The 288,358-nt window shown below is 46.1% G+C and overlaps 1 protein-coding gene and 1 long non-coding RNA gene across 2 annotated transcripts; one reads left to right on the forward strand and one right to left on the reverse strand.

Moving 5' to 3' along the window:
- The first annotated feature begins 14,278 nt into the window (after nucleotides 1-14,278).
- Nucleotides 14,279-74,020, forward strand: IGFBP4 (insulin like growth factor binding protein 4). Its single transcript, XM_077252413.1, has 4 exons — nucleotides 14,279-14,793; nucleotides 61,622-61,779; nucleotides 62,042-62,170; nucleotides 71,366-74,020. Exons 1-4 carry the CDS (start codon nucleotides 14,448-14,450, stop codon nucleotides 71,498-71,500), a joined length of 768 nt encoding a protein of 255 aa, XP_077108528.1. The 5' UTR covers nucleotides 14,279-14,447; the 3' UTR covers nucleotides 71,501-74,020.
- On the reverse strand, nucleotides 47,266-138,330 carry LOC143765583 (uncharacterized). The gene is made up of 5 exons (XR_013213426.1): nucleotides 138,297-138,330; nucleotides 51,448-51,492; nucleotides 50,896-51,096; nucleotides 49,826-49,934; nucleotides 47,266-47,659 (listed from the first exon to the last, which is right to left on the reverse strand). It is a non-coding gene; the product is annotated as an uncharacterized LOC143765583 (long non-coding RNA).
- Between the last annotated feature and the right edge of the window lie 150,028 nt (nucleotides 138,331-288,358).

Raw genomic sequence — 288,358 nt, forward strand, 5'->3', positions numbered from 1 at the left:
CAGCCCACGTAGTATATAGCAATGTGGGCATCATATCCCTGTTAAAAAAAACAATTAAAATAAAAAATAGTTATATACTCACCTTCCGTCTGCCCCTGGATCCTGCCAAGGCCTTTACCGATGCTCCTCACGTCGCTCTGTTCCCAGTAATGCCTTTTGGCAATAACCCGTGATCATGTAGCGTTCTCGCGAGACCCCTACGTCATCATCTCGCGAGACCGCTACGTGATCTCGAGTCATTGCCGCAATGCATTCTTGGAACCGGAGGAGCGAGAGAGGCTGCGGCGGACTTCGGAAGGTTAGAATATAATGGTTTTTTTTTATTATTTTTAACATTCAATGTTTTTAATATTGATGCTGCATAGGCAGCTTCAATAGTAAAAAGTGAAGCAGTGTTTTACTCCCGCCCCAATCTCGCTGATTGGTCGCAGCTGGCCGGCCGCAACCAATCAGCGACCCAGGATTTCCATTACGGAAGTTACAGACAGACAGATGGAAGTACCCCTTAGGCAATTATATATATAGACTAGATGGTAGCCCGGTTCTAACTCATCGGGTATTCTAGAATATGTATGTAGTTTATTTATGAAGATTTTAGAATAATACATTGAATACACAGGATTCGGCCGGCCGTGACCAATTAGCTTAGCGTGGTTCAAATCTCATGCCAATTCGCGGCCGGACTGCGCCTGTCGCTGATTGTTCGTGGCCGGACATGTAGTATATAACAGCCCACGTAGTAAATAGCACAGCCACGTAGTATATTGCACAGCCACGTAGTATATAGCACAGCCCATGGAGTATATAGCACAGCCCACGGAGTATATAGCACAGCCACGTAGTATATAACACAGCCCACAGAGTACATAGCACAGCCACGTAGTATATAGCACAGCCCACGGAGTGTATAACAGCCCACATAGCATATAACACAGCCACGTCGTTAATAACAGCCCACGTAGCATATAACAAAGCTCACGTAGTACATAACAGCCCATGCACGCAGTATATAACAGCCCACGTAGTGTATAACACAGCCCACGTAGCGTATAACACAGGCCACGTACTGTATAACACAGGCCACGTACTGTATAACACAGGCTACATAGTGTATAACACAGGCCACATAGTGTATAACACATCACAGTGACTTTTTGGGCACCTCAGACCCAAGGGACCAGACGCGACAGCTACCTTTTTGCCACCATGGCTTTCCTCTATGATGTTAAGAATAGCGATCTTTGGTTTGCATTTCATCACTCCCTGCGGTATGTGCAACCAAGACTGTTCCTGGTGTTTCTAGAACTATAGTGAGCTACTTCTTGTAATAACAATTGGCCTGTTTTTAACCTCTGAAGGACCAGGCAATTTTTTTCACTTTTGCTTTTCGTTTTTGCTTAGCGTTTTATATTTTCAGTCCTCATAGCCGTATGATGGCTTATTTTTTGCAGAGTGAGTTATAGTTGTAAATTACACCATTTTACTATATATTTACTGAACTGAAAAACGAGGGAAAAAATTCTGTAGATTTGCTAGCGACAAGGCCTCATTCAAAGGTCTGTGATTTTGCTTGTATGGAAAAACAAGGACTGTTGTTCAACAGTGTTTGGATCTGAGTTTCATTGCTGTTCGGTCAGTGAGCCAGGTTTAACAATCCGTAAAATAAATAATAAAAAAACAAATAAATTGCAAAACTTCTTTTATCCATTGTTAATTCCGGCAGTACATTGTACACTGATGCCATCCTTGTGCTGGCCGGGATTCTAACCGACACATAGACTTGTATGGGTAAGATTGTTACGTGGTCTGGATGAGGCCTAAGGGTACGTTCACACAGGACTTTTTTGCTGCTTTTTTTTGCTGCTTTTTTTATGCTAATTTTCAGCTGCTTTTTACAGTACCAGTAAAGCCTATGAGATTTCAGAAATCTCATGCACACACGTTGGTTTTTTGTTTGATCAGTTTTTTCTGCTTTGCTGCTTTTTTTGGACATAGGGCATGTCACTTCTTTCAGCGTTTTTGCTGCGTTTTTGCAGTGTTTTTTCACCCATTGACTTGAATGGGTGATGAAAAAAACGCTGCAAAAACGCTGAAAAAACGCATGTAGCATTATTTGCTGTGTTTTTTGTGCAGAAAATCATGGCCAGCAGGAAGGGATCTCACAGCCAAGAGCTTAGGGGTGTGGTTAGTGAGGTGTGAAGAGCCATTGTGAGCCATTGTGAGGTGTGAAGAGCCATTGTGAGGTGTCCTGATTGTGATCTATTGTGAGGGAGTTCCTGGTAGTGAGGTGTGAAGAGCCATTGTGAGGTGTCCTAGCAGCTGAAAATTGGCATAAAAAAGCAGCAAAAATCTGCAGCAAAAATCTGCAGCAAAAAAGTCCTGTGTGAACGTACCCAAAAAACGCACCAAAAACGCACAAAAAAACCGCACCAAATTAGCATAAAAAAGCAGCAAAAAAAAGCAGCAAAAAAGTCCTGTGTAAACGTACCCTAATACAGGATTAGCGACTTTTAACTAATCTTCATTCTTTGTGGATTTCATCCTTAGCCCTTATTCATATAACCGTATAGTGTTTGTCTATAATCATCCCTCTTATATCTGCAATTCCTGGCTGAGGTCTGTGATTGGCTACAGCAGTCAGGTGACTTTACACCAGATCATTGGATCTGCTTTGATGATTCACCATTCCAGTCACTTGACTGCTGCAGCCAATCACAGGCCTCAGTGGTCACATAATCCAATATCTGGATATTATCACTTCCAGGAAGAATTGTTAGATTTTTGTTGGAGCTGGACAATACCTTTAAAGGCTGCTTTTAAGCAAATTGAAAAGCTAAATAGAGCTCATTATGTGCAGTACTGGGTTCAGTGTTTTTTTTTAAACTCAGTTGTTTCTACTCTAGACTTTTCCTGCATTGAGTTTGTGAAACAGAAAGTAGCTGTCTGACACCTACCTGTCACATTAGGTATATTAGCTTAGTGGGGGTTGTTTGTTCCGACACCTGGTCACTGTTATTTGTTCTGCCTGACATTCATTTACAATGAGAGACCACCCCCATCCTATCCATGTCCCACAGTCCACACTGTGCAGACTTATGCTGAATTCAGAATCATTGTGGACCACAATGCCTGGACTGACCATGGGTCTTCCCTGGACTGACCATGGGTCGGAAGATCCTTGGTCGGTCCAGGCTGTGTGGTCTGTATACGGATAGTAAAAAAAAAGACGTTTAAATTCAGCACGATGGCTCATTCAGACTTTAGTCATTTTACTTGTATGCAAAATGTCAACAGTGTTTTGGCAATTTTTCAAGCTTCTTCTACAAACAGTGAAAATCTGAAGGCACGCGGTTAATATCTGAGAGATGCTCCTTTTTTTCACAGACCCATAGACTTGTATTAGCAAGTATGATCTGTGACTCAGAACAGTAGTGGCCACTTAGCAGAGGCAAATATAGGTTTTCCTGCACCCAGGGCAAAGTTTCAGCTTAGCACCCTCATGTGACGATTAGCTCTCTCCCTTATTCTCCCATTGTTTAATGAAAAACTACAGCCTCTGCTTCATAGAGAGAAGCTAGTTTGCACGTCACTGTATGAAAATCGCATATGAGTGGTCATGTGACTGAAACCAGCAAGCAGAGCCGAATCATCACAATTAGTATATCACATGCTGTTAGGATTGGGTATGCTACAGTGTTTACCTATTTAATTACTGTTCCAAACATAGATAAAGATGTAGTAATTCTTAACATGTCAGATGACACAATACTTTATTAACATAGCCATTTATCACGTTATCTGACAAGTTGTGGATTGTAACATGTGTACAGGATTAGAACCAATAATAATAATGCATAAATACAGCAACAGAACTATCAACACAGCAGAAATACAACACCTGAACCACAAACAGTACAGGTATAAAGTATCACAACCACATCAGTACATGAAAACATCACCAGAAGCATCATAAGTACAGGAATGCAGCAACAGAAATACCAACAGTACAGAAATACTGTATCACAACTACTATCAGTACAAGAATACAGACCCAGAACCACCATCAATACAGAAATATATCACTAGTATCCACATCATTATAGAAATATATCATGACAACCACCATCAGTACATGAATACATTACCAGAACCAATACATATCACCAGACTGCTAGAAGCACCATCACTACATGAACACAGCACCAGAACCATCAACGGTACAGAAATACATCACCAGAACCACCATCAGTACTGGACCACATCATTAGATCCACCAACAGTTGAGAAATTCAGCTCAGGGCCACCAATAGTACAGGAATATATTACCAGAACCACCATAATACATGACTACATGAATACATTGTCAAACTTAGAAACGCAATCAAATAGAATGGCAGGTCACACCCATATATTATTGTATCTCATGAACCTACAATTTCCAGTATGTCATTAACAATGGTAAGGAGACACTGGGAGTTGTTACTATCTGCCATCATCATGCTGTGGACCACACAGGAACCACAGTACTGATAAGATGCAGGCAGTAGCACAAATAAACAGTTACATCCAGGTAACTTAAACATGTCATCTTTTCTGATTGAAGTAATTCTCATCACTTTTGTCTCTGCCTAGTCCAGACACCATGATGACTTTTCACTTCCACAGCTTGTCTCTGCAGACTTCCATCTTCTTCAGTCTTCTGCAGCGCACACAAAATGGTGCCCTTGAAAATAACAATGCCATTATAATGTCCCTGACATTATGCTCTCTGCATAAAATATGATCCCCCACATTGTCCCTCTTATGATGACCTGATCACACTGCTGACATTGCCCTGACTTCGGAAGTGCTGGAAGAGCTTTAATTGTACTAGCTCTTGGAAGACGGGAGTACAATTGAGTGCATGGAGTGTTACATGCTCTCAGTGCTGGCTTTCAGTTTCACAGAAAGCTCAGAGAATGGCTGAATCCTACTCCTGGGGGCGGCAAAAGGCCACCCCCTGGAAGACACCTTGGACCTCTGCATACACCTGCTCAACAGCTCAACCCTGTTGGATGCGACCAGATGCAAATGCCCAGTCTGCTGCCCCCATAGATACACCCCTGCCACTTGGCCCTCCAATGACAGATGCAGCGCCCCAGAGTCCTGGTTGCTGCAGTAATATCATTCTTCCACCAGGGGGAGTGATATTACGTCTGAAGGTAATAAAGGAGTCCATCCTTCCAGGTATCACCACACATACACCACACTTCACACTCCAATCCACCAGGGGGAGCCATGCTCCTATCTAGTAGGGGACTCCTCACAGAAGGGTAAAACTGGTGGGTTGGATAGAAAGTTAGTCAGACGCTGCCTGGGTTTGACCCAGTGAGTACCTGTCAGGCCAACAGGGGGAGAAGGAGGAACATCTGAGCTGCAGACAGAGGGTCCCTGTCAGGGATGGGATCCTGACAGAGGCCTAGCAGGATAGAAAGCTACGGAGCTGCGCCTGCCCCATGTGCGGCAGTATCCAAAGAAAGGACACGAAGCGAACTGTGTTGTAGAGAGTGAGAAACAAAGTCACAACACAAGGAGAAAACACCGGGAGGAGTTCTGCCCCGAGACCGGCAGCCTCCTTCTGTGGCGTGTAGCCGGTGGCCGGAACACTGAGTGAGTAATTGACTCTACGCATTACTTCAGAGACCGGCAGGACAGTCAATTCCAAGTTGGCTGCCCGACCTTAATACCTAAGAAGACACGGTGGCAAATTGTGGGGGTCGGGGCGTCTCTAGGGTCCCTATAAACAAGCCTCAGGCCATCCCAGTCATACGGGTTTGTCCTATCCATACCATCTGGGGGACAGAGAGAAGACATCAGAAACATCCACGAAAGTTGTGAGGACCTTACCGAGTTGCTCAGCAGGGAGGGACTACAACACACAGGCGCTAGTAGGATGGCTACTGATTTCCACCTGAATAGGGGGACTCTGGATTTGCCTTCGGACCGGCCGGACTCTGCCTACCCTGTGGTCTGTACCCTGGACTGTGGATGCTGAAGCTTGCAGTAAAAGGTAAAGAGACTGCAACCTTGTGTCCTCGTTATTCCCTGCGCCTCCACCATTACTACCTACACTTCTGGGAAGCCCTGGGGACACACTTCACCTGTGGGAAGGTATACCATCTCGCTGCTACAACATCACCTCAGCGGACCCCTAAGCAGCGTCGGTCACCCTGACCGAATAACACAGGTGGCGTCACGAACACCGTACAAACTACACCTTTAATTGGACGCCCCTCAAAGGGCCACGGACCGGGTCGGGCCACCGTGACATCCCCAGAACTGAGAAGGACCCGATGCCGAGTACCCCATTGCCCTTACGTGGGGGCGCTCCACAGACATGTGAACAGCTCCATAGATTATTATAGGTATGAGATGAGTTTAAACGTAAAAACACGGATAGAACTTGTACGTGATAAACTGACTGGTCTTGAAATACACCAATTTTAACAAAGTACCTCATGCTCCATGATAAATGTTATACCATCCATTGGTTTTGTGCCACCTCCCAGAGTAGGATAAACCACAGTAGAATCCCCACACTCCAGATCTACGTAACACACAGTATTACACCCCAACAGTAGAAATCCCTTTCCACAAAGTATGATGTCCCACAGCCTCTTACACACAATATGATGCTCACATTATGCCTCATATAGTATGATACTGGCACAGGACGTTCAACTACAAACAGTAAAAGGCCCTCACTGCACCAGATACATAGCATGATGCCCACAAACCCCCAATTACAGCATGATGCCCTCACATCTCCCCACACAGTATGATGCTTCCACACTGCCCCCCCCCCCCCCCCCACAGTATGATTACCCATACAGGCCCCTCCTGTACCATATATGGCCACCAATATCCATCACTTAGTATGATGGTACTACATTACCTTCACACACAGAATGGTGCTGCACAAACACACACTACTATGCCACCACAGCCCGTCACATAGTATGATGCCCTCATGCCCACTTCATACAGTATGATGCCTCACAATATGATGGTGCCCACATACGACACACACAGAGTATGAGGTCCCCCACAGTATCATGATCCCTCTCCAACTAATCCTTTCACACAGTATGATGTGCCCATAGCCCCCCACATGGTATGATCCCCTCACAGTACACTCCCCACTCACAGTAAACTTCCACCATAGAACATTTACCCATGCACAGAATGATGCCCCCACATGATATGATGACCCAATATTCCCCCCCACGCAATGTGATGCCCTAACAATCACCCCCAACACATTATGATTCTCACACAGTCTGATGCCCCCTATTTCCACCACACAGTACAATATCCATACTTTGTCCCCCTGACACAATATGATTCCCTCACATGCAGTACACAAAACTGGAAAACCCCTTTAATTCCAGTCCAATCCTGACTTCCATATCCTTGCAAAAATTGAATAGGTTCTCCAAGACTTTGATAAAAATGCTCCCATCACATAATTCAAATGGAAGCCCATCATAATTATGAATTAGGGGGAGTTGCCACAGTCTGAAGAAACACAGCTCACAAGACCTGTGTCTCAATTAAAGGGAACCTGTCACCCCGTTTTTTCAGTATGAGATAAAAATACCGTTAAATAGGGCCTGAGCTGTGCTTTACAATAGTGTATTTTTTGTCCCCTGATTCCCCACCTATGCTGCCGAAATACCTTACAAAAGTCGCCGTTTTCGCCTGTCAATCACGCTGGTCTGGTCAAATGGGCGTGGTGAAATCGCTGTTTCTCCCCCACCCCTTGCTTTTCTTCCCGGCGTTGGCGTAGTGGTTCGCGCATGCGCAACAGCCGAATGCACTGCGCAGCGGCAGAAAAAGAGCGTGATCTGCGCTATTCACCGGTTTATCGGCGGCGGCCATCTTCCTGAGGCCGCGCGTGCGCAGATGGAGTGCTCTGCTTCCCGGGGCTTCAGGAAAATGGCTGAGGGATGCCGCGCGTGCGCAGATGGAGATCGCAGCGGCCATTTTCCTGAAGCCGAGTTCGCATCTTCAAAGACTAGTGCTTCCCGAATCCCACTCCTATCCACTAAACTATGCAGAACTGATATTTCCTTTACTGGTTGCTATGGCTTATTGTGTACCCTGTTGCAGTGGAGATACAGTACCAAATGGATAAAAAAGAAATTCTTCCTATGCAAATATTATATTAAGGCCAAAATATGTACTATTACTGTATATGCTAAATTATGTTATGGGAACTAGTCTGACTGCCGTATGTGGAGTCGGGAAGGAATTTTTTTCCCCAATGTGGAGCTTACTCTTTGCCACATGGGTTTTTTTTGCCTTCCTCTGGATCAACATGTTAGGGCATGTTAGGTTAGGCTGTGGGTTTAACTAGATGGACTTAAAGTCTTCCTTCAACCTTAATAACTATGTTGTAGCAGTTGCGTTTTGCCATTTGCTTTTAATAGGTATTATTGCTCCCATTTCAGATGGGCAACCACTGTTATATCTACCTAATGTTTATCGGTTCACAAAAATATGAAGACTACAGCTTATCAGTGGTGGCTGACTGGCTGCAGCAGGTATGTGACATTGTCTGTGCCAGGAGGGGTGGGTGGACAGAGGGCTGAGAGTGAGCATCAGCATCAGTCCTGGAGATGATGTAAGGGTGTGACAGTGTTAGGTGTTGAGTTCCCACCACTGCACATGGGGAATCTCGAGCCATGTCCTCTGCAGTTTCCCATTCTTCCTCAGCTGCAGAAGATCCTGCTCAGCAGAGACATGGGTCCCATCGTCTTTCTCAGGCTGATGCTGTGTGTTCAGTTGCTGCTGCCTGCACATGTCCAGCTATAGCAATCAGCATTAGTCAGCAGTGAGCTGACTAAGGCTACGTTCACATTTGCGTTGTGCGCCGCAGCGTCGGCGCCGCAGCGCACAACGCAAACAAAAACGCAGCAAAACGCATGCACAACGCTGCGTTTTGCGCCGCATGCGTCCTTTTTTTAATTGATTTTGGACGCAGCAAAAATGCAACTTGCTGCGTCCTCTGCGCCCGGACGCGGGCGCCGCAGCGACGCATGCGGCGCAAAACGCAAGTGCGACGCATGTCCATGTGCCCCCATGTTAAATATAGGGGCGCATGACGCATGCGGCGCCGCTGCGGCGCCCGCCGCTAATGTGAACGTAGCCTAAGTCCTGCTTTTCTCCATCTGAGGATACCCGAGAGATGATCTCTCATTGGAGGTCAGAGGTCACATGCTCAGGTCCTCAAGCAGCTCGGATTGGGCCATCTGCAGGGTCCCGAAAGGCTGCGGCTATAAAAGGATCTCACAGCCATGCGCTAGTATATCCTATTATTGTGGTGTGTGTGTGTGCAAGTGTGTATGTCTCAGGTGAAAGCTCCCTCTATGCCAAGTTGGAGAAGTGTGTGTTTGAGCAGGAGTCCTTGCCTTTCCTGGGCTATATCATCTCTGCCCAGGGACTGGCCATGGATCCTGCCTAGCTACAGGCTGTGATGGACTGGCAGGAGCCCCATTCTCTTAAAGCGGTACAGCGCTTTATGGGGTTCATTAACATTTATCGCCAGTTCATTCCCCAATTCTCAATTTTGGTACCTCCCCTGGTTGCCCCCGCCAAGAAGGGAGCTAATCCCAAATTATGGTCGGAGGAGGTCTCCAAGGCTTTTATCTCTATTAAGTCACACATCGCTAGCATTCCCATTTTACATTGCCCCGATGTTGATAAACCATTTATTACGGAGGTGCATGCCTTTTCCGTCAGTGCTGGAGCTGTCCTCTTCAAGAAGGATGCTCAAGGTCGGAAGCATCCTTGCTTCTTCTTCTCCAAGACCTTCTCACCGGCGGAGAGGAATTATTCCATCAGGAACAGGGAGTTGTTAGCAATGAAGTTGGCCTTTTTGGAGTGGAGACACCTCCTAGAGGCCTTCCAAGTATTCACCGACCACAAAAATTTGGTGTATTTGCAAACCACCCAGCGGCTAAACTCTCGTCAGGCCAGATGGTCCCTGCTCTTCTCCCAATTTCACTTCACCCTCCATTTTCTCTCTGGGTAGAAGAACACTCTCTCTCTGATGCTCTCTCCCACTCCGTAGTGTCATCTGAGGAGGGAGAGGAGACTCAGCTTATTGTCCCTTCAGAGAGCCTGAGAACTGTGGCCCCAGTTTCGCTAGAGTCTGTGCCTCCTGGTAAGACTTTTGTCCCTTCTAATTTTCGACCGGAGGTTCTCTCTTGGGCTCATTCGTCCAGGGTGGGTGGACATTTTGGGACTAAGAGGACATCTGAGTTCCTGGTGAGGGCGTACTGGTGGCCACATATGGCCCGTGATGTCGGAGACTATATTCGGGTGTGTGTCTCCTGCGCCAAGAATTGATCTCCTCAGCAGCGGCCTGCTGTTTTTTTGTATTGTATCTGCCGGTGGCAGCTAGGCCCTGGGAAATGGTCAGGATGGACTTTGTGGTGGGCTTACTCAAGTCCCGTAGCTGCACCATTATCTGGGTAGTCACCGACCATCTCTCTAAAATGATGCATCTGGTGCCTCTTCCACAGGTACCTTCAGCACGGGCTTTGGTGGCGTTGTTCATCAAACATGTTTTTTGCCTACACGGCGTGCCTGACAAAATAGTCAGTGACCGGGCTCCCCAGTTTGCATCTCGGTTCTGGAGAGAGCTCTGTCGTCTGCTCAGCACAGAGCTAAATCTCTCTTCGGCTTACCATCCTGAGCCGAATGGGTTGGTAGAGACGAGGCATCCTTGCTACCGTGGGCAGAGTTTGCACTGAACAACGCCGTTGCCGACTCCACTGGGCAGACCCCATTCCTCCTTAATTATGGCCAGCATCTGCGTGTCCCCGTGCCTATGCCCATGTCGTTCACCGATTCTAGGGTGGCAGACTGGGAGGTGGAGGCACGTAACATTTGGGACCACACAGGATGCCATCCGGGCCTCCAAGGAGAGAATAAGGGTCTCCACCGATGCGCATCGGCGCCCGCTCCTACTTTTGCCCCTGGCGACTTAGTGTGACTCTCCGCCCGTAACATCAGGCTGCAAGTTGAGTCCGCTAAGTTTGCTCCTCGCTACATAGGTCCCTTCAAGGTCCTGGAACAGGTCAACCCTGTGGTCTATCATCTGGCCTTTCCTCCATGCCTAGGTATCACCGAAACCTTTCATGTGTTCCTCTTAAAACCCGTTCACATGTCCCGGTTTTCTAAGTCATCTCCCGGGACATCGGGCTCGTCCGCGGATGATTATGAGGTGAATGCCATTGTTGGGTTCACGGTGGTACATGGCAAAAAGTTCTATCTGGTGGACTGGAAGAGCACATTTGGGCTCCTCAGCTCATTGCAGCATTTGAGTGTAGCGAGGCCCAAGGAGGGGGGTTGAGTTACCGCCACTGCACAGCGGGAATCTCGAGCCATGTCCCCTGTGGTCTCCCATTCTTCCTCAGCCGCATAGGATCTTTCTCAGCAGATACTTCGGTCCCAGCGTCTTGCTCTGGCTGATGCTGTGCGTTTAGTTGCTGCTATCTGCACAGGTCCAGCTATAGCAAACAAGCATTAGTCAGCAGCGAGCAGACGCTCCTGGGAGGTTGGAGGTCACATGCTCAGGTCCTCAAGCAGCTCGGATTGGGCCATCTGCAAAGTCCTGGAAGGCTGCACCTATAAAAGGATCACACGGCCGCACAGCCATGCGCTAGTATATTCTATTATTGTGGTGTGTGTGCGTGTATGTCTCAGGTGAAAGCTCCTAATGATCCCCTTCCCTCTGGTTGTGTATGTGAATTGGGTGATTTGGCGTTTGCCTGTGCAATGTCTCGCGCACTCAGTGCACCAAATCTCTTAGTCAACTTTGGTTAGTGGCGTTCGCCAGTGCGGCGCTGCGCGCACTCTGTGCTCTAAATTTAATTAGCGGCTCTGTGAATTAACAGGGCTCGCTGCAGTACACACCAGGTGACGGTTAACCCGTGTGTGTTTGGTATTGTACCGCCATATAGTGTCCGCCATTACTGAGCAGCAGTTAACATCTCTCCCTACATGGTGGACCCCAGGCTGCGAACGCACCTTATTACTATCTTTATATTTATTTGGTGTGTTCCGCCAGCCCTAGCAGACAGGGGCTGTCATATGCCTCTCACTCTCAAAACAGTGTTTGTACAAAGTGTGTGGTTTTATTGTATTTTTGTGACTGTATTAATATGTGGAACTGCGTAGAGTATTATAGGCACCAATGTGCACAGTTCATGTAATGAACTGTGATAAATATATAATGTGATTTACGTATAATATATATGGAAAGTACTGGGCTATGTATAGGACATAGGTATAGAATAGAACGTAAAGATTAAGTTAGAAAGGGGAAAGATTCAGATGTGGGCATACTAGAAATAGGAAGTAGAAAGTAAATTGAACAGGATAGGATACAGTTATCTGTTTGGGATCAGCCCCTGCTTGGGAAGTGGCAAGGTCAGTTAATATGGTCAGCAATTCCTGGTTTTAGTCAGACAGTTGAGAGTTGGAGATTACATCTGAGATCAAGTGTTAGCAGAAGTTCAAGGCCAGAGGGCTGGGAGGAACACAAGACTTACGGACTGTTTGGCAGTATGAGAACATCGGCAACTGTCTTCAGCAGACATTCATATCACGTCCCGGACCTACAGCCCAAACTAGGCACATGGAAGCGTGTCTTCTTCCCGTTCAACAAGTGGATACCATACAGGGAAACGCATGAGAGAGATGGGACGGGACTCATCGAAACTGAAGCTGGACACAGTATCTCAAGGGCTGAGGGAGCCATTAAGCGAAGGGATAGCTCAGGTGGAACAGAGAACGTACAAATGTACTGTACTGTAACTGCAATTGAACTCAAGATGCTAAGTAAAGTTGAACTGTTTGTTAAGAAGTGAGTGTCCCTGTCATGGGTGTACCTTGACAGAGAGGAGCTAGAAGACCTCAGCATATGATTTCTCTTACTCCTGCACTGAGTAGAAGCACTTCACCTTCATATTAAACAGTGTAAATTTTTTTCAACAGTGCAGGGGTTAATCTGCTTAGTTGAGAGCTCTTGGAAGCTTTCCTGCATTAAGGCTCTCAGCAGTTCACTGTTAGCCACTCCCATCTCCTATAGAATCTGGACCTTGGCTAGCACTCATTGTCAGAGTAGCTTATGCCATATGGCTGCAGGTTGTTAGTGGTTATTATCGGAGAAGGCATCTAGTGGATTTATCTGTGACTGTTGCTAAGTTTTGAGTGTGTGATAATTCGTTTTTTATTTTGATTTAACCCATCCCTCACTCCCCGATGCATTCCTCTGTTGTATGAGTAAGTATATTTGGTATTTTTCATTGCCCCTGTTCAGATTACTTTGTTAGTATGGTTGACGTACTACGGTATACTACTACTCCCCTTTACCCTGTGTAGGAGAAGGGTACAGACTGAGGGCAGATTCAGGAGCTAAAGCAAGGTACATGGCCCTGGCATCTTGACCATTAGAAGTAATCCGGGGAGCAGGGCGAGCTAGGGCGCCTCCTAGTGTTAGGAGGAGGGAAGGATCCCCTGGTCCTGGGACACCCTAAAACAGAGTCATGACAGTCCCCTGATTTGTGTGCAGATGATACTGGATCCGGAATCGTAGAGACAGAGGAGGCCTGCAACCGAAATGTGATTGCAATGCACCACCCTCACAGCACACGGAAATCAGGACACTGTTTATTTGTGGGAACGCAGCAGCCCCTTGTCCGTGACTACCTCCCTGTGCACCTTACAATGAATATAGAAGTTTTTTTTACTTTTTGCAGCAACTGTAGTCCTTGATAACTGTAGTCCTTGATAAAGGGTTGTCCAGCAGTGAACAAACCCTTTTAATCTTTTTTGAACAGTGCAAAAATTTCTTCTTGAATGAAAAACTGCAGCATCCTTGTACAAAGCTGATGGAGATCTATTTATAGACTCGAGGCTGCCAAAGGTGCCGCTGCCTAATTAAGGGCGTGAATAGTTATGCTTTCCATTATTTTTACTAGACACAATAAAACCTGGGAAAAAAAGCATTGTGGGTGTGAAAACGGTTTATTGGCTCTGTATATGAAGCATTATATTTGCTGTCAGCTTTTTCTTTACATACGAATATACTCTACCTCTCTCCTTTCTCCTACATCTCACGCTGTCCCTCTCTCACTCCCAGTCCTCGCTCTCTCCCCCTTTCTCCAAGCAGTGGGACTCGAGATAGGAGTGGCTTACAGCCAGTATAAAGTCCACATCAATCTGCTCTGTGCAGTAAAACCTCAGTCCCCTTCATTCTTGCTATGGAGAGCAGCACAGCTAAGACTACATCATTTCATGTTCCCGTGTGCTAACTCTTAACCAGGCTGCCAGCTGTGCCCTCACTATACCCTCTCATTCACCTTTAACCTTACCGGCTAGCCACACACAATACAATGTTGGGGCAGTGCCACCTTGCCTTGATCCTTATCTCTTTGGCATCTCTTGGAGTGGCTGATGAAGCCATACAGTGCCCCCCTTGCTCACAGGAGAAGCTTATTCGTTGTCTGGACCCTGTTGGGTGCCTGGAGTTGGTGAAAGAACCAGGGTGCGGTTGCTGTGCCACCTGCGCCCTCCAAAAGGGGATGCCATGTGGGGTCTACACTGCCCGATGTGGCTCAGGGCTTCGCTGTTACCCTACGAAAGGTTCTGAAAGACCCCTGCATACTCTTATGCATGGACAAGGGGTCTGCACCGAAATCGGGGAGATAGAAGCCATACAGGGAACATTCCCAACAGCAGGTGAGAATTAGACAACAATAAGCAAAGGGAAACAGTAACTTCATGCAACCTTGTTCTTAACTTGTGACTTAAGGAACTTGCAATTGTTTCTCTCCCACTTCAAAGGCAGGAAATGCCTAAAGGATATACTATACCATCAAATGAAATTCTTAACTCTTTTAGCCCCAGAATTACTAGTATAGCTTATAGTAATGTGTAGCTAGCCGCATGTGATGTGATGGATGGGAATGGACTGGGGTTGTTTCTCAAACCTTACTCTACAGGGTTAATTATGGAAAAATAATATCTGCTCTGAAGTTCCTAATCTCAGCTCCACATCTGCATGTAGAGTTATAGGATTAAATGACAAGTCGTGTATGGAGGTAGATGAAGCGCTGTGGTGGGGAGTGGACAATTAGACTTGAAATTGCATCAACCTTTACAGGCAAATGGAAATTCTTGGAAGATGAAAGAGACAGGTTCATTTTTTCATTTTCCTTAGAGAATTAGCACAGCAGTTCTGCATCATATATTATATTCGATCTGCAGAGAGTTTACGCAGCAACATCTATGATGCCTACAACATCTGGTCCTTGCAACGAGATGGATGCTGTCCTTGTCCCAATTCCTTAAGTTATATCCCCTATTAGACATATTATTTGGGTAAAATCACATTTTTTTTCAACATGTATACAGTAGACACCCTCAGCACCAGTGGGTGTTTTTTATATATGTATGTGGGTGTTTTATATGTATATATACATATAAAACATAAGTAGTCACCTGCAGCATCAGTGGGTGTTCTATCTATCTATCTATCTATCTATCTATCTATCTATCTATCTATCTATCTATCTATCTATCTATCTATCAAACATTCCCTGATGCTATAGGTATATAGGTTCATTTTTTAAATTATTGTCGCTTTGAGTGATTTAATAGATATTTCAATACTGGACATTCATGATTATTCTCATTTTATTGATTATGTCACAATTTGACTTTAATATAACCACCAATTGCTTTGGAAGGTACCAAGTTGGTTTATAACAAGCATTTTACATGCATTTGTAGGTTTCACACATGTATTTATCGTTTTCTTTTAATCTGCCATCTGCAATGCTAGCAGGATTTCCCCCAATACATTTCTAACAGTCCCGTGTCTGGTGTAAAGGTGCATTTACACATTAAATATCTGACTAATTTCTAATAGAGATGAGCAAGGTGATTTGCATGACCCAGGTTGAGCAGCCATGTTAGTGGCTTTGCCCACCGGTTGGGAGTCTTCACGCCGAAACGATGACATCTGCCCCACATATCAGGAAAGGCGCCAGGGATTCTGGCAGGAGGGAGGCAGCTCACAGGTTCCTCGTTCAGCAATCACAGACCACTGACGTGGGCAGGATCAGGGTTCGCAAATCGATTCACTAATTTCTTCTGTCCAATCAGACCAAAATTGGCCTGTGTAAATGTCCATTTGATCTGATAAAAAACTGTCTCATCTGCCAGAAAATTAATCTGACGTGCTTAAAAATCTGTCTGCCAAACGCAATGATTGTACAGTAAACAGATATCAGAAAGACAGCTCCATTGTAAGGAATAGGAGGATTTAATTTTTTGGCTGATTACAATAGAAGAGGAAATGGTGAACTCAGATCAAATTTATAATCTAGTACACACAAGATAATAACTTGGAGTTTGAGTGGTTAAAAAGATTTATTTTAATGATTACAAAAGTTTTTTTTTATTGAACCGAAAGAAGCAAAAAAAACAAAAACCAAAAAACAGGTATCAATTGCTGATAAAAAGAGTACATATAAACAGATGTCTAAGTATATGTGTGGAGTCTCCCAAAGTGGTGACCAAAGTGGTCGCAAAGTATCTGATATTACTTAAAAAAAAATAATGACAAGTAAAAGGAGAGACCACCGTACCCATTATTGGAGTCAGGCAAAAAATTTAAATCCCCAACGCACGTTTCGCTCTTCAAGGCATCAGTTTTCCAAAGAGGAGTTTGGTAACAATAGTACCTATGGCTCTTGCTCTGCTGAGCTCTCCTTGGTTTTCTAAGAAAGAGTTGCCACCAGACATGTCTGATGTTGGCTTTTCTACAGGAGAACAAAAGGATTGGCAGTCCAAAATCAGACACTCTTTTTCTTAACTCTCCCAACAATCAATTGTATGGAGCCCTTACACACACTGGCGTGTCGGCTGAACCTGTCGATATTGGTGGTTTCAGCCAATATTAGTCTAATGCGTATAAGGGAATCCTGCTCTCTGCCATACATCCCCAGCACAGGACCATAGCTAGGGGATGGCTGGCATGCATGTGCGCCAATGGCTGGTTGCACAGATGGGCTGTATAAGCTTCGGTGAGACTAAGACTTTTTTTCACACTGTTTTTTTCCCTCCTGCATGCTCCAGGAAAATTTCTATTGTGAATGACTAATTGAATAATGGAAGGCTGTGATGGATGAGATACTGTGTTATCCATCATACATGGCCATCTATTGCAACAACAAAAAATAATACTGTGCGTTATGTATGTATTTTTTTTACTAGATGCCGCTTGTGTGGAATAATTCGCTATTCTGTACATAATCATACAGATCCTCAATGCATACCGCAAATGGAGGCAATATTGGCCTTTGCACGGTGAATTGTAGCTTATGGGCCTATTTACTGTATGCACCGCAACCTTTTTCAACGTATACGATAAATGAAGAAAAAAAAAAAAAGATGCAGCAGAAAAACACTATTTAGAGAGGTTGTCTCGCGAGATACCTTTACGGCATAGTCATAGTGTAATGTTATAATGTTTCTTGGGAGACAACCACTTTAAGGTTGCAAATTAAATCATATACAACTAGCTCAGGCCTCCTGCCTATGAATATATATACGGTAAGTATCTCTTTGTTTAATCTATACAGCAAATGTCCCTATTTGGCAGTTTGTAATGTTGGAAGGTTTGCTGGAGTCAACCCAGAGCTGGATTTTTTTAACGTCTTTCCTCCAGAAACTTGGCTGTTGTTATCATGCACGTAGCTTCTTACAGCCCAGGACAGCACTGGAGACATCATCTACTTCATAAGGGAAGAATTAGCTTGGTTTGGGATTTGTTACTTCTCATTTAACTGCATTGACAAGGCTTTAGTCCCATCTCAGAACCTTATGGTCCTTGACGCATACTGGAAAAAATTAAGGGTAGAGATCCCTTCGACATTTTTCCTGAACAGCGGCTCTCCATGCCACTGGGTGTGTTACGACACATCTCCATCCATATGAATGAGGTTGCGTTATAATTTCCTGCACAGTGAGTGGACGGTGAATTTAGTCAGCTACCTGTGTGGTCTAACTGATGGAGAAAACAACTGCGAATAGGTTTCTAAAAAACCTAAAACCTCAAGGTCGTGAACATTTCTATCTGCAGAAAGGTTTGGCTAATGGAGGTCAAATTCTCATGTGATCACAAGCTATTGGGCCAGAAAATGTGAAAAGTGTATGTATTGTAACATCTGGCTAGGGTTAAAAGTATATACGTCTGTCTGTTGTGTATAGGAGGCCAATATAATCCGTGGCCACGTTATTCCTTAGGTCTCTTAGTGAGACACCACAGTAGCTGGCTCTATGAACATACATATAGTATGTATTCCCAAAAAGGCATTGTAGCAATACCTGCTTTGACATTATCCCATAGCATAGATGATGTAAAATCCTATAAATTTTTTCTTAAGGAAACCAATAATCAGTAATCAGGGTATTCCTTACAAATGAGTTGTGGGAGTAGACTATGCACAGCCACTTAAAATGGTAGCCTGAGATCAGGAAAAACAGCCTACTTTTTACCAGAAATAGCGCCCCTACTGTCCATATGTAGTCTTGCAATGCGCTGATCCCCATTTACTTAAGGTATCACTCCCGCAAATGTGTCATGTGATTTCCAGTCTGACCACCAGGCACCAATACATGCTCACCTGCATAGACAGGAAGTCAGTCTCTGACTTCCTGAGAACCACAAGATGACATTATTGCCCAAGATGAGATTAACCCCTTCCTGACATTGACCATACTGGTTTAAAGTTGGCTACAGGTATATGGAGCGGCACACATGCTGAATGACCACTATAACTGGCAGGTACTGGCTGTCTTAGGCTGGTTTCACACTTGCGTTTTTGTCCGCTGCGTTTTAGCGCTAAAAACGCATGCGTTTTTTCTTCTATACTTAACATTAAAAACGCATGCGTTTTTTGCATGCGTTTTGACGCGTTTTGGGCAACGCATGCGTTTTTTTATGCGTGCGTTTGTTTGCAGAAATGCAACCTGTAGTAATTTCTAGCGTCGTTTTTTTTGCCGCAAAAAAACGCATGCGTTTATTCGCGGCAAAAAAATGTATTGCTGTCTGTTATGATCCTTAGTGGCTGAGGATCACAGAATAGACTAGCTAAGTTACTGAACATAGAACAAGCTCTAGGGAGGTGGTAACTGGACTGACCACAATTCTGATCCTAACCAAACACACTAAAGGTAGCCGGTGAACGTGCCTAAATTCCTGGACGTCTCGACGCAGCCTAAGAAACTTGCTACCCCTATAGAGAAAGTAAGACCTTACTTGCCTCAGAGAAAAACCCCAAAGATATAGGAAGCCCCCAACAAATAATAACGGTGAGGTAAGGGGAAAATACAAACGTAGAAATGAAAACAGATTCAGCAAATGAGGCCCACTAATACTAAATAGCAGAAGACAGACAGGGAACTGTGCGGTCAGTAAAAAACCCTATACAAAATATCCACGCTGAGAATTCAAGAACCCCCACACCAACTAACGGTGTGAGGGGAGAAACTCAGCCCCTAGAGCTACCAGCAAGCAAAGAAATCACATATTAGCAAGCTGGACAAGGACAAATAAATAACCAAGAAACATATTGAACACTGATGAGCAAAAAATAACCAAACAGAAACTTAGCTTCTCTTGGCGAGACTGATAACGAAGGGATTCAGGAGAGATCAAAATAGCACTGAATACATCGACAGCAGGCAACCACTGAAAGTCCAGGTGAGCTAAATAGGAAACCAGCTAACAGATAACGAGACAGCTGAACCAGCCTCAGACCTGCAGAATGACACAAAGAGCCACCAGAGGGAGCCCAAAGACAGCACTCACACAGTACCACTTGTGACCACAAGAGGGAGCCCAAAAACAGAGTTCACAACAGTACCCCCCCCTTGAGGAGGGGTCACCGAACCCTCATCAAAACCCCCAGGGCGATCAGGATGAGCCACATGGAAGGCATGAACCAAATCGGCCGCATGAACATCAGAGGCGACAACCCAGGAATTATCCTCCTGACCATAGCCCTTCCACTTAACCAAATACTGAAGCCTCCGTCTAGAAATACGAGAATCCAAGATCTTCACCACGTACTCCAATTCGCCCTCAACCAGCACCGGGGCAGGGGGCTCAACAGAAGGAACCACAGGCACCACATACCTCCGCAACAAAGACCTATGGAACACGTTATAAATGGCAAACGACGCTGGGAGGTCCAAACGAAATGACACCGGGTTAAGGATTTCCAAAATCTTATAAGGACCGATGAAGCGAGGCTTGAATTTAGGAGAGGAGACCTTCATAGGAACATACCGAGAAGACAGCCATACCAAATCCCCAACACGAAGTCGGGGACCCACACCGCGACGGCGGTTGGCAAAGCGCTGAGCCTTCTCCTGTGACAACTTCAAATTGTCCACCACATGGTTCCAAATCTGCTGCAACCTATCCACCACAGAATCCACCCCAGGACAGTCAGAAGGCTCGACCTGACCCGAGGAAAAACGAGGATGAAAACCAGAATTGCAGAAAAAAGGCGAAACCAAAGTAGCAGAACTAGCCCGATTATTAAGGGCAAACTCGGCCAATGGCAAAAAAGTCACCCAATCATCCTGATCAGCAGAAACAAAACATCTTAAATAAGTTTCCAAGGTCTGATTAGTTCGCTCGGTTTGGCCATTCGTCTGAGGATGGAAGGATGGAAAAAGACAAATCAATGCCCATCTTAGCACAAAAGATCCGCCAAAATCTGGACACAAACTGGGATCCTCTGTCAGACACAATATTTTCAGGGATGCCATGCAAGCGAACCACATTCTGAAAAAATAGAGGAACCAAATCGGAGGAGGAAGGCAACTTAGGCAAGGGCACCAAATGGACCATTTTGGAAAAACGATCACACACCACCCAGATGACAGACATTCTCTGAGAGACTGGAAGATCCAAAATAAAATCCATGGAAATGTGCGTCCAAGGCCTCTTCGGGACAGGCAAAGGCCAAAGCAAACCGCTGGCACGAGAACAGCAAGACTTAGCCCGAGCACAAATCCCACAGGACTGCACAAAGGAACGCACATCCCGCGACAAGGAAGGCCACCAGAAGGACCTAGCCACCAAATCTCTGGTACCAAAAATCCCAGGATAGCCTGCCAACACCGAAGAATGAACCTCGGAAATAACTCTGCTGGTCCATCTATCTGGGACAAACAGTCTCTCTGGTGGGCAACGGTCAGGTCTATCCGCCTGAAATTTCTGCAGCACTCGTCGCAAATCTGGGGAAATGGCAGACAAAATCACTCCCTCTCTGAGGATACCAGCCGGCTCTGAAACTCCCGGAGAGTCAGGCACAAAACTCCTAGAAAGAGCATCAGCCTTCACGTTCTTCGAACCAGGCAGGTACGAGACCACGAAATCGAAACGGGAGAAAAACAACGACCAACGAGCCTGTCTAGGATTCAGCCGCTTGGCAGACTCGAGATAAATCAGATTTTTGTGAACAGTCAAGAGTCAAGACCACCACACGATGCTTAGCTCCCTCAAGCCAATGTCGCCACTCCTCAAATGCCCACTTCATAGCCAACAACTCCCGATTACCAACATCATAATTCCGCTCGGCAGGCGAAAACTTTCTTGAAAAGAAAGCACAAGGCTTCATCACAGAGCAATCAGAGCTTCTCTGCGACAAAACAGCCCCTGCTCCAATCTCAGAAGCATCAACCTCGACCTGAAAAGGAAGAGAGACATCAGGCTGACACAAAACTGGAGCCGAAGAAAACCGGCGCTTCAGCTCCCGAAAGGCTTCCACGGCCGCAGGAGACCAATTAGTCACATCAGAACCCTTCTTGGTCAAATCCGTTAAGGGTTTAACCACGCCAGAAAAATTAGCAATGAAGCGACGGTAAAAATTAGCAAAACCCAAGAACTTCTGAAGACTCTTAACAGATGTAGGCTGAGTCCAGTCATGAATAGCCTGGACCTTGACTGGGTCCATCTCAATAGTAGAAGGAGAAAAAATAAAACCCAAAAAGGAAACCTTCTGTACTCCGAAGAGACATTTTGAGCCCTTCACAAATAAGGCATTAGCACGCAGGACCTGAAATACCATCCTGACCTGCTTCACATGGGACTCCCAGTCCTCAGAAAAGACCAAAATGTCATCCAGATACACAATCATAAATTTATCCAGATATTCTCGGAAGATGTCATGCATGAAGGACTGGACACAGAAGGAGCATTAGAGAGTCCAAAAGGCATCACCAAGTACTCAAAATGGCCTTCGGGCGTATTAAATGCTGTTTTCCATTCATCCCCCTGCTTAATACGCACAAGGTTATACGCACCACGAAGATCTATCTTGGTGAACCAACTGGACCCCTTAATCCGAGCAAACAGATCAGATAATAATGGCAAAGGATACTGAAATTTGACCGTGATTTTATTTAGAAGACGATAATCTATACAAGGTCTCAGAGAACCATCCTTCTTGGCCACAAAAAAGAATCCTGCACCAAGAGGGGAGGAGGACGGGCGAATATGTCCCTTCTCCCCCAGTGGAATAGGGAATTCCAAAGGCTCCAGGACCAAACCACAGCGCCTGGCAAACGACAAATCCATCAGGTTCAGGGCAGCACCTGAATCCACAAAAGCCATAACCGAATAGGAAGACAAAGAACAAATTAAAGTAACAGACAAAATGAATTTAGGCTGTATAGTACCAACGGTGACAGATTTAGCAATTTTTTTTACGTGCTTAGAGCATGCTGAGATAACATGAGTTGAATCACCACAGTAAAAGCACAACCCATTTTGACGTCTATGATCTTGCCGCTCAATTCTGGTCAGAATTCGGTCACATTGCATAGACTCAGGTCTCTGTTCAGAAAACACCGCCAGATGGTGCGCAGATTTGCGCTCCCGCAAACGCCGAACAATCTGAATGGCCAAAGCCATTGAGTCATTCAGACTTGCAGGCGTGGGGAACCCCACCATAACATTCTTAATGGCTTCAGAAAGACCCTCTCTGAAATTTGCAGCCAGGGCACACTCATTCCATTGAGTAAGCACCGACCATTTCCAAAATTTTTGACAATACACCTCAGCTTCATCCTGGCCCTGAGAGAGAGCCAGCAAGGCCTTTTCTGCCTGGTTTTCAAGATTAGGTTCCTCATAAAGCAATCCAAGCGCCAGAAAAAACGCATCCACATTCAGCAGTGCAGGATCTCATGGCGCCAGGGAGAAAGCCCAATCTTGAGGGTCGCCACGCAACAGGGAGATAACAATTCTAACTTGCTGAGCGGAATCACCAGAGGAACGAGGTCTCAAAGAAAGAAATAATTTACAATTATTCTTAAAATTCAGAAACCTAGATCTATCTCCAGAAAACAACTCAGGAATAGGTACTTTTGGCTCAGACATAGGACTGTGAACAACAAAATCCTGAATGCTTTGCATCCTTGCAGCAAGACGATCCACACTAGAAGTCAGACTCTGAATATCCATGTCTGCAGCTGAACTCAAAGCCACCCAGAGATTAAGAGGATGAGAGAAGCTGGACAGACTGCAGCAAAGGGAGAGGGAAAAAAAAAAAAATTGTACTCAGGACTTCTCTTATCCCACTTCTGCGATGCATTAAACACTTTTTGGCCTGCTGTACTGTTATGATCCTTAGTGGCTGAGGATCACAGAATAGACTAGCTAAGTTACTGAACATAGAACAAGCTCTAGGGAGGTGGTAACTGGACTGACCGCAATTCTGATCCTAACCAAACACACTAAAGGTAGCCGGTGAACGTGCCTAAATTCCTGGACGTCTCGACGCAGCCTGAGAAACTTGCTACCCCTATAGAGAAAGTAAGACCTCACTTGCCTCAGAGAAAAACCCCAAAGATATAGGAAGCCCCCAACAAACAATAACGGTGAGGTAAGGGGAAAATACAAACGTAGAAATGAAAACAGATTCAGCAAATGAGGCCCACTAATACTAAATAGCAGAAGACAGACAGGGAACTGTGCGGTCAGTAAAAAACCCTATACAAAATATCCACGCTGAGAATTCAAGAACCCCCACACCAACTAACGGTGTGAGGGGAGAAACTCAGCCCCTAGAGCTACCAGCAAGCAAGGAAATCACATATTAGCAAGCTGGACAAGGACAAATAAATAACCAAGAAACATATTGAACACTGATGAGCAAAAAATAACCAAACAGAAACTTAGCTTCTCTTGGCGAGACTGATAACGAAGGGATTCAGGAGAGATCAAAATAGCACTGAATACATTGACAGCAGGCAACCACTGAAAGTCCAGGTGAGCTAAATAGGAAACCAGCTAACAGGTAACGAGACAGCTGACCAGCCTCAGACCTGCAGAATGACACAAAGAGCCACCAGAGGGAGCCCAAAGCCAGCACTCACACAGTACCACTTGTGACCACAAGAGGGAGCCCAAAAACAGAGTTCACAACAGCTGTCTATGTAAACGCATGCGTTTTTAAGCACATACGTTTGCTTGCGTTAAAAACGCATGCGTTTTTATAGAAAAACACAAGAAAAAACAAGAAAACCCTAACCCTAACCCTAAACACAAGAAAAAACAAGAAAACCCTAACCCTAACCCTAGGGTTACTAGGGATCCTAACCCTAAGGTTAGGATCCCTAGTAACCCTAGGGATCCTAACCCTAACCCTAGGGATCCTAACCCTAACCCTTAGGCCTAGCTATTTCTGTTTATAGTGGGTTTTCTAGTTGATTTTGATGATTGGCAGCTGTCACACACTTCTCAGCATGCGTTTAAAAAACGCAGGAAAAAACGCATGTAAACGCGGCAAAACGCCGCATTTTTTTTCTGCATGCAAAAACGCATGCGTCTAAAAAACGCAGCGTTTGCACGCGTTTACATGCGTTTTTTCACCACATGCGTTTTTTTTTTAAAACGCTGCAGATCAAAACGCAAGTGTGAAACCAGCCTTATACAGCCAGCATCTGCCTCTAACAGCAGCACGTATTTTTTCACCATGTTAAAAACCAAATGTGGTTGGTATCACCGTTATAGTACTGACCTGAAGAAACCAGGAACTTTAGGTATAGCCTGTGCACAAGAGTGGTACTGATGGCAGATTTTTTTTGCTTCTCAGATAAGTCCTATAAGTCCTGCATTTCAGCACTTTTAAAGGGTTATTAAAAAAAATCAAGTTTTTTTCTATTAACAGGCTAGTGTTAACTTGATTGCTTGGGTCCAAATGCTGGGACTCCCTAGCGATCCCAAGAAAAGTACTCTGGAACCCTGAGAAGTCTTCCCAGCCTGCTCTTTCCTGGATGGAGCAGAGGGTGCATGCTTGGCCCCTCATTCATTGTCAGGACTGCCCAGTAGAGCACTCTGCTCTTAGTCCCATAGAGGTCGAGCATGAACATATCCGCTCCATTCAGGACTGGGCTGCAAAGCCCCATTATCAAGGTTTCAGAACCCCGATCTTGGGATCATTGGTGGTGCCAGCAGTTAGAGCTCCAGGAATTAGCTAGCTATCCATTATTCTACATATTTTCTTAATACTATCCCTATAAGAACATAAACAAGAAGGTTTGAGATTTTTGTCAGTTATTCCCTAATGTCTTTTTCCCCAGTGTATAGCAGCACTCTGAGGTGTGCAGTGCAATCCCTGAGATTATTGGGGCCACACTGAATAATGGACTGGTGTCTGTGGGATTCTCGGTATCTTTTTGTTGTTATTTGCACTTTGGAATTCAATATTTGTGAAAGAATTCAATGCGAAACAGTAAAAGTCAACAGATCATAAAAAGTAAACAGATCAACACGGGGTTTCTGGTACAGAGAGACTCAGCGAGACCGGGAACATGGGCTCGTATTACACTCACCTACTTACATTGTGGCTGAAATAGGGAAAAGTTCTATTCTTTCCCAGTATTTGCATTGGTTCTCCCTCAGCCGCAAATATCCCAACATAGTCACTAAAAGCCCACATACACATTCCACCAAGTGAAAGCTATACCCATCCCCCAGTACAGAGGAGCGCACAGCTTGGTTCCTATGAGAAGCCTCCATTGACATTAAAATGCCCGCACCCTTCTTTTCCCAGACATCCTTTGTGGGGAGAAAGTGGGGAGACCCCTATATGTTATAGACTATTGGACCGATGCTGCTCGAATCTATTACTAATTGGTTGCTCTACATTCTGTGCTCATCATCGCCCCCTGTTGCCTAATGTAGGTCGTGCAGCCTGCAAAGACGAATGGGGGAAGGGACAATAGATGTAAGCACATTTCTGCTTCCGAAAAGTTATCACTTATAAAACCCATTCAACCCAAAAACTAGGCAGACTATCTTTACTGCCACTAGCCACTTTATTATTACAGTAGGGTGTTGCGACATGCTGGGAATTGTAGTTTTACAACAGCAGGAGAGACAAAGCTGTGCCCGATCAACAACAACATGGACATGGAGAAGTAGCAAAATAATTTTTAAAGGGACAGTGCAGGAAAGCAAATACTGTGCTTTGCCAAGGGCAAGGGAAATTGTGGTGGAGCATTATGAGGATTTCCTCTTTGGTTTTCTCTGGAACCTTGTTCCATTCAACGCCCCTTTAAGCCCCGCTGCAGGCATAACCCAGTCTATCAGATTTTCTTATAATGTTTCACTGTATGGTTCAATAGCTTCATAAAACTTGAAGTACCATACACAGAGATGCTTCTCTATGGAGAGGACGAAATGGGGTTCAGGTTCCTCCATTTAAAGTCCCGGTGACTTGACTGTACAGAGAAAATATTGGCAGATAATAAAAAAAAAAAGATTAATCAATAGGCCTCAGCTAGTACTTCTAACAAATGTTCTATCCATGAGCTACACAGTATTTAAAAAATTGAAAAATTTGCACAAAAAAAAAAAAGAGTTGTTAATCAGTGTTGAGGGTTAGATTGGATTAGGAAGCAAGTGCAAAGCTCTACTGTAATGATAATCCCCTGTGTTGTGAATTCGGTTTGTGGGCTCCCCCGGTGGTCTGTTATGGTAGTGTCTCTTATGTGCCTTCCTCCATCTCTGATTACCTGTCGCCACCCTCTTGGGGAGTTTCCTATTTAAGGCTGCTTGGCTGTTAGTCACATGCCGGCCAACAATGTGCTAGTAGCATTCTGTTGCATTCACCTGCCTCAAGTTCCAGTTCAGCTAAGTTGAATTTTGTTTCTTGTTTTGCTATTTTTGTCCAGCTATCTGCAATGTGACTCTTCAGTGCTGGAAGCTCTTGTGGACAGAAAATTACTACTCCAGTGGCATGAGTTGTCACTGGAGTTTAAAGTAATTTCTGGATGGTGTTTTTGAATAGTGATTTTTAGGTCGACCGTGAAGTAACTCTTTCCTGTCCTTCTGCTATCTAGTAAGCGGACCTCACTGTGCTAAATCTGCTGTTCATCCTACGTATGTCATTTCCTCTGAACTCACCGTCAATATCTGTGGGGGCTTACTATCATCTTTTGGGGTTCCTCACTGGAGGTAAGGCAGGCCTGTATATTCCTCTTATAGGGGTAGTTAGATCTCCGGCTGGCGCGTGGTGTCTAGGGCATCGTAGGTACATCCCCCGGCTACTGTAAGTGTTGGGTCAGGTTCAGGTCACGGTCGACCTTAGTTTCCATCACCCGAGAGCTAGTCCGTTTTGTATTTTTTCCCATGGTCATTGGGGTAACCATAACAGTTTGGCCGGCCAGTAAAAAATCTATGTGTTAAAATATGCACTAAAGTAGGAAGGAGAAGAAAAGGTTTTTTTTTTTTTTTTTTTTTCTGTGTTTGAAAGTGCACCTTAGTTTGATCATTTGTATTCCTTGCTTAAACTGCAGTCTTCAGCCTTTTTTTTCTCCTCTCCTCTTAACCTCTGAATGCTTGGGTTACACCCATTTGAAACATGGATCCACAGAGTTTAGTTGCGGGTTTGAATAACCTTGCGACAAAAGTACAGAACCTACAAGATTTTGTTATACGTGCTCCAATGTCTGAACCTAAGATTCCTCTGCCTGAATACTTTACCGGAGACAGATCCCGGTTTTTGAGTTTCAGAGAAAATTGCAAATTGTTTTTGTCTCTGAGATCTCACTCTGCTGGTGATCATACTCAACAAGTTAAAATTGTTATCTCTCTACTGCGCGGCGACCCACAAAGTTGGGCATTTGCATTGTCGCCAGGGGATCCTGCGTTGTTAAATGTAGATGCGTTTTTTCAGGCTTTGGGGTTGCTTTATGAAGAACCTAATTTGGAGATTTTGGCTGAGAAAGCCTTGATAGCTCTTTCCCAAGGGCAAGATGAAGCTGAGATATACTGCCAGAAATTCCGTAAATGGTCGGTGCTTACTAAATGGAATGAGTGCGCTTTAGCAGCTAATTTCAGAGAAGGTCTCTCTGATGCCGTGAAGGATGTCATGGTGGGGTTCCCTGTGCCTACAGGTCTGAATGATGCCATGAAATTGGCTATCCAGATTGATCGGCGTTTGCGGGAGCGCAAATCTGTGCACCATATGGCGGGGTCTTCTGAGGAAGAATCTGTGCACCATATGGCGGTATCTTCTGAGCAAAAACCTGTACACCATATGGCGGTGTCTTCTGAGAAAAGACCTGTGCACCATTTGGCGGTGACCTCTGAAAAGGCATTAGAGCATATGCAATGCGATCGTGTTTTGTCTAGAGGCGAACGTCAAAATTACAGGCGCAAAAATGGATTGTGCTTCTACTGTGGAGATCCAGCTCATGTTATATCAGCATGCTCTAAACGTATAAATAAGGTTGATAAAAAGGTTGATAAATCTTTTTCTACAGGTACCTTGCAGTCAAAATTTCTTTTGTCCGTGACATTGATTTGTACCTTATCATCTGTGACTGTGAATGCTTATGTGGATTCTGGCGCCGCTCTGAGTCTCATGGATTGGTCCTTTGCCAAGCGTTGTGGGTTTGATTTGGAGCCGTTGGAAGTTTCTATTCCCCTGAAGGGTATTGATTCTACACCTTTGGCTAGCAATAAACCACAATATTGGACACAAGTGACTATGCGTCTTACCCCAGACCATCAGGAGATTATTCGTTTCCTTGTATTATATAACCTACATGATGTCTTAGTGCTTGGATTACCATGGTTACAGATTCATAATCCCGTCTTGGACTGGAAATCTATGTCTGTGTTGAGCTGGGGATGTCGGGGTATTCATGGGGATGCACCTTTGGTTCCTATTTCTTCATCTACTCCCTCTGAGATCCCAGCATTTCTGTCAGATTTTTATGATGTCTTTCAAGAGCCTAAAGTTGATTCTCTCCCTCCCCACAGAGAGTGTGACTGCGCTATTGAATTGATCCCCGGTAGTAAGTTTCCTAAGGGTCGCTTGTTTAATTTGTCTGTACCTGAACATACTGCTATGCGGGAGTATATCAGAGAATCCTTGGAAAAGGGTCATATTCGCCCCTCGTTGTCTCCACTAGGGGCAGGATTTTTCTTTGTAGGTAAAAAGGATGGTTCATTGAGACCTTGTATCGACTATCGACTTTTGAATAAGATTACAGTTAAATACCAGTACCCGTTACCTTTACTGACTGATCTGTTTGCTCGTATAAAGGGGGCTAAGTGGTTCACTAAGATCGATCTACGTGGTGCGTATAATTTGGTGCGGATTAAGCAGGGGGATGAGTGGAAGACCGCATTTAATACGCCTGAAGGCCATTTTGAGTATTTGGTAATGCCTTTCGGTCTCGCAAATGCCCCTTCCGTTTTTCAGTCCTTTATGCACGATATTTTCCGTGAATATCTGGATAAGTTTATGATTGTGTATTTGGATGATATTCTTGTTTTTTCGGAGGACTGGGAATCTCACGTTCAACAGGTCAGGAGAGTTTTTCAGGTTTTGCGAGCTAATTCTCTTTTTGTAAAGGGCTCAAAGTGTAGTTTTGGAGTTCAGAGAATTTCCTTTTTGGGATATATTTTTTCCCCTTCATCTATGGAGATGGACCCTGTCGAGGTCCAGGCTATTTGTGATTGGATGCAACCTACTTCTTTGAAGAGTCTGCAAAAGTTCTTGGGTTTTGCTAATTTCTATTGCCGATTTATAGCGGGTTTTTCTGCCATTGCTAAACCTGTGACTGATTTGACCAAAAAGGGTGCTGATGTTGCTAATTGGTCCTCTGCGGCTGTGGAGGCCTTTCAAGAGCTTAAGCGCCGCTTTTCTTCCGCTCCTGTGTTACGCCAACCTGATGTGTTACTTCCGTTCCAGGTTGAGGTGGATGCTTCGGAGATCGGAGCAGGTGCAGTTTTGTCGCAGAAAGATCCTGACTGCTCAGTAATGAGACCATGTGCGTTTTTCTCCCGAAAGTTTTCGCCCGCTGAGCGAAATTATGATGTGGGAAATCGGGAACTTCTGGCCATGAAGTGGGCGTTTGAGGAGTGGCGTCATTGGCTTGAGGGTGCTAGACACCAGGTGGTGGTCCTCACTGACCACAAGAATCTAATTTATCTTGAGTCGGCCAGGCGTCTGAATCCTAGACAGGCGCGCTGGTCGTTGTTTTTCTCCCGATTTAACTTTGTGGTGTCATATCTGCCTGGGTCCAAGAATGTGAAGGCGGATGCCCTCTCTAGGAGTTTTGAGCCTGACTCGCCTGGCGATTCCGAACCTACCGGCATCCTGAAGGATGGGGTGATATTGTCAGCTGTCTCCCCAGACCTGCGGCGTTCTTTGCAGGAGTTTCAGGTGGATAGGCCTGATCGCTGTCCGCCTGGTAGACTGTTTGTCCCTGATGATTGGACCAGTAGAGTTATCTCGGAGGTTCATTCTTCCGCGTTGACAGGTCATCCTGGAATTTTTGGCACCAGGGATTTGGTGTCTAGGTCCTTCTGGTGGCCTTCTTTGTCTCGAGATGTGCGCATGTTTGTGCAGTCTTGTGATGTTTGTGCTCGGGCCAAGCCCTGCTGTTCTAGGGCCAGTGGGTTGTTGTTGCCCTTGCCTATTCCTAAGAGGCCTTGGACGCACATCTCTATGGACTTTATTTCTGACCTTCCGGTTTCTCGTAGGATGTCTGTCATCTGGGTGATTTGTGACCGTTTTTCCAAGATGGTTCATTTGGTACCTTTACCCAAATTGCCCTCCTCCTCTGAGTTGGTTCCTCTATTTTTTCAGAATGTGGTGCGTTTGCATGGTATTCCTGAGAATATAGTGTCTGACAGGGGTACTCAGTTTGTGTCTAGATTTTGGCGGACGTTCTGTGCCAGGATGGGTATCGATTTGTCTTTTTCGTCTGCATTCCATCCTCAGACTAATGGCCAGACTGAGCGTACTAATCAGACCTTGGAGACTTACTTGAGGTGTTTTGTGTCCGCTGATCAGGATGATTGGCTTGACTTTTTGCCATTGGCAGAGTTTGCCCTTAACAATCGGGCTAGTTCTGCCACTTTGGTTTCTCCATTTTTTTTGTAATTCAGGGTTTCACCCTCGGTTTTCGTCCGGTCAATTGGAGTCTTCGGATTGTCCTGGAGTGGATGCTGTGGTTGATAGGATGCATCAGATTTGGGGACAGGTTGTGGACAATCTGAAGTTGTCCCAGGAGAAGACTCAACAGTTCACTAATCGTCATCGGCGTATTGGTCCTCGTCTTTGTGTTGGGGACCTGGTGTGGCTGTCTTCTCGATTTGTTCCTATGAAGGTCTCGTCTCCTAAGTTTAAGCCTCGGTTTATCGGCCCTTATAGGATTCTGGAGGTTCTTAATCCTGTGTCCTTTCGTTTGGACCTCCCAGCATCTTTTAATATCCATAATGTTTTCCATCGGTCATTATTGCGGAGGTATGAGGTACCGGTTGTTCCTTCTGCTGATCCACCTGCTCCTGTGTTGGTTGAGGGTGAATTGGAGTATGTGGTGGAAAAGATCTTGGACTCCCGTGTTTCCAGACGGAAACTTCAGTATCTGGTTAAGTGGAAAGGTTATGGCCAGGAGGATAATTCTTGGGTGACAGCATCCGATGTTCATGCTCCCGATTTGGTTCGTGCATTTCATAGTGCTCATCCAGGTCGCCCTGGTGGTTCTGGTGAGGGTTCGGTGCCCCCTCCTTAAGGGGGGGGTACTGTTGTGAATTCGGTTTTTGGGCTCCCCCGGTGGTCTGTTATGGTAGTGTCTCTTATGTGCCTTCCTCCATCTCTGATTACCTGTCGCCACCCTCTTGGGGAGTTTCCTATTTAAGGCTGCTTGGCTGTTAGTCACATGCCGGCCAACAATGTGCTAGTAGCATTCTGTTGCATTCACCTGCCTCAAGTTCCAGTTCAGCTAAGTTGAATTTTGTTTCTTGTTTTGCTATTTTTGTCCAGCTATCTGCAATGTGACTCTTCAGTGCTGGAAGCTCTTGTGGACAGAAAATTACTACTCCAGTGGCATGAGTTGTCACTGGAGTTTAAAGTAATTTCTGGATGGTGTTTTTGAATAGTGATTTTTAGGTCGACCGTGAAGTAACTCTTTCCTGTCCTTCTGCTATCTAGTAAGCGGACCTCACTGTGCTAAATCTGCTGTTCATCCTACGTATGTCATTTCCTCTGAACTCACCGTCAATATCTGTGGGGGCTTACTATCATCTTTTGGGGTTCCTCACTGGAGGTAAGGCAGGCCTGTATATTCCTCTTATAGGGGTAGTTAGATCTCCGGCTGGCGCGTGGTGTCTAGGGCATCGTAGGTACATCCCCCGGCTACTGTAAGTGTTGGGTCAGGTTCAGGTCACGGTCGACCTTAGTTTCCATCACCCGAGAGCTAGTCCGTTTTGTATTTTTTCCCATGGTCATTGGGGTAACCATAACACCCCTGCTGATATAACACTGGTTGTATTGAAACAGCAGCACACAGCCCATTAAGTGACACATCACCGTAAACAGGGTCTCTGCTCCTCCATTATGGTGCTTTCAGATTACATAGCAAAAACCTGCTGACAGATTCCTTTTAATACTCTACATCGGTTGATTCATTTCATTTTGGAAAATAATCAACAGACATTCAACTTTCTAGATGTAAAAGAAATGAGAGATAGCAATAAACTTAAGGCAGATCTACACATAAAAGAAACAGATAAAAATAACTTATTGCATAGGAGTTTTCACTCTCCACAAGTATTTAAAGGTATTCCCAGAAGTCAATTTATTAGATTCTGCAGAATCCGTTCACATGATTCAGATTATGCAGAACAAAAACATATAATGGTTGACAAATTTGTACAAAGAGGATTCCAGAAGAAAAGTATAGCCATGAAATAGGGGAAAAAAGATGGGAAGGAATTTTCAATACAAATAAAAAACACAAGATAGTAGATCTCTGCCTATGACAGTCATGCAAATGTAACTTAAATATTGGAACTTGCTACAGTATGATGGTAAATATGGCAAGCTGTTTAAAGCACCACTCCAGCATTTGTTTATTTTCAGCGCTGGAGTGGTGCTTTAAATGTAAGCCCCTGGTCACATACTTGAGTCGCCCCGCGGACAAGGGGTACTCGGTACCAGGTCCTGCTGTTCACAGGGGGATGTCACGGTGGCTGCAACCTGGTCCGTGGCCTTAGGCGTTCATGTAAAAGTGAAAAGGTCTTTAAAGGGATAAAGTTTATGTTCGTGACGCCACCTGTGGTATTCGGTCAGTGGGGACCGACGCTGTTGATATACAAAACCTGTTATCCACCTAAGGCCGGGATCACACATACACGAGATACGGCCGAGGCTCGCAGGTGAAATCCCTCCTCTGGCGCCAGCACTTGGGAGCGGAGCGTGCAGTTCCGTGTATTGCTGTGCGGCTGCACACTCCGTTCCGCAGTGCCGGCGCCAGAGGAGGGATTTCACCTGCGAGACTCGGCCGTATCTCACGTATGTGTGATCCCGGCCTAAAGGTAAGGAAAAGGGACAGCCACTCCCGCTACTACCCCTTGCTCACATGGCTCTTTGCTGGGCACTTGCATACCCTAATTGCGGGGTCTGAGTTCTGGCTGTCCCTTTTCCTTACCTTTAGGTGGATAACAGGTTTTGTATATCAACAGGGATGGATGTTTTTTGACCATGTTATATTCTGTATTTATGTCAATGACTAGGACACCTTAATAGGCGTATCCAGCTGGGTTTGTTTGGATGGTTGTATTTTAGGATTTTGGGATTTTGCTTCTCTTTATTTCCATTCACACTATGTTGCTTACTTACCCGGTCATGGTCTTTATCGCTTTCCAGACCTGTTGATATATGTGTATGCATGTGCACATTTTCACGGGCATATATTGAAAAAAATTTTTTCTGTTCCACCGCACAATTTATATGGTACTGTGAATAGATGGGATCGCTCATATTTATTTATCTTTTTATATGACATTATAATGTTTATTGCTTAATCCATGTTTACAACATTGAGCATATCCAGGTAGTTATGGGGTGTCCATGTTCCATACTATTTGGCATGGCCTTTCTGGATTTTCATAAATTGTTTTAAATGATTTTAAATGTTGTGTCCTTAGTGTAAATAATTGTGTTGATTTTTTTCTGTAATAAACTGAGTGGTTAATCTGTCTGGGTGTTCCCTAAATATATGGGCATGCTTTTTTCTTGTGTCTCGTATGTTCTCAACTTATGTTGCCCATAGGTGAACCCCATTCTTAATATTATTACTAATGTTATACAGTGGTACACTCCACACCCCATTTCTGTCATGGCAGGTCCTTCTCACATAGCATCCTTGGCTCCGGAACCTGCCGCTTGCACTGCCGAGGACACTGCGCCACGTCGGAGGGTGAGAATAACCTTTTTTTTTATTATTATTATTTGTAACAGATCTTTTTACTATTGATGCTGCATAGGCAGCATCAGTAGTAAAAAGTTGGTCACACAGGGTTAATAGCTGCGTTACACCGCGGTCCATTAACGCTGGCATTAACCCTGTGTGAGCGCTGACTGGAGGGGAGTATGGAGCGGGCACTGACTGCGGGGAGGAAGGAGCGGCCATGTTGCCGCCGGACTGTGCCCGTTGCTGATTGTTTGTGGCATTTTGCCACGACCAATCAGCGACTTGGATTTCCATGACAGACAGGCAGCAACCAATGAATATCCGTGACAGACAGAAAGACAGACAGAAAGACAGACAGACGGAAGTGACCCTTAGACAATTATATAGTAGACTAGATGGTGGCCCGATTCTAACGCATTGGGTATTCTAGAATATGTATGTATGTATATAGCAGCCACATAGTATATAGCACAGGCCACGTAGTATATAGGAGGCATGTAGTATATAGCAGACAAATAGTACGTGGCCTGTGCTATATACTATGTGGCTGCTATATACATACATACATATTCTAGAATACCCGATGCGTTAATACAGGCCATGCAGTACATAACACAGCCCACGTACTATATAACACAGCCCACACAGTATATAGCAGCCACGCAGTATATAACACAGGGCACGTAGTATATAGCACAGCCCTCGCAGTATATAACACAGCCCACGCAGTATATAACACTGCCCATGTAGTATATAGCACAGCCCCCGCAGTATATCACACAGCCCACGTAGTATATAACACTGCCCATGTAGTATATAGCACAGCCCACGCAGTATATCACACAGCCCACGTAGTATATAACACTGCCCATGTAGTATATAGCACAGCCCATGCAGTATATCACACAGCCCACGTAGTATATAACACTGCCCATGTAGTATATAGCACAGCCCCCGCAGTATATCACACAGCCCATGCAGTATATCACACTGCCCATGTAGTATATAGCACAGCCCCCGCAGTATATCACACAGCCCATGCAGTATATCACACTGCCCATGTAGTATATAGCACAGCCCCCGCAGTATATCACACAGCCCACGCAGTATTTAGCAGTGTGGGCACCATATCCCTGTTAAAAAAAATAATTAAAATAAAAAATAGTGATATACTCACCCCCCGGGATCCACTGAAGCTCTGGCGATGCGCGCGCGGCTGCCGCCATCTTCCGTTCCCAGGATGCATTGCGAAATTACCCAGAAGACTTAGCGGTCTCGCGAGACCGCTAAGTCTTCTGGGTAATTTCGCAATGCATCTCTGGGAACGGAAGATGGCGGCAGCCGCGTGCGGCTTGGTGGACTACGGAGGGTGAGAATAGCAGGTTTTTTGTATTTTTTTTATTATTTTTAACATTACATTTTTTTTACTATTGATGCTGAATAGGCAGCATCAATAGTAAAAAGTTGGGGACACACAGGGTTAATAGCAGCGGTAACGGAGTGCGTTACCCGTGGCATAACGCGGTCTGTTACCGCTGCCATTAACCTTGTGTGAGCGCTGACTGGAGGGGAGTATGGAGCGGGCGCCGGGCACTGACTGCGGGGAGTAAGGAGCGGCCATTTTGCCGCCGGACTGTGCCCGTCGCTGATTGGTTGTGGCCGTTTTCCGCGACCAATCAGCGACTTGGATTCTGTGCTGGCAGAGCCCTTTTAAAGGAAACCTGTCACTTGATTCATACTGAGCAAACTACTCAGAGAAATTAGTATAAAGAAATAGAAATAGTTTGAAGATATGGATGAGGACCATAGATAGAGACGAGACAACTAGTCCAGTGCGGCCCCTGAGCGTTTTTTCCAGCTTTGCTGCAGGTGACTGACAGGTCTTTGGCAAAGTATACACATGGAAGAGACCTGTTAATTAAATGGAGCAGGGCAAGGAGAAGTCAGCCATATGCAGCTCTACTAGTCCCAGCCTATGGTGCTAGCCAGGTCTTTCAACTATATTTTCTATGGCAAATATACCAGGCTGCAGTTGTGCTTCCAGGCTCGGATTCATGCTGCCTGTGGTTCGGGCAGGTTTCCACTAATGGTCGGATTTACCTATAGTTTTCATGGATTGAGAGAGACAGTTTTGTTCCTTCTGGAGGAGAGCTAATTTACAAATCCCACCAAGGACCACATCTGCAAGGAGTTTGTATGTTCTCCCCGTGTAGCATGGGTTTCCTCCAGGTTCTCCAGTATTCCTCCCACATTCCAAATCTAGATTGTGAGCCTCAGTGGGGACAGAGATTACAATATCTGGAATATGATGTTGTATATGATAAGTAAAAGTAATAAATGAATGTAATTGTAATGATCTTCTATGGAAAAAAATATTAACAGACTGGTTGGATTTGTGATATTTTTGCATTTTTTTGCTATAGGAAATCGATGAAATTGGGGACATAGCGCGCAGGCCTAAAGGGCAATGATTGGCCTGGTTATTGCTGTTCAGTGCCGTCAGTCATTCAGTTTAATACTTGTGTCATGATGTAGTGGACTGAGTGTGTCATATGCAGCAGAACAGAGTTGGCCGTTAGGACATATCGTCATGATCACAAAGTGTCATCGGTGGTTTAACAAAGCAGGGCAGGTAAATCATCTGAGGCCGAGGGGGGTGTAGCTCTGGGACATCTGTAGTATGTCAGCCGCGCAGGACGAGGCCTGGGTAACATTTTAGTACAGGACGATGACTGAAACTGTTACCAAATAAGATGATGAAATAAATAGGAACTAAACATACTCGGGCATTACAGACAGTGTCGTGTCAGGGAGCATTGTGCTGAGGAGAACCAGAGCTGGAAAAGTCAGAAAAGAAATATCCCCTAATGTGCTCAGTGTTATTCCGAGCGTGCTAATGTTTTATGTGACTGATAATGGATGGCCGCTGGGTCCAGAGACCTGGCCATGAGACACATATTATTTATTCATATTTAGACTGTGTAGATCTAGATGGTCTTAAAATGGCCACAATAGCACACGCTGAATGATATGTTTGGTGCATCTTTCCACGTACTGGTCTGAGTACTCCACCTATTATTGGTTTATTTTAAGTTTGTACCTAAATCTTGGCACAATGTTGGTGCTAGGTGTCGCATCTCAATGGCCCTTTCCAGTAAAGCCATGGCCTAATTATACCCACCCATGCTACCTTGTCGGAAAATAACGCCAAAAGGTGTCTAAGACACATAACTGTGGTGTATTCCATTTAAAACAGATTTTAGAGCAAATTGCACTGGCTTCCTCCACATTTACCTTAGTAAATCTCTCCCATTGTGTTCGTTTTAGTAAGATCCATGTTCTCCTGAAACGCGTCTAATTCATGGATAAAAAGAAGAACAATGGACGCCTAAAGGGGTTGACGCCTATCAGAAACGTTTTTCTATATTCTCCATTAGTATTAACAATAAATTGAGCTTTTATCACTTTCCCCAGGTCCGGTGCTACATCTGTGCCCCAGTGTCTGTCATGTCTGCAGTGCTGACATCACATCCACAGAGCTAGAGACAATAACTGAGCTCAGCGGCACAGAGCTGCATCTCCATAGGTTTTTGTGGCCACTACCCCACTATTTTGCATGTTTGCCTAATCACTAACAGCTGCAAAAGTGCCGCACCCTAAAAAATCGCAGGCTACTGAACGGTCAGGACAGTCTCATTCAATGTCCTTTTTAATAAGGGTAATAAGGGGTGCTGTCTTTCAAAGGAATGCCCTACATAAAGGGGTTGACCCTTTTTAAAAAAACCTTAATACTTTTGCACAGTTTGTAATAAAAAACTAACTAAGCTGTACTCACCTTCCCCAGGTCCAACACTGAGTCTCTGCCGCTGTTCCCGGTGTCTGGTATTGGCTGCAGTGCTGACGTCACGTTGACAACATGGCAGCCAATCAGTGAACTCAGCGGCCCTGAGTGGGTTGTTCCATCTACATGGCAGAGCCATTGAGCTCACTGATTGGCAGCCACATTATCGAACACTGAGAGCAGCGGCTAAGACTCATGGATGTACCTGAGGATGGTGAGTAAAGATTTTTTTTATATAACAAATTGGACCTGGGGAGCAAGATTTTTTGAAAGAAAACAACCCCTTTAAAGTGGTTGTCCCACCAAAGCAACCTTTAATCTGCAAGTTAGGTGATGAGTGCCTGATCGCTGGGGATCCCACTGCTAGGACTCCCACCACACCCAAGAATATAAGAATGGAGCCCCCAGATGGAACTTAGTGATGGCCATACGATCACTTTTTTCAAAGTTTATGGACAACTATAGCTGAGCACAGATATTGGCTATCACCATCAGTCCTGGAGACAATAGACTGGTACTGCGCTTGTGCATCGCTCTAACCAGTGAACTCCAGAGCCCCATCTATATCAGTTGAAGTCCCACTCAGCGATCACACACTGATCACCTATGCTGTGGGATACCTTATTTAGGTGGGACAACCCAGGGAAGTCAGAGACCCCACAAAAACAAAGTATTGTAAGCCTTACTATAGTGGCAGCAGAGCAATTGTGCTATACTTGGGACAAGCAGGTCTGTAGCAAGAGACTCCCTGCACCAAGAGTCCAGGGTAGGGGGAAAGTGATGCGCCAATAGACCAGAGTGGATGGAAAGTGAGGTGCCAAGAGTCCAGAGTGGGTGGAAAGTGAGGCGCCAAGAGTCCAGAGTGGGTGGATGAAAAGCGAGGCGCCAAAAGTCCAGAATGGGTGGAAAGTGAGGCGCCAAGAGTCGAGAGTGGGTGGAAGGTGAGGTACCACCAGTCTATAGTGGGTGGAAAGTGAGGTACCAACAGTCTACAGTGGGTGGAAAGTGAGGCGCCAAGAGTCCAGAGTGGGTGGAAAGTGAGGCACCAAGAGTCAAGAGTGGGTGGAAAGTGAGGTGCCATATGTCCAGAGTAGGTGGAAAGTGAGGCGCTAAGAGTCCAGAGCGGGTGGAAAGTGAGGCACCAAGAGTCGAGAGTGGATCGAAAGTGAGGCGCCAAGAGCCCAGAGTGGGTGGAAAGTGAGTGTTCCTGCAGCTTAGGGCAGAAACAGACTGCCGTATTTCTCATGTGAGAATTGCATCGCACTGCATGGACTGGCCTGGCACCTCTCCTGACCTAAGCAAGACAGCGTTATGGATTACTATGCAGCTGTCAAGCTCAGGTCAGGAGAGCCAACAGCCAGTACGAGGTTAAGGCCGGGGTCACACTTGCGAGTGCAATGCGAGAAACTCACGCGTTTCTCTCGCCTCAATACCCTGCACTGAGGTTGCGGCTGCATGTATTTCTATGCAGCTGAACGCTCCAGTCCCGAGTACCGGCGGCAGTGTCAGGTATTGAGGCGAGAGACAGGGACCGGAGTGTACGGCTGCATGTATTTCTAAGCAGCTGAACGCTCCAGTCCCAAGTACCGGCGGCAGTGCCAGGTATTGAGGCAAGTTTCTCGCATTGCACTCGCAAGTGTGACCCCGGCCTTACGATGCGATTCTCGCCCTTATTTTGAGTCTGGGTGGGAAATGGAGTGATGATGCATTGTAGAGAGTGATCTCTGAAAGGAATAAGGGGAAAAATGGAGCATAACTAAAAGAAAAATGCAACAGCCTTAAAAAGAACCTGTCACTTGGTCAACAGTGGCCAGTATTTGCTTTTATTTTGTTTCTGCTACTCTCCTGAGTATTCCATTTTTTTTACATATGATTCATCATATGGTTCCAGAGATATCACCCATTTTATTTAATGCTACTTTATATGCTACTTCTAAGGGGGTGTGACACACAGGGCAATAATAGTGAATCCTGTGGCCACACCCGCTTGGTAAAAAACATAAAAACTAACACTACATAAAAAGGCCCATATCTCGGATACCGTACAATGGATTTTAAAACAAAAAAAAGCGGAATACTTAAGGGAACAGCGAGAATATAATAAGAGCAAAAACTGGCCACTTTTGATCTGGAAGCAAATTCTTATTAAAGGGAAATCCCCATAATATTAGAAAATTTTGATTGCAGTGTTTTAACTAATGTATTGTGCCTAACCGTGAGTGCTACTATTATTTTGTACCAGTGGCCTTGTCACAGCATTGAGCGCCAAACAACACCATGACAGCAACAACGTCCTCGTCATGGGCTTGTGTGATGATGATGACTCACACTTCTTCCTGCACCTGGCAGTTTACTGTAAGGGGGAAAATAAGAGGGTCATCCCTAGACAGAGATAGATAGATAGATAGATAGATAGATAGATAGATAGATAGATAGATAGATAAAGATAGATAAATGAGTCACATTATTTTTTGGAAACGACTCTTTTCATGAAATGTTCACGTGGATTCCACAGAGAGATAAAGTGTGACATAATTCAGGGAACTAGGAGAATTACAGGGATTATGTGAAATATTTGCTAGAGAGCAGATAATGCTGCCATTAACCTACTCACCTTTCAAAATCAAGAGGTAAAGGTCTTGCTGGGCGGAACAATAGGGCTCACCGTAAGCAGAAAATTCCAAGCCTAGCAGGAGCAATCATAGGTTAAGAAAAATATCCTTTTAAAACTGACTCTTGGTATGTTAGATAGATAATGCATGTTTATGATGAAATCATAATTTTAATATGCTAAAATTTAAAGTGAAAATCATAAAATCATTGGGAGCATATATATATATATATATATTTATATACACACACTACAGTTGAAAAGTTTAGGGTCACTTAGAAACTTCCTTATTTTTGAAAGAAAAGCACAGTTTTTTCCAAAGAAGCTGACATTAAATGATTCAGAAATATACTCTATACATTGTTAATGTGGGAAATGACTATTCTAGCTGCAAACATCTGGTTTGTAATGCAATATCTTGATGTATAGGTGTATAGGGGCCCATTTCCAACAACCATCACTCCAGTGTTCTTATGGTACTTTGTGTTTGCTAACCGTGTAAGAAGGCTAATGAATGGTTAGAATACCCTTAAAAATCCTTGAGCAAGTATGTTAGCACAGCTGAAAACAGTTTGGCTGATTAGAGAACCTATAAACCTGACCTTCCTTTTGAACTAGTTGAGAATCTGGAGCATTACATTTTTTAGTTCCATTAAACTCTCAAAATGGCCAGAAAAAAAGAACTTTCATGTGAAACTCGACAGTCTATTCTTGTTCTTAGAAATGAAGGCCATTCCATGCAAGAAATTGCCAAGAAACTGAAGATTTCCTGCAACGGTGTGTACTACTCCCTTCAGAGGAGAGCACAAACAGGCTCTAACCAGAGTAGAAATAGAAGTGGGAGGCCCCTCTGCACAGCTGAGCAACAAGACAAGTTCATTAGAGTCTGTAGTTTGAGAAATCGACGCCTCACAGGTCCTCAACTGGCAGCTTCATTAAATAGTACACGCAAAAGCCAGTGTCACATCTACAGTGAAGAGGCGACTCCGGGATGCTGGCCTTCAGGGCAGAGTGGCAAAGAAAAAGCCATATCTGAGACTGGCTAATAAAAGGAAAAGATTAATATGGACAAAAGATCACAGACTTTGGACAGAGGAAGATTGGAAAAAAGTGTTATGGACAGATGAATCCAAGTTTGAGGTGTTTGGATCACACAGAAGAACATTTGTGAGATGCAGAACAACTGAAAAGATGCTGGAAGAGTGCCAAACGCCATCTGTCAAGCATGGTGGAGGTAATGTGATGGTTTGCTTTGGTGCTGGTAAAATGGGAGATTTGTACAAGGTAAAAGGGATTTTGAATAAGGAAGGCTATCACTCCATTTTGCAACGCCATGCTATACCTTGTGGACAGCGCTTGATTGGAGTCAATTTCATCCTACAACAGGACAATGACCCAAAGCACACCTCCAAATTATGCAAGAAATATTTAGGGAAGAAGCAGGCAGCTGGTATTCTATCTGTAATGGAGTGGCCAGCGCAGTCACCGGATCTCAACCCCATTGAGCTGTTGTGGGAGCAGCTTGACCATATGGTACGCAAAAAGTGCCCATCAAGCCAAACCAACTTGTGGGAGGGGCTTCTGGAAGCGTGGGGTGAAATTTCTCCAGATTACCTCAGCAAATAAACTGCTAGAATGCCAAAGGTCTGCAGTGCTGTAATTGGAGCATTCTTTGACGAAAGCAAAGTTTAAAGGATAAAATTATTATTTCAAATAAAAATCTTTTTTTCGAACCTTGTCAATGTCTGGACTAGATTTTCAATTCAATTGGCAACTCATTTGATTAATAAAAGTATGAGTTTTCATGGAAAACACAAAATTGTCTGGGTGACCCTAAACTTTTGAACGGCAGTGTATATGTATATATATATTTATATACCCCTTTTTTTTGGACTATAAGACGCACTTTTTCCCAAAAATATTTTTGGGGAAAATGGGGGTGCGTCTTATGGTCGCATTATACTTACAAATCCTGTGGAGGTGGCAGCCGTGGTGGTCTAGATGCAGCCTCCCTTCCCAGGCTGGTGTGGCTGTGGCGGTGCGGTGGGGCTCTGTGGTGTGGTGGAGGTGGGCTGTTCTCCGGGACAGTGGCAGTGGCTCTCTGTGCTCCATGGGGGGGGTCTGCTGGCATTTCGTCAAAACCAGGAGGCCTCCGCACATCCGTTTCTGCCATGTTGCTGTGGCCTCCAGGAACAAGGCCTCTGGGAACCTGGCTGCTGGGCCGGGTGCCGCGCATGCTCAGATTCAAATCTCGTCCCGAGATCTCATTTCCCGAGATCTCGTCTCCCAAGATCTCATTGCCGAGATTTGGAATGCTGTCAGAGCCCCCCACGGACCACAGAGAGCTGCTGCCACTGCTCCAGAGCACAGCCCCCTGCCCTGGAGCACAACCCCCCTGCCCCAGCACAGAACCCCTGCCCCAGCATAGAGCCCCAGCACAGAGCTCCTGCCCCAGCACAGAGCCCCTGCCCAGCACAGATCCCCTGCCCCAGAACAGAGCTGCCACCCCTGCCCCAGCACAGAGCCCCTACCCCAGCACAGAGCCCCAACACAGAGCCCCTGCCCCAGTACAGAGCCCCTGCCCCAGCACAGAGCCCCAGCACAGAGCCCCTGCCCTAGCACAGAGCCCCAGCACAGAGCCCCTGCCCCAGCAGAGCCCCTGCCCCAGCACAGAGCCCCAGCACAGAGCCCCAGCACAGAGCAAGCACCAGCTTGGGATGGGATTTCCTGGAGGCCACCGCACCAGCCTGGACCACCGAACACCCCTGTGACCACTTCTCCACCTGTCCCTGGTAAGCTGAATTCGAACTGTAAGATGGACCCCCATTCGACATTTTTTTCCCCTATTTGTGGTGCATCTTATGGTCCGGTGCGTCTTATAGTCTGAAAAATAAGGTATATACAGTTGTGCTCAAAAGTTTACATACCTAGCAGAATTTTTGCTTTCTTGCCCTTTTTTCAGAGAATCTGAATGATAGCACCAACACTTTTGCTCCACTCATGGTGTAATAATTATAGGGAATAACTCAGGAGTCTCTTTGCGTGGAACAAGACAACTACAGGACACAGTTTTATAAGTGGTAAAGTCTATATTATCACACAGTGATTCAAACAGGTGCAGAGAGAAACTCAAGTCCACAACACTTGGTGTAAATATTAAAAACAGCTTAGCAGTCTATAGGAAACTTCAGAGCAAAATGCAATCAAGCAGAAAGTCTATGAAGCACAGTTATTCTTGAGGATACTTGACACGAATAATTCCTTGTCTTAGTCCAAACACAGATAGATATGCTTATAAGGCAGTTCAAATCATATCTTAGCTCAACCAGGGAGGCCTGGTTAATAGTCTCAGGTTTTTACAGAGCAGCAAACGCTTACATGTCCAGCAAATGCAGATGGAAGTAAATACGAGCAGCAGATGAAGGAGGATTACTGGAACTGGTGTATGCAGCAGGAACTCAGAGCAGAGTAGCAGGATCACCACACAGGTTCACAGGAGCAGGTATATAGCCAGGGAGTAATCAGAGGTCAGGAGCTGGATGCAAGGCAGAATACTCTAGCACAGACTGAAGGCTGGGGTGGAGTTTTATAGCAGGAAGACACAGTGCACATGAGACCAAAGACGCCATCTTGGAAAAGGGCAGTAATGCACAAAAGGTAAAAAATGCTCAGAGTCCTGACACATGGTTAGTGGTTGGGTGAAGCCATTTATTGTCAAACTACTGTGTTTTCTCTTTATGAATCATAATGACATCCCAAAACAGCCAAATGACCCTGATCAAAAGTTCACATACCCTGGTGATTTTGGCCTGATAACATGCACAGAAGTTGACACAGATTGGTTTGAATGGCTACTAAAGGTAGCATCCTCACCTGTGACCTGTTAGCTTGTAATCAGTGTGTGTGTGCATAATGGCTGAGTGAGTTTTTGGGATCCAGACAGACTCTTGCATCTTTCATCCAGTCACTGACGTTTCTGGATTGTGAGTCATGGGGAAAGCAAAAGAATTGTCAAGGGATCTATGGGAAAAGGAAGTTGAACTGCATAAAACAGGAAAGGGATACAAAAAGATATCCAAGGAATTGATAATGCCAGTCAGCAGCGATCAAACTGTGATTAAGAAATGGAAAATCAGGGGATCTGTAAAAAAAATACCATGGTCAGGTAGACCAACAAAAATTTCGTCTACAACTGCCAGGAAAATTGTTCGGGATGCAAAGAAAAACCCACAAATAACATCAGCTGAAATACTGGACTCTCTGAAAACTAGTGGTGTGCCTGTTTCAAGATGCACAATAAGGAGGAACTTGAAGAAAAATGGGCTGCATGGTCGAGTCGCCAGAAGAAAGCCATTAGTGCACAAATGCCACAAAGTATCTCGCCTACAATATGCAAAACAGCACAGACACCAGCCTCAAAACTTCTGGAACAAGGTAATTTGGAGTGATGAGACCAAAATTTAACTGTTTGGCCACACCCATAAATGTTACATTTGGAGAAAGGTCAACAAGGCCTATGAAGAAAGGAACATCATTCCTACTGTAAAGCACGGAGGTGGCTCACTGATGTCTTGGGGATGTGTGAGCTATAAAGGCATCGGAAACTTGGTCAAAGTTGAAGGAAAGTTGAATGCAGCACATTATCAGCAAATACTGGAGGCAAATTTGCAATCATCAGCCCAGAAGCTGCGCATGGGATGTATTTGGACATTCTAACATGACAACAATCCAAAACACAAGGCCAAGTCGACCTGTCATTCACTACAGCAGAACAAAGTGAAGGTTCTGGAGTTGCCATCTCAGTCTCCTGACTTCAATACCATTTAGCCACTCTGGGGAGATCTCTAACGTGCAGTTCATGCTAGACAGCCCAGGAATTTACAGGAACTGGAGGCTTTTTGCCAACAAGAGTGGACAGATTTAACATCTCAGAAAATAAAGAACCTCATCCACAACTACCACAAAAGACTTCAAGCTGTCATTGATGTTAGAGGGGGCAATACACGGTATTAAGAAATGGGGTATGTGAACTTTTGATCAGGGTCATTTGGATGTTTTGGGTTGTCATTATGATTTAAAAAGATAAAACACAGTAGTTTGACAATAAATGGCTTCACTCAACCACTAATCATGAGTGAAGAAAAAGTTTTGGTGCTATCATTCACATTCTATGAAAAAGGCCAAGAAAGCAAAAATTCTACCAGGGTATGTAAACTTTTGAGCACAACTGTATAAGGCTCAAGAACACGCAAATGTAATGATGAAAATAAAACACTAGTGATAGTTTAAATCGGGTCTTACATTCTGGATCCTGGTTTCCATTTTAAAGATCCACATATTTTCTCTACTAAGTGGTTTACGTCTTTGGTCACCTCCCCAATGTGGTTTGTGGACTTTTTTCAATACCCTTAAACCTTTAGCTATCAAGAACACAATCAGTGTTGGATTGGGTGCCAAGGGCCTACCACTAACCAGCTTAAGGGCCCCACTTTTCAATATTGTAGCTCTGTCTGCCTGTGAGCTGGAAGCTGGAACTGAGAGGAATGGAACCTGCAGATGTGTCAGGTATAATCACACACAGCTCTACAGTAAGATCAGGAGAGCAGAGAGCGGCCATTACATGTCACACTGGTAACACTGGTAACCGTCACACATCACACTGGTAATTCCCCCTTCAAGTAAAATAATTTCTGGAGGCAGTGTGATTTCCAGGCAGTGTCCTCCCCAGAGCCTGGAGAACGTCATTTACATAAACAGATAAAAGATGATTTCTCAACAACCAGGCATACAGGGATGACTTTTTCAGCAGTATAACCTGTATTATTATTATTATTTATTTTTTATACATGTGAGGAGGGGAATATATAGAAAAAAACAAGTATAGTAATCTTAATACAAGTCACAACTGGTACAGGAGGAGAGAGGAAATTTTGCAAACTTCAGATTTTTTTCACCACTAAAATAAAAAACAAAACTGGACATGTTTGATATTGCCATAATCATTTTTATCACAAAATGTGCACTGTAAAAACAATTCCCCCAAAATGTCAGAATTGTGTTTTTTTTTCACAATTTCACCGTGCTTGGAATTTTTTCCCATTGTCGGGTACAATGTCAAGTAAAATGAATGCTATCATTCAAAGGTACAACTAGTCCTGCAAGAAATGAGCCCACATATGTCTATGTGGACATAAAAGTAAAAGAGCTATGGCTCTGGGAAGAAGGGGAGGAAAAAAGGACAATAGGCTGCGGGGTGAAGGAGTTAAAACTTTACATCTAATCTGGCTCATCGGTGTCTTCTAAGATCGCTGTTGTTTCAGCTTTTTTTATTCTTATACCTGCATCAGATCCTGTAAAGATACAAACAATTTGATAGTGGTCTCAGATGAGTAATGGAAATTGAAGGCAATGGAAAACTTGTTTTTTTTCTATCCATATTGTCTGTTTCATGCAAGTATATATATACACACATTGCATGTTTAAAATGTTTGTCCGGCCTTATGGTGCAGGTCTGCAGTCACTTTATGTCATTGTAAGGATTCGCCAGTGCCGGTCCCGGGAGCGATTTGCATACTTCCGGCCACATTAATAATAATAATAATAATAATAATAATTATAATTACATGTGTACGTGCACTTCCACTGAGCGAGACTACACAATTCTAGTCGGCACGTGACTGCATGTTTGCATATTGCATATTTGAGGTCATGCGTTCGCTGTTGCAGACTTGTAGATTGAGGCTGCACAACCCCTTTAACAGCTACATGTGACCATATCGTGAGGGGTTAAAAATGACAAGTATGATGTGTAATGCATTGATTTTGGAAGCTGTTCTTAGTGGCTGTGATCAATGTGTGGATGAACTTCTGGTTTTCAAAATCTCTTGTGAAAACCCATATTACGGAGAACACTGAGTAAATGCATAGGTGATTCCTGCATTAAAGTCCCTTTTTGACTAGCCGAAGTAGCAAGCAGCTATAAAGAACATCTATTATTCTACAGAACCTGGTTCATTCATGCTTGTTAGTTTCACCAGGAATCATGTAATACTTTCTTTCTCCAGTGGTGGCGCTGCATGCATCTTGCAGTCAATTTAGGAATCTTCAATTACAAAATATTTTTTTTTTAAACACAAACAAACCCTTTAAGCCACTAAGTTTGAGTTTATAAGGGATTGTGACTAGTGCCATTTGGCTTAGCCTAAAGCTGACCATGGACATTAGACAGCTTATGCTTAGGTCGATCGCTCGCCCGATAGCCTTCTAAGTCATACAAAGGAGCACTTGTTTGGCTGTGAGTGTCTTTGCTCTTTATGAGATACTGCCGGCTGAAATATAGGCCGGTGGCTTTTCTCCGGGAAAACATTCTGATCATCAGCAGTCTTACATCAATCATGCCCTATTGACATCTCCTCCAATGATCAGTTGTCCGACCAAACCTGCCAATATCAGCGGCTTCAACCAACTTTATTCTAATGTGCATGAGGGCCTTTATGTACATATTAAAGAGAAGTTGGAGAGGGGGAATAATCCTTGGCCAAACGATCTTTTGTGTCAGATTTTGACATCAGTTTACTAACAGTGCAGTCCCTGTAAAGATTGAAGCTCTGAACAGGTGCTTCCTACCTAGAACCAATGTTGATGGAAGTAATGAGTGCTGGGTACTCTTTCCCAAGGGCTTGCTTTTCCTACTGTACATTATCCATTGTTATAGTGGATGGTAAAGGGCTATCCCCACCTCAGACATTTATGCCACATCTACTTGAAAAATACACTTATCTTGAGGCTGCCGTCACACTATCAGTATTTGGTCAGTATTTTACCTCAGTATTTGTAAGCCAAAACCAGGAATGGAACAATCAGAGGAAAAGTATAACAGAAACACGTCACCGCTTCTGGATTTATCACCCACTCCTGGTTTTGGCTTACAAATACTGATGTAAAATACTGACCAAATACTGATAGTGTGACGGCAGCCTGAGAATAGGGCTCTGTTGGTCCCTGTCTCTTAACTGCTGTCAATGGAGAAGTAATAGTGCATTCAGCCTCTCTGCATTCATTTCTGTATCAGCTCCAAAAATAGCTGAGCAATCAAAAAAAGGTGGGTGGTTACAGGAGAAGAAGTCCAAAGAGACAAGAAATTTTGGAGATTTCTTCCAACTGCTTACCTTTACAATTTATGAGATAAGGTACATGCAGTTATTTTGTCTGATTTCGATATTAGACTTCCCCTATAAACTAGACTTCCCCTTGAAGATTTAAGTTTTTTACTTCAAACAAATAAGCACAAAAATGTAAGAGGGAAAGTTAGGACAAGTCCATTATATCAAACAGTGAGGATAAATGAGACTTCGCTCTTGCTGTAACCTTAAATGTGACCCTCTGTTAGGACAGTTAAATGTTAACCAGACACAAACACTGTGTTGTGTCATTGCCCACAAATACCAAGAAACTAAATATAGGGCCGGTCATGCAATGTATGCTTTATTCTCAATCCTTCTCAATGGTATGTTCACCTTCTGTGGGTCATCTATACTTTCCTTATGACTTTGAAATTTCTTATTTAGTGTCATCAGTGGCGTAGAGTGGGTTGTCAGTGCCTGGGGCAAGGCAAGTGTTTTGCGCCTATGAACCAATAAATATACAAAAAATTTAAAAAACGTCCAAGGCAACAGACAGTCATCTACAAGGAATTTCTTTATCAGTTTCCACATACAAAATGTAAAAAGTACATCTGGCAATATTATGGGACGTTGCATCAAGACTGAGCAGGTCTAGTAGACAATCTTCAACCCTAAAACCCATGACATGTTAGCACTACCGGTGTACCTTCCTCCAGTCCAGTATTGAACCCTTTAGGGCAGATTGCCGTATTTCTCGTGTGGGAATCGCATTGTAAACCTCGTACTGGCTGTCGGCCCTCCTGACCTGCGCTTGACAGCTGCATAGTAATCCATCACGCTGTCTTGGTCAGGTCAGGAGAGGTGCCAGGCCAGTGCGTGCAGTGCAGTGCCGATGCCGATCCTCCCATGAGTTATACGGAAGTCTGTCTCTGCCCTTACTCTTCAAGTGCATGTATTATGATTTGATAGTTTGCACTTTGACCTCATATTTTTTTCTGCTATTTGCTGAAATCAGACATAAGATTTTAAAAGTACAAAAATATATGTTGTTATATTTTTACCTTTTTTTGTTAGACCCCATTGAATCATGTGGATTGCACATGATTCTATGCTGTCTTCAATCATTAGCTGCTCATCTTCTAATATCTCAGTTGTTACCTATGCAGAGCGTAGCAGTCAAGATGAGTTTGTCATAGGCTGCTGTGCTCTGCATATGCAACAACTGTGGAGACTGAGCTTTGTAACTTTGGTTGCTGCCTATGATGCCTATGCGAAGTGCAGCATCTTATCTCGCCTACTGCGCTAAGAGTAAAGCTCTAGGTGGGCATTCACTTCGCCAATCCAAACAAAAGTGGTGCTTAGGGGCACCGATCATTTCACAAAGGAGGTAGTAGAGGGGTAGGGGCAAAATTATGCGCTCTTATAAACTTTGGTGCCTGGGCCAAACTCCACTAAATACTTACTAGCTTACAGTCATCCAAAACTAAGCACACTTTCTCAGGTCTCTTATCAACTTCCTTCAGTCTTCTTGTTGAATCTTTGATTTTGTGCCACCAGGATCTGTTAGTGAGTGCATCTGTACTCTCCAGGTTACAGTTCAAGGGCATTTCTAAAATGGCTAGATTTATTAGGAACCAATAATAGAGACCTTCTTCTCAGGAGTCCTGCAAGACAGATTTTTATATAAGAAAGTATAATAGATAATGTTGCAATACGTTTTTTCTCAACATTACAGTGACAAAAATCCTCTAAAGGCCGGCTATGAAAATGTTAAAGGTTGACAAACCGGAGGAGATTTACTTTGGCATGCTACCATAGCCACAGGTTTTAATGAGCTGACAGAAATCCCATCACCCACCTCCTTGCACCATATATCACCTCCTAAATTCCCACCTGTTTTCTTAAAAAGACCAGAAGAATTTCTTCACTATTAGTGGAATTTCAGGGTTCAAACATCTGTATATTGTACAAAAGGAGACATAAGACCTGCAGAGGAGTCTCATAGCTTCACTTACCATAGGAGAGAGAATTCGCTGACATCCAGAATTTGGACTGGTTCACTATAAACAGAAGCTATGTTACTACTACACATATAAGTTCCTGAAAACTTGCATAATATTCTTCTCAGATATACATAAGCAAAACTTTGTCAAAAAATTAACTTTTAATGCGACAAATAAAACCAAAATGTACAAAAAATATACAAAAAAACAGAAAAAACAAAATGTGCTTCATGAAAACCAATATACATAGGTATTCAATACTAGGCAATATACTATAGTACTTGTTAACTGGTTAGGAAAAAGACAAACAATAGAAAAATATGATAGAGGGAAAGCAATACAGACAAGATAAGGTCCCGACGCGTTTCACAATTTCCACACGTTTCTAACCAGTTGAGGTTATAAATGGAGTAATAGGATGAAATATAGATATGGAGTAATAGGGGCAGGTATAGAAAGAGGTTTTATGGTGTTATTATGTTATAGTCAAGGACTACAGTCTGACTGTTTTATTTTTCACGTTTTTACCAATTGCACAGAGAAATTATATAATTCAACCATATCGAAAATGTAAAGCTGTAACAAGACAGAGAGGCTGCAGGTTGAATTGCTTTCCTATATGAAGACGATGACTCACGTAATCAGAAATGCTGTAAAATGAAAAAGCTGAAATAATTTTCCCTTGTAAGACAGCCCGCCACTCAGGAGGAGGTAGAAGAAGGAGAAGGTCTAGAGCCCTCTCAGCAGCTGGAAGTGGCTCAGCAGAGAGAGCTGGAGACTGGCCACACATTCCTAGAGTTTAAAGCAATAAAGCTTCGGCAGGGAGTAATCTGCAAGGATTTCCTGGATATCAGGAGGAAACGCATGTGGGCTAGGCACACATCACCTGCAAGCAAAGTGCCATGAGTAGGAAGATAAAGCACTCGGAAATCTGGGGAGGTGAAGAGAGACTTATAAAGGCTGATGTTGAAACACAAATAATATTTGAAGAAACATTTCATTTAGTAAAGTCAGGATAGCCCCCAAAATAGTGGATAGAAAAGCATCTGTAAAATCACTCCCAAAATGGGAGCTGACATTTCCATCAATTGCATATAACAAGGGCGAACCTGGAGGAAGTCTACAAGTAAACATGGTCTCCATTGCTATGTAATGCATGGGGGTGGTGTCCAAGCAGCTACTTTGCCTTTGCCAGGGTATATAGATACAGGACTAGTGAAGTGAATGACAGGTTTTACCCCTGGTGAGGAAAACAGAAAAAAAGGTTGGATTTTTTTCTGAATGTTTGGTCCAATGTGTTGTCAATTAGGATGAGGAGAGAAACATTAGCTCTTTTGGGGTGGGCTGGATCATGCATATAATCATATGGTCATGGGACCTATCACTTTTCCTTTCCAATCCCCCGGTTGAATATGATAGACATTTCTTTTTTTTTTCAACCGTATAAACTATGTAACAAGAACAGACACTTAGTTGATAGAGAACCTAGGGAACCCGACAGCTAATAAATTCTGTCCAACCCACCAGCATGTATCAGCCAGGTATGTTTCACTCTGAAGCTCTGCAGCGTTTCCAAGAAAACCATAGTTTAAAAACCGCCAGGGATCGAGCTACATGGGAGGCTATTCGAGAAGGCCAGTGCCTTCTATTCGATAAGGCTGGTTCCCGGTGGATTCTTTCCACCAGCTACCTTTAAGTGACAGGTCTCTTCCTGTGTATGTGTATAGGCAGAGACCTTTCAGACATTGGCATAAGGCAGAGAGAAGCTGTCTGGAACCCACCTGTCCAACTAGTCTCCTGTGCAGCTCTGTCCCCGGGGGCTTTTAAAGTATGGTTTTCTCCGAAATGCTGCAGTGTTTCAGAGTCAAACATACATGGCTGAAATCATACAGACCGTGCATTGTCGTTCTGGAATCAGAAGCAGAAATCCTCTACCAAGTTCCCTGTAAGGGGTTGTACACAGGATAGGTCATACCTTACTGATTGCTGGGGCTCTGACCACTAGAGTCCTCACTGATCCTGGAAATGGGGCTCTGAAATACCTCATTAGAATGGAACAGTGGCCGGTCACGCAGAGCACCACTATATTACTTGTCTATGGTACTGCCAGAAATAGTGCTTGGCTACCTCCGTTAGTCCCACAGATAGTAAATGCCTCAGTGTCGCCTATGAGCAGCCAAGACTTCATTATGACAGAGCCCCCTTATGGAATTGAGAAAACTCCTTTAAGGAAAGTTAAGGCGATAAAGATGGTGATGAATATGTGGAGGAAAGCAAATAGAAATGAGAATTAAAGTAAAAGGAGATAGCCTCTCAGCACATCTGCATTTAGAAGGGAGCTTATTCTTAGTAGATATATTGGTATATACAAGTATAGGGGACATTGGGTGAAGATTAAGAGCGAGGTGGGGAATGGAATTAGTAGAAACGGTGCCGGCAAAGAAGTTGGACTATTTTTTGGGTGTATCTGTGTTTCAATATGCTTTGGATGACAGAGAGTCCTAGTGGTCAGCTTATCATTGGAGGACTCTTCTTACAGATGTGTTCATCTTTAGCTTTCCACAAATTTTCTTTATGACTATAATTTCTCATGATGCAAATTAAATACAATTTCACATAGACACAATGCAGAAAAATTCCTCGCTAAAGCAATGCAATTTTTTTTTCAAAAGCTGACGATCTTCTGCCACTCATTTCAGGATAAGAGTTAGGGTAAGGAAACATATATGTGGGGGAAAGGCAGTAGAATATGCAAAGGAAGGTATAAAGGGTGGAAAGTGATTAATAGGGATCTGGAGTAAAACGTAGTGAATCAGAGGATACATATAGTGTGAGGACAGCAAAGATTTGGGGGGATTACATCTATAGTAGTTGTAATGGGAATATGATTTAACACCTATCGATAGGCTTGTTGGCCTGACCAATGTGACCTGCGCAGATCGGCTGTCTTATAGAATGGGCTTTCAGTGCGATTGCCTAACCACCATTCCATTCATTCTCTATAGGGCTGCAATGCAGTGCGCTCAGCATTTTCTGACAGCCCCATAAAGAATGAGTGGAACATATGGGCATATACACTGCTACTCAGCTCTACATGGGAATATTGTAAAGTGCTTCGTACTGCTAATCAGAGCGGTTCCCAGCAGTCAGACTAAAAACAATCTATAAACTGTCACTTGTCATGTCGATAGGTGAGAAGAATTTCTCTTCCCAGGACAACTTCTTTAAAGTGAATCTGTCACCCCCTGGATGTACAGTGCCTACAAGTAGTATTCAACCCCCTGCAGATTTAGCAGGTTTAATAAGATGCAAATAAGTTAGAGCCTTCAAACTTCAAACAAGAGCAGGATTTATTAACAGATGCATAAATCTTACAAACCAAAAAGTTTTGTTGCTCAGTTAAATTTTTATAAATTTTAAACATAAAAGTGTGGGTCAATTATTATTCAACCCCTAGGTTTAATATTTTGTGGAATAACCTTTGTTTGCAATTACAGCTAATAATCGTCTTTTATAAGACCTGATCAGGCCGGCACAGGTCTCTGGAGTTATCTTGGCCCACTCCTCCATGCAGATCTTCTCCAAGTTATCTAGGTTCTTTGGGTGTCTCATGTGGACTTTAATCTTGAGCTCCTTCCACAAGTTTTCAATTGGGTTAAGGTCAGGAGACTGACTAGGCCACTGCAACACCTTGATTTTTTGCCTCTTGAACCAGGCCTTGGTTTTCTTGGCTGTGTGCTTTGGGTCGTTGTCTTGTTGGAAGATGAAATGATGACCCATCTTAAGATCCTTGATGGAGGAGTGGAGGTTCTTGGCCAAAATCTCCAGGTAGGCCGTGCTATCCATCTTCCCATGGATGCGGACCAGATGGCCAGGCCCCTTGGCTGAGAAACAGCCCCACAGCATGATGCTGCCACCACCATGCTTGACTGTAGGGATGGTATTCTTGGGGTCGTATGCAGTGCCATCCAGTCTCCAAACGTCACGTGTGTGGTTGGCACCAAATATCTCGATCTTGGTCTCATCAGACCAGAGAACCTTGAACCAGTCAGTCTCAGAGTCCTCCAATTGATCATGAGCAAACTGTAGACGAGCCTTGACATGATGCTTTGAAAGTAAAGGTACCTTACGGGCTCGTCTGGAACGGAGACCATTGCGGTGGAGTACGTTACTTATGGTATTGACTGAAACCAATGTCCCCACTGCCATGAGATCTTCCCGGAGCTCCTTCCTTGTTGTCCTTGGGTTAGCCTTGACTCTTCAGACAAGCCTGGCCTCGGCACGGGAGGAAACTTTCAAAGGCTGTCCAGGCCATGGAAGGCTAACAGTAGTTCCATAAGCCTTCCACTTCCGGATGATGCTCCCAACAGTGGAGACAGGTAGGCCCAACTCCTTGGAAAGGGTTTTGTACCCCTTGCCAGCCTTGTGACCCTCCACGATCTTGTCTCTGATGGCCTTGGAATGCTCCTTTGTCTTTCCCATGTTGACCATGTATGAGTGCTGTTCACAAGTTTGGGGAGGGTCTTAAATAGTCAGAAAAGGCTGGAAAAAGAGATAATTAATCCAAACATGTGAAGCTCATTGTTCTTTGTGCCTGAACTACTTCTTAATACTTTAGGGGAACCAAACAGAATTCTGGTGGGTTGAGGGGTTGAATAATAAATGACCCTCTGAAAAGACTTTTCACAATTTAAAAAAAAAATAAACAAAGAAATAACATTCTTTTTTGCTGCAGTGCATTTCACACCTCCAGGCTGATCTACAGTCCAAATGTCACAATGCCAAGTTAATTCCAAATGTGTAAACCTGCTAAATCTGCAGGGGGTTGAATACTACTTGTAGGCACTGTATATGACCTATTAATATGGGCATACAGGTGATAGAAATGTTATACTAGTCCTACCTGTATAACTCATATTAATGTTCTTGTTGTTGAGAAAACTTATATTCTTTCCCTAGGCTTGCGGTGCCTGGATGAAATCCTTGCCTCCTGTCTTCATTATAATAATACTGCCCTCCCATGCACATTAGTTGTGGTGCTGGAATATCGCGCTTGAGCCCTGCACTACCTTCACAATATGTACCTTTTCCTCCCCTCTATGGGCACTGCATTCAGGGACCTTCTGCACAGGCAAGTCACGGTGACCTCCGGCGTGCACGCCGGTAAGATCCTCTCTCCGCCTCCTTCCTACATAGTCATCACTAGGAACCATGTATACATAGCGATGACTATGCAGGGAGGAAGTGGGGAGAGCATCTTATCGGCGTGCACGCAGGCGGACACTGGAGCGGAAGTTGCCTGCGCAGAAGATCCATGAATGCAGTGCCCATAGAAGGGAGGATGAGGTAAGTATTTCTGAGGGACTGAAGGGCGCCTGCGCGGGATTCCGAGGCCATAACTGATGTGTATGGGAGGGGGTAGTATTACAATGAAGACAGAAGGCAGGGATTTCTTCGAAGCACAGCACACCCCGGAGCCTGGAAGAAATCATTAGCATAAAGACAGAATATAACATTTCTCAGCAACAAGACCATTAATATGAGGCATACAGGTAGGACTAGTGTAACATTTCTATCACCTGTATGCCCATATTAATAAGTCATATACTTCCCAGGTGGGGTGACAGACTACTTTTAAAGAAAGGTAATTATAATACCAGAAATCTGTTACTTTGATATTTTCTTACTTGAATATCTGTTCAAAGAAATTGCACAGGAATAATTCTAAGAAAGAAATTACTTAGAAAAAACTCTATGTCCTCCAGTACAGTCGACCAGCAGCCAAGACGTTAAAATTCCTTACATCCTCCCCTGTTGCCCATAAAGAAGGAAAATCACTTGCCAATCTGGCCCTGCTCCAGCCTGCTTTCTGAGATTACCATCTTGGATGGATGTCACGCCAGCTATGCTCCAGAGAAATACACATGGACCAGCCAGCACCTTCTAGAGGGCCTGTCAGACTTTCCATGAGCTCATAAGAGAACTGGGGCTGCAGGACAGCAGAAAGCAGACAGTGTGGTGGGGGAGGGTATGGGAGCTGAGGGTGACCCCATTAACACCTTGGACCCAACACTGGGGTTTGCAATGCAGCTTTGATGTTGTTTTACTAGTAAATTTGCCAAAAGCAGCAACTCCCCAAAGCGTTAACACTTTTCCTGGCTCCTTTCTGTCTGTGTCAGTGTGTATCAGGCTGCATATCCCTTAACTCACTATGTTCTCTGCCATCTCGTATTAGAGGAACAGACAGTAGTTTTTACATTTCAGAATCAAAATGCACAAATATAGATATATACTGTTATGTGTAGTATACAGACTTGTCTGCCATAACAATAAAACTACCTGCCTAATACTGTACCGCGAGCTGCGATGCTCTGTGTGCTGACACCTTTCTATCTTACCCTGCAGTAGCTTTTTCAGCAATTTGTGCTACAGTTATTTGGGATCAGAACAGCCGGAAAAAAACCCTTAAAAAATTAGACCTTATTATCAGTTTAAAAACAAGGTATAAAAACCCAGTGTAGTATGTCTGCCACAAACGGTGTAGGGTCAGAAATAGCGAAAGGCTAAATTTCCACAAAAAAATTAGATTGATCAAAAAATCTTTATGGGAAAGGGGTTGGGGGTTTCTTACCCTCACTAACCCTACCTAACCGCAGCGATTGGCGCCTTAATAATTGCTCAAATCCTTACATTTGCTCATCTCTTCCACTTCCAGCACATCAATTCCAAAAACCATTTACCAGTTGCATAATATATCGTTCCCCTTGACACGTGACATTGGGGCTAGATAATCAATGTTGTAAAGGGGGCTGGCTTCGCTAATGAACTGAGTTAGACCTCCAGCCTTCTTAAAGGAAATTTGTCACCAGGTTTTGCTATGTAATCTGAGAACAGAATGATATAAGGGCTTAGACCCTGACTCCAGCAATGTGTCACGTACTAATCTGCATGCTGTCAGTTTGATAAAATCCCTGTTTTATCTGCTGCAGAACTAGCAGTTCTGTAATGCAGAGTTCTGTATAACCCCACCCCAGCTTTTCTGTACACTCCGCATTGCTAATCACTGATGGGGGTGGGGTTACACTAAGCAGGAGGACTTACATGGCACAAGACAATTAGTTCTCTAGTAATAATCTCCTGCTGATAAAATACTGATTTTATTGAAACAACAATACACAGCTCCATAAGTGACACATTACTGGAATTAGGGTCTCTGACTCTACATTATGCTGCTTTCAGATTACATCACAAAAATCTGTTCACAAATTCCCTTTAAAGCAGGTCACAAACATAAAGGGGCAGAGGAAGGTCTCGGACTGAGACTGAATAACTGTTGGATGGAGAGTCTTGGAAAATGTACTGAGAGAGGAGTGTCAAATTGGGACATTGGTGCAGATTTATGTAATACAGAAATTTTCCAATCACAGATATATTTAAAAGATGGAGATTTATACACTTTCTGCCACATTCTGACTAGACATGCTCAGCTTTGCTAAATTCAAACGTCTAGTTGGCATGTGACCGCATGTATGTAAATTGCATACTTGCGGTCACATGACTGCCTGCTCTTGCTGACAACACCGAATTATCCTGCCGCTGTGTAGTGCACGTGCTGTGAGGATTCAGAAGTCTGCAGCCATACAGAGTCATTCCAGACTTTTATCAGAGGACCAGACAACCCCTTTAAGCTGAACAAAACAGAATTCCTTGATAGATCACGTTCTTGAGTTCTTAGTTTTTTAAATGGTAATGCATAAAAGAATTAGGATTTATGATCTATTGTAGGTATCAGCAATCTTTGACATTCCAGATGCTGTGTAACTACAACTCCCAACATGTTAGACAGCCACCTGAGAGTCCCTGAGTGACAGGGAAAGCGGGCAGTTTTTATTTAACTACACCTGGAGTGTTGGAGGTTCCTGACCCATGATCTAGGGGACATCTCCATCAACCACATTGAGTGCTATTCCTAAAATAGGTGTTAATTGCAAAAAAAGTGGATCTTCTTTTGCCAGCAACAGGCAATTTGGAACAACTCTCTTTTTGGAACAGTCAATCTAAATATTCTGGAGATGAAATGTGTTGGAATCACCATTGTTTTAAAACCAATAAAACTAAGGAAAAGTTAAAAGAATTAAAAAACATGGTGGCTTTTTCTAAAAACAGCACCACTCTTTTCCACTGGTTGTATGTGGTATTGTCCTTTTATTAATCAAATTTTGTCAAAGCGAAATACCAGGAAGTGTCAAAAACAAAGCAGTTTTATTTAAAACATAATTCACCAAAAAGACACAAAAACGTAAAAATTATGATAAAAAACGCATGTAACCTATATTAGTATATATCTGCAGAAATGGTACAGAAAATCTGCACCAAATACTCATCATAGGAACATATCCTTAATTTCACATGAATTACAAAGATATCAGCAGTGACTGATTTTCTATGTAAAATATGCACCTTACGGCTTCATGCACATGGCAGAGATGTATGGGAGCCTGTACAATACTTCACAGATGCCATATGGCTCCCTAACAGAAACTACATGGCCTCTGAGAGCTGCCATAAAGGCTGAAATAGGTGCACTATGTACAGAGGTATTCTCCATTTTCCAGATTAAATGCACAAAAAGTTTAGAAACAATTTCTTGATTGTGAGATGAAGGAATCTCCAAGGCATATGGTTACTCAACAAAAGAGATGAGTGAATCTTTCTGAAATTCTAGTTCGCCAGCTTTGCCTAATTTCTCCCCCCAAAATTGTATCAAAAATACACCAAACCCTCTAATTGCCCTGAAAAGACAGTCATGACACTCTGAGGTCTTCTAGATTGTAGCCAATCAATTTCAAGCTCTTTAATGCAAACACAACTTTAGGAAAGTCAAAGTGACATCAACACACATGGCTATGGGTAAGCAAATGCTTACCGTATTTCACAGTCGTGCCGTCACACACTGTAATAATTATAGGGGATAACTCAGGAGACTCTTTGCGTGGAACAAGACAACTACAGGACACAGTTTTATAAGTGGTAAAGTCTATATTATCACACGGTGATTCAAACAGGTGCAGAGAGAAACTCAAGTCCACAACACTTGGTGCAAATAATAAATGCAGCTTCGCAGTCTATAAGAAACTTCAGAGGAAAATGCAATCAAGCAGAAAGTCTATGAAGCACAGTTATTCTTGAGGATACTTGACACGAATAAATCCTTGTCTTAGTCCAGGCACAGATAGATATGCTTATAGGCAGTTCAAATCATATCTTAGCTCAACCAGGGAGGCCTGGTTAATAGTCTCAGGTTTTTTGCAGAGCAGCAACAGCTTACATGTCCAGCAAATGCAGATGGAAGTAAACACGAACAGCAGATGAAGGAGGATTACTGGAAACTTGTGTATGCAGCAGGAACTCAGAGCAGAGTAGCAGGATCACCACACAGGTTCACAGGAGCAGGTGTATAGCCAGGGAGTAATCAGAGGTCAGGAGCTGGATGCAAGGCAGAATACTCTAGCACAGACTGAAGGCTGGGGTGGAGTTTTATAGCAGGAAGACACAGTGCACATGAGACCAAAGACGCCATCTTGGAAAAGGGCAGTAATGCACAAAAGGTAAAAAATGTTCAGAGTCCTGACACACACTATGTGTACAATTAGTTCAGTGTTTTATGGCTTTCTCTTCCTATCTGTACTTCTAGACTGTGAGCTGTTGCATCATCTCATTATCCAGACCACAAAATGGCTGCTGCATTCCCTGCCTCTGCTTTTATATAGGTTATTCTAATACGTCCTGATTTACTGTACTATACCATGTGATAACTGCAAGACATTATGAAGAAACCCGGCCAACCACACCTGAAGTAATTTGAGCCTTCTCTGGCTGATGCAATCTTCTGGAAATTCTAACATTGTGGCATTTATTTTTGCCAAAACGCCCAAAGTGAAAAGCAAACGATCTGAATTTGACAGGTTTAATGAATTGCGAAAAATTTGACAAAAATTCAATTAGCATCAAATCAATCATCTCTACTCAATAAGGATTCTCCCATATTGGGCATTACAGCTAAACTATGTAATATTTTGGGTTAGATTTAGGCCACTTTACTGTGATGCAAACATTGTAGGACCTTAATAGAATATTGTGTGGATAAATAGTTTTAACAATAAATCATGTTGTGTTTTTTTTTCAGCTGAAGATGACAACGTAAATATCAATTTAAATCCCTGTCCTACCAATGACAAGATCTGCATTCAAAAAGAACAGGCAAAAGCAAACCAGAACGTAAAGCACAAAATGAAAAAGCACTCTGGGGGCCAAAAAAACTTCAACAATCTTCCTGTCCAAATGGTATGATGCCACCAGTTTCAACATGGTCATGTTGAGCATTGCTAAGCTGTCCACTGATTGAGTAATTGCAGCTCAGACTCATTGTTTTCAATGGTGCTGAGCTGCAGTACCAGACACAACCTATAGACAGGCATAGCGCTGTTTTTGGAAGAAAGTAGGCTTGTTTCCATAATCTTGGATAGCCAAATCATTCAAAACATGTCTATGCAGGGGTCTCCTCATTATCTTGGTGGTGTTTAACTTGAGTTGTTTTTTTTCGTAGGGCACTTGCCACATGGCATTGAACGTAGCATTAGAAAGATTGGCATCTCTAAAGACCAAGACACAGGAGGATTTTCTAAATTACCCAATTCCAAATTGTGACCGGGATGGAAGCTTTAACCCTAAACAGGTACATTGATCCTTTTTACTTCCTGTTCTATAGAGATTACTTTTTAACAGTCATTATGACAGGATCGATAACAGCATATAACACAAGAACCATCATTCACAATAGGTGATGTCACACCTCACTTCCTCCTCTCATTTAAAATGGTTATTCAGGACTTTTATCATTTTTTGTATGGGCTAAGAACTAACAGGCAGGCAGTCAAGCTACTTGATGTGCATGGGGACGTTCTCTACTGGCTTAGCTGGTGATTTTCATGCTTTATTTCACCTCTTGTCAACAGAGAAGCTGTTCCTCTTCCGGTCTGCTCTGTAAACAGGGCATCACTGCAGACGTCATGCCGATAGGCAGCTGGCTTCCCACAGTTATGTAGTGGGAAGCCAGCTGTCAATCACCATGATATCAGAAGAGCAGGGTAGAAGAGAAGGACACTGATCTGTCAACGTGATGTCAGCAAAAACCGTAGGAGAGATCCGTGACCACTTTGAGCTGGCAGAGATAGGCACTAGGCATATCAGGCATGTAGTTATCAACTGCCTGTTTATTAGTTCTTAGTCCCATATGCAAAAATAATAAAAGCCTTATAATAATGACCTTAGGCTATATCATAGCAAGTCTAGAAAATGTTCCTACACAAGAGCATGTCACAGGCGCTACTATCCATGAGGCTGCTAAAAAGAATAGCAAACATAAGCCTAATATTAGGTCCCTTTTCCCTTTAATGCTGCAGTGAAATTAAGTACTGATGCACATTCCAGGTTTTATGAAGGTCAATAACAGCCAACATACAGAATTAATCGTTCAAAATGGAAGTTGTCACCTCCAGATATGCTATTTATCTGCAGATATAGGTATAATCTGCAGGTAAGTATCATTTAAATCCTGTCTACTGCTTACTAGAGCAGCGACTACAGAGAGAAAATTAAGTTTTATTCTTCCGGCAGCCGATTGCTTTCAGTCATTGGGACGGTGCAGGGAGCAATCACCACTCACTACACAGTGAGTGCACTGTAATCAGTCCCCAGCACATTGACTGACAACCTGTCTGTGCATATACATTGCACACACACTGTAGAGCAGGTTGTGAATCAAAGTGCAGTGGTGTGACGATACAACCTCTGGCAAAAATTATGTAATCACCGGCCTTGGAGGATGTTCATTCAGTTGTTTAATTTTGTAGAAAAAAATCAGATCACAGACATGGCACAGAACTAGTCATTTCAAATGGCAACTTTCAGGCTTTAAGAAACACTAAAAGAAATCAAGAACAAAAAATGTGGTAGTCAGTAATGGTTCATTTTTTTAACCAAGCATAGGGGAAAAATGATGGAATCACTCAATTTTAAGGAAAAAATTATGGAATCAACCTAAAAATGGATTCTCATCCTAGCCCCACATGTCTCAGTCATGACCCCATATACAGTACAGACCAAAAGTTTGGGCACACCTTCTCATTTAAAGATTTTTCTGTATTTTCATGACTATGAAAATTGTACATTCGTACTGAAGGCATCAAAACTATGAATTAACACATGTGGAATTATATACTTAACAAAAAAGTGTGAAACAACTGAAATTATGTCTTTTTGTCTAGGTTCTTCAAAGTAGCCACCTTTTGCTTTGATGACAGCTTTGCACACTCTTGGCATTCTCTTGATGAGCTTCAAGAGGTAGTCACCGGGAATGGTTTTCACTTCACAGGTGTGCCCTGTCAGGTTTAATAAGTGGGATTTCTTGCCTTATAAATGGGGTTGGGACCATCAGTTGTGTTGTGCAGAAGTCTGGTGGATACACAGCTGATAGTCCTACTGAATAGACTGTTAGAATTTGTATTATGGCAAGAAAAAAGCCGCTAAGTAAAGAAAAACGTATGGCCATCATTACTTTAAGAAATGAAGGTCAGTCAGTCCGAAAAATTGGGAAAACTTTGAAAGTGTTCTCAAGTGCAGTGGCAAAAACCATCAGGTGCTACAAAGAAACTGGCTCACATGAGGACCGCCCCAGGAAAGGAAGACCAAGAATCACCTTTGCTTCTGAGGATAAGTTTATCCGAGTCACCAGCCTCAGAAATCGCAGGTTAACAACAGCTCAGACTATAGACCAGGTCAATGCCACACAGAGTTCTATGCAAATTGCCTCTTCTGAGAAAAAGAGGACTTAACTCTATAGCGCCACCTGTTGGAAGTAGCGATCCTACAAGTCACAATCAACCCTCTAACGAGTCATGCAATATGACTTAGGATAAAAGCCAAATCAGTATCTCAATTCGCAGACACGGTGTTTCGGGCTGTTGGCCCTCGTCAGTGCGAAGCATGAGAACTGATTTGGCTAGGTGAGAGGCTCTGGACTGGCGTCTAAGGGGTATCGTTTCTCCTTATGGAGAGTGACATACCATCTCTGGCTTGTCAAGGTAAGGAGGCTTATTTGCCGTACAATGCTCCTCTGGGAAATTAAATATGCAAATTGCCTCTTCTGAGAAAAAGAGGACTTAACTCTATAGCACCACCTGTTGGAAGTAGCGATCCTACAAGTCACAATCAACCCTCTAACGAGTCGTGCAATATGACTTAGCATAAAAGCCAAATCAGTATCTCAATTCGCAGACACGGTGTTTCGGGCTGTTGGCCCTCGTCAGTGCGAAGCATGAGAACTGATTTGGCTAGGTGAGAGGCTCTGGACTGGGGTCTAAGGGGTATCGTTTCTCCTTATGGAGAGTGACATACCATCTCTGGCTTGTCAAGGTAAGGAGGCTTATTTGCCGTACAATGCTCCTCTGGGAAATTAAATATGCAAATTGCCTCTTCTGAGAAAAAGAGGACTTAACTATACACAGAGTTCTAGCAGCAGACACATCTCTACAACAACTGTTAAGAGGAGACTTTGTGCAGCAGACCTTCATGGTAAAATAGTTGTTAGGAAACCACTGCTAAGGATAGGGAACAAGCAGTAGACACTTGTTTGGGCTTAAGAACACAAGGAGTGGATATTAGACCAGTGGATATCTGTGCTTTGGTCTGATGAGTCCAAATTTGAGATCTTTGGTTCCAACCACCGTCTTTGTGCGACGCAGAAAAGGTGAACGGATGGACTCTACATGCCTGGTTCCCACCGTGAAGCATGGAGGAGAAGGTGTGATGGTGAGGGGGTGCTTTGCTGGTGACACTGTTGGGGATTTATTCAAAATTGAAGGCATACTGAACCAGCATGGCTACCACAGCATTTTGCAGCGGCATGCTATTCCATCCGGTTTGCGTTTAGTTGGACCATCATTTATTTTTCAACAGGACAATGACCCCAAACACACCTCCAGGCTGTGTAATGGCTACTTGACCAAGGAGAGTGATGGGGTGCTACGCCAGATGACCTGGCCTCCACAGTCACCAGACCTGAACCCAATCGAGATGGTTTGGGGTGAGCTGGACCACAGAGTGAAGGCAAAAGGGCCAACAAGTGCTAAGCATCTCTGGGAACTCCTTCAAGATTGTTGGAAGATTATTCCCGGTGACTGCCTCTTGAAGCTCACCAAGAGTGTGCAATTTGCATATTTAATTTCCCAGAGGAGCATTGTACGGCAAATAAGCCTCCTTACCTTGACAAGCCAGCTTGTATGTCACTCTCCATAAGGAGAAACGATACCCCTTAGACCCCAGTCCAGAGCCTCTCACCTAGCCAAATCAGTTCTCATGCTTCGCACTGACGAGGGCCAACAGCCCGAAACACCATGTCTGCGAATTGAGATACTGATTTGGCTTTTATCCTAAGTCATATTGCACAACTCGTTAGAGGGTTGATTGTTACTTGTAGGATCGCTACTTCCAACAGGTGGCACTATAGAGTTAAGTCCTCTTTGTCTCAGAAGAGGCAATTTGCAAAAGTGTGCAAAGCAGTCAACAAAGCAAAAGGTGGCTGCTTTGAAGAACCAAGAATATAAGATATAATTTCAGTTGTTTCACACTTTTTTGTTAAGTATATAATTCCACATGTGTTAATTCATAGTTTTGATGCCTTCAGTGCGAATGTACAATTTTCATAGTCATGAAAATACAGAAAAATCTTTAAATGAGAAGGTGTGTCCAAACTTTTGGTCTGTACTGTATGTCCTCTCATCCTGGCCCCACATGTCTCTATCCTGCCCCCCCATATGTCCTGTCATCCTGGCCCCACATGTCTACAACATTCCCCCAAATATGTCCTTTCATCCTTGCCCCACATGTCTCCAACATGCCCCCATATATGTCCTCTCATACTGCCCCACTTGTCTCTATCCTGCCCTCCCCCTATATGTCCTTTCATCCTGGCCCACATGTCTCCATCCTGCCCCCCACATATGTCCACTCATCCTGGCCCACATGTTTCCATCATGCCTCCATTTATGTCCTCTCATACTGCCCCCACATGTCTCCATCCTGTCCCCCACATGTTTCCATCCTGCCCCCACATGTCTCCATCCTGCCCCCATGCGGCCCACCACATATCTCCATCCTGCCCCCATATATGTCCTCTCATCCTGGCCCCACATGTCTCTATCCTGCCCTCCCCCTATATGTCCTCTTATCCTGGCCCCACATGTCTCCATCCATTCCCCCCATATATGTTTTTTCATCCTGGCCCCACATGGCTCCATCTTGCCCCCCCCACATGTCTCCATCTTGCCCTCACATCAGTCCTCTCATTCTGGCCCCACGTCTCTATCCTGGCCCCCCACATCTCCATCATGCCCCCCATACAGTATATGTCCTGTCATCCTGGACTTGACATGTCTCCATCCTGCCCCCATTTACAGTATGTCCTCTCATCCTTGCCCCACATGTCTCCATCCTGTCCCCATATGTCCTCTAATCATGGACCCACTTCTCCATCATGCCCCCATATATGTCCTCCCATATTGGCCCCACATGTCTCCATCCAGCCCTCCACATGTGTCCTCTCATCCTGGCTCCACGTATCTGCATCCTGCCCCCCACATGTGTCCTCTCATCCTGGTTCCACATGTCTCCATCATGCCCCCATATGTCCTCTCATCCTGGCCCCACATGTTTTCATCATGCCCCCTCATATGTCCTCTTTTCCTGGCCCTACATGTCTCCATCATGCCCCATATATGTCCTCTCTTCCTGGCCCCACATGTCTCCAACATTCCCCCATATATGCCCTCTCATACTTTCCCCACATGTCTCCATCCTGCCCTCCCCCCATATGCCCTCTCATCCTGGCCCCACATGTCTCCGTCATGTCCTCCCATATATCCTCTCATCCTGTCCCCACCTGTCTCCATCATGCCCCCATAAATGTCGTCTCATACTGTCCCCACATATCTCCATCGTGCCCCTCTATATGTCCTCTCATTTTGGCCCCACATGTCTCCATCATGCCACCCCATATGTCCTCTCATCCTGGCTCCACATGTCTCCATTATGCTTCCCCATATGTCCTCTCATCCTGGCCCCACATGTCTCCATGATGCCCCCATATGTCCTCTCATCCTGGCCCCACATGTTTCCATCATGCGACTATATATGTCCTCTCATCGGGGTCTCACATGGCTACATCATGCCCCCATATATGTCCTCTCATCCTGGCCCTCCATGTCTCCATCATGCCTCCATATATGTCCTCTCATCTTGGCCCCACATATTTCCTTCATGCTCCCATATATGTCCTCTCATACTTCCCCCACGTGTCTCCATCATGCGCCATCATATGTGCTTTCATTCTGGCCTCACATATCTCCATCATGCCCCCCATATGTCCTCTCATCCTGGCCCCACATGTCTCCATCATGCCCCCATATATGTGCTCTCATTCTCGCCTCACATGTCTCCATCATGCCCCCAAATATGTCCTCTCATCCTGGCCCCAGATGTTTCCATCATGCAGCCATATATCTCCTCTCATACTGTCCCACATGTCTTCATCTTGCCCCACCATATGTCCTCTCATCCTGCAACACCCCAACATATTGCGGATTTCAGTACCAATGAAAAAAAGTTTCTCCTTACCTGGCAGCGGCGTCCTTTCATAAAATATTTTAGGCAAAGTGTCGCTGGTGCATGACAGTGATGTCATACGCCAGCGACGTGTACACTGATGTAGCTGAATTCAGGATAAATAACCGTGGGTGCCTCGAATTCCGCTGGTGCATCTCAGCAACTAAGTGGTCAAAGGATAAATGTGATCCTATTTAAATATAAACAGACCAATTATCAGGAATTTTAGAGCCAACCTATCGAAAACCCCTATGCATATATTCAAATGCAGAATCAACAAAAAAAGAACATTTCTATATAAATAAATAAATAAATAAATATAATATCTCAATACATATAGAAGAGATTATTCTTAAAATTCATACCATGTGGATGTTCACACTAAGAATCCAGAAGGCTTCACGTATAATTAGATGTGAGATTTTAATCTCTCACCAGACTGGTTCATGTTATAACTGACTTCTGATAAAGACTAATTTTTTATACATTGGGGAAAAAAGTATTTAGTCAGCCACCAATTGTGCAAGTTCTCCCACTTAAAAAGATGAGAGAGGCCTGTAATTGACATCATAGGTAGACCACAACTATGAGAGCCAAAATTAAGAAAACAAATCCAAAAAATCACCTTGTCGGATTTGTTTTTCAAATTCTGGTGGAAAGTAAGTATTTGGTCATTTACAAAAGTTCATCTCAATATTTTGTTATATATCCTTTGTTGGCAATGACAGAGGTCAAATGTTTTCTGTAAGTCTTCACAAGGTTGGGCCACACTGTGGGTGGTATGTTGGCCCATTCCTCCATGCCGATCTCCTCTAAAGCAGTGATGTTTTGGGCCTGTCACTGGGCAACTCCCTCCAAAGGTTCTCTATGGGGTTGAGATCTGGAGACTGGATAGGCCACTCCAGGACCTTCATATGCTTCTTACAAAGCCACTCCTTCATTGCCCTGGTGGTGTGCTTGGGATCATAATCATGCTGAAAGACCCATCCACGTTTCATCTTCAATGCCTTTGCCGAAGGAAGGAGGTTTATACTCAAAATCTCACGATACATGGCCCCATTCTTTTATGTACATGGATCAGTCGTCATGGTACCTTTACAGAGAAACAGCCTCAAAGCATGATGTTGCCACCCCCATGCTTCACAGTAGGTATGGTGTTCTTTGGATGCAACTCAGCTTTCTGTGTCCTCCAAACACGACGAGTTTTGTTTCTACCAAACAGTTCTACTTTGGTTTAATCAGACCATATGACATTCTACTAGTACTCTTCTGGATAATCCAAATGCTCTCTAGCAAACTTCAGACAGTCCTGGACATGCACTGGCTTAAGCAGGGGGATACGTCTGGCACTGCATGATCTGAGTCCCTGGTGGTGTAGTGTGTTACTAATGGTAGCCTTTGTTACGGTGGTCCCAGCTCTATGCAGGTCATTCACTAGGTCCCCCTGTGTGGTTTAGGGATTTTTGCTCACCGTTTTTGTGATCATTTTGACACCACCGGTTGATATTTTGCGTGGAGCCCCAGATCGAGGGAGATTATCAGTGGCCTTGTATGTCTTCGATTTTCTTATTATTTCTTCCACAGTTGATTTTATCACACCAAGCTGCTTGCCTATTACAGATTCAGTCTTTCCAGCCTGCTGCAGGGCTACAATTTTGTTTCTGGTGTCCTTCACCAGCTCTTTAGTCTTCACCATAGTGGAGTTGGGAGTGTGACTGTTTGATGTTGTGGACAGGTGTCTTTTATACTGATAACAAGTTCAAACAGGTGCCATTACTACAGGTAATGAGTGAAGGACAGAGGAGCCCCTTAAAAAGAAGTTACAGGTCTGTGAGAGCTAGAAATCTTGCATGATTTTAGTTGACCAAATACTTATTTTCCACCATAATTTTAAAAATAAATCTTGCCAAATCAGACAAGGTGATTTTCTGGATTTGTTTTCTCAATTTTGACTCTCATAGTTGTGGTCTATCTATGATGTCAATTACAGGCCTCTCTTATCTTTTTAAGTAAGAGAACTTGCAAAGTTGGTGGCTGACTAAATACTTTTCTTCCCCATTGTATCACTGGCAGCTTGATGTACTGAATTCCTAAGCACTTATCAATACCCTTAGATGGACTGCCAGTGCACTGTCCAGCACAGAAAGGATGTTTATATATTTTACAGGGATCGTGCCTATACCACCCAGTGCTGCCAACATTACTTCCTACTCTATCTCCAGCACTTATAACAGAGTAATAAAGGCCCCGTCTCACATAGCGAGATCGCTAGCGAGATCGCTGCTGAGTCACAAGTTTTGTGACGCAACAGCGACCTCAGTAGCGATCTCGCTATGTGTGACACGTACCAGCGATCAGGCCCCTGCTGTGAGATCGCTGGTCGTGTCAGAATGGCCTGGACCTTTTTTTGGTCGTTGAGGTCCCGCTGACATCGCTGAATCGGTGTGTGTGACACCGATCCAGCGATGTCTTCACTGGTAACCAGGGTAAACATCGGGTTACTAAGCGCAAGGCCGCGCTTAGTAACCCGATGTTTACCCTGGTTACCAGCGTAAATGTAAAAAAAAACAAACAGTACATACTCACCATCTGATGTCCGTCAGGTCCCTTGGCGTCTGCTTCCTGCTCTGACTGAGCGCCGCAAAGTGAGAGCACAGCAGTGACGTCACCGCTGCGCTCTGCTCTCACTGTACGGGTGCACTGTCAGAGCAGGAAGCGGACGGCAAGGGACCTGATCGACATCAGAGGGTGAGTATGTACTGTTTGTTTTTTTTACATTTACGCTGGTAACCACGGTAAACATCGGGTTACTAAGCGCGGCCCTGCGCTTAGTAACCCGATGTTTACCCTGGTTACCCGGGTGCTGCAGGGGGACTTCGGCATCGTTGAAGACAGTTTCAACGATGCCGAAGTCGTTCCCCTGATCGTTGGTCGCTGGAGAGAGCTGTCTGTGTGACAGCTCCCCAGCGACCACACAGCGACAAAACAGCGACGCTGCAGCGATCAGCATCGTTGTCTGTATCGCTGCAGCGTCGCTGTGTGAGACGGGGCCTTAAGTGAAGTGCAGCAGCACTTGGCGGTATAGGATGCGGGAGCGGGGTTAGGTAAGGATGTCAAATTATAGCTGGGACTAAAGTAGAGTAAAAAAAGAGAAATTTACATATTTAACTTCTTTCGACTGACATGATTGACTCTTTCCTCTTTCTCTTAGTGCCACCCAGCTCTCGATGGACAACGTGGAAAATGTAGGTGTGTTGATCGGAGAACTGGAGTTACGCTGCCTTTGCCTTATGATCCTAGCCATGATCCAGACTGTCAACAGAGCTCAGAGCACATCAGAAAATAAAGTGCAGTGAATCTTCTCTACTGAAATCCAACTCCCCACATTACTCTAAGAAAAGAGATCTAGCGCTAAGTGGGGGCACATGGAGTCTTCTTAATGTCGTATCTAGACTACATCACTTATTCTTGCCTGAAGAATTTACAGCCTTTTGAGGAACATAATCCAGATGATCTGAAGTTAACTCTGGCAAGAAAGCTGGCATACTATGTGGGTGGGCTTTAGGGGGATTTACGGGTCGCAAGAAAAGACATTATACATTTTATTTCTATTTAATAATCATAGGTAAGGAGGAAACTTTGGGGTCAAGAATGTGGGGTAGAGTTTACTGCATTGAAAAAAATTTAGCTTGTGCAACATAGATGGGTTTCATTTTTAGGAGCTTTTGATGAGCATTTATAAGTTGTGTAGAAGACTTGTGAAAATACAGAAAGTATAGCATGGTGAGGTGATGTTTGGTCTGTTTGTTCCTACTTTATTTGTGGAATTCTGAAAGTGAAAATTATGCAATTGGTAATTTATTGCATAAAAGATTTAAAGCCCAAAAAACAGGACATTTTTAAACTCGCCTTAGACCCAATGTTGTTCCCAGCCTAAAAACACTTATTTGTCCAAATCTACATAGGCCGCACCTTTTTGTGGCTCAGTTCATAGGACAGTCTTATAAAAAATGGGCCTTTTTTCTTGTGTGTAGTGTCATAGTGAGTGGCACTTTTCATCACAGGAATCGGACTCAACTGTGAGAGAATGAGCAGGACTGTAAAGGCTGATTAGTTAGTGAAAAAGGAAATCTGTCAAGAGAGTCAAGTTTCCCAAAACATGGAGAGCAAAAAACAAGAACACGTTCCCTTGTTACAAAAGACTATGCTTAAAAATGGGTTGGTAATGAGGGTAAGACTCAAGGGTGCAGTTGACTGCCAGCTTCTCCCCGTCTGGCTAGATATAATTGAGCATAGCTAAGCCTGTAGAAGATGGTGGGAGCTACTTTCTTGACTTTCCCTTTTTCAAAATTCTTTAGGATTCTTCGCCAACAGAGTGATCGATTACACAATTTTGCCCCATTTGTTAAAGTGGTTGCTCACAACTTTTAAAGACTTTATTTATTGGCCCAGGGTACTGCATCCTCAACAGTAAGTCATGTCTGTAGGTGATCAGGGCCACTGATTGGCTGCAGCTTGATGGCTGCAGCCGAAAGAGGAGGACTGGAGACCAGTGGGGGATATGGCACCAGTATGCCACCTTTGGGCCATTAATAAAGAGTTTAAAAGTAGCAAACAATCCCTTTAATAATTCACTCGTACTTTCCTGCTGTATTATATAAAACACACATTATAAGCTTATGGGGAGGGACGGGATGGGGATGTTCTTATATGCAGCGAATAGAATGAGCAATGCGAATAGTGCCTGGAGTAGACTTGCACAGTGTAATAATAAGATATTGTTTATCATGTTTGACTTCTATCCTTACCAATAGCAGCCAAGAAACTGTTGATCAGCCCAGAGGAATTGTATGGCGCTTGTCTTAGGGGGAGTGACTTTATATGGTGACGTTCATTCACTGGCCATCAATATACAATCAGTGAACAGATTCTATGTCTTTGAGGAATGCCTTTAGTTGACTCATCGAATCATCTCACTATTGTACCTGACTGCGGACTGTCTGATCAACCATTTCTCACTATTGTTTAGAAAGTAAAAGCTAAGCCTTCATCTTTTAAGAGTATGTCAATTCTTTTTTAGATTGAAAATTCTCTGCAGATTCATTTTTTACATTTATTTTTATAGTGGTTGGAGCCTCATTTTTCTCAACCACTTCAAAGATATAGTTATATTCTAAAATTCTGGCTGCCGGGAGTTTACTGCATATTGCATAAACATTAAATTCAAGAATGACCCGGTATGCAGAAAAATTTTAGGCTTCTTCTAGAGTGGAGACCTCCAACTAGTAACACTCATCATCAATTTATTCATACATTTCTAGAAGGGACTGCAGAGTACCATCGCAATTCAGAATTTTAACAAAAGATATTACAGAATGGGGTGTACAAATATTTAGTAAAATAGTCATGTCAAGAGGGACGTCTATGCCAAGAAAAAGTGGCTTATGTATTGCTGACTGCTATAATAATATGTATAGCAATAACATGTTATTTTATTGCTCTATATATTCATTTAGGCTCTAAAAGCCAAACCCGTGTTTAAAGGTGGACATTAACTTTAAGTATTTTCTGTGTTTTTTTCATTGTTATAGTAGATTTTGGTAGTTTAATCTTCTGTTTTAGTTGTTTTTATGACATGCTATTTTGTAAAAGTCTCCTTATCTCCTGATCAAGTATATATCTGCTTGATTATCACATAACAAAACTGTCTTCTCAACCAATGAAAGTTGAAGACATTTGCCAGAAGAGTGGAAACGTCTCGACAAGGGTTAATGTCGGCCTTTAATACAATGTAGCATTTTTTTACATATCTATTTTGTGTGAAATCTGATGTGAAAAAAATAAAAAAACACTGATGTTTCCATAACGGTCTCTATGATGGTGATTTCTGTACATCACAATAGTACAGTAGACAAAGTATTTAGTTATAAAGTTACCTGCTGGATTTGTTCTTGACCACCTTAAAAAAAAGTGAGTATATACTTCAATTTTTGACTCTATAAATTGTGGTAAGGGAAACCATCTTGACTTTCATTGACAGTTCACTGAAGGAAGGTGCCTCCAGTGCCAAAAGCAAAGCACTGTCAATTTTTTTGACCCCGTAAAGTAAGTAATAGTATCTATAAAATGATGTTAATCTGAACTATGTACTGGTTGATTTGCTTCAAAAGTAGTAAGGACCTGGATGCCTTTCTTCAAAAAAACGTAATATTACAAGTTTTACGTACTAAATTCTGTGACGGGGCATTGATCCAGGGAACTAGTCTGATTGCCGTATGTGGAGTTGGGAAGGAACTTTTCCCCTAAAGGCTCGTGCAGACAACTATATTGGTCTGATTGTGATCCAACAAAACATCGGATAGCACCTGGAACAATGTTATGCTATGGGGCCATGCACATGTTGGATTTTTTCCTTGGGCCACCTGAATTTGATCTGATACTCAGATCGCACTCGGCCCTGCTAGTCAATGAGCCGTGAAAAACATCGGACTGCAATCAGATCATATCTTCAAGAAGATGGAGAAATATGTTTCTCCATCTTCTCCTCATCTGAGAAAATCAGATCACACTATGATTACACTCTGATCAAACTCTGATCAGAGTGTGATTTTTTTGTACAGCTCCCCTATACACAGTATAATGACCCGTTGCTGTATAATACCACCCACACAGTATACTGACTGCTTAGTAGCCCCCAAACTAATGGCTCCAACACTGTATGGTGGCCCCCTCACTGTAATCTCCACAGTGTATGATGGATCCCTAGATAGCCTCCATATAGCATAATGTACCAGATAATTCTCAATATAGTATAATGCACTTCCCATAGGCCTCCATATAGTATAATGTACTCCCCATAGGCCTCGTTATAGTATAATAAACGCCTCATATGCCTCTATAGTATAAAGCAGCCCCAATAGGCAGACTCTATATTGTTTAATTCACCCCATAGGCAGATTCTATATTGTATAATGCACCCCATAGGTAAACTCTATATAGTATAATGCACCCCTCATAGGCAGACTCTATTTAGTATAATGCACCCCCCATAGGCAGACTCTATATTATATAATGCACTCTACTTAGGCAGACTCTATATTGTATAATGCACCCCCCATAGGCAGACTCTATATAGTATAATGCACTCCCCATAGGCAGACTCTATATTGTATACTACACGCCCTATAGGCAGACTCTATATTGTATAATGCAGCCCCACAGCCAGACTCTATGTAGTATAATACATTCCCCATAGGCATACTCTATTATATAATACACCCCCCATAGGCAGACTCTATACAGTATAATGCACTCCACATGGGCACTCTATATTGTATAATGCACCCCCCATAGGCAGACTCTATAGTATAATGCACCCCCATAGGGATATTCTATAGTATAATGCATTCTCCATAGGCAGACTCTATAGTATAATGCACATACCCCATAGGCAGATTCTATAATAATGCACCCTCCATAGGCAGAATCTAATTGTATAATGCACTCTCCATAGGCAGACTCTATATTATTATGCACCCCCATAGGCAGACTTTATAGTAGAATGTACTCCCCATAGGCAGATTCTATACAGTATAATGCACTCCCCAATACACACTCTATATTGTGTTATTCACCCCCTATAGGCAGACTCTATATTGTATAATGCATCCCCATATGGAGACTCTATAGTATAATGCACCCATCCCATAGGCAGACTCTATAGTATAATGCACTCTCCATAGGCAAACTCTATAGTATAATGCAGCCCTCCCATAGGTAGAAACAAAAGTATAATGCACTCTCCATAAGCAGACTCTATAGTATAATGCAGCCCCCATAGGAAGACTATATTGTATAATGCACCCCCATAGGCAGACTCTATATTGTATAATGCACTCCCCAATAGGCAGACTCTATATTGTATAATGCACCCCCCATAGACAGACTCTATATTGTATACTACACGCCCTATAGGCAGACTCTATATTGTATAATGCACCCCATAGGCAGACTTTATATTGTATAATGCACCCCCATAGGCAGACTCTATAGTATAATGCATCCCCCATAGGCAGACTCTATAGTATAATGTACTCCCCATGGGCAGACTCTATGTTGTATAATGCACCCCTCATAGGCAGACTCTATACTGTATAATGCACCCCTGATAGGCAGACTCTATTGTATAATGCACCCCCATAGGCAGACTCTATGGTATAATACACTCTCCATAGGCAGACTCTATATTATAATGCACCCCCCATAGGCAGACTCTAAAGTATAATGTACTCCCCATGGGCAGACTCTATGTTGTATAATGCAGACCCACTCCACCATGTCTGTTGCCGGGGCGAGGGGTGTGGGTGAAGTGGAGGCCACCGTAACACAGCACTGCAGGGGAGGCCATGTCAGAGGGTGTTAGCCATGCTTCTGTGAGGCCGAGGAAGGTAAGCTTGTGAGAGAAAAAAAGGTCATGAATCACATGAAGCTAGTATAATGCACTCCCTATAGGAAGACTCTATAGTATAATGCAGCCCCCCACAGGCAGACTCTACAGTATAATAAATGCCCCCCATAGGCAGACTCTATAGTATAATGCACCCCCCATAGGCAAACTCTATAGTATAATGCACTCCCCATAGGCAGACTATATTGTATAATGCACACCCATATGCAGACTCTTTATTGTATAATGCACCACCATAGGCAGACTCTATAGTAAAATGCATCCCCCATAGGCAGACTCTACATTGTATAATGTACTCCCCATGGGCAGACCCTATGTTGTATAATGCACCCCTGATAGGCAGACTCTATAGTATAGTGCACCCTCATAGGCAGACTCTATGGTATAATACACTCTCCAAAGGCAGACTCTATAGTATAATGCACCCCCATAGGCAGACTCTAAAGTATAATGTGCTCTCTATAGGCTGACTTTGTAGTATAATGCACCCCCCATAGGAAGACCCACTCCACCATGTCTGTTGCTGGGGTGAGGGGTGTGGTGAAGTGGAGGCCGCCGTAACACAGCGCAGCAGGGGAGATGGTGTCAGAGGGTGTTGGCCATGTTTCTATGAGGCCAAGGAAGGCAAGCTTGTGAGAGAGAAAAAGGTCATGAATCACATGAAGCTTGTATAATGCACTCCCTATAGGAAGACTCTATAGTATAATACACCCCCTATAGGCAGACTCTGTAGTATAATGCACCCCCATAGGCAGATTCTATAGTAAAATGCACCCCCCCATAGGCAGACTCTATATTGTATAATCCATCACCCTCATAGGCAGGCAGTCAGACTCTATAGTATAATACACTCCCCATAAAAACAATAAATACAAAACTCGCCTCTCTTCCTCCTCATTCCTCCGCTGCTCCGAGTGCCCACACATCTCCGGACAGCAGGCGCCGAGTAGTGACATCATCGTGACCCCCTGTCTGTGTCGGTGTGAGTGACGTCAGACACTGAGAGGAGGATGATGGGAGAGGGAGTGTAAGGCTCCTTCTCTCATCAATGCGGTCATGGCATCCAGCTGATATAGTTGCAATTGCGATGACAGTGGGCCCACTGCTGGCACTGGGCCCCCCACTGCTCAGGGGCCCCATAGCGGCTGGGTGGCAGAATATGGAGATTGAGTCTCCCTGCTCTGCCACAGAATGTAATTGTATCATCGTGCTGTGCACACCAATACAGTTACAGTAGAGTAGCTATGGGTGGGCCCCCTCAGAGCAAAAGGCCTGGGCCAACTGCGCCCTCTGCCCCCCCAGCAGCTACACTACTGTAAGAGCTATTTGAATCTGCCTCATGGGGTTTTTACCTTCCACCGGATCAACATGTAAGGCTTGGATGAACCAGATGCAATACCTGCTTCTATAATTTGAAGGGGAATTCGGAGGACCGTTTTAAAACACATATTATTTCAGTTACATTCGGATGTGCCCTTAAAGTTTGATGGCTATTAGGCAGTACACCCAAGTAACAGAATCTTGAAATCCTACTGGTAACAAGTTACTCCCCCATCAATGGTTGTTGTTCTAACAAGGAATTTCAAGCACGGTTCCTAAGGAAGTAAATAATTTATTTTCTTGAGGTGGAACATTTACCTCCAGTGGCACACTAGAGTGATTATGCATTAGTTAGAAAAGCGTGGCACATTTGGCGTAAAGAGAGAGAAACTATGCAGCGGGTGTAGAAAATTATTTGGCAGTGCTCTTATCCACACCTCCTAATCACACTCATTCATCATAGTCTCAACCCTCCTAAGGCTTCTTTCACACTTCCATCTTCCAAATCTGCACAGGATCCATCAAGACGTTGAAATGACGGATCCTGTGCAGATTGTGGAAAACATGTGCACTGGGCCCGTCTTCCTGACGGACCCGTCAAGGCTATGTGCACCTGTTGTGTATGCGTCTTTACAGCGGTTTTCCGCTGCGAAAGCGCATACACAACACAGACCAGGTTAAAAAAAAATTAAAAATCGCAGTATTCTCAGCTACCGGGGCGTCCCGCGCAGCAATGCTCCCTGTTGTGAATCTGCTTTTGGGCTCCTTCTGGTGGTGGCTAGTGGTACTGGTGACTCGGGTGTGTTTTCTTTCTCAGTTCACCTGTTTTCATCAGTAGTGGGGAGTTCCTATTTATTCCTGCTCTTCAGTCATTGCCTTGCCGGCCATCAATGTAACCAGAGCCTTTCTGTTGCATGTTCCTGCTCCTAGACTACTGATCAGCTAAGTTGGACTTTTAGTCCTAAGTTTGTTTGCATTTTTTGTTCCAGTTTACAGTTATATCTTTCTCTGTAGCTGGAAGCTCTTGTGGGCTGAAATTACCACTCCGGTGTCATGAGTTGACACATGAGTCTTAAAGTAATTTCAGGATGGTTTTTTGATAGGGTTTTCAGTTGACCGTGAAGTCCTCTTTTGTATCCTTCTGCTATCTAGTAAGTGGACCTCTCTTTGCTAAATCTACCTTCATACTGTGTATGTCTTTTCCTCTAAACTCACCGTCATTACATGTGAGGGCTGCTATCATCTTTTGGGGTATTTCCCTAGAGGTAAGCCAGGTCTGTTCCTTCCTCTACCAGGCGTAGTTAGTCCTCCGGCTGGCGCGTGGCATCTAGGGTTAATCAGGTATGCTCCCTGGCTACTATTAGTTGTGTGGTAGATTTAGCTCACGGTCAGCTCGAGATTCCATCACCCAGAGCTCGTCCGTTATCTTTGTGTTTTGATGTTTCCCTGCCATTGGGAATCATGACAGTATGACCGGCCCGTGTTAAAGTTACTGGCAGAAGAAAGGAGAGAAAAAGAAGTCTGTAGAGTTTTTTTTTTTTTTTTTTCCTATGTTTGCTCCATAGTTGGATCAGTTGTATTTCAGCTCTAATTACAGCCTTTGCCTTTCTCTCCTTCTAATCCTTGAATGGCTCTGATCTCACCTGTTTAAAGATGGATCCTCAGAGCTTGGCTGCAGGTTTAAATAATCTTGCTACTAAGGTTCAAAATTTACAAGAATTTGTTATACATACTCCGATGTCTGAACCTAAGATTCCTACACCAGAGGTGTTTTCCGGAGATAGATCTCGGTTTCTGAATTTCAAATATAATTGTAAATTATTCCTTTCTCTCAGACCTCACTCCTCTGGAGATCCTGTCCAGCAGGTTAAGATTGTGATTTCTTTGCTGCGAGGTGACCCTCAAAACTGGGCATTTTCATTGACACCAGGGGATCCTGCGTTGCTCAATGTGGATGCCTTTTTTCTGGCTTTAGGCTTGCTTTATGAGGAACCTAATTTGGAGATTCAAGCTGAAAAAGCTTTGATAGCCCTATCTCAAGGGCAAGATGAAGCTGAGATATACTGCCAAAAATTTCGTAAATGGTCTGTGCTTACTCAGTGGAATGAGTGCGCCCTAGCGGCAAATTTCAGAGAGGGCCTCTCTGATGCCGTTAAGGATGTTATGGTCGGGTTCCCTGCGCCTACAGGTCTGAATGAGTCCATGACAATGGCTATTCAGATTGATCGGCGTTTGCGGGAGCGCAAGCCTGTGCACCATTTGGCGGTATCTTCTGAAAAGTCGCCAGAGAATATGCAATGTGACAGAACTCTGTCCAGAAGCGAGCGGCAGAATTACAGGCGTAAAAATGGGTTATGTTTCTATTGTGGTGATTCTGCTCATGTTATATCAGCATGCTCTAAACGCACAAAGAAGGCTGACAAGTCTATTTGCACTTTACAGTCTAAATTTATTCTGTCTGTAACCTTGATTTGTTCATTATCAGTTATTACTGTGGATGCCTATGTGGACTCTGGTGCCGCCCTGAGTCTTATGGATTGGTCCTTTGCCAGGCGCTGTGGGTTTGATTTAGAGCCACTGGAAGTCCCTATACCTCTGAAGGGTATTGATTCTACCCCTTTGGCTAGTAATAAACCACAATTCTGGGCGCAAGTGACTATGCGTATGACTCCAGACCATCAGGAGGTGATTCGCTTCCTTGTGTTGTACAATTTACATGATGTTTTAGTGCTTGGATTACCATGGTTACAATCTCATAACCCAGTCCTTGACTGGAAAACAATGTCTGTGATAAGCTGGGGATGTCGGGGGGCTCATGGGGATGTACCTTTGGTTTCCATTTCGTCATCTACTCCCTCTGAGATTCCAGCATTTTTGTCTGATTATCGTGATGTTTTTGAAGAGCCTAAGATTGGTTCTCTCCCTCCCCACAGAGATTGTGATTGCGCCATAGATCTGATTCCTGGCAGTAAATTTCCAAAGGGTCGTTTGTTTAATTTATCTGTGCCTGAACATGCTGCTATGCGAGAGTATATTAAGGAGTCCCTGGAAAAGGGACATATTCGTCCTTCTTCATCTCCTTTAGGAGCTGGTTTTTTCTTTGTGTCTAAGAAGGATGGCTCTCTGAGGCCTTGTATTGATTATCGACTCCTGAATAAAATTACAGTCAAATATCAGTATCCGTTGCCTTTGTTGACTGATTTGTTTGCTCGCATAAGAGGGGCTAAGTGGTTCTCTAAGATTGATCTTCGTGGGGCGTATAATTTGGTGCGAATTAAGCAGGGGGATGAGTGGAAAACCGCATTTAATACGCCTGAGGGCCATTTTGAGTATTTAGTAATGCCTTTCGGCCTTTCAAATGCACCTTCGGTCTTTCAGTCCTTTATGCATGATATTTTCCGTGAATATTTGGATAAATTTATGATTGTGTATTTGGACGATATTTTGATTTTTTCTGATGACTGGGAGTCTCATGTTCAACAGGTCAGGAGGGTTTTTCAGGTTTTGCGGACTAGTTCTTTGTGTGTAAAGGGTTCAAAGTGTGTTTTTGGGGTTCAAAAGATTTCTTTTTTGGGGTACATTTTTTCCCCTTCTTCTGTTGAGATGGACCCTGTTAAGGTTAGGGCTATTTGTGACTGGACGCAGCCTACTTCTCTTGAGAGTCTTCAGAAATTCTTGGGCTTTGCTAATTTCTATCGTCGATTTATAACTGGGTTTTCTGGCGTTGCTAAACCTTTGACTGATTTGACTAGAAAGGGTGCTGATGTTGCCGATTGGTCCCCTGCTGCTGTGGAGGCCTTTCGGGAGCTTAAGCGCCGCTTTTCGTCTGCTCCTGTGTTGCGCCAGCCTGATGTTTCTCTTCCCTTTCAGGTTGAGGTCGATGCTTCCGAGATCGGAGCAGGGGCGGTTTTGTCGCAGAAAAGTTCCGATTGCTCAGTGATGAGACCTTGTGCGTTCCTTTCTCGTAAATTTTCGGCCGCCGAGCGAAACTATGATGTTGGTAATCGGGAGCTTTTGGCCATGAAGTGGGCGTTTGAGGAGTGGCGTCATTGGCTTGAGGGTGCCAGACATCAGGTGGTGGTTTTGACTGATCACAAGAATCTGATTTATCTGGAGTCTGCCAGGCGCCTGAATCCTAGACAGGCACGCTGGTCGTTGTTTTTTTCTCGGTTTAATTTTGTGGTCTCATACTTACCGGGTTCTAAAAATGTTAAGGCAGATGCTCTTTCTAGGAGTTTTGAGCCTGACTCTCCTGGGGATTCTGAACCTGCTGGTGTCCTTAAGGATGGGGTGGTTTTGTCTGCTGTCTCCCCAGACTTGCGACGTGCTTTGCAAGAATTTCAGGCAGATAGACCTGATCGTTGTCCACCTGGTAGACTGTTTGTTCCTGATGATTGGACCAGTAGAGTCATCTCGGAAGTTCATTCTTCTACTCTGGCAGGTCATCCTGGAATTTTTGGTACTAGAGATTTGGTGGCTAGGTCCTTCTGGTGGCCTTCCCTGTCTCGAGATGTGCGTGTTTTTGTGCAGTCTTGTGATGTTTGTGCTCGGGCCAAGCCTTGTTGTTCTAGGGCTAGTGGGTTATTGTTGCCCTTGCCTATTCCGTAGAGGCCTTGGACGCACATCTCTATGGACTTTATTTCTGATCTCCCTGTTTCTCAGAAGATGTCTGTCATCTGGGTGGTGTGTGACCGTTTTTCTAAAATGGTCCATTTGGTGCCATTGCCTAAGTTGCCTTCCTCATCTGAATTGGTCCCTCTGTTTTTTCAAAATGTGGTTCGCCTGCATGGGATTCCGGAAAACATCGTTTCTGACAGGGGAACCCAGTTCGTGTCTAGATTTTGGCGGGCATTCTGTTCCAGGTTGGGAATTGATTTGTCTTTTTCGTCTGCATTCCATCCTCAGACTAATGGCCAGACGGAGCGAGCTAATCAAACTTTGGAGACTTATTTGAGGTGTTTTGTGTCTGCGGATCAGGATGACTGGGTTGCCTTTTTGCCGTTGGCAGAGTTTGCTCTTAATAATCGGGCTAGTTCTGCCACTTTGGTTTCCCCTTTCTTTTGCAATTCAGGGTTTCACCCTCGTTTTTCATCTGGTCAGGTGGAATCTTCGGATTGTCCGGGAGTTGATGCTGTGGTGGATCGGTTGCATCGGATTTGGGGACAAGTGGTGGACAATTTGAAGTTGTCCCAGGAGAGGACTCAGCAGTTTGCTAACCGCCGGCGTCGTGTTGGTCCTCGCCTTCGTGTTGGGGAGTTGGTGTGGTTGTCTTCCCGTTTTGTCCCTATGAGGGTTTCTTCTCCTAAGTTTAAGCCCCGGTTCATCGGTCCGTATAGGATTTTGGAGATTCTTAACCCTGTGTCCTTTCGTTTGGACCTCCCGGCATCTTTCGCTATCCATAATGTATTCCATCGGTCGTTGTTGCGGAGGTATGAGGTACCGGTGGTTCCTTCTACTGAACCTCCTGCTCCTGTGCTGGTAGGGGGTGAATTGGAGTACGTTGTGGAGAAGATCCTGGACTCCCGTATTTCCAGACGGAGACTTCAGTATCTGGTTAAATGGAAGGGCTATGGTCAAGAAGATAATTCTTGGGTAACTGCCTCTGATGTTCATGCCTCGGATTTGGTTCGTGGCTTTCATAGGGCTCATCCAGATCGTCCTGGTGGTTCTCGTGAGGGTTCGGTGCCCCCTCCTTAAGGGGGGGGGGTACTGTTGTGAATCCGCCTTTGGGCTCCCCTGGTGGTTGCTGGTGGTACTGGTGACTTGTGTGTCTTTGCTGTCTCAGTTCACCTGCTCCCATCAGTGTTTGGGAGTTTCCTATTTAGCCTTGCTCTCCAGTCATTTCCTTGCCGGTCATCATTGTAACCAGAGCCTTCGGTTGCATGTTCCTGCTACTAGTCTGCTGATCAGCTAAGTGGACTTTGTCCTTTTGTTTTGTATCTTTTGTCCAGTTTGCAGTTTTGTTATTCTCTGTAGCTGGAAGCTCTTGTGGGCTGAAATTGCCACTCCTGTGTCATGAGTTGACACAGGAGTCTTAAAGTAATTTCAGGATGGTTTTTTGATAGGGTTTTCAGTTGACCGTGAAGTCCTCTTTTGTATCCTTCTGCTATCTAGTAAGTGGACCTCTCTTTGCTAAATCTACCTTCATACTGTGTATGTCTTTTCCTCTAAACTCACCGTCATTACATGTGGGGGGCTGCTATCATCTTTTGGGGTATTTCCCTAGAGGTAAGCCAGGTCTGTTCCTTCCTCTACCAGGCGTAGTTAGTCCTCCGGCTGGCGCGTGGCATCTAGGGTTAATCAGGTATGCTCCCTGGCTACTATTAGTTGTGTGGTAGATTTAGCTCACGGTCAGCTCGAGATTCCATCACCCAGAGCTCGTCCGTTATCTTTGTGTTTTGATGTTTCCCTGCCATTGGGAATCATGACAGTTAGTCCTCCGGCTGGCGAGAGACGTCTAGGGATAAAACTTAGGCACGCCCCCCGGCCACTATTAGTTGTGTGGTAGGTTTAGCTCACGGTCAGCTCGAGATTCCATCACCCAAGAGCTCGTCCATTATTTATGTGTCCTGACGTTCCCCTGCCATTGGGAACCATGACAGTATGGCCGGCCAAGTGTTAAAACTGTTGGCAGAAGAAAGGAGAGAAAAAGAAGTCTGCAAATTTTTTTTTTTTTTTTTCTCCTTGGTGCTTGCTCTATAGTTGAATCAGTTGCATTTCAGCTCTAATTGCAGTCTTTGTCTCCCTCTCCTTCTAACCCTTGAATGGCTCTGATCTCACCTGCTTAAAATGGATCCTCAGAGTTTGGCTATAGGTTTGAATAATCTTGCCACAAAAGTTCAAGATTTACAGGATTTTGTTATACATGCTCCTATATCTGAACCTAGAATTGCTATACCAGAATTTTTCTCCGGAGATAGATCTCGTTTTTTGAATTTCAAATATAATTGTAAATTATTTCTTTCTCTGAGACCTCGCTCCGCTGGAGATCCCGCACAGCAGGTTAAGATTGTAATTTCCTTGCTGCGAGGTGACCCTCAAGATTGGGCATTTGCATTGGCACCAGGGGATCCTGCGTTGCTCAATGTGGATGCGTTTTTTCTGGCTTTGGGGTTGCTTTATGAGGAACCTAATTTAGAGATTCAGGCTGAAAAAGCCTTGATGGCCCTGTCTCAAGGGCAAGATGAAGCTGAAATATACTGCCAAAAATTTCGTAAATGGTCTGTGCTTACTCAGTGGAATGAGTGCGCTTTGGCGGCGAATTTCAGAGAGGGTCTCTCTGATGCCATTAAGGATGTTATGGTGGGGTTCCCTGCACCTACAGGTCTGAATGAGTCCATGACAATGGCTATTCAGATTGATCGGCGTTTGCGGGAGCGTAAACCTGTGCACCATTTGGCGGTGTCTTCTGAGAAGGCGCCAGAGAATATGCAATGTGATAGAATTCTGTCCAGAAGCGAATGGCAGAATTTTAGGCGAAAAAATGGGTTGTGCTTCTATTGTGGTGATTCAACTCATGTTATATCAGCATGCTCTAGACGCACAAAGAAGGTTGTTAAGTCTGTTTCAATTGGCACTTTACAGTCTAAGTTTATTCTATCTGTGACCTTGATTTGTTCATTATCGTCAATTACCGCGGACGCCTATGTCGACTCTGGCGCCGCTTTGAGTCTTATGGATTGGTCCTTTGCCAGGCGCTGTGGGTTTAATCTAGAGCCTCTGGAAGTCCCTATACCTCTGAAGGGTATTGATTCTGCGCCATTGGCTAGTAATAAACCACAATACTGGACACAAGTGACTATGCGTATGACTCCAGACCATCAGGAGGTGATTCGCTTCCTTGTGTTGTACAATCTACATGATGTTTTGGTGCTCGGATTGCCATGGTTACAATCTCATAATCCAGTCCTTGACTGGAAAGCAATGTCTGTGTTAAGCTGGGGATGTCAGGGGGCTCATGGGGACGTACCTTTGGTTTCCATTTCATCATCTATTCCCTCTGAGATTCCGGCATTTTTGTCTGATTATCGTGATGTTTTTGAGGAGCCTAAGCTTGGTTCACTCCCTCCTCACAGAGATTGCGATTGTACCATAGATCTGATTCCAGGCAGTAAATTTCCAAAGGGTCGTTTGTTTAATTTATCCGTACCTGAACATGTTGCTATGCGAGAGTATATTAAGGAGTCCCTGGAAAAGGGACATATTCGTCCTTCTTCATCTCCCTTAGGAGCCGGTTTTTTCTTTGTGTCTAAAAAAGATGGCTCTTTGAGGCCGTGTATTGATTATCGACTCTTGAATAAAATTACAGTCAAATATCAGTATCCTTTGCCACTGCTGACTGATTTGTTTGCTCGAATAAAGGGGGCTAAGTGGTTCTCTAAGATTGATCTTCGTGGGGCGTATAATTTGGTGCGAATTAAGCAGGGGGATGAGTGGAAAACCGCATTTAATACGCCCGAGGGCCATTTTGAGTATTTAGTAATGCCTTTTGGTCTTTCAAATGCCCCTTCAGTCTTTCAGTCCTTTATGCATTACATTTTCCGTGAATATTTGGATACATTTATGATTGTGTATCTGGATGATATTTTGATTTTTTCGGATGACTGGGACTCTCATGTCCAACAAGTCAGGAGGGTTTTTCAGGTTTGGGGGCTAATTCCTTGTGTGTGAAGGGTTCTAAGTGTATTTTTGGGGTTCAAAAGAGTTCTTTTTTGGGGTACATTTTTTCCCCTTCTTCCATTGAGATGGATCCTGTCAAGGTTCGGGCTATTTGTGATTGGACGCAACCTACTTCTCTTAAGAGCCTTCAGAAATTCTTGGGCTTTGCTAATTTTTATCGTTGATTTATAACTGGTTTTTCGGATGTTGCTAAACCTTTGACTGATTTGACTAAAAAGGGTGCTGATGTTGCTGATTGGTCCCCTGCTGCTGTGGAGGCCTTTCGGGAGCTTAAGCGCCGCTTTTCTTTTGCCCCTGTGTTGCGTCAGCCTGATGTTGCTCTTCCTTTTCAGGTTGAGGTCGACGCTTCCGAGATCGGAGCTGGGGCGGTTTTGTCGCAGAAAAGTTCCGACTGCTCCGTGATGAGACCTTGTGCGTTCTTTTCTCGAAAATTTTCGCCCGCCGAGCGAAACTATGATATTGGTAATCGGGAGCTTTTGGCTATGAAATGGGCTTTTGAGGAGTGGTGTCATTGGCTTGAGGGGGCTAGACATCAGGTGGTGGTATTGACCGATCACAAGAATCTGATTTATCTTGAGTCTGCCAAGCGCCTGAATCCTAGACAGGCGCGCTGGTCGTTGTTTTTCTCTCGGTTTAATTTTGTGGTCTCATACCTACCAGGTTCTAAAAATGTGAAGGCAGATGCCCTTTCTAGGAGTTTTGAGCCTGATTCCCCTGGTGATTCTGAACCTACAGGTATCCTTAAGGATGGGGTGATATTATCTGCTGTTTCCCCAGACCTGCAACGGGCTTTGCAGGAGTTTCAGGCGGATAGACCTGATCGTTGCCCGCCTGGTAGACTGTTTGTTCCTGATGATTGGACCAGTAGAGTCATCTCGGAGGTTCATTCTTCTGCGTTGGCAGGTCATCCTGGAATCTTTGGTAGTAGGGATTTGGTGGCTAGGTCCTTCTGGTGGCCTTCCCTGTCTCGAGACGTACGAGTTTTTGTGCAGTCTTGTGATGTTTGTGCTCGGGCCAAGCCTTGTTGTTCTCGGGCTAGCGGATTGTTGTTATCTTTGCCTATTCCGAAGAGGCCTTGGACTCACATCTCTATGGATTTTATTTCTGATCTCCCTGCTTCTCAGAAAATGTCTGTCATCTGGGTGGTGTGTGACCGTTTTTCAAAGATGGTTCATTTGGTACCTTTGCCTAAGTTGCCTTCCTCATCCGAATTGGTTCCTCTGTTTTTTCAAAATGTGGTTCGCTTGCATGGTATTCCGGAAAATATCGTTTCTGACAGGGGGACCCAGTTCGTGTCTAGATTTTGGCGGGCATTCTGTACTAGGATGGGCATTGATTTGTCTTTTTCGTCTGCGTTCCATCCTCAGACTAATGGCCAGACGGAGCGAACTAATCAGACCTTGGAGACTTATTTGAGGTGTTTTGTGTCTGCGGATCAGGATGACTGGGTTGCCTTTTTGCCGTTGGCAGAGTTTGCCCTCAATAATCGGGCTAGTTCTGCCACTTTGGTTTCTCCTTTCTTTTGCAATTCGGGGTTTCACCCTCGTTTTTCTTCCGGTCAGGTGGAGTCTTCGGATTGTCCTGGAGTGGATACTATGGTGGATAGGTTGCATCGGATTTGGGGACAGGTGGTGGACAATTTGAAGTTGTCCCAGGAGAAGACTCAGCATTTTGCCAACCGCCGTCGTCGTGTTGGTCCTCGTCTTCGTGTTGGGGACTTGGTGTGGTTGTCTTCCCGTTTTGTCCCTATGAGGGTTTCTTCTCCTAAGTTTAAGCCTCGGTTCATCGGTCCTTATAGGATTTTGGAGATTCTTAACCCTGTATCCTTTCGTTTAGACCTTCCGGCATCTTTCGCTATCCATAATGTCTTCCATCGGTCGTTGTTGCGGAGGTATGAGGTGCCGGTTGTTCCTTCTACCGAGCCTCCTGCTCCTGTGCTGGTTGAGGGTGAATTGGAGTATGTTGTGGAGAAAATCTTGGACTCCCGTATTTCCAGACGGAGACTACAATATCTGGTTAAGTGGAAGGGTTATGGTCAAGAAGATAATTCTTGGGTAACTGCTTCTGATGTTCACACCTCTGATTTGGTTCGTGCCTTTCATAGGGCTCATCCGGATCGCCCTGGTGGTTTTTGTGAGGGTTCGGTGCCCCCTCCTTGAGGGGGGGGTACTGTTGTGAATCTGCTTTTGGGCTCCTTCTGGTGGTGGCTAGTGGTACTGGTGACTCGGGTGTGTTTTCTTTCTCAGTTCACCTGTTTTCATCAGTAGTGGGGAGTTCCTATTTATTCCTGCTCTTCAGTCATTGCCTTGCCGGCCATCAATGTAACCAGAGCCTTTCTGTTGCATGTTCCTGCTCCTAGACTACTGATCAGCTAAGTTGGACTTTTAGTCCTAAGTTTGTTTGCATTTTTTGTTCCAGTTTACAGTTATATCTTTCTCTGTAGCTGGAAGCTCTTGTGGGCTGAAATTACCACTCCGGTGTCATGAGTTGACACATGAGTCTTAAAGTAATTTCAGGATGGTATTTTAAAAGGGTTTTCAGCTGACCGTGCAGTTCCCTTTTGTATCTTTCTACTATCTAGTAAGCGGACCTCGCTTTGCTGAACCTACCTTCATACTGCGTATGTCTTTTCCTCTGAACTCACCGTCAATATATGTGGGGGGCTTCTGTCTCCTTTTCGGGGGAATTTCCCTAGAGGTAAGCCAGGTCTGTTTTTTCCTCTACTAGGGTTAGTTAGTCCTCCGGCTGGCGAGAGACGTCTAGGGATAAAACTTAGGCACGCCCCCCGGCCACTATTAGTTGTGTGGTAGGTTTAGCTCACGGTCAGCTCGAGATTCCATCACCCAAGAGCTCGTCCGTTATTTATGTGTCCTGACGTTCCCCTGCCATTGGGAACCATGACAGCTCCCGGCAGCTAGCGTTCCTAGTAATACATTGCGAAATCTCGAAAAATTATTATTTTTAACATTATATCTTGTTACTATTGATGCTGCATAGACAGCATCAATAGTAAAAAGAGAAAGAGAGTGAGCAAAAGAGAATTTCCCTGATGGAAAATTCTTCCACGCATGCTCAGTTTGAAAAGGCGGGACCCGTCGCTGGATTCCTGCTTTTCACAGTCAGCGACACATCCTGCGCCCATAGGCTTCCATTGTAGCCAGTGACGGGCAGCGCAGGATGCGTCGCTGACCGATTTTCCGAAGTGAAGAAAAAACGTTCCTCTGAACGTTTTCTCTGCCCGACGGACTGTTTTTTTTTACACAGGATCCAGTGCACGACGGATGAAACGGATGGCCATCCCTCACAATCCATTGCTAATGCAAGTCTATGAGAAAATGCAGGATCCTGCATTCTCAAAAATCGACGGATTGTGACGGGAGCTGAAAGACGGAAGTGTGAAAGGGGCCTAAGCTGTCTATATGGATATACAGGTCATTCGAAGCTGAATAATGTGATACCTAGATATCTGTGATCCAATGTCTTATTCTAGAGAAATCCATGTTTTTCTTACATGTAAGCTGTTACCATCTATGGACAGGTTCCTGATCTCCCTGAGAATCTGCCTCCAAAGTTGATTTTTAATAAAAGTGGGTGTTACCAGTGTGAGACATGTAACTAACACAATATAGTACTGAATTGTATCTTCTTGCAAACACATTTGCTGCCACTCTCTTGTTATGCAACACTCTCTGCCTGTGAGATGGAAGCTGAAGCACTGAGAGGAACCTGCAATGTGTCATTTGTGATCACACACAGCTCTGCAGTGAGATCAGGAGAGCAGCCATTACATATCACACTGGTAACTTTCCCTTTCATTTAAAATAATCTCTGGAGGCAGATTCTCTTTACATCCGACCCATACCCCTTATCAGCTGATTTATATACAGTTGTGTGAAAAAGTATTTGCACTCTTATTATTATTATTATTATTATTATTTATTGTTATAGCGCCATTTATTCCATGGCGCTTTACAAGTGAGGAGGGGTATACATAATAAAAACAAGTACAATAATCTTGAACAATACAAGTCATAACTGGTACAGGAGGAGTGAGGACCCTGCCCGCGAGGGCTCACAATCTACAAGGGATGGGTGAGAATACAGTAGGTGAGGATAGAGCTGATCGTGCAGCGGTTGGTTGATCGGTGGTTACTGCAGGTTGTAGGCTTGTCGGAAGAGGTGGGTCTTCAGATTCTTTTTGAAGGTTTCGATGGTGGGCGAGAGTCTGATGTGTTGTGGTAGAGGGTTCCAGAGTAGGGGTGATACGCGAGAGAAATCTTGTATACGATTGTGGGAAGAGGAGATAAGAGGGGAGTAGAGAAGGAGATCTTGTGAGGATCGGAGGTTGCGTGTAGGAAAGTACCGGGAGATGAGGTCACAGATGTAAGGAGGAGACAGGTTGTGGATGGCTTTGTACGTCATGGTTAGGGTTTTGTACTGGAGTCTCTGGGCAATGGGGAGCCAGTGAAGGGATTGACAGAGGGGAGAGGCCGGAGAATAGCGGGGGGACAGGTGGATTAGTCGGGCAGCAGAGTTTAGAATAGATTGGAGGGGTGCGAGAGTGTTTGAGGGGAGGCCACAGAGCAGGAGGTTGCAGTAGTCAAGACGAGAGATGATGAGGGCATGGACTAGGGTTTTTGCAGATTCTTGGTTGAGGAATGAATGGATTCGTGCAATATTTTTGAGTTGAAGTCGGCAGGAAGTGGAAAGGGCTTGGATATGTGGTTTGAAGGAGAGATCAGCGTCAAGGATAACCCCGAGGCAGCGAGCTTGTGGGACTGGGGAGAGTGGGCAGCCATTTACTGTAATGGATAGGTTCGTTGGGGGGGTCACGTGAGATGGGGGAAAGATGATGAATTCTGTTTTGTCCATGTTAAGTTTCAGAAATTTAGCGGAGAAGAAGGATGAAATAGTGGACAGACATTGAGGGATTCTGGTTAGTAGGGAGGTGATATCTGGTCCAGAGATGTAGATCTGTGTGTCATCAGCATAGAGGTGATACTGAAAGCCATGAGATTCTATGAGCTGTCCCAGGCCAAAGGTGTAAATGGAGAAAAGCAGGGGCCCAAGGACTGAACCTTGTGGGACTCCGACAGAGAGGGGGCGAGGTGAGGAGGTGGTGTGTGAGTGGGAGACGCTGAATGTCCGGTCTGTTAGGTATGATGAGATCCAGGATAGGGCCAAGTCTGTGATGCCAAGGGATGAGAGGGTCTGTAATAATAGGGAATGGTCCACTGTGTCAAAGGCAGCCGACAGGTCGAGGAGGAGGAGAACAGAGTAGTGTCGCTTGCTCTTGGCGGTTAAAAGGTCAGTGGTGACCTTAGTTAGGGCAGTTTCAGTGGAATGGTGTGGCCGGAAGCCAGATTGTAAGCGGTCAAAGAGGGAGCAAGAAGAGAGATGGGAGGACAGTTCAAGGTAGACGTGTTGTTCCAGTAGTTTTGAGGCATAGGGGAGAAGTGATATAGGGCGATAGCTAGATACAGAGGATGGGTCAAGAGAGGGCTTTTTGAGGATAGGTGTGATGGAGGCATGTTTAAAGCTTGAGGGGAAAACACCATTTGTTAGTGATAGGTTGAAGAGATGGGTTAGGGTTGGGATGAAGATTGTGGTTAGGTTTGGGATGAGGTGGGTTGGGAGCGGGTCAAGTGCACAGGTGGTGAGATGCGATCTTGAGAGTAGAGTGGCGAGTTGATCTTCTGTAATGGTGGAGTAGTTGGTTTTGGAGGTGGAGGGTAGGGAAGTTGGGAGGAAGGGCTCTGGGGCTTGTTGACCAAAACTGTCTCTGATGTTATCAATCTTCTGCTTGAAGAATGAGGCAAAGTCTTCAGCAGAGATAAGTGAGGAGGGAGGAGGTGCTGGGGGACGGAGGAGAGAATTGAAGGTGTTGAATAACTGTTTAGGGTTGTGAGACAGGGAGGATATGAGAGATGAGAAGTAGGTTTGTTTAGCTGTGGCGAGTGCGGTCTTGAAAGTAGTGAGGGACTGTTTGAATGCGATTAAATGGTCGTTGGAGTGGGATCTTTTCCATCTGCGCTCAGCAGCTCTGGAAGCTTGCCTCAGTTCTTTGGTCAGGCTGGTGTGCCAGGGCTGTCTGTTGATTTTGCGAGCTTTGGTATGTGTAAGTGGGGCAGCAGATTCCAAAGCTACAGCTATTGTGGTGTTATATAGAGCGGCAGCATCATCCGCATTGTGTATGGAACTTATGTCTGTGAGAGGGAGGAGGGATTCAGAGAATGAATGTAGGTCAAGATGTTTAAGATTTCTGCGAGGGTGTGAAAGTTTGTGGGGTGGGGACTCTAGACATGGAGTGGAGAGAGATGAGAATGTGAGAAGGTTGTGGTCAGAGAGAGGAAGAGGCGAGTTAGAGAGGTTAGATAGGGAGCAGAGGCGGGTGAAGATGAGGTCCAGTGTGTGACCATCTTTGTGAGTGGCTGCAGAAGACCATTGAGTGAGGCCGAAGGAGGAAGAGAGAGATAGAAGTTTAGTGGCAGCTGAGAGGGAAGTGTCAATGGGTATGTTGAAATCGCCCATGATGATAGTGGGGATGTCCGCAGAAAGGAAATGAAGTAGCCAGGTGGTGAAGTGGTCAAAGAAGGTGGTGGCTGGCCCTGGGGGGCGGTAAATGACAGCCAGTTGGAGGTTGGAGGGGGAGTAGATGCGCACAGAGTGCACCTCAAAGGAAGGGAGGGTAACAGAGGGTGGCAGTGGGATTGGGGTGAAGGAGCAGTTATCTGACAGGAGAAAACCAACTCCTCCACCATGCTTGCTGCTGGGGCGGGGTGTGTGAGAAAGGTGGAAGCCACCGTAAGAGAGTGCAGCAGGGGAGGCCGTGTCAGAAGGGGTGAGCCAGGTTTCGGTGATGGCGAGGAAGGAAAGTTTGGTAGTAACAAAAAGATCATGGATGTAGGAAAGCTTGTTACAGACAGAGCGAGCGTTCCACAGAGCTCCTGTTAGTGGGACTGGGGAAGCGGGGGCTGGGCTTATGGGTATAAGGTTAGAGAGGTTACGGAAGTTTGTGATGGAGCGTGGATGGGAGGTAGAAATGACTGTGGGAATATGGTGAGGAGGACCAGGATTTGGAGAGATATCACCAGCAGTGAGAAGGAGCAGAGATAGTGTTAGCAGGTGGGAGCAGGAGAGAGCGTGAGGGGGCTGCCTGTGCTTTGAGACAGAGGATTGTATGTTAAGGAACAGTTCTGAGGAGGAGGTGAGATGGATGGGGAGGATTGAAGAGGAGATGAACAGTTCCTTACTTGGTGTGGGGATTGGGGGAGGTAGCAGAAAGTGAAAGATTATAGGGGTAAAAGTGAAAACAAACTGAAACATTGTTTACAGTGACTGGCCAGTTACCTTCAGTTCCCTTCAGGTTCAATTCAGGTTTTAATTCTAATGTAATCCACACTTTTAGAACACACTTCTAGAAATCACACTGCAGACTAAAGTCATGCAGACTTGTGCTATGCAATATATGGAAAACTAAGTGTGGTCAGGTGTGGAGCAGAGAGGAGTGGTCTCATCTTGGTCAGAGAATTAAGGGTCGACCAGATGCATACAATCAAGACTAAGTAAACAAGGTCATAAATATCACACAGTAAGTTGGGGGTTAGCTGAAAGGCATACCATCACAATGCTAGGAGCAGGGGAAAGTCTATGCGCAAAGCTGGGTGATGTATTATGTGCGCTTCATGTAGGAGAGCTGGATGAACATACCATCACAATGCTAGGAGCAGGGGAAAGTCTATGCGCAAAGCTGGGTGATGTATTATGTGCGCTTCATGTAGGAGAGCTGGATGAACATACCATCACAATGCTAGGAGCAGGGGAAAGTCTATGCGCAAAGCTGGGTGATGTATTATGTGCGCTTCATGTAGGAGAGCTGGATGAACATACCATCACAATGCTAGGAGCAGGGGAAAGTCTATGCGCAAAGCTGGGTGATGTATTATGTGCGCTTCATGTAGGAGAGCTGGATGAACATACCATCACAATGCTAGGAGCAGGGGAAAGTCTATGCGCAAAGCTGGGTGATGTATTATGTGCGCTTCATGTAGGAGAGCTGGATGAACATACCATCACACTCTTCCTGATTTCCTATTCTTTTGCATGTTTGTCACACTTAAAAGTTTCAGATCACCATACAAATGTATCAAGATAAAGATACAAAAAGCATAAATATTCAATTTTAGCCAGGAGCATTACTATAATTACTCCTCTAAATCTATACCACAAATCAAAAAATAGTGGACGATTATATAAAATGAGTACAAAGTACTCACAGACCACCATACTACAGAAGATAAAATCAATAAAGTTTATTGAAAAAACATTTTAAAATTAGTACATCATACTGTATGAGGATATATAAAAAAGACTCAGACTAAATTCCATACCCAGCAGCAGTTGTAAATATAATATTAAACATTGATGATGTGAATTATGTCTTTGTGCTAAAGATACAGCTCAAAAATCTTGTAAGGCAATTAAATACAATGTTATACCCGGATAAATAGAGCTTTAAACACAATGAACACACAAAGAGCAGTTAGAAAATGTTTTTTGTCAGTGCTTACCCATCATAAGTGCCGCTGTAGGAACGCCCCGACGCGCGTTTCACAACTCACGTGCTTTCTCAAGGGGAGTGTGTGTCCCAACCTCACCTTACCTCCTTAAGTACCCCCTGTAATTTCAGTTTGCCAATAGTGTTCGCATGCGGGAACGCCATATCCAGCCCACACGTGCATCGGGTCCGGCACTCAAGTTCCGGCGCGTGTTAGAGGAAATCCCTCATAGACGTCATTGAACACGCGCCGCAGCTTCAGAGAGGCCGTCCTCAATGCGAGGGCAGGAATATGTGATCGCGCATGCGCATATCGGCGCCATTTTTATGAAGCCCTACTAGAAATGCCCTCTATCAATAACCCACATTGTGGAGATCAAAAATGGAGAACTACATATGCGCACATCGGCGCCGTCTTTTAACTGTCGCGTATGTACCCCACTATGTGAGACAAATATGGACGTTCACGCGTACATATGTCGGCACTATTTCAATAAAATCCTACTGGGAATATCCGCCAACATTTTAAGTGTCAGAATGGATAAACGCGCGTGCGCATATCAGCGCCATTTTGGAAAGGTCACACCACCTATACCATCTTACCGTAACCCGCAAAATAAGATAAATATAACCAACCGCGCGTGCGCATATTGGGTCAGAATGGGCATACCGGATCAGAATACGCATATAAGGTCAGAATGGGCAACTGTGCGTAGGCATATCGGCCCCATTTTGGGAAGGTAACACTATATATGCTATCTTTCCGTAACCCACAAAGTAAGATAAGTATAAACCACCACGCGTACACATATAAATGCTATCTTTGTAAAGCGAACATATACGTGCCCCGATATCTTCATTGAAAAATAAAAAAGAAAAAAGAAAAAAGAAGAACCGCATGAGCAAAAGAAGAATTCAATTAGAACAAGATAAGAAAAGGGAAAAGACAAAGTGAATGAGTGCAAAGAAGAAAATTAAATGAACCACAAAGATCCACAGAAAAATGTAATTCACTACTTCTAAAAAAATATACATAAAAAATATATATAAAATAAATATGACAGTGATATGTGTCACCCTATACAGGTATCTCATCAAGAAAAAAGTTTTGCAAAGTGCAAATATATCAACTACATAGCATAAACAAATATGCCAAATATACTCATACTATAATAATGACTTAAAAGTGCATGTGTGTATATAACACAAAGCACCCTGAATACAGAGTGCCAAAAACAACAAAAATTAGTCGAGTAAAAGTGCCATGTATGGGTCTCATATATATATACATATTGTGCAAATAGTACTCACACCCTTTCTTTTTCTCCCCCCCCCCAAAAAAAAAGAGTCCACAATAATACATAGGAGTCATATTCCATGTATTAATACTATAAATAAAATCCATAGGAAGCGGTATAGAATCTTCTAAATTGTCCATGTAATGTCTCTTTTCAAAATTCTTTTCCATAGTTAGATGAAAAAAGAGTGGTCATCCTCCATAGGTGATCACCAGAGAGAAGAGGAGGTTGAGGATGGATCTTCTTTCGATAGGAATTGAGGTAAGAATCACCAGAGTCTCACATGTAGAACAAAGATAGTCCTACTACTAGTATACAAATATAAAAACGAAGAAGAGATTAAAATCACACTACAACAACATAAAAAACAGGGATTACAAAAATGGCACAAAACTAATCTTCTCATTTAGCCCATCAGGTGACATAGTCCCCAATTCAATAATCCATTTGGATTCCATTTGGGCCAAAATTTGTTTGGTGTTACCCCCCTAATGCCACAGTGGAGTCTGTCAATACCTCTAACCTTAAACCCTCTTGGATCTGAATTGTGGTACACCCTAAAGTGTTTGGGTATTGTTTTCAGAACCGAAAGGTCATCCACCTCTCCTGCCGCAACGATGTCCCGTACATGTTCTCTGGTCCTAATACGTAATTCTCTTGATGTTAAACCGACATAAACCTTGTGACAAGGACACACTGCATAATATATGACATATGCCGTACTACAAGATATGTAGCTGGTGACCGCAAAGGACCGAGTCCCATTCACTGAAGAAAAACAGTTCCCTCTCACTATATTACCTTTATTACATGCAAGGCAATCTCCGCAAGGAAAGCATCCCCATCTTTGTTTGGAGGCACCAAAGGGATTTTTATAGTGCTTTGGAACAAAGCACTATACTGTTATTCCACCGTGGATAACTTCTTCTTATTATAGTGCTTTGGAACAAAGCACTATACTGTTATTCCACCGTGGTAAACTTCTTCTTATTCTTATTATTCAGTCCGCACGTAATGCGGCCCGAACCGCTTCACTCACAGACTCCAGTGAGGTGTCATTTCGAAGCCAGCGTCCCCAAGAGGTGTGCTAAGTATTTTTCGTGTCGATCGGATTTGTAGTTTTGGCGCAATTTGCGTTTGAAAAAAGTGTTTCAATGCATTTCAATACGGAAATTTTACCATACGTTTATAATGGGCCTGATTTCTGAGGCAATTTCTAAAAATAACTGCCAACTGCCACCTGGCTGATTGGCTCATTGATATGCGCAGTCAGACTCAGTTACTATGCCAACGCCTACGAACTCTACCATGACAGTTTTGCCAGATAATATCAACTCTTAAAGTGACCCACCCACCAATCGGATCCCGAGGTGCGCAGCCCACCAAATTGGACCCCGAGTGGCCTCGCCCAACAAATCGGACCCAGAGTGGCCTCGCCCACCAAATCGGACCCGGAGTGGCGCCGCCCGCCAAATCGGACCCGGAGTGACTCCGCCCGCCAAATCAGACCCGGAGTGACTCCGCCCGCCAAATCGGACCCGGAGTGGCGCCGCCCGCCAAATCGGACCCGGAGTGGCGCCGCCCGCCAAATCGGACCCGGAGTGGCGCCGCCCGCCAAATCGGACCCGGAGTGGCGCCGCCCGCCAAATCGGACCCTGAGTGGCGCCGCCCGCCAAATCGGACCCGGAGTGGCCCGCCCACCAAATCGGACCCGGAGTGGCGCCGCCCGCCAAATCGGACCCGGAGTAACTCCGCCCGCCAAATCGGACCCGGAGTGGCGCCGCCCGCCAAATCGGACCCGGAGTGACGCCGCCCGCCAAATCGGACCCGGGGTGGCGCCGCCCGCCAAATCGGACCCGGGGTGGCGCCGCCCGCCAAATCGGACCCGGGGTGGCGCCGCCCGCCAAATCGGACCCGGAGTGGCGCCGCCCGCCAAATCGGACCCGGAGTGACGCCGCCCGCCAAATCGGACCCGGGGTGGCGCCGCCCACCAAATCGGACCCGGGGTGGCGCCGCCCGCCAAATCGGACCCGGGGTGGCGCCGCCCGCCAAATCGGACCCGGAGTGGCGCCGCCCGCCAAATCGGACCCGGAGTGGCGCCGCCCGCCAAATCGGACCCGGAGTGGCGCCGCTCGCCAAATCGGACCCGGAGTGGCGCCGCCCGCCAAATCGGACCCGGAGTGGCGCCGCCCGCCAAATCGGACCCGGAGTGGCGCCGCCCGCCAAATCGGACCCGGAGTGGCGCCACCCGCCAAATCGGACCCGGAGTGGCGCCGCCTGCCAAATCGGACCCGGAGTGGCGCCGCCCGCCAAATCGGACCCGGAGTGGCGCCGCCCGCCAAATCGGACCCAGAGTGGCCCGCCCGCCAAATCGGACCCGGAGTGGCGCCGCCTGCCAAATCGGACCCAGAGTAACTCCGCCCGCCAAATCGGACCCGGAGTGGCGCCGCCCGCCAAATCGGACCCGGAGTGACGCCGCCCGCCAAATCGGACCCGGGGTGGCGCCGCCCGCCAAATCGGACCCGGGGTGGCGCCGCCCGCCAAATCGGACCCGGGGTGGCGCCGCCCGCCAAATCGGACCCGGAGTGGCGCCGCCCGCCAAATCGGACCCGGAGTGGCGCCGCCCGCCAAATCGGACCCGGAGTGGCGCCGCTCGCCAAATCGGACCCGGAGTGGCGCCGCCCGCCAAATCGGACCCGGAGTGGCGCCGCCTGCCAAATCGGACCCGGAGTGGCGCCGCTCGCCAAATCGGACCCGGAGTGGCGCCACCCGCCAAATCGGACCCGGAGTGGCGCCGCCTGCCAAATCGGACCCGGAGTGGCGCCGCCCGCCAAATCGGACCCGGAGTGGCGCCGCCCGCCAAATCGGACCCAGAGTGGCCCGCCCGCCAAATCGGACCCGGAGTGGCGCCGCCTGCCAAATCGGACCCAGAGTAACTCCGCCCGCCAAATCGGACCCGGAGTGGCGCCGCCCGCCAAATCGGACCCGGAATGACGCCGCCCACCAAATCGGACCCGGGGTGGCGCCGCCCGCCAAATCGGACCCGGGGTGGCGCCGCCCGCCAAATCGGACCCGGGGTGGCGCCGCCCGCCAAATCGGACCCGGAGTGGCGCCGCCCGCCAAATCGGACCCGGAGTGGCGCCGCCCGCCAAATCGCACTTGGAGTGGCGCCGCCCGCCAAATCGGACCCGGAGTGGCGCCGCCCGCCAAATCGGACCCAGAGTGGCCCCACCCACCAAATCGGTTCCAGAGTGGCCCCACCCACCAAATCGGACCCAGAGTGGCCCCACCCACCAAATCGGTTCCAGAGTGGCCCCACCCACCAAATCGGACCCAGAGTGGCCCCACCCACCAAATCGGTTCCAGAGTGGCCCCACCCACCAAATCGGTTCCAGAGTGGCCCCACCCACCAAATCAGCACCTGAGTAATGCAAACACCTCAGAATATCTCAAAACCTGAGGTAAAATACTGAGTGATGCGAACACTTCAGAATATCTCACGCCCTGAGTTGTCTACTTGTCCATAGGATTTTTGAGAATCGTGAAGTAAACCTCTGGGAGAGGTGAGCACCTCATAACTGGTTATGTTATGTTATGTACAGTAGATCTTTGGATGAGGCAAATGCCTCAGAGTGGGCCATATTGTGAGGTAACGCTCTGGGAGAGGAAAACGCCTCAGAGCTGCTAGTACCGTGAGGTAATTGTCTAGTTATTATAGTGCTTTGAAAAGCACTATCTTGTAATCTGAACGCTGCTAATTTATTATAGTGCTTTGAAAAAAACACTATTTTGATAATTCCTTGCTCTCAGTTCTACTGTATCTAATTGAGGGGGAAAAGCCTATTGTGTATGTTTTGGCTTTCTAATAGTTATGGATTCGAGCTGAAGGCACATCTTCAAACAGAAAACTTAAATTACACAAAAAATTGATAATATGCTTATTTTTTTGTCAATCAGCTGTGTGGTCAGCTGAAGTTGATTGCTGTGATGCAACCTAGGATTTTTACTTTCACTTTACCTCAGCCTGTGTGAGAGAGCACTTCAACATCTATTCAATTGTCATATTACACTGAACAGGTTAGAAAAATTATATGTAATTAATATATTAGGGATCATACATTTACTTATTGGCTCTTGTTATTGTCTGGTGCATTTTTTTTTAACATTTGTTGGTAACTTATGGGACAGACACATTTTGGAGTCGCCAGTTGTTTTATGACAGGATTTTTCCATTACTCTGTTATTTGGTAGGATTGTTCTGAGAGGATTTTTCTATTTTGCTATATTCCCACTACTGTTATAGGTTTCCTATCACAGAAAAAGCTGAACGGGAGCATTTTTACCTTCAACTTTGCTACAGCCTGTGTAACCGAACACATCATCATCAATTCAATTAGCATATTACAGTGAACAGGTTAGAGACATTTTATGTAATTAATATATTGGAGATGATACATTTACTTACTGGCTTTTGTTATTGTCTGGTGCATTCTTTTTGGGGTTTTTTCTGTTAACCTATGGTGACAGATCCATTTCTGACCCACCATCTGTTTTATAGAATTTTTAGATTAGGTCTTATTCACACAGGAAATTAGTGCTAGCAAAATTGCTTTGAACAGAGGTGATTTTTTTTCTATGGGCTCCTATGGTAGAATAATTGCTAGCAATTTAAAATTTAAAAATTTAGGGCAGTGCTTTCCTGTCATAGGACACCATAGTAAAAATATAGTCTCTGTTCAAAGTGATTGTTCACTAGAAAAATCGCTAGCAATAATTGCTAGGGAAAATCGCCTGAGTGAATAAGGTCTTAGGCTTCATGCACATGGCCACTTTTGCCCAGTGCTGCTGGTAATTATCATTTTGATTTTCTCCACCATTACCATTATAGGTCAGTGACCTACTGTATAATCAGCAATTACCACTGGTCTTTTTGCTGGCCCCATTGAAATAATTAGGGCGCAGTCCTACTATGAATTTTCGGTGGTGATAATCGCAGCCAGAAAAAGCACTTGTGTGAATAGGCTCTTAAGGCCCCATCACACAGTACGAGATTTGTCATAACGATTTGACAATCTGTGATGTAGCAGGCTTGTAACTCTGACTTCATACTGTGTGAAATACTGTACATGGTTGGGCCCCTGCTCTTCTTTGTATAAGGTGAAAGTTCAGCCCTTTCTTTGCTCCTAGGAATCCTGCTGTGACCGCGCTATCGCTACATGTGACAGCGGGATATGACATTGTATACATATGTCGCAGAATCACAATTGCAGAGGTTATCTGCCAGTGTGACAGGGCCCTTACTCTGTTATTTTAGAGGATTTTTCTATTAAGCTACTTTTCAGTATTGTTACAGGTTTTTGGTCACCTGCTCTGTCATAGAAACAACTGAACGAAAGGCAAGAGGAGAAAAATGTATTAATTTTTGTTCTTTTTGATAGTGGGAATGGAATGGATTCATTTGGCCTCTGTGGTATGCTTTCCGTTTTTAAAAATACAAAAGCAAAGGTTGCAACCCTTTTGTTTCTGTTTAAAAAAACTGAAAAGAATACAAATGAATATAAAATGAATCATATAATTTCCCATTGCCTTCAATGAGAACAAAAACGAATCAATTTTTCTCCATTTTCTTCAATTCATGGATGGAGTAACTTGTAGAGAAAGGGAGTCAGAACAGTAGAAGTCAGCATTTAGGGCTAAAACACACGGCCAAAAAAAGCATCTGAATTCAGATGCTTTTTTTGGGCGTGTGTGAAGCTCTGGCCGCGAGTAAGCAGTGCAGAACTCTGAGGCTCAGGTGAGCCTCCGAGTACAGGCCAGACCGACCATGGCACTCAGAGACTGAACTCTGAGCACTGAGCAATTGTCGGGTGCTCAGAGTTCAGTCCCTGAGTGCCGTGTTCAGGCCGGGCTGTGCTCTGGGGCTCACCTGAGCTGCAGAGTTCAGTTCTGCAGACCAGGCATCCAGGGTGGATATCCCTGTCCAAATTTAGATGGGAATATTCACCCGTGTGTCTTTGCCCTTACTTTGACAGGATTTTTCAGACAGAATTTATCTATTAGGTTGTGTTCACACATTCATTTTTTTCAGTTATGCTGATCAGTTTTTTTTTCATTTGGCTGCACCAAAAAAAACAAACATCTGTTTGCTTCAGATCCATTTTTATTTCAGTTTTTGAGTAACACAACAGCACAGGCTGCAGCAGAGATGTTTAAGTGTATAAAGCTAAAACAAAATGGATCTAAAGCAAACTGAAGCCATTCCGTTTTTTCAAGCTTCATTGAAATCAATAGCAGAAAAATGATTTTGTTACATGCTAAAACATATGTACGAGCACAATTATTGCGTGACTATATAGTGTGGCATCACACAACCCTGTTGCACAAAAATGCTATTTATATTTGCTATTCTGAGGTGATTCTTACTGTTGAAAACAATGCGTTCAGACTTTTGCCATGATTCTCTGGTGCAAGATTTCTGGCAAACACTTGCCCGTGTTTTTTAGCCGCTATACATCTGTCTTTTAGTTTAGTTGCTCCAAAAAACAGATCAGTATGAGAACCCCTTTACACTCTTCAATCATTGTTCATCAATTGTTCGGCAGATCTGTGGTTGCAGTGAAATTGTGGACAATCAAGGCCAGATTTGTGGCCATGTGCAAATGGAATATGTCCCCAATTTAACAGCAAGCACTGATGTGATGAACCATCAATAAACAATCATTGAAGTGTATAAATGGGTCCTCAGGGTTCATTGACATCTACATTTTGACAGATCCACCCTACTCTGCTTTTCAGCAGCAAGATGAATTGGTAACACACATAGAAACTATTACTAAAGGGGGTCTAATACTGTGATGTTGCTATAAGCGATTGTTGACAAGCATCGCTCATGGCTATATGCTGGTATGTTGGTCGCTTTGGTTAGACCCAGTGATACTCACTAGTAATCATAGCAACTTATTGAACAATTAGCCATGGTTGCAATTCTTCTAAAATATGGCAATATAAATACATTGCTGTGGTTTTAGCAGTATTGCTAGAATTGCATTTAAATGCAGTATTTGCCTGTCGCTAGTGACAGGTGAATGACTTGCCATCTCCCAGGCATAAGCAGTTAAGTATGATTTATTGCTCAGTACCCAGTTTGTGGCTGCATTCAAAGCTAGTAATATTGCTTGTTAGATGGCTGATGCCAGCCAATATCATTGATACTGATGTTCATTGTGTAAACCTCCCCTAACACTGACAAGAGGAGACCATGTACTAAAATTGCGTTAATTTGCTTGTGCTTTTTATAAGTGGAAAGACAACTCATGTATGCAGTATTTTTATCCTTGTTTATAAAAAGTGCTAGCAGATTAACATTATTTTAGTCTATGGTTCCTCTTTTTAGTGTTATGGGGGGTCACATGCACAGATATCTCTAGAAATATTGTTTGTTAGAGGCTGGCACCAGCGATCTAACGAACAATATCACTATATTAGAAGTGGGCTGCAATTCTGGCATCCAGTTATGAATTAATTGCTTGATGTGTAGCAGATTGTGGTCCATTCTGATGTTCACTATAGCTAATTGATAGTGCCATTTGAAAGCAGCTCTAGTAATATCACTAGACCTGAGCAATGTATTTTTATTGCCGTGGGTGTAGTGGAATCACAAACTATGATTTCTCTCTCTGATTAGCAGCCTTGACTGTTTGTGGCTGCCAGGGATCATTCACAGTGATATTCTCATGTGTAAACCTCCACTTAGTGCACGATGTTACAATGCGTTTTACTGAACTATGCAATAATGTAGATGTAAATGTAGCCATAGGACTAAAACACACGGGCAAGACTTTCGCATAACTGTTGTGTGATAAAATCTTCCTAGCAGTTGCAGCTCATAGTTTTTAATGGGCTTAAACAGATGGATGTTTTTCTTGCCACAATGGCGGCAAGTAAAAAAAGTGCTAATGTGTTATTCTGCTGTGGGTATCGCAGCACAGTAGAACAATGTAATATAATAGTCAAGCGACAAGGTCGTGTGATGTTACAACAGTGCCGCATGACTATCACACAAGCCCATGGGGGTTCACTCTTAGGGGAGCTTTACACACTATAATATATTTGGTAGTGATTGCTAGTAATTGTCGCTAGTGTGATTGCATGACCCAACGTTTGTTGCATTCAATCTTAGAGATGATCACTAGCGTTAAAAACAGCTTGTCTGGTTGGTCGTTTCAACTGCTGCAATGCAAAATCAATTCTATTACATTCCAATACAATTCACTCCATTTGAGATAATGAAAGTTACTGCGATCTAAAATCTGCTGAGCATCTGCAATCAATTAGTGATGGATTGCTCTGTCAGGTTTGTGGCTGCATTCAAATGGAAAAATATCGGCCACATACAGCTGGCACTAGCGATCACCTGCACAATATCATGAGCAATACATTGTGTAAAGCTCTCCTTTGGGTGTGTTTACACGATACAATCATTGTATGTCTGGTTGTTGACGGAAGCAAATTTGTGCAGATACAATATAATATCTTTCCTTTTGTACACAGCCACATATCTGGCAGTGCGCAATTAATTGCTCAAAAGTCATAGGTCATTTGCAGTCTGCTTTTCAGTGATATTTGCACAACTGTTGCAATGAATTTGTAGTGTAGCCAATGAGGCAAATTTTCACTGACGCAAATGTTTTAGTGAACGACTATTAGAAGTAGGATACACTGTCCTATTTGAGATTGGACATCCAATGTCAGATCCTATTGAGCTCTATGGGTCCATTGCTTACTAAGGCCAGTTTCACACGTCAGTGGCTCTGGTACGTGAGGTGACAGTTTCCTCACGTACCGGAGACACTGACACACGTAGACTCATAAAAATCAATGCATCTGTTCAGATGTCATTGATTTTTTGCGGACCGTGTCTCCGTGTGCCAAACACGGAGACATGTCAGTGTTCGTGGGAGCGCACGTATTACACGGACCCATTAAAGTCAATGGGTCCGTGTAAAACACGGACCTCATACGGACATTCTCCGTCTGGGGTCCGTGTGCGTGCAGGAGACAGTGCTACAGTAAGCGCTGTCCCCCCACATGGTGCTGAAGCCACGATTCATATGTTCCCTGCAGCAGCGTTTGCTGCAGAGAAAATATGAATAATAGTGTTCAAAATAAAGATCTATGTGTCCGCCGCCCTCCCACCCCCTGTGCGCCCCCCCCCGCTGTTCAGAAAATACTCACCCGCTCCCACGTTGGCTGTCACTCCTTCCTCTCTGCCCCGCGCCTTCTACTGTATGCGGTCACGTGGGGCCACTCATTTACAATCATGAATAGTCAGCTCCGCCCCTATGGGAGGTGGAGCCACATATTCATGACTGTAAATGATCAGCCCCACGTGACCGCATACAGGAGAAGATGGGGCCAGACCAGGAAGGAGCGACAGCCAACGAGGGAGTGGGTGAGTATTTTCTGAACAGCGGGGGGGGGCGCACAGGGGGTGGGGGGGCGGCAGACACATAGATCTTTATTTTAAACACTATTATTCATATTTTCTCTGCAGCAAACGCTGCTGCAGGGAACATATGAATCGCGGCTTCAGCACGATGCAGGGTACCACACGCGTGGGTACCACACGTTCCGTGTGGTACCCACTCGCCATACGGGCAGCACACGTGTGCCGCACGTATGGCCTACGTGAGTTCCCAGGCACACGGACACGGATAACTCCGGTAACGATTTATTCCGGTACCGGAATTATCTGGACGTGTGGGACAGCCCTAAATTAGCATCCAATTCAACTATCTGACAGTCTGATCTGATTTTTAAAGATCAGACCTGTCGGACTTTAATGTGAGATTGAATGTTGATCCATAGGAATCAATGGCTCCAACATCAAAATTGGATAGGGTACAATTAGATGCCATCAGTAGCATCTGACATTGGATCTGACTTTGGATGTTGGATCTCATGTCAGACAGTGTGTGCTAGGTCTTATTTGGCTGCTAGTGATTGTCGCAGCGCTAAAACTGAACTATTGGTTGTGTAGTCACAACAGCCACTATAGCTAGTGATGGATTTGTCTAAGGTCATGTTCACACTTGTCGGATTACAGACTGATTCTTCTGTCAGAATTTTCAGTAGGATTTTTCAGTTCCGTAGGCTTAATCTGAATTAACCCATAGGCAGCAATGTAAAACAGTCAAATCCCTGTGCACACTTGCTAGGGGAATTTTCTGACCGGATTCGTCCGGATTTTTCACTCCGCTGCATGTTGTTGTTCTCGTCGGATCCATGTCGGAGCTCCGATGGGGGCAATGCATTGTAAAAAAACCCGCTCCTAAATTCCGCCGGTAAATCCGATGCCAAAAGCAGTGGATCGGATTTATCGGCAGAATTTCAGCGCCCAATCCGACGGAAGAATCAGTCTGTAATCCGACAAGTGTGAACATAGCCTAATATCATAGTGTCTAAACCCATCTGTAGGCTGGGCTTACATGCCTAAATAATTGTGCTATCATTATAATGATTAAATAATTATTAATTCAGAGCTATGATTGCAGTGAAATCTTGTACATATTGTTCAATTTGTACATGGCCACAAACCTGGCACTGAACAATTTTTCACTGAAAATCGTGTGTTGTCCTGCAGTCTATGCATGACTAACAACTTTTGGAGATAAATCGTTCAATGCCAGGTTTGTGGCCATGTACAAATGGAACAATATGTCCCCGATCTAATGAACAATGATTGCACAATCATTGAAGAGTGTAAACCTTATGTCTGTTATTTGACAGCATTTTGTTTCTGAAAACATGTTGCTAAAGGGATGCATTATCATTATTACTGTACAGAATGCCACGCAAAGGGAAACGATCTGAAGCTCAAAAAAAACGCTTGCAAAGAATCAATATTTCTGCTTGTGAAAAGTCTGGTAAGCTGCCACTTGGTCATAGCATAGAAGAGAAGAAGCAGTTAGAAATTGTGTGTGATGCTGCTGAATTACAAAAAGAACAGGTCAAAAGCGTTACTTCTGTACAAGCGTCTCATAGTCAGGGCGATTACAGGTATACAGAATTTTCCAGAAACAAACAGTGCACATGTAATTCCCTAATTTTTCTCATTGCCCTTAATGAGAACTCAAAGTTATCAAGTAATGATCTTGATTATATTTTGAAAGAGGGTGACTTGTTGTATACAAGCACAAAGCAAAAGCTAATTACTGAAGGCAAGTTTGTGCATGACTTTTTAGCTCATGATGAGCTTCCAGACACTGTTGTGTACAATATGCATACATACAGTGTTATTAAATTTCCCTCACAGTATGGATATTTAAGGAAGCGGGGACCTGATGGTGCGCCAGACTTTTTGGAACTTTCTGAAAGATTACAGTGTCTGTCTTCAGATATAAAATATGCACTACTCACAATGAGCAGTCTGACTATTGCTGTGTTCTGCAATAGTTTAGACCACTTTGGTTTTTTCGATCCTCACTGTAGGTCTCCTGAAGGATTGTTCTCTGACACAGGTACTGCTGTAATGGTGACTTTTGAATATCTGAATGACATGATTGAAAGACTGCTTTTATTTCATGCATTGCTACCAACACCTGATGACTGCATTTATGAGTTTATGCCAGTTATGTTTATCTGTACAATGGACAGTCAGCAGGCAAACAGTTCTTCTAATATACAATCTGCAGTGAGCGAAAAGAATGCACCAGTCGACGAATGTGGTACTTCAAATTTAAACACATTAAACATGCTAAAGCGTAACAAAAATAGAAGACGCAGAATAGTAATAGCAAATAAACAAAAGAAAATGTACCATAAAGAGGTCATCAAATTGAGAAATCATATTTATTATGAAAAAAATAAGACAAACATGTTAAAGAACCAAAAAGACAAGTATTTAAATTATTCTCATTTTAGAATGAAACAAAAAGCATTTATTACAGATCGATATTCCCGTGATGCGCACTACAGGATGAAGCAACAATTATATGTCAAGTTGCATTATTCTAGGGATGCAGATTACAGACTGAGGAAAAAATCATGTGCAAATGTACGTTATGCTCATGATCCAGAGTACAGACTGAGGCAAAAATCATATGTAAATGTACGTTATGCCCATGATCCAGATTACAGACTGAGGAAAAAATCATATGTAAATGTACGTTATGCCTGTGATGCAGACTACAGATTTAAACGGATAGCATACATGAAGAAACGTTATCTCAATTACCCTGAATTTCAAAGAAAACGGAAAAACTACATGCGACAGTATGCATCAGACCTTCAAAACAAACAGAATAGGAAGCAACGTTTTGTAGAAAAATACAAAAATGAAACTTATTTCAGAATGTTTCATAAAATGTTATGTGCTTTCAGGATACAACAAAAATATAAGCAGTCTAAACTTCAACTAATTCGACAAAAAATGAAAGCAGTTAAATCAAATTCTGATGACAGGGTTAGTGCTATAATGCAACAAGCCATTGACGCCTTTCATATGGAAATACAGAGTGGACCAACTCACATCTGCACAAGCTGTCACAGAGCCCTGTTCCCCAAACAGGTGAAAGTGTGTAAACGTGAGAAATATAAAAAAAACACAGCCATGGTATCACATTGTCTTACAGGGAAATATGTTCATGTTTGTAGTGATGGCTGTCAACATGTAGAACTATGTGCAGTACCTGAAAGGATGACAGAGTGGATTTGCCACAGCTGCCACGAAAACCTAATGACAGGAAATGTTCCTCCAATTGCAGTTTTTAATAAGTTAGAACTGGCGCCAATTCCAGCTGAACTTGCTGACTTAAACATACTCGAAAGACACATAATAGCACTATATATACCATTTGCAAAAATAATCACTCTCCCTAAAGGGCAACAGAGAGCGATCCATGGTTCTGTTGTGTGTGTTCCATCAGAAGTGGAGACAACAGTCAATGCTTTACCGAGACCCATTAGTCAGTCTCAGTTGTTAAAAGTAAAACTAAAAAGACGACTTAATTACAAAGGACACTACCAATTCCAAACGTTAAATATGTGCAAAATACTAACTGCACTGCTTAAACTGAAAGAAGTACATTCAGAATACAAAAATATAGATATCATTCATGATAGCTGTCACTTTGATCAGCTATGTCATGACTTAACAAATGAAGATGATATAATAGAAAACATATCTGAAATTAGAGATGATATTCAACAAGCAATTGATTTAATGGAAACAGACAATTGGGATAACATTACAGTAAACGAAGAAGCAAGACCCAATAGCCAACTCCCAGAACCCTCAGAAGAAAACATTGATCAGGAGGACTTGCATGCTTCGGATCAAGAAACTAATGAACAGAATGGCGCTTGCTACTTTGATAGTTGTTTACAGCCATCTGATATTGCCCAAGAGCTTATAGCATTTGGTGAGGGTATCTTTTGTGTTGCACCATCAGAAGGAAAAAAGCCAGTGAGTTTTTTTAGAGTACCAAAACTAGAGGCTATGGCTTTTCCAGTTCAGTTCCCGACTGGTATTAACACCTTAGATCAAATGAACAGAATTAGGAATTTGACTCCGAGCAGGTACTTTAATGTACGTCTCCTTTCTGTCGACAATCGTTTTGCTATTGATTCAAATTATATTTTCTTTGCACAGTTTGTCACTGAAATGCATTTAGCAACATCCAGTATGTCCATTCAGCTCCGGAAAGGAAAACCTGTGACCAGAGATGGACGTAAAATCACAGTTCAAATGCTGAAAGATAAGAATGAAGTTGAAAGACTAGTAAGGAATAAAGATGCAACTAGATTTATGCAGCCATTGAGAGGCACTCCAGCTTATTGGGAGAAAACCTTGAGAGATCTTTTTGCTATGCTTCGTTAGTTGGGAACTCCAACTTTCTTCTGCACATTTAGTGCTGCAGAAATGAGATGGCCAGAAGTCATTCAAATAATAAAGGCGCAGCAAAATGAGCAAGTTAATTTTTCTGAGATGGACTGGGCCTCAAAATGTGAAGTTTTACATAGTAACCCTGTAACAACTATGCGTATTTTTGAAAAAAGAGTAGAAGCACTACTAAGACATCTACTCTTGTCACCCGCACAGCCTATTGGAGAGGTCATTGACTACTTTTATCGAGTGGAATACCAAGCTAGAGGATCTCCACATATACATCTTTTGGCTTGGTGTAAAGATGCACCTGAATTTGAGAAAGATCCCGATAAAAAAGTGTGTGAGTTCGTGGATAGATATATAACATGTCAGCTACCGGATCCTAATGCAGACCCAGATCTTTACAAAATTGTAACTGAAGTACAAACTCACAGCAAAACACATTCAAAGTCATGTAAGAAAGGAAAAAAACATTGTAGATTCGGATTTCCAAAGCCACCAGTAGAACATACTTATATAACGAGACCTGTTCCAGCACAGACCAGTGAAGAACAAGCAGCTGATTCAGACAGTGATCCATCTGTCATGTCCCTTGAAAAAGCAAAAAGGAGACTTAAACCCCTTTGGGATTTACTGCATAAACCTGAGGCTTCATCTGCAAGCATATCCCAACTACTTGCACAATGCAAATTAAGTCATGAGGAATACAAGTGTTGTATAAGTTTCCTAAACAGTTCTAGTGCGCTAATGATGAAACGACAGCCAAAGGATGCCTGGGTAAATAATTATAACAAGCATTTGTTAAGAGCATGGAATGCAAATATCGATATTCAGTATATATTAAATCCACACTCTTGTATAATGTATATTTTATCATACATTTCAAAAGGTGAACATGAGATGAGTCATTACCTTAAAAGAATTGTTGCCGACACAAGACAAGCTAACATATCTGATCGTGATGAAATGAAACAGATTATGCAGGCCTATTCTAAAAATCGAGAGGTCAGTATTCAAGAAGCCGTTGCCCGTGTATGCAGTCTGAAACTTAAATCCTGTTCTCGTCTTGTTGTATTCATACCCACTGATGACAATGCCTTAAAAATGAGTTTGCCTTTGAGGTCCTTAAATGATAAAAGTCCAGAATCAGAAAATGTTTGGATGTCAGGAATAACAGAAAAATATCAAAACAGGCCAGACACACCAGAGTTTGAAAACATGTGCATGGCAGAATTCGCTTCCACTTATAGAGTAGTCTATGGTAGGCAGAGAAAAAGCAGAAATGTCCTGTCCCTTCTAAATGGTATTGGATCCATTCAAAAACGAACACAAGGAAAACCTGCTGTCATTAGATATGCTCGATTTTCCCAGAAAAATTCTCCTGAGAAATTCTATGCCACAGTACTAAAACTATACCTACCCTACCGCTCACCTACACAGCTCAAACCAAAAGATTTCCCATCATACGAATCTTTCTTAGCTTGTGGAACTGTACAGCTTCCTGGAAGTAACTGTGTTCAGACCGTGTTTACAATTGTCAAAAAAAATAGGGCACCGTACGAAAAATACAGTAAAACAGTCGAAAAGGCCATTGAAGAGCTTGAAAAAAATGGACCGATGGAGGATGCATGGGCGACACTTGCTCCAGAGTCTGAGCTTATTAGACTGGAGTGTATTTCAGAGCGTGAGGAGATAAACCCTGAGGAACTGAACGAATTAGATGATGTTCCTGAATACAGTAAAAGTCCCAAAAAGAAATGTACCACAGCAGCAACATTTGAAGGACCTGTTGCAAACCCTGCTGTGATGAAACAGATGTATCAGAATCTGAATCAAAGTCAGGCATCCATTTTCTATACAATACGTAAATGGTGCGTAAGACGTGTGTGCGGAGAAAATCCAGAACAGTTTTTTCTATTTGTGACTGGTGGAGCTGGTACTGGTAAATCACACCTCATTAAATGTATCTATTTAGAGGCATCAAAGATACTTCAGAGGCTTCCCAGGATTTCTGAGGAAACTGATATTTCCATGCCTACTGTCCTACTCTCAGCCTTCACTGGCACAGCAGCCTTTAACATTTCAGGCAAAACTTTACATTCCATTTTGAAATTACCAAGAAGTCTTAAACCACCATACCAGGGGTTGGGAAATTGTCTTGATGAACTGAGAGTAGCGCTGTCAAATGCTGAAATTATTATTATTGATGAGGTGTCCATGGTCTCCAAACCACTGTTTGCTTACATCAATTGGAGGCTACAAGACATTAAAGGTATCAAAAAACCTTTTGGAGGCATGTCTGTTCTAGCAGTGGGAGACTTCTACCAGTTGCCACCTCCAGGTAAAGCGAAACCTCTCTGTGTTTTTGAAGACCACATGCTTGATTTCTGGCAGGACCTCTTTCAGGTAGTTACCCTCACGGAAATAATGCGCCAAAAAGAGGATGTAGCGTTTGCCGAACTATTAAACAGAATTAGATTAAAAGGCAAGGAAGAGGCAATATCTGAAGTAGATAGAGCCTTACTTTCTCAGCAGTTTGTGACTCAAATTGAAGATTGTCCAAAGGACGTCCTTCATGTGTTTGCCAGAAATAAAGATGTAGATGAGCATAACGCAGCCATTATATCTGCTTTGCATTCTGTAGTGATAAACATCGATGCACATGACTATAAAAAAGATCTTAAAACAGGGCGGATGGAAAAGCAGAAAATACCTTTTGCAAGTCAAAAAGGGGATCTGCCAGACAGGCTACAAGTTGCTGAGGGTGCACGTGTGATGCTGATTAGAAACATAGATGTGGAGGATGGACTAGTAAATGGTTCATTTGGAAAAATTGCTGCTATTGTTTCCCAATTAGAAGATGATAAAATAGTTGTAATGAAGCTTGGTGTTGAATTAGATAATCCAAATGCCGGACAGAAGAATCACAACAGGACATGCACACCAACAGGTAACTTGGTGTATATAGAGAGAATAGAAGAGCCCCTGAGCAAAAAAGGAGTTGTTCGTCACCAGTTTCCTATTAAACTTGCTTTTGCCTGCACAGTACATAAGGTGCAAGGCATGACTACAACTTCTGCAGTAGTTTCATTAAAGCATATTTTTGAACCAGGCATGGCATATGTTGCTCTCAGTAGAACAACTTCCCTTTCTGGACTACACATTTTTGACTTCAATGAAAATCAAATCTATGCTGATCCACAAATCACAAGATCTTTGGAAAACATGAAAATAGCAACAGTCAATAATGCTATGCCTTTACTCAATAGTCTTCAATGGCCAAGTTCTCCTTTTCTAACATTTATTCACCACAACGTGGAAGGACTGTCAGTCCACATTGATGATGTGAGAAGTCATCATGAAATGTGTCGTGCAGACATTTTATGTTTCACCGAAACTCATCTTTCAGGCCAATTTGTCAGTAATGACATAGAATTACAAAACTATCAAATGTTTAAAAGAAACAGGCAGGTTTCATATTCAACCTATTCTAATCTGTCTAATAAGAATGGCGGTGGAGTAGCCATCTATGTGAAAAATGACATTCAAGCAAGTCCAATGCAATATATGCAGAGCGTGACTGACCTTGAGTTCCTGGTTTTGAGAGTTGAGGCACCAATTCCATCTCTAATTTCAGTAATTTACAGGCCTCCAGATTACAGCACTAATCTGTTTTTGCCACAACTCTCTAACTTGTTGAATTCTTTAGAAATTATTCAACATGGTCCACTAATTATTTGTGGTGACTTCAATGAGGATCTATTGTCAGATAGAAAGAAGCCCATATTTGAAATGATGCAGTCCAGAGGCTACAAACAGCTAATTACAGCAGCTACTACAGAGAAGAATACACTTCTAGATCATTTGTATATTTTCAGCCAGGAGTATTGTGCCGAATCTGGTGTACTCCAGACATATTACAGTTATCATAATCCTGTTTATTGTATTTTAACCTAATTTGCACTCCTGTAAAGGCCCCGTCTCACATAGCGAGATCGCTAGCGAGATCGCTGCTGAGTCACAAGTTTTGTGACGCAACAGCGACCTCCATAGCGATCTCGCTATGTGTGACACGTACCAGCGATCAGGCCCCTGCTGCGAGATCGCTGGTCGTGTCGGAATGGCCTGGACCTTTTTTTGGTCGTTGAGGCCCCGCTGACATTGCTGAATCGGTGTGTGTGACACCGATCCAGCGATGTCGTCACTGGTTACCAGGGTAAACATCGGGTTACTAAGCGCAGGGCCGCGCTTAGTAACCCGATGTTTACCCTGGTTACCAGCGTAAATGTAAAAAAAAACCAAACAATACATACTCGCCTTCTGATGTCCGTCAGGTCCCTTGCCGTCTGCTTCCTGCTCTCACTGACTGCCGGCCGTACAGTGAGAAGTGAGAGCACAGCAGTGACGTCACCGCTGCGCTCTGCTCTCAGTGTACGGCGGCTCAGTCAGTCAGAGCAGGAAGCAGACGGCAAGGGACCTGGACACCGAAAGGCGAGTATGTAGTGTTTGTTTTTTTTGGTAACCAGGGTAAACATCGGGTTACTAAGTGCGGCCCTGCGCTTAGTAACCCGATGTTTACCCTGGTTACCCGGGTGCTGCAGGGGGACTTCGGCATCGTTGAAGACAGTTTCAACGATGCCGAACTCGTTCCCCTGATCGTTGGTCGCTGGGGAGAGCGGTCTGTGTGACAGCTCCCCAGCGACCACACAGCGACTTACCAACGATCACGGCCAGGTCATATCGCTGGTCGTGATCGTTGGTAAATCGCTAAGTGAGACGGGGCCTTAATCAATTGATCTCCTGCAGTACTGCTAGACATGTGGTTCTCCTCCCATTCCTTTCCCTGTGGAGGGTTAAATGGCAGGAGCTAAACTCAGGACAGGATGCAGGCAAGCACCTGATGTGTTGTGGATCTTTTCTCTTTTATGAGGGAAGCGCAGAGACTGGGAGTAAAAGTATGATTACAGTTTACTAACTAGTTGGCTGGGTTTTGACTTAATCTCCTCTCTATTCCACATGCACTCTAGCAATGTTATCTTTACTGAACTCAGGGCCAGGATGCAGACAAACACCTGTGCTGTGGATCTTTTCTCTTTTATGAGGGAATAGCAGAGACTGGGAGTGCAAGTATGATTACAGTTTACTAACTAGTTGGCTGGGTTTTGCCTTAAGGTACCGTCACACTAGGCGATATCGCCAGCGATCTGTGACGTTGCAGCGTCCTGTATAGCGATATCGCTATGTTTGGCACGCAGCAGCGATCTGGATCCTGCTGGGATATCGCTGGTTGCAGGGAGAGTGGACGAACTTTCTTTCGTCGCAACTCTCCCGCTGACACCGCTGGATCGCCGTGTGTGACGCCGATCCAGCGATGTCTTCACTGGTATCCATGGTAAACATCGGGTTACTAAGCGCAGGGCCGCGCTTAGAAACCCGATATTTACCATGGATACCATGGTAAAAGTAAAAAAAAAAAACACTACATACTCACCGTCTGTTGTCCGTCACGTCCCCTGGAGCTTGCCGTACTGACTGTCTCAGCGCCGTCCGGCCGTAAAGCAGAGCCCAGCGGTGAACCTGCAGTAACAGCGGTTCACCGCTGGGCACCGCTGTTACGGCCGGCCGGCGCTGAGACAGTCAGTGCGGCAAGCGCCGAGGGACATGAAGGACGACAGAAGGTGCGTATGTAGTGTTTTTTTTTTTTTTACATGGGGACTTCGGCATCGCTGAAGACAGTTTCAGCGATGCCGAAGTCGCTTGGTCGCTGGAGAGAGCTGTCTGTGTGACAGCTCCCCAGCGACCACACAGCAACTTACCAGCGATCACGTCGCTGGTCGCGATCGCTGGTAAGTTGCTCAGTGTAACGGCACCTTTAATCTCCTCTCTATTCCACATGCCCTCTAGCAATCTTATCTGTACTGAACTCAGGGCCAGGATGCAGACAAACACCTGTGCTGTGGATCTTTTCTTTTATGAGGGAAGAGCAGAGACTGGGAGTACAAGTATGATTACAGCTTACTAACTAGTTGACTGGGTTTTGGCTTAATCTCCTCTCTATTCCACATGCCCTCTAGCAATCTTATCTTTACTGAACTCAGGGCCAGGATGCAGACAAACACCTGTTCTGTGGATCTTTTCTCTTTTATGAGGGAAGAGCAGAGACTGGGAGTACAAGTATGATTACAGTTTACTAACTAGTTGGCTGGATTTTGGCTTAATCTCCTCTCTATTCCACATGCCCTCTAGCAATCTTATCTGTACTGAACTCAGGGCCAGGATGCAGACAAACACCTGTGTTGTGGATCTTTTCTCTTTTATGAGGGAAGCACAGAGACTGGGAGTAAAGCCCCCATTACACATAATGAGATCGTTAGCAAGATCGCTGCTAAGTCACCAGTTTTGTGATGCTACAGCGACCTCGGCAGCGATCTTGCTGTGTTTGACACCTAGTAGCGACCAGACCCCCGCTGTGAGATCGCTGATCGTGACGTAACGGCCTGGACCATTTTCTGATCATTCCTCTCCCGCAGGGCGGCATGCATCAGCGTGTTTGACGCCTAAGCAACGACCTCCACAGCGATTTCCTGGTGCGTGGCTCGTCTAACAGGTCGGCGTATGGGTCGTTACAACGACCCATATCGTTGCTGTGTCGCTGTGGACGTAGTTGTTTTTGACATCTCACCAGTGATCCCAATGATCATTTCGCGACGTTCCAGCGATCCTGGCCAGGTCAGATCGTTGTTGGGATCGCTGGAGAGTCGCTTAGTGTGATGGGACCTTTTAAAGTATGATTACAGCTTACTAACTAGTTGGCTGGGTTTTGGCTTAATCTCCTCTCTATTCCACATGCCCTCTAGCAATCTTATCTTTGCTGAACTCAGGGCCAGGATGTAGACAAACACCTGATGTGTTGTGATCCATGTCATGTCAAATCCATCACGGATCACCTTCTGATGGAGAGGGGCGCAAGTGGAAACGAAGCCTAACCCTGTACTGCTGAGTGGGGTATCTTGCCTCAGCAGTCCTTTTACGTTTACTTATACTGTTGTAGTTTATTTTGTCTTTACTAGTTCTGTATTTACCTGAGACTATATCAGGTATACAGCAGTCCTTTTAAGTTTATTTATACTGCTGTAGTTTATTTTGTCTTTACTAGTTCTCTATTTACCTGAGACTATATCAGGTATACAGCAGTCCTTTTAAGTTTACTTATACTGCTGTAGTTTATTTTGTCTTTACTAGTTCTCTATTTACCTGAGACTATATCAGGTATACAGCAGTCCTTTTTTCGTGTATTTGACTCAGGACCCAGTGGAATATGGGTTTTATTATTATTTTTTTTAGTTTTACAAGTAAGGTATGGATTCTTTTCTGTGAGTAACAATATTATGTTATAAATAACTACATTTTACAGAATAGTTGTTGATCCAGGGATTTAATCTGACTGCCATATTTGGAGTCGGGAAGGAATTTTTTCCCTATGTGGAAAATTGGCTGCTACCTCATGGGGTTTTTTGCCTTCCTTTGGATCAACACTGCAGGATAGGTACACTAAAATAGGCTGAACTGGATGGACACAGGGCGTTCTTCAGCATAAGGGGTCAAAATAAGAGTGTGTGCAAATTTGTAGGTAAAAATCGAATGCGGGGAGGCAATCTGTGGGGACCTAGCCAAGATTGGGAGAAGATTTATCCCCGGTATGTGACATCTAGGGAGACGCGGTATCCCTGGTATGGAACATATAATATACATATGTATGAAGCTGAGTTATGGCTCCTACACACGTGTTTTATTAGTGCGAATTTGCACTAAAAAAATGCACCCCATTGATTTCAATGGGTTTACACACACTAGAGATGGGGGGGGGCTAGAGAGGAAACAGAGCAGACATATTTTGGTCAGTCAAGTGGGGAACATGTTAACAATCTTTCACCCATCTCTATTACACGTCTATCACCCAAATTTATTATACATGTCATTGCCCACCTGTCACACATATCTCTCAAGTCTTCTCGTGTCAATTGTTTGCATGCCTGAAGAAATGCTTCACACTTCTATCAGACACATATCGCAAGCACGCATCGCAGGCGTGCATCACAAGCATGCACACGATATATGCAGCGCAAGCATGCTCAGGATATATGCAGAGCAAACATGTACTGAAGGCATGGGGTGCAAGTGTTTGGACAGAAGGCAGGAAAGTCCGAGCACCCTCACATTAAGTGTATACCGCGACATGCACAGAATCTCCCCTGTATAGCCATTATTATTCCTTTCCTTGCACTTGGTTTTATTGTTATCAATAAAGTATATATTTTTGTATCATACTTTGTTAGACCATGTATCATCCTTTGTTCGGCGTTAGTGACATGCACAGAAGGCAGGAAAGTGCAAGTTGCGTGCACCCCATACACCTTATGTGTGAAGCACAAACATGCACTTGCATGCAAGCACAAGCATGTATCTAATGCATGTAATCGCGGCACCTATATCGTGCATATATCATACTGTACTTCTATGATGTAGTGGCATTTACTGAAGGCATGCATGCCACTTGCATGAGATAGTTTTATTGCAAGCGGACGGCTTGCATCTCCACTAGTTGGGTTCTCTGGCTAGCATGGGGAACTGACTCTTCTTTCAAAGAACCTGCACCTATCATCACCACACTTGGGGAAGGGGTTATAACTGATTTGCTTTGCAGGATCACGTGTGGCATATGTGGGCATGCATCACCACTAGTCGTGTTCTCTGGCTAGCATGGGCTACTACTGACGCTTCTTTCATAAAGTTTTCGATTCTGTCGGCTCCATTTCGGGGTCCGTCTCTTTGCAGTTTTCTGTATAGAAGACGGACACCCAAGAGGACAACCGAGATGGCGCCTACACATGGCGGAAGACAAAACGTGTAAGAACCTGAACTGATCATCACTTTAGATTGTAAGCTTTTAGGAGCGGGGTTAGCGCTAGGTAGGAGGATAGATATGATGCAGGGTGATGAAGGCTCCATTATGCTTCGTTTTTCTGTTAGCTTCGTCTCAATATTCGCCTCTTTGTAGTTTCCTGTAGCTGGACACCCACAGGGCAGAAAAACGAAACATGACAGACCCTGAACCGACCGCCATATTTGGGGTCAGGAAGGAATTTTCTTTCCCCCCTGAGACTCGGATCTCCGGGGGTTTTCTTCGCCTTTCTCTGTATCATCGAGTTGTGTCTCTTCTGTCTTACAATAGGAGGACGATTTGTCTCCCGGAGCTCAGGCTCCACAGGGGTCCTGATACTAGAGACGCAGCTCCTGTCCTATAATACACGCCATTATTAATGGCTCCTCTGCTAAATGCAAATAAAAGGAGTAAAATGTAAAAAAAAAAAAAAAAAGAATTTTTTGCAATCAAACTTTTTTTTTTTATTCGCAAAGCCAAATGTACATTGGCTACTCTAAATTTTGACCACCCTAGCTTAGATAGTCTCCCCTTTTATTTTTTTTAGTTAGTTAGGACTCGCAAGAAGATGAGGAGCCTTGACGTGGCTTGCGAGCTTACGTATTGCTGCACAAATTTTCAGCTACTTTTTTTTTTTTAAGAGTTGCATTTTGCATAAATTACGTTTTTAAAAACTGAAATTTGGGCAGAATACTAACCAAGACCTCATATACAATCATTGTGGTACAAAAAAGTAGACAAACAAATGAATGTGAGAATTTTGCATGGTGGGCTTTACACAATACAATATTGGTTGCAATATCATCTGCTAGCAGATAGAGATGAGCAAATGATTGCTTGGTGCCCCGTTCTCGACCAAGTTTAAGCTTAGAGAAATCTGATTGCTAGATCTTTGGTAGCCGCTTTTGGCAGACGATATTGCTAGTGATCTTGACTAGGGATGAGCCGAAACCGTCTTTTTGCCGTTAGTTGGAACCATTTCCAAATACTAACTTTTTTTTGTACGAATCTGAATACTAATACACACGAATACGAACATACGCAATAGGGGAAAAAGTGCGTATATACTGTACGTATGCATATTCGCTAATATGCGTACATATATTCGCTAATATGCGTACACATATTCTCTCATATACGTACGCATATTGTCTTATGTGTACGCATATGCATATGCATAGCGGCATAGGCGGTGGAGTCAATGGGTTACGAGCAGGGACTCCAGAGCTCCGGAAGAGTCCCTGCTCTTAACCCATTGACTCCACTGATGCCGGGACCTGCTCTTTCGCTGTCATCTCACATGCTGCTGATGCCAGGACCTGCTACTCCGATGCTGTGGGACCTGCCGATGATGATGATGCTGTGACCTGCCGATGGTGATGATGCTGTGACCTGCCGATGGTGCTGATGCCGGGACCTGCCGATGGTGCTGATGCCGAGACCTTCCCGATGGTGCTGATGTTGGGACATGCCGATGATGCTGGGACCTGCCGATGGTGATGAGGCCAGGACCTGCCGATGGTGATGATGCCGGGAGCTGCTGATGGTGCTGATGCCGGGACCTGTGAATGGTGCTGATCCTGGAAACCTGCTCTGCTGACCCCACGCCGCCGACAGGTAAGATGACAGAAAAAAAAAAAATTGGGGGGAACGAACTTTCAGCGTGTGTTCGTATGCACCAAAAGTGAATACAAACACACAAGATTCGCTACTAATAACGAACCTCAGGGAACGGTTCAGCTCAACCCTAATCTTGACACATTTAAACTTCACCTTATATGTTCTGGGGATCTTCCACATGTTGGCCGATGTCAGATCTGCAATTTCCATTTTTAATTTGCTCTTACATTTTCTGAAGATCAAAAAATGGGCCCTAGGAGGCGCAAGTGGCCTCAGCAGGTCCCCAGGGGTTAAGCTCAACCCTGAGGGGCTACAACTACCAAACCAGCGCCTGAGGGGCACCCAAGTGTGAAAGTCTTGCAGGGGCAGCCCGGGCACCATTCCAAAGCACTATCTGTAGTTCCTTCAGGAAATACCCATCTAGTTCTTATTATAGTGCTTTGGAACAAAGCACTATACTGTTATTCCATCGTGGTAAACTTCTTCTTATTCTTATTATTATAGTGCTTTGGAACAAAGCACTATACTGTTATTCCATCGTGGATAACTTCTTCTTCTTATTATAGTGCTTTGGAACAAAGCACTATACTGTTATTCCACCGTGGATAACTTCTTCTTATTCTTCTTATTATTATTCAGTCCGCACGTAATGCAGCCCGAACCGCTTCACTCACAGACTCCAGTGAGGTGTCATTTCGAAGCCAGTGTCCCCAAGAGGTGTGCTAAGTATTTTTCGTGTCGATCGGACTTGTAGTTTTGGCGCAATTTGCGTTTGAAAATGTTTTTTCCCCTCATTGTAATGCATTTCAATAGGGAAATTTTCCCATAGGTTATAATGGCCGGGTTTCTGAGGCAATTTGAAATGTACCTGCCACTTGCCACCTGGCTGATTAGCTCATTGATATGCGCAGTCAGGCCCAGTTACTATGTCAACGCCTGCGAGCTGTATATGACCACGCCAGCACAGTTTTGCCAGATAATATCAGCTCTTAAAGTGATAGCACAGCACAATTTCAAAGCACTATCTGTAGTCTTATTATAATTATTGCCCCGCTCACCAAATCGGACCCAGCCCGCCAAATCGGACCCAGAGTGGCGCCGCCCGCCAAATCGGACCCAGAGTTGCGCCGCCCGCCAAATCGGACCCGGAGTGGCGCCGCCCGCCAAATCGGACCCGGAGTGGCGCCGCCCGCCAAATCGGACCTGGAGTGGCGCCGCCCGCCAAATCGGACCCGGAGTGGCGCCGCCGGCCAAATCGGACCCGGAGTGGCGCCGCCCGCCAAATCGGACCCGGAGTGGCGCCGCCCGCCAAATCGGACCCGGAGTGGCGCCGCCCACCAAATCGGACCCGGAGTGGCGCCGCCCGCCAAATCGGACCCCGAGTGGCGCCGCCCGCCAAATCGGACCCCGAGTGGCGCCGCCCGCCAAATCGTACCCCGAGTGGCGCCGCCCGCCAAATCGGACCCAGAGTGGCGCCGCCGGCCAAATCGGACCCAGAGTGGCGCCGCCGGCCAAATCGGACCCAGAGTGGCGCCGCCAGCCAAATCGGACCCAGATTGGTGCCGACGGCCAAATCGGACCCAGAGTGGCGCCGCCGGCCAAATCGGACCCAGAGTGGCGCCGCCGGCCAAATCGGACCCAGAGTGGCGCCGCCCGCCAAATCGGACCCAGAGTGGCGCCGCCCGCCAAATCGGAACCAGAATGACCCCGCCCGCCAAATCGGACCCAGAGTGACCCCACCCACAAAATCGGACCCAGAGTGACCCCGCCCACAAAATCGGACCCAGAGTGACCCCGCCCACAAAATCGGACCCAGAGTGGCGCCGCCCGCCAAATCGGACCCAGAGTGGCGTCGCCCGCCAAATCGGACCCAGAGTGGCGCCGCCCGCCAAATCGGACCCAGAGTGGCGCCGCCCGCCAAATCGGACCCAGAGTGGCGCCGCCCGCCAAATCGGACCCAGAGTGGCGCCGCCCGCCAAATCGGACCCAGAGTGGCGCCGCCCGCCAAATCGGACTCAGAGTGACCCCGCCCGCCAAATCGGACCCAGAGTGACCCCGTCCACCAAATCGGACCCTGAGTGGCTCCGCCCACTAAATCGGACATAGAGTGACCCCGCCCACCTAATCGGTCCCTGAGGTGCCCCGCCCACCAAATCGGACCCAGAGTGGCTCCGCCCACTAAATCGGACATAGAGTGACCTTGCCCACCTAATCGGTCCCTGAGGTGCCCCGCCCACCAAATCGGAACCAGAGTAGCTCCGCCCACCAATTCAGACCCAGAGTGACCCCGCCCACCAAATCGGACCCTGAGGTGCCCCGCCCACCAAATCGGACCCAGAGGTGACCCGCCCACCAAATCGGACCCTGAGGTGCCCCGCCCACCAAATTGGACCCAGAGTGAACCCGCCCACCAAATTGGACCCCGAGTGACCCCGCCCACCAAATTGGACCCAGAGTGACCCCGCCCGCCAAATCGGACCCAGAGTGGCGCCGCCCGCTAAATCGGACCCGGAGTGGCGCCGCCCGCCAAATCAGACCCAGAGTGGCTACAACTACCAAAACAGCGCCTGAGGGGCACCCGAGTGTGAAAGTCTTGCTGGGGCAACCCGGGCACCATTCCAAAGCACTATCTGTAGTTCCTTCAGGAAATACCCATCTAGTTATAGTGCTTTGGAACAAAGCACTATAATGTTATTCCATCGTGGTAAACTTCTTATTCTTATTATTCTTATTATTATTCAGTCCGCACGTAATGCGGCCCGAACCGCTTCACTCACAGACTCCAGTGAGGTGTGATTTCGAAGCCAGCGTCCCCAAGAGGTGTGCTAAGTATTTTTCGTGTCGATCGGATTTGTAGTTTTGGCGCAATTTGCGTTTGGAAATGTTTTTTCCCCTCATTGTAATGCATTTCAATAGGGAAATTTTCCCATAGGTTATAATGGCCGGGTTTCTGAGGCAATTTGAAATGTACCTGCCACTTGCCACCTGGCTGATTAGCTCATTGATATGCGCAGTCAGGCCCAGTTACTATGCCAACGCCTGCGAACTGTACATGACCACACCAGCACTGTTTTGCCAGATAATATCAGCTCTTAAAGTGATAGCACAGCACAATTTCAAAGCACTATCTGTAGTCTTATTATAATTATTGCCCCGCTCACCAAATCGGACCCAGCCCGCCAAATCGGACCCAGAGTGGCGCCGCCCGCCAAATCGGACCCAGAGTTGCGCCGCCCGCCAAATCGGACCCGGAGTGGCGCCGCCCGCCAAATCGGACCCGGAGTGGCGCCGCCCGCCAAATCGGACCTGGAGTGGCGCCGCCCGCCAAATCGGACCCGGAGTGGCGCCGCCCGCCAAATCGGACCCGGAGTGGCGCCGCCCGCCAAATCGGACCCGGAGTGGCGCCGCCCGCCAAATCGGACCCGGAGTGGCGCCGCCCACCAAATCGGACCCGGAGTGGCGCCGCCCGCCAAATCGGACCCCGAGTGGCGCCGCCCGCCAAATCGTACCCCGAGTGGCGCCGCCCGCCAAATCGTACCCCGAGTGGCGCCGCCTGCCAAATCGGACCCAGAGTGGCGCCGCCGGCCAAATCGGACCCAGAGTGGCGCCGCCGGCCAAATCGGACCCAGAGTGGCGCCGCCAGCCAAATCGGACCCAGATTGGTGCCGACGGCCAAATCGGACCCAGAGTGGCGCCGCCGGCCAAATCGGACCCAGAGTGGCGCCGCCGGCCAAATCGGACCCAGAGTGGCGCCGCCCGCCAAATCGGACCCAGAGTGGCGCCGCCCGCCAAATCGGAACCAGAATGACCCCGCCCGCCAAATCGGACCCAGAGTGACCCCGCCCACAAAATCGGACCCAGAGTGACCCCGCCCACAAAATCGGACCCAGAGTGACCCCGCCCACAAAATCGGACCCAGAGTGGCGCCGCCCGCCAAATCGGACCCAGAGTGGCGTCGCCCGCCAAATCGGACCCAGAGTGGCGCCGCCCGCCAAATCGGACCCAGAGTGGCGCCGCCCGCCAAATCGGACCCAGAGTGGCGCCGCCCGCCAAATCGGACCCAGAGTGGCGCCGCCCGCCAAATCGGACCCAGAGTGGCGCCGCCCGCCAAATCGGACTCAGAGTGACCCCGCCCGCCAAATCGGACCCAGAGTGACCCCGTCCACCAAATCGGACCCTGAGTGGCTCCGCCCACTAAATCGGACATAGAGTGACCCCGCCCACCTAATCGGTCCCTGAGGTGCCCCGCCCACCAAATCGGACCCAGAGTGGCTCCGCCCACTAAATCGGACATAGAGTGACCTTGCCCACCTAATCGGTCCCTGAGGTGCCCCGCCCACCAAATCGGAACCAGAGTAGCTCCGCCCACCAATTCAGACCCAGAGTGACCCCGCCCACCAAATCGGACCCTGAGGTGCCCCGCCCACCAAATCGGACCCAGAGGTGACCCGCCCACCAAATCGGACCCTGAGGTGCCCCGCCCACCAAATTGGACCCAGAGTGAACCCGCCCACCAAATTGGACCCCGAGTGACCCCGCCCACCAAATTGGACCCAGAGTGACCCCGCCCGCCAAATCGGACCCAGAGTGGCGCCGCCCGCTAAATCGGACCCGGAGTGGCGCCGCCCGCCAAATCAGACCCAGAGTGGCTACAACTACCAAAACAGCGCCTGAGGGGCACCCGAGTGTGAAAGTCTTGCTGGGGCAACCCGGGCACCATTCCAAAGCACTATCTGTAGTTCCTTCAGGAAATACCCATCTAGTTATTATTCTTATTATAGTGCTTTGGAACAAAGCACTATACTGTTATTCCACCGTGGTAAACTTCTTCTTATTCTTATTATTCAGTCCGCACGTAATGCGGCCCGAACCGCTAAACTCACAGACTCCAGTGAGGTGTCATTTCGAAGCCAGCGTCCCCAAGAGGTGTGCTAAGTATTTTTCGTGCCGATCGGATTTGTAGTTTTTGCGCAATTTGTGTTTGAAAAAAGTCTTTCAATGCGTTTCAATAGAGAAATTTTCCTATACGTTTATAATGGGCTGGTTTCTGAGGCAATTTCTAAAAATAACTGCCACCTGGCCGAATAGCTCATTGATATGCGCAGTCAGACACAGTTACTATGCCAACGCCTATGAAGTCTACATCAGCTCACCAGGTCACAAGTTTTGTCAGATAATATCAGCTCTTAAAGTGACAGTACAGCACAATTCCAAACCACTATCTGTAGTCTTATAATTATTAGACTGTGGCCCGATTCTAACTCATCGGGTATTCTAGAATATGTATGTCCACGTAGTATATTGCACAGCCACACAGTACAAAGCGCAGAGCCACGCAGTACACAGCGCAGAGCCACGCAGTACACAGCGCAGAGCCGCGCAGTACACAGCGCAGAGCCGCGCAGTACACAGCGCAGAGCCGCGCAGTATAAAGCGCAGAGCCGCGCAGTACACAGCGCAGAGCCGCGCAGTATAAAGCGCAGAGCCGCGCAGTATAAAGCGCAGAGCCGCGCAGTATAAAGCGCAGAGCCGTGCAGTACACAGCGCAGAGCCGCGCAGTACACAGCGCAGAGCCGCGCAGTACACAGCGCAGAGCCGCGCAGTACACAGCGCAGAGCCGCGCAGTATAAAGCGGAGAGCCGCGTAGTACACAGCGCAGAGCCGCGCAGTACACAGCACAGAGCCGCGCAGTACACAGCGCAGAGCCACGCAGTACACAGCGCAGAGCCGAGCAGTACACAGCGCAGAGCCGCGCAGTACACAGCGCAGAGCCGCGCAGTACACAGCACAGAGCCGCGTAGTACACAGCGCAGAGCCGAGCAGTACACAGCGCAGAGCCGCGCAGTACACAGCGCAGAGCCGCGCAGTACACAGCACAGAGCCGCGTAGTACACAGCGCAGAGCCGAGCAGTACACAGCGCAGAACCGCGCAGTACACAGCGCAGAGCCGCGCAGTATAAAGCGGAGAGCCGCGCAGTACACAGTGCAGAGCCGAGCAGTACACAGCGCAGAGCTGCGCAATACACAGCGCAGAGCCGCGCAGTACACAGCGCAGAGCCGCGCAGTACACAGCGCAGAGCCGCGCAGTACACAGCGCAGAGCCGCGCAGTATAAAGCGGAGAGCCACGCAGTACACAGCGCAGAGCCGAGCAGTACACAGCGCAGAGCCGCGCAGTACACAGCACAGAGCCGCGCAGTACACAGCGCAGAGCCGCGCAGTACACAGCGGAGAGCCGCGCAGTACACAGCGCAGAGCCGAGCAGTACACAGCGCAGAGCCGCACAGTACACAGCGCAGAGCCGCGCAGTACACAGCGCAGAGCCGCGCAGTACACAGCGGAGAGCCGCGCAGTACACAGCGCAGAGCCGCGCAGTACAGAGCGCAGAGCCGCGCAGTATAAAGCGCAGAGCCGCGCAGTACACAGCGCAGAGCCGCGCAGTACACAGCGCAGAGCCGCGCAGTACACAGTGCAGAGCCGCGCAGTACACAGCACAGAGCCGCGCAGTACACAGCGCAGAGCCACCCAGTATACAGCGCAGAGCCGCGCAGTATACAGCGCAGAGCCGCGCAGTACACAGCGTAGAGCCACGCAGTATGCAGCGCAGAGCCGCGCAGTATACAGCGCAGAGCCGCGTAGTATACTGTGCAGAGCCCCGCAGTAAACAGCGCAGAGCCGCGCAGTACACAGCGTAGAGCCACGCAGTATGCAGCGCAGAGCCGCGCAGTATACAGTGCAGAGCCCCGCAGTATACAGCGCAGAGCCGCGCAGTACAAAGCGCAGAGCCGCGCAGTATACAGCGCAGAGCCGCGCAGTATACAGCGCAGAACGCGCAGTACACAGTGCAGAGCCACGCAGTACACAGCGCAGAGCCGTGCAGTACACAGCGCAGAGCCGCGCAGTACACAGCGCAGAGCCACGCAGTATACAGCGCAGAGCCGCGTAGTATACAGCGCAGAGCCGCGTAGTATACAGCGCAGAGCCGCGTAGTATACAGCGCAGAGCCACGCAGTATACAGCGCAGAGCCACGCAGTATACAGCACAGAGCCACGTAGTTATACTGCCCAGTCACGTAGTATATTGTCCAGTCACATAGTATACTGCATATCCCTGTTAAAAAAAAAAAAGAATTAAAATAAAAAAGTTACATACTCACCTCCTGGAGCGGCCGGTATCTGATGGTTGTTGCAGCTCCTAGAGCGGCCGGTACACGATGCTTGTTGCACCTGGAGTGGCCGGTACCCGATGCTTGTTGCGCGCTCCGGTCCCAAGAGTGCATTGCGGTCTCACGAGATGATGACGTAGCGGTGTTGTGAGACAGAAAGACGGAAGTGCCCTTAGACAATTATATAGTAGATTACCCCGCTCACCAAATCGGACCCCGAGGGGCCCGGCTCACCAAATCAGACCCAGAGTGACCCCGCCCCCTAAATCAGTCCCAGAGTGACCCCGCCCACCAAATCGGACCCAGAGTGGCTCCGCCCACCAAATCGGACCCAGAGTGACCCCTTCCACCAAATCAGACCCAGAGTGACCCCTTCCACCAAATCGGACCCAGAGTGACCCCTTCCACCAAATCAGGCCCAGAGTGACCCCGCCCACCAAATCGGACCCAGAGTGACCCCACCCACCAAATCGGACCCTGAGGTGCCCAGCCCACCAAATCAGACCCTGAGGTGCCCAGCCCACCAAATCGGACCGAGTGACCCCACCCACCAAATTGGTCCCTAAGGTGCCCCGCCCACCAAATCGGACCCAGAGTGGCTCCGCCCACCGAATCGGACCCAGAGTGGCCGCGCCCACAGAATCGGACCAAAAGTGACCCCGCCCACCGAATCGGACCTAGATTTACCCCGCCCACAAAATCAGACCCAGATTGACCCAACCCACCAAATCGGACCGCCTGAGGGGCACCCAAGTGTCAAAGTCTTGCAGGGGCAGCCCGGGCACCATTCCAAAGCACTATCTGTAGTTCCTTCAGGAAATACCCATCTAGTTCTTATTATTATTCAGTCCGCACGTAATGCGGCCCGAACCGCTTCACTCACAGACTCCAGTGAGGTGTCATTTCGAAGCCAGCGTCCCCAAGAGGTGTGCTAAGTATTTTTCGTGTCGATCGGATTTGTAGTTTTGGCGCAATTTGCGTTTGAAAATGTTTTTTCCCCTCATTGTAATGCTTTTCAATAGGGAAATTTTCACATAGGTTATAATGGCCGGGTTTCTGAGGCAATTTGAAATGTACCTGCCACCTGGCTGATTAGCTCATTGATATGCTCAGTCAGGCCCAGTTACTATGCCAACGCCTGCGAACTGTACATGACCCTAGCAGGACAGTTTTGGCAGATAATATCAGCTCTTAAAGTGATAGCACAGCACAATTTCAAAGCACTATCTATAGTCTTATTATAATTATTGCCCCGCTCACCAAATCGGACCCAGCCCGCCAAATCGGACCCAGAGTGGCGCCGCCCGCCAAATCGGACCCAGAGTGGCGCCGCCCGCCAAATCGGACCCAGAGTGGCGCCGCCCGCCAAATCGGACCCAGAGTGGCGCCGCCCGCCAAATCGGACCCAGAGTGGCGCCGTTCGGCCAAATCGGACCCAGAGTGGCGCCGCCCGCCAAATCGGACCCAGAGTGGCGCCGCCCGCCAAATCGGACCCAGAGTGGCGCCGCCCGCCAAATCGGACCCAGAGTGGCGCCGCCCGCCAAATCGGACCCAGAGTGGCGCCGCCCGCCAAATCGGACCCAGAGTGGCGCCGCCCGCCAAATCGGACCCAGAGTGGCGCCGCCCGCCAAATCGGACCCAGAGTGGCGCCGCCCGCCAAATCGGACCCAGAGTGGCGCCGCCCGCCAAATCGGACCCAGAGTGGCGCTGTTCGGCCAAATCGGACCCAGAGTGGCGCCACCCGCCAAATCGGACCCAGAGTGGCGCCGCCCGCCAAATCGGACCCAGAGTGACCCGGCCCGCCAAATCGGACCCAGAGTGACCCGGCCCGCCAAATCGGACCCAGAGTGACCCGGCCCGCCAAATCGGACCCAGAGTGACCCGGGCCGCCAAATCGGACCCAGAGTGACCCGGGCCGCCAAATCGGACCCAGAGTGACCCGGGCCGCCAAATCGGACCCAGAGTGACCCGGGCCGCCAAATCGGACCCAGAGTGACCCGGGCCGCCAAATCGGACCCAGAGTGACCCGGGCCGCCAAATCGGACCCAGAGTGGCGCCGCCCGCCAAATCGGACCCAGAGTGGCGCCGCCCGCCAAATCGGACCCAGAGTGGCGCCGCCCGCCAAATCGGACCCAGAGTGGCGCCGCCCGCCAAATCGGACCCAGAGTGGCGCCGCCCGCCAAATCGGACCCAGAGTGGCGCCGCCCGCCAAATCGGACCCAGAGTGGCGCCGCCCGCCAAATCGGACCCAGAGTGGCGCCGCCCGCCAAATCGGACCCAGAGTGGCGCCGCCCGCCAAATCGGACCCAGAGTGGCGCCGCCCGCCAAATCGGACCCAGAGTGGCGCTGTTCGGCCAAATCGGACCCAGAGTGGCGCCACCCGCCAAATCGGACCCAGAGTGGCGCCGCCCGCCAAATCGGACCCAGAGTGGCGCCGTTCGGCCAAATCGGACCCAGAGTGGCGCCGCCCGCCAAATCGGACCCAGAGTGGCGCCGCCCGCCAAATCGGACCCAGAGTGGCGCCGCCCGCCAAATCGGACCCAGAGTGGCGCCGCCCGCCAAATCGGACCCAGAGTGGCGCCGCCCGCCAAATCGGACCCAGAGTGGCGCCGCCCGCCAAATCGGACCCAGAGTGGCGCCGCCCGCCAAATCGGACCCAGAGTGGCGCCGCCCGCCAAATCGGACCCAGAGTGGCGCCGCCCGCCAAATCGGACCCAGAGTGGCGCCGCCCGCCAAATCGGACCCAGAGTGGCGCTGTTCGGCCAAATCGGACCCAGAGTGGCGCCACCCGCCAAATCGGACCCAGAGTGGCGCCGCCCGCCAAATCGGACCCAGAGTGACCCGGCCCGCCAAATCGGACCCAGAGTGACCCGGCCCGCCAAATCGGACCCAGAGTGACCCGGCCCGCCAAATCGGACCCAGAGTGACCCGGGCCGCCAAATCGGACCCAGAGTGACCCGGGCCGCCAAATCGGACCCAGAGTGACCCGGGCCGCCAAATCGGACCCAGAGTGACCCGGGCCGCCAAATCGGACCCAGAGTGACCCGGGCCGCCAAATCGGACCCAGAGTGACCCGGGCCGCCAAATCGGACCCAGAGTGACCCGGGCCGCCAAATCGGACCCAGAGTGACCCGGGCCGCCAAATCGGACCCAGAGTGACCCGGGCCGCCAAATCGGACCCAGAGTGACCCGGGCCGCCAAATCGGACCCAGAGTGACCCGGGCCGCCAAATCGGACCCAGAGTGACCCGGGCCGCCAAATCGGACCCAGAGTGACCCGGGCCGCCAAATCGGACCCAGAGTGACCCGGGCCGCCAAATCGGACCCAGAGTGACCCGGGCCGCCAAATCGGACCCAGAGTGACCCGGGCCGCCAAATCGGACCCAGAGTGACCCGGGCCGCCAAATCGGACCCAGAGTGACCCGGGCCGCCAAATGGGACCCAGAGTGGCGCCGCCCGCCAAATGGGACCCAGAGTGGCGCCACCCGCCAAATGGGACCCAGAGTGGCGCCGCCCGCCAAATGGGACCCAGAGTGGCGCCGCCCGCCAAATGGGACCCAGAGTGGCGCCGCCCGCCAAATGGGACCCAGAGTGGCGCCGCCCGCCAAATGGGACCCAGAGTGGCGCCGCCCGCCAAATGGGACCCAGAGTGGCGCCGCCCGCCAAATGGGACCCAGAGTGGCGCCGCCCGCCAAATGGGACCCAGAGTGACCCCGCCCGCCAAATGGGACCCAGAGTGGCGCCGCCCGCCAAATGGGACCCAGAGTGGCGCCGCCCACCAAATGGGACCCAGAGTGGCGCCGCCCGCCAAATGGGACCCAGAGTGGCGCCGCCCGCCAAATGGGACCCAGAGTGGCGCCGCCCGCCAAATGGGACCCAGAGTGGCGCCGCCCGCCAAATGGGACCCAGAGTGGCGCCGCCCGCCAAATCGGACCCAGAGTGGCCTCACCCCTTTAGGGGCTACAACTACCAAGCCAGCGCCTGAGGGGCACCCAAGTGTGAAAGTCTTGCAGGGGCAGCCCGGGCACCATTCCAAAGCACTATCTGTAGTTCCTTCAGGAAATACCCATCTAGTTCTTATTATTATTATTCAGTCCGCACGTAATGCGGCCCGAACCGCTAAACTCACAGACTCCAGTGAGGTGTCATTTCGAAGCCAGCGTTCCTGAGAGGTGTGCTAAGTATTTTTCGTGTCGATCGGATTTGTAGTTTTGGCGCAATTTGCGTTTGAAAAAAGTGTCTCAATGCATTTCAATAGGGAAATTTTCCAATACGTTTATAATGGGCCTGATTTCTGAGGCAATTTCTAAAAATAACTGCCACCTGGCTGATTACCTCATTGATATGCGCAGTGAGACCCAGTTACTATGCCAACGCCTATAAACTCTACCAGCCCACCAGGTCACAAGTTTTGCCAGATAATATCAGCTCTTAAAGTGACAGTACAGCACAATTACAAAGCACTATCTGTAGTCTTATCATTATTGCCCCGCTCACCAAATCGGACCCAGCCCACCAAATCGGACCAGAGTGCCCCCGCTTGCCAAATCGGACCCAGAGTGCCCAAGCCCGCCAAATCAGACCCAGAGTGGCGCCGCCCATCAAGTCGGACCCAGAGTGGCGCCGCCCGCCAAATCGGACCCAGAGTGGCGCCGCCCGCCAAATCGGACCCAGAGTGGCGCCGCCCACCAAATCGGACCCAGAGTGGCGCCGCCCGCCAAATCGGACCCAGAGTGGCGCCGCCCGCCAAATCGGACCCAGAGTGGCGCCGCCCGCCAAATCGGACCCAGAGTGGCGCCGCAAGCCAAATCGGACCCAGAGTGGCGCCGCCCGCCAAATTGGACCCAGAGTGGCGCCGCCCGCCAAATCGGACCCAGAGTGACCCGGGCCACCAAATCGGACCCAGAGTGACCCGGCCCACCAAATCGAACCCAGAGTGACCCGGCCCACCAAATCGGACCCAGAGTGACCCGGGCCACCAAATCGGACCCAGAGTGACCCGGGCCACCAAATCGGACCCAGAGTGACCCGGGCCACCAAATCGGACCCAGAGTGACCCGGGCCACCAAATCGGACCCAGAGTGACCCGGGCCACCAAATCGGACCCAGAGTGACCCGGCCCACCAAATCGGACCCAGAGTGACCCGGGCCACCAAATCGGACCCAGAGTGACCCGGGCCACCAAATCGGACCCAGAGTGACCCGGGCCACCAAATCGGACCCAGAGTGACCCGGGCCACCAAATCGGGCCCAGAGTGACCCGGGTTGACCAAATCGGGCCCAGAGTGACCCGGGCCACCAAATCGGGCCCAGAGTGACCCGGGCCACCAAATGGGACCCAGAGTGACCCGGGCCACCAAATGGGACCCAGAGTGACCCGGCCCACCAAATGGGACCCAGAGTGACCCGGCCCACCAAATGGGACCCAGAGTGACCCGGCCCACCAAATGGGACCCAGAGTGACCCGGCCCACCAAATGGGACCCAGAGTGACCCGGCCCACCAAATGGGACCCAGAGTGACCCGGCCCACCAAATGGGACCCAGAGTGACCCGGCCCACCAAATGGGACCCAGAGTGACCCGGCCCACCAAATGGGACCCAGAGTGACCCGGCCCACCAAATCGGACCCAGAGTGACCCGGCCCACCAAGCCTCAACCCTGAGGGGCTACAACTACCAAACCAGCGCCTGAGGGGCACCCAAGTGTGAAAGTCTTGCAGGGGCAGCCCGGGCACCATTCCAAAGCACTATCTGTAGTTCCTTCAGGAAATACCCATCTAGTTTACTTTTGCTGTGTAGTGGCTCCTGACCAAGTGATCTTTTAAATTTTTACTACGTCTAGCTGTCATTAAGGGAGCTGGTGAAATTTCCTTTTGCAGCACTGGATCTGTCATTGATACTGGCCAGTGTTTAGTAAGAATTTGTCGGATAGAATGCCACCGACAGTTAAAGGTTGAGATATATCTGGTCTTAAAATTATCCTCCTTTGTCTTTCGTGTTGTAACAAGGAGTATCTCCCTCGGTGTGTTCTTTGCCCTGCAGTATCCATTTTTCATCATTCTATGGCTGTAGCCCCTGTCTAAGAATCTTTCCTTCAGGTCACAGGCCTGTGTCTCAAATCTGCCCTCCGTAGAGCAGGTACGTTTTGCCCTTAAATACTGGCCTATTGGAATTGCTTTTTTAGTTGCCTGTGTATGCGAGGAGGATGCGTGCAGAACCGCATTAACTGATGTTTTCTTACGAAAAATGTCGGTCTGGATAGTGCCATCATGATCAACTAAGATCAGGATATCCAAAAAGTCTATGACATTTTTTTCAATTGTATAAGTCAATTTGATGTTATACGGATTTTGGTTTAAATCATTAATGAATCTTTCCAATTCAATTCTGGATCCATTCCAAAAAATCAAAAGGTCGTCAATATAGCGGAGCCAGCACTGCACATGGTCGGCGGCACACGCACCGTCACAATGCACAACCTCCCTCTCCCAATACCCAAGGAAGAGGTTGGCATATGACGGCACGCATGCCGCACCCATGGCAGTGCCGCGCTCCTGCAAATAAAAACGATCCTTGAAAGTAAAAAAATTATGTTTTAAAACAAAGTCCAGTAACTCCAAAATCAAATCAATTAACAGTTGATCCAAATTGCTCATTTCAAGAAAAAAACGGGCGGCTCTTATTCCATCCTAATGGCAAATGGAAGTGTAGAGGGACTCGACGTCTGTGGTCACCAGCCACACATCCGGTTCCAGGGTAATACCATCCACTCTCACCAGGACGTCTGAAGAGTCTCTGACATAGGAGGGCAAGGTCTCTACAAGTGGTTTTAAGTAGTGGTCAATAAATTTACAAACCGGATCACATAGCCCCCCCATGCCAGAGACTATCGGACGTCCCGGTGGATCTACGGGATTTTTGTGGATTTTTGGAAGCAAGTATAGGGTAGGAATTTTGGGGAATTTTACTATCAATCCATCAAGTACTTTTTTGGGGATCACACCCATTTCAAAGGCCAAATTTAATATATTATGCAGTTTGTCCGCAAATCCACATAATGGATTATTAGAAAGTTTTGAGTAGTTATCTTTATTCCTCAGTTGTTTGTATGCTTCCCGTTCATACTGCTCAACTGGCCAGATCACCACATTCCCTCCCTTGTCGGCCGCCTTAATAACCACATCATCAAGGGACTTAAGTTCTCTGAGGGCCCGCCTTTGTGTACCAGTCAAATTATCATTTTTGATGTGGCATGGTATCTCTTTAAAATCCTTCATGACTAGTTTTGAGAAAATCTCAACCTGTGGGCAGGCCGACAAAGGAGGGAAGGTCAGCGATCTGGGTAGGATGGAAGTAGGAAAATTACCTGCCGTTGTTATTTCCTGTTCCTCTAAGAGCTCCTCCAAAATTTTGAGAGCCTCTTGTTCGGTAACGGCAGCAGCATTATTCGTCTGTTCATGTCGGTAGTGTAATTTTTTTATTTCTCTTTTCTCTTTTTTCTTTTTTATTTTTCAATGAAGATATCGGGGCACGTATATGTTCGCTTTACAAAGATAGCATTTATATGTGTACGCGTGGTGGTTTATACTTATCTTACTTTGTGGGTTACGGAAAGATAGCATATATAGTGTTACCTTCCCAAAATGGGGCCGATATGCCTACGCACAGTTGCCCATTCTGACCTTATATGCGTATTCTGATCCGGTATGCCCATTCTGACCCAATATGCGCACGCGCGGTTGGTTATATTTATCTTATTTTGCGGGTTACGGTAAGATGGTATAGGTGGTGTGACCTTTCCAAAATGGCGCTGATATGCGCACGCGCGTTTATCCATTCTGACACTTAAAATGTTGGCGGATATTCCCAGTAGGATTTTATTGAAATAGTGCCGACATATGTACGCGTGAACGTCCATATTTGTCTCACATAGTGGGGTACATACGCGACAGTTAAAAGACGGCGCCGATGTGCGCATATGTAGTTCTCCATTTTTGATCTCCACAATGTGGGTTATTGATAGAGGGCATTTCTAGTAGGGCTTCATAAAAATGGCGCCGATATGCGCATGCGCGATCACATATTCCTGCCCTCGCATTGAGGACGGCCTCTCTGAAGCTGCGGCGCGTGTTCAATGACGTCTATGAGGGATTTCCTCTAACACGCGCCGGAACTTGAGTGCCGGACCCGATGCACGTGTGGGCTGGATATGGCGTTCCCGCATGCGAACACTATTGGCAAACTGAAATTACAGGGGGTACTTAAGGAGGTAAGGTGAGGTTGGGACACACACTCCCCTTGAGAAAGCACGTGAGTTGTGAAACGCGCGTCGGGGCGTTCCTACAGCGGCACTTATGATGGGTAAGCACTGACAAAAAACATTTTCTAACTGCTCTTTGTGTGTTCATTGTGTTTAAAGCTCTATTTATCCGGGTATAACATTGTATTTAATTGCCTTACAAGAATTTTGAGCTGTATCTTTAGCACAAAGACATAATTCACATCATCAATGTTTAATATTATATTTACAACTGCTGCTGGGTATGGAATTTAGTCTGAGTCTTTTTTATATATCCTCATACAGTATGATGTACTAATTTTAAAATGTTTTTTCAATAAACTTTATTGATTTTATCTTCTGTAGTATGGTGGTCTGTGAGTACTTTGTACTCATTTTTTGGCAGCACCATACAAATGTGAATATTAGACAAAGATAACAAGTAAACATAAAAAGCCGTTTTCAAATGAAGGTCTGTATTATATAGAGAAAAAGAAATCCAAACCTACAGGTTTTCTGTATAAGAAAACTCTAGATTTCTCTGAAATAAGACATAGGCTTGCAGGTTTATAGGTATCATTTTATTGAGCTACCTATGACCTGCATACACATAAAAGGAGGGTTAATCTTTAGGACGAATTCCCATTAAGTGCAGAATCAACGTTTTTCTGTACTATAAACACACATTATAAACGCTGCATCCAATCTGCACCAAAATGCATAAAATGAAGGGAAAAAGGCATAAAAATGCTATAAAAACGTAATAATCCGAGAATATTGCCATTGAGTAGTTTGGAATGGGAACCTATGAGAAACTTTCTGATAAAAAGTAGCAGAAAAAATGCATTGTTTACATTATGTGTGAACATGGCCTCAGTAGTACATTTTTATAATTTTTTTATGGGTTTAATGGCGAAAAAAAATCAATTGTACCTGTAATGTAAAATACCAGTCATATACAAGTAGAGAAAATTTTTCTACACATGAAGGGAATCTGTCAGCAGGATTTTGCTATATCATCTGAGAGTAGCGTAATGTAGGCAAAGAGACCCTAAATCCAACGATGGATCACTTGCTTACTGTGTGCAGCAGTTCTGACACAATTAGAGATTTTACATTTAGAATAAAGCAGAGCTGAGAAAGCCAACACAATCCACACCAGGCACTCCATGCAAAAAGTCCATAGACAGAGAGTTTATTACCAAAGGAGGGAGCATTGCCGGGCTAGTCCCGCAACGTTAATATCTTAACGATAAATCCTTAACAGTTACTAAACATGCGCTTTGAAAAGTAACACATACCTGAATTATGTGTTTCAGCCTCTATCTCCTGCTGTCTTCAGATTACATAGAAAAATCTGCTGACAGATTCCCTTTAACTTTGCAGCCTTTGGACCATTGCTGTCCAAGCAAGAGTTTGGATATTCCAATCCCAGGGAAGACCAGACTTCAAGAGTGAAGAATGAGATAATTAAATAAATGCAATCATGTACAGGGCGTAGACTAATGCCGAATCCTCCCTTGAAATTGGAGGAGGAACTACTGTGCAATGAACTCCTGAGTAACTCATGCAATGAGCCTGTGCAAGAAGAAGAAAAGGAGACATCAGAGACATAGAATGGAAGTTGGAACATAGCCCTGACTTCCCAGGACAGTGGGACATTTCCCCCAAACTGGTGCTTTGCAATAAACTTTGTATAGCCAATTTACATCAAAATATGTCAAATGAAGGAGGAAAAGGCATAAAAAAGCAGCAAAAATGCAATAATGAGAGAAAATTGCTATTGAGTAGGTTAGAGCGGGAACCTGCATAAAATGTTCTGATAAAAAGCAACAGAAAAAATGCAGCATTTACATTATGTGTGAACATGGCCGCAGCAGTCAATTTTTATAATTTTTATGATTTAACGTTGAAAAAAAAAATAGTCATACCTTTTCATTACACCAGTTACCAAGCAGCTCTATGCTATGTACCAGTACAATGCGCCTCTAATGAAGAATACCAGTCATTTTTAAATAGAGAACATTTTCCTACACTTAACCTTGCAGCCTCTGGCCAATTGCATGCCATGCAAGAGGTTGGATGTTCAAATGCCACGAAATACCAGACTTCAAGAACAGTGAAGAATGAGTTAATTAAATAAATGCAAGTATAGAAAGGGCATAGACAAATACTGTCTCCTGCCTTAGAATTGGAGGAGTTACAGCGCAATGAGCTCCTCTGTAACACCTGCTATGAGCCTGTGCAGCAAGAAGAACAAGAGACATCACAGACATACTGTATGGTGACTACTTCCTTAGAATTGCCCTGACCTCCCGCGGCAGTGGGACTTCTCCACGAAACTGGTGCTTATCAATAAACTTTGTATGACCACTGGGGCACACTCTTAAAGCCTTCATACACATTATACTAAAGTTGGCATAACCCATTGGGAAATCTGATAGATTAATGTGTATTGGGGCTTCCTGTCTCCTAATAGATGGTGTCAGGATAGAGAAGAATACGACCACTGGAATTTCAATGGGCACTACTTTTCTATTCTGGGAGATAAGCTGCTGGCAGATGCGCTCTCTCCGAAAACATAAGGGTTCTCAAATGAGCTGAATGTTCCTGTGCATAGGAAAAATATTATTGACTGTTGGCCAACAGCTATCTAATGTGTATGCAGGATTTTACACAAGGGCGTAAGTGTTGGACTGGGGTGCCAAGGGCACACCAGTAACCAACTCCAGAGCCCCCCTTTTTAGCTACATTTCAAATTTGACATCTTCAATCACAAATGTATATAACAATGAACTGCGTATATTGTTAAATTAATAAAAATGCAGCCTTTGTCTGTACATAGTGATGCATGTATATAGTGCTCATATAGGAGGGTGGTGGCCCCGTCTTGCACAGGGGCCCATCGGAGGATTCTCCTGTTCTCCTGTGAGCCAGTTCAAGCCTGGGTGTAACAATTGCAATCTTGGGAGACTATATAGCTGTGACCTAATACCACCTCTGACCATGAAAATACAAGCGTTGAAATGATCAGCTGCTCGCAGTCTCCCTTAATTTCTGATTGACTGTGCTCTGAACATCTCTATTTACGCAATAGACATTTTATGAGCCCATTCCCCAATTGCACCAATCTTTGAAGGGAGTGGCATAATATTTTGGTTATAATGAATGAGGAGGATCTAAAGCTTGCCCTGAGGCCCATAGGACTTTAGTTACGGCACTGATCTTGCACACAGGCATGGATAGTTTAGGTAGACTGCTTCCACTTATTTGGTAAATCAAGATTCATCAGGAAGTCTGAATTCTAGGAAAAATAAACATTCAGTGTAAATTATTGGCAGGAGCACTACTGGCAATATTCGAGGAAAAAAAGGACAAATGATAGTTTTTCCATGCAACTTCTGTGAAACTAGGTGTACAGAATGTATTCATTACCATTGGCCCTTGTTTCATAATCAGGTACATAGTTATAAAAAATCTCAGTTGACCCAAACATGTTTTTGTAATGCTTCAGAAATCTCGTTCTTAACCCCTTAACGACCGCTTATACGCCTTTTAACGGCGGCAGTTAAGGGTACTTAAACCACAGTGCTGTTAATTAACGGCGCTGTGGAAAAAGTGAATAGCGCCCCCCAGAGTCGGATTTTCTCTGGGGTCTCGGTTACCAGGGGTAGCCGAGGCCCCAGAGAACATGATTCAGGGTTTTTTTACCGACCCCGGGTTGCGATCGCCGGTAATTAACCGTTTACCAGCGGTCGCAAAAAAAAAAAGAAACGCGATTTCCCATTTAATTTCTCTGTTCTCCGATGTGATCGCACATCAGAGGACAGAGAAATGGGGTCCCCATCGCCCCCCGATACTCCCCCGGTGCTCCTCGTGGCTCCCGATGGGCGCCGCCATCTTGTTCCGGCCCAAAAATGGCGGGCGCATGCGAAGATCTTTGGGGTCTCGGCTGCCGGGGGTAGCCAAGACCCCAAATAACATGATCGGGGTCGGTTTTTACCGACCCCTGTTTTACGATCGCCGGTAATTAGCTGTTTACTGGCGACCGCAAAAAAAAAAAAGCGGTGTGTCATCGCACATCAGAGGACAGAGAAATAGAGGGATTCGGGGACCCTGTTATACTTACCGGTGTCCCTGGGTCCTCCTGCGTCCCCTCCTGCCCGCCGGCTTCTTCATACGATAAGAAAGAAAATGGAGGGCGCATGCGCAGTGCACCCGACATGATCTGCCGGCCGGCAGCTAGAGGAGTTGGGGCTAAATTTAGGGTTGGGGCTAAATTTAGGGTTAGGGTTAGGGTTGGGGCTAAATTTTGGGTTAGGGTTAGGGTTGGGGCTAAATTTAGGGTTAGGGCTAAATTTAGGATTAGGGCTAGGGTTAGGGCAAGGCTTCTTTCACACTTGCGTCAGTACGGGGCCGTCGCAATACGTCGGCCCGACGTACTGATGCACGTTGTGAAAATTGTGCACAACGTGGGCACCGGATGCAGTTTTTCAACACATCCGCTGCCCAGTCTATGTCCTAGGGAGGAGGGGGTGGAGTTACGGCCGCGCATGCGCGGTCGGAAATGGCGGACGCAACGTACAAAAAAACGTTACATTGAACTTTTTTGTGACGATGGTCTGCCAAAACACAACGGATCCAGTGTACGACGGACGCGACGTGTGGCCATCCGTCGCGATCCGTCGGCAATACAAGTCTATGGGCAAAAAACGCATCCTGCAGGCACATTTGCAGGATCCGTTTTTTGTCCAAAACGATGGATTGCGACGGATGCCACACGACGCAAGTGTGAAAGTAGCCTTAGGGCTAGGGTTAAGGTTGGGGCTAAAGTTAGGGCTACGGTTAGGGTTAGGGCTAGGGTTAGTGTTGGGGCTAAAGTTAGGGATAGGGTTAGGGCTAAATTTAGGGTTAAGGTTAGGGTTAGGGCTACGGTTAGGGTTGGGGCTAAAGTTAGGGCTAGGGTTAGGGTTGGGGCTAGTTAGGGCTAGGGTTGGGGCTAAAGTTAGGGCTAGGGTTGCGGCTAAAGTTAGGGTTAGGGTTGGGATTAGGGTTAGGATTAGGGTTACGTTTGGGATTAGGGATAGGTTTGGGATTAGGGTTAAGGTTAGGGTTGGGATTAGGGTTAGGGGTGTATTGGGATTAGGGTTAGGTTTGATGTTAGGGTTGAGATTAGGATTAGGGGTGTGTTGGATTTAGGGTTTTGATTAGGTTTATGGTTAGGGTTGGGATTAGGGTTTTGGGGTTAGGGTTGTGATTATCGTTAGGGTTGTGATTAGGATTATGGATCGGGTTGAGATTAGGGTTAGGGGTGTGTTGGGGTTAGGGTTGGAGTTAGAATTGGGGGGTTTCCACTGTTTAGGTACATCAGAGGGTCTCTAAACACCACAGCTAATTTTGCGCTCAAAAAGTCAAATGGTGCTCCCTCCCTTCTGAGCTCTGCCGTGTGCCCAAACAGTGGTTTACCCCCACATATGGGGCATCAGCATACTCGGGATAAATTGGACAACTTTTGGGGTCCAATTTCTCCTGTTACCCTTGTGAAAATAAAAACTTGGGGGCTAAAAAATCTTTTTTGTGGAAATTTTTTATTTTTTACTTTCACGACTCTGCATTATAAACTTCTGTGAAGCACTTGGGCATTCAAAGTTCTCACAACACATCTAGATAAGTTCCTTGGGGTGTCTATTTTCCAAAATGGGGTCACTTGTGGGGGGTTTCTACTGTTTAGGTACATCAGGGGATTTGCAAACGCAACATAACGCCTGCAGATCATTCTATCAAAGTCTGCATTCCAAAACGGCGCTTCTTCCCTTCCGAGCTCTGCCATGCGCCCAAACAGTAGTTCCCCCACACATGGGGTATCAGTGTACTCAGGACAATTTGGACAACAACTTTTGGGGTCCAATTTCTCTTGTTACCCTTGTGAAAATAAAAATATGGGGGCTAACAAATATTTTTTGTGGAAAAAAATATTTTTTTTATTTTCACGACTCTGCATTATAAACTTCTGTGAAGCACTTGGGCATTCAAAGTTCTCACAACACATCTAGATAAGTTCCTTGGGGGGTCTAGTTTCCAAAATGGGGTCAATTGTGGGGGGTTTCTACTGTTTAGGTACATTGGGGGCTCTGCAAACGCAACATAACGCCCGCAGACCATTCTATCAAAGTCTGCATTCCAAAACGGCGCTCCTTCCCTTCCAAGCTCTGCCATGCGCCCAAACAGTGGTTTACCCCCACATATGGGGTATCAGCGTACTCAGCATAAATTGCACAATAAATTTTGGGGTCCAATTTCTCCTGTTACCCTTGTGAAAGTAAAAATTTTGGGGTGAAAAGATCATTTAGTTGGAAAAAATATGATTTTTTATTTTCATGGCTCTACATTATAAACTTCTGTGAAGCAGTTGGGGGTTCATAGTGCTCACCACACATCTAGATAAGCTCTTTGGGGGGTCTAGTTTCCAAAAGGGGGTCACTTGTGGGGGGTTTCTACTGTTTAGGTACATCAGGAGCTCTGCAAATGCAACATGACGCCCGCAAACCATCCCATCAAAGTCTGCATTCCAAGCGGCGCTCCTTTCCTTCCGAGCCCCTATTGGTGCCCAAACAGTGCCCCCCCCACATATGGGGTATCAGCATACTCAGGACAAACTGGTCAACCGATTTTGGGGTCCAATGTCTCCTGTTACCCTTGAGAAAATAAAAAATTGCAGGCTAAAAAAATCATTTTTGAGGGAAAAAAAAGGATTTTTTATTTTCACGGCTCTACGTTATAAACTTCTGTGAAGCACCTGGGGGTTTAAAGTGCTCAACACACATCTAGTTATGTTCCTTAAGGGGTCTAGTTTCCAAAATGGTGTCACTTATGGGGGATTTCCGCTGTTTAGGCACATCAGGGACTCTCCAAACGCGACATGGTGTCCGATCTCAATTCCAGCCAATTCCACATTGAAATAGTAAAAGGCACTCTTGCTCTGTGGTGCGCCCAAACAGTGGTTTACCCCCACATATGAGGTATCGACGTACTCAGGAGAAATTGAACAACAACTTTTGTGGTCTAATTTCTCCTGTTACTCTTGTGAAAATAAGAATTTGTGGGCGAAAAGATCATTTTTGTGTAAACAAATGTGATTTTTTATTTTCACAGCTCTACGTTATACACTTCTGTGAAGTACTTGGGGGCTCAAAGTGCTCACCACACATCTAGATAAGTCCCTTAAGGGGTCTAGTTTCCAAAATGGTGTCACTTGTGGAGCGTTAAAAAGTTAAATGTTAATTTTTTCCTTCCACATTGTTTCAGTTCCTGTGAAGCACGTAAAGGGTTAATAAACTTCTTGAATGTGGGTTTGAGCACCTTGAGGGGTGAAGTTTTTAGAATGGTGTCACACTTGGTTATTTTCTATCATATAGACCCCTCAAAATGACTTCAAATGTGATGCGGTCCCTAAAAAAAAATGGTGTTGTAAAAATGAGAAATTGCTGGTCAACTTTTAACCCTTATAACTCCCTAACAAACAAAAAAATTGTTTCCAAAATCGTGCTGATGTAAAGTAGACATGTGGGAAATGTTATTTATTAACTATTTTTTGTGACATATCTCTCTGATTTAAGGGCATAAATATACAAAGTACACAATTTTCGCCATGTTTCCGTTTTTTTCATAAATAATCGCAAGTAATATCGAAGAAATGTTACCACTAACATGAAGTACAATATGTCACAAAAAACAATCTCAGAATCAGCGGGATCTGTTAAAGCGTTCCAGAGTTATAACCTCATAAAGTGACAGTGGTCAGAATTGTAAAAATTGGCTCGGTCATTAAGTACCAAATTGGCTCTGTCACTAAGGGGTTAAAGAAGAAATCAGAAATACCTCTGAGTTGAAATCCCTTCCCCGTCATTTTAAGTTGTACCATAACTGTGATCCATCACAGCTCAAGGTAAGTGGCATAGACGAGTAAGGATTGATCAAAGGGGTGGGAACTGGAAAAATGGCTAGCACAAAAAGAAGTACATTGGATCACAATTTTGGAGACTAAGGGTACCGTCACACAGTACCATTTTAATCGCTACGACGGCACGATCCGTGACGTCGCAGCGTCGTATGATTATCGCTCCAGCGTCGTAGACTGCGGTCACACGTTGCAATCACGGCGCTGGAGCGATGCCGAAGTCCCCGGTAACCAGGGTAAACATCGGGTAACTAAGCGCAGGGCCGCGCTTAGTAACCCGATGTTTACCCTGGTTACCAGCGTAAACGTAAAAAAACCAAACAGTACATACTTACATTCCGGTGTCTGTCCCCGGCGTTCTGCTTCTCTCCACTGTGTAAGCGCCATAGCCGGAAAGCACAGCGGTGACGTCAGACGTCACCGCTGTGCTCGCTTTCCGGCCGGCGCTCACACTGCAGAGAAGCTGAGACACCGGAGGACAGACACCGGAATGTGAGTATGTACTGTTTGTTTTTTTTACGTTTACGCTGGTAACCACGGTAAACATCGGGTTACTAAGCGCGGCCCTGCGCTTAGTTACCCGATGTTTACCCTGGTTACAAGCGAACACATCGCTGGATCGCTGTCACACACAACGATCCAGCGATGTCAGCGGGTGATCAAGCGACGAAAGAAAGTTCCATACGATCTGCTACGACGTACGATTCTCAGCAGGATCCCTGATCGCTGCTGCGTGTCAGACACTGCGATATCGTAACGATATCGCTAGAACGTCACGAATCGTACCGTCGTAGCGATCAAAATGGTACTGTGTGACGGTACCCTAAGTCTCCAAAGGGTTTGAATGAGTAAATTAGCCTTTCTTATAGGATATTTGGTTTCTGGCATATACAGTGGGGGAAAGAACTATTTGATGCACTGCCACTTTTGAAAGTTTTCCCACCTATAAAGAATGGAGAGGTCTCGAATTTTTATCGTAGGTACACTTCAACTGTGAGAGACAGAATCTAAATATAAAAACCAGAAAATCACATTGTATGATTTTTAAATAATGAAATTACATTTTATTGCATTAAATAAGTATTTTATAACCTACCAACAAGCAAGAATTCTGGCTCTCACGGACCTGTTAGTTTTTCTTTAAGAAGCCCTCCTACTCTTCACTCATTACCTGTATTAATTGCACCTGTTGACCTCGTTACCTGTATAAATAACACCTGTCCACACTCAATCAATCACACTGCAACCTCTCCACCATGGCTAAGACCAAAGCAGAGAACAATTGAGGACACCTGGGACAAAAATTGCAGACCTGCACAATGCTGGGATGAGCTACATGACAATAGGCAAGCAGCTTGATGAGAAGGCAACAACTGTTGGCACCATTATTAGAAAATGGAAGAAACACAAGATGACTGTCAATCATCCCTGGTCTGGGGCTCTATGTAAGATCTCGCCTCGTGGGATAAGGATGATTCTGAGAAAGGTGAGGAATAAGTGCAGAACTACATGGGAGGACCTGGTCAATGACCTAAAGAGAGCTGGGACCACAGCCTCAAAAATTACTGTTAGTAGCACACTATGTCATCATGGACTAAAATCCTGCAGGGCACGCAAGGTCCCCCTGCTCCCACCAGCACATGTCCAGGCTTGTTTGAAGTTCGCCATTGACCATCTGGATGATCCAGAGAAGGCATTTGGAGAAGGTCATGTGGTCAGAGGAAACAAAAATAGAACTTTTTGGTATCAGGTCAACTTGCCAGTTTTGGAGGAAGAAGAATGAGTGAAACCCAAATACCACTGTCCCAACTGTGAAGCATGGTGAGGGAAACATTATCTCTTGGAGGTGCTTTCCTGCAAAGGGGACAGGATGACAGCACTGTATTGAATGGAAGATGGATGGGGTCATGTATGAGATTTTGGCCAACAACCTCCTTCCCTCAGTAAGACCATTGAAGATGGGTCGTGGCTGGATCTTCCAGCATACCAATGACAAAAAACACAGCCAGGGCAAATAAGGATTAACAGGAATAAGGACCCAATAGATTACATTTATTCCCATTACAAAATGGAGCAGCCTGTTGCATCTGCTGGAAAAAGCAGAGTGCAGCACTTGGCAGCCCCATAGGGAGTTAATGGAGTGCCAGTTGGGCTTGTGAACTGCCACTCCATCGAATAGGTGAGAATTTGTTTTCACAGGACAACCCCTTTAACCCATTACTTGCCAAATTAAAATTTTTACAAGTACGGATTTTTCAGAAAAGGGCGTCCCAATATTCAATTAAAAATGACAATGACATGATTTCCTATTTTGGAAACATTCATTTTACAAACACAACACAAAAAATTGGACCTAATTATAAAAATTATAAAATCTTAGTTGCTAGAAGCTAAAGATTGGGCGTCCCAAAAAAAGGACATTGGTAGATAATGGGTTAAAGGTCGTAGGTTCTTCTGTTGTGCAAGCCTTCTGCTCCACACTGAATGGTACTGAAATCTCCATGGTAGTGCAAAGATTTAGAAGCAATACCACTTGTGTTGGTGAACACCTTTTTCTGCATTCAGTGTGTTTCTTGAAAATATTTGGCATTTTTTCACATATTACAATCTTTATTAAAAAATAAATTAGAAATTTTGCTATTTTCTCACTGTCTACTGGGTTTTTATTTAGACTTTAACTTCCTAGAAGTGCTGTACATGAGCCTGATGCCAGTGCCTTCTGGTAAGGACTTATTTTCCCCATTTACACGTTCTAGATATTACCACATAGCCCTCTCAGCGGAGCACTGGATTTCTAGACACTTGATGTAATATCCTTCCCTTGTGAGTCTTCATGTGAAATACGGCTACGGCTTGAGTCTGGTCAGACTGCTTCTGTTCCCGCTCCGTGTGACGTCTTACATGCTAATGGAGATGCAAGCTGAGCCTGCTGGCATCTTACGTATTTAAAAAAAAATAAACATTGACTTATTTGTTTCCATGGTCTGAAGCTATCTTCTGAACTGTGGATTTAAAACAATCTATACAATCTATTATCCAGCACCTGGAGCTTTGTCTTCAAATATCTGGGCACAAGAGATTTATTTTTTATGCCTTAGCACGTCATGTTTCGCAATGTTGCATTACACTAAAGTAGATGGATGTGAGTTTGGGTGATGTGGTGGTCTCAAAAGGTGGTAGTCAAGTTCCAATGACATACACTCTTCAACACTGAAATTAAAAATCTAGAAGGAAAAGTTGTGGAATTATGGAAAACACAGGACTGAAAGACATGTTAATGATATGTGATTGATCAAAATCTGGAAACAAAATTCTCAAAACTTCTTGATTTATCCAGTATTGAGTATGAATGCCATGTAAAGAAATATTCTCACTTACAAGCCTTGGCTGCTAACAGGAAAGTTATTAATGGCTATCTGAGGAATGTTCTGCCACGCTGAATGCACTTGAGGACACAAGTCATCAAGATCCACTGCTGGCAGCTCCCTGTGTAATTACCGACTATGTTGGGATGGGAGAAAAGTCCAGGGATCCTGTAGACCATGGTAGTTTGTTTAGGCCACGCATGATTCTCACCGGGGCCAGACTAAGACTAAAAAGTAGCCCGTACACAGGGACCCCCACCATCCTATATTCAATTTTTCAGATTCAGGGAGGCAATGGCATGGTATAATTTTTTTTTCTAGGAGTTGTCTAGTGTTGCTCACTTCTAAGGCCGTGTGCACACGTTCAGGATTTTTCGTGTTTTTTCCGCAGTTTTTCGCTATAAAAACGCGATAAAACCGTGAAAAAACGCATACATTAAACATTCTATTATTAGAATGCAATCCGCAATTTTTGTGCACATGTTGCATTTTTTTCCGCCGTGGAATCGCATTCTGGAAAAAAACGCAGCATGTTCATTCCTTGTGCGGAATCACCAGGATTCCACACATAAACGATTGCATTGATCCGCTTATTTTCCGCATGTGGCTATGCCCACCATGCGGGAAGTAAGCGGATCATGTGTGGTTGGTACCCAGGGTGGAGGAGAGGAGACTCTCCTCCAGGCCCTGGGAACCATATACCTGTAAAAAAAAGAATTAAAATATGCTCCCGTTCCCAGGGATGCTTTGCGACAATGACCTGTGATGATGTAGCGGTCTTGCGTGATGCTACGTCATCTGGGGTCATTGCCACGAGGCATTACTGGGAATGAGAGCATCGCGAGGAGCGGGAAGGCTGCGGGGGACGCTGGAAGATGAGAATATCATGATTTTTTAAATGATTTTTAACATTAGATCTTTTTACTATTGATGTTGCATAGGCAGCATCAATAGTAAAAAGTTGGTCACACTTGTCAAACACTATATTTGACAAGTGTGACCAACCTATCAATCACTTTTCCAAGCGATGCTACAGATCACTTGGAAAACGCTAGCATTCTGCAAGCTAATTACGCTTGCAAAATGCTAGTGTTTAGCGGGAATACGCATGCCAATTCCACATGCGTTTTACCCGCGGCACAGTTGCGGAATTGCCGCTGCAATTTCGGACGTGTGCACATAGCCTTAATTGTGAAGTAAGCAGCACTAATGACATCACGTCTAGCTAACATAGAAAGATTCAAGTGCCCACATAGAACCTACGTGATTAGCAATAAGCGCACACTTAAGACATACTCATCACTAAACAAATATAGATTTATAAGAAATAGCTGACATTGACAACATAGGGACTAACTGCATGTTACTTGTAGCTTATTCGCATATTGATGCAGATGATGAGGTACATATAACATATATGGATACAGAAATAATGTTATGGGCCATGTACTTTTAATAAAATTGAGGCTCACATTCTCAGACAGGTTGATCAGTGCAGTAGATACATGTAATTATTGGCTAGACATTAGTGTCAAATAGCATCCATTTGTCACAGTTCAAGTAAACACAGCGATGCACAAATTGTCCATGGGTCTCCTGACCGCCAACTTGACAATTTTGTAAGCGTATGAGTCTGTGACATTCGGGTCAGGAGACCCATCTCTGGTCCATTCATTGTAGTCCATACTTCGACCATGATACACGGATTTCTGAATTTAGCTTTATCCACAGCTAAGACTAAGCTTACCCTACACCGGTTGCATATAACAGCACCCTGCACTCTGAAAAACCAAAGAACCCAATGCCGTAATGCATATCTAGCTGCGTTGTACAGGACACACAGTCCTTCACTCTCGAAAGTCCCTGCGCGCTCCCCTCAGCACACAATATTCAGAATGCATGTCATGCCATGTTTGCAAAAGATTATTTAACAGGGGCAGCCAGTTAACCATAGCAGTGACCAATGGGGAATCTGTCAGGAAGAACAGATCATGAATCCAGGCCTGACCAAAGATACCAAGAATCATATTCAGTGTATCTACATGCACTCACATACCCACATACATACACACATACATACTATATACTGTACATATACATTATTATATCCACTATGTAAACAATGTTACTTACACAATATGCAATAAATGCAATATTACACAAACTGTATACCATATACACACTATTATATACAGTTGTGTGAAATAGTGTCTGCCCACTTCCTGATTTTCTATTCTTTTACATGTTTGTCACACGTAAATTTTCAGATTACCAAACAAATTTAAATATTGGACAAAAACAACACAAGTAACCACAAAATGCAATTTTTAAATTAAGGTCTTTATTATAATTTATTAAGGAAAAAGAAATCCAAACCTACAAGGTCCAGTGTGAAAAAGTGATGCCACCCTTAAACATAAATTAACTGTGGTTTATCACATCTTTGGCAAGCTGAGTTCAAACTCACTAGCCACACTCAGGCCTAGTTACTGCCAGGCCTGTCCTCAATCAACAAATCAGTTAAACAGGACTTGCCTGACAAAGTGAAGTACACCAAAAGATCCTCAAAAGCTTGTCATTGTGCCACCATCCAAATAAATTCTGGACTAAATGAAAAACAAAGTAATTGAGATCTATCAGTCTGGAAAATGTTAGAAATATTGGCAGTTATGCAACAGATACAGACTTATTTGTGTGCATGAGGAGTTTACATTTTTCTGACAGTAGATGGCGATGTTGTTACTGTTATATGCTTAGTTGAATGTAATGCATATACTTGTTGTACTTTGGTTTCACTTTCTCTCTGGTAAAGGTTCTTCAGACTTCCTGTTATGCTGTATTAAGAAGCTGATACATGTACCTCATGTTCTGTGAAAATAAAAGTTGAATTACACCATATATTCTACTCTCACAAGTTTCTTCTGTGACCAAACTATGCAACAATATATTCATTTCTAAAGTTTTGGGAGTTCAGCGAACCACAGTGAGAGCGATTATCCACAAATGGCAAAAACATGGAACAGTGGTGAACTTGGCCAGGAGTGGCCAGCTGACCAATATTGCCCCAAGAGCGCAGCGACGACTCATCCAAGAGAAGATCCCACAACAACATCCAAAGAACTGCAGGCCTCAGTTGCCTCAGTTAAGGTCAGTGTTAATGACTCCAGCATAAGAAAGAGACTGGTCTAAAATGGCCTGCATGGCAGAGTTTTAAGACAAAAAACACTGTTGAGCAATAAGAGCATAAAGACGCATGTCAGTTTTGCCAGAAAACATCTTAATGGTCCCCAAGACTTTTGGGAGAATTCTCAAAAGAATAGTAATTTAGGAAGGGGGCAAACACTTCTTCCCACAACTGTACACTATATACTACTCACACCTATATACAGTTGAAACCAGACGTTTATATCCAATATATAAAAAGACACATATGCATGTTTTTCTCAATATCTGACATGAAATCAGAATAAACCTTTCCCGTTTTTGGTCAGTTAGGATTACCATAATTATTAATATTTGCCAAATTCCAGACTAATGAGAGAGATAATGTTTTAAGGCATTTTATTACTTACTGCACAGTCAAAAGTTTACATACATTTCATTAGTATTTGGTACCATTGCCCTTAAACTGATTTGGGTCAAACGTTTGGGATATCCTTCCACAAGCTTCTCACAATAGTTGGTCGGAATTTGGGCCCATTCCTCCTGACAAAACCAGTGTAGGTCGCCTTGCTCGCACCTGCCTTTTCAGATTTGCCCATAAATTTTCAATAGGATTAAGATCAGGGTTTTCTGATGGCCACTCTAAAACATTGACTTTGTTATCCTTAAGCCACTTTGTTACCATTTTGGCAGTATGCTTCGGGTATTTGTCCATTTGGAAGACCCATTTCGCCCAAGCTTTAACTTCCTGGCTGATGTCTTGCGATGTTGCTTAAGTATTGCCACATAATCTTCTTTTCTCATGATGCCATCTATTTTGTGAAGTGCCCCAGTCCCTCCTGCAGCAAAACAACCCCACAACATGATGCTGATGCTGCCACCCCTGTGTTTTACAGTTGAGATGGCGTTCTCAGGCTTCCAAGCTTCTCCCTTTTCCCTCCAAACGTATCGATGGTCATTATGCCCAAAAAGTTCAATTTTAATTTCATCAGACCACAGGACATGTCTTCAAAAATTAAGGCCTGGGTTCCTGTGTGCATTTGCAAACATTAATTTGGCTTTTTTTTGTTTCTTTTGGAGTAAGGGTATGTGCACACGTCAGGATTTCTTGCAGAAATTTCCTGAAGAAAACCGGAAATTTTCTGCAAGAAATCCGCATTTTTTTTTTGCGTTTTTTTCCCGTTTTTTTGCGGTTTTTTTTAGCATTTTGCAAGCGTAATTAGCTTGCAGAATGCTAAAGTTTTCCAAGCGATCTGTAGCATCGCTTGGAAAACTGATTGACAGGTTGGTCACACTTGTCAAACATAGTGTTTGACAAGTGTGACCAACTTTTTACTATAGATGCAGCCTATGCAGCATCAATAGTAAAAGATAGAATGTTTAAAAAAAATAAAAAAATAAAAAAAATGCTTATACTCACCTGCAGACAGCCGATCTCCTCAGCGGCTTCCGTTCCAATAGATGGTGTGTGCAGGACCTTCGATGACGTCGCGGTCACGTGACCACGACGTCATCGTGGTCATGTGACCGCGACGTCATCGCAGGTCCTTCACACGCACTATCTATAGGAACGGAAGCGGCAGCATGCACCGCTGAGGCGGGAAGACTGCGGGGGCCATCGAAGGTGAGTATATGACTATTTTTTATTTTAATTCTTTTTTTTTACCAATTATATGGTGCCCAGTCCGTGGACGAGAGTCTCCTCTCCTCCACCCTGGGTACCAACCGCAAATGATCTGCTTACTTCCCGCATGGTGTGCATAGCCCCATGCGGAAAGTAAGCAGATCAATGCATTCCTAGGTGTGCGGAATCCCCGCAATTCCGCAAATTTAATGAACATGTTGCTTTTTTTTCCGCGATGTGATTTTTTCGCGGAAAAAAAATGCAACATTTGCACAAGAAATGCGGAAAACAATGAAAATAATGGGAGGCATATGTAAGCGGTTTTTTGCGTTTTTTTCGCGTTTTTATCACGTTTTTATAGCGAAAAAATGCGAAAAAAATGCGAAAAATACTGAACGTGTGCACATGGCCTTATGGTTTTTCCTGGCACAATGGCCCTTCAGCCCATGCTGATACAGTTCTCGTTTCACTGTGGATATTGACACAATCTTACCAGCTTCTGCCATCATCTTCACAAGGTCTTTTTCTTTTGTCCTTGGGTTGATATACATTTGTCAGACCAAAGCACGTTTATCTCTGGGACACAGAACCCGTCTCCATCCTGATGGCTGGACATTCCCATCTTGTTTGTACTTGCATAGAATTGTTGAACGAGGCACCTTCAGGTATCTTGAAATTGTACCTAAGCATGAACCAGACTTGTGCAAGTCCCCAATTCTCTGCCTGATATCTTGGCTGATTTCTAGAGAATTTCCCATGATGCTACATAAACAAGCAGTGTGTTTCATGTGTGCATATCCACAGATATGTCTGTAGTTAACTCAGATGTTGCCAAAAAAACTGTCAGAAGCTTCCAAACACATGAAATCATCATAGGGGCAGTCCAGAATTATTTAGAGGCATAGTAATCTTAGTGTATGTAAACTTTTGACTTTGCAGTGAGTAATAGAAATGCCTTAAAACATTCTCTCTCTCATTATTCTGGCATTTGGCAAATTTTAATAATTATGGTAATCCTAATTCACCTAAAATGGGAAAGGTTTATTCTGATTTCATGTCAGATATTGAGAAAAACATGCATATGTGTCTTTTTATATAGTGTCTGCAAACTTCTGGTTTCAACTGCATTTAATTCTTCCACCTGCTGTTGTGTTGTGCCATAAAAAAGTGATAGCTGCCACTGCACATGCGCTTCTATGTGATCAATGGGGAACATAACTTAAAGGGAACCTGTCACCAGGAATACCGCTGTTAACCTGCCCGGGGCCTGCACCAGGCGATTGCAGCGGGGAGAAAATGACCTTTATTCTTCCCGCCAGCATTTGGATTCAGTCATGGAGGCGGGGCGGCGTTGCTGCAGTCACTACTCTGAGTATACAGAGTGGTTGTTGGAAACACGCCCCTGGCCCTGACTTACCGCTGGCCACAATGTAGAGCCAGTGTCATTCAGGGGGAGTAGACTGAACCCGTCGCTGCCCATATGACTGAATACCGAATGCTGGCGGGGAGAATAAAGATCATTTTCTCACTGCTGCATTCGGCTACTTGCAGGCACTGGACAGCATTATTACTTTGTTAACCTGCAGAGTAACCCTGTATCTGCAGGTTAACAGCATTATTTCTTATGACAGTTTCCCTTTAAGAAATGTAATACTAATATTGCTAATTCTATACTAGTATTCTGCACTGGGGAACCACTCATAGGTCAGGAGTGTAGCTAATGGGAAGAATGGGGGGGGGCAACCACAGCATTTGCCTCTATACAGTGAACCTTTTGCCTTGGGTGAAGAAAAGCACAGCTACAACTCTACATTGGTATGGAGTAAGTGTAGGCCGTTGTGTGGTTAAATTAAAGTTTAAAAAAAAAAAAAAAAATTCATTTACTATAGCTTTCAAGTTTCAAGAGAATTCTCAGTTAATAGATAGTAGTCCTTCAGTCCAAATCTTTATTTTTTTTTATTAGAGTGAAGAGCGGTTATAAAGAGCATCTCCTACTCTGGAGGACCTGTCCTCTCCTGAATTACACAGACAACCCATTGATTTAATGGGACACTGTGTAATATTTAGTTTCTTCACTGGAGGCACTGCAGTGAATTTCAACACTTGATGCCGTATTTTCACATTGATTGCAGTTGATCAAGGAGGTCTCTACCAAGAAAGGGACAATTTTAGTCTGGCTTACTGTTAATGATCCCTTTTAAACCTAAAGATCACCCAAGTTCTTTAACTCTTGGGTTACTAATTTACGAAAACATCATATATTGGAGGAAACGAAATAGTTTTCCTGGGGTCTTTGTTACATTGACCATGTAAAACAGCAGGAGAGGAAAGTAATAGGATGAATTGGATTCAGCTGCTTCACCGTATGTAAAAAATGCATGGAGCCGTCCATGAGCAGCTGAGCATTGAGAATAATGAGAACATAAACAATTCCTAACAGAGGGACTCAGAGGAAATGTTTTTCCTAAACAAAATCTAGCAGAAAACGAATATACATTAAGGTTTGTTTAGGAATTTATATACTGAATTTCGAGCCAACATTTTCACCGGCAGCCAAAGAATACAGGATTAAAATGGAACGTTGTTGTCCTCCTAGGCAAGGATGTATTGAGATGCCAGAAAAGATGTGGTGTCATAATGTCATCTTTCTCTGACTGCTGGCTATATTATTAGACCTAATGTACTAACAAGAAGTCTTACTGCCAACCACGAATGGATATATCTCTAGGAGCAAGGAAAGGAGTGGGACTAGGACACAAACCACGACAGCCTAAAGTCAAAAACATTTTCTCAGTCTGAAATCATAATGGCCTCCATAAGCCTCTAGGAATCTCACTTGTCTAGAAAGACACCACTGCCTCCAAGCTTCCATCCTCAGAAGCCTCCACAGACAATTCAGGGAACACCAAGTTTTCTCAACAATCAAACGTTTACTGGTCAGTTCAAGATCATCAGGTGGTGACAGGTGGGATAAAGCACAGCAATTCATGTTTCCTTTCTCCTTAGTATAAGTCCTCTTCAGTCCTTTTGTTAGCTCATCCTGGAATACCCTCAAGCCCACTGATTCTGCCAGTCTCAGGGATTTCCCATCCACTTTGGCAGTGCACCTGGGACCGGCCAACATTCCGTATATGTGGCCTCAGTAGGGCAGAGTAGTACTTTGGCTTAGAATTGTTGTTCTGTACAATTATCGGAGACAGCGCACCCAGACAGCTATATAAATATTAGAACAACTGGTATCTAAGTCCAGGCCACATGTTTTTTTCTACGAAAGTTGAAATGTAACCAAAATTGACATGCATGACATGTGGTGACAGAGGTGGTTCTGTAGTAATGGTATAAACAAAAAGCAAAACCACAATATTAATAGAAAAAATGTCTTCCAGATGTGGAAAAAATACACTTGCTCAGTTATAAGAATTGTTCATTTTCATGTGATCTTAAATATTTAAAGTGGTCTTCCAAGGGTTGTACCATGAAAATGATCGATGTCTTATTGGTGGTGATCCAACACTCGGCACCTGTTTGCAGCTCTGAAGGAGGCCAGATGTACAGTGTACAGAGCTGTAACAGCACAGCACCATGAACCATGTAGTGGCTAGTCTCGGGTACTGCAGCTCTCGATCACTTTAAGTGCTTTGGCACCTGAGATCATCCTCTGCTCAAAAGTACAGTGCTGTGCTGTGTACATGTGTGTAAGAAGATGGACATATTGCCCTATTCCCCCTTGAAGACACCAGTGCTGTTTATAATGTAAGTGTAATGTACAGTTGTGCTCAAAAGTTTACATACCCCGGCAGAAGTTTTGCGTTCTAGCCTTTTTTTCAGAGAATATGAATGATAACACCAAAACTTTTTCTCCACTTGTGGTTAGTGGTTGGGTGAAGTCATTTATTATCAAACTACTGTGGTTTCTCTTTTTAAATCATAATGACAACCCAGAACATTCAAATGACCCTGATCAAAAGTTTACATACCCTGGTGATTTTGGCCTGATAACATGTACAGAAGTTGACACAAATGGGTTTGAATGGCTACTAAAGGTAACATCCTCACCTGTGACCTGTTTGCTTGTAACAAGTGTGTGGGCATAAAAGCTGAGTGAGTTTCTGGGATCCAGACTGTCAGGATCGCACTCAGTCGGAGCAGCCTTTGGAAGTGGGGAATCACCAGAAATAATACACAAGACACGTCTTGTATAGTGTATCACTGGGAAGTCTCTGAAGCACGCCTGCCTTCAAGGTGCTATCCCTTCTTTATATAGTTGTATCGGTAGGTTCAGTGGTTATACAAGTTTTGCATGTTTAAACAAAGAGACAAAACAGGAAAGAAAGAAAAAACAGTTTCGTCTATGTGATAGTTTCACTACAAACAAAAGCCTAAGTGGCAGTTTCACAAACAAACAGTACAAAGGCAATTCCACAGACAAGAAAAACAGGATTTCATACTTAGCTAAAATGTCCTTGAATGGACAGGTCAATATTTATCACAAATTCTTTTTTCTGGTTCATTGAGGTAACCATTTTTGTTCTGCTCTTCACAATCCCCCCTTTGACATATCCCATTCAAAACCTTGTCATATAGAGGATCATTTTAGTCATTCTTTTTGTGATATTACAACAAAAAAACTTTATATTCTCGCATCTATTACACAAAATTTATTTGTGCATACCGAGATACCCTTGAGTACAACCTTGAATAATACATATATAATTACAATAACTATAACTGTATGTATTAGGCTTTGCATAATCCCGGTAACCCACCCACCGATTCCCCTGAACCAATTGGCCGGGTTAAGAAAGGAAAAGGTATCTGACCACCAGCTATCCTTATTTTGGTCATTGTCTTTGTCATACTGATCCCTGAGTCGTTGTACGTCTTCTAATTTAAATCTCATACTCATAGTACTATTTGGGTCTATATAATGACAGCAGGTGGGTCCGATGATTTGACACATACCCCCTTGTGAGGCAGTTAGGTAATCCAATACCAGGGTATGTTGGTTAGTGACTATTATAAGCTGATTCTGTACAGCTATACTAGTATTTAATATGTCCAATATATCCCAAATCTGGTCATCTAGATAATCCGTGGCTCTAACTAATTTATCCCACATCTGTGTTAACATAGGATAAATAAAAATGGTACTAGCAATTTTGTTGGGAATTCCCATTTGTACTATATGCGGCCTCCCCGAGGGACGTGGTGAGTTATCTGCAGCTCTTTTATACAATGTGTGCTTGGGCACGGCTCGCATATTCACTTGTTTATTTGAAATTATGAAAGTAGCCGGGGTTAGGCGTCCTAATGTACAAGTACCCTTTATACCTACGGGAAGCCATTTATATGCTCCTTCTCCGCATATCCAAAATGTACCCTCAGGCAGATCCCACAAAGCTGAGTGCTGCAATACCAATCTGTGAGCCAAATCCACAAAACTAGATACATTCTGAAGCATACACCAAGAGGGTTTTTGTCCCAAGGGGCTACAGTACCCGGCTGCGGGATTCCCACATACATGCATTCCGTTGAGGTTAACATTATTAACATCAATATCATGAGTCTTATACTGCTTTTTTGCAATGGCTTGCATGTATCCATGATGCCTTTCCTTCAAGCTTGACTGCTGTCGGAGTTGTTAACAGGACTTGGAAAGGTCCGTCAAACCTCGGTTCCAGAGTCTTTCTGGTGTGTCTTTTCACGTAGACTTGATCACCAGGTTCCAACTTGTGGCCTCCTTCGAGATTTTCTGGATCTGGAAGGGAAGCAAAAACTTGCGAATGCACTTTAGTTAAACGTTTTTGTAATTCTTGTACATAAGCAGTTAAAGTCTCAGTATTCAACATCAGTTGTTGTGGAAAATAACAACCCAAATTTGCTGCTCTACCAAAAAGAATCTCATGGGGTGACAGCTTAGCCTTCCCCCTTGGGGCGTTTCGGATGGAATACAGGGCAAGTGGTAGACACTCGGTCCAAGGCTTTCCTGTTTCTGCCATGGCCTTCTGGATTTTTAATTTTATTGTTCCATTTAATCTTTCCACTTTACCTGAACTCTGTTTGTGATACGGAGTGTGAAACTGGTTTTCTACTCCCAACATTTTCATAACATTCTGGAATATTTCCCCAGTAAAATGGGTACCCCTATCTGACTCGATCACCTCAGGCATGCCGTAACGGGGTATCAGTTCATGTGCTATTTTAATGGCAGTAGTTTTTGCTGAGGCTTTACGAACTGGATAAGCCTCTGGCCACCCTGAGAACATGTCCACACACACAAGCACATATTCGTATCCATTGTACCTAGGAAGTTGGATATAGTCGATCTGGAGTCTTTGAAAGGGATACAGTGGTCTTACATGATGCTTGGTTGGGGTTTTAATGGTCTGACCTGGATTGTGTGCCAGGCATATAGCGCATGCAGCACACATGTTCCGAGCAAAATTACCAAAGCCTGGAGCCAACCACCTTTCTTTTACCTTGAGCGTCATACCATTTGCCGACACATGCGTGGGTAGGTGGAGGTCACTTGCCACTGCGGGGTACCAGGCTCTGGGTAAACACAACAAAGTTCCTTTTTTCCATAATCCTTGCTGATCTTCTGCCCCTTTTTTCTGCCACTGCCCTCGTTCTTTGTCGTCTACCTGTTTCTGAGCTTCCTTCAATCTCTCCTCATCATCTTCAGAGCTATCTAGTGTGTGGGCATGATGTAAGGGTTTACGTGCTGCCTGTTTTGCTGCCTTGTCGGCTTTATCGTTACCCCTGGCTTCCTCGGTGTCGAGTCTCACATGTGCAGCTACCTTTATCACCGCTATTTATTTAGTTTCTTGTGCTGCCTCCAGAATCTGTCTAATGAGGGAGGCATGTTTAACAGGTTGGCCTGAAGCAGTCATATAACCTCTGGCTCTCCATATTACGCCAAAATCGAAAATAATGCCATGTGCATATCTAGAATCAGTGTATATGTTTGCTGTCTGATCTTTGGCTATTTTTAGAGCTTCAACCAATGCCGTAAGTTCTGCTTCTTGTGCAGACTGATTAGCAGGGAGAGGTTCTGCTTTCAGCACTTCATGCTGAGTTACTACCGCATAACCTGTATGAAATTGTCCATTCATATCTGCATATCTACTGCCATCTATGAAAAGTTCAAATGTAGCATTACAGAGTGGCTTGTCACGTACATTACATAAGCCCTGAGTCTCTTGTTCCATTAATTGTACACAATCATGCATTGACTTTGATGGGTCAAAGGAGTTGGAGAGTGCAGTTTCCTCAGGTATGGTACCCCCCTCAGACTCTAAAGGGAGCAAAGACGCGAGATTAAGAGTCTGAACCCTGGCAAAGGAAATGTTGGGTGGCAGTAGTAGGGAACATTGGAGACGGAGGTGTCTGGCCATTGAAATATGTTTAGGTTGGACCTGGTTAAGAATGCCATGTACATCATGAGTGGTCTGAACTAGAAGTGGGTGATCAAGAACAATCTCAGAAGCTTTATCTAATAACAGTGAAATTGCGGCTACTTAACACCCTAGGAAAACTAAACTTTTAGCTAAGGTACACTGACTCTAGTTGTATCCTGCATCAGGTGAACGAAACCATGTTGTCCGTCCAAACTTCAAGGTCAGCACACTGTATAACATGACACTCCATCGTGTACATCCGTTATCTGTCCATGCTTACTCGCCTATCTTAGCTCACGTAACAACACCCTTTATCTAATCTAAGATGCACAGGAAAACAAACAAACAAAGTCAGTTTTACAGCTGAACTTCAAAGCTTAGGTGAACACACACCTCCCTACCTATCTTAGTTCAAGCAACAAATCAGAGCATCCATGGATGTGACTCTATTATCCTGTGATCTGTGTTACTCTTATCATTATGAATTCTATAGAAACCTGGAGTTAAAAACCACAGGTACCAGTAAATAACCTCATTTACTTCACAGGGGGTCTGATAGAAAACAGCAAAAAAAAACAACAACTAACAAATCCTATTATCATTGCAATCACATTGCACCTCAGATAAGGCCCTTCTGCCTCCTGTCTAAACCACACTGGTCTAACAATTCATTTCAATAACAAAAGAGCAAACTTAGCAAATAGAAGAAGAATAAAAGGAGCTAAAACAAAAGAAACAATGAAAGACCAGAGACCAGATAGAAACTCTATAATCTGAGTTTACATCAAGACCTCACTATCCTCCCTGGTTGTAATTGGCCATTTTGAGGAGTTTGCCCATGGCTTGGGACAGACTGAGAGAAAATGCCATTATGTCTGTGAAAATGCCTGTGCTCCCTGACAATATTGCTAGGCCCCTCGCAATTACTTGTGCAGTAACAGTTCCTTGCAATATGTCCAAAGTGACCACATTTAAAACATTTCACAGAATAATATTTCCTCTCCTTCATCGTACCCGGCCATTTGCAGTACCTGGCAATATGGCCGGAGCCAGCACAGGCATAACATGTAACACATGCCAAGCCTGATTTATGGGCCCGGACAGAACATACCTCCCTCTGTCTGGAACTTTTAAACTCTTCCATTACTAAGGATGCACTCTTAACAATGTCACGTTTGAACTTTCTTTGTAATTTAGACAGCACATATCTGTCATTACTTTTTATTATTGGATCAAAATTTGATAAAATATTTGATATATCACCTTTTCCATCACTCCCCCCTTTTTGCCCTGCACAGGGCACAATTGGTCGGGGATCTGACCTTGTGTTCAGAGACAAAGAGAAGGCCGGCACCACATTTGAAAAATCATTGATGATATTTTTCAGACTAGTAATCAGTTGGGAACTAGTATCCAGCTCCACACTGCACTGATTAACAATGGCATCACTGGCTGCTGCCATTTCCTTCACAGCTCTGATCTCAGCCCCAGACTGAATCAGCTGGGCTTCCATATCAACACAATGATTTTTCATTTTCAGCAGTTGTGATTCAAGACTAGCAATCTGCTTTTCTCTGTCCACATTATACTGTTCATTCTCTGCCAGTTGTGTCTGTAAGGCACACACTCTCTGCACATTAGTCACACAACACTGGCAGTGGAAATTTGGGGAATCTGCATTACACAGGGATTCCTCATACACACAGATCAGTTTAGCTAACATTTGTAGTCGTTTACTTGATTTATTCAAGACCGACCGTTTCTGTATGCACATGCTGTCATGTCCACATGCTTGTTCCAATAGGGCAGACCACAGCATTTCTGCTACCCTAGAGACATCGATCAATGCTTGGATCTGATCTATCCATTTCTTGTCTCTGATTATTTCCTGAATTCCTTCCCATAGTTTTCTACTAAAAGCTTCTGCCCTAGTAACTCCAAACTTACTAAAAATCTTTCTCAGCCCCTTAGTGGCATCTTCACCACTTCTCTCCTTTATGATAGTATAGATATCTAATTCTTCTGGTTCCGACTTTGTTTGCTTATCCCCCATTTTCTTATCCTGAGCTTTCTTGCCCTAGGTGGCGTTTGGGTATGAGAATACCTCGTTACCTTCTTCCTAAGGAGCTAGGATGTCTTTTCTTGCCCTAGGTGGCGTTTGGGTATGAGAATACCTCGTTACCTTCTTCCTAAGGAGCTGGGATGTTTAAACTGTGTTGATGTGAGAAAATCCTGATTCCTACACCTATAGCAAACAACACAAATGCAACCAGACAGAAAAAGAAAATACAACGTATCTTGTCCCAGGCTAATTTATCTGTCCTGGGCTCATACTATCATACACAACGTATTCTTGTCCCAGGCTAATTTATCTGTCCTGGGCTCATACTATCATACACTTATCCGTCACCAGGTTTTTGTCAAAGACAGGGTCAGAGATTGAACCATAGGCGCGGAGGTCTCCCCGAAAGGACGCAACCACGTTGCCCAGTGGGACAGTCACTTCTTCTGTTTCAACACCCTGGGCGGCTTATAGGGCTATTCCCAACTTCCACACACCTTTTATTCACATTCACTCTCATTCAATGCCGTACTCCGTGAGGTGATCAATTCCTAAATAGTTCAAGAACCCGAGCTATAGGTATCCTCCTCTACTAGAACTACCCGCTAAAGAACACGACACAGAAAATCTTACGGATAGTGCAGGGCAGATATAAGAGATCTAACAGTGTCTCTTACCTGGCCAGGTTTTTGTTCATCTGCCGTCCATTATCCCAGATTCTCTTTTCGTTCGTATTCTGCCGGTGTTCTTGAAGGAATACACAGACCTCGGGTCCCTGTTCGGGCGCCAGGAAATGTCAGGATCGCACTCAGTCGGAGCAGCCTTTGGAAGTGGGGAATCACCAGAAATAATACACAAGACACGTCTTGTATAGTGTATCACTGGGAAGTCTCTGAAGCACGCCTGCCTTCAAGGTGCTATCCCTTCTTTATATAGTTGTATCGGTAGGTTCAGTGGTTATACAAGTTTTGCATGTTTAAACAAAGAGACAAAACAGGAAAGAAAGAAAAAACAGTTTCGTCTATGTGATAGTTTCACTACAAACAAAAGCCTAAGTGGCAGTTTCACAAACAAACAGTACACAGGCAATTCCACAGACAAGAAAAACAGGATTTCATACTTAGCTAAAATGTCCTTGAATGGACAGGTCAATATTTATCACAAATTCTTTTTTGTGGTTCATTGAGGTAACCATTTTTGTTCTGCTCTTCACAAGACAGACTCTTGCATCTTTCATCCAGCCACTGACGTTTCTGGATTGTGAGTCATGGGGAAAGCAAAAGAATTGTCAACGGATCTATGGGTAAAGGTAGTTGAACTGCATAAAACAGGAAAGGGATACAAAGGGATATCCAAGGAACTGATAATTCCAGTCAGCAATGTTCAAACTGTGATTAACAAATGGAAAATCAGGGGCTCTGTAAAAACAAAACCACGGTCAGGTTGACCATCAAAAATGTCATCCACAACTGCCAGGAAAATTGTTCAGGATGCAAAGAAAAACCCACAGATAACATCAGCTGAAATACAGGACTCTCTGAAAACTAGCGGTGTGGCTGTTTCAAGATGCACAATAAGGAAGCACTTGAAGAAATGGCTGCATGGTTGAGTCGCCAGAAGAAAGCCATTACTTCACAAATGCCACAAATTATCTCGCCTACGATATGCAAAACAGCACAGAGACAAGTCTCAAAACTTAACAAGGTAATTTGGAGTGATGAGACCAAAATTGAACTTTTTGGCCACAACCATAAATGTTACATTTGTAGAGAGGTCAGCAAGGCCTATGATGAAAGGAACACTATTCCTACTGTAGAGCACGGAAGTGGATCACTGATGTTTTGAGGATGTGTGAGCTACAAAGGCACAGGAAACTTGGTCAAAGTTGAAGGAAAGATGAATGCAGCACGTTATCAGCAAATACTGGAGACAAATTTTCACTCATCAGCCCGGAAGCTGAGCATGGGACGCACTTGGACATTCCAACATGACAACGATCCAAAACACAAGGCCAAGTCGACCTGTCGTTGGCTACAGCAGAACAAAGTGAAGGTTCTGGAGTGGCCATATTTTTCTCCTAACCTCAATATCATTGAGCCACTCAGGGGAGATCTAAAGCGCGCATTTCATGCTAGACAGCCCAGGAAGGAACTGGAGGCTTTTTGCCAAGAAAAGTGGACAGCTTTACCATCTGAGTTACATCCCAGTTACTCGGCCATGGCATTTCTTTGGCCTGGCTTGGCTCTGGTCATGGCCTTCACTGGAGCGGGCACAGATCTTCCTCACAACTCAGGCCTTCTCTGGCATCCGACCGCACTCAGACTCTTCTGTGTCGATGGTGGCTGTAGGCCCACCTCACAGGCCTTTTATATTCAGGAAGTCCATCCTGAGTGTCACCTGACTAGGTTCAGCAGTTGAATTTACCCCCCCCCTCCGCAAATCTCCCAGCATAATTTGGTTCCTACTAACACAATTCTTTCTTATTTTTACTTTCACTTTCAGTTTAGTCCAGCAGATGGCATTGTTCGCTTAGGCTAGGTTCACATTCACATTGTGTTAGGGTGATCAGTTTAAAGGGCCACTGTCACCCCCCTCCAGCCGTTATAAACGAAAAGAGCCACCTTGTGCAGCAGTAATGCTGCATTCTAACAAGGTGACTCTTTTAGTTTTAGGTTCAAGTATACCCCAAATAAAGCGTTTTTATACTTAGCCACAATTCCTGTCTCTAGCCAGGGAGGCGGGTCCTCACTCCCCAGCTTGACTAGCTCCTCTGCCGTCACTCCAATCTTCCTGCGCTTTCGGCGCCGCCCCCTCAGCGCTGTTATAGTTTCAAAACCGGCGCCTGCGCTGTGTACTGGTGTCCTGCGCAGACGCAGTAAGCTCTGGCCGTCTGACGTCCCAGCCAGGCTTGCACACTGCGCCTGCGCGGGCATTGCGGCCAGCCACCTTTGGAATCCCCGCCTCGCACTGTGCATAACGCATAACACAGTGCGGGGCGGGGATTCCAAAGCTTACATGTAAGGTGCCGGGGCCCAACAAATGAGTACCTCGCCCACTGCTACCCCTGCGTCACGATACATGGGGTCTCTGCCAGAGCTGCAAACAGCTGGTGATAAGGAATGCAGAGTGTCAAATCGTAACCGATCTGATATTGAGGAGCTATTTCAAGCATAGGTTATCAAAACAGTCCTGGACAACCCCTTTAATCCCTTTCTGCCATCGGACGGAATAGTACGTCCGATGGCAGAATTCCCGCTTTGATGCGGGCTTCGGCGGTGAACCCACATCAAAGCCAGGACATGTCAACTGTTATGTGCCTGCAATAGTTGTGGGCGGAATTGCGATCTGCCTGCTCCTATTAACTAGTTAAATGCCGCTGTCAAACTCTGACAGCGGCATTTAACAAGCGCTTCCGGCCATCTAGCCGGAAATGCGCACACCACTCACATGATCGGGGGTCAGCGGTGTGTCGGCATGACAACCAGAGGTCTCCTGAAGACCTCTTTGGTTGTTGATGCCAGATTGCTGTGAGTGCCACCCTGTGATCTGAGCATCGCCCCTATGTAGCAGAACCACTCAGGCTATGCTAGCTTCTAGCCTCCCATAGAGGCTATTGAAGCATGGCAAAAGTAAAAAAAATAAAAAATAAAAAATATGAAAAAAATAAAAAAAACATAAAAGTTCAAATCACCCCCCTTTCGCCCCATTCAAAATAAAACAATAATAAAAAAAATCAAACCTACACATATTTGGGAACGCCACATTCAGAATCGCCCGTTCTATCAATAAATAAAAAGGATTAACCTGATCGCTAAAGAGCATAGCGAGAAAAAAATTTAAAACAACAAAATTACGTGTTTTTGGTCGACATGACATTGCATTAAAATGCAATAACAGGCGATCAAAAGAACGTATCTGCACCAAAATGGTATAATTAAAAACATCAGCTCGGCACGCAAAAAATAAGCTCACCCAACCCCAGATCACAAAAAATAGAGACGCTACGGCTACGGGTATTGGAATATTGCGCTTTTTTTTTTTTTAGCACAGTTTGGAATTTTTTTTCACCACTAAGATAAAAATTAACCTAGACATGTTTGGTGTCTATGAACTCGTAATGACCTGGAGAATCATAATGGCAGGACAGTTTTAGCATATAGTGAACTTAACAAAAAAGCTAAACAAAATTGGGATTGCACGTTTTTTGCAATTTCACCGCACTTGGAATTTTTCCTTATTTTCTAGTGCATGACATGGTAAAACCAATGTTGTTCAAAAGTACAACTCGTCCCGCAAAAAATAAGCCATCACATGGCCATATTGAGGGAAAAATTAAAAAGTTATGGCTCTGGGAACGAGGGGAGCGAAAAACAAAAATGCAAAACCGAAAAAGCTCCAGTCATTAATGGGTTAAAGGGTTCTGAACATCAGTGCCACAAAATCATGCTCTCAACACATTTGTTAAAAAATAGATAAATTGGGCACCCCTTTAGCGGCAAGTTTACAAGTCGCAGTCATATAACTCTAAAACTACAGAATTTTTGTAAAATTGCAGCAAAGAAACAACTTAACCTATGAAGTTAGTGAGTCTGCCTGGACAAGTGTCTGTAATTTATGCAACTTGGAGTCCTTTGCTGGATTAAGAACAAGCATTGTTCATCAATTCATAGATTTAGGACGCGTGCACAAGACCAATTTTCTCGTACGAGTGCACTTGTCTGATTTTTTCTTCTGCCAGAGTGACCCACGGAAAAAATTGGAGACATGTCCAATTTTGATACGAGTCTTGTATCATAATCGGTAATGCAAGTCTATGCAAGTCGAACCATTAAGAACATCAGACTGCACTCAGATGACATCCGAATGTGGTCCGGTTTTCACGGACTGACAGAATGGAGAATGTGGAGAAAATCTTTTTCTCTCTCCACGTCTGTCACGGGAAGCCTAGGTGGGCAAGAGCTAATAACCCGGGCCCCGGCAATTTCCCTCAGACTAGGGAAATCCTGACTGACCCTCTCCTAGAGTTTACACTGATGGTGTGCATGTCTAGGCCTCCACCCTCACCCTATCTCCTGTTTCAACCCTAGGCTGAAACTACCACCCACCACCCAGTGAAGAGATCATACACCAATACCCACAGTTGGCACAGACAAGGATAACTGAAAATATGAACCAAGCCGCAGTCACTCAGGAATACACTATAAATGCACAGGGCAAAACAAATACAAATATAGGAAGGAGTAAATAAGACAAAGGGAAATACACCACCAGATACGATACTCCAACTCCTAGCTCACCACTCCAGACCGAGATAACCAAGCACTAGACAGAAGCTTTAATCGGCGACGCCCAATGTTCAGAAGAACTATTTAAAGGCAGTGGGCTTGGCCCAGCTTCCAATCCGAGCACCAGCTAAATTAACCCCGGACCAGCTAGACAAAATCTAGCCAACGCCACTGAGCACATAGTGGACAAAAGCGGAATTACCGCTGTCTGTCGAACGCCCTAGTATGAACAGCGTCCGACATGACATTACCCCGCCTTCTACGAGGGACCCCAGGGCCCTCACGACTTATAGGACCCGGCTTGTCCGGATGGCGGCGGTGAAACATATTGACCAGCCGATCCGCATGAATGTCCGAGGCTGGTACCCAGGACCTCTCCTCAGGCCCATAACCACGCCAGTGTACCAAGTACTGTAAAGTGCGACGCACTACACGAGAGTCAACCACCTTGGAGACTTCAAATTCCAAATTACCATCCACCAAGACTGGAGAAGGCATTGGTGTCGCGTCCACAAGACCCACCGTCTTTTTTAGCAACGATCTGTGGAACACGTTGTGTATCTTATACACCGTAGGAAGCTCCAATCGGTACGCTACAGGGTTAATGACGGCGGCGACCCTAAATGGACCAATAAACATTGGACCCAATTTAAGGGATGGTATCTTGAGTCTTATGTTTTTTGTGGATAACCACACCCAGTCATCCACACTCAGGTCCGGACCTGGCACCCGCCTACTGTCAGCCACACGTTTGTACCTAGCACCCACACTCAACAGGCGCTGTTTAACTCTCTTCCAGACTGATGACAATTGTGCTCCTAACTGGTCTTCCTCCGGAACGCCGGAAGAGCCCCTCTGACTCAAGGTACAAAATTGAGGATGTAGCCCATAAACACAAAAAAAGGAGACTCCCCAGACGACTCCTGGCGGTGATTATTGATGGCAAACTCAGCCAAAGGAAGAAAGGTAGACCACTCCTCCTGGTTATCAGAGACAAAGCAGCGTAAGTACTGTTCCAAATTTTGGTTCATACGCTCGGTCTGACCATTCGACTGAGGATGAAACGCAGAAGAATGAGACAACTTGATCCCCAGCCGTGAGCAAAATGCTTTCCAAAATTTTGCCACAAACTGAGTACCCCTATCAGACACGATGTCAGATGGAACCCCATGAAGTCTGACCACCTCCTGCACAAATACCTGAGCCAGAGTCTTAGCGTTAGGCAACAAATGCAAAGACACAAAGTGCGACATTTTTGAAAACCGATCAACAATCACCAAGATGACCGTGTTCCCAGCTGAGGAGGGCAAATCAGTGATGAAATCCATGGAGATTTCCGTCCATGGCTTACTAGGTACCTCAAGAGGAAGTAGTGAGCCAACAGGACGGGAGCGGGGCGTCTTAGCCCTAGCGCACGTGCTGCAAGCTGACATGTATGAGACCACGTCCTGTCGGATCTTGGGCCACCAAAACCGACGTGACACCAACTCCAAGGTACCTCTAACCCCTGGGTGGCCAGCCAGGACAGCATCATGATGTTCCGCCAAAACCTTTAAGCGGAGATGAAGTGGTACAAAAGATTTGTTGACGGGAAGCTCAGATGGTACCTCCTCCTGAGCCTCGGCAATCTCAGCCTCAACCTCGGTAGTGAGAGCCGAAACCACAACACCCTTTTGGAGGATGGGTACTGGATCCTCCCGAGGTTCTCCCCCCGGAAAACACCTGGACAGGGCATCCGCCTTAGTGTTTTTAGACCCCGGTCTGTAAGTGACAACAAAGTTGAACCGCGTGAAAAACAATGCCCAGCGAGCCTGCCTGGGAGACAGACGCTTGGCAGACTCCAAATAAAGCAAATTCTTATGGTCGGTAATAACAGTAACCTGATGAACCGACCCCTCCAAGAAGTGTCGCCATTCCTCAAAGGCCAACTTGATTGCCAACAACTCCCTGTTGCTGATATCGTAGTTACGTTCGGCGGGCGACAGTTTCTTGGAAAAATAGGCGCATGGACGCAAATCACTCAAAGATGAGCCTTGTGATAGTACCGCCCCCACACCAACCTCAGACGCATCGACTTCCACAACAAAAGGTTTTGATTCGTCTGGCTGCACAAGAATGGGGGCTGAAACAAAACTGTTCTTAAGAAATTCAAATGCGCGCACAGCAGCCTCAGGCCAAACGGAGAAATTGGTACCCTTTTTAGTCATGTCAGTTAGCGGTTTAGCAATGATGGAAAAATCTTTGATAAACTTCCTATAGTAGTTAGAAAACCCAAGGAACCGCTGAAGTGCTTTCAGGTTATCAGGCCGTTCCCAATGCAGCACCGCTTGCACCTTAGCGGCGTCCATTTTAAAACCAGAAGCAGACACAATATAACCCAAGAAAGGCAACTCTTGAACAGAAAATACACATTTCTCAAGTTTTGCATACAGCTTATTCTCTCTGAGAAGCTGTAACACCTGCCTGACATGATCTAAATGAGTATCACGGTCGCAAGAATGTATGAGAATGTCAAAGAGGGAAAAAGATAACGAATTTCCCCAAAATATGCGAGAACACATCATTAATGAAATGTTGGAACACTGCAGGTGTGTTAGTCAACCCAAATGGCATCACCAAATTTTCAAAATGACCCTCAGGGGTATTAAAAGCCGTCTTCCACTCATCACCTTGACGGACTCTTATGAGGTTGTACGCCCCCTGAGGTCAAGCTTGGTAAACCATTTAGCACCTGCCACCTGATTTAACAAATCCGTTATCAATGGCATAGGGTATGGATCTCGAACCGTAATCTGGTTCAGCTCCCTGAAATCCAGACACGGGCGTAGTCCGCCATCTTTCTTCTTTACGAAGAAGAACCCCGCTGCCACAGGCGAGGATGAAGGCCTGATGTGCCCTTTGCTCAAACTTTCAGCAATGTAATCCTTTAACGCTTGTCTCTCCGGACCGGAGATGTTAAACATCCTTGCTTTAGGCAATTTGGCCCCTGGTTTAAACCTGATAGTACAGTCATAGGGGCGATGTGGTGGCAACTCTGAACAACCCTTCTCAGAGAACACATCCACAAAATCCAGAAGTGACTCCGGAATGCTTGAAGTCACAGCAGACACACATGTGGCCAGGCAATTCTCCTGGCAGAACTCGCTCCACTGAATTATGTCCTGAGTTTTCCAGTCAATAACCGGGTTGTGCATAGACAACCATGGAAAACCCAAAACCACCTGTGCAGAAAGATTCTTGAGTACCTTACATGTAACCTGCTCGAAATGTAGAACCCCAATGTGGAATTTCACCTCAGCCACAAACTCAGTAATCTCCCCCTGTGAGAGAGGAGCAGCATTGATGGTGACCACACGAATAGGATGAGGCAGTTTTTCGATCTTAAAACCAGCAGTGCGCGCAAACTCCTCATCAATGAGATTTGTGGCAGAACCACTATCCACAAAAACAGTAATTGGCAGCTCACTGCCAGCGATAGTAACCTTAGCAGGGAGCATGCATTGAGAAATCACCATGGAGGATATACACTCACCGGCCACTTTATTAGGTACACCATGCTAGTAACGGGTTGGACCCCCTTTTGCCTTCAGAACTGCCTCAATTCTTCGTGGCATAGATTCAACAAGGTGCTGGAAGCATTCCTCAGAGATTTTGGTCCATATTGACATGATGGCATCACACAGTTGCCGCAGATTTGTCGGCTGCACATCCCAAAGATGCTCCATACAAGGCAGGATGGATCCATGCTTTCATGTTGTTTACGCCAAATTCTGACCCTACCATCCGAATGTTGCAGCAGAAATCGAGACTCATCAGACCAAGCAACGTTTTTCCAATCTTCTACTGTCCAATTTCGATGAGCTTGTACAAATTGTAGCCTCAGTTTCCTGTTCTTAGCTGAAAGGAGTGGTACCCGGTGTGGTCTTCTGCTGCTGTAGCCCATCTGCCTCAAAGTTCGACGCACTGTGCGTTCAGAGATGCTCTTAGGCCTACCTTGGTTGTAACGGGTGGCGATTTGAGTCACTGTTGCCTTTCTATCAGCTCGAACCAGTCTGCCCATTCTCCTCTGACCTCTGGCATCAACAAGGCATTTCCGCCCACAGAACTGCCGCTCACTGGATTTTTTTTCTTTTTCGGACCATTCTCTGTAAACCCTAGAGATGGTTGTGCGTGAAAATCCCAGTAGATCAGCAGTTTCTGAAATACTCAGACCAGCCCTTCTGGCACCAACAACCATGCCACGTTCAAAGGCACTCAAATCACCTTTCTTCGCCATACTGATGCTCGGTTTGAACTGCAGGAGATTGTCTTGACCATGTCTACATGCCTAAATGCACTGAGTTGCCACCATGTGATTGGCTGATTAGAAATTAAGTGTTAACAAGAAGTTGGACAGGTGTACCTAATAAAGTGGCCAGTGAGTGTACATAGGCTCAGATTGGCCTCCTCCACACCCTCTGAGCTTAGAAGTTTTCCGCCTTTGCGTTTTTCTTAGACAGCAGAGGACAAATGTTGACAAAATGACCAGTTTTACCGCAGTAAAAACAGGCTCCTTGCTTCCTGAGCACAGGGGCTCGACGCTTAACATGTGACACCCCTGCGATTTGCATAGGCTCCGTGGGCTCACCTGCAGCAACCCCACGTGAACCTAAACCCTCTCCCATAGGCGGCGTCTCATGCTCTCCCTGACACAAACAGCGATCAATGCGGACAACCAGACTCATAGCGGAATCTAGAGAAGCAGGAGTCTCGTACATCAGAAGGGCTTTTTTAAACCTTCCAGAAACCCCATGAATTTACTGACTCCGCAGCGCTGGATCATTCCACTGTGTGTCGACCGCCCAGCGGCGAAATTCAGAACAGTAATCCTCTGCAACACGCTCCCCCTGGCGAATAGTGCGTATCTTAGATTCTGCTAGAGCCATTCTGTCAGGCTCATCGTAAATGTTTCCAAGAGAAGAAAAAAAACTCAGCAGAATCAGATGGCAAAGAAAACGCCCATGCTTGGGGATCCCCGTTTAATAATGACAACACGAGGCCCACACGCTGAGCCTCATTACCCGAGGAGATCGGGCGCATACGGAAATATAGTTTGCAAGCTTCACGAAAAGAAACAAATTTACTGCGTTCCCCGGCAAACTTTTCAGGCAAAGGAAACTTAGGCTCAGCAACTCTTCCTGTCGCTCCAGCTTGCACATTAGATACTGCTAGTCCCTGTTGCTGCACTGCCCCCTTCAACTCAGTGACCTGTAGGGACAGCGCCTCCAACTGGCGGGTTATGGAAGTCATGGGATCCATGACAAAAAAAAAAAGAAACCCTTTTTTTTTTTTAAGGCCGATTATAATGTCACGGGAAGTCTAGGTGGGCAAGAGCTAATAACCCGGGCCCCTGCAATTTCCCTCAGACTAGGGAAATCCTGACTGACCCTCTCCTAGAGTTTACACTGATGGTGTGCATGTCTAGGCCTCCACCCTCACCCTATCTCCTGTTTCAACCCTAGGCTGAAACCACCACCCAGTGAAGAGATCATACACCAATACCCACAGTTGGCACAGACAAGGATAACTGAAAATATGAACCAAGCCGCAGTCACTCAGGAATACACTATAAATGCACAGGGCAAAACAAATACAAATAAAGGAAGGAGTAAATAAGACAAAGGGAAATACACCACCAGATACGATACTCCAACTCCTAGCTCACCACTCCAGACCGAGATAACCAAGCACTAGACAGAAGCTATAATCGGCGACGCCCAATGTTCAGAAGAACTATTTAAAGGCAGTGGGCTTGGCCCAGCTTCCAATCCGAGCACCAGCTAAATTAACCCCGGACCAGCTAGACAAAATCTAGCCGACGCCACTGAGCGCATAGTGGACAAAAGCGGAATTACCGCTGTCTGTCGAACGCCCTAGTATGAACAGCGCCCGACATGACAACGTCTGATAGAAATTGATGTGATAGAAATTGATGTCACTCTGATCAAAATCTGATCAGAATAATCAAACCAATTTTCTCGGATGTGGAGAAAACAGATGTGTGAATAGAACCCTTAGAATAAGATTTTTACAAACATATTGACCCTACCAGAGTTTGGAATAAACAGGGACAAATTTGCACATACATTTGTGGCTTTTCTCCTGACTGTGCAAATATGGGAAGTAAGTGGTTGTGGTCTCCAATGAAACATAGTTCACATCAAACTTATTCATTGGAGTTGCTTAATAAGATGCAAATTTTTATGCTAATATGCACGAGCTCATAGTGCACTAAGGCTTATGAGGAGTTGTTTGCCTTTTAATAAATTTGCCACAAATTATGATAGCAACTTGTTTAGTGACCAATTTTATATGTGTTTTGCATAGATTAGTGTCTTCTTGCTGTCTGCTTCTGCCTACTTAGGCTGGCGTCACACTCAGCGTATGAAAATACGGTCCGTATTTTACGGCCGTAATACGCAGAAATATTCCAAAAATAGTGATCCGTATTTCATCCGTAGGCAGGGTGTGGCAGCGTATTTTGCGCATGCCATCCTCTGTATGTAATCCGTATGGCATCCGTACTGCGAGATTTTCTCACAGGCTTGCAAAACCGACATCTAATGCATTTATGGGCTCAAATGTTCGGTAAAACATATATACAGTATATATATATATATATATATATATATATATATATATATATATATATGTGTGTCATTGAGACACATATATATATATTTATATTTAATTCAGCACGATATAGCAGGAAAGCTGGTAATTCAATTGCCAGCTTTTCATTTCTCCTTCACAAACCCGACAGGATATGAGACATGGTTTACATACAGTAAACCATCTCATATCCCTTTTTTTTTGCATATTCCACACTACTAATGTTAGTAGTGTGTATGTGCAAAATTTGGGCGCTCTAGCTATTAAATTAAAGGGTTAAATCTCGGAAAAAATTGGCGTGGGCTCCCGCGCAATTTTCTCTGCCAGAGTGGTAAAGCCAGTGACTGAGGGCAGATATTAATAGCCTAGAGAGGGTCCATGGTTATTGGCCCCCCTGGCTAAAAACATCTGCCCCCAGCCACCCCAGAAAAGGCACATCTGGATGCGTGGGAATTTTTCCCAGGCTCGAGTTCATATGAGGACATCCAGCAGAGGGCGCATCACCGCGACTCAAGGTAACTACAGGACATTCCCCTGCACTCCATTCATTCCCCGGGGTTTTACAGACAGGAGCGACTGCATTAGCACAGCTCCTGGCTGTAAAATGATTTAACCCCTTCAGATGGATTTACATCGTGGGACTGACAGAACGCCGGAAGGTATGGGATATTGTTGATTTTTTATTTTTCCTTTTTTACAGAACAAGGGTCTTCAGGTGGATTACCAGTATAATAAAATATTACAACACCCTGTGTCTTTATTTCATTAAAATACTTTTAAATAATGTGTGTGTTTTATTAACCATTTCGTACTATTGGATTAATAATGGATAGGTGTCATAATTGACGCCTCTCCCTTATTAAACTAGCTTAATGTCGCCTTACAATAGCAAGGTGACATTAACCCTTCATTACCCCATATCCCACCGCTACACGGGAGTGGGAAGAGAGTGGCCAAGTGCCAGAATAGGCGCATCTTACAGATGTGCCTTTTCTGGGGTGGCTGGGGGCAGATGTTTTTAGCCAGGGGGGCCAATAACCATGGACCCTCTCTAGGCTATTACTATCTGCCCTCAGTCACTGGTTTTACCACTCTGGCGGAGAAAATTGCGCGGGAGCCCACGCCAATTTTTTCTGCGATTTAACCCTTTATTTTACAAGCTACAGCACCCAAATTGTGCACATACACACTACTAACATTAGTAGTGTGGAATATGCAAAAAAAAAAAAGGGATACGAGATGGTTTACTGTATGGTTTGTGAAGGAGAAAGAAAAAGCCGGCAATTGAATTACCGGCTTTTCTATAGAACACCGCTGCAGGGCCGGACTGGCCATCGGGCAGTTCTGGCAAATGCCAGAAGGGCCGATGGCAGTAGTGGGCCGCTCGAGTGTGCCGCTGTCGGCACACTCCCCACGCTGTCGCGGCACACTCCCGGCCCCGCATTCAACTATACCGGCATCATAGACGCCGGTACAGTTGAACGCAATGATGGAGGAGAGAGCGTCTGCTGACGCCCCCTCTCCCATCATTCCCCGCTCTGCCTGCCGCTGACACTGCAGGTGCGCGATGACGTCATATCATCGCGCACCTGCAGTGTGACCGGGCGGGAAGACTGCATCTGCTGAGACCGGAGCCAGGAGCAGCGCGGGGCACAAGGAGAGAGGTGAGTAGTGTGTTTTTTTGTTTTTTTTTTATCAATGAGTGATGACTGCCTGCCTGCATTACATTCTATGGGGGCTGCCTGCCTGCATTACATTCTATGGGGGCTGCCTGCCTGCATTACATTCTATGGGGGCTGCCTGCCTGCATTACATTCTATGGGGGCTGCCTGCCTGCATTACATTCTATGGGGGCTGGCTTCCTGCATTACATTCTATGGGGGCTGCCTGCCTGCATTACATTCTATGGGGGCTGCTTGCCTGCATTACATTCTATGGGGGCTGCCTGCCTGCATTACATTCTATGGGGCTGCCTGCCTGCATTACATTCTATGGGGGCTGCCTGCCTGCATTACATTCTATGGGGGCTGCCTGCCTGCATTACATTCTATGGGGGCTGCCTGCCTGCATTACATTCTATGGGGGCTGCCTGCCTGCATTACATTCTATGGGGGCTGCCTGCCTGCATTACATTCTATGGGGGCTGCCTGCCTGCATTACATTCTATGGGGGCTGCCTGCCTGCATTACATTCTATGGGGGCTGCCTGCCTGCATTACATTCTATGGGGGCTGCCTGCCTGCATTACATTTTATGGGGGCTGCCTGCCTGCATTACATTCTATGGGGGCTGCCTGCATTACATTCTATAGGGGCTGGCTGCATTCCATTCCATGGGCCTGTGCTGCATTATATTCTATGGGGCTGGCTGCATTCCGTTCCATGGGCCTGTGCTGCTTTATATTCTATGGGGCTGGCTGCATTCCATTCTATGGGCCTGTGCTGCATTATATTCTATGGGGCGGTGCTGCATTACATTCTATGGGGCTGTGCTGCATTACATTCTATGGGGGCTGTGCTGCATTACATTCTATGGGGGCTGTGCTGTATTACATTCTATGGGGGCTGTGCTGTATTACATTCTATGGGGGCTGTGCTGTATTATAGTCTATGGGGGCTGTGCTGTATTACAGTCTATGGGGACTGAGCTGTAATGCTGGATACAGCTGTAATTATATGTTATGTAGTCGTGTTACACTCCCCTCACTTCTTGTAGCCTACAAGTGTACAAAGATATTATACAGTCACCATGCGACAAGTGGCCCTGTGTGACTTCAAATGCCAGGGCTGAATTTTAGTCCCAGTCCGGCCCTGCACCGCTGCGTATTTCTGGCAAGCCACACTGCTGGTCCGTGTGTAATCCGTATTTTTCTCGCCCCCATAGAATTTCATTGGCGATTTTTTTGCGCAATACGGTGACAAACGCAGCATGCTGCGATTTTCTACGGCCGTACAAGACCGTATAATACGGATCAGTAAAATACGGCAGATAGGAGCTGGGCCATAGAGAATCATTGTACCGTATGCAATCCGTATTTTCTGCACCTCTCATACGTCCGTAAAACTCGCTAGTGTGACACCGGCCTTACACCTAGGTCTCATTCAGACGTTCAATTATTTTTTACATACATGAAAAAAAGATTTGCTTTTCATTAGCATTCTAGTTTCATCAGTGTTCATCACAAATTTTCTCATATGACCCAAAAAAATATTCAAAAGTTCTACCCATTTCAATGCTAAAAATGGACAGCAGAAGAGTTGCACACAGATGGCATCTGTTTGCTGTCCATGATTTTCATGGACCTATAGGGTATGTATTGGCAGGAAAATCACTACGTAAAATACATGCTTATTTGCCATGTTTTTGACACTTTTCTTACTTGCATTTTTGATGCATTATTTACTTGCTTTTTTTCCTATGCATTGTGATGGGGGGAAAATGCTGCAAGAATTGACATGCTGCAGATTTGAAACCGCTTGAAATCTACAAGGATAAAATAAGCAGTGTGTACATGAGATTCAGGAATCTCATTCACACAGAACTGTGTTGAAAAAATGCATAAAAAACGCAGTAAATATTTAACATGGGTACTTACCCATAGGCTTGTATGGGTAATTTTGATCTGTGACTTTTTATCAAAATCTATTTTTTTGGGGGGGAGGATAAATGGTCTGTAAAAACACGCACATGTGAACCACTCCATTGATTGTAATGGGTATGTATCCTATCCATGAGAACCACAACTAAAATACTTGACTAGGTGTCCCCACTTCTTAAAGAGGTTGTCCTGTTTCACCTAATTTCTGCCTACAGACTCCGTTGGGTTTTAAGGAATCAGGGATTAGCTTTGCTGCTTTGCAGCACTAGAGTCCCGGGTCCAAATCCGGCCAAAGACAACATCTGTAAGGAGTTTGTATGTTCTCCTCGTGTTTGTGTGGGTTTTCTCTGGGTACTTTGCTTTACACTCCAAAGACATCGTAAGGTGCCCAGGACGGTAGCCGTGGGCGAACTGCTGCTCCTATACGCCCTGGCACTTTTCAAACAGTATACCAGTCCACTAGTGTCGTGCAGTATACATTTCATTGTACTCACTTGTAGGCCAGAGACCATCGCTGTCTCCAAGTCCTCAGTTTCAGGATCAGCCGCACACACATCAGGTGACACCTGGTTTGTTTTAACAAGTTCAACTTTACTGGACAGTTCAAGTACATCAGTCTTTAACACGCAATATCGGGCACAGCACCCAACACAGTACATTTCAAGCTTTTGATTACATTCAGCTTGGACTGTCCCTACTTTAACAGCTCCTGTTAGCCCTAGTGACTCCCCATCCAGCACCACAGCATTCCTGGGATCCATTATGTTTCCCTCACGCATTTCCCCATTCGGCTTTCTCTGTATGGAAGGAATTAAGGCACACTCTTCAGTGCCTAGTTTGGGCTGTAGTCCCCAGATGTTACAGGAAGGTCCACAAGAAATTTGTGCACAGTCTTTTCCACTTCAACCAGGCAGGCTCATCAACTCATCCATTTTTCTTTCACGGGTCGATATGACCCCGGTCCCACTACTCTGTGGACCCCGACACAAAGTGTCCAAGTTCTTGCAAATAAAGGCCCGTTGACCAACATAGCAACAGCTATGACAGTCAGGAGTACAGTATAGTCTGTTATGGTTTCCAATGGCAAGGAAACATCAGAAGCATAGAATAAACGGACAAGCTCTCGGGTGATGGAAACTAGAGCTGACCGCGATGCTAAACCTACACACCACACTATAAGTAGCCAGGGGGCATTCCTGCATTGTCTCTAGATGCCGCGCGCCAGCCGGAGAACTAACTACCCCTGGTAGAAGAAAACACAGTCCTGGCTTGCCTCCAGAGAATGTCCCCACAGGAGATAGCAGCCCCCCACATATAATAACGGTGAGAGCAGATGAAAAGACACACATAGTATGAAAGCAGATTTTGCACAGAGAGGCCCGCTAACTAAATAGCAGAAAGATACAACAGAGGACTTCGCGGTCAGCTGCAAAACCCTTCAAAACACCATCCTGAAATTACCTTAACTCATGTGACAACTCATGCCACTGGAGTGGTAATTTCAGCCCAACAAGAGCTTCCAGCTGCAGAGATTCACATAAGTGCAAACTGGACAAAACATACAAAAATAGACTTAAGGACTAAAGTGTCCAACTTAGCTGAGCAGAAAACTGGGAGCAGGAACATGCAACAGAATCACTCTGGATACATTGATGGCCAGCATTAGAATGACTGAGGAGCAAGGTTAAATAGGATACACCCACATCCTGATAGGAACAGGTGAACTGAGATGGCAAAGCTTGCAGGACACCAGTACCACAAGAGACCACCGGGGGAGCCCACGAACCGAATCACAACAATAGTCCTGACATGAGTAGATCCTTTAGTCGTCTGTTTCATCTGCTCCCCTTTTGAGAGCAACAGTCCCTTTAAGGTGCACAGTGTTCCTCCCATTTCAGACTCGCAGTCCCAGTGGAAAAATACATGGATAGAATTGGGGAGAGTTCATGGGGGTCCTGGGATAGAGTCCATGGGGCAGTGCACACAATCCATAGGGGCCACAAGGGTTTCAAACCCTTTAACAGTTGACAGTCTAGCAATCCAGCAGACAGGTGCAAAAACGTGGAGGGAGGGAACACAAACAAAAACTTCAGCCTTCCTGGCCAACACCGGCAGTTTCTGTTCATTCAGGGCCTCCTGCCCTAACAAAGAGGGACCATTTCCTGGAATGTGCAAGGAACACTTTAGAATATAGCCATCCTCTCAACTTCTGGCCACCATTTTTAACTTGTTACCACGGCCGTGTTCATATCCATGTTTCCTGGACTCCAGTTTTACCCATGCATATGACCAACTGTAGGCCTTGACACACATAAATTGTGGTGCCTGTGGCTTCAATGTAGCTGGATCCTTAGCTTCTGTTGGTGGAGGAATTTCTGGAGCTGGATTCTCCACTGCCCCTTCAGATCCTCCCCTCCGGTTCTTGAGTTGGATTCAGTGGCTTGGAAGCTTTAGACTTGGTGGCCCTGCTGCCTGTGGGTGCACACCTTCCTGGACTACTGCCTCTAAGCGATCCTCCTTGGGTGACTGCCACTGCATACCATCACTTAGGTCCATCCTCTTTGATGCACGTGACACAGGAGCAGGTGTATAGCCAGGGAGTAATCAGAAGTCAGGAGCTGGATGCAAGGCAGAATACTCTAGCACAGACTGAAGGCTGGGGTGAAGTTTTATAGCAGGAAGACACAGTGCACATGAGACCAAAGACGCCATCTTGAAAAAGGGCAGTAATGCACAAAAGGTAAAAGATGTTCAGAGTCCTGACATTACTCCCTCCTTAGAAGCGGCCTTAGGACGATCCTGGACCTGGTTTCTCAGGGAATCTCTGATGATGAAAACGAGAAATCTTCTGTTGGGAATTGTTTTCCACAGGTTCCCAAGAGTCTTCCTCAGGGGGATATCCCTGCCATCTTATCAGATATTGGAGCCGATTCCTGCGAATCCTGGAATCAATAATTTCCTCCACCACGAATTGTTCTTGCCCATCAATCACCACAGGCTGCGGAGGTGGCACAACACGTCCCTGGAAGGTATTAGGAGACACAGGCTTTAGTAAAGATACATGAAAAACTGGGTGTACCTTCATTGTCCTAGGCAGCTTCAGCCGGCAGGCCACAGAGCTCACAATACCGTTGATCTTGAAAGGGCCAATGAATTTCTGTCCAAGTTTTTGTGAAGGAACGTTTAACTTCAGATTCTTAGTTGCTAACCACACGGACTCTCCTACCTTAAACATGGGTGCAGGTTTACGGAATCTATCAGCCGATCTCTTATAACGTTCTTGAGCTGTGGTCAGGGATTCCTTCAGAACCTGCAGATTCTGTCTCATCGCAGTCAGCCTTTCCTCCACTGCCGGAACCGGAGAATTAATTGGAGACCTAGGTAAAATACATAACTGACATAACATCTTAGATATTGTTCCAGCGTCTGGTTGGTACGCTCAGTCTGACCATTTGTCTGGGGATGGTAAGCAGAAGAGAGACAGACATTAATATTGAGTGCAGAGCAAAACCCCTTCCAGAATCTTGAAGTGAACTGTACTCCACGGTCAGAGATGATCTCATCCGGAACCCCGTGCAACCGAAAGACATTCTGTATAACCAAGTTCACTGTATCTTTAGCTGAGGGGAGGCCGGTGCACGGAACAAAATGAGCAGCTTTAGTCAGGCAATCAACTACCACCATGATTGTACTCATGCCCCCCGATGTAGGCAGCTCCACAATAAAGTCCATTGATATAGACCCCCAAGGGCGGGACAGAACAGGTAATGGTTGTAGAAGACCCGTAGGTGCCACATGAGGAGTCTTGTAATGGGCACATACCTCGCAAGAGAGAACATAGTCCTTGGTATCCTTCAGGCAAGTTGGCCACCAGAAGAATCGGCTCAGGAACTCTTGTGTCTTCTGTACCCCCCTGTGACCAGCCAACTTGGAGTCATGTACCAACTTGAGGATCTGCAGACGGACGACCTCCGGGACGTAGATACGTCGATCTCTGAACCACATGCCACCCTTAAAGACAAGATTAATATCCACAGGTGGGTTGGCCAGAAATACATCACCTTCATAGGCCTCCCTGCACTCCTTCCATAACTCCGATGAAATTGGCATCAGATAGAATGGTCTTGGATGGGGCTCCAGGTACGGAATCCGCAACATGGATTCGGGATAAAGCATCAGCCTTCCCATTACGAGAACCTGGACGGTACGAAATAACAAAGTTAAATTGATATAAAAATAAGTTCCAACGAGCCTGACAAGGAGAAAGAGATCTAGCGGATCTAAGGAACTCTAGATTGCGATGGTCAGTTAGCACTATGATCTGTTGTGCAGCTCCTTGCAGATGATGCCTCCATTCTTTGAAAGCCGCAATAATAGCCAGCAATTCCTTGTCTCCCATGTCGTAATTCTTCTCTGCTGAGGTTAGTCTGTGGGATGTAGCAGACCCTTCTCTCCAGTTCTTTGGGAGAGAATAGCCCCCAAAGCATTATCAGAAGCGTCCACCTCAACAATGAAAGGAAGTGTTGGATCTGGGTGTATCAACAGCGGTGCTGATGTGAAACAGATCTTAAGCCGATCAAAAGCTTCTTGAGCCTGTGATGACCACTTAAAGGGCTTTTCCTTCTTTGTTAAGGAAGTAATGGGACGGACAATATCAGAAAAATGTCGAATGAAGCGTCTGTAGAAATTTGCAAAACCAATAAAACGTTGGACCTCCTTAACGTTCTTGGGTACTGGCCAGTCAAGGATAGCCTGAATCTTACCAGATTCCATGTTCAGCCCCTGGGGAGAGATGATATAACCTAATATAACTGTTCTTCATGTTCCTGTAGAGAGTCAGAAAAGATTAGTATATCGTCCAAATAGATCACTACAAACTGGTCCAACAAATCTCTGAAAATGTCATTAGCAAGGTGTTGAAATGTTGCAGGGGCGTTACAAAGCCCGAAGGGCATCACAAGAGATTCAGTGTCCATACCGGCATCTGAATGCTGTCTTCCACTCATCCCCTGGACGAATACGCACCAAATTATACGCCCCACGAAGATCCAGTTTAGAGAACACCTTAGCATGGTGGACTCTTTCCAGTAATTCGGGAATCAGAGGCAAAGGGTAACGGTTTCGTACGGTTACCTTATTGAGTTCTCGATAGTCAACACAGGGTCTCATGGTCCCATCCTTCTTCTTTACAAAAAAGATAGGTACCCCTGCTGGTGAGGAAGAAGGACGTATGAAGCCTTTGGCCAGATTTTCATCAATATACTCTTTTAAGAGCTCAGGTGCCGCCAAAGGGTATACGTTACCAAAAGGAATGGCTGCCCTGGGAAGCAGCTCAATGGGCAGTTATAATGCCTGTGTGGAGGAAGCTGATCTGCATTCTTCTTGTCACAGATGTCAGAGAACTCTTTATAAACTGGAGGTAAAGAAAATACCTGTTCATGTGGTTCCGTAGCCGTGGACTCAGGGACAGCTTCTGTTAACGCTGAGTTGCTCCTTGTTGGGAAGATAATCTCCTTGGTCTCCCAGTTGATAATTGGGTTCTGAGAACACAACCAAGGAATGCCTAAAATCACAGGAAAATGAGGAGAAGAAATTAGCAAGAAAGAAAGTTGCTCCTGATGATTAGGCTCCAACAAAATTTCAAGGCCCAGAGATTAAAGGTGACCCATCCACTGTTTTCATGGTAATTGGAGAGGCTCTTTGCTGAATTTTAATACCATGTTCCTTGGCAAATGTGATATCCATGAAATTGCCACCTGCACCAGGGTCAATCATAGCTGAACTGGAAATCCACTGTCCTGAACACAGGATCTTAATAGGGAGAGAACAGTGAGAGTTCTTTTCCGTCAGCTCCTTGGGGGGTGAAGTCATAGAAAGTGAATGGAATACAGCGTTTAAAGGCAGGCTACATTCAGAGATGTCAGATTCATCATCACAGTTGTTATACTCCCCTATTGCTGCTAGCACCTTGTTAGGCCGTCTAGGACACTTAGGACATTTGATCAAGAAGTGGTCAGACTGGCCGCAGTAGAAACATAGACTTTCACGAAGGCGATGCTCCCGGCGCTCATTGATCTCGCGCCTCTGAACGGAATCAATTTGCATGGGCACCTCCTCCACCTCCCGAGAGGTTTTACCTGCAGGCTCTTTGGAAGGAAGGGAAAAGTTAGAAACACGGTTATATGCAGCAAATTTCTCCTGCCTACGCTCAGTAAGGCGAATGTCTATGCGCACACAATGCTGTATAAATGTCTCTAGCTCTTGTGGTGACTCAGAGCGGGCTAGTTCATCTTTTACAATACTAGACAGACCCCTTTTAAAAATAGGCAATTGTGCATAACTGTCCCAATTGGTATCTACCGCCAATCTCCTGAATTCAGTGGCATACTCAATAACAGAACGTTTAGCCTGGCATAAAGACAACAAAGCAGATTCAGCGGTTGCACGGCGATTAGGGTCATCAAACATTAATACCATAGCGGCCAAGAAATCATCCAAGTCATTTAACCGTGGGTCACGAGACTCACTCATCGGATTCGCCCAGGCGAGCGCTCGTAAGGTCAGTAGCATTATTACACACAATACTTTGGATCTATCAGTAGGAAAACGGTCAGCATGCACATCAAAATATAGCATACATTGATTCACAAAGCCACAAAATTTGTCGCGATCACCATTAAATCTGAATGGGGGCAACTTAGGTGGGCCAGCTGGTGGCGGTTGTCCAAAGGGTAAAGTCACTTGTGCAGCTATTTGCGTGCTTATGTCCTGAAAAGCCCGTCCATACTGGGACTCTATGCCAGCAAGTTTGTTTTCCTGGGCTGCCATGCGGTTGCTCAAGTCCTGCAAAGTTTGTCCAAACACTTGTTGATTGTGTTCAAAGCTTCCAAACTTCTTTTGCAGACCTTCCACATCTTTCTGCAGTGATCTAATTATGGAAAACACCTGCTTTAATTTGCTTTCTGCAGTCATTGTTCCAGCAGTCTCCTTTTTTTTAGGCTAGAGTATCCTGTAATAATTATAGGGGATAACTCAGGAGACTCTTTGTGTGGAACAAGACAACTACAGGACAGTTTTACAAGTGGTAAAGTCTATATTATCACACGGTGATTCAAACAGGTGCAGAGAGAAACTCAAGTCCACAACACTTGGTGCAAATAATAAACGCAGCTTAGCAGTCTATAGGAAACTTCAGAGGAAAATGCAATCAAGCAGAAAGTCCATGAAGCACAGTTATTCTTGAGGATACTTGACACGAATAAATCCTTGTCTTAGTCCAGGCACAGATAGATATGCTTATTAGGCAGTTCAAAGCATATCTTAGCTCAATTAGGGAGGCCTGGTTAATAGTCTCGGGTTATTGCAAAGCAGAAACAGCTTACATGTCCAGCAAATGCAGATGGAAGTAAACACGAACAGCAGATGAAGGAGGATTACTGGAAACTTGTGTATGCAGCAGGAACTCAGAGCAAAGTAGCGGGATCACCACACAGGTTCACAGGAGCAGGCATATAGCCAGGGAGTAATCAGAGGTCATGACTGCTGAATGTGCTGGAAATGCTCTTCTCCAAGATGCCCCAGCTTGGCTTTGATCCACCTCTCCCACCTTTTCTTTTGGTCAGTGACATCTGCAATCCACCTTGCCATTCCTGCAGTTGGGGCTGGGACCTCCTCCTCCTCGTACATCATAGGTAGGGGCTTAAAAGCAGGGGGTGAGGGTACCTTGCCACGACTGCCGCCTTCAGTCGCTGCCTGCGGTTGCTGGGCCTCGACCACTGAAGCACGCCTGCCTCCTCCTAGTATTCAGGTTCCACTTTTGGAATTTTCAGTGGAGCCTTTGCTCTGAGTTGCGATGAGCTTCGGCCTGCGCTTGGGTGTCTGCAACTTTCAAATAACCCGGCCGCATATCCTGTTCCACCTTCACTATCCTGCCCTTCTACTTGGCCCTTCCAGAGTGTGATGCCCTAAAACAGGCCATCACATTTTATCAGAATTACATAGTGCTCCATTAGCGTGTCCTTCCGCTAACTCACTTTCTTCAACCATGGGGCCGGCCTGCTCTCCTCAGGATGTACTCTTCCGGAACTCCGTCATTCCCTGAGTGTCATTAATTCTGTCTCTTTCACCCATTTTGCTCAAGTTCCCGCCCATTCTACAGTGACTCTCAGCAATGGGCGGGGTTAATTCTTCCTCCACCGCGTCCATCTGAAGCGGGCACCTCTTATGATGGGTCATGCCCACACAGACCACCTCTTGGGCCAGACAGACTTTCTCACCCTTTTGCTCACCAGAGGCCCACGACGGGTGGAGCCTACTGTGATTTTCACGCCGTCATCCACCATCATGGGTCCCTCAACAGTCCACATCTAAGTTTCTTCCCCGCATCTTTCACGTTTTTACGATGCATAAATTCATCTTGCCGGGTATGCCAAGTTGCAAAGTGCCCAGGACGATAGCTGTGGACGAGCGCTGTTGCTCCTAAGCGCCCTTGCACTTTACAAACAGTGTCACAGTCCACTAGTGTCATGCTGTGTAGATTGCATTGTATTTGCAGTGCCCCAGAGTCCTGGTCCTTGCAGTAATGTCGTTCTTCCACCAGGGGGAGTGATATTATGTCTGATGGCAATAAAGGAGACCTTCCTACCAGGTATCCCAAACCATACACCACACTTCACTCTCCAGTCCACCAGGGGGATCCTTGCTCCTATCTACTAGGGCACTCCACACAGAAGGGTAAAACTGGTGGGCTGGATAGAAAGTTAGAGAGAAGCTGACTGGGCTTTGCCCAGGCAACACCTGTCAGGCAGACAGGGGGAAAGGAGGAACATTGGAGTTGCAGACAGAGGGTCCCTGACAGGGGTGGGATCCTGTCGGAGGCCTAGCAAGACAGAAAGACACGGAGCTGCGCCTGCCCCACGTGCGGCAGCATCCTAAGAAAGGACACAAAGAGAATTGTATTGTAGAGGGTGAGACACGAAGTCATAGCACAAGCAGATAACACCAGAAGGAGTTCTGCCCTGTAATAGGCTGCCTCCTTCTGAGGTGCGTAGGCGGTGGCCGGAACACCGAGGGAGCAACAGTCTCCAAGCCTTGCTCCAGAGACCGGCAGGACAGTCAATTTCAAGTTGGCTGCCCGACCTTAATACCAAGGAGACACGGTGGCAACTTGTGGGGGTTGGGGCGTCTCTAGGGTCCCTATAAACAAGCCTCAGGCCATCAGTCATACGGGTTTGTCCTATCTATACCATCTGGGCGACAGAGAGGAAGAAATAACATCTAGAACATCTACAACAGTTGTGAGGACCTTACTGAGAAGCTCAGCAGGGAGGTACTACAACACACAGGCGCTAGAGGAAGGCTACTGATTTCCACCTGGATAAGGGGACTCTGGATTTGCCTTCAGACCGGCCGGACTCTGCCTACCCTGTGGTCTGTACCCTGGACTGTGGATGCTGAAGCCTCCAGTAAAGGTAAAGAGACTGCAACCTTGTGTCCTCGTTATTCTCTGCGCCTTACATTGTCCACCATCACCATCTACACTTCTGAGAAGCCCTGGGGATACACTTCACCTGTGGGAAGGTATACCATCTAGCTGCCATAACATCACCCCAGCGGACCCCTAAGCAGCGTCGGTCACCCTGACTGAATACCACAGGTGGCGTCACGAACACTATTCCCATAAAGACTATTACTTTTGTTGGACGCCCCCCTCAAAGGGCCACGGACCGGGTCGGGCCACCGTGACATCCCTACCGAACCGAAGGACCCGGTACAAAGTACCCCATTGCCCTTTCCTGGGGGTGCGACAAATCCATTTGAAGGCCAGAGGCCTTCACTGTCTCCACGTACTCAGTTTCAGGATCAGCCACACACACATCAAGGGACACCCTGTTTGTTTTAACAAGTTCAACTTTACTGGACTATTCAAGTACATCAGTCTTTAACATGCAGTTTCAGGTACAGCACCCTCCGGTTCCAGTTCCATCAATACAGTACATTTCAAGCTTTTGCATTCCATCAATTTAACATACAGTTTCGGGTACAGCACCCTCCGGTTCCAGTTACATCAATACAGTACAGTAAAAGCTTTTGCTTAAGTTCAGCTCAGACTGTCCCTACTTCAGCTCCTGTAAGCCCTAGGGACTCCCAATTCGGCACCACAGCATTCCTGAGATCAATTATATTTACCTCACACGGTTCCCAGTCCATCTTCCTCTGTAAGGAAGAAATTAAGGCACACTCCTTAGTGCCTAGTTGAAGCCATGGGCCCCAGACTTTGCGGGAAGGTCTGCAGGAAATTTGGTATGACCTCATGCTGCCTGAATGATATGTACTCCACATGCATCCAGCCCAATCCGCCTTGAACTTGATCTTAACATGAACCTCACACTACATCTGACTGACAGGAAGTAGTTCCCTCTTTTACTTGTCCTTGACCACTGCCACCCTGGGCTGATCATAAACATTTAATTGTATCATCCACTATTCCTATCACTTATACACTAATAAGGACCACCAATACCTATCTTGCGCTATCTGTCACTGGACTGGGTCCTAAACCCTAACCTATATCTAAAGTCACTAACCTATATACTATACTTTCGTTGCCCCTGATCTGAGTTTACCAGATTTACCTTAGGCGTTATCTTGCAGTACCCACACAGCACCATCAGAACCTATCACATTTTGCATTAGTTACAACACACTCTATACATTTTACATGTCATCATAATGAAATAAAACCGTATTTCAATATTCTCAGTCATAACGCAATATGTTGTCTTCAGGGGTAGGTATACGACAGTCTCTGGCACTCCCCTACAACATACTAATAGGGAATTTAGATTGTGAGCCCCAATGGGGACAGTGGCAATATTGTCTATAAAGCGATATGGAATATGATAGAGCTATATAAGCAAAACTTACAAGAATAAACTGTGCTTTAGACCACGTTCACATGATCAGTATTCGGAAAGCGTTTTACATCACTTTTTTACGTCAGTGTTTGTAAGCCAAAATCCGGAGTGGGACAAATAGAGGAAAAGTATACTAGAAACACCTCAGCACTTCTATATTTTCACCCACTCCAGGTTTTGGCTTAGAAATAATTATGTGAAATACTGACCAAATACTGCCGCTATGTGAACATAGCCTTACTCACACTCTCTGGTGTAGTGCTGTCTTCTCCACTTCCTGGTCTCCGTTGTTAACTTTAGCTGCAGCAATAACATCACAATGACAGTGCTGCAACCAACCACTCATCTCAGTGACTGATGGTATGAGACATTGGCTTCAGCGCTGTCAGTGTGACATTAGCGCTGCAGCCACACAACAGAGTTGAGACAGGGGTGGACATACCACATACCCCCACTCTTTAAACCCCCACTGAAAACATCCCCTCGGCTTATACTTGAGTCATTGTCCCAGAAGACGGCGGGGGAGGGGGAGCAAATGGTCACAGGAGGTAGGAGCCGGCGGCTGCAGCTGACGCTATGCCCGCTGCTAAAGAGAATGAATATTCACGGCACTGGCAGTGAACAGTCATTTCTCTTATAGCGTGCATAGTGGCAGCCGCTGGCTTCCAGCAGCTGCCGGGCTATCACGGATGTGCGCTACTTAAGAGTTATGAATGTTCACCTCTCTCCACTCCCAAAGGAGTGGAGTGTATATTCATTACCTTAATGAGCGGGGACACGTGATCGCCTGGCAGCTGGAGCTGCTGGCAGGGGAACAAGATGCTGCGAGGGCGTGCAGGGAAGGTACGTAGGATGTGGTTTTTTTATGTTTTTCTCATGGAGGCCATGCATATAAGGATAGAGATGAGGAGCCATGCATACAAGAATAGGAATGAGGAGCCAAGCAGACAAGGATAAGGATAAGGAGCCATGCAGAAAAGGATGGGGATGAGGAGCCATGCATACAAGGATAGGAATGAGAAGCCATGCATACAAGGATAAGGATGAGGAGCCATGCAGACATTTTTGTGGCAAAATTAGGTGCTTCGGCTTATACTCGGGTCAACTTATACCCGAGCATATATGGTACCTCTCCCTGTTCCACTGCAGCTCTGTTCTCTGACGTTTCAAGGCAAAGGGCGAGATGATGTCACTACAGCGCACCCTCTGCGCAGAGCACTGCAGAGAGTCATATGATGCCGAAGAGACCGGAGCAACGAAGCCTTGGGCAGAGGGAAAAGAGGGAGAGATAAGAATTTGATTTTTTACATTCTGTGTGGAGCATTATATGGGGCCCATTCTGTATGGAGAATTATATGTGGCTCAGTATTCTGTATGGATCATTATATGGGCCCTATTATTCTGTATGGTGCATTATATGGGTCCTATTTACTGTGGAGCATTGTATGGGGTTAATTCTGTATGGAGCATTATATGCGGCCCATTCTCTATGGAGCATTATATGGGGTCCCGTCTGTATGGAGCATTTTATGGGGCCATTATTCTGTATGGAGCATTATACGGGGCCCATTCTGTGTGGAGCATTATATGGGTCCCATTCTGTATGGAGAATTATATGTGGCTCAGCATTCTGTATGGAGCATTATATGGGCCCTATTATTCTGTATGGAGCATTATATGGGTCCTATTCACTATGGAGCATTATATTGGGCTAATTCTGTATGGAGCATTATATGCAGCCCATTCTTTTTGGAGCATTATATGGGGTCCATTCTGTATGGAGCATTATATGGGCCATTATTCTGTATGGAGCATTATATGGGGCCCATTGTTTAATATGGAGCATTATATGGGGTGCATTATTCTGTATGGATCAATATATGGGGCTCATTATATTGTATGGAGCATTATATAGGGCTCATTATACTGTATGGAGCACTATATGGGGCTCATTATACCGTATGGAGCATTATTTGGGGCTCATTATGTTGTATGGAGCATTATATGGGACTCAGTATACTGTATGGGGCAATATATAGGGCCCATTATACTGAACAGAGCAATATATGGGTCCCATAATACTGTATGGAGCTATGTAGTGCCCATAATTCTGTATGGAGCACTATGTGGTGCACATAATACTGTATGGATGACTATATAGGAGGATTTTTGTAAAGGGTACACTGCTGAGGGCTGTTTCTACTGGTAGGGTACATTTATTAATATCCCACTTAACTCTACAGTAATACTACAGGAAACTCTGAAACCTTTGGGCCCTCGATCACCTGAATCCCCTCTGCTGTATGATATTGTAGAAATTACAATAGATATGACTCATGTAATGGAAGAAGTAAGTAAAATCTTTGCTATTGTGCTATACTTATATTTCTCTACCGTATCTGTGCAGCATGAATTGTGATATCTGTTACAAGGGCCCACTGAGACTCTTTCACCCGCAACCCATGAAAACCTGGAGCCAGCCCTGTGTGTATGTGCATGTGTTATGCATGTGTGTATGTAAGAGTCGGCCAGGACTGTAGTCGTGGCCAAGGACACCAGTGCTTCTGCGTCCTGGCCTCCCCTCACAGGCAAACATTCGCCCTTACTCAGAATACCTGTATCTTCAGGTCCAGCTCCTTCTGGATCTTCCCTATGCTGCGGGAGACCCACTCCAGGCAGATTTGTATTAACTGAGACACAGTCCAAAGTAGCGTGAACAAAAACATCTTTATTTAGCACATTCGTGGTCTTTACAGCATTCACAACAGGCATCACAGTGCATTCTTCCTTTTCTTTCTCTTCACTTCTCTCACGGTTACGTATTACGGGCCCAGGTCGGACCGTCCCTGAAGGCTCCTCTGAATACTCTCTGTACATCTCTGCTAAGGTTAAGCTTCCCTCGGTCTGCTTCGCCCCAGACACAAGATCATTAATTACCGGAGTCAGTTGCCACTGGGAGAGTAAACTGCCCTTCTGTGCTGCGCTATGTGTAGGTGCCAGGTTCCTTTTGTCTGTACTCATTGCTTCAGTGAGGTTTCCCGACCACTCTGTCCCAGTCCCCAGAGTTTCCACCCATGCCAGGAGCTGCCACATCCTGACGTTTCCTTGGGCACTTAGCTGTACAAGCCTGCTGTATTTTCCTCCTTCTGCTGCAGATGGCTAGGCCCCACTTTAACGGTGCGGAGCTGCTGCTGTGTCCTGGGCCTAAAGCCCATGTGAACCCTTTGGGCACTTCCGCCCTACTGAACTGTTCCAGGAACTATTCCCTGGCTTACCAAGCAGCAGACCCTCCTACAATTAACTATGTACTGTACTACAATTCCCCCATCTAATGACCGACCCGGGATAGTAAACAGTCCCTATTTAATACATAAATACATTAAACAGTATTAGGACAAAGGATATACATGCAGAACAAAGAAGCAAATAATCAATTATACATGTCCTTCATTTTACAGTAGATGGTAATACACGTAGCTGTGTAGCAATACCATTAAGGAACAAGTGGTAATACACCATAGTGGTGCAGCAGTACCAATAAGTAGACATCCATTACAAATATATACAAACAGATGATATATGGCAAAAGTATTACCACAATATATCATATCCCCTACATGTGTATGTATGTGTGTAGTTATGCGTTTATGCGTGTGTATGTATGTATGTATGTATATGTTTGTGTGTCTATCTGTGTGTATGTGTGTGTATCTGTGTATATGAGTGTATGTGTGTATGTATATATGTATAGATGTGTGTGTCTATATATGTGTGTGTGTGTGTCTAGCAATGTGTGAATATGTGTGTGTGTGTGTGTGTGTGTGTGTGTGTATCTATGTGTATACGAGTGTACACCATGTTCCAAATTATTATGCAAATTGGATCGAAGTGTCATAAAGATTTAACTGTTTTGTTTTTCAAATAAACTCGTGGATGGTATTGTGTCTCAGAGCTTAATGGTTCACTGAAATCAATCTTAAACACATGTGATAATTAGTTTTTCAGGTGATTCTAATTAAAGGAAAACTACTTAAAAATGATGTTCTACATTATTGAGCAGGCCACAGGTTTCAAGCAATATGGGAAATAAAAAGGATCTCTCTGCTGCTGAAAAGCAGTAAATAGTGCAATGCCTTGGACAAGGTATGAAAAAATTAGATATTTCACGAAAACTTAAGAGTGATCATCATACTGTGAAGAGATTTGTGACTGAAACAGAGCACAGACAGAGTTCATGCAGATAAAGGCATAATGAGGAAGGTTTCTACCAGAAAAATTCATTGGATTAAGAGAGCAGCTGCCAAAATACCATTACAAAGCAGCAAACAGATATTTGAAGCTGCTGGTGCCTCTGGAGTCCCTCGGACCTCAAGGTGTAGGATCCTTCAAAGACTTGCTGTGGAGCATAAACCTACTATTCGGCCACCCCTAAATAGTGTTCACAAGCAGAAACGGTTGCAGTGGGCCCAGACATACATGAAGACTAATTTTCAAACACTCTTGTTTACTGATGAGTGTCGAGCAACCCTGGATGGTCCAGATGGATGGAGTAGTGGATGTTTGGTGGATGGCCACCATGTACCAACAAGGCTGCGACGTCAGCAAGGAGGTGGAGGAGTCATGTTTTGGGCCGGAATCATGGGGAAACACCTGGTAGGGCCCTTTAAGGTTCCTGAAGGTGTGAAAATGACCTCTGCAAAGTATATAGAGTTTCTGACTGACAACTTTCTTCCATGCTATAAAAAGCAGAAATGTTCCTTCAGGAGCAAAATCATCTTCATGCTGACAATGCCCCATCTCATACTGCAAAGAATACCTCTGAGTCATTGGCTGCTATGGGCATAAAAGGAGATAAACTCATGGTGCGCCCACCATCTTCCCCTGACCTCAGCCCTATAGAGAACCTTTAGAGTATCATCAAGCAAAAGCTCTATGAGGGTGGGAGGCAGTTCACATCAAAACAGCAGCTCTGGGAGGCTATTCTGACTTCATGCAAAGAAATACAAGCAGAAACTCTCCAAAAACTCACAAGTTCAATGGATGCAAGAATTGTGAACTTGATATCAAAGAAGGGTTCCTATGTTAACATGTAACTTGGCCTGTTAGGATGTTTTGGAGTTAAATAGCTTTTTTGCTCAGTGAATGTGACCTCCTAATGCTGCAAATTCCACAAATGAGCATTTTCAGTTCTTTAAAACATATCAAATGTTTAGAAATTCTACTGTGCCTAATAATTTGGAACAGTGCATTTTGAGTTTGTATTCATTTTGGTTATCTTTGGGAGGTTTCTTCAATAAAATTTGATGCATACTCTAACGGGTGATGACTTTTATTAGACTGACTGTCATTTGCATTCCATTTAGGAAAATCCGAGAAAAATGTAATTTGCATAATAATTTGGAACATGGTGTATGTATTGTATATATACAGCTCTGGCAAAAATTAAGAGACCACTGCAAAATGTTCAGTTTGTCTGATTTTTCTCTTTATAGGTATATTTTTGAGTAAAATGTAAATTGCTCTTTTATTCTATAAATTACTGACAACATGTCTCAGAATTTCCAAGCAATAAATTTTGTATTTTTTTTCTGAAAAGGAGAACTGTATGTATATATATACAGCTCTGGTAAAAATTAAGAGACCACTGTAAAATGTTCAGTTTGTCTGATTTTTCTCTTTATAGGTATATTTTTGAGGAAAATGTAAAAAGTTCTTTTAGTCTATAAACTTCTGACAACATGTCTCTGAATTTCCAAGCAATACATTTTTTTTTTTTTTTTACAAAGAAAAGTGGTCAAAAAAAAAAAAAAAACAGTGCTTTCAAACCTCAAATAATGGAAAGAAATCAAGTTCATATACATTTAGAAACAACAATACTAATGTTTTAGCTCTTGACTTTTGGATATGGGATGGACCCAACTCCATCTTAAAACCACCATAACTACTGTAAACCTAGGTACTAAAATAAATACACAAAACACATTATTTTGGTTGTCAAAATGGCCACAGCTTTTATTCAAATCACAGGATTAAATAATCACAGTAGGAGTCAGGTGGAGTGCTAGTACATTGGGATTCACAAGTACTGTGATATCCCCAGCTGTCTGACATACAGCACCAGGACAGACAGCCATAAAGGGGCGGCACGCACTGGCTTGCCATTCAAGCAGAGCCAGTAAACTTTCAGGGCACCAATGACCCTTTTATCCTCACTCCTGTGCTAATGTAATAGTAAGCAGGTACTGAGTATGTCACCATGGAACAGACAGACCAACAGTTGAGGGGTTTAATAACAGGAATCAGGTTCTCCTCGCAGAGAGGAAGCAATGGAAAATAACTAGCAATAAAAAAGTGCAAAAATATGGGAGTGAAACAATGTAACCGAAGTAAGCAGGATTTCTTGAGAAAACAACACTTATCCGTCTGATGAGGACTTGCTTGAAGGGTCGCCTTCTCCAACGTAGGCGCCGAGAAGCAGCGGCACTTGTCGTCCCTCTGTTGTCCGTGGGCTGAGTAGTCTCTAGGAGCCTGCTGCCTGGGGTTTCGGGAGTTAATGTGGTATGCACAGGCTCTGATTCTTTAGGTTTTACAGCACAGCCAGGAATCAGGGGCTCTGCACTGTTAAGTCTCTGTACCAGGAATCAGGGGCTCGGCACTGTTAAGTCACTGTACCAGGAATCACAGTCTCTGTACTGATACCGCGGGGACCAGGGGGTCAAAGTCTCTGCACGGGCCAATGTCTCTAAACGGGTCTCAAAGCGCCCCTCTCCAGTCACAGCAGAGTCCGCTTTCATGTACTCACAAGATGCAGTCTTTCTGGGCAGTCTCCCTGTATTTGTCCTCAGACCGGGAGCTCTCTCTCTCCCGGAGCGCAGCTGCACCGTGCTCTGACCGCTGCTCTGTCCCCTGCGCGCGTGTCTTTCCCGCTCTCTGCCTGCTTCCTTCCTGTCCCAGTCTCTAAGTCTGCCCCTTGGGGAACCTGCAGCACAGCTCAATGGTTCCAGGCACAGAGCCGAGAAGGTAACCGCCCCCAGACTCTTCTTGTGTTTTACCTCCTTACACTTAACCACTGTGCCCGTCCCTGATTGATGTTACCATTACAACGTCCTTGAGGCTGGCCACCAAAGCCGAGCCTGCTCACGACCATGAGGTTTTACATCCTCTATTAGTTAAAATGAGTCCACCTTAACTTTTCTGCAACTTCCACCTGACTCCTAAACCGCAAAGCGGTGACGGGTTATAATTTCCAAGTCTCATTTGCCACTTTCCTTTTTTTTTTTTTTTATAATTAAATCATTTTTGTAAACTTAAAAACTAGAAGTCCCTGCAAAAGCATTAATGGGACTAAACTTGGCAAACCTCCGACTCACAAAGAGTCATCCTACAGCGCTCAGGAGAGGAAAAAACCCCTGTGTAGGTAACCTCCAGGGAACCATGGCTTAAGGATTGCCCTTCCCTTGGGCTTAGAAGGTTGCCACAAATAATAACTCTTTATAGCCAATATACAATTGAACCTGGTACAAGATATACAATGACAAATTCAAAAATACAATAAAGCATCTATCATTATACAAGCAATAATTAAAAAGTTTTAGGACAGAGATTATAAACAGGGCGGGAGGGCGGGTAATGTTTCCTCCTGTCCATCCTGTGAGAGAAAGAGGGAGAGCCAGAGTTGCCTCTCCTATATAAGCCCCACCCTCCTCACAGTAATACACCAGGCACAAGCAAAGCAACAACACTCTTGTTTAAAATCTACACCGCAATACAAACAAAAGCTGCAGGAATTCTCGGTCCACCCATCCCCAAGTCATGTCCACCTCCGTCTAGTCTCCGGTGGTTTCTGGAAGAGTTCAGAAATCAATATTTTGTGGAATAACCATGATTTTTAATCACAGCTTTCATGCTTCTTGACATGCTTTCCACCAGCCATTCACACTGCTTCTGGGGCAAAAATTTAAGCAGTTCTTTGTTTGATGGCTTGTGATTATCCATCATTCTCTTGATTACATTCCAGAGGTTTTCAATGGGGTTCAGATCTGGAGATTGGGCTGCCCATGACAGGGTTTTGATATGGTGGTCTCTTAATTTTTGCCAGAGCTGTAGGTATGAACATATTTGTTTTTGCTTCATGTAAGATACTGTAATTGTAGAGAATATGAAAATCAACCAAGCTCTTGAAAGGATTATTCACCAAATAATCAGGTTATCTCCGATCCGTAGGATCCAACCACTGCACCCCCAAGAGATTCAGAGAACAGGGGTCTACAGTCTTGTCCTGAATGGAGCAGAGTTGTGCATATGGCCTCTGCAGAGTTGTGCATATGGCCTCTGCTCTTTCCATGATCTATAGAGCTGCTGAGCGCTGCGCTCGACTATTTCCATCAGTTCCATAGACAATGAATAGAGCAGAAGTCAAGCATGCATGGCTGAGTCCTGCTCTTAGGATTGTTGGGAGTCCCAGTGATCAGTCCCCCAAAAGTCAGTAAGTTATCCCTTATCATCGGGATTAGGGATAACGTGATTTATTTGGGGAATAACCCTTTATCAGATACTAGATGTTATAGACACCAGACATATAACTTAACCCCTTTCTGCCATTTGACATACTATCCCGTCGAGGTGACCTGGGACTTAATTCCCAGGGATGGAATAGTACGTCATAGGCGATCGACCACGCTCACGGGGGGAGCGTGGCCGATCGCGGCCGGCTGTCAGCTGATTCTGGCGGCATAGGGAAGCATCGCGCAGGGAGGGGGCTCCCTGCGTGCTTCCCTGAGACTGTCAGAACAGCGCGATGTGATTGCATTGTTTCGAGCATCTCCTTCCTGCAGGCCCTGGATCCAAGATGGCCGTGGGGCTCCTTCCGGGTCCTGCAGGGAGGTGGCATGTAAGCACCTGCTAAGAGCAGGCGCCGGCAAGACTGCAGCACGACCTGTCAGATCACTGATCTGACACAATGCTCTGCAAAGTGTCAGATCAGCGATCTGACACTATACCATGATGTCCCACCCTGGGACAAAGTAAAAAAGTAAAAAAAAATTATCATGTGTAAAAAAAAAAAAAAAATCCTAAATAAATAAAAAATATATATTTATTGTTCCAATAAATACATTTTTTTATGTAAAGAAATAAAAAAAAAATAGAATAAAAGTACACATATTTAGTATAGCCGCGTCCGTAACGACCTGACCTATAAAACTGTCCCACTAGTTAACCCCTTCAGGGAACACCATAAAAAAAAAAACAAGGTAAAAAACAATGCTTGATCATCATACCGCCGAACAAAAAGTGGAATAACACGCGATGAAAAAGACAGATATAAATAAACCGCCGAAAACGTCATCTTGTCCCGCAAAAAACGAGCTGCTATACATCATCCTCAGCAAAAAAATAAAAAAGTTATAGCACTCAGAATAAAGCGATGCAAAAATAATTATTGTTTCCATAAAATAAATTTCATTGTATAAAAGCGCCAAAATATAAAAAAATTATATAAATGAGGTATCGCTGTAATCGTACTGACCTGAAGAATAAATGTGCTCTATCAATTTTACCAAATGCGGAACGGTATAAACGCCCCCCAAAAGAAATTCACGAATTGCTGGTTTTTGTTCATTCTGTCTAACAAAAATCGGAATAAAAATCGATTAAAAACTGTCATGTGCCCGAAAATGGTACCAATAAAAACATCAACTCATCCCTCAAAAAAGAAGACATCAAATGACTCTGTGGACCAAAATATGGAAAAATTATAGCTCTCAGAATGTGGTAATGCAAAAAATATTTTTTTGCAATAAAAAGCGTCTTTTAGTGTGTGACAGCTGCCAAACATAAAAACCGCTATAAATAGTAAATCAAACCCCCCCAATATCACTGCCTTAGTTAGGGAAAAATAATAAAATAAAAAAATGTATTTATTTCCATTTTCCCATTAGGGTTAGGATTAGGGTTGGGGCTAAAGTTAGGGTTGGGGCTAAAGTTAGGGTTAGGGTTGGGGCTAAAGTTAGGGTTGGGGCTTAAGTTAGGGTTGGGGCTAAAGTTAGGGTTGGGGCTAGATTTGGGGTTAGGGTTTGGATTACGTTTACGGTTGGGTTAGGGGTATGCTTAGGGTTGGGATTAGGGTTAGGGGTGTGTTGGAGTTAGGAATGTGTTGGGGTTGGGATTAGGGTTAGGGGTGTGTTTCGGTTAGGGGTGTAGTTAGAGTTGGGATTAGGGTTAGGGGTATGTTGGGGTTTAGGGGTGTGTTGGGGTTAGGGGTGTGGTTAGGGTTGGGAATAGGGTTAGGGGTGTGGTTAGGGTTAGGGTTGGAGTTAGAATTGGAGGGTTTCCACTGTTTAGGCACACCAAGGGCTCTGCAAACACAGCATGACGCCGATCTCAATTCCATCCAATTCTGTGTTGAAAAAGTAAAATGGTGCTCCTTCCCTTCCGAGCTCTACCGTGTGCCCAAACAGTGGTTTACCCCCACATATGGGATATCAGCATACTCAGGACAAATTGTAAAACAACTTTTGGGTCCAATTTCTCCTGTTACCCTTGGGAAAATAAAAAATTGGGGCGAAAAATCATTTGTGTGAAAAAATAAGATTTTTTATTTTTACGGCTCTACATTTTAAACTTCTGTGTAGCACTTTGGGGTTCAAAGAGCTCACCATACATCTAGATAAGTTCCTTAGGGGGTCTACATTCCAAAATGGTGTCACTTTTGGGGGGTTTCCATTGTTTAGGCACATCAGGGGCTCTCCAAACGCGACATGGCGTCCTATCTCAATTCCAGCCAATTTTGCATTGAAAAGTCAAATGGCTCTCCTTCCCCTTTCCAAGCTCTGCCATGTGCCCAAACAGTGGTTTACCCCCACATATGTTGTATCGGCGTACTCAGGACAAATTGTACAACAACTTTTGGGTCCAATTTCTCCTGTTACCTTTGGTAAAATAAAACAAATTGGATCTGAATTAATTTTTTTGTGAAAAAAAGTTTAGTGTTCTTTCTTTTTTATGCAAATTGCCTCTTCTGAGAAAAAGAGGACTTAACTCTATAGCGCCACCTGTTGGAAGTAGCGATCCTACAAGTCACAATCAACACTTTAACGAGTTGTGCAATATGACTTAGGATAAAAGCTTTCTTTTTTAAACATTCCAAAAATTCCAGTGAAACACCTGAAGGGTTAATAAACTTCTTGAATGTGGTTTTGAGCACCTTGAGGGGTGCAGTTTTTTGAATGGTGTCACACTTCGGTACTTTCTATCACATAGACCCCTCAAAGTGACTTCAAATGTGATGTCCCTAAAACAAAATGGTGTTGTAAAAATGAGAAATTGCTGGTCAACTTTTAACCTGTATAACTCCCTAACAAAAAATAATTTTGGTTCCAAAATTGTGCTAATGTAAAGTAGACATGTGGGAAATGTTACCTATTAAGTATTTTTTGTGACATATCTCTGTGATTTAAGGGCATGACAATTCAAAGTTGGAAAATTTTGAAAATTTTCAAAATTTTGGCCAAATTTCCATTTTTTTCACAATTTTTTTTTTAATAAAAGTAATATTATAAAAATTTTACCACTATCATGAAGTACAATATGTCTAGTGAAAACAATGTCAGAATCACTGGGATCCGTTGAAGCGTTCCAGAGTTATAACCTCATAAAGGGACAGTGGTCAGAATTGTAAAAATTGGCCCTGTCATTAGCACAAACCACCCTTAGGGGTTAATATAATGAAATTCATGGTTGGGCTCAGCAGAAACAAATCCTAACAGAGATGTATATCTCCATATCAGTAAAAAATACAAATATATACTGTATATATATTTTTAGAGGTGTGGGGAGGCCCAAATAGAACTTTTCCTGTTGTTTCCTGTAAACTATATGTATGCCCCTGCTTGCAGGGCGGTAATAATGACAGCAATCTGGCCTGTTGCTCAGTCCCCATGACTCCAGGGGTCCCATCAATGTCGGACTGGGGTGCTAAGGGCCCACCAGTAACTGACTGTGGGGGCCCACTTTTCACCTGCATACAAATATTATACTACCCTCGTTCACAAATTTACCTATTTCTCTATATATTAACCCCTTCACCACCAAGGGTGGTTTGCACGTTAATGACCGGGCCAATTTTTACAATTCTGACCACTGTCCCTTTATGAGGTTATAACTCTGGAACGCTTCAACGGATCTTGGCGATTCTGACATTGTTTTCTCGTGACATATTGTACTTCATGATAGTGGTAAAATTTCTTCGATATAACTTGCGTTTATTTGTGAAAAAAATGAATATTTGGCGAAAATTTTGAAAATTTCGCAATTTTCCAACTTTTAATTTTTATGCCCTTAAATCACAGACATATGTCACGCAAAATACTTAATAAGTAACATTTCCCACATGTCTACTTTACATCAGCACAATTTTGGAACCAAAATTTTTTTTTGTGACGGAGTTATAAGGGTTAAAAGTTGACCAGCAATTTCTCATTTTTACAACACCATTTTTTTTTAGGGACCACATCTCATTTGAAGTCATTTTGAGGGGTCTATATGATAGAAAATACCCAAGTGTGACACCATTCTAAAAACTGCACCCCTCCAGGTGCTCAAAACCACTTTCAAGAAGTTTATTAACCCTTCAGGTGTTTCACAGGAATTTTTGGAATGTTTAAATAAAAATGAACATTTAACTTTTTTTCACACAAAATTTATTTCAGATCCAATTTGTTTTATTTTACCAAGGGTAACAGGAGAAAATAGACCCCAAAATTTGTTGTACAATTTGTCCTGAGTACGCTGATACCCCATATGTGGGGGTAATCCACTGTTTGGGCGCATGGCAGAGCTCGGAAGGAAAGGAGCGCCATTTGACTTTTCAATGCAAAATTGACTGGAATTGAGATGGGACGCCAAGTTGCATTTGGAGAGCCCCTGATGTGCCTAAACATTGAAACCCCCCACAAGTGACACCATTTTGGAAAGTAGACCCCCTAAGGAACTTATCTAGATGTGTGGTGAGCACTTTGACCCAACAAGTGCTTCACAGAAGTTTATAATGCAGAGCGGTAAAAATAAAAAATCATATTTTTTCACAAAAATGATCTTTTCGCCCCCAATTTTTTATTTTCCCAAGGGTAAGAGAAGAAATTGGACGTCAAAAATTGTTGTGCAATTTGTCCTGAGTACGCTGATACCCCATATGTGGGTGTAAACCATTGTTTGGGCGCAGGGCAGAGCTCGGAAGGGAAGGAGCGCCATTTGACTTTTCAATGCAAAATTGACTGGAATTGAGATGGGACGCCATGTTGCATTTGGAGAGCCCCTGATGTGCCTAAACATTGAAACCCCCCACAAGTGACACCATTTTGGAAAGTAGACCCCCTAAGGAACTTATCTAGATGTGTGGTGAGCACTTTGACCCAACAAGTGCTTCACAGAAGTTTATAATGCAGAGCCAAAAAAATAAAAAATCATATTTTTTAACAAAAATGATCTTTTCGCTCCCATTTTTTTATTTCCCCAAGGGTAAGAGAAGAAATTAGACCACAAAAGTTGTTGTGCAATTTGTCCTGAGTACGACGATACCCCATATGTGGGGGTAAACCACTGTTTGGGCGCATAGCAGAGCTCGGAAGGGAAGGAGTGCTATTTTACTTTTCAATGCAAAATTGACTGGAATTAAGATGGGATGCCATGTTGCGTTTGCAGAGCCCCTGATGTGCCTAAACATTGAAACTCCCCACAAGTGACACCATTTTGGAAAGTAGACCCCCTAAGGAACTTATCTAGATGTGTGGTGAGCACTTTGACCCAACAAGTGCTTCACAGAAGTTTATAATGCAGAGCCGTAAAAATAAAAATTCTTTTTTTTTTCACAAAAATGATTTTTTAGCCCCCAGTTTTGTATTTTCACAAGGGTATCAGGATAAATTGGACCTCAAAAGTTGTTGTCCAATTTGTCCTGAGTATACTGATACCACATATTTGGCAGGGAACCACTGTTTGGGCGCATGACAGAGCTCAGAAGGGAAGGAGCGCCATTTGGAATGCAGACTTAAATGGATTGGTCTGCAGGCGTCTCGTTGCATTTGCAGAGCCCCTGATGTACCCAAACAGTACAAACCCCCCACAAGTGACCCCATATTGGAAACTAGACCCCCCAAGGAACTTATCTAGATGTGTTGTGAGAACTTTGAACCCCCAAGTGTTTCACTACAGTTTATAACGCAGAGCCGTGAAAATAAAAATTCTTTTTTTTTTTTCACAAAAATGATTTTTTAGCCCCCAGTTTTGTATTTTTACAAGGGTATCAGGATAAATTGGACCCCAAAAGTTGTTGTCCAATTTGTCCTGAGTATGGTGATACCCCATATGTGGGGGGGAACCACTGTTTGGGCGCATGACAGAGCTCGGAAGGGAAGGAGCGCCATTTGGAATGCAGACTTAAATGGATTGGTCTGCAGGCGTCACGTTGCATTTGCAGAGCCCCTGATGTACCCAAAACAGTACAAACCCCACACAAGTGACCCCATATCGGAAACTAGACCCCCCAAGGAACTTATCTAGATGTGTTGTGAGAACTTTGAACCCCCAAGTGTTTCACTACAGTTTACAACGCAGAGCCGTGAAAATAAAAAATCCTTTTTTTCCCACAAAACTTATTTTTTGGCCCCCAGTTTTGTATTTTTCCAAGGGTAGCAGGAGAAATTGGACCCCAAAAGTTGTTGTACAATTTGTCCTGAGTACGCTGATACCCCATATGTGGGGGTAAACCACTGTTTGGGCGCATGGGAGAGCTCGGAAAGGAAGTAGCACCGTTTGACTTTTCAATGCAAAATTGACAGGAATTGAGATGGGACGCCATGTTGCGTTTGGAGAGCCACTGATGTGCCTAAACATTGAAACCCCCCACAAGTGACACCATTTTGGAAAGTAGACCCCCTAAGGAACTTATCTAGATGTGTGGTGAGCACTTTGACCCAACAAGTGCTTCACAGAAGTTTATAATGCAGAGCCAAAAAAATAAAAAATCATATTTTTTCACAAAAATGATCTTTTCGCCCCCATTTTTTTATTTCCCCAAGGGTAAGAGAAGAAATTAGACCACAAAAGTTGTTGTGCAATTTGTCCTGAGTACGACGATACCCCATATGTGGGGGTAAACCACTGTTTGGGCGCATAGCAGAGCTCGGAAGGGAAGGAGCGCTATTTTACTTTTCAATGCAAAATTGACTGGAATTAAGATGGGATGCCATGTTGAGTTTGCAGAGCCCCTGATGTGCCTAAACATTGAAACTCCCCACAAGTGACACCATTTTGGAAAGTAGACCCCCTAAGGAACTTATCTAGATGTGTGGTGAGCACTTTGACCCAACAAGTGCTTCACAGAAGTTTATAATGCAGAGCCGTAAAAATAAAAATTCTTTTTTTTTTCACAAAAATGATTTTTTAGCCCCCAGTTTTGTATTTTCACAAGGGTATCAGGATAAATTGGACCTCAAAAGTTGTTGTCCAATTTGTCCTGAGTATACTGATACCCCATATTTGGCAGGGAACCACTGTTTGGGCGCATGACAGAGCTCAGAAGGGAAGGAGCGCCATTTGGAATGCAGACTTAAATGGATTGGTCTGCAGGCGTCACGTTGCATTTGCAGAGCCCCTGATGTACCCAAAACAGTACAAACCCCACACAAGTGACCCCATATCGGAAACTAGACCCCCCAAGGAACTTATCTAGATGTGTTGTGAGAACTTTGAACCCCCAAGTGTTTCACTACAGTTTACAACGCAGAGCCGTGAAAATAAAAAATCTTTTTTTTCCCACAAAACTTATTTTTTGGCCCCCAGTTTTGTATTTTTCCAAGGGTAGCAGGAGAAATTGGACCCCAAAAGTTGTTGTACAATTTGTCCTGAGTACGCTGATACCCCATATGTGGGGGTAAACCACTGTTTGGGCGCATGGGAGAGCTCGGAAAGGAAGTAGCACCGTTTGACTTTTCAATGCAAAATTGACAGGAATTGAGATGGGACGCCATGTTGCGTTTGGAGAGCCACTGATGTACCCAAAACAGTACAAACCCCACACAAGTGACCCCATATCGGAAACTAGACCCCCTAAGGAACTTATCTAGATGTGTGGTGAGAACTTTGAACCCCCAAATGTTTCACTACAGTTTACAACGCAGAGCCGTGAAAATAAAAAATCTTTTTTTTCCCACAAAACTTATTTTTTGGCCCCCAGTTTTGTATTTTTCCAAGGGTAGCAGGAGAAATTGGACCCCAAACGTTGTTGTACAATTTGTCCTGAGTACGCTGATACCCCATATGTGGGGGTAAACCACTGTTTGGGCGCATGGGAGAGCTCGGAAAGGAAGTAGCACCGTTTGACTTTTCAATGCAAAATTGACAGGAATTGAGATGGGACGCCATGTTGCGTTTGGAGAGCCACTGATGTGCCTAAACATTGAAACCCCCCACAAGTGACACCATTTTGGAAAGTAGACCCCCTAAGGAACTTATCTAGATGTGTGGTGAGCACTTTGACCCAACAAGTGCTTCACAGAAGTTTATAATGCAGAGCCAAAAAAATAAAAAATCATATTTTTTCACAAAAATGATCTTTTCGCCCCCATTTTTTTATTTCCCCAAGGGTAAGAGAAGAAATTAGACCACAAAAGTTGTTGTGAAATTTGTCCTGAGTACGACGATACCCCATATGTGGGGGTAAACCACTGTTTGGGCGCATAGCAGAGCTCGGAAGGGAAGGAGCGCTATTTTACTTTTCAATGCAAAATTGACTGGAATTAAGATGGGATGCCATGTTGCGTTTGCAGAGCCCCTGATGTGCCTAAACATTGAAACTCCCCACAAGTGACACCATTTTGGAAAGTAGACCCCCTAAGGAACTTATCTAGATGTGTGGTGAGCACTTTGACCCAACAAGTGCTTCACAGAAGTTTATAATGCAGAGCCGTAAAAATAAAAATTCTTTTTTTTTTCACAAAAATGATTTTTTAGCCCCCAGTTTTGTATTTTCACAAGGGTATCAGGATAAATTGGACCTCAAAAGTTGTTGTCCAATTTGTCCTGAGTATACTGATACCCCATATTTGGCAGGGAACCACTGTTTGGGCGCATGACAGAGCTCAGAAGGGAAGGAGCGCCATTTGGAATGCAGACTTAAATGGATTGGTCTGCAGGCGTCACGTTGCATTTGCAGAGCCCCTGATGTACCCAAACAGTACAAACCCCCCACAAGTGACCCCATATTGGAAACTAGACCCCCCAAGGAACTTATCTAGATGTGTTGTGAGAACTTTGAACCCCCAAGTGTTTCACTACAGTTTATAACGCAGAGCCGTGAAAATAAAAATTCTTTTTTTTTTTCACAAAAATGATTTTTTAGCCCCCAGTTTTGTATTTTTACAAGGGTATCAGGATAAATTGGACCCCAAAAGTTGTTGTCCAATTTGTCCTGAGTATGGTGATACCCCATATGTGGGGGGGAACCACTGTTTGGGCGCATGACAGAGCTCGGAAGGGAAGGAGCGCCATTTGGAATGCAGACTTAAATGGATTGGTCTGCAGGCGTCACGTTGCATTTGCAGAGCCCCTGATGTACCCAAAACAGTACAAACCCCACACAAGTGACCCCATATCGGAAACTAGACCCCCCAAGGAACTTATCTAGATGTGTTGTGAGAACTTTGAACCCCCAAGTGTTTCACTACAGTTTACAACGCAGAGCCGTGAAAATAAAAAATCTTTTTTTTCCCACAAAACTTATTTTTTGGCCCCCAGTTTTGTATTTTTCCAAGGGTAGCAGGAGAAATTGGACCCCAAAAGTTGTTGTACAATTTGTCCTGAGTACGCTGATACCCCATATGTGGGGGTAAACCACTGTTTGGGCGCATGGGAGAGCTCGGAAAGGAAGTAGCACCGTTTGACTTTTCAATGCAAAATTGACAGGAATTGAGATGGGACGCCATGTTGCGTTTGGAGAGCCACTGATGTGCCTAAACATTGAAACCCCCCACAAGTGACACCATTTTGGAAAGTAGACCCCCTAAGGAACTTATCTAGATGTGTTTTGAGCGCTTTGACCCACCAAGGGCTTCACAGAAGTTAATAATGCAGAGCCGTAAAAATAAAACAAAAATTTTTTCCCACAAAAATTATTTTTTTAGCCCCCAGTTTTGTATGTTCCCGAGGGTAGCAGGAGAAATTGGACCCCAAAATTTGTTGTCCAAGTTGTCCTGAGTGCGATGATACACCATATGTGGGGAGAACCACTGTTTGGGCGCATGGGAGGGCTCGGAAAGGAAGGAGCACCATTTGGAATGCAGACTTAGATGGAATGGTCTGCAGGCGTCACATTGCGTTTGCAGAGCCCCTAATGTACCTAAACAGTAGAAACCCCCCACAAGTGACACCATGTTGGAAAGTAGACCCCCTAAGGAACTTATCTAGATGTGTGGTGAGCACTTTGACCCACCAAGGGCTTCACAGAAGTTTATAATGCAGAGCCATAAAAATAAAACAAAAATTTTTTCCCACAAAAATTATTTTTTAGCCCCCAGTTTTGTATTTTCCCGAGGGTAACAGGAGAAATTGGACCCCAAATGTTGTTGTCCAATTTGTCCTGAGTGCGCTGATACCCCATATGTGGGGGGGAAACACCATTTGGACGCATGGAAGGGCTCGGAAGTGAAGGAGCGCCATTTGGAATGCAGACTTAGATGGAATGGTCTGCAGGCGTCACATTGCGTTTGCAGAGCCCCTAATGTATCTAAACAGTAGAAACCCCCCACAAGTGACACCATGTTGGAAAGTAGACCGCCTAAGGAACTTATCTAGATGTGTGGTGAGTGCTTTGACCCACCAAGGGCTTCACAGAAGTTTATAATGCAGAGCCGTAAAAATAAAACTAAAAATTTTTCCCACATAAAATATTTTTCAGCCCCCTGTTTTGTATTTTCCCGAGGGTAACAGGAGAAATTGGACCCCAAAAGTTGTTGTCCAATTTGTCCTGAGTGCGCTGATACCCCATATGTGGGGGGAACCACCGTTTGGATGCATGGGAGGGCTCGGAAGGGAAGGAGCGCCATTTGGAATGCAGACTTAGATGGAACGGTCTGCAGGCGTCACATTGCGTTTGCAGAGCCCCTAATGTACCTAAACAGTAGAAGCCCCACACAAGTGACCCCATTTTGGAAACTAGACCCCCCAAGGAACTTATCTAGATGTGTTGTAAGAACTTTGAACCCCCAAGTGTTTCACTACAGTTTATAACGCAGAGCCGTGAAAATAAAAAATCTTTGTTTTTCCCACAAAAATTATTTTTTAGCCCCCAGTTTTGTATTTTCCCAGGGGTAACAGGAGAAATTGGACCCCAAAGGTTGTTGTCCTATTTGTCCTGAGTACGCTGATACCCCATATGTTGGGGTAAACCCCTGTTTGGGCACACGGGAGAGCTCGGAAGGGAAGGAGCACTGTTTTACTTTTTCAACGCAGAATTGGCTGGAATTGAGATCGGACGCCATGTCGCGTTTGGAGAGCCCCTGATGTGCCGAAACAGTGGAAACCCCCCAATTATAACTGAAACCCTAATCCAAACACACCCCTAACCCTAATCCCAACAGTAACCCTAACCACACCTCTAACCCTGACACACCCCTAACCCTAATCCCAACCCTATTTCCAACCGTAAATGTAATCCAAACTCTAACTTTAGCCCCAACCCTAACTGTAGCCTTAACCCTAGCCCCAACCCTAGCCCTAATGGGAAAATGGAAATAAATACTTTTTTTTTATTTTTCCCTAACTAAGGGGGTGATTAAGGGGTGTTTGATTTACTTTTATAGCGGGTTTTTTAGCGGATTTTTATGATTGGCAGCCGTCACACACTGAAAGACGCTTTTTATTGCAAAAAATATTTTTTGCGTTACCACATTTTGAGAGCTATAAATTTTCCATATTTTGGTCCACAGTCATGTGAGGTCTTGTTTTTTGCGGGACGAGTTGACGTTTTTATTGGTAACATTTTTGGGCACGTCACATTTTTTGATCGCTTTTTATTCCGATTTTTGTGAGGCAGAATGACCAAAAACCACCTATTCATGAATTTCTTTTGGGGGAGGCGTTTATACCGTTCCGCGTTTGGTAAAATTGATAAAGCAGTTTTATTCTTCGGGTCAGTATGATTACAGCGATACCTCATTTATCTCATTTTTTTATGTTTTGGCGCTTTTATACGATAAAAACTATTTTATTGAAAAAATAATTATTTTTGCATCGCTTTATTCTCAGGACTATAACTTTTTTATTTTTTGCTGATCATGCTGTATGGCGGCTCGTTATTTGCGGGACAAGATGACGCTTTCAGCGGTACCATGGTTATTTATATCTGTCTTTTTGATCGCGTGTTATTCCACTTTTTGTTCGGCGGTATGATAATAAAGCGTTGTTTTTTGCCTCGTTTTTTTTTTTTTTTTCTTACGGTGTTTACTGAAGGGGTTAACTAGTGGGCCAGTTTTATAGGACGGGTCGTTACGGACGCGGCGATACTAAATATGTGTACTTTTATTGTTTTTTTTTTATATTTAGATAAAGAAATGTATTTATGGGAATAATATATATATATTTTTTTTCATTATTTTGGAATATTTTTTTTTTTTTTTTTTACACATTTGTAAATTTTTTTTTTTACTTTTTTACTTTGCCCCAGGGGGGGACAATACAGATCGGTGATCTGACAGTTTGCATAGCACTCTGACAGATCACTAGTGTTGAGCGATACTTTCCGATATCGGAAAGTATCGGTATCGGAAAGTATCGGCCGATACCGTCAAAATATCGGATCCAATCCGATACCGATACCCGATCCCAATGCAAGTCAATGGGACGAAAATATCGGAATTAAAATAAACCCTTTATAAACTTGTAGGTTCATTCTACATGAAGGAAAACAACTAAGAATAATGTAGGATGTATTGGGGGACGTGGCGGAGACATTAAAGGCACAGAGGTTTAGCCCAATGTAATAGAATAGCAGGATTTTGGGTTTTTTTTATGACGTTCGGCGGTAGAAAGATTTTGACTATGTTAATTTTTTTTTTTATTTTGTCAGATATTGATGTTTCACTACTTCCACGCCCTTCACCTTCTTTTTTACTTCTCCCACACTTTCTTCTTCATTATCCTCATCATCAGCTTCTTTGACATCAACTTCTTCACCTTATTCATCTTCTTCTTCATCTTCTACCTATTATTTTTTTGGTTACATTGTTCATATTCTTTTTATTTTACTATTATCTTCATCATATTCTACTTCTTCATCATATTCTTATTTGTGACAGGCATTCCCGTAGTTGTTATCTATAAAAGTTTGAAGATTGCACCTTCCGTTCTGCCTGTCACAAAAGAGTTACATTTGTCCGCGTTCAGTTTGGCCTGCAGCATCAGGCTTTATCCAGGGGCACCACGAGGAGGAACGGACTCACCCCCATACACTGCTTAGTCTTCTTCTGCTTATAATTTAGATAATATTTTTTGCTCTGATATTTAGTGTTATGCTTAATGTTCTTCTGCTCTTTGTTCTGCAGCCTCTTGTTCTTCTGCTTCTCGGTCTTCCAGGTCGTCGTCGTCTCCAGGGTCGTCGTCTCCGGGGTCGTCGTCATCGGGGTGGTCTTCAGGGTCGTCGTCTCCGGGGTCGTCGTCATCGGGGTGGTCTTCGGGGTCATCGTCTCCAGGGTCGTCGTCATCACGGTGGTTGTCGTCTCTGGTGTCGTCGTCATCTTAGGGGTGGTCTTCCGGGTCATCGTGTTTAGTCTCTTGAACTTGGAAATGTAGCAGAAGGTACAAGAAGGCTGAGAAAATGCCGAGAACCAGCTGATGGAACTGGAACTCGGATGGCTACCCGAAGGTCCAAGAGCCAATGGAACTACCGAGGACCAGCTGACGTTACTGGAACCCGGTTACTAAGCAGGAGGTACCCGTGCCTGAAAGCACTACCAAGGACCACCTGACGTTGGTGGAACTCGGATACCCAGAGGGAGGCACCTAAGCCAAAGGCTCTGCCCGGAACCAGCTGACGGTACTGGAACCAGGATGGGGAGCAGAAGGTACAAGAGCAAAAGACACTGCCGAGAACCAGCTGACGGTGCTGGAACCCGGATGGGTAGCCGAAGGTCCAAGAGCCAATGGAACTACCGAGGACCAGCTGACGTTACTGGAACCCGGTTACTAAGCAAGAGGTACCCGTGCCTGAAAGCACTACCAAGGACCACCTGACGTTGGTGGAACTCGGATACCCAGAGGGAGGCACCTAAGCCAAAGGCTCTGCCCGGAACCAGCTGACGGTACTGGAACCAGGATGGGGAGCAGAAGGTACAAGAGCAAGTGTCTGCGTGGCTTTTGCAGGACACGATGCCGGCTGCACAGCAGGGGAACAGCTGGCGGTGCTGAACCCCACTGACACATTGGCTGGTGTTTTTCTCTGTGCAGCTAGCAGTACCGGGCCCCAACTGGCGGCGTTGGAGCCCGGGGTCAGCAGGAGGAGGAGATGGAGCAGAGTGTAGGCCGAAGCCTGCACTGGCGGCAGCTTTTGGGTCTGTTGTGCCTGCGTGGCAGTTGCAGGACACGTTGCCGGCTGCACAGCAGGGGAACAGCTGGCGGTGCTGAACCCCACTGACACATTGGCTGGTGTTTTTCTCTGTGCAGCTAGCAGTACCGGGCCCCAACTGGCGGTGTTGGAGCCCAGGGCTCTGCAGGGGGAGCAGAGTGTAGGCCGAAGCCTAATTGAACCAATTTCAAAGGTAACCTTTAACCCCCCCTCAGGGGTTACAAAGTAGAAGAGCCACAGCTTATGCAGCAGTAGTGCTGCACAAGTCAAAGGTTGCTCTTTTAATTTCGCTCCTTGCACACGCTGAATGAAACACGTATAACATTTAGCCCTTTAAACAGTCAAACTGTGTTGGAGGCGCGAGTTCCCTTTGTAATGAGACGCAGCACAGATGTCAAGAATCCCACCTTGGTGCTGGGTGCAGCCTCCTGAGCGTTGTTATTTGCTGTACAGGAGTCTGCGCTGTCGTGTGATCCCCTGGCCTAGCGCTGTTAGCGCTGCCCATGTTCTGGCATCATTTAATGTCGGCCGGTGCGGTTCGCGATGACCATGAATCCCAGCCCCGCAGTGTCTTAACATTGTTAAAACACTGCGGGGCTGGGATTCAGGGCCTGGCGCAGCACATATGTTCGCCTCTCACACTCGGGTCCTTACACCCGCTTCAGACTGTGCGGCGTCATCTGATCCCTTATCGCATGCCACGGCCATGAAGCCGCACAGTCCGCAGAAGGCGGAAGGAGATGAGGGACAGGCGAACTGATGCACTGATCATGCCCGTCAATCACACCCTCGCAGTCCCAATAAATAAGACAACGAGGGGCGTTGTGTGGGTCAGGGCGGCCGCAGAGGCGCAGCCAGCCAAACAATGATGCCAGAAGACGGGCAGCGCTACCAAGGGGGTTGCAGCGTGTCATTACAAAGGAAAGTCACACCACCGGGACGGTTAAATGGTCACACAGAGGACACATTTTAGACGTGTTTTCAGTTCCACATGTGCGAGGAGAATACGTTTATGAGCCACCTTGCACACATGCAGCATTACCGCTGTACAAGGTGGCCTTTAAAACGTACAAACGCCTGGGGGAGGGGGGACAGGTTCCCTTCAATTTCAGTTCTTGTGTCTGCGTGGCTTTTGCAGGACACGATGCCGGCTGCACAGCAGGGGAACAGCTGGCGGTGCTGAACCCCACTGACACATTGGCTGGTGTTTTTCTCTGTGCAGCTAGCAGTACCGGGCCCCAACTGGCGGTGTTGGAGCCCGGGGTCAGCAGGAGGAGGAGATGGAGCAGAGTGTAGGCCGAAGCCTGCACTGGCGGCAGCTTTTGGGTCTGTTGTGCCTGCGTGGCAGTTGCAGGACACGTTGCCGGCTGCACAGCAGGGGAACAGCTGGCGGTGCTGAACCCCACTGACACATTGGCTGGTGTTTTTCTCTGTGCAGCTAGCAGTACCGGGCCCCAACTGGCGGTGTTGGAGCCCGGGCTCTGCAGGGGGAGCAGAGTGTAGGCCGAAGCCTACTTGAACCAATTTCAAAGGTAACCTTTAACCCCCCCTCAGGGGTTACAAAGTAGATGAGCCACAGCTTATGCAGCAGTAGTGCTGCACAAGTCAAAGGTTGCTCTTTTAATTTTGCTCCTTGCACACGCTGAATGAAACACGTATAACATTTAGCCCTTTATACAGTCAAACTGTGTTGGAGGCGCGAGTTCCCTTTGTAATGAGACGCAGCACAGATGTCAAGAATCCCACCTTGGTGCTGGGTGCAGCCTCCTGAGCGTTGTTATTTGCTGTACAGGAGTCTGCGCTGTCGTGTTATCCCCTGGCCTAGCGCTGTTAGCGCTGCCCATCTTCTGACCTCATTTAATGTCGGCCGCTGCGGTTCGCGATGACCATGAATCCCAGCCCCGCGGTGTCTTAACATTGTTAAAACACTGCGGGGCTGTGATTCATGGCCTGGCGCAGCACATATGTTCGCCTCTCGCACTCGGGTCCTTACACCCGCTGCAGACTGTGCGGCGTCAGCTGATCCCTTATCGCATGCCACGGCCATGAAGCCGCACAGTCTGAGGAAGGCGGAAGGAGATGAGGGACAGGCGAAGAAATGCACCGTTCATGCCCATCAATCACACCCTCGCAGTCTCAATAAATAAGACAACGAGGGGCGTTGTGTGAGTCAGGGCGGCCGCAGAGGCGCAGCCAGCCAAACAATGATGCCAGAAGACGGGCAGCGCTACCAAGGGGGTTGCAGCGTGTCATTACAAAGGAAAGTCACACCACCGGGACGGTTAAATGGTCACACAGAGGACACATTTTAGACGTGTTTTCAGTTCCACATGTGCGAGGAGAATACGTTTATGAGCCACCTTGCACACATGCAGCATTACCGCTGTACAAGGTGGCCTTTAAAACGTACAAACGCCTGGGGGAGGGGGGACAGGTTCCCTTCAATTTCAGTTCTTGTGTCTGCGTGGCTTTTGCAGGACACGATGCCGGCTGCACAGCAGGGGAACAGCTGGCGGTGCTGAACCCCACTGACACATTGGCTGGTGTTTTTCTCTGTGCAGCTAGCAGTACCGGGCCCCAACTGGCGGTGTTGGAGCCCGGGGTCAGCAGGAGGAGGAGATGGAGCAGAGTGTAGGCCGAAGCCTGCACTGGCGGCAGCTTTTGGGTCTGTTGTGCCTGCGTGGCAGTTGCAGGACACGTTGCCGGCTGCACAGCAGGGGAACAGCTGGCGGTGCTGAACCCCACTGACACATTGGCTGGTGTTTTTCTCTGTGCAGCTAGCAGTACCGGGCCCCAACTGGCGGTGTTGGAGCCCGGGCTCTGCAGGGGGAGCAGAGTGTAGGCCGAAGCCTAATTGAACCAATTTCAAAGGTAACCTTTAACCCCCCCTCAGGGGTTACAAAGTAGAAGAGCCACAGCTTATGCAGCAGTAGTGCTGCACAAGTCAAAGGTTGCTCTTTTAATTTCGCTCCTTGCACACGCTGAATGAAACACGTATAACATTTAGCCCTTTAAACAGTCAAACTGTGTTGGAGGCGCGAGTTCCCTTTGTAATGAGACGCAGCACAGATGTCAAGAATCCCACCTTGGTGCTGGGTGCAGCCTCCTGAGCGTTGTTATTTGCTGTACAGGAGTCTGCGCTGTCGTGTGATCCCCTGGCCTAGCGCTGTTAGCGCTGCCCATGTTCTGGCATCATTTAATGTCGGCCGGTGCGGTTCGCGATGACCATGAATCCCAGCCCCGCAGTGTCTTAACATTGTTAAAACACTGCGGGGCTGGGATTCAGGGCCTGGCGCAGCACATATGTTCGCCTCTCACACTCGGGTCCTTACACCCGCTTCAGACTGTGCGGCGTCATCTGATCCCTTATCGCATGCCACGGCCATGAAGCCGCACAGTCCGCAGAAGGCGGAAGGAGATGAGGGACAGGCAAACTGATGCACCGTTCATGCCCATCAATCACACCCTCGCAGTCCAAATAAATAAGACAACGAGGGGCGTTGTGTGGGGCAAGGCGGCCGCAGAGGCGCAGGCAGCCAAACAATGATGCCAGAAGACGGGCAGCGCTACCAAGGAGCTTGTTGCGTGTCAATACAAAGGAAAATCACACCTGAGGGACGTTTTAATGGTCGCAGAGGACTCATTTTTAGACGTGTTCACTTCAACATGGGCAAGGAGATTAAGTTTCTGAGCCACCTTGCACACATGCAGCATTACTGTCGTACAAGGTGGCTGTAAAACGTAAAAACGCCTGGGGGAGGGGGGACAGGTTTCCTTCAATTTCAGTTCTTGTGTCTGCGTGGCTGTTGCAGGACACGTTGCCGGCTACACAGCAGGGGAACAGCTGGCGGTGCTGAACCCCACTGACACATTGGCTGGTGTTTGGCTCTGTGCAGCTAGCACATCTGGGCCCCAACTGGCGGTGTTAGAGCCCAGGGTCAGCAGGAGGAGGAGAGGGAGCAGAGTGTAGGCCGAAGCCTGCACTGGAGCAAGTTGAAAGGGAAACTTTAACCCCCCCCCAGGCGTTTGTAGCTGAAAGAGCCATCGTATACAGCACTAATGCTGGAAAAGGTAAACTTAGCTCTTTTAATTATGGTCCTTGCACATGCTGAACCTAACACTTATAAAAAGTGTCCCCTCCTACCGTGATACCGTCCGGTAGGTGGAACTTTCCTTTGTGATGTGACGCAGCACAGCCGTCATTCTTACCCCCTTGGCGCTGTGCGCCGCCTCCTCAGCGTTGTTTGAATCAGTCCCAGAGCCTGCGCTGTTAGGTTAGCCCTTGGCCATGCACACATTTTGCGCTGCCCGTCTTCTGACATCATTTCCCTATGGCTTCTTCTGACTGTGCGGTGTCACGGCCGTGGCATGCTATTAGGGACCAGCTGACACCGCACAGTTTGAATAAGCCGTAGGGAGATGAGTGAGAGGTGGAGGTTCAGATATGCACTGCGCATGTCCATGGATCTCTGGCCCCCAGTGGGATTAAATCAGAAGACAGTACGAGGCGGGCTCTCGGCCAGCGCGGCCGCACAGGCGCAGCCAGCCTGACACCAAATGATGTCAGAAGACGGGCAGCGCAAAATGTGTGCATGGCCAAGGGCTAACCTAACAGCGCAGGCTCTGGGACTGATTCAAACAACGCTGAGGAGGCGGCGCACGGCGCCAAGGGGGTAAGAATGACGGCTGTGCTGCGTCACATCACAAAGGAAAGTTCCACCTACCGGACGGTATCACGGTAGGAGGGGACACTTTTCATAAGTGTTAGGATCAGCATGTGCAAGGAGCACCACGAAAAGAGGCACTTTTTCCCTTTGCATCATTACTGCTGCACAAGGTGGCTCCTTCAGTAACAAACGCCTGGGGGGGGGGACAGGTTCCCTTAAATTTAACTTGTTGTGCCTGCGTGGCGGTCGCAGTACACGTTGCCGGCTGCACAGCAGGGGAACAGCTGGCGGTGCTGAACCACACTAACACATTGGCGAGGTGTTTGGCTCTGTGCGGACAGCACTTCTGGACGGCAACTAGCGGTGTTGGAGCCCAGGGACAGGTGGAGGAGGAGGAGGTAGGAGGAGGTAGGAGGGATTGCCACACACACAGCAGGGGAACAGCTGACGTTACTGAACCCCAATAACAGAGGAGGGACTGTTGACTGTGCGTACAGCACTTCTGGACGGCAACTGGCGGTGTTGGAGCCCAGGGACAGGTGGAGGAGGAGGAGGTAGGAGGAGGTAGGAGGGATTGCCACACACACAGCAGGGGAACAGCTGACGTTACTGAACCCCAATAACAGAGGAGGGACTGTTGACTGTGCGTACAGCACTTCTGGACGGCAACTGGCGGTGTTGGAGCCCAGGGACAGGTGGAGGAGGAGGAGGTAGGAGGAGGTAGGAGGGATTGCCACACACACAGCAGGGGAACAGCTGACGTTACTGAACCCCAATAACAGAGGAGGGACTGTTGACTGTGCGTACAGCACTTCTGGACGGCAACTGGCGGTGTTGGAGCCCAGGGTCAGGTGGAGGAGGAGGAGGTGGAGGAGGTAGGAGGGATTGCCACACACACAGCAGGGGAACAGCTGACGTTACTGAACCCCAATAACAGAGGAGGGACTGTTGACTGTGCGTACAGCACTTCTGGACGGCAACTGGCGGTGTTGGAGCCCAGGGACAGGTGGAGGAGGAGGAGGTAGGAGGAGGTAGGAGGGATTGCCACACACACAGCAGGGGAACAGCTGACGTTACTGAACCCCAATAACAGAGGAGGGACTGTTGACTGTGCGTACAGCACTTCTGGACGGCAACTGGCGGTGTTGGAGCCCAGGGTCAGGTGGAGGAGGAGGAGGTGGAGGAGGTAGGAGGGATTGCCACACACACAGCAGGGGAACAGCTGACGTTACTGAACCCCAATAACAGAGGAGGGACTGTTGACTGTGCGTACAGCACTTCTGGACGGCAACTGGCGGTGTTGGAGCCCAGGGTCAGGTGGAGGAGGAGGAGGTGGAGGAGGTAGGAGGGATTGCCACACACACAGCAGGGGAACAGCTGACGTTACTGAACCCCAATAACAGAGGAGCGACTGTTGGGACTGTGCGGACAGCACTTCTGGACGGCAACTAGCGGTGTTGGAGCCCAGGGACAGGTGGAAAAGCAGAGGAACACAATGTAGGCCGAAGCCTGAGAAAGTCGAAAGGGAACCTTTAACCCCCCCCCCAAGGCGTTTGTAGCTGAAAGAGCCAGCTTGTGCAGCACAAAAGATGCAAAAGGAAAAGGTGGCTCTTTTCATCACGCTCCTTGCAAACACAGAACTAAACACTTATAAAATGTGTCCCCTGAAACCGTGAAACCGTCCCGGAGGTGGGACTTTCCTTCGTAATATGACGCAGCACAGCCGTCATTCCTACCCCCCCGGCGCCGTGCCCCGGCTCCTCAGCGTTGTTTGATTCCGTCCCGGAGCCTGCGCTGTTAAGTTATCCCTTGGCCAGGCACACTTAGCGCTGCCCATCTTCTGACATCATTTGGTGTCAGGCTGGCTGCGCCTGTGCGGCCGCGCTGGCCGAGAGCCCGCCTCGCAGTGTCTTCTGATTTAATCCCACTGGGGGCCTGGGATCCATGGCCATGCGCAGTGCATATCCTCGCCTCTCACTCCCCTCCCTACGGCTTCTTAAGACTGTGCGGTGTCACGACCGTGGCATGCTATTAGGGACCAGCTGACACCGAACAGTCTGAAGAAGCCATAGGGAGATGAGTGAGAGGTGGAGGTTCAGATATGCAATGCGCATGTCCATGGATCCCAGGCCCCCAGTGGGATTAAATCAGAAGACACTGCGAGGCGGGCTCTCGGCCAGCGCGGCCGCACAGGCGCAGCCATCCTGACACCAAATGATGCCAGCCAGAAGACGGGCAGCGCTAAGTGTGCCTGGCCACGGGATAACATAACAGCGCAGGCTCCGGGACGGAATCAAACAACGCTGAGAAGCCGGGGCGCAGCGCCGGGGGGGTAGGAATGACGGCTGTGCTGCGTCATATTACGAAGGAAAGTCCCACCTCCGGGACGGTTTTACGGTATCAGTGGACACATTTTATAAGTGTTAAGTTCTGCGTGTGCAAGGAGCTAAACCAAAATAGCTACCTTTTCCTTGTGCAGCATTACTGCTGCACAAGGAGGCTCTTTCAGTAACAAACGCCTTGGGGGGGGGGGACAGATTCCCTTACATTTCAGTTGTTGTGTCAGCGTGGCGGTCGCATGACACATTGCCGGCTACACAGCTGGGGATCAGCTGACGTTACTGAAACCCAATAACACTGGGTCGTATGTTTTGACTGTGCAGACGGCACTTCTGAGCCTCAACTGGCGGTGTTGGAGCCCAGGAATTTAAGTTCAGGTGGTAGAAAGATGAACACAACAGGAGACCTGGATAACGTATACAGTGACCTAATTATTTAATCAGGAGGAGGAGTGGCAAATTCCTGCGAGATCCAGGCCTTGTTCATTTTCAGGAAAGTAAGCCGGTCAACGTTATCGGAGGATAGTCGCATGCGACGGTCAGTTAGTACACCACCTGCAGCACTAAAGACACGTTCCGATAATACACTGGCCGCAGGGCAAGACAGCACCTCCAATGCATACTGGCTTAGCTCTGGCCATGTATCCAGCTTTGAGACCCAAAACTTGAAAGGGGAAGAGCCGTCTGGGAGTACAGCAAGAGGGCAAGACATGTAGTCTGTCACCATCTGACGGAACCGTTGCCTCCTGCTGACTGGAGCCGTCTGTGATGGTGTAGACTTTTGTGGGGGGCACAGAAAACTGTGCCACAGTTGGGCCATACTGGTCTTGCCTTGGGCAGAGGCACTGCTTCTGCTCCCTCTTTGTGCAGAGCCTCCACCACTGCCTGGACGCACTGAGCTGCTTTGGAATGCACTAGCAGAACTTCTCTCAGTTGGAATGGAGAAGATGATGGAATTGACCAGTGTGTCTTGGTACTCCCGCATTTTTCGCTCCCGGTTCAATGGTGTGATGAGGCTTTCTACGTTGTCCCGGTAGCGAGGATCGAGGAGGGTGAACACCCAATAATCAGACATGTTGAGAATGTGGGCGATGCGGCGGTCGTTTCTCAGGCACTGCAGCATGTAATCCACCATGTGCTGCAGACTGCCAACTGCCCAAGAAACGCTGTCCCCTGCTGGAGGCGTGATCTCTGCCCGCTCGTCATCACCCCACCCTCGCTGTACACACTGAGTACTGGACAATTCGGTAACTCCCTCCTCTGGACGGACGTCTTCCTCCTCCATTGACTCCTCCTCATCCTCCTCACAAACTGTCCCCTGCCTACGCGTTTGTGAGGAACCACGTGGCGCTGACTGTCCAGAAGATGATGGAAATGGTGAATCCTCATCCTCCACCTCTTCCACAACATCATCCCTTAGCGCTTGCAGTGATTTTTCAAGCAGGCAGATAAGGGGGACAGTCATGCTGACTAGTGCATCATCTGCACTCGCCATCCGCGTGGAATAATCAAAGGGACGCAAAACCTGGCAGACGTCATTCATAGTGGCCCACTCTGTGGTTGTGAAGTCTGTACGGCGCTGACTGCGACTTTTTTGCGCCTGAAGCAGCTGGTACTCCATTACAGCTTGCTGCTGCTCACACAACCGCTCCAACATATGTAACGTGGAATTCCACCTGGTAGGTAGGTCACATATGATGCGATGTTCCGGCAGGCGGTGTCGGCGCTGCAGAGCCGCAATGCGCGCTTTTGCCGTGCTGGAACGCCGCAAGTGAGCACACTCTAGGCGGACCTTGTGCAGCAGTGCATCAAGATCCGGATAGTCCCTCAAAAAGCTCTGCACGACCAAATTGAGCACATGTGCCAGACATGGGATGTGAGTGAGGTTGCCGAGGCCCAGAGCTGCCACCAGATTTCGGCCATTATCACACACTACCATGCCTGGCTGGAGATTCGCTGGCACAAACCACACATCGCTCTCCTGCTTGATGGCATTCCAGAGCTCCTGCGCTGTGTGGCTACGATTCCCCAAAAAAATTAATTTCAACACGGCCTGTTGACGTTTGGCCACGGCTGTGCTCATGTCGGTCGTAACAGGTACACGTTCATCACGGGTCCATGTGGAGGTGGACTGTGACGGCTCCTGCAGCGATGATTCTGAGGAACTGGTGTAAGAGGAGGAGTCAATGCGTACAGAATGGATTCCTGCAATCCTTGGAGTGGGCAGGACACGTCCTGCGCCACTCGCACGGTCTGTACCCGGCTCAACGACATTAACCCAATGGGCAGTGAGGGAAAGGTATCGCCCCTGTCCATGTTGACTGGTACACGCATCGGTGGTGAGGTGGACCTTGCTACTGACGGCGTTCAGTAGCGCGTGTTTTATGTGTCCCTCCACATGCTTGTGCAGGGCAGGGACGGCTTGCCTGCTGAAGTAAAAGCGGCTGGGCACATTGTACTGTGGGACTGCCAATGACATCAAGTCACGGAAGCTGTCAGTCTCCACCAGCCTGAATGACAGCATTTCCAGTGACAGAAGTTTGGCAATGCCTGCAGTCAGAGCCTGTGCTCGTGGGTGGTTTGACGAGAAAGGCCGCCTTTTCTCCCATGCCTGTACTACCGATGGCTGTAGACTGGGCTGGGAGTGTGTGGATGACTGGGAAAGTGGTGCTGCGGGTGGAATTACAGCGGGTCTCTGGACAACAGGGCCAGAGGTTCTTCCACGGCGATCCTGGGAGGAAGCCGAACCAGCTGCGTGTGAGCTAGAGGAAGAGGCAACACGAGCTGAAGAGGTGGTAGCTGCCGCTGTTGGTTGGCCTACCTCTTCAGTGTGTTTTTCTAACTCCGCCGGGTGCCTGTTGCGCACATGTTTCCACATGTTGAAGGTATTGAGGTTGCTGACATTTTTCCCTCTTTTGACTTTTTGATGACACACCTTGCATCTGACATAGCAAATGTCATCTGCAACTGTGTCAAAAAAGGACCAGGCACTGCAAGTCTTGGGAGCGCCCTTTTTGGCTTTTGGAAGAGACATGCTCCTAACGGGTGCCAAAGCGGAGGCTGCAGGATCCGCAGTCTTCCCCCTCCCTCTCCCTCTTTGGGCCGTACGGGGAATCTCTTCCTCAGAGCTGCTCCCACCACCTTCCTGTCCCTCACGCCAAGATGGGTCGAGGACCTCATCATCTACACTACCCTCTGCCCTCAACTGCTCCTCCTGGGTAGTCTCAGCAGCAGAGCACGCACCAGTAAGTGGCACCTGAGTGTCATCATCAGCTGATGCGGCCTGCGATGTGGTGACCGGAGCCACTGGCCCACCCGCCTCTTCAGAGGAAGACAGAAAAAGCTGTTGGGCATCACTGCACCCTGCCTCTTCTTCCATTTCTCCAATGCTGCTTGGCTGGCCCCCTGTTTCCAAGCCAAGAGATTCAGAGAACAGAAGTAGAGACGGCTCCTGTCCTGGGCTCTCTGTCTGCCTGGGCAATTTGGCAGGTGGTGAAGAGACAGATGGCTGCTCTCCAGTGCTCTGTGTCGGAGAGGATGTGGCACTAATGGAAGTTGATGCATTAGCTGCCATCCATCCGACAACAGCTTCAATTTGTTCTTGACGCAGCAGCGGTGTACGGCGCTCTGACACAAAGCTGCGCATGAACGACTGTTGCCTGGTGAAAGTGGGTGCTGATGAGTCACCGGTGCCCGCAGCAGGCACAGAATCCCCACGTCCCCTCCCTGCTCCGCGCCCACGCCCACGCCCACGTGCCTTACTCACTGCCTTCTTCATCTTGGTTGACTGATAAAGATAAGCAGAAAAGTACTAACGGATTTGTGTGCTTATTCCTGAGCAACTCCTCCTAACAGGTATAAGAAACACTAATTTTCTAAAGTGTGGACTAGACTTTAATATGAGCTAATGTGGCCTACACAAATGTAAAGTGGTGTAACTGGTGTGTTTGGTGAACTTTATTATTTATTTATTTTTTGGGGGCTGAACTGACAACAGATAGAGCTGCAGTCACACGGAGACCGTGCAGACAGACGTAAACGGCACTGCAAGGCCCAAAAACCCTCCTCTACGTTATCCTATGTAGTGTTTTTCAACAAGTTAGCTGGAGACGGGTGGAAAGACACTAATAGGATTTTTTTAAATAAATTAGCAGCAACCTACACTACTTGAAAAAAAAGAAAATTGATTTGGCGGTATGACGCAGTGAACAACCCTGAGCTGGAGACAACCAGGCTATGGCTGCTCACAGACTACAGGGCGAGCTGCAATCACACGGAGACCGTGCAGACAGCCGTAAACGGCGCTGCAAGGCCCAAAAACCCTCCTCTACTTTATCCTATGTAGTGTTTTTCCACAAATTAGCTGGAGACGGGTGGAAAGACACTAATAGGATTTTTTAAAATAAATTAGCAGCAGACTACACTACTTGAAAAAAAATTAAAATTTATTTGGCGGTATGACGCAGTGAACAACCCTGAGCTGGAGACAACCAGGCTATGGCTGCTCACAGACTACAGGGCGAGCTGCAATCACACGGAGACCGTGCAGACAGCCGTAAACGGCGCTGCAAGGCCCAAAAACCCTCCTCTACTTTATCCTATGTAGTGTTTTTCCACAAATTAGCTGGAGACGGGTGGAAAGACACTAATAGGATTTTTTTAAATAAATTAGCAGCAGACTACACTACTTGAAAAAAAATTAAAATTGATTTGGCGGTATGACGCAGTGAACAACCCTGAGCTGGAGACAACCAGGCTATGGCTGCTCACAGACTACAGGGCGAGCTGCAATCACAACGAGAACCGTGCAGACAGCCGTAAACGGCGCTGCAAGGCCCAAAAACCCTCCTCTACTTTATCCTATGTAGTGTTTTTCCACAAATTAGCTGGAGACGGGTGGAAAGACACTAATAGGATTTTTTTAAATAAATTAGCAGCAGACTACACTACTTGAAAAAAAATTAAAATTGATTTGGCGGTATGACGCAGTGAACAACCCTGAGCTGGAGACAACCAGGCTATGGCTGCTCACAGACTACAGGGCGAGCTGCAGTCACACGGAGACCGTGCAGACAGCCGTAAACGGCGCTGCAAGGCCCAAAAACCCTCCTCTACTTTATCCTATGTAGTGTTTTTCCACAAATTAGCTGGAGACGGGTGGAAAGACACTAATAGGATTTTTTTGAATAAATTAGCAGCAGACTACACTACTTGAAAAAAAAAAAAAAAAAAAAGAACAGTATGAGGCAATGAACCACCCTCCCTGAACTGAATACAACCAGCTATGGATGGCCTATGTGGCTGCACTCAGACTAGAGAGTGGGCTGCACTCACACACACACACACACACAGACCTTGCAGATCGCTGTGAAAACAGCGCTACAAGGCAAAAGCAAGGTGAATAGTAGGTGAACACAGCGGTTGCTAAATTAGCCTTTGGAAAGCACAAAGAAGCAAATCGCTATCTCTAAACTGTCCCTCAGTCAGCAAACAGCGTCCTGTCACTAACTGAATTCACAGCAGAGTGATCGCAAAATGGCGCCAGCGACTTTTAAACTGCAGCATGACATCATTTCAGCAGCCAATCACAGCCTTGCCAGTAGTTTCATGCCCTCCATGCTAAACAGGATGTGCCCACACTTGGAATCATTCTCATTGGCTGAATTTCTGCATTTTGAATCTTGGAACTTCCGATTCCGGTATCCGATACGCGGCAAGTATCGGAATCCCGGTATCGGAATTCCGATACCGCAAGTATCGGCCGATACCCGATACTTGCGGTATCGGAATGCTCAACACTACAGATCACCGATCTGAGAGAAGTGCAGGCTGCTTCACAGTGCCTGCTCTGAGCAGGCTTCTGTGAAGCCACCTCCCTCCCTGCAGGACCCGGATCCGCGGCCATCTTGGATCCGGGTCTGGAGCAGGCAGGGAGGGAGGTAAGACCCTCGCAGCAACGCGATCACATCGCGTTGCTCCGGGGGTCTCAGGGAAGCCCGCAGGGAGCCCCCTCCCTGCGCGATGCTTCCCTGCACCGCCGGCACATCGCGATCATGTTTGATCGCGGTGTGCCGGGGGTTAATGTGCCGGGGGCGGTCCGTGACCGCTCCTGGCACATAGTGCCGGATGTCAGCTGCGATATGCAGCCGACACCCGGCCGCGATCGGCCGCGCTCCCCCCGTGAGCGCGGCCGATCGCGTATGACGTACTATCCCGTCCGTGGTCATGGGGGCCCACCCCACCTCGACGGGATAGTACGTCAAATGTCGGGAAGGGGTTAATAAACTGGGTAGTTTGAATGATGAGATGCTGCTTTTTTATCTACAGAGTGAATTAATTTTAATTATGCCAAATAATGCCCATATAGTGGGTTGGGGGCCCAGATCTGCACAGGGGCCCAGCGGGGGATTCCCCTGTTACCCTGTGGGCCAGTCCGAGCCTGGGTCCCATGGCCAGATTATCCTCATCACAAGTGGCACGCTGGGTAGAGAGGTCAGGCCCAGCCATATTTCTTGCACAGGGGCCCCAAGCTGTCAGTGTCCACACCAGAGTTGAGGGTAGCGACGATAATACAGCACTGGGCCTTGGGAAGGGTGAGTAAGGCTTTGCTCCCATGATGAGCTCTTGGTGAGTTTTTGATAATGCAAATTTTCTTCACCATTTCTGTACCCATTAAGTAAGATACACTTGCAGCGCCCCAGAGTCCTGGTTGCTGCAGTAATATTATTCTTCCACCAGGGGGAGTGATATTACGTCTGAAGGTAATAAAGGAGCTCATCTTTCCAGGTATCACAGCATCACAACACACTTCACACTCCAGACCACCAGGGGGAGCTATGCTCCTATCTAGTAGGGCACTCCTCACAGAAGGGTAAGACTGGTGGGTTGGATAGGAAGTTAGTGAGAAGCAGACTGGGCTTTGCCCAGGTAACATCTAGTCAGTAAGAAGCTGACTGGGCTCGGCCCAGGCAATACCTGTCAGGCAGACGGGGAAAGGAGGAACATCTGAGATGCAGACAGAGGGTCCCTGTCAGGGGTGGGATCCTGGCAGAGGCCTAGCACGAAACAGAAAGACACGGAGCTGCGCCTGCCCCACGTGCGGCAGCATCCTAAGAAAGGACACGAAGAGAATTGTGTTGTAGAGAGTGAGAAACTAAATCACAGAACAAGGAGAAAACACCGGGAGGAGTTCTGCCCTGTAAAGGCTGCCTCCTTCTGAGGCGCATAGCCGGTGGCCGGAACACTGAGGGAGTAATTGACTCTACGCATTACTTCAGAGACCATCAGGACAGTCAATTCCAAGTTGGCTGCCCGACCTTAATACCTATGAAGACACAGTGGAAAATTGTGGGGGTCGGGGCGTCTCTAGGGTCCCCATAAACAAGCCTCAGGCCATCAGTCAAACGGGTTTGTCCTATCCATACCATCTGGGGGACAGAGAGGAAGAAATAACATCTAGAATATCTACAAAGGTTGTGAGGACTATCCTGTGGTGCTCAGCAGGGAAGTACTACAACACACAGGCGCTGGTAGGAAGGCTACTGATTTCCACCTGGATAAGAGAACTCTGGATTTGCCTTCAGACCGGCCGGACTCTGCCTGCTGCCCTGTGATCGGTACTCTGGGCTGTGGAAGCTGAAGTCTTCAGTAAAAGGTAAAGAGACTGTAACCTTGTGTCCTCGTTATTCACTGCGCCTTACGTCGTCCACCATCACCACCAACACATCTGGGAAGACCTGGGGACATACTTCACCTGTGGGAAGGTATACCATCTAGCTGCCACTCCATCACCCCAGCGGACCCCTAGCAGCGTCGGTCACCCTGACCGAATACCACAGGTGGCGTCACGAACACTAGACAAACTTCACCTTTAATTGGGGGCGCTCCACACTCCCTGACAGAAGTTATGTCGCTTATCCATGTTATGTAAATAAAAGCTTATAACCTGACGTTAAATTCATCCATTGGTTGTATAAATTATTCTTTTGAAAGCTGAAACCCTCCGAAATGTGGTTGAAGTTAAGAAAATTAATTGGCATCAATGCAGAAATATTGATCAGTTAATAGACACAGAATGGTCAGATTTTGGCAAGACAAAAGTTTTGACGCCTTGTCATATAATGCACCCAATCCTAGTTTACATCCTCACCTGTGCTCAGTAAATGATCGGTTAATTAGTGTGTGTGTATAAAAAGAAACCCAGCACCCCAGACCTTCACTTGAACTGCAACTTGAGCTCTGACAACATGCCAAAAATCCACCCTGCGACCAAAGGCTGGATTATCAAGATGCTGAAGACCAGATCCACTGCAGAGGTGGCTGGCACCTTTAATGTGTCTCAGCGTCAAGTACAAAGAATTAAAACAAGATTTGAAGAGACTGGAGATGTGTTTGACAAGCCCAGGTCCAGCAGACCCCGCAAGACAGCTGCTCAGGAGGAACGTTTGTTGGTTAGAAAATCTAAAGCAAACCCCTCTTCCACTGCAGCAGAGCTCCAACAGGCCTGGTCCCCTCAAGTCCCTGTGTCAACTAGAACAGTTTGTAGGATTCTGTCTCGAAATGGCCTCCATGGTTGAATCAGTACCAAGAAGCCAGCATTAAACAAAAGGCAAATAAAAAAATGTGTGGCATTTGCAAAGTCCCACAGCCAGGGCTGCCACTAGGAATTTCGGGGCCCCATACTGTCAAAATTTTTTGGGCCCCCTTAAGACTCCGCCCAGGCTCCACCCCTTGAACTGTCCACAGTCAAAAGATTTTTAAAGCCGCCACCATGACAGGGTCGGGCCCTACCCTTTTCTAACCCATTAAACATTTGTTAAAGTATCCAATACAATTTAGGTATATTTTTATTTATTTTTCAATTTTTAAAATGACCAATACCACATACAGGGGACAAATACCACCGCACTATGACCAGACCACATATTACCACCATATGATCACCAATAATACCACATACAGGGGACAAATACCACCGCACCATGACCAGACCACATATTACCAGTCCACCATATAATACCACCACATAGTGACCAAATAATAGCACATGTAAGGAACAAATACCGCCACACCATGGCTGGACATCATATTACCACTACATAGTGACTGAATACTACAATACTGATCAGTAATAAAAAAACAATACTAATATCACCATAAGTGTCAGTATTCACAGGAGATCTGTACTTAATATGCAGTGTCGTATATAGTGTATAATGTAAAGGTAATTCAGTGATCACTGGTGATATTGTACACAGGACCACTATATATAGTATTCAGTGTATAGCATCAGTGTACAGGTAACACACTGACTCACCAGTGACGTCTCTAGGTGAAGTCCTTCATCTTTGCTTTTAATCTTCATCCAGCACAGACCGCCGTCACTTCAGCCAGCCAGGGCTCGTCTCTCCAGGAAATAACAGTTATCTAGAGCACTGCTTACAGAACACATTACTTATTTTTTCCCAAATTCTAAACTACAACAGATGAAGAAAAAAAGCGACAGTGTTGGTCTGCACAGTAACAGGACCGCCCCACCCCCATTTAAAACAGTATCTCCAAAAAATAAAATAAATACATTACTGCAGTAATAATATCCCTTAATTAGCCCCTATGGTAACAATATTCCCCATCATGGCCCCCGTGTGTCTCATTCCTTGCTCCAGCCATATGTTCTCCTATCCTGCCCCCATGTGATGTCCCATCCTGCCCCATATGATCTCCCCATCCCGCCCCATGATCCTGCCCCATCTGTCCCATGATCCTGCCCCATCTGTCTCCATCATACACCATCTGTCTCCATCCTGCCCCATCTGTCCCATGATCCTGCCCCATCTGTCTCCATCCTGCCCGATATTCCTGCCCAATCTGTCTCCATTCTGCCCCGTGTCTCCATTCTGCCTCCTGTGTTTCCATTCTGCCCACTGTCTCCATTCTGCCCACTGTCTCCATTCTGCCCTCGTGTCTCCATTCTGCCCCCTATGTCTCCATTCTGCCCCACAGTCTCCATTCGGCCCCACAGTCTCCATTCTGCCCCACAGTCTCCATTCTGCCCCAGTGTCTCCATTCTGCCCTCGTGTCTCCAATTTTGCCCCTTGTCTCCATTCTGCCCTAGTGTCTCCATTCTGCCCCACAGTCTCCATTCTGCCCCACTGTCTCCATTCTGCCCCAGTGTCTTCATTCTGCCCCACTTCTCCATTCTGCCCCACTGTCTCCATTCTGCCCAAGTGTCTCCATTCTGCCCCAGTGTCTGCATTCTGCCCCTCATGTCTCCATTCTGCCCCACAGTCTCCATTCTTCCCCACAGTCTCCATTCTGCTCCAGTGTCTCTATTCTGCCCCCGTGTCTCCAATTTTGCCTCCTTGTCTCCATTCTGCCCAGTGTCTGCATTCTGTCCCGTGTCTCCATTCTGCCCCAGTGTCTGCATTCTGCCCCAGTGTCTCCATTCTGCCCCAGTGTCTCCTTTCTGCCCCGTGTCAGCATTCTGCCCCTTTTGTCTGCATTCTGCCCCACAGTCTCCATTCTGCCCCACAGTCTCCATTCTGCTCCAGTGTCTCCATTCTGCCCCAGTGTCTCCAATTTTGCCTCCTTGTCTCCATTCTGCCCCAGTGTCTGCATTGTGCCCCGTGTCTCCATTCTGCCCCAGTGTCTCCATTCTGTCCCAGTGTCTCCTTTCCGCCCCGTATCTGCATTCTGCCCCGTGTCTCCATTCTGCCTTCGTGTCTCCATTCTGCCCCATGTCTGCATTCTGCCCCAGTGTCTCCATTCTGCCCCACTGTCTCCATTCTGCCCTGTGTCTCCATTCTGCCCCCTGTGTCTCCATTCTGCCCACTGTCTCCATTCTGCCCACTGTCTCCATTCTGCCCTCGTGTCTCCATTCTGCCCCGTGTCTCCATTCTGCCCCACAGTCTCCATTCGGCCCCACGGTCTCCATTCTGCCCCAGTGTCTCCATTCTGCCCTCGTGTCTCCAATTTTTCCCCTTGTCTCCATTCTGCCCCAGTGTCTCCATTCTGCCCCAGTGTCTCCATTCTGCCCCAGTGTCTCCATTCTGTCCCAGTGTCTCCATTCTGCCCCACTGTCTCCATTCTGCCCCAGTGTCTGCATTCTGCCCTTCGTGTCTCCCTTCCGCCCCAGTCTCCATTCTGCTCCAGTGTCTCCATTCTGCCCCAGTGTCTCCATTCTGCCCCAGTGTCTCCAATTTTGCCTCCTTGTCTCCATTCTGCCCCAGTGTCTGCATTCTGCAACGTGTCTCCATTCTGCCCCCTTGTCTGCAATTCTGCCCCCCTTGTCTCCATTCTACTCCATGTCTGCAATTCTGCCCCATGTCTGCAATTCTGCCCCATGTCTGCAATTCTGCCCTAATGTCTCCATTCTGCCCCCGTGTCTCCGATCTGCCCCACTGTCTCCATTCTGCCCCACTGTCACCATTTTGCCCCAGTGTCTCCATTCTGCCCCAGTGTCTGCATTCTGCCCCTCATGTCTCCATTCTGCTCCAGTCTCCATTCTGCTCCAGTGTCTCCATTCTGCCCCAGTGTCTCCATTCTGTCCCAGTGTCTCCATTCTGCCCCACTGTCTCCATTCTGCCCCAGTGTCTTCATTCTGCCCCACTGTCTCCATTCTGCCCAAGTGTCTCCATTCTGCCCCAGTGTCTCCATTCTGCCCCAGTGTCTGCATTCTGCCCCTCGTGTCTCCCTTCTGCCCCACAGTCTCCATTCTGCTCCAGTGTCTCCATTCTGCCCCAGTGTCTCCAATTTTGCCTCCTTGTCTCCATTCTGCCCCAGTGTCTGCATTCTGCACCGTGTCTCCATTCTGCCCATGTCTGCAATTCTGCCCCCTTGTCTCCATTCTGCTCCGTATCTGCAATTCTGCCCCGTGTCTGCAATTCTGCCCCAATGTCCCCATTCTGCCCCCATGTCTCCATTCTGCCCCACTGTCACCATTCTGCCCCACTGTCACCATTCTGCCCCACTGTCTCCATTCTGCCCCACTGTCTCTATTCTGCCCCAGTGTCTCCATTCTGCCCCAGTGTCTGCATTCTGCCCCTCATGTCTCCATTCTGCCCCACTGCCTCAATTCTGCCCTACTGTCCCCATTCTGCCCCAGTGTTTCCATTCTGCTCCCGTGTCTGCAATTCTGCCCCCTTGTCTCCATTCTGCTCCATGTCTGCAATTCTGCCCCAATGTCTCCATTCTGCCCCGTGTCTCTATTCTGCCCCACTGTCTCCATTCTGCCCCACTGTCACCATTTTGCCCCAGTGTCTCCATTCTGCCCCACTGTCTCCATTCTGCCCCAGTGTCTCCATTCTGCCCTAGTGTCTGCATTCTGCCCCTCGTGTCTCCATTCTGCCCACAGTCTCCATTCTGCCTCGTGTCTGCAATTCTGCCCCCTTGTCTCCATTCTGCCCCAGTGTCTGCATTCTGCCCCTCGTGTCTCCATTCTGTCCCGCCCCAGTGTCTCCATTCTGCCCTAGTGTCTGCATTCTGCCCCTCGTGTCTCCATTCTGCCCCACAGTCTCCATTCTGCCCCAGTGTCTTCATTCTGCCCCACTGTCTCCATTCTGCCCAAGTGTCTCCATTCTGCCCCAGTGTCTCCATTCTGCCCCAGTGTCTGCATTCTGCCCCTCGTGTCTCCCTTCTGCCCCACAGTCTCCATTCTGCTCCAGTGTCTCCATTCTGCCCCAGTGTCTCCAATTTTGCCTCCTTGTCTCCATTCTGCCCCAGTGTCTGCATTCTGCCCCTCGTGTCTCCATTCTGTCCCACAGTCTCCATTCTGCCCCGTGTCTGCAATTCTGCCCCTTGTCTCCATTCTGCACCATGTCTGCAATTCTGCCCCCTTGTCTCCATTCTGCCCCAGTGTCTGCATTCTGCCCCTCGTGTCTCCATTCTGCCCCAGTGTCTGCATTCTGCCCCTCGTGTCTCCATTCTGTCCCAGTCTCCATTCTGCCCCAGTGACTCCATTCTGCCCCGTGTCTGCAATTCTGCCCCCTTGTCTCCATTCTGCCCCCCTGTCTGCAATTCTGCCCTCTTGTCTCCATTCTGCCCCAGTGTCTGCATTCTGCCCCTCGTGTCTCCATTCTGTCCCAGTCTCCATTCTGCCCCAGTGACTCCATTCTGCCCCGTGTCTGCAATTCTGCCCCCTTGTCTCCATTCTGCCCCCCTGTCTGCAATTCTGCCCAATTGTCTCCATTCTGCCCCGTGTCTGCAATTCTGCCCCCTTGTCTCCATTCTGCTCCGTATCTGCAGTTCTGCCCCGTGTCTGCAATTCTGCCCCAATGTCTCCATTCTGCCCCCGTGTCTCCATTCTGCCCATGTCTGCAATTCTGCCCCCTTGTCTCCATTCTGCTCCGTATCTGCAATTCTGCCCCGTGTCTGCAATTCTGCCCCAATGTCCCCATTCTGCCCCCATGTCTCCATTCTGCCCCACTGTCACCATTCTGCCCCACTGTCACCATTCTGCCCCACTGTCTCCATTCTGCCCCACTGTCTCTATTCTGCCCCAGTGTCTCCATTCTGCCCCAGTGTCTGCATTCTGCCCCTCATGTCTCCATTCTGCCCCACTGCCTCAATTCTGCCCTACTGTCCCCATTCTGCCCCAATGTTTCCATTCTGCTCCCGTGTCTGCAATTCTGCCCCCTTGTCTCCATTCTGCTCCATGTCTGCAATTCTGCCCCAATGTCTCCATTCTGCCCCGTGTCTCTATTCTGCCCCACTGTCTCCATTCTGCCCCACTGTCACCATTTTGCCCCAGTGTCTCCATTCTGCCCCACTGTCTCCATTCTGCCCCAGTGTCTCCATTCTGCCCTAGTGTCTGCATTCTGCCCCTCGTGTCTCCATTCTGCCCACAGTCTCCATTCTGCCTCGTGTCTGCAATTCTGCCCCCTTGTCTCCATTCTGCCCCAGTGTCTGCATTCTGCCCCTCGTGTCTCCATTCTGTCCCGCCCCAGTGTCTCCATTCTGCCCTAGTGTCTGCATTCTGCCCCTCGTGTCTCCATTCTGCCCCACAGTCTCCATTCTGCCCCAGTGTCTTCATTCTGCCCCACTGTCTCCATTCTGCCCAAGTGTCTCCATTCTGCCCCAGTGTCTCCATTCTGCCCCAGTGTCTGCATTCTGCCCCTCGTGTCTCCCTTCTGCCCCACAGTCTCCATTCTGCTCCAGTGTCTCCATTCTGCCCCAGTGTCTCCAATTTTGCCTCCTTGTCTCCATTCTGCCCCAGTGTCTGCATTCTGCCCCTCGTGTCTCCATTCTGTCCCACAGTCTCCATTCTGCCCCGTGTCTGCAATTCTGCCCCTTGTCTCCATTCTGCACCATGTCTGCAATTCTGCCCCCTTGTCTCCATTCTGCCCCAGTGTCTGCATTCTGCCCCTCGTGTCTCCATTCTGCCCCAGTGTCTGCATTCTGCCCCTCGTGTCTCCATTCTGTCCCAGTCTCCATTCTGCCCCAGTGACTCCATTCTGCCCCGTGTCTGCAATTCTGCCCCCTTGTCTCCATTCTGCCCCCCTGTCTGCAATTCTGCCCTCTTGTCTCCATTCTGCCCCAGTGTCTGCATTCTGCCCCTCGTGTCTCCATTCTGTCCCAGTCTCCATTCTGCCCCAGTGACTCCATTCTGCCCCGTGTCTGCAATTCTGCCCCCTTGTCTCCATTCTGCCCCCCTGTCTGCAATTCTGCCCTCTTGTCTCCATTCTGCCCCGTGTCTGCAATTCTGCCCCCTTGTCTCCATTCTGCTCCGTATCTGCAGTTCTGCCCCGTGTCTGCAATTCTGCCCCAATGTCTCCATTCTGCCCCCGTGTCTCCATTCTGCCCCACTGTCTCCATTCTGCCCCAGTGTTTCCATTCTGCCCCGTGTCTGCAATTCTGCCCCCTTGTCTCCATTCTGCTCCATGTCTGCAATTCTGCCCCAGTGTCACCTTTCTGCCCCCGTGTCTCTATTCTGTCCCACTGTCTCCATTCTGCCCCACTGTCACCATTTTGCCCCAGTGTCTGCATTCTGCCCCACTGTCTCCATTCTGCCCCACTGTCTCCATTCTGCCCCAGTGTCTCCATTCTGCCCTAGTGTCTGCATTCTGCCCCTCATGTCTCCATTCTGCCCCACAGTCTCCATTCTGCCCCGTGTCTGCAATTCTGCCCCCTTGTCTCCATTCTGCCCCAGTGTCTGCATTTTGCCCCTCGTGTCTCCATTCTATCCCAGTCTCCATTCTGCCCCAGTGTCTCCATTCTGCCCCGTGTCTGCAATTCTGCCCCCTTGTCTCCATTCTGCTCCATGTCTGCAATTCTGCCCTCTGGTTTCCATTCTGCCCCGTGTCTGTATTCTGCCCCCGTGTCTCCAATCCTGCTTCCGTCCTTGTGTCTCAACCCTGAAATATTGCCACTTTCAATTAAAATGATAAAAAAACCTTTCTTCTTACCTGGCTGCGCTCCTGCAGCGAAGAGAAGATCCCTCCCGGCATTTCAGCGCGCACTCACCGGCGAATGACAATGACGTCATACGCCAGCGATGCGCGCTGACGTCAGCTGCCAGCCTCCGATTGGCTGGCGACTTTACCCATTGCCTTACGGGCCCGCACGGGCCCAGAAGGCAAAATGAACCTGCGTCTCGGACGCAGGTTCACGATAGAAGCCGTCTGCCACTGGGGCCTGGGCCCGGTGAGCAGAAGAGAAGGGGCTCGATGCGGGCCCCCTCTGCCCACCGGGCCCCATACGCCAGTCAGGGCAGTAATGCCCTGATGGCGGCCTTGCCCACAGCCTGCTAAACAGATGGACGCTGGAAAAGTGGCAGAAGGTGGATTTCTCTGATGAATCTTCAGTACAATTACACCACAGCCACCGCAAATACTGCAGGAGACCTACTGGAGCCCGTATGGATCCAAAATACACCCAGAAAACAGTTAAAACTTGGTGGAAAGATCATGGTCTGGGGTTACATTCAGTATGGGGGTGTGCAAAACATTTGCAAGTGGAAGGCAATATCAATAGCCTAAAATATCAAGAAGTATTAGCTACCTCTTATATTCCAAATCATAAAGGGGGTCAAATTCTGCAGCAGGATGGTGCTCCATCTCATACATCCATCTCTACAACAAAGTTTCTCCAGGCAAAAAAGATCAAGGTGCTCAAGGACTGGCTAGTAGGGTTGAGCGACTTTCATTTTTTTAAGATCGAGTCTGGTTTTGTGAAACCCGATTTAGTCCAGAGTCGAGTCGAGTGAAGTCGGCCGATTATCGCTAAAAGTCGGGGATCGACCGAAACACGAAACCCAATGCAAGTCAATGGGGAAGCATAGCCGGCAGTGAGTGGAGGCCAGGAAAACACCTACAGTGCACATTTTACTGCCAAAAACATCCATTCTTGTTTTCTGAAGCTTGTCAATCTTAATTAACTTTATAATAATAGTTGGGCACTGGAAATTGGGGGTCATTTGGCAAAAGTTGCGGGGGTAGGGCTGGTTCAAGGTTTTAGTGGGCCCAGGAAACATGGACTACGTCATGGCGGTGGAGCAGGGAGAGGTAAGTATTTCAACGTTGCAAGTGCTGTGATCCTGAGCAAGCAGGGGGGGCCCACTCGTTCGCATTGGCACTGGCACAGGGCCCCTCAAAGTACGGCGGTGTGTTTGCATGGCGGGGGCGCCTCCCACCAGCAGCGACACTTTTGCGTACTCTGAGTGGCCCTGTGCCAGTGACGTCGCCAACGAGTATGCCCCCCCACCTGATGAAGGAACCTGCACTTTCATCTGCACCTTCCTCTTTGTCCCTGTGTAAGGTGGTATAATATGCGGGAAGGGGAACCTTACTTTCAGCAGGGTCAGATTCTGGCTGTGTAGAGTACAAGGGGAATGTAGTGGTCTAGGTCAATGTACCAGCAGACTCATCTAGCAGTGGCTGGGCAATGGGCAGGATGATGAGGAAACAGATATAGGGCCAAAGAATAAAGTAGGCTAAATGCAGATCAAAATTGGTAACAGGACTAAACAGGCGGCATTGCTTTGTTCAGTGGAGTAGCAAACCCAAGAGCAGCAGACACTGTTTCAAGGGCCTAACCACACTAGTAGGCCAAATGCAGTTTAATATCTGATAGTATAGGCCGAAAGCCAGAATGTGGAAGCTCAGCTTTGTTCAGTTGAGGACAACACCAGGGAGGGGCAGACACCGTTAGTAGGCCCTAACCACCATTTTGTTTTTTAAAAAACACTTAATGAGAGCCAGAAGGTTGAAGCTCAGCTTTATTCAGTTGAGGGCAACACCAGGGAGGGGCAGACACCGTTAGTAGGCCCTAAACACCATTTTGTTTTTTAAAAAACACTTAATGAGAGCCAGAAGGTTGAAGCTCAGCTTTATTCAGTTGAGGGCAACACCAGGCAGGGGCAGACACCGTTAGTAGGCCGGAACCACCATTTTGTTTTTTAAAAACACTTAATGAGAGCCAGAAGGTTGAAGCTCAGCTTTATTCAGTTGAGGGCAACACCAGGCAGGGGCAGACACCGTTAGTAGGCCGGAACCAGCAATGTGTTTAAAAACAGCAGTTAATCAGAGCCGGAAGGTAGAAGCTCAGCTTTATTCAGTTGAGGGCAACACCAGGGAGGGGCAGAAGCCGTTAGTAGGCCCTAACCACCATTTTGTTTTTTAAAAAACACTTAATGAGAGCCAGAAGGTTGAAGCTCAGCTTTATTCAGTTGAGGGCAACACCAGGCAGGGGCAGACACCGTTAGTAGGCCGGAACCAGCAATGTGTTTAAAAACAGCAGTTAATCAGAGCCGGAAGGTAGAAGCTCAGCTTTATTCAGTTGAGGGCAACACCAGGGAGGGGCAGAAGCCGTTAGTAGGCCGGAACCAGCAATGTGTTTAAAAACAGCAGTTAATCAGAGCCGGAAGGTAGAAGCTCAGCTTTATTCAGTTGAGGGCAACACCAGGGAGGGGCAGAAGCCGTTAGTAGGCCCTAACCACCATTTTGTTTTTTAAAAAACACTTAATGAGAGCCAGAAGGTTGAAGCTCAGCTTTATTCAGTTGAGGGCAACACCAGGGAGGGGCAGAAGCCGTTAGTAGGCCCTAACCACCATTTTGTTTTTTAAAAAACACTTAATGAGAGCCAGAAGGTAGAAGCTCAGCTTTATTCAGTTGAGGACAACTTGAATTAGGGACTGCATACAGACTTAGCAGGCTGTCCCCTGTGTGGACCATGCATCCAATACATTAACCCATTGAGCCACAAAGGACACGTAACCTTCCGTGGCCATGCCTACAGGTCCATGTGTCTGTTGTCAGGTGTACCTTTGTCAGTGTAGGCCTATTGGAAGGAGGGACCGCAGACAGGCTTCGAAGGCCTAACACAATAAAATGGGCTGGCTGTAGGCACTTTAAAATTGGTTCCAGGGGTACACGGGCAGCAGTGGTCTGGTCAGTGGAGGCCTAGTGGAAGGAGGGACCGCAGACAGGCTTCGAAGGCCTAACACAATAAAATGGGCTGGCTGTAGGCACTTTAAAATTGGTTCCAGGGGTACACGGGCAGCAGTGGTCTGGTCAGTGGAGGCCTAGTGGAAGGAGGGACCGCAGACAGGCTTCGAAGGCCTAACACAATAAAATGGGCTGGCTGTAGGCACTTTAAAATTGGTTCCAGGGGTACACGGGCAGCAGTGGTCTGGTCAGTGGAGGCCTAGTGGAAGGAGGGACCGCAGACAGGCTTCGAAGGCCTAAAATAACAAACAATAGGCTCATGGCAGTTTTACAGCGGTTACATGGATACACGGGCAGGCAGCTGGTGATGAGTGGAGGAGTATTTAAAGTAGGGACCGCAGACAGGCTATCAAAGGCCTAAAATAACAAACAATAGGCTCATGGCAGTTTTACAGCGGTTACATGGATACACGGGCAGGCAGCTGGTGATGAGTGGAGGAGTATTTAAAGTAGGGACCGCAGACAGGCTATCAAAGGCCTAAAATAACAAACAATAGGCTCATGGCAGTTTTACAGCGGTTACATGGATACACGGGCAGGCAGCTGGTGATGAGTGGAGGAGTATTTAAAGTAGGGACCGCAGACAGGCTATCAAAGGCCTAAAATAACAAACAATAGGCTCATGGCAGTTTTACAGCGGTTACATGGATACACGGGCAGGCAGCTGGTGATGAGTGGAGGAGTATTTAAAGTAGGGACCGCAGACAGGCTATCAAAGGCCTAAAATAACAAACAATAGGCTCATGGCAGTTTTACAGCGGTTACATGGATACACGGGCAGGCAGCTGGTGATGAGTGGAGGAGTATTTAAAGTAGGGACCGCAGACAGGCTATCAAAGGCCTAAAATAACAAACAATAGGCTCATGGCAGTTTTACAGCGGTTACATGGATACACAGGCAGCTGGTGATGAGTGGAGGAGTATTTAAAGTAGGGACCGCAGACAGGCTATCAAAGGCCTAAAATAACAAACAATAGGCTCATGGCAGTTTTACAGCGGTTACATGGATACACGGGCAGGCAGCTGGTGATGAGTGGAGGAGTATTTAAAGTAGGGACCGCAGACAGGCTATCAAAGGCCTAAAATAACAAACAATAGGCTCATGGCAGTTTTACAGCGGTTACATGGATACACGGGCAGGCAGCTGGTGATGAGTGGAGGAGTATTTAAAGTAGGGACCGCAGACAGGCTATCAAAGGCCTAAAATAACAAACAATAGGCTCATGGCAGTTTTACAGCGGTTACATGGATACACGGGCAGGCAGCTGGTGATGAGTGGAGGAGTATTTAAAGTAGGGACCGCAGACAGGCTATCAAAGGCCTAAAATAACAAACAATAGGCTCATGGCAGTTTTACAGCGGTTACATGGATACACGGGCAGGCAGCTGGTGATGAGTGGAGGAGTATTTAAAGTAGGGACCGCAGACAGGCTATCAAAGGCCTAAAATAACAAACAATAGGCTCATGGCAGTTTTACAGCGGTTACATGGATACACGGGCAGGCAGCTGGTGATGAGTGGAGGAGTATTTAAAGTAGGGACCGCAGACAGGCTATCAAAGGCCTAAAATAACAAACAATAGGCTCATGGCAGTTTTACAGCGGTTACATGGATACACGGGCAGGCAGCTGGTGATGAGTGGAGGAGTATTTAAAGTTGGGACCGCAGACAGGCTATCAAAGGCCTAAAATAACAAACAATAGGCTCATGGCAGTTTTACAGCGGTTACATGGATACACGGGCAGGCAGCTGGTGATGAGTGGAGGAGTATTTAAAGTAGGGACCGCAGACAGGCTATCAAAGGCCTAAAATAACAAACAATAGGCTCATGGCAGTTTTACAGCGGTTACATGGATACACGGGCAGGCAGCTGGTGATGAGTGGAGGAGTATTTAAAGTAGGGACCGCAGACAGGCTATCAAAGGCCTAAAATAACAAACAATAGGCTCATGGCAGTTTTACAGCGGTTACATGGATACACAGGCAGCTGGTGATGAGTGGAGGAGTATTTAAAGTAGGGACCGCAGACAGGCTATCAAAGGCCTAAAATAACAAACAATAGGCTCATGGCAGTTTTACAGCGGTTACATGGATACACAGGCAGCTTGGTGGTGAGTGGAGGAGTATTTAAAGTAGGGACCGCAGACAGGCTATCAAAGGCCTAAAATAACAAACAATAGGCTCATGGCAGTTTTACAGCGGTTACATGGATACACGGGCAGGCAGCTGGTGATGAGTGGAGGAGTATTTAAAGTAGGGACCGCAGACAGGCTATCAAAGGCCTAAAATAACAAACAATAGGCTCATGGCAGTTTTACAGCGGTTACATGGATACACGGGCAGGCAGCTGGTGATGAGTGGAGGAGTATTTAAAGTAGGGACCGCAGACAGGCTATCAAAGGCCTAAAATAACAAACAATAGGCTCATGGCAGTTTTACAGCGGTTACATGGATACACAGGCAGCTTGGTGGTGAGTGGAGGAGTATTTAAAGTAGGGACCGCAGACAGGCTATCAAAGGCCTAAAATAACAAACAATAGGCTCATGGCAGTTTTACAGCGGTTACATGGATACACGGGCAGGCAGCTGGTGATGAGTGGAGGAGTATTTAAAGTAGGGACCGCAGACAGGCTATCAAAGGCCTAAAATAACAAACAATAGGCTCATGGCAGTTTTACAGCGGTTACATGGATACACAGGCAGCTGGTGATGAGTGGAGGAGTATTTAAAGTAGGGACCGCAGACAGGCTATCAAAGGCCTAAAATAACAAACAATAGGCTCATGGCAGTTTTACAGCGGTTACATGGATACACAGGCAGCTTGGTGGTGAGTGGAGGAGTATTTAAAGTAGGGACCGCAGACAGGCTATCAAAGGCCTAAAATAACAAACAATAGGCTCATGGCAGTTTTACAGCGGTTACATGGATACACGGGCAGGCAGCTGGTGATGAGTGGAGGAGTATTTAAAGTAGGGACCGCAGACAGGCTATCAAAGGCCTAAAATAACAAACAATAGGCTCATGGCAGTTTTACAGCGGTTACATGGATACACGGGCAGGCAGCTGGTGATGAGTGGAGGAGTATTTAAAGTAGGGACCGCAGACAGGCTATCAAAGGCCTAAAATAACAAACAATAGGCTCATGGCAGTTTTACAGCGGTTACATGGATACACGGGCAGGCAGCTGGTGATGAGTGGAGGAGTATTTAAAGTAGGGACCGCAGACAGGCTATCAAAGGCCTAAAATAACAAACAATAGGCTCATGGCAGTTTTACAGCGGTTACATGGATACACAGGCAGCTGGTGATGAGTGGAGGAGTATTTAAAGTAGGGACCGCAGACAGGCTATCAAAGGCCTAAAATAACAAACAATAGGCTCATGGCAGTTTTACAGCGGTTACATGGATACACAGGCAGCTTGGTGGTGAGTGGAGGAGTATTTAAAGTAGGGACCGCAGACAGGCTATCAAAGGCCTAAAATAACAAACAATAGGCTCATGGCAGTTTTACAGCGGTTACATGGATACACGGGCAGGCAGCTGGTGATGAGTGGAGGAGTATTTAAAGTAGGGACCGCAGACAGGCTATCAAAGGCCTAAAATAACAAACAATAGGCTCATGGCAGTTTTACAGCGGTTACATGGATACACGGGCAGGCAGCTGGTGATGAGTGGAGGAGTATTTAAAGTAGGGACCGCAGACAGGCTATCAAAGGCCTAAAATAACAAACAATAGGCTCATGGCAGTTTTACAGCGGTTACATGGATACACGGGCAGGCAGCTGGTGATGAGTGGAGGAGTATTTAAAGTAGGGACCGCAGACAGGCTATCAAAGGCCTAAAATAACAAACAATAGGCTCATGGCAGTTTTACAGCGGTTACATGGATACACGGGCAGCTTGGTGGTGAGTGGAGGAGTATTTAAAGTAGGGACCGCAGACAGGCTATCAAAGGCCTAAAATAACAAACAATAGGCTCATGGCAGTTTTACAGCGGTTACATGGATACACGGGCAGGCAGCTGGTGATGAGTGGAGGAGTATTTAAAGTAGGGACCGCAGACAGGCTATCAAAGGCCTAAAATAACAAACAATAGGCTCATGGCAGTTTTACAGCGGTTACATGGATACACGGGCAGGCAGCTGGTGATGAGTGGAGGAGTATTTAAAGTTGGGACCGCAGACAGGCTATCAAAGGCCTAAAATAACAAACAATAGGCTCATGGCAGTTTTACAGCGGTTACATGGATACACGGGCAGGCAGCTGGTGATGAGTGGAGGAGTATTTAAAGTAGGGACCGCAGACAGGCTATCAAAGGCCTAAAATAACAAACAATAGGCTCATGGCAGTTTTACAGCGGTTACATGGATACACGGGCAGGCAGCTGGTGATGAGTGGAGGAGTATTTAAAGTAGGGACCGCAGACAGGCTATCAAAGGCCTAAAATAACAAACAATAGGCTCATGGCAGTTTTACAGCGGTTACATGGATACACAGGCAGCTGGTGATGAGTGGAGGAGTATTTAAAGTAGGGACCGCAGACAGGCTATCAAAGGCCTAAAATAACAAACAATAGGCTCATGGCAGTTTTACAGCGGTTACATGGATACACAGGCAGCTTGGTGGTGAGTGGAGGAGTATTTAAAGTAGGGACCGCAGACAGGCTATCAAAGGCCTAAAATAACAAACAATAGGCTCATGGCAGTTTTACAGCGGTTACATGGATACACGGGCAGGCAGCTGGTGATGAGTGGAGGAGTATTTAAAGTAGGGACCGCAGACAGGCTATCAAAGGCCTAAAATAACAAACAATAGGCTCATGGCAGTTTTACAGCGGTTACATGGATACACGGGCAGGCAGCTGGTGATGAGTGGAGGAGTATTTAAAGTAGGGACCGCAGACAGGCTATCAAAGGCCTAAAATAACAAACAATAGGCTCATGGCAGTTTTACAGCGGTTACATGGATACACAGGCAGCTTGGTGGTGAGTGGAGGAGTATTTAAAGTAGGGACCGCAGACAGGCTATCAAAGGCCTAAAATAACAAACAATAGGCTCATGGCAGTTTTACAGCGGTTACATGGATACACGGGCAGGCAGCTGGTGATGAGTGGAGGAGTATTTAAAGTAGGGACCGCAGACAGGCTATCAAAGGCCTAAAATAACAAACAATAGGCTCATGGCAGTTTTACAGCGGTTACATGGATACACGGGCAGGCAGCTGGTGATGAGTGGAGGAGTATTTAAAGTAGGGACCGCAGACAGGCTATCAAAGGCCTAAAATAACAAACAATAGGCTCATGGCAGTTTTACAGCGGTTACATGGATACACGGGCAGGCAGCTGGTGATGAGTGGAGGAGTATTTAAAGTAGGGACCGCAGACAGGCTATCAAAGGCCTAAAATAACAAACAATAGGCTCATGGCAGTTTTACAGCGGTTACATGGATACACAGGCAGCTTGGTGGTGAGTGGAGGAGTATTTAAAGTAGGGACCGCAGACAGGCTATCAAAGGCCTAAAATAACAAACAATAGGCTCATGGCAGTTTTACAGCGGTTACATGGATACACAGGCAGCTGGTGATGAGTGGAGGAGTATTTAAAGTAGGGACCGCAGACAGGCTATCAAAGGCCTAAAATAACAAACAATAGGCTCATGGCAGTTTTACAGCGGTTACATGGATACACAGGCAGCTTGGTGGTGAGTGGAGGAGTAGTGCAAGGAGTGTCTGTCCCAGTACTCCCAAAATATAAATAGATGTTAATGTCTCGCAAAACAACCAAAACAAAAAAAAAGGTGGCATACTTAGGTACAGGGGTGGGCTCATCTACTGAGTTTCTGACATAGTAATTTGGCAGTAACTATTTAATGGTGCCAATATAGGACACAGACACAGACTACTTTAAGTTGCATCATAGATGTCTACAAATTTGTATTGTCAGTGCCAGACATTGAATGATGTCAGCGAATAGACTAAAGATTGGTGGAGCTGTGCGACATAATTTTGCACGTGGTAGAGCACATTTTGAGCTGGGGTAGGGGGGAACTCTCTTGAGGCCGGCGGGACCGCCCCAGGGCCCCTCATGTTACAACGGTGTGTCTGACGTTGGGTGCGCACCGCCACCGCCAGAGACACTACATTGTACTATGAGGGACCCAGTAGCAATGCCGTCAACCAAAAGCGAGCACACCCACCTCTTCAGACAAACAGCAGTCTCACGGGTGCTTGCGCCAAGTCGCGATACCACGGCCCCGTGTGGGGAGTTTTGCCATTTAGGGAGGTGTAAACATGTCGTATGCTGTACAATCAGCTGCAGCAAATTAGACATTAGAAAAGTAATTCACAGGCAAGAGCTTTTCATAGGAAAGCTAGGTGTCGGCCGGGCAAGGTGGGGCAAAAGATTTCGAAATCCAGTTGTGGTTCATTTTAATGAATGTTAGATCGTCAACATTTTGGGTAGCCAGACGAGTCCTTTTTTCGGTTAATATTGAACCTGCAGCACTGAATACTCTTTCTGATAGGACACTTGCTGCCGGGCAAGCAAGCTCCTGCAATGCATATTCTGCCAATTCTGGCCAGGTGTCTAATTTGGAGGCCCAGTAATCAAATGGGAATGACGGTTGAGGGAGAACATCGATAAGGGATGAAAAATAGTTAGTAACCATACTGGACAAATGTTGTCTCCTGTCACTTTCAATTGATGCAGCAGTACCTGTCCTGTCTGCGGTCATAGCAAAATCACTCCACAACCTGGTCAGAAAACCCCTCTGTCCAACGCCACTTCTGATGTGTGCACCCCTAACACTCCTAGTCTGCTGCCCCCTGGAGCTCGTGTGAGAACGATCACGTGCGCTGTGTGCTGGGAATGCCTGAAGCAAACGGTCAACAAGAGTTGATTGTTTGGTTGCTAATATTAGTTCCAAGTTCTCATGTGGCATAATATTTTGCAATTTGCCTTTATAGCGTGGATCAAGGAGGCAGGCCAACCAGTAATCGTCATCGTTCATCATTTTCGTAATGCGTGTGTCCCTTTTTAGGATACGTAAGGCATAATCCGCCATGTGGGCCAAAGTTCCAGTTGTCAAATCTCCGGTTGTGATTGGTTGAGGGGCAGTTGCAGGCAAATCTACGTCACTTGTGTCCCTCAAAAAACCAGAACCCGGCCGTGACACGCAACCAATTTCCTGTGCCCCCGGGAAAGGTTCGGCATTAAAAATATACTCATCCCCATCATCCTCCTCGTCCTCCACCTCCTCTTCGCCCGCTACCTCGTCCTGTACACTGCCCTGACCAGACAATGGCTGACTGTCATCAAGGCTTTCCTCTTCCTCTGGTGCAGACGCCTGCTCCTTTATGTGCGTCAAACTTTGCATCAGCAGACGCATTAGGGGGATGCTCATGCTTATTACGGCGTTGTCTGCACTAACCAGCCGTGTGCATTCCTCAAAACACTGAAGGACTTGACACATGTCTTGTATCTTAGACCACTGCACACCTGACAACTCCATGTCTGCCATCCTACTGCCTGCCCGTGTATCCTCCCACAAATAAATAACAGCACGCCTCTGTTCGCACAGTCTCTGAAGCATGTGCAGTGTTGAGTTCCACCTTGTTGCAACGTCTATGATGAGGCGATGCTGGGGAAGGTTCAAAGACCGCTGATAGGTCTGCATACGGCTGGCGTGTACAGGCGAACGTCGGATATGTGAGCAAAGTGCACGCACTTTGAGGAGCAGGTCGGAGAACCCAGGATAAGTTTTCAATAAGCACTGCACCACCAGGTTTAAGGTGTGAGCCAGGCAAGGAATGTGTTTCAGTTGGGAAAGGGAGATGGCAGCCATGAAATTCCTTCCGTTATCACTCACTACCTTGCCTGCCTCAAGATCTACTGTGCCCAGCCACGACTGCGTTTCTTGTTGCAAGAACTCGGACAGAACTTCCGCGGTGTGTCTGTTGTCGCCCAAACACTTCATAGCCAATACAGCCTGCTGACGCTTGGCAGTAGCTGGCCCATAATGGGACAACTGGTGTGCAACAGTGTCATCTGCCGATGGAGTGGTTGGCAGACTGCGTTCTGTGGAAGAGCTGTAGCTTCTGCAGGAGGACGAGGAGGAGGAGGAGGAGGGGGTGCGAACGCCTACAGCCAACTGTTTCCTAGACCGTGGGCTAGGCACAACTGTCCCTAAATTGATGTCGCCTGTGGACCCTGCATCCACCACATTCACCCAGTGTGCCGTGATGGACACATAACGTCCCTGGCCATGCCTACTGGTCCATGCATCTGTAGTCAGGTGCACCTTTGTACTCACAGATTGCCTGAGTGCATGGACGATGCGCTGTTTAACATGCTGGTGCAGGGCTGGGATGGCTTTTCTGGAAAAAAAGTGTCGACTGGGTAGCTCGTATCGTGGTTCAGCGTACTCCATCAGGGCTTTGAAAGCTTCGCTTTCAACTAACCGGTAGGGCATCATCTCTAACGAGATTAGTCTAGCTATGTGGGCGTTAAAACCCTGTGTACGCGGATGCGAGGATAAGTACTTCCTTTTTCTAACCAGAGTCTCATGTAGGGTGAGCTGGACTGGAGAGCTGGAGATCGTGGAACTTTCGGGTGTGCCGGTGTACATGGCAGACTGAGAGACGGTTGGAGACGGTATTGTTTCCGCCGGTGCCCTAGATGCAATATTTCCTCCTACAAAACTGGTGGTTCCCTGACCCTGACTGCTTTTGGCTGGCAAAGAAACCTGCACAGATACTGCCGGTGGTGCGGAAAATGGTGGCCTTACAGTGACGGAAGGGATGTTGCGTTGCTGACTAGCTTCATTGGCCGAGGGTGCTACAACCTTAAGGGACGTTTGGTAGTTAGTCCAGGCTTGAAAATGCATGGTGGTTAAGTGTCTATGCATGCAACTAGTATTTAGACTTTTCAGATTCTGACCTCTGCTTAAGCTAGTTGAACATTTTTGACAGATGACTTTGCGCTGATCAGTTGGATGTTGTTTAAAAAAATGCCAGACTGCACTCTTCCTAGACTCGGATCCCTTTTCAGGGATTGCAGACTGAGCTTTAACCGGATGGCCACGCTGTCCTCCAACAGGTTTTGGCTTTGACACGCGTTTTGGGCCAGATACGGGCCCGGCAGATGGAACCTGTTGCGATGTTGATGCCTGCTGCGGCCCCTCCTCCACCTCCGCTTCTGAACTACTGCCGCCTGCACCCTGTTCCCCCAATGGCTGCCAATCGGGGTCAATAACTGGGTCATCTATTACCTCATCTTCGAGCTCGTGTGCAACTTCGTCTGTGTCACTGTGTCGGTCGGTGGTATAGCGTTCGTGGCGGGGCAACATAGTCTCATCAGGGTCTGATTGTGGATCTGTACCCTGAGAGGGCAATGTGGTGGTCTGAGTCAAAGGAGCAGCATAGTACTCTGGCTGTGGCTGTGCATCAGTGCACTCCATGTCAGAATATACTTGTAATGGGCATGGCCTGTTAAATGTTTCACTTTCTAATCCAGGGACGGTATGTGTAAAGAGCTCCATGGAGTGACCCGTTGTGTCGCCTGCTGCATCCTTCTCTCTTGTTGTAGTTTTTGCTGAGGAGGACAAGGAAGCGACTTGTCCCTGACCGTGAACATCCACAAGCGACGCGCTGCTTTTACATTTACCAGTTTCGGAAGAGGAGGCAAAAGAGCTAGAGGCTGAGTCTGCAATGTAAGCCAAAACTTGCTGTTGCTGCTCCGCCTTTAAAAGCGGTTTTCCTACTCCCAGAAAAGAGAGCGTTCGAGGCCTTGTGTAGCCTGACGACGAAACTGGCTCCACAGCTCCAGACTTAGGTGGAATATTTTTATCCCCACGACCACCTGATGCTCCACTACCACTACCATCATTACCAGCTGACAATGAACGCCCACGACGACCTCTTGCACCAGACTTCCTCATTGTTTTAAAATCTTAACCAAAGTAACTTTATTTGTTGCTGTCAAACAACTTACACGGTGAGCTATAACTTCAGTATGATTTCAATATCCCTTAACAGGTTGGTGAGACCACAAGGAAAATCAGGCACAATGTTACACACTCTGTTTTCTGTGGCACAAAATCACAGAGATGACACACACGCAGGACTGTCACTCAAGCACTAATGTCAATATTAATCTCCCACCTAATTTATTTATTTTTTTTTCTCAGGGAGACTTTAGAAACCAAATAATATTAAAAAAAAAACAAAAACAAAAAACAAAAAAAAAAAGGCTTTCTATGGCCCACAATTAGAGAGAGAGAGGTGGCACACCCAGGAGTCAAGACTGGCGCACAAGCTGAAAGGGCAATATTACTCTCCCACTGTTTTTTTAAGTTTTTTTTTTTTTATTTTCAGGGAGACTTTAGAAACCAAATAATATTAAAAAAAACAAAAAAATAAATAGCCTTTCTATGGCCCACTGAATGAGAGAGAGAGGTGGCACACCCAGGAGTCAAGACTGGCACACAAGCTGAAAGGGCAATATTACTCTCCCACTGTTTTTTTATGTTTTTTTTTATTTTCAGGGAGACTTTAGAAACCAAATAATATTAAAAAAACCAAAAAAATAAATAGCCTTTCTATGGCCCACTGAATGAGAGAGAGAGGTGGCACACCCAGGAGTCAAGACTGGCACACAAGCTGAAAGGGCAATATTACTCTCCCACTGTTTTTTTAAGTTTTTTTTTTTTTATTTTCAGGGAGACTTTAGAAACCAAATAATATTAAAAAAACCAAAAAAATAAATAGCCTTTCTATGGCCCACTGAATGAGAGAGAGAGGTGGCACACCCAGGAGTCAAGACTGGCACACAAGCTGAAAGGGCAATATTACTCTCCCACTGTTTTTTTATGTATTTTTTGTTTTTTAAGGGAGACTTTAGAAACCCAATAATATTTAAAAAAAAAAAAAAAAAAGGCTTTCTATGGCCCACTGAATGAGAGAGAGAGGTGGCACACCCAGGAGTCAAGACTGGCACACAAGCTGAAAGGGCAATATTACTCTCCCACTGTTTTTTTATGTATTTTTTGTTTTTTAAGGGAGACTTTAGAAACCCAATAATATTTAAAAAAAAAAAAAAAAAAAGGCTTTCTATGGCCCACAATTAGAGAGAGAGGTGGCACACCCAGGAGTCAAGACTGGCACACAAGCTGAAAGGGCAATATTACTCTCCCACTGTTTTTTTATGTATTTTTTGTTTTTTAAGGGAGACTTTAGAAACCAAATAATATTAAAAAAAAAAAAAAAAAAAAAAAAGGCTTTCTATGGCCCACAATTAGAGAGAGAGAGGTGGCACACCCAGGAGTCAAGACTGGCGCACAAGCTGAAAGGGCAATATTACTCTCCCACTGTTTTTTTAAGTTTTTTTTTTTTTATTTTCAGGGAGACTTTAGAAACCAAATAATATTAAAAAAACCAAAAAAATAAATAGCCTTTCTATGGCCCACTGAATGAGAGAGAGAGGTGGCACACCCAGGAGTCAAGACTGGCACACAAGCTGAAAGGGCAATATTACTCTCCCACTGTTTTTTTATGTTTTTTTTTTTTTCAGGGAGACTTTAGAAACCAAATAATATTAAAAAAACCAAAAAAATAAATAGCCTTTCTATGGCCCACTGAATGAGAGAGAGAGGTGGCACACCCAGGAGTCAAGACTGGCACACAAGCTGAAAGGGCAATATTACTCTCCCACTGTTTTTTTATGTATTTTTTGTTTTTTAAGGGAGACTTTAGAAACCCAATAATATTTAAAAAAAAAAGAAAAAAAGGCTTTCTATGGCCCACAATTAGAGAGAGAGGTGGCACACAAAGGAGTCAAGACTGGCACACAAGCTGAAAGGGCAATATTACTCTCCCACTGTTTTTTTTTTTTTTTTTTTTTTTTCAGGGAGACTTTAGAAACCAAATAATAAGAAAAAAAATAAATAAATAAATAGGCTTTCTATAGCCCACTGAATAAGAGATAGCACACACAGCAGTGGCACACAAGCCCTGACTGAGGCCAATATTTTTCTCCCACTGATTGATGTAGTGTTTTTGTGTTGAGGTAGAATTTAGAACACAAATCATGGAAAAAATAAATAGGCTTTCTATGGCCCACTCAGTGAGAGATGGCACACACAGGGATGGCACTGTAGCAGAAATGCCAATCTTAATCTCCCACAAAAGAAAAAAAAAAAAAAAAAAACAGGGACTGTCCTACAATTACTATCTCCCTGCAGTAATCTAAGCCAGGTATGGCAGGCAGCAATAGGAGTGGACTGATGCACAAATTAAATAAAAAGTGTGGACAAACAAAAAAGATAGCTGTGCAGAAAGGAACAAGAGGATATGTGCTTTGAAAAAAGCAGTTGGTTTCCACAGTGGCGTACACACAGCAATACAGCTATCACGGAGCCTTCTAGGGCAGCCCAATGAGCTACAGCGCTGAGGAAAAAAAAAAAAAAAATAGCTTCCACAGTCCCTGCACACCGAAGGTGGTGTTGGACAGTGGAAATCGCTACAGCACAAGCGGTTTGGTGGTCAGTGGACCCTGCCTAACGCTCTCCCTGCTTCTGACGAAGCGGCAGCAACCTCTCCCTAAGCTCAGATCAGCAGCAGTAAGATGGCGGTCGGCGGGAACGCCCCTTTATAGCCCCTGTGACGCCGCAGACAGCAAGCCAATCACTGCAATGCCCTTCTCTAAGATGGTGGGGACCAGGATCTATGTCATCACGCTGCCCACACTCTGCGTTCACCTTCATTGGCTGAGAAATGGCGCTTTTCGCGTCATTGAAACGCGACTTTGGCGCGAAAGTCGCGTACCGCATGGCCGACAAGCACAGGGGTCGGATCGGGTTTCATGAGACGCCGACTTAGCCAAAAGTCGGCGACTTTTGAAAATGATCGACCCGTTTCGCTCAACCCTACTGGCTAGTCCAGTCACCGGACATGAACATCATTGAGCATGTTTGGGGTAGGATGAAAGAGGAAGCTTGGAAGACAAAACCAAAGAATCTAGATGAATTCTGGGAGGCATGTAAGACTGCATTCTTTGCTATTCCTGATGACTTCATTAATAAATTGCATGAATCATTGTTGAACCGCATGGATGCAGTCCTTCAAGCTCATGGAAGTCACACAAAATATTAAATATGACTTACTCTAATAGCACCACAACTTCATTCACCAATGTTATGCAACATATATTTGTATTTTAAGTTAATTATTTGTTTGAATATCACATTACATTCTGTGGGTGACAAAACTTTTGTCTTGCCAAAATCTAACCATTCTGTGTGCATTAACTGATCAATATTTCTGCATTGATGCCAATTTATTTTCTTAACCTAAACCACATTTCGGAGGGTTTCAGCTTTCAAAAGAATAATTTATACAACCAATGGATGAATTTAACGTCAGATTATAAGCTTTTATTTACATAACATGCATAAGCGACATAACCTAGCCAAATCAGTTCTCATGCTTCACACTGACGAGGGCCAACAGCCCGAAACGCCGTGTCTGTGAATTGAGATACTGATTTGGCTTTTATCCTAAGTCACATTGCACGACTCGTTAAAGGGTTGATTGTGACTTGTTGGATCGCTACTTCTAACAGGTGGCGCTATAGAGTTCAAGTCCTCTTTCTCTCAAAAGAGGCAATTTACATATTTGATTTCCCAGAGGCGTATTGCACGGCGAACAAGCCTCTTTACTTTGACAAGCCAGCTGGTATGTCACTCTCCATAAGGAGAAACCTTACCCCTTAAACCCCAGTCCAGAGACTCTCATCTAGCCAAATCAGTTCTCATGCTTCACACTGATGAGGGCCAACAGTCTGAAACACCGTGTCTGTGAATTGAGTTACTGATTTGGCTTTTATCCTAAGTCATATTGCACAACTCGTTAAAGGGTTGATTGTGACTTGTAGGATCGCTACTTCCAAAAGGTGGCGCTATAGAGTTTAAGTCCTCTTTTTCTCAAAAGAGTCAATTTGCATATATAACTTCTGTCACGGAGTGTAGGTTACTTGGATTTTTTCAGAAATACACAGAGTCAAATACTCAATAAAAACTCATACCTGACTTTATACCTAAGGCCACAGTCACACGTTCAGTATTTTACTTCAGTATGTGTAAGCCAAAACCAGGAGAGGAACAATCAGAGGAAAAGTATAATAGAAACACGTCACCACTTCTGTATTTATCACCCACTCCTGGTCTTGGCTTACAAATACTGAAGTAAAATACTGACCAAATAGTGAACAAGGCCTAACTAAACCTCAAAAAGTAGTTAGGTTAAGGCCTTGTTCACATGTTCAGTATTTGGAGAGTTTTTTACATCAGCATTTGTAAACCAAAACCAGGAGTGGGTGAATAATTCAGAAGTGGTGACGTGTTTCCATTATACTTTTCTGACAATCCCACTCCTAGTTTTGGCTTATAAATACTGAGGTAAAAACTCACCAAATACTCAATGTGTGCTCGTGGCCCTAGAGTTGGAAACTACAAATCACATCCAGTTGTATCACTTGATTTGCCTACAATTTTAATTGTACAACTTTCTCCCCTTTATTTCCCACCATTACATTTTACCAATAAATAACTCCATATTGAATATATGGCAGTGCATTTTTTTTATATGTACAGAAGTTCTTAGTTTCCAAACCAGTGTCGTAGCTAATTGTGGGGGAAAGTGCAGAGTATTGGGGGAACATCAACAAGCCATTTTGCCTTTGCCAGGGTACTTAGATAAAGGACTATTGCAGTAAACCAAATTTTTGTCTGAGAAGAAGAAAAGCCTAGCTACCGCTCTGTCCAGCATGTCGGAATAAATGACAATAGAACTAATGGCAGCATGAGGGACGGGATGATCCTGGAGCAGTGGTAATGTATATCACAAGGCTTTTCTGTGCAAGATATATCACACATTCGATCTGTACATTTGGAGGCTTGTTTGAGAAGCACTTTTGCTGTTTTTGGACGCATGCCCCACAGCTGCTCTGTTTCAGTTGTTCCCCTGGCTGACTGTAAGTCTGATGAAAACCCCAGAACAGTATACCTTATGTGCGAGAAGTCAAAGCAAACCAGGCACTTGTAGTTGCTGGATGTAGACAAAGCCAGATTAATTATAGGGGTGATGGAATATTAGATCCAGGCCCTGCTCAAATTTAGGCCAACCAGACAAAGTGAAGAAGAAATATGTGGCACAGGAGAAAAGGGCAATCTATCTTCTTTTTTTTTTAAATTATGTCATGCATTACCCAAACCACATTTCAGTTGCTTCTTACCTAACACATCTAATGAACCAGATAACTAGGACTGAGCAAAGTTAATTTAATGCACCAATCTGGCGTTTCCTCTTATTCTTCAAAGAGCCATAGTTTTTTTATTTTCCCGTCAATAAGGCCGTATGAGGGCATTTTTTTTTGCGGGAGTTTTACTTTTGAATGACACCATTGATTTTACCTTATAGTGTACTTGAAAACTGGATACAAATTCCAAATGTGGCGAAATTGCAAAAAAAGTGCAATTCTACAATTTTTTTTTATTTACCATGTTCACTGTATTTTAAAACTATAAACATAAGGATGAATGACCTCGGGGAGATCAAAACATCCAACACTGCAGAGACACCATCACGTGTTTCTCAACGCAGTGATCCAGAACACTGCCCCCATCCCTAAAGGGAAATATGCAAATGCATGTAGAAAAGCCACGGAGACACCATCACGTGTTTCTCAACGCAAGCAATGAATAGCCAGGTCTTCCTCCGGGAAGGAACAACCACGGGAAGGGCAGCATCCAATAAAGGAAAACCACCTATGCCAATTTGGCATAGGTGGTTTTCCTTTATTGGATGCTACCCTTCCCGTGGTTGTTCCTTCCCGGTGAAAGACCTGGCTATTCATTGCTTGCATTGAGAAACACGTGGTGGTGTCTCCGCGGCTTTTCTACATATATTTTAAAACTGACCTGGAAATATGATTCCACATGTCAGTACGAGTACACAGATACAAAACATGTATAGTTTATTTTTTATTTAAGTGGCGAAAATAAATTCCGAAATTTGTAAGAAAATGTTTTTTTGCTTATGTCGCTATTTTATGAGACCTGTAGCGTTTTCATTTTTCTGGATCTGGGGATGGGTGAGGGCTTATTTTTTGCGACTTGAGCTGACGTTTTTCTTGATCCCATTTTGAGATAGATATGATGTTTTGATCTCATCTTATAGAATTTAATTGCAATGTTGTGGCGTTTACCAATCAGATTAATTTTTACATTTTGATAGATCGGACATTTCTAAAGCAGCGATAACAAATATGTGTTGTTTTTATTTCTTTAATTGTTTTATGTTCAATTGGTCAATTTTTATTTCAGATTTTTAAAAACTTTTTATGCACAATTTTTACTGTCTTCAAGACTTAAAGCTGCAATCATCCGATTGCCTGCGCTATGCATAGCAGTTCCAGGAGCGCCGATGGTGAGATTTGTGACACGCTTCCGGCCAGCACATGTTAAATTCCGCTGTCAGTGATTGACAGCGGGATTTAACAAGTTAACATCCAAGGGCGGAGCACTGCTCCACCAATGCCTGTTTCAGGCACCTGATGGCTGAATAAATCTAAGAGCACAAGCATGTATCACTTTTTGGCATCAAAGTGATAGAAACCTGCATTGACCCCATTATAGTAAATGTGCTTTAATGGTGACCATTCGGATCCACTCTGACGTCATAGCTGCATGATGTCATAGCAGCCCATTCTGCAAATTCAGGGCACTGATCTGGCATCAGGCGAACATCCCTTCGGCGGATATTACCTACTCACAAATGGCACCCTTACAAAATCCAGCTGCTGCAGCATCTCAACAAGGATGACCCAGATTGGCAGGATGAATTTATAGAATGGGCAAAACAAAAATTGGAATAAGACCCTCAGTTTACACAGAACATTATGTTCAGTGATGAGGCAAACTTTTTTGGGTGGGCCATTTATATGGATGAACCTAAAACATGGGAATGGTGACAGTTTTCTTGCGTAGGGTGTCTTGCATTGAAATCTGCTGCAATGCCCCGGGTACTACATTCCCCAGACATCAACACAATTTCTATCCGCTCCTCACGTGTTAACCTCTGTGAAATGTCAATGGCTATAAACAAAGAGAAACTTGTAAATAACTCATGAAAGAATAAAGTTACATTAAAACCTATCACACCATTGTTTTTCTTGTGAAATTCTCAATAGGTTTGATGTGTCACATGACCCTCTTCCCATTGGAAAAAATAAAGTTGGATCCAAAATGGCCAACTTCAAAATGGACGCCATGGTCACCACCCATCTTGAAAAGTTTTCCCCCTGCCATATACTAATGTGCCATGTGTGATTGTATCCCAGCCCAAACATTTAGTTCTATCGATTTATTTATTGAGATTAGATACTGTTGACCGTACAGTGACTGGGACTGGTCAAAAAAGCTATGGCAGAACATGGTTTGATGGCATAGCACCCTATTTAAATCCTAATATGACATCACTCCAAACCCAGTTATTGTGTTGTATATTGTAGCTGGTGTGCTTATTACTCTGACCCAGTTCTTGAACCCACCAACTGTTTTGCCTTATGTCTCTGCCTGACCTCCTTATACTTGACCCAGCTATGCACCTGACAATGTCTTTACCTATTGATTCTGTCATTGTTCCTGTCTCTCTATTTCAGACATAACTTACTGATCATCCATTCCTTAATGTGCTCCACAGTCCAGCAGCTACTCTGTGGATACAATCTAGGGGCCTCTGCAGTGAAGTTCAGATCCATATCTTGGAGTAAAAGGGAGAATATTAGTGTCCATGGGACCTGCTAGGCTGTCTGGCATGCTCTAAATCTTGATATGGAAACTCTATTAAGGCACGACAGATCCCCATAACAGGGATCATACCTTCCCACTTATGACAGAATAGCATGTTTGTTTCCCTCTTTCCTGTTTTATGATGCTGGAGCCAATTCCCTATCCCTTTGTTTGCTACTAATGCAGTTAATCTGGAAAGAGGCATCGTATAGGTTCCCGCGACCCAGTAGTAAAGTGGTTCCAATCACACTTCACCCTTCTCTGCAGCCATCACGCCTATCGGCTAGGTCACCATTGGTCACATGATATCTGGTTAAATGAACCTAAATGATGTCTGCATTGCTTCATGTTTTACTTTCAGTCAAGGTTCTCATTAGTCTCTTGCAAAGTCAGTGTCATGAATAGCGTCTCTGAAATGCTGATCCTGGCACGTTGATCCACAAAACAGCTGACCTTGGCTTTGACTGTTAATTAATATTAACCTAAAGGTCTGCACCAGCAGTCATGTGTAACTAGACATTTTCTTGTTTAGCAGAGAAGATGAATGGTCCATGTCAGACATGGCTTGGGTTCAAATGATGCCACATTCCACCGTGTCTGAAGGATTCAGCAATTTTTGGGATAGAAGCTATAAATGGATTAAGTGATCCGAGGACAGTGACTCAAGCAGCAAAGAAAGAGTCTGTCCTATTTGTTATGAGTGTTCACATGTAGCTTATATAATGTATATCTTACTTGTGATCGTAGTGTATTATACTGTAGTGGAATATAGTGCTAAGAATAGTGAGGGGACTTCAGTCAGAAAAAAAAATCCAACATCTGGTGAGGGACAATAGCAGTGTATCCTGTAGCAGATTACAATGAAGAAAATATGATCTAATGCCCTTTGCCCAAACTTCTATAGGGTCATATGGCCAGAAAGTAATTGCCCCATCCTAAGCAGTAGCACCACTTAGCCCAGCACAATAATCCAGGGAGCCTAAGATAGCTTCTTGTAGTAATCGCTGCCAGCCATACATGATTGTATCCAAATGATAAGGATGTGGATACAATTGAATATAATTGTGGCACTGCATGAAGCCTTTGTAAGGAGGTACGGTGGCTAGTTCATGCCCCACACTCCTTGCCCATGTCCCTGTAAAGCTGGTATATCTGATATGTGACACTGTGGAATGTCATTTATATTTGATATGTTTTTTAATGCAATGTACAAATGTTAATGTGTCAAGTAGATATAGGGAAAGTATATGGTTTAGCCCACTGGGGGGGGGCACAATAGCGTAAAATAGGAATAAGTTAGACCAATAGGATTTAGCTAACTAGAAGGGGCCAACTGGGAGAAGTTGGGGAGCTTCCTGGAGTTAGTGAGTAGGTGCTGGGAGCTGAGTCCAGCAACGTTCAAGGGGAAGAGCCGTTGTCCAGGGCCTATAGGCTGACAGTCACACGGTGGTAGAGGAATACAGGGCGGCATCAAAATAGTAGCAGCTAATTTCGTGGGAACTACCCTAAACGTTCGTAGCAAAACGAATGGGGAACTCCTGAAACGAGTTTGTCTGGCCAGTCAAGAAGCTGCGGTACTGAAGGCGACGGTACAACCCTGCGATATTCCTGGAGAAGTGAGGGACAGTACAGGTAACAGAATGTTGATGTTCAGCATGGAACCTTGTGCTGTTTCTGTGACTGAACTGGACAAACTGAGTAAAGTTGTTTTGTTGAAACTAGCTTTGCATTCTGCCTGCCATTGCGTGAGGCTTAATGCAAAGGAGTCCAGCAGACTGAGATGAACCCTGATGTACAAGTAAGTGGACCACCAAATGCACCACAGAAGGGACAATGTGTTTATGAGACGGAGGGCCAGGGTAGTGACAGAGCAACCAAGGTTAGCCACGACTACCCCCCTGGCCTCTGTTTCACTTGTCATAGTATGGCAAGATTTGGAAACCTTGCAATGTGGAGATGCCTTTAATGTGACAAAGAGACATGCTCTGAATGTGACAGATACCCTGAATGTGACACATACTCTGAATGTGACAAAGATGGTGGAAAGTGGCATGGAGACTAAAGACAACTCCAACTCCACGCATCATGGGCGTCCTAACCTGAAAATGGCGTGAAATTCCATCTGGCAGAGACAGTGGCCCATACCTGAGATGCATCTCCCAGTGAGCTGTGCCTGCCCAAGGTGGGTGCGATGGAAGAAAAGAAAACCTCGCTCCTTGCAGCAGATTCCTGAAGATTGGGCGCAGTCCGATGCTGAACGGGTGAAGCAGCCAGAAGCGGCTCCACCCTGGAACAGTTAGGGCCCAGAAGGAGACGCCATGTGCAGCTGCATGGCGACATTGAGAGGCACGGCACCGGCAGCGATAGCACACTCCTGTATCTGTTGCTGTGGTGGTGTCAGCCGCATTGAATGGAAGTGGTGGCAAATGGAGAAGAAGACCCGACCCAGAAGCCTGTGAGGCGTGGCCGACGAGTATTGGCCCGCTGGGTTCCCCGTACCTGTGGAGGAGCGGTGCTGGCTGCTGCCAGAACTGGAGCGTCACCGTTGCAAGCAGGAGAGAGCCGGTGAACTGGAAGGAGAGACTGCCCCGGAGGAGCCAGAGCCTGAAGTGGAGGAGCCTGAGCCGGAGGGCGCAGCAGCCATGGTGGAGGCGTCTGACGGTTGAGGAGCAATCACGGCCGGGATGATGGAGCGGGACGACAGGCAGATAGTGGTGAGTGAACCCCGGTCCCAAGCCCCGGGGTGTCGGTCTGTGTTTGGCGGTGCCTTGTCCCTCGGTCCGTCACTTGACCACCAAGAGGCAGAGGATCCCTTCCCATCCCCCGGGCAGGTAGCTTGGATTGCGGGGGTGATCGAGAAGAAGAAGCAATGGGAGAAGGAGATTTGGGCAGAGCTGTGCTGACCAGGAAGGGGCACAATGGCCTGATGGCAGATCAGCGGGCTGCTGGTCTACACCAAACCATCTTGCGGGTATGGCTTTATCTGCAAAATGGACACCGATGACAAGGTGTACGTTCTTGCTAGTCCGGTGAAGTTCCAAAGGCCCCTGAGGGAAGGAGACTGGGTCTCGTTTATTAAAGAGGATGGACCTCGGGGGTACTTTGCTGTGGAAGTTAGCTTGTGCTCGGAGGACGATCTGGAGCTATACGCAGGTTGGTAAGAGGCACAGTCAGCCCCCTGTTCACTGGTCGCTGAATGGTCAAGCCTTGCCCCTCCCCTGTCATTACGGCTGGGGAACATGATACCTGTGGCGGCAGAGCTGCCGTCGTCTGCTGGAGCAAAGGCAAGGAGCACGCTGTGGGACAGAGCAGTCTGGGACTGCTGGGACAATGACCAGTAATGGCCCTTTAAGAACCAAAGTTGTGTTTGTTGTACCTAAATGGAAATGGGACTGTTCCGCGTCCCTGTGGGCAGAGGAGCCCTGTAGCACCGAAGTCAGTTGCAATGTGGCCGGTACGGGCCACGGTTGAATGATGAATATTATTTTTTTTTCCCTCCTCAAATCTTGTTGCACTTGTTGCGCCTCCCCTGCTGGATTGCAGGATCCTAACCCTGAGGGGTTATGCGCCCATGGACTGACAACAGACTGTATGTGGCTGCTGCAAAGGACTATGTATTAGTTTGCTTAACCCGCATTTTATTCCTAGGAAAGTGCAGGACACGTGTTTAAAGGGCAGTACCCCCAAAAGACTGAGAACCTGTTAAGCCAGTTAGAACAATTTAATATAGACTGTAGTTGCTGGAACTGCGTCAAGCCCCATTATGGACTGTGTTTGTGCTCGGGTCCCGAAAATAAAAGGGACAGGAGCCATTTGGACTTGTGGTGCTAGCTGGAGGACTGTAACCAGGCACCTGCTTAAAGCTGCTAAAAAAACCGGACTCTTATGTAGAGCCAAAAGACTTTCACCGGATATACAAAGTTTTATAAAGGACAGATGTTAGTTTCATATTACCATATATCCTTCGCTTTCTTTTTTTTGAAATGTGAATTTCTCATTTAACTGTTTGTATCCCTGCGTGGAGTATCCCACTGTTAAAATTAAAGTTGTATTCTGCCAGCACCGTATGGTTGGGGATGACCATGTTTTAAGGAGGGAGGTGTGTAAGGGGGTACGGAGGCTAGTTCAAGCCCCACACTCCTTGCCCATGTCCCTGCAAAGCTGGTATATCTGATATGTGATACTGTGGAATGTCATGTATATTTGATATGTTTTATAACAAAGAGCCCAGTTGTCCAGGGCCTATGGGGTGACAGTGGTGGAGGAATACAGGGCAGCATCAAAATGGTAGCAGCTAATTTTGTGGGAACTACCCTAAACGTCCATAGCGAAATGGACAGGGAACTCCTGAAGCGACTTAGTCTGGCCAGTCAAGAAGCTGCGGTACCGAAGGTGACGGTACGACCCTGTGATATTCCTGGAAAAGTGAGGGACAGTGCAGGGAATGGAATGTTGATGTTCTGCAAGGAACCTTGTGCTGTTTCTGTGACTGAACTGCACAAACTGAGTAAAGTTGTTTTGTTGAAACTGGTTTGGACTCTGCCTGTCATTACGCGGTGCTTAAAGGAAAGGAGCCCCAGCAGACCGAGTAAGTGGACCACCAAGTGCACCACAGAAGGGACAATGTGTTTATGAAGCGGAGGCCAGGGTGTGACAGAGCAGCCACCATTAGCCACAACCTCCCCCCCTGGCCTCCGTTTCACCTGGACACAGTTGGATTATAATGAGGACAATTACTAGACAAGTTGAGCATCCAAGTGTATTTCCGGTGACCTATCGTTGATCCAATTATGTGGCTTGGGGATCATCATTTTTTAACAGCTATGTGCCCATTGCACCTTTAATTCCAGTTTCAGAAAACAAATTGTCCCTTTCTTACCCTCCCCTGGTCCTGTGTCTACCTCCAGTGCTGTTCCTGGTATCTGTTATGATCTTCAGAGCTGATGTCATGTCAACAGCAAGGCTCGTCAATCAGTGAGCTCAGCGACTGTGCCAGAGTGGATGGCAATAGCCACTCTGAGAGCCATGATTGTCTCTCAGCTATCGACGTGACAACAGAACTGCAGAAAATAACACACACCAGCAGCAGTGGTGGCGACTCAGCACTGGACCAGGGGAGGGTGAGTAAATTACAGTTTGTTTTTTAAAACAAACTCTGACTGGGGACTGGACCAGAGTGACGCAGCCAAACTTACTTATCCCCCCCCAATATACCGGCCATGGGGGCTCCACATACCCATGTATCCCCCATAATATAGCAGCCATGGGGGCTCCGTGCTCTGCAGCTCCTGTCAGGGTAGATGTAGAGCCCAGCGGAGCTCCAGGACCTTCGATGATGTCACCAGCATGTGACCAGTGATGCGAGTGGGCGGAGTCAGCTCTCGCTGTGCTGGCTGCAGGGGTGCTGTATCCATTATAGCGCCAGCGCCGCACTCAGGCAGTAAGTACAGCCACACTCACTCAGTACAGCCAAACTCAGCCGCACTCACACAGTACAGCCACACTCAGCCGCACTCACACAGTACAGCCACACTCGCCCGCACTCACACAGTACAGCCACACTCAGCTGCACTCACACAGTACAGCCACACTCAGCTGCACTCACACAGTACAGCCACACTCAGCCGCACTCACACAGTACAGCCACACTCACATAGTACAGCCACACTCAGCCACATGCAGTACAGCCACACTCAGCCGCACTCACACAGTACAGCCACACTCACACAGTACAGCCACACTCAGCCGCACTCACACAGTACAGCCACACTCAGCCGCACTCACACAGTACAGCCACACTCAGCCACATGCAGTACAGCCACACTCAGCCGCACTCACACAGTACAGCCACACTCACACAGTACAGCCACACTCAGCCGCACTCACACAGTACAGCCGCACTCAGCCGCACTCACACAGTACAGCCACACTCACGCAGTACAGCCACACTCACCAGCACTCACGCAGTACAGCCACACTCACACAGTACAGCCACACTCACACAGTACAGCCACACTCACACAGTACAGCCACACTCACGCAGTACAGCCACACTCACCCGCACTCACGCAGTACAGCCACACTCACACAGTACAGCCACACTCGCACAGTACAGCCGCACTCACACAGTACAGTCGCACTCACACAGTACAGCCACACTCACACAGCACAGCCACACTCACACAGTACAGCCGCACTCACACAGTACAGCCACACTCACACAGTACAGCAACACTCAGCCGCACTTACACAGTACAGCCGCACTCAGCCACACTCACACAGTACAGCCACACTCACACAGTACAGCCACACTCACGCAGTACAGCCAAACTCAGCCGCACTCACACAGCACAGCCACACTCAGCCGCACTCACACAGTACAGCCACACTCGCCCGCACTCACACAGTACAGCCACGCTCAGCTGCACTCACACAGTACAGCCACACTCACACAGTACAGCCACACTCAGCCACACGCAGTACAGCCACACTCAGCCGCACTCACACAGTACAGCCACACTCAGGCAGGATAGCCGCACTCAGGCAGTATAGCCGCACTCAGCACAGCCGCACTCAGCACAGTCGCACTCAGCACAGTCGCACTCAGCACAGCCGCACTCAGCACAGCCGCACTCAGCACAGTCGCACTCAGCACAGCCGCACTCAGCACAGCCGCACTCATCACAGTCGCACTCAGCACAGTCGCAATCAGCACAGCCGCACTCAGCACAGCTGCACTCGGGCAGTAGAGCCGGAGAGAGAAAGATGGGAGCAACATATGGCAGAATGGAAACAGGAACAGGCAGAATGGGTGCAGCACATTACAACAGAATGGGGGCACAGGATGGGAGCAGCACATGACAGAATGGTTGCGCAGGATGGGAGCACCACATGACAAAATGGGGGTGCAGGATGGGAACATCACATGACAGAATTGTTGCGCACGATGGGAGCACCACATGACAGGATGGGGGCAAGATGGGAGTGCAGCGCCCCAGAGTCCTGGTCGTTGCAGTACTGATGCTCCGCCGCTAAGGGGAGTGATGGTACATCTGATGGCACTGAAGGAGTTCATCTGACCAGGTATCACAGACACCAATACACTTCATAGTCTGGCCTCCAGGGGGAGCAAAGGGCGCTATGTATTAGGCCACTCCTCACAATCTGGTAAAACTGGGGGTTAGATAGAAAGTTACACAGAAGCTGACTGGGTTGGAACCAGGCAACATCCTGTGGCAGAGGGTGTTGCAGGGGAAGATTCAGGGGGGTCCCTGTCAGGGGTGGGATCCTGACAGAGGCCTAGCGAAAAGGAAAGAACGTTAAGGAACTGCGCCTGCACTACATCGCAGCGGTATCTCAAGAAAGGACAAGAAGCGAGGTTTATTGTGGAGAGTGAGAAACGAGATCAAAGCAAAAAGGAGATAATACCAGTAGGAGTCGTGCTGTAAGATCGAGGCAACATCCTACTGAGGCGCGTAGCCGGTGGCCGGAACGCCGAGGAAGTATTAGGCTCCAAGCAATACTTCGAACCAACGGCAGGACAGTTAATTATAGGTTGGCTGTCTCACCTAAATCACCTAAGCAGACATAGGGGGCAACTGTGGGAGAGGGGCGTCACTAGGGTCCCGGAAGAACTCCAGGCCTACCCGTCATACGGGTGCGTCCTATCCATATCATCTGGGGGACGGAGAAGAACATCAGAATAGACATAAGTTGTGGGAAAGAACATCAGAAACAGACACAACAGTTGTGAGGACTATCCCGTGGTGCTCAGCAGGGAAGTACTACAACACACAGGCGCTAGAAGGAAGGCACAGATTTCCACCTGCAAAGGGAACTCTGGAGGTGCCATCGGACCGGCCGGTCTCAGAGAGCCCTGTTAACAGTACTCTGGATTGAGGATCTTGAAGCCTTCAGTAAAGAGGTAAAGAGACTGCAACCCTGTGTCCTCGTTATTCACCGCGAATTGCACAACGCACCACCACCTACACCTTTCACTGGACGCCCCTTAGCAGGGTCATGGACCGGGTCTAGCCACCGTGGCAACCCCGGAACCAAGACAGAGAGGCCTGGTATCGAGTACCCCGCGGCTCTGCGTCTGGGGGCGCTCCAGGAGCAGCACATGACAGAATGGTTGTGCAGGATGGGAGCAGCACATGACAGAATGGGGGTGCAGGATGGGAGCAGCACATGACAGGATGGTGGCACAGGATGGGAGCAGCACATGACAGAATGGGGGCGCACACATGACAGGATGGGGTGCAGGATGGGAGCAGCACATGACAGGATGGGGGTGCAGGATGGGAGCAGCACATGACAAGATGGGGGCACAGGATGGGAGCACATTACAGGATGGGGACGCAGGTTGGAGCAGCACATGACAGGATGGGGGCGCAGGATGGAGCAGCACATGACAGGATGGGAACGCAGGATGGAGCAGCACATAACAGGATGAGGGCGCAGGATGGAGCAGCACATGACAGGATGGGAATGCAGGAAGGAGCAGCACATGACAGGATGGGGGCGCAGGATGGAGCAGCACATGACAGGATGGGGGAGCAAGATGGGAGCAGCACATACCAGGATGGAGACCATATACCAATATAAATGCTCGCCACCCGGGTGTAGAACGGGTTCAATAGCTAGTTAATTATAACTAGGGAAGTGAGAAAGAACTGGCACTTCAACCTCCTTTGAAGTAGGACTTCACATTGAACATATGGTATTAACTATAACTGGGGAAGTGAGAACTAATTATAACTGGGGAAGTGTGAAAGACCAAACTCTTCAACTTCCATTGAAGTACCGACTTCTAGCAGCAACCAGGTAATTACAACAGGAGATTTGCTTTTAGAACTAGACACTAAGACTGGGATCCGTTTAAGACTAGGCGGAGAAGTACAATCACAAGCCAGAGCTTTCTCTGATCAAAGCATTGTTCTGAAGCCAGTGGTAAGTGATGAATATTGGAATTTGCATTGATCAGATATTTATGGGAGATATATTTTTGGCATCATAGTGAAGGGACATCACCATCATCATAAGGATATTCTAACCACTCCAACTGATTATCGGACCAATGGATGGTGATATCCATGACATGCTTCATCTCTATAGACAGGTAAAATCGCTACAAGAAACATGATGACAATATTTACTGCCTGGGACTGCTAGGGGCGAAGATATCCAGTAAGTTGGGAATCTCATAATCTACTAAAATGCCCAGCATCTCCCAGGTAAGGTGATGCACATTTCCCAGCTTTATAAAAACCCAGCCTCCAACCTTGTGCCAAAAAACAGCAGGTATGGGATCTTCTACGCAGCCTCCTAGCATTCTTAAAATAAAAATTGTAGAGACCCGCAAAGCAGGAGAAGGCTATAAGAAGCTAGCAAAGCATTTTCAAGTTGCCCTTTCCTCATTTCAAAATGTAATTAAGAAATGAGAGTTAACAAGAAGAGGGGAGGTCAAAATAAGGTCTGGAAGACCCAGCAAAATTCCAGTGAGAGCTGCTCCTAGGATGGCTAGAGGCAAATCAAAACACAGCTTGACTGCTAAAGACCTTCAGAAAGATTTAGCTGCCTCTCGAGTTGTGGTACATTGTTCAACAGTTTGGAGTCACCTGCACAAATATGGCCTTCATGGAAGAGTCATCAGAAGAAAACCTATCCTGATGCTGAATTTTATGGTTAGGACACAAAAGTATGCAAAGAAAATCTAAACAAGCCTGATGCATTTTGGAAACAAGCCCTGTGGACTGATGAGGTTAAACTAGAACTCTTTGGCCACAATAATCAAAGGTATGTGAGGAGATAAAAGGGCACAGAATTTCAGGAAAAGAACACTTCAGCAGCACCCATTAAGCATGGATGTGGATCAATCATGCTTTGGGGTTGGGTTGTAGCACAGGGAACATTTCACGGGGAGAGGGAATTACGAATTCAATAAAATTTCAACAAAATCTTGGGTCAAACATAACATCATCTATAAAAAAGCTAAAGTTGAAAAGAGGATGACTTCTACAAATGGATAATGATCCTAAACACACGTCAAAATCCACATTAGACAACCTCAAAAGGCACAAGCTCAAGGTTTTACAATGACCCTCACAATCCCCTGATCTGAACATCATTGAAGATCTGTGGTTAGACCTCAAAATAGCAGTGCCTGTGGAGTGACCGCTAGGACCCTGGGGCACTTGAGCCGGGTCCGGTGGTCATTAAAGGACTGGTCACGGTGGCAGCGGCCCGGTCTGTGGCCCTGGGCGTTTAAGTTAAAGGGAAGGTCTTTAAAGGGGTTGTTGAATAAAGAATAATGTTTTTTCATGACGCCACCTGTGGTATTCGGTCAGGGATGACCAACGCTGCTTAAAGGGGTCCACTGGGTGATGTTATGGCAGCAGGGATGGTATGGCTTCCCACAGGTGAAGCTGGGTCCCCAGAGCTCCCGGTGTAGTAGATAAAGATGGTGTAGTGCCAGAAAGAACTGGAGGACACAAGGTTGCAGTGTCTTTACCTTTTTACTGGTGTAAGGCAGCCACAGTCCAGGGTACGGATCACAGGTACTGGTGTGGTCCGACCGGCTTGGAAGCGATTCAGGAATCCCCCTAGCCGGGTTGGGTTGGAAGCCTTCCTCTCTGCGCTGTAGTCCCTTGCTGCCTTATGCCTCACACAAGGTCCTCACTTTCTCTCTGTCCCTTTTAGTAGGACACTACCCGCATGGCAGGCAGCGTGAGACTTTTTACAGGGGTCTCTCAGGATGACTCTGGGCTCTATGTGCTGCTGTGCCTTTGGTTGTTAAAGGTGAGCAGATGACCTGCAATCTCTGGTCTGCCGGTTTCTTCTGTGGGGCATAAAGTTACCCCCACAACCTCGGTCTTCCGGCTACTGGTAATCTTTATACATCTTTTTTTTTTAACTGGTATTCTGCGCTTCAGCGTGGAGGAAGCTCAGTCGCAGCTCCACTCCAGCCCTTCACTTCTTCTTTGCTCCTTCCTCCTTCACACTCAGATCAAACTGTTCTGTTCCTCTTTTTCCTTTCCAGGAGCTGCAGATCCTCACATCTGCACGGCCCCAGCTCTCTTCCTGAACTCTCTAACTCTTCTTCCAGCCAGAATATATATAGGGGAGCCACCCACAAACTGGATCAGAGCTCCCCCTTCTAGCCTGGAGTCAGAACATGTTACATGTATATGTTACCTGTTAAAGGGATCCTTCCTCGCTTCCAAGCATGGCATCACTCTCCCCGTGAGGAAAGCAATGCCACTGTAGCAACCAGTTACCTGGAGTGTTACACATGCAAGACAAAGCAGGAATCTCCCAGAACTGGAAGAATTTTCCAAGGAAGAATGGCTGAAAATCCTTCAAACAAGAATTGAAAGACTCTTGGCTGGCTACAAAAAGCAATTGGAAGCTGTGATAGTTTCAAAAGAGAGTGCTACTAGGTACTAGCCATTCAGGGTTCCCAAACTTTTGTATAGGCTTAATTTCCTTTTTGTAATTTTTAAAATATAAAAGATGAATATATATATTTTTTGCCTAAAGTACAAAGGAAATGTGTCATCTTTAACTTTAGATGTAATAAAAATGAAAAAAAAAAGCCAGTTCACCCTCCAACGACTGTGGTGGATCTGGGAGTCTGTGATAAGCGCTACTGCAGGCGCTCTGTATACAGCTCACCGGGAGCTGGATCATTCCTTCTTCTATCTTCTAACTTTAGGCCTTTTAAAGATCATTTAATCTTCAACTTACTTAACTGTTCACAATAAGAGTAATTTTGCCGAGGGGTGCCCAAACTTTTACATACCATTGTATACAGCTCTGGCAAAAATTAAGAGACCACTGCAAAATATTCAGTTTGTCTGATTTTTCTCTTTTTGAGTAAAATGTAAATTGTTCTTTTAGTCTATAAACTTTTGACAACAGGTCTCCGAATTTCCAAGCAATAAATATTTTTTTCTGAAAAGGAGAAAAGGTGCAAATTAAAAAACAAAACAAAAAACAACAGTGCTTTCAGACCTCAAATAATGCAAAGAAAGCAAGTTCACAATCATTTAGAAACAACAATACTAATGTTTTAACTCAGGAAGAATTCAGAAATCAATATTTTGTGGAATAACCATTATTTTTAATCACAGCTTTTCATGGCATGCTTTCCACCAGTCATTCACACTGCTTCTGGCGCAAAAATGTAAGCAGTTCTTCTGTGTTTGATGGCTTATGACTATCCATCATCCTCTTGATTACATTCCAGAGGTTTTCAATTGGGTTCAGGTCTGGAGAATGGGCTGCCAATGACAGGGTTTTGATGTGGTGGTCTCTTAATTTTTGCCAGAGCTGTAAATATATATTCTATGAACTGGAATTGAAGGTGTATATACCATATGCTCGCTGTGGGTTCCCCAATTACTGGCCTAGTAGTGGAAGCAGCTGCAGCGCCCCAGGGTCCTGGTCATTGCAGTAATGTCATTTTCCTGTAGGGGAGAGTGGTGTTACGTTTGGAGGCAAAGAAGGACAACTGCATCCAGGTATCACAAACATGCAACACATTTCACATTCCAGGCCTCCAGGGGGAGCTCTGCTCCTATTTATTAGGTCACTCCCCACATAGGTTAAACTGGTCGCCTGTAGGAAAAGTTAGTTAGTTGCTGGCTGAGCTCAGGTAGTTGGTCCCTGACAGGGGTGGGATCCTGTCAGAGATCGAGGGAGAAGGATACGGAGCTGTGCATGCCCTCAGAGCTGCAGCTCCCAAAAAGAGACATTAAAGGCAGAACTGTATTGCAGCGAGCGTGCAAAGAAGTCATAGCAAAGGAGTGGATATCAGAAGGGGACCAGCCCTCCTTCTGCTAGGCAGAAGCCCGGTAGCCGGAACACCGAGGGAGTAACGTCCTTTATGCCTTGCTCCAGAGACTGGCAGGACAGCTAATTTCACATTACCTGTCCGCCCTACACCCAGGAAGCATGGTGGCACTCCTTAGAGGCTGGGGCATGATAGAGTCCCTATAAACCGCCTCAAGCCACCAGTCATATGGGTTTGTCCTATCCTATCCGGGGGACAGAGAGACAGACATAACATCTACAACAGTTGTGAGGACCTTATGAGAAGCTTAGCAGTAAGGGACTACAACACTGCAGCGCAAAGGAAGGCTACTGATTTCCACCTGGACAAGGGGACTCTGGACTTGCCTCCAAACCGGCCGGACTCTGCCTGCCCTGTGATCTGGTGTCCTTTACGTGGATGCTGAAGTCTTCAGTAAAGGTAAAGAGACTGCAACCTTGTGTCCTTGTTCTTCTCTGCGCCTCTCACCATCCATCATCTACACACTGGGAAGCCCAGGGGACATACTTCACCTGTGGGAAGGTATACAATCTAGCTACCATAACATCACCCCAGCGGACCCCTTAAAACAGCGTCGGTCACCCTGACCGAATACCACAGGTGGCGTCACAAACACAAACTTTATCCCTTTAAAGACCTTTCCCTTTTACACCGTGACATCTGTTATGATCCCAGTGGCTTAGGATCACAAATCTAACCAGCTAAGTCAGAGACAATAGGACGAGCTCTGGGGATGTGGTAACTGGACTGACCGCAAAGCTGATCCTAACCAAACACACTAAAGGTAGCCGTGGAACGTTTCCTGAAATCCTAGACATCTCTTCACGGCCTGAGAAACTGACTACCCCTAGAGATAAAGTAAGACCTCACTTGCCTCAGAGAAATAACCCCAAAGAAATAGAATAGCCCCCCACAAATAATAACGGTGAGTTAAGAGGAAAAGACAAACGCAGAGATGAAACAGGTTAAGCAAATGAGGCCCGATGACACTAGATAGCAGAAAATAGCAAGGGATCTGTGCGGTCAGTAAAAAACCCTATACAAAAATATCCACGCAGAGAATGCGAGAACCCCCACACCAACTAACGATGTGGGGGGAGCAACTCAGCACCCCAGAGCTACCAGCAAGCAGAGAAATCACATATTAGCAAGCTGGACAAAACTCATAATATTCTAGGAACATATTGAACACAGATGAGCAAGAATAAGCAAACAGAACTTAGCTTCTCTTGAAGAGACTGGTAACGGATGTAGACAGGAGCAAACAGAATAGCACTGAATACAACAACAGCAGGCATAGACTGAGATTCCAAGTGAGCTTAAATAGAAAACCAGCCCACAGATAACGAGACAGCTGATGCCAGTCACAAACCTGCAGAAAGACCACACTCACACAGTACCACTTGTGACCACAAGAGGGAGCCCAGAAATAGAGTTCACAACAGTACCCCCCCCTTGAGGAGGGGTCACCGAACCCTCATCAAAACCCCCAGGGCGATCAGGACGAGCCACATGGAAGGCACGAACCAAATCGGCCGCATGAACATCAGAGGCGACAACCCAGGAATTATCCTCCTGACCATAGCCCTTCCACTTAACCAAATACTGAAGCCTCCGTCTAGAAATACGAGAATCCAAGATCTTCTCCACCACGTACTCCAATTCGCCCTCCACCAGCACCGGGGCAGGGGTCTCAACAGAAGGAACCACAGGCACCACATACCTCCGCAACAAAGACCTATGGAACACGTTATGAATGGCAAACGACGCTGGGAGGTCCAAACGAAATGACACCGGGTTAAGGATTTCCAAAATCTTATAAGGACCGATGAAGCGAGGCTTGAATTTAGGAGAGGAAACCTTCATAGGAACATACCGAGAAGACAGCCATACCAAATCCCCAACACGAAGTCGGGGACCCACACCGCGACGGCGGTTGGCAAAGCGCTGAGCCTTCTCCTGTGACAACTTCAAATTGTCCACCACATGGTTCCAAATCTGCTGCAACCTATCCACCACAGAATCCACCCCAGGACAGTCAGAAGGTTCAACCTGACCCGAGGAAAAACGAGGATGAAAACCAGAATTGCAGAAAAAAGGCGAAACCAAAGTAGCAGAACTAGCCCGATTATTAAGGGCAAACTCGGCCAATGGCAAAAAAGTCACCCAATCATCCTGATCAGCAGAAACAAAACATCTTAAATAAGTTTCCAAGGTCTGATTAGTTCGCTCGGTTTGGCCATTCGTCTGAGGATGGAAGGCCGACGAAAAAGACAAATCAATGCCCATCTTAGCACAAAAGATCCGCCAAAATCTGGACACAAACTGGGATCCTCTGTCAGACACAATATTTTCAGGGATGCCGTGCAAGCGAACCACATTCTGAAAAAATAGAGGAACCAAATCGGAGGAGGAAGGCAACTTAGGCAAGGGCACCAAATGGACCATTTTAGAAAAACGATCACACACCACCCAGATGACAGACATTCTCTGAGAGACTGGAAGATCCGAAATAAAATCCATGGAAATGTGCGTCCAAGGCCTCTTCGGGACAGGCAAAGGCAAAAGCAAACCGCTGGCACGAGAACAGCAAGGCTTAGCCCGAGCACAAATCCCACAGGACTGCACAAAGGAACGCACATCCCGCGACAAGGAAGGCCACCAGAAGGACCTAGCCACCAAATCCCTGGTACCAAAAATCCCAGGATGGCCTGCCAACACCGAAGAATGAACCTCGGAAATAACTCTGCTGGTCCATCTATCTGGGACAAACAGTCTCTCTGGTGGGCAACGGTCAGGTTTATCCGCCTGAAAGTTCTGCAGCACTCGTCGCAAATCTGGGGAAATGGCAGACAAAATCACTCCCTCTCTGAGGACACCAGCCGGCTCTGAAACTCCTGGAGAGTCAGTCACAAAACTCCTAGAAAGAGCATCAGCCTTCACGTTCTTCGAACCAGGCAGGTACTAGACCACGAAATCGAAACGGGAGAAAAGCAACGACCAACGAGCCTGTCTAGGATTCAGCCGCTTGGCAGACTCGAGATAAATCAGATTTTTGTGATCAGTCAAGACCACCACACGATGCTTAGCTCCCTCGAGCCAATGTCGCCACTCCTCAAATGCCCACTTCATAGCCAACAACTCCCGATTACCAACATCATAATTCCGCTCGGCAGGCGAAAACTTTCTTGAAAAGAAAGCACAAGGCTTCATCACAGAGCCATCAGAGCTTCTCTGCGACAAAACAGCCCCTGCTCCAATCTCAGAAGCATCAACCTCGACCTGAAAAGGAAGAGAGACATCAGGCTGACACAAAACTGGAACCGAAGGAAACCGGCGCTTCAGCTCCCGAAAGGCTTCCACGGCCGCAGGAGACCAATTAGTCACATCAGAACCCTTTTTGGTCAAATCCGTCAAGGGTTTAACCACGCCAGAAAAATTAGCAATGAAGCGACGGTAAAAATTAGCAAAACCCAAGAACTTCTGAAGACTCTTAACAGATGTAGGCTGAGTCCAGTCATGAATAGCCTGGACCTTGACTGGGTCCATCTCAATAGTAGAAGGAGAAAAAATAAAACCCAAAAAGGAAACCTTCTGTACTCCGAAGAGACATTTTGAGCCCTTCACAAATAAGGCATTAGCACGCAGGACCTGAAATACCATCCTGACCTGCTTCACATGGGACTCCCAGTCCTCAGAAAAGACCAAAATGTCATCCAGATACACAATCATAAATTTATCCAGATATTCTCGGAAGATGTCATGCATGAAGGACTGGAACACAGACGGAGCATTAGAGAGTCCAAAAGGCATCACCAAGTACTCAAAATGGCCCTCGGGCGTATTAAATGCTGTTTTCCATTCATCCCCCTGCTTAATACGCACAAGGTTATACGCACCACGAAGATCTATCTTGGTGAACCAACTGGACCCCTTAATCCGAGCAAACAGATCAGATAATAATGGCAAAGGATACTAAAATTTGACCGTGATTTTATTTAGAAGACGATAATCTATACAAGGTCTCAGAGAACCATCCTTCTTGGCCACAAAAAAGAATCCAGCACCAAGAGGGGAGGAGGACGGGCGAATATGTCCCTTCTCTAAAGACTCCTTTATATAACTCCGCATTGCGGCATGTTCTGGTACAGACAAATTAAAAAGTCATCCCTTGGGGAACTTACTACCAGGAATCAAATTTATAGCACAATCACAATCCGTGTGAGGAGGCAGGGCACCGGATCTGGGCTCATCAAATACATCCTGGTAGTCCGACAAAAACTCAGGGACCTCAGAAGGAGTGGAAGAAGCAATTGACACCAAAGGAGCATCGCCATGAATCCCCTGGCAACCCCAACTTGAAACAGACATAGCTTTCCAATCCAGAACTGGATTATGGGCCTGCAGACATGGCAGACCCAAAACGACAACATAATGCAGATTATTTAAACTGGAGAAAAACGAGTCATATTACGCCTGGATATGAAAAGAATATCCTTTATTACAAGACTATAAACAATCTTGCTTTTGAAACAATGGTACATACAATACATATATTGGTAAGTCCACTAGGTTACTAGACAGTGACTACAAAGGTGCAACCCATGAACCGGGACACATGGCAGGACAAAAATATTTAGAAAGTAATAAAATTAATATCCACTAAATACCAACAAACAGAAAGGCCCAAAGCTGCAGCACATAGCAGAGTTCAATATTTTTAGCACGGCTAAATTGCCACAGTGAGCACTGCCGTCATGTGCCACATTAATATGCCCATATTCGCTGTATTAACAAAAGTAAGTACACAGATTTACCCATTTAGTGGTGAAATGTCCTGGCTGGGTCCCGGTCCCGTACGGCACATGACGGCGGTACTCACTGTGGCAATTTAGCCGTGCTAAAAATATTGAACTCTGCTATGTGCTGCAGCTTTGGGCCTTTCTGTTTGTTGGTATTTAGTGGATATTAATTTTATTACTTTCTAAATATTTTTGTCCTGCCATGTGTCCCGGGTTAATGGGTTGCACCTTTGTAGTCACTGTCTAGTAACCTAGTGGACTTGTTTCAAAAGCAAGATTGTTTATAGTCTTGTAATAAAGGATATTCTTTTCATATCCAGGCGTAATATGACTCGTTTTTCTCCAGTTTAAATAAGTCTATGATCGAGTGGCCGTAAGTGTAAGGAAATTTACTGACGTCTAATTTATGATAATGCAGATTATGCAGCACAAGAAAGCGAATCACCTCCTGATGTACAGGAGTCATGCACATGGTCACTTGATGAGTCCAATACTGAGGCTTATTCTCAGCCAATTGTGTAGCATCAATACCCCTCAGTGGAATAGGGAATTCCAAAGGCTCCAGGACAAAACCACAGCGCCTGGCAAACGACACATCCATCAGGTTCAGGGCAGCACCCGAATCCACAAAAGCCATAACCGAGTAGGATGACAAAGAACAAATTAAAGTAACAGACAAAATGAATTTAGGCTGTATAGTACCAACGGTGACAGATTTAGAGATTTTTTTTACGCGCTTAGAGCATGCTGAGATAACATGAGTTGAATCACCACAGTAAAAGCACAACCCATTTTGACGTCTATGATTTTGCCGCTCAATTCTGGTCAGAATTCGGTCACATTGCACAGACTCAGGTCTCTGTTCAGAAAACACCGCCAGATGGTGCGTAGATTTGCGCTCTCGCAAACGCCGATCAATCTGAATGGCCAAAGCCATTGAGTCATTCAGACTTGCAGGCGTAGGGAACCCCACCATAACATTCTTAATGGCTTCAGAAAGACCTCTGAAATTTTCAGCCAGGGCACACTCATTCCATTGAGTAAGCACCGACCATTTCCGAAATTTTTGACAGCTTCATCCTGGCCCTGAGAGAGAGCCAGCAAGGCCTTTTCTGCCTGGTTCTCAAGATTAGGTTCCTCATAAAGCAGTCCAAGCGCCAGAAAAAACGCATCCACATTCAGCAATGCAGGATCTCCTGGCGCCAGGGAGAAAGCCCAATCTTGAGGGTCGCCGCATAACAAGGAGATAACAATTTTAACTTGCTGAGCGGAATCACCAGAGGAACGAGGTCTCAAAGAAAGAAATAATTTACAATTATTCTTAAAATTCAGAAACCCAGATCTATCTCCAGAAAACAACTCAGGAATAGGTACTTTTGGCTCAGACATAGGACTGTGAACAACAAAATCCTGAATGCTTTGCACCCTTGCAGCAAGATGATTCCCACTAGAAGTCAGACTCTGAATATCCATGTCTGCAGCTGAACTCAAAGCCACCCAGAGATTAAGGGGATGAGAGAAGCTGGACAGACTGCAGCAAAGGGAGAGGAAAAAAAAAAAAATTGTACTCAGGACTTCTCTTATCCCACTTCTGCGATGCATTAAACACTTTTCAGGCCTGCTGTACTGTTATGATCCCAGTGGCTTAGGATCACAAATCTAACCAGCTAAGTCAGAGACAATAGGACGAGCTCTGGGGATGTGGTAACTGGACTGACCGCAAAGCTGATCCTAACCAAACACACTAAAGGTAGCTGTGGAACGTTTCCTGAAATCCTAGACATCTCTTCACGGCCTGAGAAACTGACTACCCCTAGAGATAAAGTAAGACCTCACTTGCCTCAGAGAAATAACCCCAAAGAAATAGAATAGCCCCCCACAAATAATAACGGTGAGTTAAGAGGAAAAGACAAACGCAGAGATGAAACAGGTTAAGCAAATGAGGCCCGATGACACTAGATAGCAGAAAATAGCAAGGGATCTGTGCGGTCAGTAAAAAACCCTATACAAAAATATCCACGCAGAGAATGCGAGAACCCCCACACCAACTAACGATGTGGGGGGAGCAACTCAGCACCCCAGAGCTACCAGCAAGCAGAGAAATCACATATTAGCAAGCTGGACAAAACTCATAATATTCTAGGAACATATTGAACACAGATGAGCAAGAATAAGCACACAGAACTTAGCTTCTCTTGAAGAGACTGGTAATGGATGTAGACAGGAGCAAACAGAATAGCACTGAATACAACGACAGCAGGCATAGACTGAGATTCCAAGTGAGCTTAAATAGAAAACCAGCCCACAGATAACGCGACAGCTGATGCCAGTCACAAACCTGCAGAAAGACCGCACTCACACAGTACCACTTGTGACCACAAGAGGGAGCCCAGAAATAGAGTTCACAATAGACATCCCTTGTGAACCGAAGGACCCGGTACCGAGTACCCCATGGCCCCAAGGGGGCGCACCAGCTTTGGTGTCACGAACAGGAAAAGCCTGAAAATTTGGTCATGTGCGCCTAAAGACTGTGCCTAACTGATTTGTGCTAAAAGACCGTGTGACTGATGAACTGTGATTTGCCGCCAAAAACTCCCGTCAAAACCGCCGCCATTACAGCGCCACGAGGAGCGCCAGAGAAGAAGGGCATTCTGTTATGACCTGGTGGGTACGGAGCGGTGCTGAGATGACCTGGTGGGCAAAACCAATCATGGACTCACTACGGAGCAGCACTGAAATGACCTGGTGGGTAAAACAAAAATAGGACTAGCTCTGAGGAGGTGGTAACTTTACTGACCGCAATCCCTACTCCTAACACCAACACTAGAAATAGCCGTGGAGCGTACCTAACTCTGCCTAGACGCCTCTACACAGCCTAAGAACTAGCTACCCCTAAAGATGGAAACGGAAAGCTATCTCGCCTCAGAGAAACCCCCAAAGGAAGATAGCCCCCCACAAATATTGACGGTGAGTGGAGAGGGAAATGACAAACTCAGAAATGAAACTAGATTTTTTAGCAAAGGAGGCCACTACTATCTAAATAGACAGAGATAGGATAGGTTGCTGTGCGGTCAGTATAAAAACTAAAAGTCCATGCAGAGTTTACAAAAATAACCACCACACCGACTCACGGTATGGAGGGGGCAAATCTGCGACCCCAGAGCTTCCAACTAGCTGGAATATTTCATAATGACAAGCTGGACAAAGAGACATAAATTGAACTAAACAGAAGGTCATAAGCAGGGAAAACCCAAAAAGTAGCAGACTTATCTTAAGCTGAAAATGGACTGGCCAACAGAGAACTTCCAGGAAAGAACTGAATCCACAGGAAATACATTGACAGCTGGCATCCACTAAAGCCAAAAGCCCAGTTAAAAAACAAGGCCAGGAAACCGATTAGTGAACGCAGCTGTTAAGTTCCACTTGAAACCACCAGAGGGAGCCCAAGAGCAGAACTCCCAAAAATACCATTCGCAACCACAGGATGGAGCCCAAGAACGGAATTCACAACAGCATTCCAACATGGGAGGAGACTACAAAAGCGACACCAAAAGCGATGAACGCCCCCTCCGACTGCTGTTACGTGATAAGGATGTGCCCATCAGCCAGGGAGGTCCGCCCCCTGATTTGCAACGGCGGGAAGAAGGAGTCCTGCCCCCAGAAAATGGAGGAGCAGCGTGCATGTGCGGCCGCAGATCCAGGAGCAGAGATGGCGACCAGCGGGTACCTGAACGACGACGAAGTGACCCAGGACCACCCCAGGGGACCGGAGGCGAACCTGGACTTGTCGCTACAGGAGGATCCGGACTTCTTGGAACCTCAGGTGGAGGAGCTGAGCCACCAACTCCTGGATGCAGAACTGACCGCGGTGAAGAAATAGAAGTTGGCCCTGTGCAGGAAGATCACGCTGGAAGAATCGCGGTCTGGACAGCAGCAGACTCCAGCGTCCTCATCAGCGGAGTGGACCGGCATCGATGGAACCACATCAGATGCAGGTACAGAAAACGCCCCTGCCCCGGTGACCGATCCCGCTCCAAGGACCGCTCTCCCACCAGCCACTGATCCTGCTTCAGTGACCATCCCTCTTCCAGACTACGACCGGACCCCAGCCTTCACTCCAGTTCCAGTGACTCCCCACATCACTGACGAGACACTACTCCCGCTCCTAGCGTCCGTGGGCATACTGCTGGATGTGAGCCTTGAGGGGGTGATCTTCCAATGGGATGCTCCGGGAGTCTGGTTGAACGGGTCCCTAGGAGAGGCCCAAAAGGGAGAATCCTATATCGAAGCCCTCACCTGGGAGGAGTATAGACAATGCTTGATCTTACAGTGGAAAGAAAGAAAGGAACAGGAAGGCCAACGTAAAGTGCAGAACCATAAAACCAAACGATGTAATAGGAGTCCAGCGAAGCGGGGGATAGTAGTAGCCTTTCACCCAAAAAGGGGTTGGGGCTTCATTCAGGAATCAGGACTGCTGGCAGAAGTTTATGTCACCAGCCGCGACGTGGATCCCCATCTCCGGGAAGGACATCCTGACCGAGATTTGTGCCGAGGGGATCATGTGACCTACACCCGCCACTGGAACGAGAATGGCTGGTAAGCCAGGAACGTTAAACGATGTGCACCTGCAATAGCGCCACCTAGTGCCAAAACTAAGACCACCAGCGCTATCCCTCCAGTCTCTGAAACAGCAACTCCTCAAACCAACACTACTACAACTGTGTGCATAATCACCACCACTAAAACTACCGCTATGGCAAATGCTATAACTGACATCCATACTCAGACAGCTAATGACTTGACCACACATGAGAGGCAAACCAATGACGTTGATATAGCATCAGATGAGGACTCAGATACAAACCATCCCAGGCCAGGAAGTGTTCGTTACGGACTGATGCCTTGCAAACTACTATAAAGAACCAAAACAAATCTGAAAATGACTGTATATAGTTATTCAACTCTTTTTGTTGCTGTTCCAAGTTCAAGAACCCAGCCAGGGTTTTCACTTAAAGGGGTCCCATGTTAAAGGGATCCTCTGTTTACAGAGTTTTGTTTTGCTTCGAGGACAATTGGATCATGGACAGTGAATGGTCCACTTTCCATTGCACTTAGTTGGCACCCACAAGGTGCACCTTGGTTCTGCCTACTTGCCGGCGTGGGTAGGGCTGGACTTGCTTGTAAATAGTTTGTACCTTCTTAAAGGTGCTTCCTACTGGTTTTACAAAGGAAGCTTTTACAGAGACTGCTTCTAAAAGAGACTGCTGCTAATCTTGTGGTGAGAACTGCTTTGTTTTACAGAGACCTGAAGAAAAACCCGTTTGGCACGGCAGGATTCCAGGTCTGGATGCACCCCTTGTAGCCCGCTCAAGACCAACGTTGGAGGTTGATAACGGGTCCCTCACATCGTTCCTGTTGTTACAGTATTAATATTTTGCACTACCTCATAGAATTGTTTGAATCCTTAAAGGGAATGTGAATTATTGCACTTTGTCAGATTAGACTTGAATATAGATAGAATTGTGTTTTACATAGCCGATAGTATGTAGCTGATATTATAGAGCACTGTGAATAAATTAAAGGAAAATGCAATGAGCCTGTGTGGGTTGATAGACTGTCCTCCACTTGAAGAAGAGTAAAAGTAATCAGATGTTGATTTGCACTTGAATATAGAAAAATGCTAGATTTGCACTTGAAGTTCTAAGATAATGTACCTGTAAGGGTAATTGCAATTCATAGTTAGTTAATGTACTGTTTTTGCTAAATTGTTCTTAAAAGTAGACCTACCATGTACATATGTTTTTGTTATGCAACGTTCAAGAGTCCTCACCTCCCATAAAGGGAAGCACCAGTTAAAGTAACTTGTTTCATAGCATTTCAAAAATTTGTATCTTTTGCTAATGTATTGTTGTTTTCTTTTCCCAGTCCGGGAGTACTGGATTTAACGGGGGGAGTGCAGTGCCCCAGGGTCCTGGTCGTTGCAGTAATGTCATTTTCCTGTAGGGGAGAGTGGTGTTACGTTTGGAGGCAAAGAAGGACAACTGCATCCAGGTATCACAAACATGCAACACATTTCACACTCCAGGCCTCCAGGGGGAGCTCTGCTCCTATTTATTAGGTCACTCCCCACATAGGTAAAACTGGTCGCCTGTAGGGAAAGTTAGTTGCTGGCTGAGCTCCGCTCAGGTAGTTGGTCCCTGACAGGGGTGGGATCCTGTCAGAGATCGAGGGAGAAGGATACGGAGCTGTGCATGCCCTCAGAGCTGCAGCTCCCAGAAAGAGACATTAAAGGCAGAACTGTATTGCAGCGAGCGTGCAAAGAAGTCATAGCAAAGGAGTGGATATCAGAAGGGGACCAGCCCTCCTTCTGATAGGCAGAAGCCCGGTAGCTGGAACACCGAGGGAGTAACGTCCTTTATGCCTTGCTCCAGAGACTGGCAGGACAGCTAATTTCACGTTACCTGTCCGCCCTACACCCAGGAGGTATGGTGGCACCCCTTAGAGGCTGGGGTATGATAGAGTCCCTATAAACCGCCTCAAGCCACCAGTCATATGGGTTTGTCCTATCCTATCTGGGAGACAGAGAGAGAGACATAACATCTACAACAGTTGTGAGGACCTTATGAGAAGCTTATAAGTAAGGGACTACAACACTGCAGCGCAAAGGAAGGCTACTGATTTCCACCTGGACAAGGGGACTCTGGACTTGCCTTCAAACCGGCCGGACTCTGCCTGCCCTGTGATCTGGTGTCCTGGACTGTGGATACTGAAGTCTTCAGTAAAGGTAAAGAGACTCCAACCTTGTGTCCTCGTTCTTCTCTGCGCCTCTCACCATCCATCATCTACACACTGGGAAGACCTGGGGACACTTCACCTGTGGGAAGGTATATCATCTAGCTGCCATAACATCACCCCAGCGGACCCCTTTAAGCAGCGTCAGTCACCCTGACCGAATACCACAGGTGGCGTCATGAACACAAACTTTATCCCTTTAAAGACCTTTCCCTTTTACACGGACGTCCCACTGCCATGGACCGGGTCAGCCACCGTGACATCCCCCGTGAACCGAAGGACCTGGTACCGATTACCCCATGGGTCGCTCCACTGCCGTGGCCTGGTCCATCACTCTTCAGTCAATTGCATAATTTTCCTGATTATTAGAGTCAGCGGAGTTGTGTCCCCTAAGAAACTGATAGCAGCGGTGGGATCTGTGCAATCTTGCCAGTGTTCTCCTTTACAAACTAGTGGCAGAAGTGGGATTTGCACGACTCCCCCTGCTGCCTCCGTAACTAGAGAGGGGAAATGTTTGTGCTTCAGTATAGTAAATAATATTGTAAGCAGAGACTTACCTAGAAAAGGTACATCCTAAAATCTTCAAATACTAAGCCTAAATGTTACCCGTACCTTAGAAGTAAAAATAGTGTTCTGATGTACTGTAATACCCCCAGCTAGGCTGTCAGGAAAGTGAATCTAGTGTCATACCCCAAGCTAGGCTGTCAGGAAGGTGAATCTAATGCCATACCCCCAGCTAGGCTGTCTCTTAAGGTGAATCTAGTGTCATACCCACAGCTAGACTGTCAAGAAGGTGAATCTATTGTGATACCCTCAGCTAGGCTGTCATAAAAGTAAATCTAGTGTCATACCCCCAGCTAGGCTGTCAAGAAGTTGAATCTGGTGTCATACCCCCAGCTAGGCTGTCAAGAAGGCTAATCCAGTGTCATACCCCAAGCTAGGCTCTCAGGAAGCCGAATCTAGTGTGATACCCCCAGCTAGGCTGTCAGAAAGGTGAATCTAGGGTCATACCCCCAGCTAGACTGTCAAGAAGGTGAATCTAGTGTGATACCTCCAGCTAGGCTGTCAGGAAGGTGAATCTAATGCCATACCCCCAGCTAGGCTGTCAGGAAGGTGATTCTAGTATCATACTACCAGCTAGGCTATCAGGATGTTGAATCTAGTGTCATACCCACACCTAGGCTGTCAGGAAGGTGAGTGTGGCACCCCAGGGTCCTGGTCGTCGCAGTGGTATTGCTTTCCTCTCGGGGAGAGTGATGCTACGTTTGGAGGCAAAGAAGGATAACCTATGATCCCAAGTGGCGGAGGATCACAAATAGATCAGCAAGTGATTAAACTAAGGACGAGCTCTAGGGAGATGGTAACTGGACTGATCGCAAATCTGAACCCATCCAAAACAACTAGAGGTAGCCGGTGAACGTGCCTAAAAAATTCTTAGACGTCTCGAGCCAGCCTGAGGAACCAGCCACCCCCAAAGAGAAAGAAAACCTCGCTTGCCTCCAGAGGAATAATCCCCAAAGATATAGAAGCCCCCAACAAATATTAACGGTGAAGTAAGAAGAAGGCATATACATAGGGATGAAATCAGATTCAGCAAAAGAGGCCCACTAGTACTAGAAAGCAGAAAATAGAGCAGGGGTCTATGCGATCAATAAAAAACCCTTACAAAATATCCATCCTGAGATTTCAAGAACCCACACACCAACTAACGGTGTGTGAGGAGAAACTCAGCCCACAAGAGCAACCAGCAAGCGAGGGAATTACATTTTAGCAAGCTGGAACAGAAAACATGACAAACACTGCTGATCAAAAAATGAGCAAACAAAACCTAGCTTATCCTGGATGGACTGGGAGCAAGGTAGTCAGAAGGAATCTGAGTAGCACTGATTACATCGACAGCCGGCCACAAGTGGAAGTAAAACAGAGCTATATAGGAACCTCCCAGAGGATAACGAACCAGCTGATAGCCAGAGACCAGCAGGATAACAAACAAAGCCACCAGGGGGAGCCCAAAGCAAAAGTCACACCATACCACCAGTGACCACAAGAGGGAGCCCGAAAACAGAGTTCACAACAGTACCCCCCCCTTAAGGAGGGGTCACCGAACCCTCATGAAAACCCCCAGGGCGATCAGGATGAGCCACATGGAAGGCACGAACCAAATCGGCTGCATGAACATCAGAGGCGACAACCCAAGAATTATCCTCCTGACCATAGCCCTTCCACTTGACCAAATACTGGAGCCTCCGTCTAGAAACACGAGAATCCAAGATCTTCTCCACCACGTATTCCAATTCTCCCTCAACCAGCACCGGGGCAGGAGGCTCAACCAGAGGAACCACAGGTACCACATACCTCCGCAACAATGAGCGATGGAACACATTATGAATAGCAAATGATGCCGGGAGGTCCAGACGGAATGACACAGGGCCAAGGACTTCCAGAATCTTATAAGGACCGATAAACCGAGGCTTGAACTTAGGAGAGGAGACCTTCATAGAAACGAAGCGAGAAGACAACCACACCAAGTCCCCAACGCGAAGTCAGGGACCCACACAGCGACGGCGGTTGGCAAAGAGCTGAGCCTTCTCTTGTGACAACTTCAAATTGTCCACCACATGATTCCAAATCTGATGCAACCTATCCACCACAACATCCACTCCAGGACAGTCAGAAGGCTCCACCTGACCCAAGGAAAAACGAGGATGAAACCCCGAATTACAAAAAAAAGGCGAAACCAAAGTAGCAGAACTAGCCCGATTATTAAGGGCAAACTCGGCCAACGGTAAAAAAGTAACCCAGTCGTCCTGGTCAGCAGAAACAAAACATCTTAAATAAGTCTCCAAGGTCTGATTAGTTTGCTCGGTTTGGCCATTCGTCTGAGGATGGAAAGCCGACGAAAAAGACAATTCAATGCCCAACTTAGCACAAAAGGTCCGCCAAAATCTAGACACAAACTGGGATCCTCTGTCAGAAACAATGTTCTCAGGAATCCCGTGCAAACGAACCACATTTTGAAAAAACAGTGGAACCAACTCGGAGGAGGAAGGCAACTTAGGCAAGGGCACCAAATGGACCATCTTAGAAAAACGATCACACACCACCCAGATGACAGACATTCTCTGAGAGACTGGGAGATCTGAAATAAAATCCATGGAAATGTGCATCCAAGGCCTCTTCGGGACAGGCAAAGGTAACAGCAAACCACTGGCACGAGAACAGCAAGGCTTCGCCCGAGCACAAATTCCACAAGACTGCACAAAGGAACGCACATCCCGTGACAAGGAAGGCCACCAAAAAGACCTGGCCACCAAGTCTCTGGTACCAAATATTCCAGGATGGCCCGCCAACACCGAAGAATGAACCTCGGAGATGACTCTGTTGGTCCATCTATCCGGGACAAACAGTCTCTCCGGTGGACAGCGGTCAGGTCTATCCGCCTGAAACTCTTGCAGCACACGTCGCAAATCTGGGGAGATGGCAGACAAAATCACCCCTTCTCTAAGGATACCAGCCGGCTCTGAATCTCCAGGAGAGTCAGGCACAAAACTCCTAGAAAGAGCATCAGCTTTCACATTCTTCGAACCCGGCAGGTACGAGACCATGAAATCAAAACGAGAGAAAAACAACGACCAACGAGCCTGTCTGGGATTCAGCCGCTTGGCCGACTCGAGATAAATCAAATTCTTGTGGTCAGTCAAGACCACCACACGATGCTTAGCTCCCTCGAGCCAATGTCGCCACTCCTCAAATGCCCACTTCATAGCCAACAGCTCCCGATTACCGACATCATAATTCCGCTCGGCAGGCGAAAACTTTCTTGAAAAGAAAGCGCATGGCTTCATCACAGAGCCATCGGGGCTTCTCTGCGACAAAACAGCCCCCGCTCCAATCTCGGAAGCATCAACCTCCACCTGGAAGGGAAGTGAGACATCTGGCTGACATAAGACCGGAGCCGAAGAAAACCGACGCTTCAGCTCCCGAAAGGCCTCCACAGCCGCAGAAGACCAATTAGTCACATCAGAACCGTTCTTGGTCAAATCCGTCAAAGGCTTAACAATGCCAGAAAAATTAGCTATGAAGCGACGGTAAAAATTAGCAAAACCCAAGAACTTCTGAAGACTCTTAACAGATGTAGGCTGTGTCCAGTCATGAATAGCCTGAACCTTGACTGGGTCCATCTCAATAGTAGAAGGAGAAAAAATGAAACCCAAAAAAGAAATCTTCTGGACTCCAAAAAGACATTTTGAGCCCTTCACAAATAAAGCATTGTCACGTAGGACCTGAAAGACTATCCTGACCTGCTTAACATGAGACTCCCAATCATCCGAAAAAAACAGAATATCATCCAGATACACAATCATAAACTTATCCAGATATTCACGGAAGATGTCATGCATAAAGGACTGAAAGACTGAAGGAGCATTAGAAAGTCCAAAAGGCATCACCAAGTACTCAAAATGGCCTTCAGGCATATTAAATGCAGTTTTCCATTCATCACCCTGTTTTATACGCACAAGGTTATACGCACCACGAAGATCTATCTTGGTGAACCAACTAGACCCCCTAATGCGAGCAAACAAATCAGTTAACAATGGCAAAGGATACTGAAATTTGACCGTGATTTTATTCAAAAGGCGATAATCAATACAGGGTCTCAGGGAACCATCCTTTTTAGCCACAAAAAAGAATCCTGCACCGAGGGGATGAGGACGGGCGAATATGTCCCTTCTCTAAAGACTCCTTTATATAACTCCGCATGGCAGCATGCTCCGGCACAGATAAATTGAAAAGTCGTCCCTTAGGAAACTTACTACCAGGAATCAAATTTATAGCACAATCACAGTCCCTATGAGGAGGTAGAGAATTGAGTTTGGGCTCCTCAAATACATCCTGGTAGTCTGACAAAAACGTAGGGACTTCAGAAGGAGTGGACGAAGCAATTGACACCACAGGAGCGTCACCATGAATTCCCTGACAACCCCTACTTGACACCGACATAGCTTTCCAATCCAGGACTGGATTATGAGTCTGCAACCATGGTAGACCCAACACGACGACATCATGCAAATTATGCAGTACAAGAAAGCGAATCACCTCCCGATGAACAGGAGTCATGCACATGGTCACTTGTGTCCAGTACTGAGGTCTATTCGTAGCCAATGGTGTAGAATCAATTCCCCTTAGTGGAATAGGGAATTTTAAAGGCTCCAAATCAAAACCACAGCGCCTGGCAAATGACCAATCCATCAGACTCAGGGCGGCACCTGAATCTACAAAAGCATTAACCGGGTAAGATGACAGGGAACAAATCAGGGTAACAGACAAAATGAACTTAGGCTGTAAAGTACCAATGGTGACAGATTTATCAACCTTTTTTTTGCGCTTAGAGCATGCTGAGATAACATGAGCTGAGTCACCACAGTAAAAGCACAACCCATTTTGCCGTCTATAATTTTGCCGTTCACTTCTGGTCAGAATTCTGTCACATTGCATAGATTCAGGTGTCTGTTTAGAAGACACCGCCAAATGGTGCACAGGTTTGCGCTCCCGCAAACGCCGATCAATCTGAATGGCCAGAGTCATTGACTCATTCAGACCTGCAGGCGTAGGGAACCCCACCATGACATTCTTAATGGCTTCAGAAAGACCTTCTCTGAAATTTGCAGCCAGGGCACACTCATTCCACTGAGTAAGCACCGACCATTTCCGAAATTTCTGGCAGTACACCTCTGCTTCATCTTGCCCCTGCGAGAGGGCCAATAACGTCTTTTCAGCCTGGTTCTCAAGATTAGGTTCCTCATAGAGCAATCCAAGGGCTAGAAAAAACGCATCAACGCTAAGCAATGCAGGATCCCCTGGCGCCAATGCGAAGGCCCAATCTTGGGGGTCACCACGCAAAAAGGAAATGATAATCTTAACTTGCTGAACGGCATCACCAGAGGAACGAGGTTTCAAAGAAAGAAACAACTTACAATTGTTCCTAAAATTCAGGAACCTAGATCTATCTCCAGAAAACAACTTTGGAATAGGTATTCTAGGCTCTGACATAGGACTGTGAACAACAAAATCCTGAATACCTTGAACCCTAGCAGCAAGATGATCCAGACTGGAAGCCAAGCTCTGGACATCCATGTCAGCAGCTGAACTCAGAGCCACACCAAGATTAAGAGGAGGAGAGAAGCAGCAACAGCAGCTAGACACACGGCAAAAAAAAAAAAAATTTCTCAAGGCTTCTTTTCTCCTGCTTCTGCCATGCAATTAACACTTTACTGGCCGGCTGTACTGTTATGATCCCAAGTGGCGGAGGATCACAAATAGATCAGCAAGTGATTAAACTAAGGACAAGCTCTAGGGAGATGGTAACTGGACTGATCGCAAATCTGAACCCATCCAAAACAACTAGAGGTAGCCGGTGAACGTGCCTAAAAGTCAGAAGTCAGAAGGAATCTGAGTAGCACTGATTACATCGACAGCCGGCCACATGTGGAAGTAAAACAGAGCAATATAGGAACCTCCCAGAGGATAACGAACCAGCTGATAGCCAGAGACCAGCAGGATAACAAACAAAGCCACCAGGGGGAGCCCAAAGCAAAAGTCACACCATACCACCAGTGACCACAAGAGGGAGCCCGAAAACAGAGTTCACAACAGATAACTGCATTCAGGTATCACAAACATGCAACACATTCACACTCCAGGACACCAAGGGGAGCTTCTGCTCCTATTTATTAGGTCACTCCCCACATATATATAACTGGTAGTCTGTAGGGAGAGTTAGTTAGTTGCTGGCTGAGCTCAGCTCAGTTAGTGCCAGACCAGAGTCTGAGGAGGACAGAAGGTTAATGGAGCTGTGCATGCCCCCAGAGCTGCAGCTGCCGGAAAGAGACATTGAAAGGCAGAATTGTATTGCAGCGTGAAGGAAGTCAAAGCAAAGGAGGGGATACTAGAAGGGGACCAGCCCCGCTCAAGCTGTCTCCTTCTGAGGCGCAACATCCCGGTAGCCGGACACCGAGGGAGTAAGGACCTCTACGCCTTATTTCAGAGACCGGCAGGACAGCTAATTGCAGGTTACCTGTCCGCACCTACACCCAGGAGGCACGGTGACACCTACAGAGCCGGGTCATCTAAGAGACCCTATAAACAGGCTCGTCACCAGTCATACGGGTTTTGTCCTATCCTATATGGGGGACAGAGAGAGCGAAACATCACATCTGTGAGACCCTTATGTGAAATCATAGGCAGTAAGGGACTACACCACCGCAGCGCAAAGGAAGGCTACTGATTCCCACCTGGATAAGGGAACCCTGGACTTGCCTCCAAACCGGCAGGACTGTGCCTGCTTTGTGATCTTGTGCCCTGGACTGTGGATGCTGAAGTCTTCAGTAAAGGTAAAGAGACTGCAACCTGGTGTCCTTGTTCTTCATTGCGCTTCTCATCATACCACCATCCATACACCAGGAAGCCCTGGGGACATACTTCACCTGTGGGAAGGTATACCATCTAGCTGCCATAACATCACCCCAGCGGACCCCTTAAAGCAGCGTCGGTCACCCTGACCGAATACCACAAGTGGCGTCACGAACATAAACTTTATCCCTTTAAAAACCTTTCCCTTTTACATGGGCGCCCTGGGCCACAGACCGGGTCGCAGCCACCGTGACATACCCCTCTGAACCGAAGACCCGGTATCGAGTACCCCTAGCCCGCGAGGCGACTCATGAATCTAATGCCATATCCCCAGCTAGGCTGTCAGGAAGGTGAATCTAATGCCATACCCCCAGCTAGACTGTTAGGAAGGTGAATCTAGTTTCATACTCTCAGCTAGGCTGTCAGGAAAGTGAATCTAGTGTCATATGCAGCGCCCCAGAGTCCTGGTCGTTGCAGTACTGTGGATCCGCCACTATGGGGAGCCATGGTGCGTTCGATGGCACTGAAGGAGTTCATCTGACCAGGTATCACAGACACCAATATGTTTCACAGCAGGGCCTCCGGGGGGAGCTAAGGGTTCTATTCATTAGGCCACTCCCCACCATAGTGGGTAAACTGGGGGTCAGGCAGGAAGTTAGAAGAGAAAGCTGACTGGATTGAACGAAGCAACACCTTGTGGCAGAGGGTGTTGTGGAGGAAGAGACAGTAGGGTCTCTGTCAGGGGTGGGATCCTGACAGAGGCTTGGCATTAGAAAGAACGTAACGGGACCGTGCCTGCTCAGCATAGCGGCGGTGCCCAAGAAAGGACTAGAAGCGAGATAGATTGTGCTGAGTGAGAAACGAGATCAAGCAAAAAGGAGAATACCAGTAGGGGTCATGCTGTAGGACCGGAGCAACATCCTACTGAGGCGCATTACCGGTGGCCGGAACGCCGAGGGAGTGGAATAGCATACAGCTTCAAGCCATACTCCAAACAGCGGCAGGGCAGTCAGTTTAAGGCGGGCTGTCTACCACATATCACCTATGAAGTCTTGGGGGGCAATTGCGGGAGAGGGGCGTCTCTAGGGTCCCGGAAGAACTCCAGGCCTACCTGACAAACGGGTGCCGTTCCAACCTGAATAACAGGGAGGGATGGAATACGAGAAGAACATCAGTGAATCGAGTTGTGAGGGAACTTAAGAAACAGACACAACAGTTGTGGGGTACTTTCCGTGAGCACAGCAGGGAAGGACTACAACACATAGCGCTAAGAAGGAGGGCACTGATTTCCACCTGTGAGGAGAACTCTGGAAGTGCCATCGGACCGACCGGACTTGCGCAGCCTGGTGAACCGTATTCTGGACTGCGGACTGAGAGATCTCCAGTAAAGAGGTAAAGAGACTGCAACCTGGTGTCCTCGTTATTTACCGCGACCTGCACCCCACAACTGCACCGCTACACCACCGTTACTGCACCATCATCATCACTTATTCTACCGGACGTCCCCCACTGACAGACAGGGCCACGGACCGGGTCTAGCCACCGTGACACCCCCAGGACTGAGACCCAGAGGCCCGGCTCCGGGTACCCCTAGGCCCTGCGGCGGTGTGGGGGCACTCCAACTTGGCGTCACGAACAGGATCTACTTAAGCCTGAAGAATCAGGTCATGTGTGCCTTGGAACTGTGATTTGTTGTGCTTGAACTGTACTTTATTGCAAAGACTGTGTGTTGTGCCATTTGCCGCCAAAATCCGCCGCCATTGTAGCGCTGAGGAGAGCGCAGGAAGAGAAGAGAGGCGTGAATTGGGCGTAGGCAAGCTGGAGAGCGCGAACAGCAATGGCCGCCCAGTCTAAGTATTTCTGTGTCCTGAGGACGTGCCCGTCGACAGCCGAGGTCCGCCTCCTGATCTTGGTTGGAGGGTGGAGATCATGGGGACGGGGACGCCCACGAAAGAGACCGCGAAAAGAGGACATTGGAGGACAAATAAAGATGGCGACACCAGAAGTACCACGCGGAGCTGACCCGGCCCGGCCTGAGGCTGCACAACCCAGGACAGCCTCAGAAACACCAACGCTGCAGGGTCTGACCCTCGCAGGGCCACCGATGGGTCGGGCCCCTTTGCCGCTGTTTGCGGAATGTGCGGCTGCAGCCGAGGCTCGACAGCTAGCCCGTCGGCTGAGGGCCGATGCCCGCGTACTTTCACGGCTAGGCCAGCCCACGGAGATCCATCT

The sequence above is a fragment of the Ranitomeya variabilis genome, chromosome 4 (assembly GCF_051348905.1).
Source record: "Ranitomeya variabilis isolate aRanVar5 chromosome 4, aRanVar5.hap1, whole genome shotgun sequence".
Lineage (NCBI taxonomy): Eukaryota > Metazoa > Chordata > Amphibia > Anura > Dendrobatidae > Ranitomeya > Ranitomeya variabilis.

What these genes read in the sequence shown, in the direction of transcription:
- IGFBP4 (XM_077252413.1), top strand. Translation starts at nt 14,448, where the DNA reads ATGTTGGGGCAGTGCCACCTTGCCTTGATCCTTATCTCTTTGGCATCT. An exon ending in GGGAACATTCCCAACAGCAG is followed by an intron (nt 14,794 to 61,621) that starts GTGAGAATTAGA and finishes TTTTTTTTTCAG; the next exon opens with CTGAAGATGACAACGTAAAT. An exon ending in GAAGCTTTAACCCTAAACAG is followed by an intron (nt 62,171 to 71,365) that starts GTACATTGATCC and finishes TCTTTCTCTTAG; the next exon opens with TGCCACCCAGCTCTCGATGG.